General features: G+C 45.0%; 1 protein-coding gene across 1 annotated transcript; it reads right to left on the bottom strand.

The window, feature by feature from the left end:
* Window positions 1–114,298: 114,298 nt before the first annotated feature.
* On the bottom strand, window positions 114,299–285,641 carry ZNF148 (zinc finger protein 148). Its single transcript, XM_078682438.1, has 7 exons — window positions 285,420–285,641; window positions 260,497–260,848; window positions 212,706–212,834; window positions 184,657–184,780; window positions 135,920–136,003; window positions 133,602–133,720; window positions 114,299–118,611 (listed from the first exon to the last, which is right to left on the bottom strand). The coding sequence occupies exons 2-7, from the start codon at window positions 260,830–260,832 to the stop codon at window positions 117,022–117,024; spliced, it is 2,382 nt and encodes a 793-aa protein (XP_078538564.1). The 5' UTR covers window positions 260,833–260,848; window positions 285,420–285,641; the 3' UTR covers window positions 114,299–117,021.
* Window positions 285,642–288,358: the final 2,717 nt, after the last annotated feature.

Raw genomic sequence — 288,358 nt, 5'->3', positions numbered from 1 at the left:
GTTTGTGATCCCAAGCTATTGTGTAGAGACGTGCTCAAAACAAACTCAAAACGAACTCAAAACGAACACCATCGTGTTAATAAAGCTTGATACATCCACTCCATGCACATTCAGACGCGGAGGGGTCTAGTCGTACATGCGTGACGTCTTGTGTATCAGTTGTGTGCCCGTGATTTCGTAGGCAGAATGTGAACAAAACTTTGTTCATTTGTAACAATCATATCGAATGTTAATGCTTGCTCACTGAATTCAAATTTACATTTAAAAAGGCGAAAGAGTACCATGTGCCCTTAATAAAACATGCCCCAGCATTTTTGTGAGTGCTTGCAGGCACGGAAAACAGGTGCACATAAACATAGGTGAACTACAAAAGTAACGGCATGGAGAGATTGGCTCACTTAAAGAACTAATGTGATTCACATCATGGTTCCAAGGAAGGGGAAACAATGCTGATAGGATCTGTGAGTAAAGGAAAATGAAGCAAAGAATGGTGAAACAATCCAAAGGTTAAAGGGTACAGGGAAACGGCACCCGAGTCGGATACCACTTACTTCTATACTCAGAGAGTCCCTCCGGAAGCCTATCCGTGCATGCCTTGGCCCGAATGTTATCGTGTGTGGGGAAAGCAAGGAGGAAGTACTCGTTTCTGGTCACGTAAGTCGCGTCTACGCAAAGATAACGCGTGACGCACACTAGCCATAATGCTTCCTTATACTGATAGCCCCCCCTAATAAAATGTAAAATGGCTCGACAAATTTTATAAGTTCCCAATGAGTATAAAATACTAAAACCATTCTTAAGAAAACTAGGGCTGAACAGTCTCAAAAGCTGAAGTAAAAAAGTTCTCCTCACAAAGTGATAAAGGGGACAATTTTTTATTTTTTTAATAGTGGATTGTTTTGAAAAATTATTATCACAAGAAGGGGGACCTGTAACCATCATCCTTGGATAGGAAATGTTATGTTACTGGTGTTTTATAAAGCGCATGACTCACCCGGGGGCATCTCCGCGCTAACTAGACAACTAACTGAAAGCGAAATGTGACTGGGAAATGACCTCAGAATAGGAAAGCTTTCAGATGTTTCCTAAAGGCCAAGTAGGATGGTGACTTACGCAGGGCTTCTGGTAGGGAGTTCCAGTATTTAGGGCCCACATAGGAGAAAGCTTTGCCTCCCAAGCGAGTCCGTTGAATACGTGGAATCGATAGCAAAACCTTACCATTGGATCTAATTACAGCAGGATGTCAACTTGCGAAGTTTATTTTGTAAATACTTAGGGCCTATTCCCCTAGTTGCTTTAAATGCCAAGCAGCCTGTCTTGAAAAAGGACCTCTTTTTCACTGGAAGCCAATGCAATTCCCTAAGTAGGGGAAGGGATGGCGTTCCAGGAGGACGATTTAGAACCATCCGGGCAACTGTATTTTGGATAACCTGGAGCTTTGCTATCAACGTCTCCCCCACTTCCGCCAGCAAAGCATTTCCATAGTCCATCCGGCTGATTACCAGAGCCTGGCCCACCGTTCTACGGTGGTTATGGGGAAGGTATGGGATGATTTTCCGCAACAGACGGAGACTATAGTAGCATGAGCTCATGATGTTTCCGACATTGTGCTTCATAGACAGATTCTGATCTAACTGTATTCCTAGGCTTTTTACAGAGTTAGAGGGGACGGGAGCACTACCCAGCTCGGCTGGCCACCAATCGTCCAACTTCAGATCTTGTCTTTTCCCCAGAAACATCAGCTCTGTCTTTCCTGGGTTTAATTGGAGGCAGGAGTCTGCCATCCAATTAGCAATAGCCAACATTCCCTGCGAGAAACGCTCTTTTTCCTCAACCAGGTTAATCCTAATGGGGAAGATCAGTTGAGTGTCATCTGCATATGAGACAACCTCAAACCCATAGTGCCGTACAATCCTGGCTAATGGGGCCATATAGACATTGAAGAGGGTAGGGCTTAGACATGAGCCCTGTGGGACCCCCCCTCTCCAGCTGAAACTTCTTTGACCTGAAAGGGCCCATCATGACCTGTTGTTTCCTATAGGCCAGAAAATTGACCAACCATTTCAGCGCAAGATCCCTGACCCCACAGTCCTGCAACCTCTCCGCAAGCAATCGATGTGAAACAGTGTTGAATGCTGCGGAGAGGTCCAGAAGAATGAGCATTACCGATCCCCCTCCATCCAGGGTCCCCCTAATGGAGCCAGTGACAGCCAGAATGGCAGTCTCTGTGCTAAAGCCCGGCCGAAAGCCGGACTGCGATATATCCAGACTGCTATTGGTCTCTAGATGGTGGCTCAACTGGGTATTAATGTGAGATTCCAATATCTTCGCTAGCAGAGGGAGTAAGGATATTGGTCTGTAGTTGTTCAGAACCATGGGATCTGCCGAGGGTTTCTTAAGAATGGAACGAACATAGGATTCCTTCCACACCGTAGGGATGTGGCCGTTAGCCATTGAAGAGTTAAAAATCTCCTGAATGGCTGGCGCACAACTCGTTGCGATTAAAGCCATGATGTAGGGCGGGCATATATCCATAGGGGACCCTGATTTGGATAATTGAAGATGACGTATTACGTCCTCCTGTGAGAAGGGGTTAAATTGCTTGAGACAATTCCCTGGTGTCAACGTAGTATCGTCAAATCCATCTAAGTGAGTGTTTTTGTTTTGGAGAAGTTCTCATATATTAGGGAGATCTTATCCTGAAAATAGGAGGCTAGTGCTTCGCAGAGCTCCTGCGTTTCCACCGGTGATTGTTTACAGGCCTGAGGGGAAGCAAAACCTTTAACAATCTCGAACAGTATCTTAGAGGAATTACCTGCCTGTTCTATTTGCAACTGGATGTAACCACATCTAGCAGTTTTGATATTATGGTGGTAGCTTGCTAAGGCCTTTTTATAAATCATTTTATCCCCCTCCTTTTTAGATCGTCTCCATCGTCTCTCCAATGTTTTACACGAGGATTTTTCAACTTTTAAAGCCCCTGAATACCATGGGGCTGAGTCCCGAAGGAAACCAGGTTTCCTATTGTTCTCCGGAAATGCTACTAAAAACTGCACTGTGCCAAGTCTAAACCTAGTTAAGTAAAATCTATGCTGAGTAATAAATGTCAGATAAAATTGATTTGCTGGTTAAAAGAAATCATACATCAGATTAATATACATACAAAGTTGGCGGGGAACGATTCTACAGTGACTTACCAGGTCCTTTCCAAATAACCTGCCTTCATTTCTACTTTAGCAGAGGGCAAGTTCTTCAAAGGCATGTATAACGTAGCAAAACCATGGGATTTTCTTATATTTAGTCATGGCCAGGCAATCCTTTAAAATTTGCCTGGTAAGATGTCAATCATCCGTGACCCAAATTTTTACCCATAAAAGTAGGGTTGCAAGCCCAATGATGCCTTCAAAATGGCTAAGCCTCACTTTGTAATGGCAAATCAAAGTTGAAGGCCCCTGTGGGACCATCAAAAGACTCTTAAGGAAGGTGTTCTCAGTAACTTGGAGCTTAAAACAGCCCCCATAATCCCATACCCTTGCAACATGAGTTGCTAAAGAAATACATTTTGCCTTATAAATTGTTAACATTTCGCAAACTGGTTTCTTCCAAGCTTAGCTGCTTATCGAAAGAGAGCCTGCACCACCCTATTAACTTGCTCCACGTTCAAAGTTAAAAGAGGGTCCCACTTGAGCTGCTTGTTAAAAAGAACTTCCAGGTAGCAGAAATTTGAAACAGTTTCTAAAATATTTCCTTGTAAAAGAAAGGTCTTAGTTTTGGTTCCTTTTGGGCCACACACCAGTATATTAGATTTTTTAAGATTTACTTTCAAGTCCAAGGAAGACATAAATTCTACAAAAGCATAAAGGGCTTTTTGCAAGCTGTTAGCTATTCCTGGCCATTAGGACAGCATCTTCTGCGTAAAGAAGAGTGAACACAGACTGGTTGCCTACCTTAGGGAAATCCAAGTGCTTCTGCAGAAGGAAGGACTCAAGACCATTAATATAGATGAGGAACAGGAAGGTGACTAGGATACAAAACTGATGAGCGACCTCAGTTGAAACTAATGAATCTATGCATTTGTCGGCCCGGCCATTACACACTTTCACCATGGTGTTCTAAAGAAGCTTCCTAAGGAGGTTAACTAGAGCTTCCTCCGCCCCCATATAGTCCATCATCTTCCAAAGTTTATCTCGATTTAAGGTGTCAAAAGCGCTCGACAGGTCCATGAAAGTTAGATGTATTGAGCTCTTCATGGACTTTGTATACTTACTAACTATTGGCGCTTAACTCAGACACTGCTCAACTGTCCTACAACAGCTCAAAAACGATATTGGGCCCTAGATAATATATTCTTTTCAGCTGCCCAAGTTTCCAGTAGGGTTAAACGGATTCTCCCTAGGACCTTGGCCGTGACATCCATCAGGGAGATCGGCATGTAATACAAGTGATCATTTCTATCTCCCTTTTTAAAGATGGGCACTACTGCGGCCTCTTTCCACAAGACAGGAAGTAGACCAAGCACCACTGTAGGAAGTAGACCAAGCACCACAGCCCTGAAGATCTTGGTAAGGATTGGGGCCCATAAAGTAGGGATACTTTTATAAAGATCAAGTCTGACCCCATCTGGCCCTAGCACGTTTCTCCCTATGCCCAATTTTATAGCCAAGTCTACCTCCTTAACTGAGATTGTGGAAGCCAGGATCAGGTTTGTACAGGTCACGCTATCACAATCCCTACCTGCAACTGCCTTAGCCAGGGAATTAAAAATGCCCAAACCATTCGCAGTAGAGTCTGAACTTATCAGGCTACAACTTCAATCACCTCGACCCCGCCTGAAGATGGCAGACAGGGAAAGCAGAACCAACAATAAGAAAGTAAGACCTGAACCAACGATGTCGGAATCTCCAATCAAAGCCAGATCAGACCTAACCAGTACGATGGACATGATTCTAAAATAAATTGCGGAAGTCCATGATTTAGCTAAATCAACGAAAAACAATACTAATACTATGCAATTGGAGCTCACAGCAATCCGGGCGGATATGAGCACCATGAACAAGAGCATCTGCGAGGCGGAACAACGCATAAGTAACGTAGAAGACAGGACCTCCCAATCCTCCAAAATCATAAAGCACCTCCAGAGCGCCACAAATGATCTCAAGAGACAAAATGCTGAATTAGAGGATCGCAATAGAAGAGGAAATGTACGTATTTTTGGTGTTCCGGAGGATTATGAAAAAGATGCGGGATCTTGCGTGGCCTTCCTTGAAGCTTGGATACCGATGATCAGGGGGATCAAATTCCAACACAGCCTGGAACTTGACAGGGCACACAGAATACCAACGTTCAATGTCAATGCCCACGTGAGAAAGGGCCCCGACCCTTGATCTGAAGGCCACTCCGCTATCAACACGCTGAGGCCATCTTGCAATTCGCCAGGAAGAATCATAACGTCACCTGGGAAGGTCAACGCATCATTTTTACTCAGGATTATTCCAAAGAGACTGTCAAGAGGAGTAAAGGATTCCTTCATCTAAGAGATAAACTGAAGACGAAAGACATTCAATTCTCCTTTGCTGGCCCATCGAAGTTTAAGATCATAGAAAATGGCAGATCACATATTTTCTCAAATCCCAAAAATATTGCACGTCATCTAGAAGACTCTCCTCCACAGGGCATGGACTTGGCTAGAGGCTCACCCAACAAACGGAAAACTGATATCCATGAAATGGCTATCCCATGAACTGCCGGATCTTTGTGTTCCTCTGGTAGTTCTGTACTATTGTTCTCTTCTTGTCAAAATGCTTGACTTGTTTTTTCTTAAATAACAGGTAGTTGCCCCACGGTCAAGTTGGATACATGCCGTAATGGGCCCCTACATGGGGCAGATCGTAGAATAATCGGTGCTCTGTAGTTTTAAATAGTTAATATGGGTCAATACGTTCCTATACATTCGTAGTCCGCTTTATGTGGTCATAAAGATTCTTGTGCTTATAAGTTGCTTGTGCTCTATCATAAGTCACCACATGTATGGTGTGATGTTTCCTACTTACGTTTCTCCTGTTGAGACAATGGTCTATTAAGTCTCTCTGTGCTGCCTTTAGATGGTACTGCCGTCGCAGCTCATGTCTTCGAGTTTTCCGGGGAGAAGGGGGTGGGTTGGGAGGGGTGGGTGGGATGGTGGGAACAAGGAAGCGGGGGTAGGAGGGGAGGGGGGAAACTTGGTTTGGGGGTAAATGTAACTTTGGCTGTTTCCTTTTTGTTCTTATCTCATTTTTGGTTCATTGTGGATCAAAGCTCAAAAGTAGTATCACGCATGTCATACCCAACACGCAGACTCAAAACCAGACACCACACGTTTTCCACCTTGAAGAAGGCTCCACATTTAGTTGACCCCATGACATGCTGCAGATACCACTGCTGTGTAATACATTTGGAATCACTGCCTTTCCAGCCGCACTTATCACAATGCTGATACTTGTCTAGTGATCATTATCATCTAGATGGCTCAAACTAAAACCCTGGCAGAAAACCTCAACATCGTTTCGCTAATCGTCAAAGGCCTTAATCACCCAGTAAAATGAAGAAAAGTCTTTGAATACTTAGCAAAGTCCAAGGGTGACGTCATCCTACTTCAGGAGACAAAACTCTCAGAAGAGGATATTGGGTTCATAAAGCATCACTGGATCTCACATACCCTATGCTCCCCGGCCGTCCATAAGAAGAGAGGGGTGACCAGACTAGTTTTAAAAAAATCAAACATTTCCATCACCTCATACACTCAAGACACAGTTGGAAGATTATTAGTTACACACCTAATGAGAGATGAGGAGCCCATTCACGTGGTAAACATATACGGGCCTAACGCTGACGACCCTGTCTTTTGGGAATCTGTCTCAACCTACATTGAGGATATCCCGCATGATGAACTCATGATAGTTCCCGCTCTCATGAGACACTCAAACGTATTTGCTCCAAATTTAACGTAAGAGATTCCTCGCGCCTACAACACCCTGATGGGAGGGATTACACATTTTACTTGGCACCACATAATTCTTACTCTAGAATTGACTACATTCTAACCTCTAGCTCTTTCACACATCTTATAGAAGAAACGGACATAGCACCCAAACTAGTTTCTGACCATTCATGCATCAGCACAAAACTTTTAGGTTCACACTCTTTCCTACCCGCGAAGCGCTGGCGATTTAATGAAGACATACTTTCAGATCCAGAAAACAAACGGCTAATAGAGAACGCTATTCGAGAGTACATTGCACTAAATGATCGCCCAGATACGAAAACCGCTGCCGTAGGGGATGCTCTCAAAGCCATGATCAGGGGCGTAATTATAGGTATTAGAGCACAGACCAACAAAAAATTTAACTCAGAACTGGACGCACTTGAGAAAAGTATCAACGCACTAGAAACTTCCCACTCAGCTAATTTGGACAACAATTCTGCTCTGGACCAACTTATTAAAAATAAATACGAATATAATACAATTGTGAGCAAACGCGCCAGAGTGTGGATAAATAAATTCAAAGCACTCAAATTGTGTGAGGGGAATAGGGCAGGGAAACTACTTGCGTCTTACCTCAAACATAGGCAGAAGCAATTCACTATAGCATCGATTAAAGATCACTTCAATAACACCCATACCAAACAAAATAAAATGTTAGACACTTTCCAGGCCTTCTACGAAGACCTTTACAAAAACAAGATGACATTTGACCAGAAGGCGTTCTCTACTTACCTACACTCACTAAACCTCCCCAGACTTTTAGAGGATGATAGCTCTAAATTAGGGTCCCCATTCACCGACAAAGAACTCACTTCCTCTATTAAATCCCAAAAAAGTAATAAAGCCCCAGGTCCAGATGGCTTTTCGGCCAGTTTTACAAAGCGTTTGATAAATCACTCAGCCCCACCCTACTGAAGTTCTTCAACTTTTTTGACATAGAAGGTTGTGTCTCTAAGTCAATGGGTGAAGCCACTATAATTGTCATTCCGAAAGAAGGTAAAGACCCCCTTTTAACAAAAAACTACCGTCCAATCTCACTCATCAATCTGGATTGCAAGATATATGTGAAAATCTTAGCCAACAGACTAAACACAATACTCCCAAAACTGATTAGCAACTCTCAAGTGGGGTTTCTTAAATACCGCATGTCCAATGATTACACCAGATTACTGTGCCACGACCAGGGGCGGTGGTTGAGATTTGAAAGTGGTAGGGCGCAAAGTGATTTGCATACTGCACCGTTGGGAGCGAGCGCAGCGAGCGAGCCCGAAACCCAAAAGGGGGGTTTGAGGGGATTACCCCCCCCTAGAAATTTTTGAAAAAAAAGAAGAAAAATCGTGCATTTTCAAGCAAATTTGAGAAAGCAGGAAGGTTAATAAAGCAATTGTGAAAGTGCAGTTATTACATTAATAGATGGCATAACATAGGTAGCTGCTTATTCAGTATAACCACAGAGCTTCATACATTCTGTCCTATTATGCTCAGGTGTTGAATTCAGACTATAAGACTTTCATGGAAATCTCAGCTCTAAGAGTAGAAGAAGTTGCACAGCCTAACTCCCATGTAAAAAAATATAGCATCAGTTTGCTTACCTTTATCACTGGTGTTTGCTGGGTGGTAGCCGGGGTGAAAGAGCAGCAAAGGAGGTTGTGGTCCTCTTCTTGTTTGCTGAGAATTGGCCCCAAAATGCGGTAATGTTTCAGGTTGTCAGGTGCTGAAAATGAAAAGATAACAATTTATTTTTGAAACAGTAGGGTAATCAAACAAAGACTGTGGGGAAAAAACATAACGCTCCAATCTTGTCCTTGCAGTTTGCATCCAGCTCTTAGATGACAGTTAATAGCTCGCTGTTGTATGTTAGGATTTTTACTTTGAAACTGCAAGTAACAAAAGGATCTCTCTGACAAAAGCAGTCACTCAATGACCTATTTACATCATTTGCTCCAACCGGGGTTCAATAAATTCTCCCTGAGGATGTTTGGCAGCCAGAAAGCTGTGCTCATTTCATTTTTGAAACTCACTAGATACATAGACTGTCTTTTATGTTTGTAGATAAAGTAGTACAAGACACCAGCACAATGTCATCAGCAAGTGTTTCATTTTAGGGTTAAGGGCTATGCACAGAAGTCTGAGTTATTTCTACAGACTGTAGGGTTCGATCACGTAAATTAAGAAATTATGTGGATATTATTCCAGGTAGACATTTTCAGGGCATACTTTTTAAAAATATTCAAAAAACAGACTAGCGTACAGAACTTTCCTGTTGTGCAAGTCATGTGCAAAATGTTCATAGCTTGATACTGGCTCATGTCCCTTTGATTCTGGTGCTTGGAGTTGTGCATTTTTAAGTAAAGTCAGAATTAACAGGCAGCAGCATTCTAAGTGCTCTGTAATACAAAACCAGGCCCAATGTCCCACATCAGATATGAGACAACTTAGTCTTTGTGCGGGTGGGTAGATGTGTGGATTGTATTCAGCTGCTGACTTTGCTGAGAGAGGGCGTCTGCCAGGGTGAACTGTCGGTTGTCAGTCCCCCATGTTAAGTTGTCAGTGACTTTCACATTTTACAAGAGAAATATATGTACAGCACCACCAAAAGGCACCGTTTGTGTCAATTAAGGTAACTAACTCCATTTCAAAGAAACTGCGCTTAAATTAAGCTCTCATTTGTATTAAACGAGCATCATGTATTTGCTCTTGCAATTGTTGCATATGAGTCATGAGTGTAGCAGGAATGTAGTGTACACAGCGTCTATCCTACAGTCCTAGCGCACAGAGGTTCTGCTCCACATAGCGTCTGCACCAGGACCTTCAGGCGCACACAATCAGTTCCTGTGGTGTTAATGGTGCACATAGTGTCAGCCACCGTGATTTTAGTTTATACAGCGTCAGCCATCAGGGATCTTAGCTTATTCAGTGTCAGCCACCGGAATTTTAGTCCATGGAGTGTCAGCCACCGGAACCTTAGTTCATACAGTGTCTGCCACCAGGGTTTTGGTACACACACTGTCACCCACCAGGACTGAGTGCACAAAGCGTATACCACCAGAGAGGCCCAGTAACAACAACAATGCCCGGCTGTTCGGGGAAAGCCAACCATGTTGGAATGGGTTGCGCAGTCTGAAGCAGGTTGTTGACCCCCAGCTTGCTGGGAAAGGCGCAGCTAGGGGTGCAGGCACGTGCACACTTCACGAGACATCGGTTCTCGCCATTATCTGAGGGGACATTGTGAATATGAAATGGCCGCACTGCATGAAATAGATGTCCAGCAAATTTCCTCTGACCCAGAAGAGCCAGGCGCTTGCATCAGTGGTCAGTCGTCCTGCTCACATTAAATACTCCATGGAAATAGGGAATTGATGGCTTTGACACATTGATTGATGGCTTTGACACATTGATTGATGGCTTTGACACATTCTGTTTGGAAGAAAAGGGGGCATGATGGATTTAAGAACTGCATACCAAGATTTTGGCGAATTCATTTTATGATTTTTCTTTTTAGCTAATTTATATAATGTCAATTACATTGATGATTTTTCAATTGTTATCATTGTTTCCATTCCTGTTATTGCTGTAAAACATTCATAACGATTTTAAGTAATTGTATATATTAAATTCAGTACAATTTAAAATCAATTCAGTAAGATAGCCAAGTGCATTTGCTGTACAAGCCTCATGGTGGGTGAACTCGGATACACTCATAGCATATAGAACTCGAACCCTTGTCACAGCCCTTTGGAATTGTGTCTCTTAAGATAATGAGACATCTAATGAGGGTACAAGCCTCATGCACTGAAAACCCCAAAACCTATTCCACTCTGCAGCGATAAGCGAACATACCAACCCCTTCACACCACAGCTGTGGCTTCCTCTCATAAGTAAATCCCCAAATACAATGTTTGAAACCTAGCAGGTGTCTTGGGCAAAGCAACAAGTGCAGTGTGAAGAACTAAGAACGCAGCACTCTAACGACGTCTGATTCAATAGTCAAAAGTAATGTTGTTATAATTATAATGATATATCCCCTGCCCTGGTTTTCATAGCAAAGACTGAAATTTGTGGGTGTTGTAAAAGCACTCGGGGAAATACAGGACCACTGGGTACGATTTTACTAACACATTCCACCTTCAGCACACAGGAAAGGCAAAAATGCACTAAAACACGGGTTTTCCACCTTTATGAGATGCAAACCTCGTAGAACAAATTTAGGCAGGTATTCCATGTGGCAAAAGTTTTGTTGTTAAATACTGCGTGCGAGTACATGTATCAAACCACTCAGAATAGGAAAACATGCCCAAATGCTGTTTGGCCAGACTAGTTATTTTGTGCAGCCCTCGGTCTTTGTAATTTGCACATAGCTGAACTGGAACAACCAGCTGGAGATTAAGCACAGATTGACCTGCATTTTGTTCTGCAGCTCACTGTGCCTTGGAAACAAGACTCAACTGACGCAATACTGTGTATATATATATATATATATATATATATATATATATATATATATATATATATATATATATATATATATGTGAACATATTTAATGGTTCACTTTACAATTGGGCAGCTACAGTTCACACACAGACTGGCTTAGGATATGCGCAGCGTATAGCACAACAGACAGAATATCTCGACACACTGAATTTGGCTTTACTTGGTATTCATGATGCACCCTTAACCTCTATTAGTGTCCACTCAATAGAGCCATCCTTAGGACAGGGCCTACCAGTCTCAGTCACACGAAGAGACTTCTCTCACCCACAAGGCAGGGACATATTCCTGCAACAAATGAACTACGATCGGCCGTGCCCACAGTGGAAATATTCCACAATCACGCGGTCACATACTGCTTCAACAAGTAAAACTGCAAGGACTGGGGCCTAAACAGCTGCTCCGCCATTACCATAGAAAGGCAGTTGAACCTTAATCTATGGCAGCTGCGACACAAACAAAACCGTCCCCAGTCTACAGCGTTCCGGAATCAGTCTGCCTTTACATGTGACAATTAGTACTCCAAGTGGTAATGAGTCAGAAAAATAAAACCGCGCATAACATGACTGCGAGGCAGAGCTAAATGTTCATATCCTTTCTTTCAGGGGGGAAGATTGGACTTGTGGGCATTTCGTTAGAAACTTAAAACGCGGCTGCATAAAGCTCAAAGAATTCTGTATATTTTCTGAAAAATCGTTTTCAACTTTCTGTGCCCGAGGCGAATTCCACACAAATCCCGCCGTAAGCGCTTGCTCAGTGCTGTAATTTAAAATGCCTACAAAGCACATCGCCGCACACTCCACCAGCCACCCGCACTGTGGCCTGCCTGAGGCCTCATCATCACATCATGTCATCATAGCTACCAGGGTTCTGATTACTTATGTGTGACATTTTCACATTGCAGTGTAATTATGAGTGACATTCAACGACTATGAGTGACACTTTCTCGCAAGCAAAATCAAGCAATGAAGAAGTGCAAAACATATAAATAACAGACATTAAACTCACTTGGGCAACGAAAAACTCAGATCTTAAAACTGCTGTAAAGTGCTAGAAATGGAAGGGCATTAACCTAGTAAAAAGCAGTAGCTCACAGATAATCCTCATAAACTACAATTTTGTGAACGTGTGGTTCATGTTCTTTCTTTCCTTCCTTCTCCCCTTTTCTCCTCTTTCTTGCTTTTTCCCTCCTTCCCATTGTCTCACTTTCCATTTCCCTCTCTAGAACTCTTTTTTTCCTGTTTCCGCACTCAAAAGGTAACAGTGGTAAAACGGGTTAGCCATGTGGCTTTATTTGGGATCAAAGCGTGCATGATGTTACTTCTGCTACCCCCAGGCGTTTGGACTAACACTTTATAAAACTATCTCTGTATGCTATAGCACCAAGAGGCCTTATTAATCCAGAGCCCTGTGCAGGCGTCCCTGGAGGGGGAAAGGGCGCCGTAAACTGCCATCGACCCTGACTGACTTGGCACCCTGTTCGGGACACAAGCTGTCTCCGTGCAGCTATTAATGAATAATTGGTCTAGTTACTGCCAGACAAGGTGATCAGTAAGGTGCAGCTAAACTTGCTACTGTACAAAAAGAAAAACATCTCGGGAGCCTCCAGGCCAAGCCAGCACTTTACTGGGTCCATTCATTAATTGTATTGCCCCTGTTCTGCAGTCTAGGCCACGGTGCCCTGCACCACTTAAAGTAGGTAGGTCAGTTGCCCTCCCAGCCTGCACCCTCCGACCGCTGAGGTGTGAAACCTGCCGCCTGTGATAGCATACGCTGTGGGGGCACTTTGAAAGGTTGTGCAGCATTTTGTTTTATTTGCTATGCTCTACGTTTAAATGCACAATCGACATCACCCGTACCTTGCAAAACATAATTAGAGCGTAATACGCAGGCCTTGCTGGGTCTTGTGCACAGGTCGGTGATTTCGCCGATATTACACCAAAGTGGCGGCTGTTTGGGGGCACTTTGAAAGGTTGTGCAGCATTTTGTTTTATTTGCTATGCTCTACGTTTAAATGCACAATCGACATCACACGTACCTTGCAAAAGTAATACGCTCTAATTATGTTTTGCAAGGTACGGGTGATGTCGATTGTGCATTTAAACGTAGAGCAGAGCAAATAAAACAAAATGCTGCACAACCTTTCAAAGTGCCCCCAAACAGCCGCCACTTTGGTGTAATATCGGCGAAATCACCGACCTGTGCACAAGACCCAGCAAGGCCTGCAGGCAGCCAAAACTAACAAAAGCAGCCATCACTGACCTGCACAGCTACCGGCCCCTCGGAACTCCGGCAATGCCAGCGGGGTAATACCGCGCAATCAGCACAGCGCGACTACCCTTCCTTCAGCCCCCTAAACACAGTCCTGCCCTGCCCCCAAGCGCGACCCGACCGGCTGCACCTACTTTTAGTATTCGTTCCTTCGAAAATTTCAGTCGATGAGTCCATTCGATTGACGATACTTGAACCTCTCTGAGCAGTGTCACAGTGTTGTGACTCAGGCTGTTGTGACTACTCGAGTCGAGTCAACAAGTGAGTCTAGACTCTAAGTGTCGGACGGAAGTGCTGTGTCCTGGTGCTGCCTGGCCTACACGCAGGAGACATGTCAGAGAGGGATCCCCACCCCCTACCCGACTGGAAACTTAGACGGCGCGCACGTCCCCGAATGGCCAATCACTGAATGACTTCACATGCTGAAGTCACAGTGATTGGCCATGATTGATAAAGTGCTGAGCCTTGTCCTTGGCGTGGTGGACCAGCCAATCCTGGCGCTCCATAAGCGCCAGGATTGGCTAGGGGGGCCCGCAGACTCCTCGCCCTGGCACCTTTCAAATGACGGGGCCCGGCTAAAGCTGCACCCCCTGGCCCCTTCGGTCCCTTCAGCCTGTATAATGGGAACAGCTGCACGCTAAAGCGCATGCTCGGGCTAGTCTCAGCCCAGAATTCCTCATGCGCTGTGCTCAGTGGCCGGATCATGCAGACTCTCTGACTGTAGTGTCACTCAAGCTTCAGACCACCAGCCCCACCCCCTGTGCACTCCCTATTCCATCGGGTGTATCCCGCAAGCGGATTGCAGCTGCGCTTTATTTAATTTATCGGTGCTCTCAGTGTGTCACGCAGCGCAGGTGCGTCCACCAGGCTTAGTGGGGCTACGCCCCTACGCCCCAATGGACGCACCGCTGCTGGCCACGACCTGGAGAAAGCTAGAATAACAGCCACCCCCTCGGTTGCCATCACCCTGGACACGGAAAAAGCTTTCAACAGGGTGTCTTGAGCCTTCTTGAAACAATGTATGCTATCCTTCAACCTGGGGAAGACTTATATCGACATGGTAATGGCCCTCTATTCTACTCCGTCCGCCCGTATTGCCATAAACGATACTCTGTCAGACTCATTTTGCTAAGAACAGGGCACCAGACAGGGCTGCCCTCTCTCGCCAGCATTGTTTCTCCTGGCCCTTGAACCCCTCATCACAGATATAAAGCGGAATGTTGATATTAAGGGCGTGGACTTCGGTGACATGCGGGTGAAACTTGCCGCATATGCACATGATTTCTGGTGGTTACAGAACACCCAGATACTTTCATCGAGGCTCTCGTGACCACCATTGAGAGATACTCTACGTACTTCGGTTACAAACTTAACCAGGATAAGTCAGAAGTTAAGCCCCTGAACATATACGACACCAGAGACATGCTGGGTAAGTCTGGCCTTTCACGGCAGACCGGCTTTATTAAGTACCTTGGGATTGAATTTGGCAGCACCCTACTTGAGACACTCCAGCGCAACGAGAACATCTCCCTAGGAAAAATTAAATCACAACTAGATGGTTGGTCTCCTTGCTTCATAACATGGTGGGGGAAGGTCGAGACCATCAAGATGATGATCTCTCCTCTGGTGAACTATCTTATCATGATGCTGCCCCTCACTCTATCTTAGGATTTCCACAACAAATTAGACACCCTACTTACTAAATTTCTCTGGAAGGGGAAAAAAGCAAGGATTAGCATAAAGAAGCTCCGCCTGGATAAGTCTCTAGGAGTGGTCAACTTAGCGGATTTCAAACTGTATCAAACAGCTTTCCTCACCAAACAAGGTTTTTACTGGTTGACACCTCCCGTCGACTACACTCCTGTTTGGCTAGACGTTGAAAAAGCCCTTTTAAGAAACCTCGCTCCAGCGGCCATTTAGACCGCGAGCCTTAACACGGTCACTTGCTCAAAATCCATCTTCCAAAACACAAGTCGCTCTGCTGAAAATTGACAAACTTTTAGACACAAGTATACGGCACTCTAGTTGGAAATCGCTTTGGCATAACCACACCTTACTTTATAAGGGGAATCACTACACAATGACTTATGGATTAAAAAAGGTATTTACTTCCCACACCAATTGTTTAAGGACTCTTATCCTCTCTCCTTCAGGGAAATCCAAACCAGATACAGCCTAGATCCACCTACATTTTATAACTTTTTGAAAATAAAGTCAGCGATTACTAAAGCAAAACTCTCTATAAGCCCTCCCTCCCTCCCGAATTACCTCTCTAAATTAAACAGACTCGGACACCAGGTATCATGGATTTATACGCTATTACGCCCGCAACATTCCAGTTTCAATAAACAGCTCACACAATGCTGGGAATAACACACCTTCTTCCCAATATCAGACGAGGACTGGTCCAAAACCTGGGAGTCAACCATGAGACACAAAATCAGCCCTACAGTCTCTCAGACGAAGTTTTGGCTGCTCCATCGTGCCTTCTGGACTCCAGCGCGTCTTTATGCTCATAACATTAGAGATGACGCAATCTGCTGGAACTGTAAAGACGGTGACGGTGATCTAGAACAACGTCTGCTCCACTGTGTCTGCGTGGTACCCTTTTGGGATAAGGTCTTCGCTTTTCTCTCTAACTTTTTCTCATACTCCCACTCCAGAGAGATATCCACCCTGCTATTCGGCTTCCTCAAAGTCCCTTACTGACAATGATAGGGCCCTACTAGATCTACTCCTCCAGGCTGCGGTAAAAGTGGTCCTCAATAATTGGAAGGACACTCGCAAAGCCTCCTTTACCTGCTGGTTAAATTGGGCCACTAACCTAAGAGGAGCTGACAATATATCACTCCAAAACTCACCGTGGCGCCCTCCTCACAGACGAATATGGGTCACTCTTGACAACTACTTTAGCGCTCACAAGCCACCATGAACCTCCTTCACTACACTTATGATCCCGCTTAACTTGGCTTTACTTGACCCTCCATCACATTCCTCTTGTTATTTTTCTTGCCTTTGACAGCGACTGTTATCACATGTGGACCAAGGCACTGATACTACTTATGCAACATGTATGATCGTTGATATATCTTCTTTTATTTTATTTTATTGATTTTATTGATTGCCTAAGGTCTATTATCGCTCATCCAATTATTATCCTTAAAGTCATTATCCCAAGCTTATATGTCTCAACCATATGTTTTTCTCTTTTCTGTTTTCACTGCCTGTATTACTTTTCATTCTTATTTATTTGGAAACAACCAATAAAAACTTTTGAACACAAAAAAAATGCAATAAAAACATGCCCTCCATGCCGCCCCATCTATCAGACTCACTATCTTGGTATGAGAACCCTCAGTAAATAACTGACGAATGATAACATCCCCAAACTGTTTTGAGTCTTTAACATGCCCAGCGGCCAACTGGTCAGACCAAGCTTCGACCCTAAGTTGTTCCTTTCTTACATGAAGAATAGCTTCATAGTTTTTCCTTGCTAACCTAACTGAGTCCACCTTTCTGGGGACTTCATTAAGCGTGGCTTTAAGATGTTTGTGTGCTTTACTGCAACCACTATTAAACCAGTGGTGGGGCTTACCAGACTGAGCGGGGCGATTCACCATCAGGTCAGATGAAATAACTAGGCACAGCTGCTCAAAGTCGCTTATCAAAGCATCAGTAGAAGACTCATCTAATAGGCAATTATCAATCAAGCTGGCGTTTTCTATTACTCGTTTGGCTTCAAAGGCCACTGAATCAATCTGCTCCCATTTTAGTCGTGGGTCCCTTGCTCACTTTGCCACTGGATTCAAGCTAGCCTGGCTGATGAGGGCTGATTAGCCAGAACCCAGGCTGGACTGTTCCCATGAGGCACAGGGTCAGACTGATTTGCATATGGCCATGTCTGAACTGGGGTGGTGGAGTGAGCTAAAGAATGATGATGGATTAAACCCAGATCAGTTGACTGGGGGTGAGTGTTTGATTTGCTCAAGCGCTCCGTCCATCATCTCCTTTGGTATTGCTTTGTTTGCCCTTAGTTCGCAGGCTATGCCCAGACGTGGACACAAAGTCCTGCGCACTCAAATCTAGTATAACAAACAGTGTAAAAATCTATTTAAATAGATATCTGTCCAACGTCGGTTCTTGAATTTTCATTTATATCTCCTTTTATTCGGTCATCAAATCATTGACAAATTTACAGCCAGCCGACACGTGTTTCGTTGTAGGTCTGTACATACAGAGAAACTACAAACTCTTCAGGGCTGGAAAAATACAAAAAATGGATGACCTGTAGCAGGCCTGCTTAAAAACAATCAAACAATAGATATATACATATGTAGATCTAGTTATGAACTTTCCTATCCAGAAATCACCACATCAAGTGGAACCCTTAAGTAGTAGAAATATCATAGTCCGTAATGTGAATGTCATTTTTTTTATAATCTAACGGACAAAGGATTTATAATACAAATCGTGATAAACAGATGTGAAAAGACACCCGTGCCAACTCTACCCTTTTACATTGTAATGTATCAGGCGCATTAAAAGTTGCAACGTCGTTCACAACGTAAAGTATGTCAAATAACACATCCAAAAAGAGGCGTGACACAAACAAACCGCAAACAAACCCCGGTGTATGTAACCAAAAGTAAACATATTTCATTCTATACAAATACCTCAATAGCTGAATCATTAGTATTTTTTGGGCTACTCACGCAGGAAAGATAGAGAAAAGGGGGAGGAAGAGGAGAAAACACACATAAGGGCAAGGTACTAATACTGCATACTACAACGTATGAGTACCCCTCTATAGGGAGCAAGGAGTCAAATAAAGTAAAGGGGGTTCTTACCCCGCGTCCGGTGATAATTCCAACCCGGCAGGATAACCATGTATTTGGCAGATAACAGTATATGGAACTCTGCAAAGTAATTAATGCCAAGATTCAGAGATAAGGTAATAATGCAGGCGTTGGTCCAAATGGAGCTATTTGTCAGTGAAGTCACAGCACTAATATTATGCCACGAAACAACAAAGTATATAGAGCACTCCAGAAAAATTCTTAGGCTGTTAAAATATCCCACAAAAAGAAACACACTGGGAAATATAAGCCAGTGTTATAAGGTCCCTCCCAACATTGCATGAGTAGATAACAAATATATTCCGTCCTGAAAGGCACACATACTAGTAGGTTACGTAAGTCCTACAGTGTCCACAATTACAAAGACCTTAGACTTCCAATTCCCAAAGATCCTAGAAAAACGATTGTCCCAATTATTATACACATAATGTGGCCTGTATCGCAAAGGGCCCACCTGATCCAAACATCGATAAATCACAAACACGCATACTTAGCAAACAAAGAAACTCTACACCAAAGTGTGCACTCTCTTACCCGATGTTATTTAAAATGTTGCCAGGACGCCAGAAGTCCGTACGTCTATACAATAAATAATGACTGTTTCCAATTCTCGTTGTAAATTACGAGTCCTTCTAACCACATGGGTACCTGTGGTATCATTCAATCTAGATCCAGGGAAACAAGATCTAGTTAGTCCTATCTGTCCAAAGTCTGGTCAAAGCCCAGACTCCATACGTAAAATATAAATTGCATAAAAGTAATAAGCATGTCCACGGAAAGAACGGTGTATACCTGCGGCCGAATCGCCCTCGCATCCCTGGCGTCTGCAACCCCGAAGTGACTCGGGCTCACCTCGGAAGTTAATAGATATCTCCTTCGTCAGTCAAAGCACTAGAACGCCAACCTAATGACGTATTCCACCTACGTGCCTCCCAAAGAACGTTCCGCTTACATAAATTGCGGGCACACATTAAAAAGGACAACCCCATAGTGGGTCTCCTTGTGCGTGCATTTGCAAAGAAACTCATTAAAAAAAACAGTACGGTTGAATATATATGTATAGCTCATGTGTAACGGTTAATCCCCTAAAGTAGTAGGAAGCTCACCTATAATGTGCCCATAGAATATTAGTCCATGTTCATTCTCCAAATTTTTTCGTACGGTTCAAATTTAATAAATTTTGAAGATTTTTTAAAAAAAAAAGAAAAAAATAGTTAAGCTTTCATTTGTGTCACTATGTCAGATAAGCGTAACCAAGATCTCAAGCCCTATTTAAGAATGAGAAGGGAGGTAGACGAACAAAGGGGGAAAAAAAAAGAGGTATGTAGTGTCCATCCATGTTATTACGTCCGGAGGAAGAGGACAGTAAAGAGTGAGGAAACATAGAAAGAAGTGATTGTATTGAAATAGAAATACCCGTATTTTTAATGTATATACATGCCAAAAGGCTTAACAAGATTCATATCATGATGTGATCACGTAAGAGTTTACAACATCTACTCTGAGTGATTACTAAGCATTAGATACCATTCAATGTCTTAAAACAAGGTTCATTATTTATGGTATACAAATATCTGATCATACACGGCCATGAACATGGCTAAAAACAATACGGTGCTTAATAAAGATGTAGGTTACTGTCCTATGGGATGAAGAAGGAGGTGTGGGAGTCAGTGATCACAAGGACCCATTAAAAATGCAATACTCTAAAGTCAGTGGATGTGAAAAACCACGGGTTAGTCACCCAAGAAAAATTGCATCTCAGGGTCACAGTTAAGTCCCCGCCCTACTGTATGAAGCTTCATAATCCAGAACGCTTCTGCGCGTCTAAGGTGCAATTCCCTATTTCCACCTCTGATATCCATGGGAATGTGATCTATTCCAAAGAAAACAAATTCTTTTTCAGGTCCTTGTGCCTGGCATATGCTAGCATGAATTGCTACCGGGTACCTAGCATCCTGTTGCAGCAAGCCTCTAACATGTTCCCCAATTCTGTCCTTCAAATTCCTGATAGTACTTCCTACGTACTGCAGTCCACATTTACATTCAATAATGTAGACCACATATTTAGTTAAGCAATTAATATTCGTCCGAATATCATATGTCTTATTGTCACAGCTCTTGAAACTTTTTGTCTTGTGTTTAGCCCACCGACATACCTCACAAAATCCACATTTTAAAAAAACCATATTCGGAGAACTTAACCAAGAGTTAATAGATATTGTCCTAGGTACCGTAGGGCTGAGTCTATTCCGCAGGGTCCTACCCCTCCTGAATGTAATTTGTGGTTGTCTAGTAATGTGGGTGGTCAAAGTCTTGTCCGCCGTAAGAATCCCCCAATGTCTTTTGAGGCTTCTGCGGAGGACATGGCTTAGTTAATTGAAATCAGTAACAATTCGAATGCCATCTTTTCTCTCAGTGGGAATAGGTTTGTGTTTAAGAGTATCTTCCCTCTTAACTCCCCTGATCCTTTTTTTAGCCTTTTGGAGAATGGTAGGGGAATACCCTCTCTTCTCAAAACCTTGGTTCATATCCTCAATACAACTGTGGAATTCACATTCCTCGCTACAGTTACGCTTGGCTCTAACAAATTCCCCATAGGGTATGGCACTGATCCGTTGTATTGGGTGCGAACTGTCGGCATGTAAGATGGAGTTACATGCAGTATTTTTCCTAAATAGGCGGGTCTTGAGTATGTCATCTTCAGTATATAGTTCTAAATCCAGGAAGGATATCTGTGTACTGCTTGATTCCATAGTGAATTGCATCCCGTATAGGTTAGTATTCATGTACTCAAAACATTCCAGCAATTCTACATGTGTCCCAGCCCAAAGTAAGAGACAATCGTCTATATATCTGCCCCAGTAAATGATCTTGTCAGTCCATTTATTACCTCTATCTCCCCAAATCCAATCCTTCTCCAAGCAACCCATAAAAACGCAAGCAAAGCTGGGTGAAAATGTAGACCCCATTGCCACCCCCCTAGTCTGTTTGTACCAATTCCCCTCAAATAAAAAAAATTGTTGTTAAGAATAATTTGCATCATTCTGATTAGCATTTCGTTATGTAGCCACTCGGTGGCTGGTCGTGTACTTAACATCCATTTTACTGCTTCCAAACCCAATTCTGAGCCAATGTTAGTATATAGAGAGACCACATCAAGTGTGGCCATGAGCATGCCACTCTGCCAGTCTACATCTGTTAGAATACTTAAGATGTGTTTTGAGTCTTGTATATAGCTGGGTAGGTTGCGTACCAAAGGGCCCAAAAAAATGTCCACGTATTCGACAATTTCTCGGTTGGACCCCCGATACCGGAAATAATAGGTCTACCTGGTGGGAAGTCTTGTTGTTTATGTACTTTGGGCAAAGTATATAAATAAGGGAAGGTAGGTCTAAACACTTTTAAATAGGCTAGTTCATCATCATCTAATAAACCCTGGGAGTGCCACTCTACCAAATGTTTATTGATCAATGTTCTCAGTTGACCCGTAGGGTTATAAGTCATCGACTCATAACAGTCCGTGTCCGATAGTTGCGAAAGAATTTCTTTAGTGTAGTCAGTCTTATTCATTATAACCACATTTCCTCCTTTGTCTGCCTCCCTTATTAAAATCGTTTGATCATTACTAAGGTTCTTTAAGGCAAGTCTTTCCCCTTGGGTGAGGTTGTCATTGAAAAAATTTCCCCGGTGTTTATGTGTAGTTTTAAAATCCCATTCCTCAAGGTCCTGTAAGACTCTTTTATAAAAAGTATCCACCAAATTCCCACCCGGGAGAGTGGGCGTCCACTTAGATTTGTTTTTTAAACCTCTAGTGATAGAACAATCCATATCTATGTCAAGTTCTTCCAGAAGTCGAGTCATAGTATGAGGAGATTCCTCTACCTCAGTAATGGACAGTAAAAGTTGAGTAGCTTGTATTTCTTGGATACTAGGTACATCAGACATATTACTCCTGTTTGCAATTGAAACTGGTTTATTCATTTTAGGGTTGCACACAAAAAGCTTTTTTAGCTTCAGTAACCTAACAAACTTATATAGATCAACCTTCATTTTGCACATATCCCCGTCTCTTTAGGGTTGAAGCTCAAACCCTTACCCAATAAGGAACACATATCATCATCAAGTTGTTTAGTGGAAAGATTAATGACCTGCTGTAAGTCCCTGTTGCTAGATACTATTTCCTTATGTTGCCTGACCGTAGTTTCTTCCTGTAATCTTCCTTTTCTCCTTTGTCTACCCCTTTGGCCTCTCCGGGTTTTGGATCTTGTGCTATTCTCCCTCCTTGATTCCTGTTCCCCTTGCGTATGGTTCGGACTTCTAATAAAAAAGCCGACACCGGGGTGGTGTTGCTATTCTCGTTCTCACTGTCGCTCATTTCTGGTATGCTACTTAAGGACGACCCAGATGCTACCGAAATGCTATCGGTTTCTGGTGTAGCACCCGGTTTGGTGTTGCCTTTCACTAATGAATCATATTTGCGGGCATATGTAAAGACTCTCCCGGTTTTGTAGTCTATCTCATCTCGCCTTAGTTGTCTAGACTTCCTCTCCTTAATGTCTTTTTGGTGTCTTGCTAGTATGTCCTTTAAGATCACATAGTTTTTATCTGTGGCATCTTTAAGGTTCATGTCCCTGATTTCATTTTCTAGGGTGTCTATTTCTGCCTGCAATTTACTGACCTTCCTGTCAGAACTTTCAATTAGGATCATCATCAAAGTTTCCGAGTTAATGTTCAGAGATTTTTCCCACTTTACTAGGAGATCTGCATCCAGTTCATCGTAGGTGGGTAATACTTGGGATCCCAAGCCCCTCGGAATTCTTTTTAAACTTAAGTATTGTTTCAAAGTAGCTCCGTCCCACCACCTAGCATTTTCCGTCTTTTTTAGGCGTTCTAGTTTAAGGAATTTTTCCCTTAACCCCATACTACATGTGGGGTTACCACCTGTTGTAGTATTTTTGCCAGTGTTATCAGAAGAAAGGGTTCCAAATAATTCCTCTGCTTCTTTGTCCCTGTCCATAATTATATCCTTCACTACCACTCTGAATAGTGTAAACAAATCTACCACGCTGCAGCAGCCCTTCCTGAGACAGAATAAACACAAAAGAGAAAGGGTATTAAGTATACGGGATCTGTGGGCGCTCAAACAGTATTAACGTATACGTTTCTTTCACAAGGTTAGAATTTCTGGTGCTAGCAGGGAGGGTGGACCCAACAAACCCCTCAATTTAAATGTGCAAAAATACACATCTAGAACATACACACAAAGTCCTGCGCACTCAAATCTAGTATAGCAAACAGTGTAAGAATATATTTAAATAGAAATCTGTCCAACGTCGGTTCTTGAAGTTTCATTTATACCTCCTTTTATTCGGTCATCAAATCATTGACAAATTTACAGCCAGCCTACACGTGTTTCGTTGTAGGTCTGTACATACACAGAAACTACAAACTCTTCAGGGCTGGAAAAATACAAAAAATGGATGACCTGTAGCAGGCCTGCTTAAAACAATCAGGCCTGCTACAGGTCATCCATTTTTTGTATTTTTCCAGCCCTGAAGAGTTTGTAGTTTCTGTGTATGTACAGACCTACAACGAAACACGTGTCGGCTGGCTGTAAATTTGCCAATGATTTGATGACCGAATAAAAGGAGATATAAATGAAACTTCAAGTACCGACGTTGGACAGATTTCTATTTAAATATATTTTTACACTGTTTGCTATACTAGATTTGAGTGCGCAGGACTTTGTGTGTATGTTCTAGATGTGTATTTTTGCACATTTAAATTGAGGGGTTTGGTGGGTCCCCCCTCCCTGCTAGCACCAGAAATTCTGACCTTGTGAAAAAAACGTATACGTTAATACTGTTTGAGCGCCCACAGATCCCGTATACTTAATACCCTTTCTCTTTTGTGTTTATGCCCAGACGTGGGGTGAGTGTTCGATTTGCTCAAGCGCTCCGTCCATCATCCCCTTTGGTATCGCTTTGTTCGCCCTGAGTTGGCAGGGTATGATGTGGGTCCCTTGCTCACTTTGCCACTGGATTCAAGCTAGCCTGGCTGATGACGGCTGATTAGCCAGAAACCAGTCTCAGGATGCTTGTTTCCGGTCCAGGGAAGACATGGCTTGGCAGTTCGGGCTGGACTGTTCCCACGAGGCACAGGGTCAGACTGATTTGCATATGGCCATGTCTGAACTTAGGTGGTGGAGTGAGCTAAAGAATGTTGATGGATTAAACCCAGATCAGTTGACTGGGGGTGAGTGTTTGATTTGCTCAAGTGCTCCGTCCATCATCCCCTTTAGTATCGCTTTGTTCGCCCTAAGTTGGCAGGGTAGGACGTGGGTCCCTTGCTCACTTTGCCACTGGATTTAAGCTAGCCTGGGTGATGACGGCTGATTAGCCAGAAACCAGTCCCAGGATGCTTGTTTCCGGTCCAAGGAAGACATGGCTTGGCAGTTCGGGCTGGACTGTTCCCATGAGGCACAGGGTCAGGCGGATTTGCATATGACCATGTCTGAACTGGGGTGGTGCAGTGAGCTAAAGAATTATGATGGATTAAACCCAGATCATTTGACTGGGGGTGAGTGTTTGATTTGCTCAAGCGCTCCGTCCATCATCCCCTTTGGTATCGCTTTGTTCGCCCTAAGTTGGCAGGGTATGCCCAGACGTGGGTCCCTTGCTCACTTTGCCACTGGATTCAAACTAGCCCGGCTGATGACGGATGATTAGCCAGAAACCGGTCCCAGGATGCTTGTTTTTGGTCCAGGGAAGACATGGCTTGGCAGTTCAGGCTGAACTGTTCCTATGAGGCACAGGGTCAGACTGATTTGCATATGGCCATGTCTGAACTGGGGTGGTGGAGTGAGCTAAAAATTTATGATGGATTAAACCCAGATCAGTTCACTGGGGGTGAGTGTTTAATTTGCTCAAGAGCTCCGTCCATCATCCCCTTTGGTATCTCTTTGTTCGCCCCAAGTTGGCAGGGTATGACGTGGGTCCCTTGCTCACTTTGCCACTGGATTCAAGCTAGCCTGGCTGATGACGGCTGATTAGCCAGAAACCAGTCCCAGGATGCTTGTTTCCGGTCCAGGGAAGACATGGCTTGGCAGTTCAGGCTGGACTGTTCCCATGAGGCACAGGGTCAGACCGATTTGCATATGACCATGTCTGAACTGGGGTGGTGGAGTGAGCTAAAGAATGATGATGGATTAAACCCAGATCAGTTGACTGGGGGTGAGTGTTTGATTTGCTCAAGCGCTCCGTCCATCATCCCCATTGGTATCGCTTTGTTCGCCCTAAGTTGGCAGGGTATGCCCAGACGTGGGTACCTTGCTCACTTTGCCACTGGATTCAAGCTAGCCCGGCTGATGACGGATGATTAGCCAGAAACCGTTCCCAGGACGCTTGCTTTTGGTCCAGGGAAGACATGGCTTGGCAGTTCGGACTTGACTGTTCCCAAGAGGCACAGAGTCAGACTAATTTGCATATGGCCATGTCTGAACTGGGGTGGTGGAGTGAGCTAAAGAATGATGATGGATTAAACCCAGATCAGTTGACTGGGGGTGAGTGTTTGATTTGCTCAAGCGCTCCGTCCATCATCCCCTTTGGTATCGCTTTGTTCGCCCTAAGTTGGCAGGGTATGCCCAGACGTGGGTCCCTTGCTCACTTTGCCACTGGATTCAAGCTAGCCTGGCTGATGACGGCTGATTAGCCAGAAACCGGTCTCAGGATGCTTGTTTCTGGTACAGGGAAGACATGGCTTGGCAGTTCGTGCTGGACTGGTCCCATGAGGCACAGGGTCAGACTGATTTGCATATGGCCATGTCTGAACTGGGGTGGGGGAGTGAGCTAAAGAATGATGAAGGGTTCATGGTGGCTTGTGAGCGCTAAAGTAGTTGTTAAGAGTGACCCATTTTCGTCTGTGAGGAGGGCGCCACGGTGAGTTTTGGAGTGATATATTGTCAGCTCCTCTTAGGTTAGTGACCCAATTTAACCAGCAGGTAAAGGAGGCTTTGAGAGTGTCCTTTCAATTATTGAGGACCACTTTTACCGCAGCCTGGAGGAGTAGATCTAGTAGGGCCCTATCATTGTCAGTAAGGGACCCGGCTTTGAGGAAACCGAATAGCAGGGTGGATATCTCTCTGGAGTGGGAGTATGAGAAAAAGTTAGAGAGAAAAGCGAAGACCTTATCCCAAAAGGATACCACACAAACACAGTGGAGCAGAAGGTGTTCTAGATCACCGTCACCGTCATTACAGTTCCAGCAGATTGCGTCATCTCTAATGTTATGAGCATAAATACGCGCTGGAGTCCAGAAGGCACAATGGAGCAGCCAAAACTTCGTCTGGGAGAGTATAGGGCTGATTTTGTGTCTCATGGTTGACTCTCAGGTTTTGGACCAGTCCTCGTCTGATATTGGGAAGAAGGTGTGTTATTCCCATCATTGTGTGAGCTGTTTATTGAAACTGGAATGTTGCGGGCGTAATAGCTTATAAATCCATGATACCTGGTAGGTGTGGTTATGCCAAAGCGATTTCCAACTAGAGTGCCGTTATCTTGTGTCTAAAAGTTTGTCAATTTTCAGCAGAGCGACTTGTGTTTTGGAAGATGGATTTTGAGCAAGTGACCGTGTTAAGGCTCGCTGTGTAAACAGCTGATGGAGCGAGGTTTCTAAAAAGGCCTTTTTCTATGTCTAGCCAAACAGGAGTGTAGTCGACGGGAGGTGTCAACCAGTAAGAACCTTGTTTGGCGAGGAAAGCTGTTTGATACAGTTTAAAATCCGCTAAGTTGACCCCTCCTAGAGACTTATCCAGGCAGAGCTTCTTTATTCTAATCCTTGCTTTTTTCCCCTTCCAGAGAAATTTAGTAAGTAGGGCGTCTAATTTGTGGTGGAAATCCTAAGATAGAGTGAGGGGCAGCATCGTGATAAGATAGTTCACCAGAGGAGAGATCATCATCTTGATCGTCTCGACCTTCCCCCACCATGTTATGAAGCGAGGAGACCAACCGTCTAGTTGTGATTTAATTTTTCCTAGTGTGATGTTCTCGTTGCGCTGGAGTGTCTCAAGTAGGGTGCTGCCAAATTCAATCCCAAGGTACTTAATAAAGCCGGTCTGCCATGAAAGGCAAGACTTACCCAGCATGTCTCTGCTGTCATTTATGTTCAGGGGCTTAACTTCTGACTTATCCTGGTTCAGTTTGTAACCAGAGTACGTAGAGTATCTCTCAATGGTGGTCATGAGAGCCTCGATGAAAGTATCTGGGTGTTCTGTAACCACCAGGATATCATCTGCATATGCGGCAAGTTTCACCCGCATGTCACCGAAGTCCACACCCATAATATCGTCATTCCGCTTTATATCTGTGATGAGGGGTTCAAGGGCCAGGAAAACCAATGCTTGCGAGAGAGGCAGCCCTGTCTGGTGCCCTGTTCTAAGCAAAATGAGTCTGACAGGGTATCGTTTATGGCAATACGGGCGGACGGAGTAGAATAGAGGGCCATTACCATGTCTATATAAGTCTTCCCCAGGTTCAAAAATAGCATACATTGTTTCAAGAAGGCCCAAGACACCCTGTCGAAAGCTTTTTCCGTGTCCAGGGTGATGGCAACAAAGGGGGTGGTTGTTATTCTAGCTTTCTCCAGGTCGTGGCACAGTAATCTGGTGTTATCATTGGACATGCAGTATTTAAGAAACCCCACTTGAGAGTTGCTAATCAGTTTTGGGAGGATTGTGTCGAGTTTGTTGGCTAAGATTTTCACATATATCTTGCAATCCAGATTGATGAGTGAGATTGGACGGTAGTTTTTTGTTAAAAGGGGGTCTTTACCTTCTTTCGGAATGACAATTATAGTGGCTTCACCCATTGACTTAGAGACACAACCTTCTATGGCAAAAGAGTTGAAGAACTTCCGTAGGGTGGGGCTGAGTGATTTATCAAACGCTTTGCAGAAACTGGCCGAAAAGCCATCTGGACCTGGGGCTTTATTACTTTTTAGTGATTTAATAGAGGAAGAGAATTCTTTGTCGGTGAATGGGGACCCTAATTTAGAGCTATCGTCCCCTGAAAGTCTGGGGAGGTTTAGTGAGTGTAGGTAAGTAGAGCACGCCTCTTGGTCAAATGTCATCTTGTTTTTGTAAATGTCTTCGTAGAAGGCCTGGAAAGTGTCTAAAATTTTATTTTGTTTGGTATGGGTGTTATTGAAGTGATCTTTAATCGATGCTATAGTGAATTGCTTCTGCCTATGTTTGAGGTAAGACGCAAGAAGTTTCCCTGCCCTATTCCCCTCACACAATTTGAGTGCTTTGAATTTATTTATCCACACTCTGGCGCGTTTGCTCACAATTGTATTGTATTCGTGTTTATTATTAATAAGTTGGTCCAGAGCAGAATTGTTGTCCAAATTAGATGAGTGGGAAGTTTCTAGTGCTTTGATACTTTTCTCAAGTGCGTCCAGTTCTGAGTTACATTTTTTGTTGGTCTGTGCTCTAACACCTATAATTACGCCCCTGATCATGGCTTTGAGAGCTTCCCATACGACAGCGGTTTTCATAACTGGGTGATCATTTAGTGCAATGTACTCTCGAATAGCGTTCTCTATTAGCCGTTTGTTTACTGGATCTAAAAGTATGTCTTCATTAAATCGCCAGCGCTTCGCGGATAGGATAGAGTGTGAACCTACAAGTTTTGTGCTGATGCATGAATGGTCAGAAACTAGTTTGTGTGCTATGTCTGTTTCTTCTATAAGATGTGTGAAAGAGCTGAAGATTAGAATGTAGTCAATTCTAGAGTAAGAATTATGCGGTGCCGAGTAAAATGTGTAATCCCTCCCATCAGGGTGTTGTAGGTGCCACGAATCTCTTAGGTTAAATATGGAGCAAATACGTTTGAGTGTCTCCTGAGAGCGGGAACTATCATGAGTTCATCTTGCGGGATATCCTCAATGTAGGTTGAGACAGATTCCCAAAAGTCAGGGTCGTCAGCGTTAGGCCCGTATATGTTTACCACATGAATGGGGTCCTCATCTCTCATTAGGTGTGTAACGAATAATCTTCCAACTGTGTCTTGAGTGTATGAGGTGATGGAAATGTTTGATTTTTTTAAATTAGGGTGGTCATCCCTCTCTTCTTATGGAGGGTCGGGGAGCATAGGGTATGTGAGATCCAGTGATGCTTTATGAACCCAATATCCTCTTCTGAGAGTTTTGTCTCCTGAAGTAGGATGACGTCACCCTTGGACTTTGCTAACTATTCAAAGACTTTTCTTCATTTTACTGGGTGATTAAGGCCTTTGACGATTAACAAAACGATGTTGAGGTTTTCTGCCAGGGTTTTAGTTTGAGCCATCTAGTGGATAATGATCACCAGACAAGTATCGGCATTGTGATAAGTGCGGCTGGAAAGGCAGTGATTTCAAACGTATAACACAGCAGTGGTATCTGCAGCATGGCATGGGGTCAACTAAATGTGGAGCCTTCCTCAAGGTGGAAAACATGTGGTGTCTGGTTTTAAGTCTGCGTGTTGGGTATGGCATGCGTGATACTACTTTTGAGCTTTGATCCGCAATTAACCAAAAATGAGATAAGAACAAAAAGGAAACAGCCAAAGTTACATTTACCCCAAACCAAGTTTCCCCCCTCCCCTCCTACCCCTGCTCCCTTGTTCCCACCATCCCACCCACCCCATCCAACCCCATCCAACCCACCCCCTTCTCCCCGGAAAACTCGAAGACAGGAGCTGCGATTGCAACAGACAATGGTTTCCGGTACGGTAACCAGTAGTAAATTCCTGTCCTGGAATCTTAATGGTATAGGGAGCTAGAAGAAGCAATTAAGGGTGTGCAAATTCTTAAAAAAATATCGAAGCCCATGTATACCTTTTACAAGAAACCCATTTAGAAGCTGAAGTGTGCTGTCAAGTGTTTGCAAAACTTAGCTGGGTACAGGAAGTTCTTTGTTCCAAGCAAAAGGGTTCCACTAGGGGGGTAGCTATAATTGTTCGTGCTAACAAGGGGATCAGGGTCCAGAACTGGGGTACCGATCGGTCTGGCCGATGGCTGGTGGCAGTCCTCTCTATTGGTAGTTCCACCTTTTCGTGTGCTGTCTATTATGGCCCCAATGAGGACAACTCTAGCTTTCTTCGGAAGTTAGAGGAGAGTATGATACAGCACACGGCTCCAGTTATATTAGGGGGCGATTTTAATCTGATATTGGACAGCCAGTTAGATCGTACCTCTAAAGCTAAATATAACCCCCCAAATAAATCCCTTTTAGCATTGAAGAATATTATGAAGGACTTTACCTTACAGGATGCCTGGAGAGTTAAGCACGGTACCCTTAGGGAATATTCTTTTTATAGTAAAAAGTATAGACAATACTCCAGAATAGATCTTTTTCTTTGACTAAGTGCTCTTGCCTGATATTGTTTCAATCTCATATATCCCAGTAGGTCTGTCGGACCATTCTGTGGTTGAGCTAAAAATCAATTTTAAGACTAGCCCTTTAGAGTATAGGTGGACCTTGGACAGAACAATTATTTTAGACGAAGAGATTAAATTCAAAATCAAGGGGAGTTTGTCTGAGTTTTTCCTATTAAATAGTGGTACAGCTTCAGAACAACCAGTTTGGGACACACTTAAGTCTTATTTAAGAGGTATTCTTGGCTCACAGATGGTGTTGAAAAGAAAATTTAGGAAAGAAAGGACATTCATGATCTTGATTTAATAAAAAAAAGGAACAACAACTACAGTTAGCGGTTTTGGAGGATAGAGGAAGGATTCCTGCACTCGAAAAAGAGCTTCTAGAGTTGCAGATAGGCTTCAAAGCACGAGCTGATAAGATAATTAAGGACAAGTGGGAAGTTAGTAAGCTTCGGAATTTTGACTATGGAGAGAAGTGTGGTTCCCTCCTGGCCTGGAAAACTAGGACTGAGAGGAGCAGGAATAATATTAGCTCATTAATTCAGCGAGATTCGGGGCTGCTCCTAACAGAAGATGTTGAGATCAGGAGAGAGGCTAGAGATTTTATGGAGGAATTATATCAAGAAGATAGCAGACATGGAGTGGAAGAGCTGGAGCAGTGGTGGGCTTTGAGGGATCTGCCCCAGTTGAGTGAGTCTGATAAAGCTTCTTTAGTCACTGAGATTACGGAAGGGGAGATACGGGCTCAGCTGAAAAAGATGTCTAGAAACAAGGCCCCCGGTCCGGATGGACTGCCGACGGAGGTGTATAAGGACAATCTGGAGGAAATCCTAGCCCCACTACTGTTACTTTTTAACAAAATCTTTGTGCAGGGAGAGCATACTCCAGCTTCTTGGTCGGAAGCCACCATCACCTTGATAGCAAAGTCGAACAAAGATCCTAAAAAAATTGAGTCGTACAGACCTATTTCCCTTCTTAATTCAGATTTAAAAATGTATTCGGTATATTAATATCTAGACTGGCGAAAGTAATTAAGTCCATAATTCATCCTGACCCGAGGGGGTTTATACCAGGCCGTCAGCTTAACGAATTTACGTTTCAAGTTGTTGGAGCAATAGACGTAGCGATAGAGAGAGGACTGCCACTTGCCATTGTTGCGATTGATGCAGCAAAGGCATTTGACAAGGTTAACTGGCGATTCCTATGGAAAACTATGGCAACATTTGGGTTCCCAGACACATTTATTAAAGGGGTTGAGACACTATATAGGGGTCCCCGGGCCAAAGTATTGGTTAACGGCAGTTTGACTAAGTGGTTGAATATTTCAAGGGGAACGAGGCAGGGTTGTCCTCTGTCTCCCCTCCTCTTTGATATTTATATCGAGCCCTTTGTCTGCTCCTTGAGATCAGATCCAGTAATTACACCGTTTAAAATGGGGGACTTGGTGCTGAAGACAGCATTGTACGCTGACGATCTTCTCCTTTACACACCAATCCTGCTGAGGCCATTCCCAGGCTATTTGAACTGGCTGAAGATTTCGGTATAGTGTCGGGATACAGAATCAATAAAGATAAAACTGATATAATGAGTTGGAACAACCTGGCCCCGATACCAGAAGCTAAACTAAAAATCAGATACCTGGGAATATACCTCACTCATAAATTAGAGGATGGTTCGAAAACTAGTTGGCAAACGGTGGTAAAGGAGGTGAGGAAGCTGTTGACCAGATGGAACACTCTACCCCTTAACATCTATGGTAGAGTGAACCTGGTCAAAATGATAATTCTGCCTAAAATTACTTTCTTTTTCAACTCCATTCGTCTAAATTTTAATAAAAAGGATATTTCTAACCTTCAAGGAAGGATCGGGTCTTTCATTTGGGCCACCAAGTACCCCAGGATTGCATGGAGGGAATTGAGAAGGGGATTGAAACTAGGTGGGCTGGCTCTCCCTGATTTACTTTTTTATTGTTATGCTTTTCAGTTCAAGAATTTCAGACTTTTGGCAAATAAGTTGGACTCTTCATCGCATGGTCGTCTCTTTCAGGCTATGTTATCAGACCTGCCACAAGGCTTAGATTTCTTTATATATAAATTTGGGGACCAGAGGTTTTTTAAAAAGGTCCGTCTGAAGCTTCTACAGGCGGCACTCAATATTTGGCAGTCAATACGTAAAATTCTGGAGATCCCCTATTACCATTCTCAGGCCCCAATATGGGACTCTCCGGGTACCCCTGATTGCCTATTAGATCGGCTGGCTCCTCCATTGAGAGCAGCAGGCTTTACGAAATGGGGGGACCTGTGTAATAACTCGGTACTTTTAGACTGGGAATCCCTATCGAATTTAACAGGGGGCTCCATTACAAGATTTAAATTCTATCAGTTGTCTTCTTGGTGGGGGAGGCAGTATTTGGCAAAAGATGAGGAGACCCAAATTCTGGAATCAATTAGTAGGGGGAGAGGATGGAAGGGGAGATTGCACTTTGGTATAATACACTAGTGGGAGCGAAAGATAATTTGGAAGGTGAAATTACCAAACTATGGGACAATCTCTTAATCCAGAACCCCGAAGAGATGTTGAAGGTTTGGACAGAGTAGGAAGGGTTCATGTGGGCGCACTACGTATTTATTGGTGATTTGTATTGGTTGTATGGTGCTCCGAGGTATCACTCTCCGATGAAAAGTGTACAAAATAACTCTAAAGGTTGCACCCCCATTGATATGGGGTGTGTCCCCCGGGCTCCAATGGGTCCTTCTATTAAAGAAGGTTACTTCAAGGTAATCAATAATATGGACTACAATCTTTTCCTTATTAGAACTTGTAATGTTTATTTCATCTTGTTGTCATCACAAAGATGTCAAATTCATAGTTATTCACTGTGTTTCATGATTAAACGTTTATACATTCCCAATGCATTTCGGCAATAAACATGCCTTCTTCCAGGGGATATTTCTATGACAAAGCAAATGATACAATATTCAATGCATTTCCAAAAAATGTATTCTCATTACAAACATAATTCGAACAAAATCGATAGTGAGGGGTGAAAACAAGCAAATTGTGCTAAAGTAATAGTGATGTAACTAAATCAGTATATAGTAGTACATTCATAATTAGAGAGTTATGAAAACCAGAAAACGTTCCTGCCAACAGTTTTTAAACAGCTATTAGTTAGACTCAGTGAGGGAAAATGCGTGCTCGAATTTACCGCCGCTATAATGGGTGTGTTCTACAAGATATACTTGGTTCCGTAATATACACGAATCTTAGTTAAAAGGATACGTCTAGAAACGTATATTGACTAACTGTGTTGTTAATAAAAGTTAGTCAAGGTAACGAGGCTTGAAAGCACTTGAGTGCGGGCTTACCGTTTGTGCTTCGCGTGTTTGTTCTCATGAAACCGGAAACAGTGTATTGTGCCCCGGATGTTGAAATAACATCCGAGTGAGTTCAGGCATGTTGCTAAGCAACGTCTAAATGTGTGTCAAAAGCATATATAAATGACTGCGGTGATTTACGATATTAAGTCGGCTTGCGAGCTACGAGCAAACAATGTGATAAAGCGTCTGTATTTCAAATAAAGTGCGATATAATGCCGGTTCAAAGTTAAGATTCCCTTTGTGCTTTTCGTGATGTCAATAAAGTTCATTGTCTGAAAAAAACAGGGTATAAAACAGTATGAAAATTTCCGCAGATAACCCAACCTATTGAGCTGTAATAGGTTGGGTTATCTGCGCATCTGAGAATCGTTATGACCACATAAAGCAGACTACGAATGTATATGAACGTATTGACCCATATTAACTATTTAAAACTACAGAGCACCGATTATTCCAACGATCTGCCCCATGTAGGGGCCCATTACGGCATGTAGCCAACTTGACCGTGGGGCAACTCCCTTGTATTTAAGAAAAAACAAGTCAAGCATTTTGACAAGAAGAGAACAATAGTACAGAACTACCAGTGGAACACAAAGATCAGTCAGTTCATGGGATAGCCATGTCATGGATATCAGTTTTCCGTTTGTTGGGTGAGCTGCTAGCCAAGTCCATGCCCTGTGGAGGAGAGTCTTCTAGATGACGTGCAAGATCTTGGGGATTTAAGAAAATATGTGATCTGCCATTTTCTATGATCTTAAACTTCGACGGGCCAGCAAGGAGAATCGAATGTCTTTCGTCTTCAGTTTATCTCTTAGATGAAGGAATCCTTTACTCGTCTTGACAGTCTCTTTGGAATAATCCTGAGTGAAAATGATGCGTTGACCTTCCCAGGTGACGTGATGATTCTTCCTGGCGAATTGCAGGATGGCCTCAGCGTGTTGATAGCGGAGTGGCCTACAGATCAAGGGTCGGGGCCTTTTCTCCCATGGGCATTGACATTGAACGTTGGTATTCTGTGTGCCCTGTCAAGTTCCAGGCCGTGTTGGAATTTGATCCCCGTGATCATCGGTATCCAAGCTTCAAGGAAGGCCACGCAAGATCCCGCATCTTTTTCTGAATCCTCCGGAACACCAAAAATACCTACATTTCCTCTTCTATTGCGATCCTCTAATTCAGCATTTTGTCTCTTGAGATCATTTGTGGCGCTCTGGAGGTGCTTTATGATTTTGGAGGGTTGGGAGGTCCTGTCTTCTACGTAACTTATGCGTTGTTCCGCCTCGCAGATGCTCTTGTTCATGGTGCTCATATCCGCCCGGATTGCTGTGAGCTCTAATTGCATCATATCAGTATTGTTTTTCGTTGATTTAGGTAAATCATGGACTTCCGCAAGTTTTTTTAGAATCATGTCCATCGTACTGGTCAGGTCTGATCTGGCTTTGATTGGAGATTCGACATCGTTGGTTCAGGTCTTACTTTCTTATTGTTGGTTCTGCTTTACCAGTTTGCCATCTTCAGGCGGGGTCGAGGTGATTGAAGGTGTAGCCTGATAAGTTCAGACTCTACTGCGAATGGTTTTGGCATTTTTAATTCCCTGGATAAGGCAGTTGCAGATAGGGATTGTGATAGCGTGACCTCTACAAACCTGATCCTGGCTTCTACAATCTCAGTTAAGGAGGTAGACTTGGCTATCAAATTGGGCATAGGGAGAAAAGTGCTATGGCCAGATGGGGTCAGACTTGATCTTTATAAAAGTATCCCTACTTTATGGGCCCCAATCCTTACCAAGATCTTCAGGGCTGTTGTGCTTGGTCTACTTCCTACTGTGGTGCTTGGTCTACTTCCTGTCTTGTGGAAAGAGGCCGCAGTAGTGCCCATCTTTAAAAAGGGAGATAGAAACGATCACTTGTATTACATGCCGATCTCCCTGATGGATGTCACGGCCAAGGTCCTATAAAGAGTCCGTTTAACCCTACTGGAAACTTGGGCAGCTGAAAAGAATATATTATCTAGGGCCCAATATGGTTTTTGAGCTGTTGTAGCAGTGTCTGAGTTAAGCGCCAATAGTTAGTAAGTATACAAAGTCCATGAAGAGCTTAATACATTTGACTTTCATGGACCTGTTGAGCGCTTTTTACACCGTAAATCGAGATAAACTTTGGAAGATGATGGAATATATGGGGGTGGAGGAAGCTCTAGGTAACCTCCTTAGGACGCTTCTTTAGAACACCATGGTGAAAAAGTGTAATGGCCGGGCCGACAAATGCATAGAATCATTACTTTCAACTGAGGTTGCTCATCAGTTTTGTGTCCTAGTCACCTTCCTGTTCCTCATTTATATTAATGGTCTTGAGTCCTTCCTTCTGCAGAAGCACTTGGATTTCCCTAAGGTAGGGAACAGGTCTGTGTTCACTCTTCTTTACGCAGAAGATGCTGTCCTAATGGCCAGGACAGCTAACAGCTTGCAAAAAGCCCTTTATGCTTTTGTAGAATTTATGTCTTCCTTGGACTTGAAAGTAAATCTTAAAAAATCTAATATACTGGTGTGTGGCCCAAAAGGAACCAAAACTAAGACCTGTCCTTTACAAGGAAATATTTTAGAAACTGCTACCTGGAAGTTCCTTTTAACAAGCAGCTCAAGTGGGACCCTCTTTTAACTTTGAAGGTGGAGAAAGTTAATAGGGTGGTGCAGGCTCTTTTTCGATTAGCAGCTAAGCTTGGAAGAAACCAGTTTGCGAAATGTTAACAATTTATAAGGTAAAATGTATTTCTTTAGCAACTTATGTTGCAAGGGTATGGGATTATGGGGACTGTTTTAAGCTCCAAGTTACTGAGAACACCTTCCTTAAGAGTCTTTTGATGGTCCCACAGGGGCCTTCAACTTCGATTTGCCATTACAAAGTGAGGCTTAGCCATTTTGAAGGCATCATTGGGCTTGCAACCCTACTTTTATGGGTAAAAAGTTGGGTCACGGATGATTGAAAATCCCATAGTTATGCTACGTTATACATGCCTTTGAAGATCTTGCCCTCTGCTAAAGTAGAAATGAAGGCAGGTTATATGGAAAGGACCTGGTAAGTAACTGTACAATCGTTCCCCGCCAACTTTGTATGCATATTAATCCGATGGATGATTTCTTTTAACCAGCAAATCAATTTTATCTGACATTTATTCCAAAAACTCAGCATAGATTTTACTTAACTACGTTTAGACTTGGCACAGTGCAGTTTTTAGTAGCATTTCCTATCCAAGGATGATGATTACAGGTCCCCCTCCTTGTGATAATGATTTTTCAAACAATCCACTATAAAAAAATGTGTCCCCTTTATCACTTTGTGAGGAGAACTTTTTTACTTCAGCCTCGAGACTGTTCAGCCCTAGTTTTCTTAAGAATGGTTTTAGTATTTTATACTCATGGGAACTTATGAAATTTGTCGAGCCATTTTAAATTTTATAAGGGGAGCTATCAGCATAAGGAAGAATTATGGCTAGTGTGCGTCATGCGTTACCTTTGCGTCGACGCGACTCACGTGACCAGAAACGAGTACTTCCTCCTTGCTTTCCCCACACACGATAACATTCGGGCCAAGGCGTGCACGGATAGGCTTCCGAAGGGACTCTCCGAGTATAGAAGTAAGTGGTATCCGACTCGGGTGCCGTTTCCCTGTACCCTTTAACCTTTGGTTTGTTTCACCATTCTTTGCTTCATTTTCCTTTACTCACAGATCCTATCAGCATTGTTTCCCCTCCCTTGGAACCATGATGTGAATCACATTAGTTCTTTAAGTGAGCCAATCTCTCCATGCCGTTACTTTTGTAGTTCACCTATGTTTATGTGAACCTGTTTTCCGTGCCTGCAAGCACTCACAAAAATGCTGGGGCATGTTTTATTAAGGGCACATGGTACTCTTTCGTCTTTTTAAATGTAAATTTGAATTCAGTGAGCAAGCATTAACATTCGATATGATTGTTACAAATGAACAAAGTTTTGTTCACATTCTGCCTACGAAATCACGGGGGCACACTGATGCACAAGACGTCACGCATGTACGACTAGACCCCTCCACGTCTGAATGTGCATGGAGTGGATGTATCAAGCTTTATGAACACGATGGTGTTCGTTTTGAGTTAGTTTTGAGTTTGTTTTGAGCACGTCTGTACACGATAGCTTGGGATCACAAACTGTTTAATTTGGAAGCTGGAAATGAAGTTGACACAGACGCTATTTTGCAAATCCATATACGTGTTCTTATGTTTTTTATTTTCAGGCTCCAATTGGTCTGGAAATTTCCAGAAGACCATACCGGTAGAACCGTGAGTTTTACCACTGTAGGGTTCCACAGGTTAGGGTACGCCTTAGCGTGCGTATACCGCCGTGGAACATCATAAGGTCCTGATGAATGCTTAGCATAATTTGCTCCTATAAGCTGAAACATGTCGACCAAGTACTATTTTATCTAAAAATCGGATCTCTCTAGAGACACTAACCAGCTAGGTTACGTCAGTCACTTTGTTTTTAATAGTTGCCGGTTTACCTGGAATACATTTTTTAATAGGTTAAAATCGGTCACTTTTTAAATTGCACCACCCCAACAAAAACCTGCTCCGCTGCAATTTCAGGCGTCAAAGCACACCAGGGAGGCATTCTGCCTCTCTGGTGGAAACCCAATGATGAAGCATGTCACCAACCAGGTTGGTGAGTGAGGGTTCTTTTAAAAACACTTTTGTGTTTCCCCTGCTTTTTCTTTCCTTTGGAGAATTATTATAGTGTATGCATAGTCCCTCTTTCGTTGTTTTCCTAGTGTGTGTTTTTGCCACAAAGCAATTGTACTGTACTGCATTCTTGCACTTTTTTGGATAATTAACAATGTCTCCTTGTTTAGCTTTTTAAATTGTCGAATGGCTGTCGGAAATGTATTTGTGTTGCTTTTATGATTTACTTTAATCAAATAAAGTTTTATGACTGACTGACTGACAGTGGCATAAAACCCACGTTTCAAAGTGAACCTTTTCTGTGGCTCCCTGTACAATACAAGTTTTATCATCATAAAGACAGTCTCAAAAACACTCTGCAGTTTTATCATTGTCAGGGCTACTGGGTTAACAACGCAAGGTTATTTAAATTATGCAGCAACATTATTTAAATTATGTGGGGGGGATGTAAATTATGAGGCATATATTCTGTGAGTATTTTCACTGAACCTTATTGGTTGATAACATTCAGATCACAGGTTGCACATACTTACCCACTGAATGCTATTACATTACACTTTAGTTAACTAATTCTTCGATACAATTATTCAATTTTAATTAATCTCCAATATTATGGATAGCATTTAAAAAAAAATATTTACTGAATGTAAATGTAACAAACAACAAAGATCTATGCATCCACATCATTATGTGCCTTTCAGTATTTGAGCATGACACTTTCTAAAGTAACATTACCTTAGACAGGGTAGTGGCTCACCAATAGTCAAATCAGGCTGTTCATGACCTATCCCCCTCTCTCTCCTCCCGCATATCCCATCCCCCAGCAGTTTCATACAATGTCCCTCTCACGGGTTCTTACCCATTCTGTGCCTGTGCCTTCAGACTCCGTCAATCTCTCCTAAAATTTCCCCACATTGAAGGAAGTCCCCCCCCCCCCCCCCTTATATTGATCTCGCAATCCCAAAATCAGGGGCCTATGGTGGGTGAGTTAGTAAATACATTTGTAACCAGTCCCAAATGTCCCTCGGTTTAGAGGTGGGAGGAAGAAGTTCGGCATATGTCAAGGATTTTCCTCGCCAAATGATGAGGTTTTGAAACCAGGCTTTGAATTTAGGTGACCCTTCTTTTAGCCAATAAAAGCCCCAGCACAGTGAATTTCCTATGAGCAGCATTAATCTCTTCAGTATACCCCAGTAGGGCCATGATTGTCGAACTCCAAAACCTGTCGCCAGCAGTATCCTTGATAGGATCACATTCCCATGCTCAGTGGAGGATGTCTGTGTTCTCATGACCACACCTGTTGCATTTATCATCATCTCAAATCTGAAATCTGTGCATCTTAGCCAGTTTGATGGATGATTCTAAGGCACACAGGGTACAGCATTGCGTAATCTATTTGGGCCTGCCACAGCTTCTTCTTTAAAGGCAGGAACTTCTTTCTGGCCTCCTGCACCGCCATTGGGAAATCAGGATTGAATGCTATGCCATGCCCCTCGAATTCAAGTTACTTCTTTTCCTTGGACAGTCGGAGGGCCACATCCCAGTCTAGGAAGTTAAGGATCTGAGAGATGATTGGCTGCGGGGGCAGCCTGAGTTGGGGTCCAAAAAGCGATGCACTCTCTCAACCACCAACTGTGTTGAAAAGTCATGAGCTCCAAACAGGGTTTTCAACATTCGTTCGACATAGTCCTCCATCGTTCCTGTGTTAGTGCTCTTCGGCACCCCCATAATGCCCTCATTGTTGCGCCATGAGCGCGCCTCCAAGTCCTCATTCTTGGCGGCGATGACTTTTAAGAGGTGCTCCATTTGCAAAAGTTGTCCCTTCCTGCCATCAGATGTGCCTTCTAGTTCAGAGATTATGGGCTCTGCTTCTTGAATCATGTTTTTCTAATTTTTGGGTGAGGAAGTCGACCCGAGTGCATATCGAGTTCATCTTGGTTTCTATGGACGTGAGGTGCTGTTTCATAGTCCGTAGGAGGAACTTCATATCATGGTCCGTGGGGACCTGGGTAGCAAGGGGTCCCTCCCCAATCGCACTTTCTGTATTTCTGGATTGGGACCTCACCACCCTACAGGTCTCGAAGGACAACCTTGACTGTTTTCCCTCTGTTCTGCCCATATTGGAACCCTACCTATCTGTTGCACTGGCAGTGGGTGTACTTTCGCCGTGTGCAGTAGGAAGCGGTCCCCCTCTGCCTAAAAGGCCAGCAAAGTCATAAGTGTAGCCCCCAAAACAAGCAGGGGCAGGAGCAGGGTAGTCCTCACCTGTCGCCCAAGGGTTCAGTCCCCGGTATAGTTGCAACATGCTCTGCCCCTACAGGGTTACCCCCTCACGCCACCCAGGTTTGCAAGGAGCTGCTTCTGTTTAGTCTGCGTCTCTTTGTGACTCTGGGCCTGTTTTCCTAGTCTCACCAAGTATGATCAGGCTGGGCTTCCCTCATTGCCTCTGAGTAGTAGACAATATTTTTGGCCCCTGCAGGACTGCCTCAATCTGCTCCAAGCCTCTGTACTCGGCTAATGATTTCCTGCCAAATTTTCCATTCTTCCTAGCGGAGGTCTTCATAATTCTGATGAGGTGCTCTGGCATCTCTCTTTCATGCACCCAGTGCTGGTTTGTTGTGCAGAGCGGGAACAGACCCCCGCCCCAGACCCTCTGTCTCCCTGTTGCTGCAGCAGAGGTCATGTATACTCAACGCTCGTGTCTGCTCCCTGCCAGGCTGCCGCTCACCCACTTTGCTGCACTCTCATTGCTCTTCACCTGTGCCAGGTCGCGGCAGCGATCCACAGGCCTGCTCTGTTCAGCCTTCACTGCTGGGTCTCCTCCACTAGAGACAAAATATTTCTTCACTCGGGTCATGGGCCACCTCCTGCCACCTGCTTCATACCAGCCGCTGCTGCCACCCGCAGCAGTTAGTCTGTGAGCTTCTCACCGCATGAGCCCCTTCTCAGTTTCACTCCTTCTCTGCTGGGTGCCCTTCGCTGTTTCCCCTTACGGGCCGGCCCCCGCTCCTCTCACCTCATAGGCCACTATGGTGGTCTGCCGCAGTCTTTTCTGTTGTTCTGCGCCAGGGGGAGCCCCTCCGCCAGGGCTCCATTGAGCCTAGTTAGGCTGTGGCTTCACCACTAAGCCCTCTAACGCCCCCGAAGTACGTGGATAGCATTTTTACATTACTATATACTTAATTATGTGTCTCATATAGTCTACACCTCTAATCCATTGCAGATGCATTTAAATGCAAAATCGTAAACCAAGGGCCTGTGTTCGACCTCATGGTCACTGGTTCAAATCCCTGCGGGTCCACACAGCCTTTCATCCATCTGAGGAAGATAAAAGGAGTATCGTTGGGTAACAAAAAACATCTGTTATTCAGTGCCAAGAGGCCTATGGGTGAACGTGCACTTTACAAATACACGTTATGCTTTGTTTAAGAAGGATTACGATACATAACCTTGACCTGAATAAATATTTATTGATTATGCATTGTCAAACTGTTGGTTTGCTACTTAGAATGGACGAATTCAGTTGTGAAAGAAAGCCAGCGCCCACTACCTGCAACTTGAGAGCTTTGAAGTTTCCAGATCCATATTGACCCTGGGATTATTCTATGGGTGAGGAATCTACATGAATTTAATTGTATGTGACATATTTAATACTTTGAAAGGTATACTGTTTGGTCTGTTGTTGAACATTGAGCAGAGTATACCATAGCCTGTTCTGTTCTCTGGATGATCCAAGCACACAAATCATGGTCCTTCTTCTATTGCACTCAAATGCATGCTGCCCTGTGCCTATTTTTTTTTATTATGGTTTATTCTGTAAAGGTCTAATGGAAAAAAAACACTTTACTGGCAAACATGCTGTCTACAAAAGCCTAATGCAATAAATCTGTACTTCACTGTAATCACTCCTGACAATTTATCTCGTTTGTTAGCAGTAAGTTGTTTATCAAATAGTTGCTAGCCCTGCGGCTTCTGTCAACACAAGCTTGGGACCATAATTTCATAGGAAATTGATTTTTTTGGTTTGCTAATAAGTTTGGCACTTTTTGACAGATCTTCAAGAAACTTTCCTAAACAAAGTCTCCATCACCTCAGCTTTTATCTGGAAAGTGTCGGGGTGATCCATCAAGGGGGAGGGCAGGTATTGGGGCAAAACATGTTTCCCAATACATTTTGTTCCCAGGAATATTTATGACTGCATTTTACACATAATCTTAATCAGAGGATTCTATGTATTCGTACCATGTTTTCCCATAAATTGTCTTTTCTGTTGTGTAGCTTTAAGGGATCCTCTTCAGGATATGAAGTTAGGATATCTTGACAAGCGAAGTCTCTACTGTAAAATTTTACTTGGAGCTATTTTCTATGTTCTGAAATACCCTTCTTGACCAAGGGTGTTTGCTTAGATCACTGTTGTGCAATGAACAATATTGGGACGCGCGCATTGACACACTAATTTGTTGAGGCTCCAGAATAAGCGACGGTGATTTTAATGCACTTTAATCTTTAAAAAAAAAGAAAACTACAGCGACTTTCGCTTGTTAGGCGAGGACCTTGTGGGCACTGTGGGATTTTTAACTATAACTTGCACTTTACCTGATTTCTTTTTAACTCGCTTTTCCTCCCCGGTCCATCGAGACACTGTCGTTTGAGTGGAGGGAGGATACGCCCACTTCCGGCGGGAGGACAGAGTTCGAGCAGCCTGACCCCCCTTAAAACCGTATGTGTTTTAGACCGCGCAGCGGGCGCGCCAGCGGCGAGCCAAAGTCTGCGGCTGTCCGGGGCTAGGGGCCATGCCCCTTGCCTTTATCACTCCATATTCTGCTGGAAAGCTGAAGTCACTCCGAGGCAACCCGGCTTTGGACAAGGCCACGCTGGCTACTCTAGAGCAAGGGCCTTCTCGTCTAAAATACCAGCAGTCAGGGCTTTACTGCATTTCCATTGCCTCATATCGTAGACCCTGCTCCTTCTATTGTACCTCAGGTTATAGACATCACCTCACTTCAAAACAAGCCTAGTAGCCTAAACATATATTACCTGAACATGCGTTCTCTGGTAAATCACCAGCTGGAGATCTTTTCCCTCATTGACATAAACAGACCTGACATTTTGTTCCTATCAGAAACTTGGCTGTCATCTGATTCCACTCCCGATATTTTAGCGGCCATCCCAGAGTCTTACTATATTCTTCAGATGATTCAGAAAAGGGGGTGGTGATGAACAGAGTGCCTGAATTAAGCAGACCACTCTTACCCAGTCCAAAGATCAGGGCTTGATCCATCACCGTTTTTTAGCTCACTGCACCATCCCAGCTCAGAACTTGGCTATATGCAAATTAGTCTGTTCCTGTCCCAGTGCATGATGGGAACAGGGCAAACCAAACTACCAAGCCAATTCTTATACTGGGAAGGAAACAAGCTTCCGGGGACCGGTTTCTGCCATTTCAGGCGTCGTCGGCCCGGCTTGCTTGAATCCTGATGGTGCAATGAGCAAGGGACTCACATCGGAGTATACCCTTCCACGCTTATGGTGGACAAAATGATTCAGAAAAGGGGGTGGTGATGAACAGAGTGCCTGAATTAAGCAGACCACTCTTACCCAGTCCAAAGATCAGGGCTTGATCCATCACCGTTTTTTAGCTCACTGCACCATCCCAGCTCAGAACTTGGCTATATTCAAATTAGTCTGTTCCTGTCCCAGTGCATGATGGGAACAGGGCAAACCAAACTACCAAGCCAATTCTTATACTGGGAAGGAAACAAGCTTCCGGGGACCGGTTTCTGCCATTTCAGGCGTCGTCGGCCCGGCTTGCTTGAATCCCCGGAAGCTTGTTTCCTTCCCAGTATAAGAATTGGCTTGGTAGTTTGGTTTGCCCTGTTCCCATCATGCACTGGGACAGGGACAGACTAATTTGCATATAGCCAGGTTCTGAGCTGGGATGGGGCAGTGAGCTAAATAACGGTGATGGATCAAGCCCTGATCTTTGGACTGGGTAAGAGTGGTCTGCTTAATTCAGACACTCTGTTCATCACCACCCCCTTTTCTGAATCGTTTTTGGCCACTATAGGTGTGGCAGGGTATACTCAGACATGAGTCCCTTGCTCACTGCTCCATCAGGATTCAAGCAAGCCGGGCCGACGAGGCTGAAATGCCAGAAACCGGTCCCCGGTAGCTTGTCTCCTTTCTGGTGAAGAATTGGCTTGGTAGTTTGGTCTGCCCTGTTCCCATGATGCACTGGGCCAGGGACAGACTAATTTGCATATAGCCAGGTTCTGAGCTGGGATGGGGCAGTGAGCTAAATAACGGTGATGGATCAAGCCCTGATCTTTGGACTGGGTAAGAGTGGTCTGCTTAATTCAGACACTCTGTTCATCACCACCCCCTTTTCTGAATCGTTTTTGGCCACTATAGGTGTGGCAGGGTATACTCAGACATGAGTCCCTTGCTCACTGCTCCATCAGGATTCAAGCAAGCCGGGCCGACGAGGCTGAAATGCCAGAAACCGGTCCCCGGTAGCTTGTCTCCTTTCTGGTGAAGAATTGGCTTGGTAGTTTGGTCTGCCCTGTTCCCATGATGCACTGGGCCAGGGACAGACTAATTTGCATATAGCCAGGTTCTGAGCTGGGATGGGGCAGTGAGCTAAATAACGGTGATGGATCAAGCCCTGATCTTTGGACTGGGTAAGAGTGGTCTGCTTAATTCAGACACTCTGTTCATCACCACCCCCTTTTCTGAATCGTTTTTGGCCACTATAGGTGTGGCAGGGTATACTCAGACATGAGTCCCTTGCTCACTGCTCCATCAGGATTCAAGCAAGCCGGGCCGACGAGGCTGAAATGCCAGAAACCGGTCCCCGGTAGCTTGTCTCCTTTCTGGTGAAGAATTGGCTTGGTAGTTTGGTCTGCCCTGTTCCCATGATGCACTGGGCCAGGGACAGACTAATTTGCATATAGCCAGGTTCTGAGCTGGGATGGGGCAGTGAGCTAAATAACGGTGATGGATCAAGCCCTGATCTTTGGACTGGGTAAGAGTGGTCTGCTTAATTCAGACACTCTGTTCATCACCACCCCCTTTTCTGAATCGTTACTATATTCTTCAAACAGACAGAGAAACTGGCAAAATGGGAGGGGGGTGGCGGCAATTATCCATCAGAAGCACCAGTTTTCATCACTGAAAACTTTACAGGTCTCATCAGTTGATCTTCTGACGATTAAACTAGAATCTGCTAAATTCTCCCTAGCATGTGTTATTGTATACCGACCACCTCAACACATGCCCACATTCTCACAGCAATTTAGTGATATGATTGCCCAACTAGTGATTAACCACACTCGGATTCTAATAGTAGGCGATTTTAACTATTGGCCGGGAGACGAAAAAGAAAGCTCAGCTTCCCGCGAACTAACCGATCTCCTGGTCAGCCTAAACTGCACGCAGCATGCACTGGCAGCCACCCACATCAAGGGACACACACTAGATCAAGTGTGGTCACAAAACTTAGACATCACACAATTTTTAATTTCCCCATGCACCTGGTCAGACCATCATCTGATAACTTTTGTGATTTCAAATATTCACGTTGCCACTCAGAGAAGATGGCGGAGAGCCAAGACGTGTCTTGTCTTCGCTCCTCCACCAGCCGACTTTCTGCACCGCCCTATGACCTTCTGATTTTACCAAGAAGGGGTAACCCTGTGTCCCTCAGAACCTGGGTATGTATGGTTAAAGACAAAAATGGTTCTGTCGGGTGAGTAAATTGCTTTTACGTAAAGGCTAGATTAGCTCATAACAAATTATAACAAATAAAAAGAGAAGACCTCTCTGACAACAAATATAATTCAAAATGTTTATATGAAAGAGCAAAGTCACATTAAAACACCGGAATTACTTCATTCCATTTCAATTTCAATTATAGGTGAAAAAAGTGACTGTTGGTGAACAAAGTGAATAGTGCAAAAATCACAGTGACACTTATTTACAAGTATATACAAAATTTACACAAGGAAGAAATGGGCAAGGGGAAAAGGTTTTGGCGGTCAGAGTTCTAAGTTAATACTCCAAGGAGACAGATGGTGACTGTGCCCGTTCCTGGAGGGTTCTTGACCAGTATTGTGCGTCGACGTTTCGATCCTAATGTGCCCCGGTTGGTGGTCACGCGGATCTTTATCAAGACAGGGGGGGTACGGGGGGAGGGGGGAGGTGACTAGGTTGTTTAGATTTCCGGAAACACAGGAGGCGAAAGTCACACACTGTGCATAAGCCAATAGGTCAATCTAACATGGAGGAGCACTATCCAGAAAAGCAGGGTGCCGGTTTGCATTACTCGCGGTCGCTGCGAGTAATGCAAACCGGCACCCTGCTTTTCTGGATAGTGCTCCTCCATGTTAGATTGACCTATTGGCTTATGCACAGTGTGTGACTTTCGCCTCCTGTGTTTCCGGAAATCTAAACAACCTAGTCACCTCCCCCCTCCCCCCGTACCCCCCCTGTCTTGATAAAGATCCGCGTGACCACCAACCGGGGCACATTAGGATCGAAACGTCGACGCACAATACTGGTCAAGAACCCTCCAGGAACGGGCACAGTCACCATCTGTCTCCTTGGAGTATTAACTTAGAACTCTGACCGCCAAAACCTTTTCCCCTTGCCCATTTCTTCCTTGTGTAAATTTTGTATATACTTGTAAATAAGTGTCACTGTGATTTTTGCACTATTCACTTTGTTCACCAACAGTCACTTTTTTCACCTATAATTGAAATTGAAATGGAATGAAGTAATTCCGGTGTTTTAATGTGACTTTGCTCTTTCATATAAACATTTTGAATTATATTTGTTGTCAGAGAGGTCTTCTCTTTTTATTTGTTATAATTTGTTATGAGCTAATCTAGCCTTTACGTAAAAGCAATTTACTCACCCGACAGAACCATTTTTGTCTTTAACTATGACCTTCTGAAGCACGAGGAACCGCTGTTGGGCTTCCTACCGCACCCAGAACTGCCTGAAGACCTACCGGGTGAATCCCGGGTTCCGGCAACGTCTTCTGTAGCTGCCGGGCCTACTCTGGGTCACGGTGGTGACAGAGACGGCGACTGGTGTGCTGAGGGAGCGAGGTTGCGGCCTTGATTCCCGGCTGTTTGAATTCCTTGCCCCGCCTGTGCCACCCGCAGGAGCTGCGATGCCTCTCGCGCTCGGACTGACAAGCCAGTAGGGCGGACCTGGTGAACTCCGAAGACTTCTGCACCTCCCAGGGGAGGCGTGACACCGCTGGTGAGCAGGGAGGTGCCCCAGGAGGGCTTCACGGACCCGACGCAGCCGGACCGCTGCACCGGAGATCGGTCGGTGAGACCCGCGACCTCCTCACATCACGCGGAGCGTCTCCCACATAACCCCCAAGGACCTGGATCTCACCCGGAGCCTCCTGGTCTCTGACCCTCCGGCCCTGCCTGCACCTGAACCCGGGCCCCAGTCGGCCCGCTTGCTGCAGTGGGAGAGGTGGACGACACACGCACTGCGTGCCATCTTGAGGTGCCTTTGCCTCTCTTCCGCCTTTGTCTCTGCACGCTGGACCCCCACCAGGCCACAATACCGCAGACACACTGAAATTCTTGGACAACTACCTGTGCTCCCCAGGGATGTCCCCAGCACCAGCGAGCAACATTCCCCTTGGTCTAAGCCGCAGCACTGAACAGGGCAGGCCGACATACCGGCCCATCTGAACATGAGATTGGACAGACTCGGCCCTACTGTCCCAGTGGCCGTCACTGCTGAAGGTGACGGCCAGTGACCCGGGCATTTTTGGAATCGCTATTCGCTACTCTACGCGAGAACCTCCAAACAGTAAAGAGCGACCTAACCGCAGAGCTTAAGGACGTTCGCAAAGATGTGGATGACATAGGGGAAAGAGTGGTATTGTTGGAAGACAAGACCGACTCCAGAGACACTGAAATGGCAGCACTGCAGCAGGAGGTGCTTCGTATACACGAACAACTAGTGGATGTGCAATCTCAACTGGAGCTCCCGGCGCCATAACATCAGGATTCGTGGGGTCGGCACCAAAGAGGAAGTAACCAGAGTAACTAATGAGCTAGGCTGCTTCATGCATACGGTAGGGAAGGCGGTCACGTGGTCGTATGGACCAATCACATCGCGAAGCCCATATAAGATAAAGAAACAGTTGGCCCGATGTCAGTGATTGAGAGCGGCGTGTATCGGAGGGACGACGGAACGAGCGTTCGCCAAGATTGAGGTAGGATTGAGCATGTAGGGAAATAGTAAAGTAGTGGGACCAGACTGGAAGGATAAGTGGGTGCATTCAGTTTTCCCCATTATCGTCCTCAGGGCAGGCATCTACAACAAGAGCATACAAATTGAAGCCGCGTATCAGGACGCCGAGGCACTGAGCAGCGCTCCAGCACCGTAAACATGTTAAAAGACGAGGCAAGGTAAATACTGTTGGAGTGCACTTCTATGAGCGTAGACCACTCCTATACATTGTATTTATTGAAGAGAGGACACACTTTTAAAATCTTTTGTTCGGTTCTCTCGACAGGGGCCACAGGCCTTAGATCAGTAGCAGGGCACGGTCAATAAGATCTCAAGGAGCCAACCCGATAGGACAGCGGGAGTACCTATACAGGTAAACTAAAAGGGTGACACACAATAAAGAACAAATGAGTTCTTGTTGCATGATTGTATGAAACTAATTTAAGGTTATTCTTCCCTTTAACAGTGGCTTAAATAGACCCAAGGAGGAAACAGAAACAAGTGAATTATCGTAAAATAACGATTTTGTATACAACCCTGAGTCGAATTTTACAAGAAGGTGAGAATAGATTAAGGATTGAGATGGTAATAATACAACAGTAAAAGGTAGAAACAGAGGACCCATGTAAGACTCAGTAGGTTTGGACCACCGCTCCATCAGTTAATTGAGTAGTAAGGAATGTACGAGAGAGTCTGCGCTATTAGGATATAACATAAGAAAAAAAAGGGGGGGAGGGGCCAATGCCAAAAGTAGAATGAATACTGTCATGAATTTAGTCTTAATTGCGATGAGTATAGAGTAGGAATGAACTCAATTTAAAGTATTGTGAATACTCTTGTGAGATTTTAAGTGTATTGTTGATAATGATAAACCCGATCGAATCGCAGTGCACAAAATGCAAATATGGCCTAATTATGAAAATGTTTAGATACAGAATGGGCTGATAAATTGCGAGGCATGTCTCTTTGAATGATATTAAAAAGAGAGAACAATTCTAATGATAAATAATGCAATCACAGGACACTGCATATGTTAAACATGTTCAAATAAAATTTAAGTTGACCGTGATAATTATTGCCTACAGATGAAGGTTTTTATCCTATGTAGGATTAAAGGCACAAATTTATGGAATATAAGAACGGGAGACAATAATATTTTTGGTCTTGACAAAGATGTGTGTATAAGCAAGATACCATCGAAACGCGTCGACGCTGGGGTGAACACAATTCAAAGACTAACCAGACCTAGTTGAATGTTGATGAAATTGAAACATTGACTTGGTGGGTTTTAGGTCTCGTAGAGAGACCTAATGCCGTCCATCCACAAAGCTGACTTTTTACGATCCGGATTTTCAACAGTTCACGTGAAATCACGTGACCACAAGCTCCTCGTGCACGAGCTTGCATTTCCCCACAGGCTTCCCCCTGCCAGCAGCATTTGCCACATCAAAGGCTTCAGCTGCCCCGCCCCCCGCCGTCACTTATTCACGGCCGCAGGCCGTGCCTCGCTTCTACAAACATGGATTTCCTCACCGCGCCTAGCTCTACAAACACGTACGAAATACTCTCGAGCGGCAACTATTATTGTCCTAAGTGAAACCTGCTTTTCTTGATCAGAGTGCATCTGAGCCCTTCCTGTCCCCGCTTCCTTCAGATCTCTGGGTAATGCACCGCTAATGCCGCCCCCTGAGTGACATGGTCAACCCTTGGTAGACGTCCCTAAAACAACACCACCTTCGGGGCGAGTGTGCAGGAACAGGGGCGAGCTTCCGCAGCTGACCCGCCTGGCGTTACAAATGTTGTTTCAGAACTGAAAAGGTGCTCCGCACATTTGTCAGCCGTGCGCTTCTTGACGTAATTGGCATATCCATGAGTTAGCACTCTCAATTTGCAATACAGAGTGTGACGTTTCATTTATCACTGTTTCTTTGCAGCATTAACGCTCCGACTTGGAAACACTTTCGCATGACCAGCGCAGTTCGCGTTTACCGTTTGACATCGTAATGCGAGTGCCTATGCACCCGTTTCTTTTTAGTTTCACGATTATGCATGCCTGAGCCCTATATTACCACGTGGAAGCACTGCGACACGTTTTTACTTTTCCCACATTTTCGGTTGTTAATGATGGCTTAATGGATGGCACTTTTTTTGTTTATTGTGACACTGGGTTTTGGTCACATTATTACATACAAGGCCATGTTGAGTTGACTGATTTGATATGGTTCACTGCCATATTGTAGCACTAGGACTGTTGTTGACCGTTCTTATATTGGCACTTCTACAATTCTGTTTCCTGCACATGGTGCACATATTGGTTGATTCACTTTTCCGCCACTCATTGTCGAGTGTTAATCAGGAGGTCAGCACATCAGGGTTTGGGAGAATATCACCCTCACACCCCCTCACCCTCCCAACCCTCTCACCCTCACACACCATCACACCCTCCCCCTCACCCTCACACCCCCTCACACACCCTCACTCACCCTCACTCACTCATCCTCATCAGCATAGCATAACAAAACATAGCATGGCATAACAAAAAAAGCATAGGATACACAACCTCACAACCCTCTCCCCCTCACCCTCGCTCTAACACACTCACCCTCACTCACCCACCCTCACCCACCCACCCACCCTCACTCACCCTCACTCACCCTCACTCACCCTCACCAGCATAGCATAACAAAACATAGCATAGCATAACAAAACAAAGCATAGGATAGGAAAACATAGCATAGCATAAAAAAACATAGCATAACAAAACATAGCAAAACACAACAAACCATAGCATAACAAAACATAGCATACATAACAAAATACAGCATAGCAAAACATAGCATAGCATAACAAAACACAACATAGCATAGCATAACAAAACACAACACAACACAACATAGCATAACAAAACAAAGCTTAGCATAGCATAACAAAACACAACATAGCATAACAAAACACAACACAACATAGCATAACAAAACAAAGCTTAGCATAGCATAACAAAACAGCATAACAAAACATAGCATAACAAAACATAGCATAACAAAACATAGCATAACAAAACATAGCATAGCATAATAAAACACAACAAAACATAGCAGAGCATAACAAAGCATAGCAGAGCAAAACAGCATAGCATAAAAAACATAGCATAGCAAAACACAACAAAACATAATATTGCATAACAAAACAAAGCATAGCATAGCATAACAAAACATAGCATAGCATAACAAAACATAGCATAACAAAACATAGCATAACATAACAAAACATAGCATAACAAAATACAACAACACATAGCATAACAAAACACAACAAAACAGCATAGCTTAACAAAACACAACAAAACATAGCATGGCTTAACAAAACATATAATAGCATAGCAAAACACAGCATAGCATACCAAACACAGCAAAACATAGCATAGCATAACAAACACAGCAAAACATAGCATAGCAAAACAAAGCATAGCATAATAAAACACAACAAAGCATAGCATAAAAAATAGCATAACAAAGCATAGCAGAGCAAAACATAGCATAGCATAACAAAACATAGCATAGCATAACAAAGCATAGCCTAGCAAAACACAACAACACATAGCATAGCATAACAAAACACAACAAAACATAGCATAACAAAACAAAGCATAGGATAGCAAAACTAAACATAGCATAGCATAACAAAACAAAGCATAGGATAGCAAAACAAAACATAGCATAGTATAACAAAACATAGCATAGCATAACAAAGCATAGCCTAGCAAAACACAACAAAACATAGCATAGCATAACAAAACACAACAAAACATAGCATAGGATAGCAAAACTAAACATAGCATAGCATAACAAAAAAAGCATAGGATAGCAAAACAAAACATAGCATAGCATAACAAAACATAGCATAACATAACAAAACATAGCATAAAAAACATAGCATAACAAAACACAACAAAACAGCATAGCTTAACAAAACAAAACATAGCATGGCTGAACAAAACATAACAAAACATAATAGCATAGCAAAACACAGCATAGCATACCAACACAACAAAACATAGCATAGCATAACACAACAAAGCATAGGATAGGAAAACATAGCATAACAAAACATAGCATAACAAAACATAGCAAAACACAACAAACCATAGCATAACAAAACATAGCATACATAACAAAATATAGCATAGCAAAACATAGCATAGCATAACAAAACACAACCTAGCATAGCATAACAAAACACAACACAACATAGCATAACAAAACAAAGCTTAGCATAGCATAACAAAACACAACATAGCATAACAAAACACAACACAACATAGCATAACAAAACAAAGCTTAGCATAGCATAACAAAACATAGCATAACAAAACATAGCACAACAAAACATAGCATAACAAAACATAGCATAACAAAACATAGCATAGCATAATAAAACACAACAAAACATAGCAGAGCATAACAAAGCATATCAGAGCAAAACAGCATAGCATAAAAAAACATAGCATAGCAAAACACAACAAAACATAAAATAGCATAACAAAACAAAGCATAACAAAACAAAGCATAGCATAACAAAACATAGCATAGCATAACAAAACATAGCATAACAAAACATAGCATAACATAACAAAACATAGCATAACAAAATACAACAACACATAGCATAACAAAACACAACAAAACAGCATAACTTAACAAAACACAACAAAACATAGCATGGCTTAACAAAACATAACAAAACATATAATAGCATAGCAAAACACAGCATAGCATACCAAACACAGCAAAACATAGCATAGCATAACAAACACAGCAAAACATAGCATAGCAAAACAAAGCATAGCATAATAAAACACAACAAAGCATAGCATAAAAAATAGCATAACAAAGCATAGCAGAGCAAAACATAGCATAGCATAACAAAACATAGCATAGCATAACAAAGCATAGCCTAGCAAAACATAGCATAACAAAACATAGCATAGCATAATAAAACACAACAAAACATAGCAGAGCATAACAAAGCATATCAGAGCAAAACAGCATAGCATAAAAAAACATAGCATAGCAAAACACAACAAAACATAAAATAGCATAACAAAACAAAGCATAACAAAACAAAGCATAGCATAGCATAACAAAACATAGCATAGCATAACAAAACATAGCATAACAAAACATAGCATAACATAACAAAACATAGCATAACAAAATACAACAACACATAGCATAACAAAACACAACAAAACAGCATAACTTAACAAAACACAACAAAACATAGCATGGCTTAACAAAACATAACAAAACATATAATAGCATAGCAAAACACAGCATAGCATAACAAACACAGCAAAACATAGCATAGCAAAACAAAGCATAGCATAATAAAACACAACAAAGCATAGCATAAAAAATAGCATAACAAAGCATAGCAGAGCAAAACATAGCATAGCATAACAAAACATAGCATAGCATAACAAAGCATAGCCTAGCAAAACACAACAAAACATAGCATAGCATAACAAAACACAACAAAACATAGCATAACAAAACAAAGCATAGGATAGCAAAACTAAACATAGCATAGCATAACAAAACAAAGCATAGGATAGCAAAACAAAACATAGCATAGCATAACAAAACATAGCATAGCATAACAAAGCATAGCCTAGCAAAACACAACAAAACATAGCATAGCATAACAAAACACAACAAAACATAGCATAACAAAACAAAGCATAGGATAGCAAAACTAAACATAGCATAGCATAACAAAAAAAGCATAGGATAGCAAAACAAAACATAGCATAGCATAACAAAACATAGCATAACATAACAAAACATAGCATAAAAAACATAGCATAACAAAACACAACAAAACAGCATAGCTTAACAAAACAAAATGTAGCATGGCTGAACAAAACATAACAAAACATAATAGCATAGCAAAACACAGCATAGCATACCAACACAACAAAACATAGCATAGCATAGCAAAACAAAGCATAGCATAATAAAACACAACAAAACATAGCATAGCATAACAAAGCAGAGCAAAACATAGCATAGCATAACATAGCATATCATAGCAAAACATAGCATAGCATAGCAAAACATAGCATAACAAAACAGCATAGCATAGCATAACAAAACAAAACATAGGATAGCAAAACAAAACATAGAATAGCATACAGCATCACTCAGTGGCACCACATCACTGAGCTCCACCACAGCATCAATCTGTGCAACCATTCAACAACAACTGGTTCAAATATGTTATCTCAATGTTTCAAGCTTTATTACAAATGTAACAAAAAGATGTTAATATTTGACATATGTTCTTGGATGTTCGTCACAATAAAATACACTGAACATAATCTTCACAAATGTTATTTACAAAAGTTTAAGCTATTGCCATTATAAATTACAATAACTTTTATTTAAGTATTAATAATTAAAAAAAATTAAAAAGCATTGTTATTTGTAATATCAATACATGTAAGTCACGTAAATACAACACATATTGCATTACAAATGCTATAGGTGTCACATTTGCGAGAGTTATAACTATTGGCATTGTAAATGACAAAGCTATTAATTTCGCTATTTTCAAAAACAAAACCTAAATAAAAAATGTGTCATTTACAATACCAATAGCTCTAACTTTCCTAATACGAGACCTATTGCATTGCAAATGCTTGTTTAGAATGTGTATTAGTATTTGACAAGGGGTCATGTCATACTGTAGTTTTGTCTCTTCTTTTTTTGCAGGCCATAATTAGAAATCATTTATGTTAATCATTGTACTTTCTCTTGTGTTATAAGCAGAACAATTGTGGGTAGGAAATGTGTTTTTATTAATTGTGTAATATGAAATGTTTTTAATTGTTTGTATGAATTTTTTTTTAAAAAGAAAGGAAAAATATATTTTTTCAATAAATAAGATAATATCAATACATTGAATGATAGGATTGATTGTGTGCTATTAGTTTGACTATTGTATGCTGATTTGACTTGAGTCAAGGGAACTGTTTTTTAGTATAGGTTTGTACCTCACTTCCCTTGACAATACGAAGGGGTCCCTCTCTCATTTTGTTGAGCACTAATGAGGAAGCCCGGGACATTTTTGCCTACGTGCAAGAAATGTTTAACCACATTCTGGGTAACCCCCTGGACACTCCATTGAAATTAGATCGCGCCCACAGGGTGAGCTGCGGAAGCACCCCCGGCACACATACTGGTTTGTATCCAAGACTTCCATACTAAAAAAGAGATTTTACGTAAAGCCCGCTCCCTACAGCAAATCTCTTTCCACAATCAGACGCCCACCCAATATTAGGACCTTGCAGCCCTCACTCTTCAAAAATGCAGAACCTCCCACCTTATCACGGAGGTCCTTCGCCAACGCAACATCTCCTACTCCTGGGGACATCCGTTCTGCCTGGTGTTTCGACCTGATGGCAAGCTATTCCAACTTCGCTCCTTGTCCGAAGCCAGCAAGCTCCTTGGGATCACTCTCCTGGAGCACACGGACGAGGGGGCCCACTCAGAACAGGGATGCAGCGATGACAGACCTCAGTGGAAACAGCAGAGGCGGCACCGACGCGCCCGCTGACCAGACCCCGCTGTGATCAAGATGGAGCAGCAGGCTGCCCCGGAGGCTCTCCCCAGGGCCCTGGTCAAGGCCTCAACTGACTGACCAATCCTGGTCTCATGGCTATATCCTTTTTCTCGACATGTTGGGGGTGGGGGAGGGAGGTGGAAGAACTGATATTGGCCACGCGACCGCCCGATAGACTTCCTCCCTGTTTATCCCTGACGGACTATGTTTGAACATTGCTTCATTTTTGGTGCCTGTTGCGCCTAGTGGGGTTCTTATCTTTTTGTTTTATTTTTTCCTTGTCCTGTGTCATTTTAGATACTCTACACCCTCTTCCTTCTCCCCTCCCCTCATCAAGAGATTTTCCCTGGCTCGCAATGCACCTGGGCCTTACTGCTATGTATGGCTCATTTTAACTGGCTCGGACTTCTGGCCACGCCAATACTCCTACGAGACGCCCACATTTCCTCCAGACCTGAATGCCACCTTCTTCTAATAAGATCCTTACTCTCAATGTGAAGGGCCTTAATAACCCGATCAAGCAGAAAGCTCTCCTCTCTTATCTTGAAAGTACGGGCGGACATTTGTCTCCTCCAGGAGACACATCTTCTCCCTAAGGATTGTCACAGGCTCCGGTCCCGCTCCTTCCCGAACCAATTTCACTCCTCCGGACCAGCGAAGAAAGCTGGGGTGGCCATATTGGTCTCAAAACATTTCCGAGGGGGGTGGGACAAAAGGGTGCTGAAATACGGGGCAGGCTCTTCATCTACCAATTCACCACAGAGGGACGTACATTTACAGTAGGGTCAATTTACACCCCCAATGACGGCCAGGAACGTTTCCTGAGTGAGGCACTGATAGAAGAGGTGATCTTAACAAGCAGGTTTTATACCGGAGCGCCAAACGAACAATAACACTAAGCGAGACACGCACCTGATCGAAAGGGCCTCCCGCACCCCCAGAGAATACATTCTCCTGACGGTGGACGCAGAGAAGGCCTTTGACCGCGTACACTGGCAATATCTCAAACAAGTACTGATACGCGCTGGCATCTGAGACAAGATGCGGACGCACATCCTGAACGTTTATCGCTTTCCCGTCGCAACGGTCCGAGTGAATGGCCATACCTCTGCATCATTCCCTATCTGTAGAGGCACTAGGCAGGGGTGCTCTCTATCGCCCCTGCTTTTCGCTCTATACATGGCCACGCTCACAAATCCCGCGACCAACTTGGGGCACTTCTTGGAGGAACTGGAGACCTTTGGGAGAGCCTCCGGGTTTAAGATCAAACTAGCAAAATCTCCGGCACTGAACCTGTTGTTGAATCCGAATGTCTCAACAGACTTGCAGACTCGTTTCTCTCTTCACTGTTTGGACAAGGCAGCCCCTACTTAAGCATACAGCTGGCCCCGAATCTACCGGCTATAAGACAGATTACTTACTAGATGAGATTGACAAGCACCTAGACAAGCACATAGACACGTAACTTCCCAGATTCCCCGCATACTTGTTACTGGGTGTCCCGAGCCCGATCACTTACCCTCTGCAATCCAGGAGGGGGAAACAGATAGCCATTGCCCTTGGCACAGCCACCCAGAACATACTCATGCACTTGAAGTCCGCCCGGGTTCCCACACACATGGGGTGATACCAGCGTCTATGGCACGTGCTAGGCATGGAGAAGATCTCTCTTAACCGATGGGCTGCTAAGTAGCGGATAATAAACCACAACATGAACGCAAGGCGCTACTTAAAAAAGTAAACAAGGTACCTGTCAGGACGGGTCGTTCTCATAAAGGAAAAAACAGTATAGATGATTGTGCCACTGGAATCTGGGAGATAGACCAAGAGTGTTCATGTTACCCCATGCTTTAAGGAAGCAAAAATACATGAGTACAATGGGCATGTAAACTAGACTATACAACATGAGACAACGTACCACGGTAGCTGGAAGTGGGTCCTATCCCAAAAATGTAGCAAAATCCTCCGAAGGTAGTACTATCCAGACCTAATAAGTAAACAAAAACGAAATCGCGTTACCCCCTGGGAGGAAAGTAAACACTTCGACAAAGTACTGGTAAACCAGCCTGCTTAGTACAACTACAGCTAAAAATGCTTACCAAGACACTGTGAACCGTTCCTGTCTTAGCTGGAAGCTCGTCCTAGCTTACTGCGAACGCCAGAAAAAGCCGGAAAAAAGTACGCCGAGAAGCGGTCACGTGACTGAAGGAATGAACATAGAAACAGGTTTGCGAGGCAGGATAAGTACAAAGACTACCTGAGAACGAATAACGATGATGTCAATAAAGCATGATGGAGAAAAAAAGATCGTAAATGTCAAAACCTCCATAGATGTAAAAAGTCACGATGTATTACACAACAGCAAAGTGCTGTCGCGACGCTCAAGCAAAATAACGAATAATAAAAATGCCCAATGGTAAAAACTAAAAATAAATATAACGCGTAATCTGATGCATAAAGTGCCCAAGATAGTGGGAACGGATCTTAACTATGGGACTAGATTAGTGTGGAACAGCAAACCAAGGTGTCAATGATAGTGACGTGATCAGTTCTATATGGTGGTGTGAGTGAGGATGTGTTACAATAGAAAGCAACTCAGGTCTAATTTGTCATTTAAGCCATCTGGCATCATCGTTTGCAGTTTACGAGTCCAGAAGACCTCTCTCTGTGAAAGTTTCTTACTGTTGTCAGTGCCTTCTCTGATTGTCACCTTTTCACTTACCGTGGAGCGATCTGACTGATATTATGTCCTTGTTCATGCCAGTGAACTATTAAATTCGAGTTCAGATTTTTATTGCGGATCATACTCTTATGTTCTCCTATGCGAATTAAAATTTTTCTTGCAGTCTTGCCTACATACATGAGGCCACACAGACATTTTATGCAGTAGATAACATTTGTGGTGTTGCAATCAGACGAATGGTTGAGATGGATTTTGACTCCTGTTTTTGGGTGAGTTATACATTTTTGTTGAATGACGTTATTGCAATTGACACAGTTTAAACATTTTTTTCATTCCAGTGTGATTGGATGCTGTTACAAGTTTATTTTTGTATAAAAGTTCCTTGAGGTTTTGGCTCCTAGTATAAGCGAATAGTGGTTGTTGAAAAAACAAAGTCCCAAAGTCTGGTTCTTGAGTTAACAGTTCCCATCTTTTTAAGATGATTTTCTTGATGTTTTACGACTTTGTAGAGAAGTTAGAAACAAATACCGGTCGGTTGGTAGGCTCTTTGGGTTTAATCTGTAGAAGGGTACTCCGTTCTACGTTAGCAATCCTTTCTTCTGCACGTTGTATTATAGAAAACGGATATCCTCGTTGTGTGAATCTGGTTTGGATCCTTGTAAGTTCATTTTGGAATTGTTCATGAGGGACTCTGGGAGGCGCCCTGGGTCCCAGCCTCCACCCACGGCGCCGCCGGGGAGGAAAGCTGTCGGTGCCGGGAAGTAATCTGCTCGGCCTCCGGTAAGACAGCCGTCTGCCCAGAGGACCGAGGGGGACTCGGGGATGAACCGTGAATCCCAGCGACCTCCTGCGACACCACAGGGAAACCCGCGGGGTTTTGCACGAGGCAGGGACGCCATGGGTTGAAGAAGGGAACCCCGTAGAGCCGCACCTCGACAAAACCACCCCCCCAAAACCTGAAGCCGAACTTGTCGGTGCAGGGGTCGAATCCGCTAGCGAGTCCGCGGAAGGCCCCGCACATGGCGAGGGATCCGAAGACGACTCAGGGAGAGGAGGAGGGCCTAAAGAAGCCTGAAGAGCCCTAGCCATGCCTCCATTTGGGCCCTAGTCGCCCCAAAGCCAGGAAACAGTGGATAGGGTGGCGCTCTCTGCAGAACGAGGACAAGGCCTCAGTGACAGACTGTAGGACTTACCGGCGTGCGGGCGACACCCATGAGGCCTCGGTGAAGGATGATGCCGCATCCGGAATCGGCGGCTTCTGGACCCTTCCGAGATAGGGGACGGACGCTGGGACGAGACCGATCTGGGCAAGCGGGCCGAAAGCAATTTCATACGGTGCTCCTGCTGGGACTTCGGCTTGAGATGCTGACAGTCTGTAGAATCATGGAGCTCGCCCAAACACCACATACAAATAGGATGAGGGTCCGTCGCAGACATCTGACGTGTACAAGAAGTACACATCTTGAAACCCGAAGGCATTTGCACACTGTTCTCAACGCAACGGCGTTAAAAGAAGGCCTGAAAACAGGTCAAGGGAACACAATCTGGATCCGCGTTGCACGCGGAAAAGAAGGAAACTGATGTCGGCGCTGGGGTGGGACTTATTTGACCTCACTGACAACACGTACGTGGACAACATCAGAGTGGAGGCACGTGGTGCCGTCCCCCGCGCGGATATGCTGTGGCAAAAAGATTTCCAGATCCAGTCTCACGCATGGGGATAATTCTACATTAGGAATCTGCGACTAGTATTCTCTATCAGATGAACCCTGCACCCAGCCGCCTCATTGAAGCTGGGGGTGCAGTACCTACAGTAAACTAACCCTTGTCCAGTGCTAGTCTAAACCCCTGAATACTGGCAAAGTAAGTTGTGTACTTACTTGCTGATGCATAACACTGTTTTTCCTTCCATAGGATTGCATTGCATTCTATTTATTGCATCCGACTGCCCACCTTTTCAAATACCCAGTATTATTGTTTCTGATTGACAAGCACAACAGTATTTGAGACTATAAAGCATTTCTACTAACTGTTGAAAGTATTGCATAAAAGTCTACTTATCTATAACTGAGTTTAACTTGGTTCCTAGAAATAAAAGTAACTAAAATAATATTTTTCTACAAACATTGACCTGAAGTCACTCATTAACTGTGTGTTCCCGTCTTCCATGAGTACGTATGCCAAATGCATTCACACAACCCTCTGATATGCCTAACTGCTCAGCCCAGCTACCTCCAAATTGAGAGTTAGGTATTATCTACTTTAACCTCGGCCATACCTTTGGGGACTCACTGGACTCTGTGCACACTATACCTCTTTTTGGTGTAGTATATACAGAGACAGCTTCCTACACAAACCACATCAAAAACACTGGCAAATTAGAAATAAAAGAAATACATTATGATAGGTGTGTACACTGGTCCTTCTATATACTGCTCACAAACAGGCACATGTGTTACTATACATTCCAAAGGCAAGTTGCTGCCAAGATGCAAATGGAGCAGGGTGAGATGTTTCTTGTGTGTAAGCAGGAAGGGCAAAATTAGACCACTGGAGGACAAACTTTAGTAAGGACTTCCTCGGAGTGATCTACAGAAATTGTGCAAAAACAAATCATGTTATATGTGCATTAGAACATAACTTTTGTTCAAAAACATCACAAGCATACAAGTGAGAACATTTGTATAACCCACTGCTAATTGACAAAGCAGGTTCATTTGTAATCTTATGGAGGAAAGTGAGTTAATGCAGCCACTGCAGAGATTTGTCCCTACTTTAACAGTTTCAAAGCTGTTTGGTGTACTCAGCCCACCATAGTACTCACGTTCATAAAATATATATTTAGCTGAGCTCTGAGTAACAAGCATTAATAGGATTTTGAGTATGTGTTCTACAGCCGAGTCTTCCAGCAGTAAACAAACCCACCCTTCTGAAAGGCAAAATGCATCACCTAACAAATTCGCACTGGCCCAGCCAGTAAGTCCGGTCTTTTCAAGCTGGTGTGAGTGTTAAAGCAATGTTTTGTTTTAAATATAAGCATGTTCCACAAATAATACACATACCACTGCCTAAAGACGATGGTCATATGCTTGCAATTAAAAGTTAAAATTAACGATTGCATTTCATTTTAATAGAACAGAGCAGACAGGTGTGTGTAGCTAGAAAATAAACAACTATTTTTAGTAGTCATGAAAAATCTAACTCAATACTGAAGTTGGATTTTTGTAAATATAAAAGGAATATGTACTTTTTTTTTAACTTGTTTTTATTAATAACAATATCAAGGGCTTCCGATAAATAAGTGGTACATACATTGCATGATAAGTAAGGCAGTGTACAAGGCAGTGTCAATAGCTTTTGCAAACTTTTTCCCATAACATTGTTCCAAATCCAACGGTAGGAACATGTACTTTTTAAAAGTTACCATTTCCCTGCCTAAAGCCTCTGAAAGCCAATTTGCTTCTCCACTTCTGCCAGCCAGTAATGAGCGTTTAAATAGGTATAGAAACTGTTCCCAAAGGAGAGAACAAAGGCCTGGGTGTGGGTGTCGCTGTTCCCTTAACAAGATGACTGGCGGGGTGGGGTTCGGCTGAGGAGCTGGGTTACCTTAAAAGAGGCCTTCCCTGTTCTGGGCAAATGTAAGATGACACCTGAGCAGGGCACTTCCCTTGTCCACCAGCCATGCAGGCAGGCTCTAAATACAGTCAGCCACTTTTTGACATTACAGTTTCCAATCCTGCTGGACTGCCAAATCTTGCTTGACAAATCTGATGGGGTTATTTATATAACTCTTTAGACACACTTAAGAACACAATACCAAACAACAAACCTCTTCTTTGTTCTACCAGACTTCTGTCTGAGTTTACTGTGGGTACATTGCCCCAGAAACTGGATTTTAGTGTTAGATGTGGGAGGACACGAGAATTAACATAGTACTTTGTCCATACATCCGTAGCCCTCAGAACCCGGTGGCTGAAGGATTCCATCTTTTTGAAAAGCCCAAATGTGGGTCGAGTTTGCTGTAGGAACTTTTACCCCATCGGTTAGGGCATGCCCGTAAGCCATTCATACCCACTAGCTTGTGCAAGGCATAAATGTGGCATCTTCAAGCCCTCACTTCAGAACACTCCTGGACCCGAGGAAGTTGAAACCAGGATAGAATCTGTCTGATGCCTAAGAATATCCTAGAAGATTGGATGTGCTCTCCTTCTGCTGCCCAGGACAAAGATGTGGACTCCAATAGTCAAAAGACCACCTGCTAAAACTTTAGTGGTAATATTTGTTTATTAATCAATAAAAACCAGAAACATTATTAAAACCTTCTATACGTCGGACAAGCGGGAGTCATCTGAATCAAAAGTGTTCACGAGCGCAAGACCTCATGGCACTGGAAATTCCTGTGATTCAGGAATTTCCTTTGCATCAAAACAGCCTCTGGAGCTGGGGGAATGCCTCCCCAGCTCCCGAGGCTGTTCTGATGGGCTCAATTAAATGATGATCAAAGCGCCCGTCGCGCTGACATCATTTCACTGAAACCAAAACGGAAATGAGCCGCTTGGCTCATTTCAGTTTCACTGCGGGGCTATCTCAGCCTCTCATGCATGTAGGCAGATGGGAGAGGTATCATTGGAAAGGAGAGAATCTTCCCTTTTCAATGGTACCCCCCAGTGCGTCATTGCTTGGGGAACGCCGCAGGAGGATGATCCCCTAGCAGGTATCCACCACTAGACACCAAATTCAGCTAAACAAATCACATTTTCTATTTATTTCTGTGTGGGAAATCTGTGGGATCACCGGGCCCAAACAAATGTCCTACCACTCAGCTTTCCTTAGGTCTGCTAATAAAAATTCTACCTCACTTACATGGTTGGGCCACGTGCCTGCTACAGGAAAGGACCAAAAACAAATGATGGAGACATCCAAATTATCAATCACAAAACGACCCGGTTTTGAAAGGGGGTCACCTGCGTTTTTGGTCCTCTGCTCACAACCATCTAGGAAAACCTGCCAAACACAGACATTTCTGAAAACTAGATACCCGGGAGAGTCCAGGGAGGTGTGGCTTACATTGATCCCCAAACATTTTCCTACCCAGAATCCCATGCAAATCTCAAATTTAGCTGAACAAAAATCAAAATGTTCTCACATTTCTGTGTTGTTGGATCACCAGCCTGACACAGGTTTCCTACTACCCAGCATTTCCGCAGGTCCGCTGATAAAATTGGCACCTCACTTGTGTGGGTGGGCCCACAGTAGGAAAGGACCCAAAATGTATTGTGGAGACATCAAAATTATCCATCACAGAACAACCTGGTTTTGCAAGGGGAGAACCTGCCTTTTTGGTCCTGGGTTCAGCGGCCATCTCGGGAAACCTACCACACTCACAACATTTCTGAAAATTAGACACATCAGTGAGTCCAGGGAGGTATGGCTTGCGTGGATCCCACAATGTTTTCGTACCTACATTCCCGCTGCAACCCTCAAATTTAGCTAAACAAAATCACAATTTCCTCACATTTCTGTCTGAAATCACTGTGCCATCACAAATGTCCTACCACTCAGCTTTTCCTTCAGTCTCCCGAGTAAAATTTTACCTCACTTATTTGGGTGGGCCAAGGGCCTGCGACTGGGAGAACCAAAAACATAGGGATTGAAGGGATAGCACAGCGAACTCCAAGTGATATATTTTTTTATATATATTTTTAGGTGATTCTGCATTGGACACCCACAAAAGTGAGGTATTATTTTTATTGGGAGACCAAGTGGCATGGTGGGTGGTAGGGTATTTGTGCCGGCGTGGTGAGCCCACACAGAAATGAAAGGAAAATGTGATTTTTTTTATCAAGATTTGAGGTTTGCAGGGGATTCTGGGTATGAAAACCTTGGGGGATCCACACAAGCCACAATTTCCTGGACTCCCCCAGGTGTCTAGCTTTCAGAAATGTGTGGGTTTGGTTGGTTTCACTAGATGGCCGCCGAGCCCGGGACCAAAAACACAGGTGCCCCCCTTGCAAAACCAGGTAGTTTTGCGATAGATCATTTTGATGTCTCCACAATACGTTTTGGGCCTTTGCCTGTTGAAGGCAGTTGGCCCACCCACATAAGTAAGGCACCATTTTTATTGGGAGACCTTGGGGAACGCTGGGTGGTAGGAAATTTGTGTCAGCCCGGTGATCCCACAACTTTATCACACAGGAATGTGATATAAATTTGATTTTTTTCAGCTAAATTTGAGGTTTGCAAGGGATTCTGGGTAGGGAAACATTAGGGATCCACACAAGTCACATCTCCTTCGACTCCCCCAGGTGTCTAGTTTTAAGAAATGTCTGGAATTGGTAGGTTTCCCTAGATGGCTGCCGAGACCGGGATCAAAAACCCAGGTGACTCACTCGCAAAACAAGGTCTTTTTGTAATCTATAATTTTGAAGTCTCCACATTATATTTGGGCCGTTTCCTGTCACGGGCACTTGGCCTACCCACACAAGTGAGGTACCATTTTTATCAAGAGAGACTTAGGGAAATACTGAGTTGGTGGAAGTTTGTAGCTCACTTTAGATTCCAGAACTTTCTATCACAGAAATGTATGTAAAATGTATTTTGTTTGAGAAAGTTTGAGGTTTGCAAGGGATTCTGGTTTTCAGAACCTGGAGAGAGACCCATCCTGGATTCCCCCGGGGGTCTAGTTTTCAAACATGTACAGGTTTGCTAGGTTTCCCTATGTGCTGCTGGCTGAGCTAGGGCCCAAAATCCACAGCTAGGCACTTTGCTAAGAAAAAGGGTCAGTTTTCAGTGGAAAAATGTGATGTGTCCACGTTGCGTTTTGGGCCATTTCCTTTTGCAGGTACTAGGCCTAGTCACAAAAGTGAGGTGCCATTTTTATCAGGCGACTTGGGGGAATGATGTGTATATGGAAGTTTGTGGCTACAAAAGGTTCCAGAACTTTCCATCACAGAAACGTGAGGAAAATGTGGTTTTATTTGACAAAGTTTGGCATTTGCAAGGGATTCTGGGTAACAGAACCTAGTGAGAGCCACACTAGTCACCCCATCTTGGATTCCCCTGGATGTCTGGTTTTAAAAGATTTATAGGTTTGCTAGGTTCCTTAGGTGCCAACAGAGCTAGGGTCCAAATTCCACAGCTAGTCAAATTGCGAAAAAAGAGTCAAATTTCACTGGAAAAAATATATGTGTCCACATTGTGTTTTGGGCTGTTTTCGTGTCATGGTTACTAGGCCTACCCACACAAGTGAGGTACCGTTTATATCAGGAGACTTGGGGAATTGCTGGGTGGGTGGATGTTTGTGGCTCGCTGCAGATTCCAGAATTTTCCATCACAGAAATGTGGGGAAAATCTGTTTCTTTGGACAAAGTTTGATGTTTGCAAGGGATTCTGTGCAACAGAACCTATCTGGTGAGAGGCACACAAGTCACCCCATCCTGGATTCCCCTGGGTGTTTAGTTTTCAAAACTGTACAGGTTTGCTAGGTTTCCCTTGGTGCTGGCTGAGCTAGGGTCCCAAATCCAAAGCTAGGCTCATTGCAAAAAATGAGTTTTCTATGGAAAATATGATGTGTCCATGTTGTGTTTTGGGCCATTTTCTGTGACATGCACTAGGGCTACCCACAAAAGTGAGTTACCATTTTTATTGGGAGACTTGTGGGAATGCTGGGTGGTTGGAAGTTTGTGGCTCCCCTCAGTTTCCAGAACTTTCCATTACAGAAATATGAGGCAAATGTATTTGTTTTTACAGTGTTTGAGATTTGCAAGGGATTCTGGGTAACAGAACCTGGTGAGAGCAATACAAGTCACCCCATCATGGATTGCCATGGATGTCTAGTTTTAGCAAATGTATAGGTTTGCTAGGTTTCCCAAGGTGCCAGCAGAGCTAGCATCCACAATTCACAGCTAGGCACATTGCGAAAAAAGGGTCACTTTCACTTGAAAAATGTGATGTGCCCACGTTGTGTTTTGGGCTGTTTCCTGTAATGGGTATTAGGCCTACTCACACAAGTGAGGTACCATTTTTATCAGGAAACTTAGGGGAATGTTGAGTGGGTGGAAGCGTGTGGCTCCCTCCTGATTCCAGAACTTTCCATCACAAAAATATGATGAAAATGTCTTTTTTTTTTTTTTACAAATCTTGAGGTTTGCAAGGGAATTTGGGTAGCAGAACCTGTAGAAAGGCATACAATCACCCCATCCTGGATTCCCCTGCTTGTCTAGTTTTAAAAAATGTACAGGTTCGCCTGGTTTCCCAAGATGCCGGCTGAGCTAGGGTCCCAAATCCACAGCTAGGCACATTAAAAAAAAGGGGTCTGTTTTCTGTGGAAAAATGTGATGTGTCCATGTTGCGTTTTGGGCCTAAGTGAGGTACCAGTTTTATTGGGAGGCTTGGGGTAATGCTGGGTGGGTGGAAGTTTGTGGCTCCCCACGGATTCCAGAACTTTCTATGTTTGAGGTTTGCAAGGGATTCTGGGCAACAAAACCTAGAGAGGCACACAAGACACCCCATCCTGGATTCTCCTGGGTATCTAGATTTAAAACATGTACTGGTTTGCCATGTTTCCCTAGGTGCCGGCTGAGCGAAGGTTCAAAATCGACAGCTCAGCACATTGGGAAAAATTGTCAGTTTTCACTGCAAAAAATGTGATGTGTCAAAATTGCGTTTTGGGCCGTTTGCTGTCGCAGGCACTAGGCTTACCCACACAAGTTAGGTACCATTTCTATCAGGAGACTTAGGGGAACACAGAATAGTAGGACAAGTGTTATTGTCAATTGACTTTCTTTGCATTTCTGCCTTCCAAATGCAAGACAATGTGTAAAAAGTAAGAAATTTTGAAAAATGTCCTCTAATTCACATGCTTGTACGGGTACCCACAGTTTCGGAGATGTGCAAATACCCAGTGCTTTTAAACTCTATATTTTGTTCCCATTTCGGAAATGTATAGGATTTTTTGATACCTATTTTTCACTCTTTATATTTTACCAAATGAATTGCTTTATGCCCGGTGCACAATGAAAATTGCTAGATGCAGCTCAATTATTGGCTCTGGGTTCCTTGGTTTCTTGATGAACCTACAAGTCCTATATATCTCCACAACCAGAAGCGTCCAGCAGACGTAATGGTATATTGCTTTAGAAAATTTACCATACTTAGGAGAAGTTACAGGTGAAAACGTAGGCCCAAATGGATGTTTCTTTCAACTCAATTTCAATATGTTTTATTTTCAACTGTTGGTTTCTATCAAAAAAAACTTGAAGAATCTACACAAATGACCCCTTGCTGAATTTATAATTGTGCCTACATTTCAGAAATGTATAATTTTCCAGGATTCATTATTGCTTTCGCACCCATTTCTACCACTAACTGGTAGGAGGTTGAAAGAACAAAAATAGGAAAAATAGGCTATGTCCCAGTAAAATGCCAAAACTGTGTAGAAAAGTTTGGTTTTCTGACAAACCTCTGCCTGTATCTGAAAGCTGGGAAGATGGTGATTTTAGACCCACCAACTTTTTGTTGATACCTTTTGCAGGGAAAAAACAGATTCTTTCTTCTGCAGCACTTATATCCCATTTTTCTGAGAAAATTAAAAAAACTTACATGGGGGGGCGTGGCTAGCAGCCATCTATGGCGGCCGCAGCTTAGGGAGGCTCCAGCGGTAGGGCGGCTTCCCACCTAAATCCGGCACTTTAATCCGTGCATTTACCCACGCTTTCGGGGCGGAAAGGGTCTGGTGACCGTGCAGCGCCCAGCGTGAAAGTTTGAGAGAGTCAGCGGCTCCGCACCCGGCAAAGCTCCGAGGCGCGAGGAGGGGCCTGCAGCCTTCGCAGGGGCAGCGAGGTATCCTGCGGACGGTGGCTGGGCGGAAGTGAGGTGAGGCCGGGAGCTGACGCCGGAAGTGGCGGACCCCCGGCGGACTCGCTGAAGGAGCGAACGATCTCTCCCCCCGGAGTGCCTGTAGACCGGCGGAAGGAGTGGAAGCCTGTGCCGCGATCCCAACGCGGCTCCTGGGACGGGACGGCGGCCGGGAGCGGCGGAGTGGCCTGCACATCGGCGCACCCGGGACTCGATTATCCGACACCCCAGGCGGGTAGGTCCGTCACTGAGTGCAGTGGAAGGGGCCCCGGAGGTGTATGAGGCGGGGACCGGGAGGGGAGCTCTGCAGTGGGCCGCGAGACTCCGCGAGGGCCGCGCTGCCCCCTCCCCCCCCCCGCGTTCTGAAGCCCGTCGGCCACCTTGATCCGACCGTCCCGCTGAGGGCCTCCCCCTGCCAACGGCGAATTCAGCAACGCAGTGCAGCACAGACACAAGGTGAGGGGGGCCAGAATTACAAGCCTTGTTCCACGACTTTCGAATCGCCTGGGGTATCGGCGGACCTTGACAGTGGGGGTCACACAGGCTGGCTACGGCACAAGTGAGAGGCAGTAGCGAGTCCTGAACAGCAGCCGTCGAGTGCGCAGATAACGTCCAGGAGCCACAGGTGCAACTTTTGGCCCGATCGAGTGACGACCCCAGATACTGCCCAATCTACTTGCAGGCTGTCCAAGATGGCGAATAGGGGCCCTAGAAACAACTCCACACAAGCCAAATTAGACAAATTTGCCTACGAAAAGCTCACACCCCCGCAGGAACAGCGCAGGCAGCTCGTGAAAGCGGCGGACGCGGAAGGGTCGAAGAAGGCTACATTAGAGGACGTCCTGACGGCGCTGGCTCAGGTGCAGGCGACGGTGGGGGCGACGGCGACGGAAGTTACCCTTATCTGCGCAGACCTCCAGAAGATTAACGAGAGGGTGAAACAGGTCGAGGTGGTAACCAAGTCTCTGGTCGAGGATGTGTCAGACCTCCAAATTGAAATGGGGAAACTACGGGCGGACAACAAACTACTCAAGGAGAAGCTGGACGACCAGGAAGGACGCTCGCGACGGAACAACGTCCGCATTTTGGGGGTACCGGAATCTGAAACTACGGGAGCCATGGACCTCTATGTGGAAGATATGATCAAGAATGGACTGCAACCGAAAGGCCTGTCACATTTCTTTTCAGTGGAGAGGGCCCACAGGGTGCCGGGGGGAAAGCCGAAAACGGGAGGACCCCCGAGGCCGATCCTGGCGAGACTCTTCAACTTCAGAGACCGGGACGCCATTTTACAGGCGGCAAGGGTGGCGCCGGCCATTCAGATTCAAAACTCGAAGGTGTCCTTCTTCCCGGACTACACAGCGGAGGTGGCCCGAAGGCGGAGGACCTTCCACGAGGTAAAAAAGACGCTACGTGAAAAAGAGCTGCCCTACTCCATGCTATTTCCGGCCAAGCTCCGGGTAGTGCTGATGGAAAGGTCTGGTTTTTTGACTCCCCTGAGGTGGCTAGAGACTGGCTCGAGGGCTGGCATACTGTGGACAGGAATCGGAGGAACCACAGACGCAATACGGATCACCGTGCAGACAGCCGGACGGGGTCACAAACCTCGGGAAGAGGAGGGCCGGGGAGGTCCCCAACTCAGGACCTCGTGGAAGCAGATGGAAATGAACACTTGGAATGAGAAAGTGGTGTACCGCTGTCTCTTCCTTAAGGAACTACTGTTTTGTAGCTGCAATTGGACGCTGGCCTGATTTGCCCCGGGTGTGAGCAGGGATGCCGCCTGCCGAGGGAGACATTCTCCCCCCTACACGCAAGTACTCTGGTTTTGGGAGGGGATAAGCACTCTGCTAAGTTGGGGAGGCGGGCAGTTGGAAGTCCGTTAGGCAGGGGGGCAGGGAGGGGGGGTTGTTTTGAAGTTGATTGGAGCACACATGTATGGTCAAGAACTGAACCTCAACACTCACGTGATGTAATAGATCATTGGTTGAAACGAAGGTGTAAGGGCTGCTATATCGGAATGCAAGCCGAACGTTTTAGAGACTTTGTTGCCATGCATGGCGGTTAACCCTTCAATTGCACTGGGGGACATAGACCCGAATCCCCGGGGACCCCCCCTAAGACTAATGACATGGAATGTACGAGGGCTAGGGGATAAGGTTAAACGGAGATTAGTGTTGACCGCACTGAAAAGACAGAAACCCACTATAGTGATGTTGCAAGAGACACATTTAACGGGTGGGACGACTAAGGCCATGGATAGGAAAGGGTACAAAATGCTAGCACACTCGGAATTCACGTCCGGATCACGGGGAACCGGTATACTAATACAAAAATCCTCACAGTTCATTCCACTACAGACTAAGATTGATGATCAAGGCTGCTTTGCCACAGTGCAGGGGCAATGGGAGGGTAGACTCATTAATCTGGTATCGGTATACATTCCCCCTGCGCTCCACTCGGTGCAGCTCCCGAAATTGGCTGACTTTTTACTGGCCCTTCCTGGGGGAGAGGTGATTCTAGGGGGGGACTTCAACGCCATAGTGGACGCCCAGCTAGACAGATTCCCGGCGGGTGGCCCCGCCAGGGGATCTTCCCACTTCCAGCGCTTCATGTCTGCCATGGGTCTCATAGACATATGGAGACGTTCCCACCCCCAGTCCCAGCAGTTTACCTACCACTCCACAGTGCACGGAAGCCTCTCGAGAATTGACCATTTCCTGGCCCCCGGTAACAGCACACAATGCATAGACACCGTAGACATTCACCCGAGGGGTATCTCTGACCACTCCCCGATCACTCTGACAATATCCACCCATGAGAAGGCACACCGGCGAATGTTCCCTATACACGCTACATACCTAAAAATCCCCAGGGTCCGAAAGGCTCTTAAGACGGTGACAACACAGTATTTCGCTGAGAATGTGGATTCGGTGAGTTCATCTGAAGTCCTGTGGGAGGCCTACAAGGCGGTGCTTAGGGGACAAGCGATAACCTCGATCACGGGTCACAAGAAAGAGAAAGCCTTAGAACTCACCACTTTAGAACTTACTTTACAGGAACTGACGACAGAACACGAACGGCAACCCACGTCAGCTACAGCACACACACTTGCCATCCAACAGCAACTCTACACGGATCATTTGAGAACTCAAGTGAAAGGCCACGTCTCTGACGCACAAAATAGGGTCTATGAGGTAGGGGATAAGGCGGGTAGGATGCTGGCCTGGTTAGACAAGCGGGAGGGTGGCTCCAGGGGCATCCAGCAGGTGAGGGACAGTCAGGGGGTGTCCCACACGAGCCCTGAACTAATAGTCGAAGCGCTGGCGGCCCACTTCGAAGGGGTATACACCCCTGAGCGGATTGTGACAACTGAAATGGCCAGAGAGGCATTGGAACGGATTGAGGTCCGGACACTCTCCGCAGAAGCTACGGCGGATTTGGAGGCTGACATCACGGCAGAGGAGATACAGCTGGCGATTAACGCATTGCACCCGGGCAAGGCACTGGGCCCAAATGGTATACCTATTGAGTGGTATCAGACAAAGCCCGAAATACTGAGCACTCATCTTCTAGCTATGTATGAAGAATGTCTAGAGAAGGGAATGCTCCCGTCAGACCAAAGACTGGCCACTATAGTAGTAATTCCTAAACCGGGGAAACCGCCGGAGGACTGCTCCTCTTACCGTCCCATCTCGCTGCTCAATGCGGAAGTCAAGATCCTCGCCAAACTCTTGGCGACCAGACTTGTACTGCATCTGCCCGATCTTATACACCCAGATCAGTCCGGGTTCATGCCTCACAGGAACACGGCGCTGAATCTGCGCCGACTGCATGGGATACTGGCGCGGGCGGCGGCGATCACGTCGCCGGCGGTTATACTGACCCTTGACGCCAGGATGGCCTTTGACCTGGTGGAGTGGAATTACCTGTTTGGGGTCCTGTCTCGGCTGGGATTCGGCCCCAAGATTATGGCGTGGATGAGGTTATTGTACACTGACCCGGTTGCCCAAGTGGTTGCCAATGGCCATATCTCGCGCACATTTCCACTGGGGAGGGGCACTCGTCAGGGGTGCCCGCTCTCGCCACTGTTGTTCGCAATTTCGTTGGAACCTTTGGCCACCCTGATACGAACCACTCCACTGTTGAAGGGGATTTGTTGGGCGGAGGGCTGGGCGGACCGGCTCTCCCTTTACGCGGATGATATGCTGGTATATCTGACCGATCCGGAACGGGGGGTGCCGGCCCTTCTACAACTCTGTGACAGCCACGGGAGAGTTTCTGGCTATACAATCAACTGGACCAAGTCGGAGATGTATGTCCTACGGGGCCCGACTCCAGTGCTGGAATTAGAATGCCCTCTGAGGATCGCAGGGTCCTCATTCAAATATTTAGGCATCCATGTCACTAGGGATCCAGCGGAGTTTATGGACAAGAATTTGGGGCCCCACATTGAGCGGCTAAAGCAGGATGTTAAATTCTGGGCGGGCTGCCCCTTACATTGCTAGGGAGAGCCGCTCTGTATAAAATGATGTCCTTACCCCGATTTCTGTATGTACTCGAGAATACCCCCTATCCAGTGAACCCTAGATTCTTCCAAAAAGTGGCGGCGCTGGTGTCGAATCTACTGTGGGGCAATCTCCCACCACGTATCGCGCAAGCCAAACTGAACAGAGGATGGTATGACGGAGGAATAGCGCTCCCCAACTTGAAACTGTACTATTGGGCTGCGCAATTAAAGCATATCAACTACTGGATACATACTTCCCAGTCCGAGCCGGTATTTCAAGCAGACAGGGCGCAACTAGGCACGAACAGTCTACTGGCCCCACTATATGATAGTACTAAAGCGCGCAAGCTGGAGGGGCCCACCAGACTAACTGTGGCACTGTGGCATACGGCAACAGCAACGTTGGGCTGGAAGGGGAAAGTAACGAACCTTACGCCACTGTGGGACTCAAAAACCTTTGGCAACATGCGAAGCAGCAGAGGCTTCTCTCACTGGGACTTGATAGGAATCTCCACAGTTGGGGATCTTTGGGAGAAGGGTGCAGTAGTACCGTTTGACAGATTGCGAGAGCAATATAACCTGGGAGAGAGGGAACTATACAGATACATTCAGATACGACACGCACTGCTAGCGGTCATTCCCCTTGACAGTACTTTGCCGGAGGCATCCCCACTGGAAGACAGGCTTCTTACGGAATACATGGTTGAGAGGGCAACCTCCCTTACATATCGTAAACTACTCAACAACCTACCGGATCCACTAGTTAGACTGAAGGAGCAATGGGAAAGGGACGCCGGGGAGATGGACGAACATGAGTGGAACGAGGCGATAGCGTCTCCCAAAGAAGTGGGTATCTCGGCAAGGCTGAGACTAGTGCAATTAAAAATCCTGCATAGAGTTTACTATACTAGAACCATGCTCCACCGCATACACAGAACACAACACCCTTTCTGCCTTCGTGGATGCGGGGAAGAGGGCACATTTTTCCACACTATATGGGACTGCCCCCGTATCCAGGAGTTCTGGCGACGGATCATGCGGACGATCTCACAAGCGTTGGAGACTCCGCTGTTGCCCGATCCGAGGCGGTGTCTCCTAAATATCTGGGAGGCGACCGACGTCTCTAGACATAACCGAACATGGGTCACAGTGGGCTTAATAGTGGCCAAACGAGACATAGCACAGAAATGGGGCTCAGCCGATGCACCTGCGGCGACGCAGTGGGGTCTCAACATGGATAGGGTCATGGTGACGGAGCGAGCAGTATACTCCAACAGGGCATGCCCGGGGAAATGGAACAAAATTTGGTCCAAGTGGAACATATACAGAGGGGAGATTTGTGATCCCTTAGCAGAGGAGGAGCAGGACGAGTCTGAAGATGATGAGGATACGGGATAGGGGCCACTTGGAACACACGAGGGAGAGGGTCCACGGAACTTAGAATGCATTGACACACACCGGACTTGTCCTGGGCGTCAGAGTGGTGGCGTCGCCATGGGGAAGATACCTGGGAGGTCCAGCACACACCTGATAATAGGTCTAGGGGATGGGTGGAGGTTCAAGACAGGGAATAAGTACAAGGGGGGATCGTCCCTAAGTGGTCGTGGAACCTCAGTACCACTATTGTACGACTATGATGTGCTTCTTTATGTTTTCTTGTTATGTTCTTGTTTTTGCAAAAAAAGAAAAACCAAAAACCACACTGATTGACTGAATAATGGAATAGCTGTACCTTTCTCTGAGGTGGTGATAATGTACTGTGGGAAAAAAGACAATAAGATTCGCATTGGAGATTACTGCATGCTGACAATGCTACTGTACTGTGCTGGCGGCCAGCCCGGATGGGTTTCTGGCCTATAGATGTGTAACTTAAAAGGTACAATAAAGGTTTTGGGGAAAAAAAAACAAAAAAAAAACTTAGATGTATTTTGGCCAATTTCTCGGTCTCGTCCAGGGGAATTCACAGCCCTGGGTACCTTTCGAATCCTCAAGATGTTGGAAGAAAAAGGACGCACATTTGGCACGGATACCTTATGTGGACAAAAAGTTCCAGAGGCCTAAGCGCAAACTACTTCAAATAGTAAAAAAAAGGCTTAGCACAGGGGGGAAAAGGCCTAGCAGCGTTGACGTCACAAATAGATGATTAAGATTAGAAGGAGAACACCTAGTCATATAGGATCAATGTGCACAAGTGTAACTTAGCTGGTACACTGATAATACCAGTGCGTGCAAAATTGCTCAAAAAGTGCAACAGTACAGCTCTTCTCTCTTGTTTAATCAGTAGTCAATATGAAAAACTAATAAGACCTGGTTCTACCTGGCATCCCATAATGCCAGGCAGAATCAGGCTAGTACCCATGGTGTGTGCAGCACTATGTGTAAAGTGAGGGCAGATATCCAACCTGATGGATAGGGATTGGACAAGCACAGGTTTCCCAAAGCAGCCCACCATGATGTGTTTGAGTTTCAAGGAATCTTGGCTAGGCCTTTCTTAACCATCCACCTTGACCCCACCAAGGTCTGAGGGTTAACTTGGAAAAGGGATTTTAAAATGACCAGGAATTGTAACAATCTATTATTAAGCAGTGTGTTCCTTGGATCTAAGGGGCTCAATTAATGCTGATTTACAAGACCTGATACCCAATGCTTTAATCAATTTTTCAACAAGATTCTTTGCTGGTGGTCTAGGGCAGGGTAAATGCAGGTGAGATGCTGCAGGGTTTCCACTGCCTGATGACATAATCTGCATTTTTAGTCTGCACTGTGGCCTTCTTCCCTCCACCTCGGCAATAGGTCTTGAGTTGGAATGTCACCAAGACTCAGTGCCAATAATTTCTGGTTGATCTTCAGGGATACGTAGCTTCCAAGAAGTGGAGCTTTTTTGGGATATCACAGGATATCACCACCACCTAACCATGTGACTGCTTAGCCACTTTATCGTACAACTAATTTTGCAGGTTAATGGATTGGTTTACCACTCTTCTGAAAATTTGGCCAGATGTACTTAAGGGACAGCTTGTGCAATTCAAGCTTTTCAATGCTTTTTTCAAGGTACTTTTTATATTCACCATTCCCCCTTTGAAGATTGATTTCAGACCAGGCTAGTTTAGCTAATGAGCCCTTGGCGGCTGACCGAAGTTTGTGGCAGCATTTAACAAATTCTGCAGACCTAGCAAGGGACTGCTTTATCAGTGAAAGCTCCAGCCTAACTTGGACGGGTGATGCAGATCCCGGTAGCCGGAAGATTTGTTTATATGATCTTATCACGATGTTGCCCAGAAGGTTGGCCTCTGCACTCATAATTATTTTCTCTCCATATGAGAGTGTACGTATTAATTTAGTCTTTATTACTGCGGTCAAAGGCTAAAGATTGTGCCCCTAAATGGCACAGTTGAGGACTTGTGTTTTTTTTTTAATCGCCTCCCTTTGTGTTGCCAACGTAGCCCTTGAGTCTATCTTGACACTGAGATAAACTGACATAGGGACACAACAAGCTACAAGACCCCTTTCCTGCAACTGCCCAGCTGACCTGTGGCAACTGGACCTGGAGTAGACTGAGCTTTCTGGCTTTCACTGAATGACTGACATGCTTCAGAAGTGTATTACTGTGGTGGATTCAGACTTAAAAGACTACAGTCAGAAGGTAAAACTTTAACCAGGACGAACCCGGTTGGTGTAGTCACCCACACACTATCGCGGTCTGCATCAAATTGAACCTAGGCAACAGTCTGCCACAATTTACTAACATTCATTATGTTTTTTTATTGTACGGTTAATTAAACTCTTTATAGTGTATAAAAAAAGAAGGAAGAATTTACAGTAAATAATCTAAATAAAAAACAGATACACTGAAATCCACCGTTTGTAAGTATCTTGATCCCTACATGCAATAGGCCTCTCTTTTGGATGGCACTGCGGCCATAATGGCGGATTTACAGGCGGGCTTTAAATCAATCAATGTACATCTTGACGCATTAACAGCTCGATTGGAGGGAATGCATGGCCGTATTGAGCAACATGAGACCTGCATTGGTGCCGCCAAGCAGTGTCTGATCTGGAAGACGCCCACCTTGCTACTACTAAGAGACTTGAAAGGGCTGAACAACTCCTCAAGGTGGTTGCTGCCAAGGCAGTAGATTTGGAGGCACTGTCACTCCGGAGTAACATCTGTATTGCAGTAGTGGCGGAAACCACCAGCACAATCCCCATGAGTACCTAATTGGCAGAGAGGCATTTTCATCGACATTTGCGGTGGAACAAGCCCACAGGTCGTTAGCCCCGAGAGCGGCACCTGGAATGTCTCTCCGATTGATAACTGCCAAGCTTCTCAGCTACCGTAACCGGGACACAACTCTTAGACTTGCAGGCAAAAGGGGAACTGTCCAACTCCAGGGCATGACTCTTGCATTCTTTCCAGACTTTACCCCTCTAGTGCAGGAGGCCCGTTGTAAATTCATGCATGTTAAACGCACACTACAGAAAGCAAACGTCCATAATGCTATGCTATACCCAGTGCAGCTTCGCATTCAGATAAATGGCAAATCCAATGTCTTTCATTCACCTGCTGAGGCCACCAATTTTTGGAAGCAACATGGAGTCGGAACTGAATCCCCTACTGGTGGAGGAGTGGCAACCTCCTCTTGCTTAGTCTAAGCAGACCTGTGAAGATTTCTTGGTGAATTATCCCCTTTAGCCAAACCGGCTGTATGTCGCCTCTTCTATTAAATTTCTCCAGGCTGGCCACATGCTCTCTAAATGCCTTACGCCGGAACTTTAGCAACATACTCCTAGTTTTGCGATTCAACTGGTTGTACATGATTTTGTTAAGACAATGGACTTATTGACCGTTTCAATTGAGTGTTACCTGCCCCCAAAATGTTCTCCTACTGTTTGAACCAGCAGTTTGTTGTTTGGGTAAAGAAGGGACTCACCGGAGTACTGGTTGTTTGCTGCCCGCTGTGCGTGTGGGTTTATGGGTTCTTTTCTGTTTTGTATTTTGATGTTATCCATACAGGGCATTGATTATGCTGCCAGCTAGGCATATGTATTTTCTACACCACCCTGCCTGTCCACACATTTATCTGTTGTTTAGATGACACGCCAGTTGAGGGGTACCAGGCCGGTGTGCCCTCTGTCCACCCTGCTGTTCATTATTGCCATGGACCCCCTTGTGCAACATCTCCAGGAGCTCATCTACAGCACGGACTAAGGCTTCACCGCAGACCTCTAATGGCTTTGTTATAAGCAGATAAAGTGATGTTGTTCGTTGGGGAACCCGACTCCAATCTCTCTCCTTTCTTTTGGGGTGTTCTCTGGACTCGGCATAAACTGGACTAAATTGGAAATATTTCCATTGTAAGATGCCATTGTCCCCTTCACTTTAGACTTCCCTCTGCTTTGGTGTGTGGACTCCTCCAGCATCTAAGCGTTTTGTTTCACCGGAGCGCTGTGGAGGTTATTCCGCTTAATTACGGACCCGTAATTGATAAACTGTCATCACAAATTGATCATTGGATTAATCTCCCTCTGTCGATCGCTGGCAGAATGCTATCATCAAAATGGTTTGTTATATACATTTCTCAATTTTCCCATTGCTCTCACAGCTAAATTCTTTGACACATTTCGCAGTATGCTCATTAGACTAGTTTGGGCCGGTGGGCAGCCACAGATTAACTGGCAAACATTGACTATGCCATACAAACGCTGGGGCTTTGGTGTCCCGGACTTTCATTTGTACTATTTAGTTGCACAGACACATTTTGTGTACTATTGGTACCATCCCAGTGCTCGGCTGCAATAGTTGAAGCAGGAATGGTCGCAGGCCCGCCCATGCTCGCTCTCCGCTATTATACCTCGCAGCCGGCCTAGTACGCCGTCAGAAATACAAACACTTCAAACGACATACTGGGACTGGGGTAACCTACAATGATATCTGAACTTTGACCTGCTCTACTTTCTGCACATACTGCTTCCAGATAATCCTTGCCTGCCTCTGACCACAGAAACACTAACCAAGTAAACCCTAGCCCTGTGTGGACTACACACCCTGGGTGACCTCTTTAATGACACACAGTTGCACTCTGTAGCAGCCTTAACAGAAGGACAGGCTGTGTCTTATATGGACAGGTTATTTCTACACACACTACGCAATTCCAGACATGCCACACTCCCATCCTCTCCAGAGGAGCTGGCTGATTTCCCCCTCACTCACATTAGTTATCACGGCACTGTAGGTACCTCTGTTTCCCTCCCCTATTATTTTGTTGATCTTTATTATTTGCTAAAAAAACCTCAATAAATAAATAATGTTTTTTTAAAGAGTTCTTGTATAAGGCTGATATATTAGCCAAATGTGCCCAGAACAGTTGGGTCAGTCGTAGCCGTTGTTCTATTGACACTTTGTTTTTGGCTTGTTTTAATCTCTTTTTTTGATCTTTTCCAAAGTGCCCTTGTTGGTTGGTTAACTGTATGATCTGCGTTGGGGTTGCTGTCGCTTGAGGGATAAATTCGCAGGATTTGCTGATATGGAGTGAGAAAACTGCAAACTGGTGTTAGCTGACGTTTGGAACGCAAGTTTCCAATCTAAGATCATTGAGGTTAAAAACTCCAGTAAGGTGCATAGTTTTTTGACTATTAGATGGCAAGCACAAGCTGTTTTATGTTTATCAACTGGACTTTGCTCCCTTTGCCTCAAGGTGTAAATGTTGGCCTACATCTTGGCAACCAATGTCACTTAAGCTTGAATTAAATCCTAAAATATGTTTTCCTAGACTACTTTCTGGCTTCAGCTGGTATCCTTGGGGAGGCTGAGATAACTAAGCTGCCGCAAAACTTTTCAGCTCACAACCCACTTTTGCTGGAAATAGCGCGTCAGGGTTTGGAAAGGGAACCCCGCTCCTGGTCTTTCGATAGGAAATTGTTAGTAGATGAGGATTTTATAAGATATATTAAAAATTGATCTAAAGAACTTTTTGAAATTAATCGATATAGCTCCTCCCATATGATTGTGTGGGATACATATAAAGGGTGTTTGAAAGGGGAAATAAGCTATGAAGGCAAGCAGCGAAAGCTACGGAGGCATCAGATTACTTCCCTGATGACCCGGCTGGCGCAGCTAAAGACAGAACACACCAATTTGCTACGTCAGGGGGTACCAGACAGATTATCTCCGGTTAAGAACCAGATAATCATTGTTAAAACAGAGCTAAATAGTTTTATTAAGACTCAAGTTGCTCAGGCGTATCAAATACATCGCAGAGAGCTATATGAATATGGGGAAACAACGGGTAGACTCTTGGCCCTTAGGATTAGACAAAAGGTTTCTCGCAATAAAATAGTGGAAATTAAAAACTCAGAGGAGATTGGAAACTACTTCTGTCAAGATTATGGGGGTTTTTGAACAGTTTTATAATGGGTTGTACCAATTGGATCCCAGTGATATTCAACCAGTTACTGTAGGGGAGTATCCAAAGCTTAGCAGACTAGATCCTGTCATATGCTCGGAGCTGGAAGAAGAGTTTACGTTGGAAGAAGCTGTGTCGGCTTTAAACTCCCTTTCCTCTGGGAAAGCAGCAGGCCCAGATAACATTTGAGTGGAGATATACAAAGTACTCCAAGCCGATTTGGCTGTACTACTCCATGATCTTTTTTTAGGTGTCCAATATCGAGGAATCCCTCCCAAATCTTGTTAGGAAACAGACATAATAATATTTCATAAGAAGGGAAAACCATCAACACTGCCTGGCTCATATCTCCCCATTTCATTGATAAATTCGGATGCGAAGGTGTACTCAAAAATGTTTGTGACTCAGCTTTTAAGGGTCATAGCCAGATTGGCACTGCCATGGCAACATGGCTTTGTACCTGGCAGGAGACCCATGGACCATATACGACGGGTAATTGCTCTGTTGGATATAGCCGGGCTAGGGGAATGGACTGGCTGTGATCCTCTTGGACGCCGAGAAGGTTTTTGATAGTGTCATGGCAGTATTTGTGGAGAGAGGGTTTGGCCCTAAAACGATTACAGCTATTCAGGCGATGTACCATAAACCATATGCCAGGTTACAGGTGATGGGGAATACATCAGACCCGATAGTGGTGGCAAGGGGTACTAGGCAGGGACGCCCGTGCTCCCAAATTGTCTTTGCCATATATCTAGAGCCGGTGATTAACCAGATAATTCAGAACTCTGCGATTGAACCCTTCAAAACAAATGGCTATGAGACAAAGGTACTCGCCTATGCGACAATATCGATTTGGTTACATTGAATCCAGCAACGGCAATATTAGAAATTGAGAGTATGGCGGAGAAATATGGGAGCAGGTCAGGTTACTGTCTGAACAAGGGAAAGACGCAGATAATCTGTACAAGACAGTGCAATCTACAAGATCAGCGACAGACGGAATCAGCAACATATTTGGGGGTAAGGATAGGACCTGATTTATAATACTGTGGGCAAACAATCTTGATCCAGTGTTGGAGGAGGTTACATACGAGCTCCGACGGCTTGATAAGCTGCACCTGACGATAGTGGGTAGAGTAAATGTTTTAAAAATGAAGATCTTTCCCAGAATATTATACCTATTCCGCTCTATCCCCTTAGAACTGTCTGGTAATACATTCCAGAAAATGAACTCTATCTTTTCAAATTTTATTTGGAACTATCAAAAAACAAGACGCACTTTGAGAACACTAACCCTTCCAATGGAAGAGTGGTGGTTGGGCAGCTCCAAACTTACTTTTTTATTATTGGACAGCTTTTCTGCAACAAATGGGCACCCTGCTGGGAGCAGATAGCTTTGCGCGGGAGGATTGATTACCATCAATATATCATCTAGCTATTAGAGAGGGAGCAATAGGACTTTTTCTTAGACAGGTGGAGCCCAACTATTATAACAAGGTCCGCTTCAAGTGCTTGAAAGCAGCCAGAATGGTATGGATAAAAGTAAGTAAGATTATTAAAATCATCAATTGCAATAGATATACCGCTTTATGGGGATGCTCGCTTTTTCCAGCTGAGCTATCGGATGGGATGTCTAGAGAAGTGTGCACAGGCAGGTATCCATCGGGTCGCGGGCTTACTTAGTGATAAATTAGAAATACTATCCTTTCCGGAATAAGTTCTGAAATTTGGGATGAACAGCAGATCATATTTTAAATGTATTCAAATAAGGGGGTGTTTAAAAAATTCAGCTGTTAGATTTGATAACCTTCAAGCAATACCCCTAATGGAAAATTTATACCGGGGGGGATGGACGGATCGGGGACTTTTATAATTTACTGATGGAATCAATGCCCGAAGGTTCATGTAAAACTGAGACAAGGTGGGAGTCAAAAATAGGGGATGATGATCTCGATTTGGATAGGTCATTAGAATTGGGGAAGAATATATTTTTGGTGGCAAACCTCAAAGCGCAGCACTATAAAACCCTGTAGAACTTATATTATACTCCAGCAAAACTTTTCGGTTGGGGGAACGAGAGACAGTTCAATGCTCTAGATGTCAGCATAACCCTGCTGATACTGTACATATGTTTTACGCATGTAAGTCCTTGACTCCACTAAACAAGCATTGGCATAGCCAATAGGTCTCGCCTTTGGGAGCTTACAAGTGTTTAGCTATGCAAAAGTTGATGTTGTTGCACCAAGGATATTGTGCTGGATAACCAAACACATAAGGTCCCAAAGGCGAGACCTATTGGCTATGCCAATGCTTGTTCACACTAGCAGACAGCGCTTCTGGGGGCTGATCCCATCGCTTGTTGTTTCCCAGCCAGCTTTGAATCCGATTCCTCAGGGATGCCCGGCCTGCCGCCTGTACCTGGCGGTTTATATCCATGTTTCTTGAAGCCTTTGACTCTACAATCTGAACCACCTTGTGCCCTAACAGGTTTCTTCGAGTTGCCAGCTTTATGGTAATATTGCAGTTCTTGAATGCGCCGGGAGCCCTCGCCTTAATATAAGGCCACACCTGAGTCAAGTCATAGGGTTAAACGATTAACCGATTTCCTTTATGGGCTGCAAAAACTGACGATGCATTTTTGTACGAGCAGTTCGGCTAGCTGCACACGTTATGTTAGGCGTGTACTTATTAAACCAAAACAATATTGGTTCTGCATGAGCTAAACTTTGCAGCACAAATTTAGTTGACTACTCTTGTGCAGCCCGTGTGCACTGTAAAGCAATGCTAAAAAGTGAAACTGTCAGACCGGCCTGGGGTTCAACCCGGCTGACAACTATCTTGCAAGGTGGAATGAAATATTTGACGGTGCAGGTACACTGAGAGCCGGAAACAAGGTTTGTAGAGATCCAAACCCGGAAGCTTTACGACACTTTGTGTGAAAAATCAAACCTTGCACACCCTACTCGACACCCATAGGGTTCCAGTGGTGAAAACTCCATACAGTAGTCGTGCTCGTCTTACCCCTGCAATCTGTGTGCTCAACTTAATTAACTTCATCACCTCTTGGGTGTTTGTGTGACCAGCTGCAAAGGCTGCACTTACCACTGTCATGGCGAACATTTCCGAGGCTGATGCGGGGACCAGTGGATGCGACTTCTAGAAACTGTCCTAACGCTAGCATCAAAATGTTTATTTAAAACAAACACTGGCAAAGCCAGCAGGTCAAGCTTTAATATTTGAGCACCTTTCAACACAGGCATTCACAATAGTGCTTACACGCATTGCATGTACAAATGCTACGTTATTAAAGCCTGCCCCATTGACTTTTCCAGTGCTAAAAAACAAGTGCGCGGCAGCAGGGGGAGGGCGCAGCAAGGTGCGATGATTGCGACCATATGGCGCCGCGCGTTCCCGCAAGGGAATTGCCAGACCTATACGCGTTGCCATTGCAAGCAATGCAGCGCATGCACGTTTTTGCCCCCAAAGCTGTGCCGATGGCTAAAGCCTCTCTCCTATGCAGCGCATGCGCCCTGCGTAGGCGAGATCTAAAAAGGGTATAGAGAAATTATGGCAAGAATCAATTAACTGTGCGATTGCTATTAACTCGCTGCTGATGCTATTTTGATATGATAGCAGAATTGGGTTAGCATCAGCTCATCGGGACTTTGTGTTCGTTACAATAGCGGTAGCAAGATTATTAATAGCCACAGCATGAAAGGATTCAGAACCCCCTGTATATACTGCCTGGTTACATCGCTTATTGAGTAAACATGTTCTGGAAATGGCTCTCTATAAGAACAAGGGCCACCGACCTAGAGTGAAAGGGGATAAGATCTGGGCACCCATGACAAACTGGCTTAAAAGAAGCCACGGGGAGCCGGCAAGTAGGACAGGAATCGGATAATCTGTGCTTGTATCCGTAAAAAAAAAAGGAAAAATAACTTAATTTGATGTTTTTCTTCTCTGTCATTCAGGAACTTAAAGAGTATACTGTAATATAATGTTTGAACTCAGATGTGTAAATGCCTTTTCTTTGTGCTTTATGATGTACCTGACGGCATAATAATCCACATAAACCACAAAAAAGATTTTAAAAAAAGCTTGTATTAAATCCTAATTCTAATTCATCTGACTGTCAAGTCAGGGAGTTTTTTGTCGCAACCAGGAACGCGTTAATTGGGGATAATAAATTGCTCTGCTCAACATGAGTTTGGAAAGTAGACGGGACTATCATATTGTAGTTACTGGGACTCCTTGTGAAGCCGTAACCCTGCGAGGATGTTGGTTGAGTATTCTGCTGCAGAATGTCTTCGTAATTTATTTCACAATCATGTTCCTCGCTGTAATATGCAGCACTATGTGAAGTTTTACTGGCATCCAATGTACCCCACTGTCCCGCGCAATCCCTGCTGACTCTAGGTTTCCCACTCTAAGGCCCAGAGAGAGAGCGCCACACGCTTGCACTCCAGGGTTGTGCCCCTGTACAATGGTAGTTTGTGTCTTCAAGACAGCAAGGATTTAATGGTGCAGAGAGTGAGAATTGGGAGAGTGGGAACTGTTGATGCCAGACATGCTGGGGGCGCTCACCCTTTTGTTGCTGACCCCCTATCTTAGTTGTAACCTCATAAATTCACTGGTATCATGCTGTCAGAGGAGATCTCAATGATTGAGTTGTCCACACCCAACTGGGTTTTGTTTAGAGAGTGATGTTAAGGACAATTTTGTTCCGGCATGTTTGAAATAACTGCAAAGCACTCTGGGTCTTGGGGTTGGGCTAAATCTGAGATGAGGCAGTTAATTCTTTAAAAAGTCTTCTATTGAAATGTTGTTGACGATTACTGCCTTCACACTTGTTTGGCATTGCTAGGTTTATCATTGTGCTCAGTTGCAGCCATCAACATTGAGCTATCCATGGCTTTGCAGGTTGCGACAACGATTTGCCTATGAAACTTACTCGCAGTTTGAACATGTTGTAGTCTTGGTGGTTCAGTCTAGTGTTTTCTCATGATTGTCTTAGCGGCTCTGACTGGCCGCATGTTAACTCGGGGCCATCTCCTTTTGGCCACTGTGCTAATTCGCCATTGGGAAAATAACTTCCACCCAGATGAGAATGGGTTTATTTGCTTGCTTGGACGTTTGGTTGGCCTTTGTGTCAGTCAGCTTCCTGCAAAGGGCTGTGGTGCTGCCGAAGACATCTGTAAGCGACTGTAAATGTATGTAGAGACTTTCTAAGGTGCTTGCGTTGCCTTTTAATGTTGTCATCCTTTTTGTGTTGTTAACTTTTTGCCTTTTTAAAATGTATTTATTTAGTTTTTTGATTTTCACCAGGTGCAAGTACATAAGGGGTAACAGTGCCCCCCAACATAGTAATTTGTGGTGAGTTTGCCAGTGGCGTAGCAAGATCAGTTGGTACCCAGAGCGGAAAATTTCTGGTCACCCTGTATTTAACAAAATGGCAAAAAAGTGTGTTTAAAACACATAGTTTTGCCATTTTTTCTCCCCCTTCAGTGATGACACCCAGGGCAGCCTGTAACCACCTTCCTCCGCAACTGGAGTTTGCACATTGTCCAGATTCTCATCACATGCAGTACAATATGTAGCGTACCTATCTATCCGGAAGCACATAAAGCATTAATAAGTGACCATCTCGTCTTCCAGTGCCCCCTTCCGCCTATGGTACCATGTTTGATCATTCAATGCCAAACACACCTCAATCAGCTATAGCCCAGCACAGCTGTTCATGCAAATTTCAATGACTCATCTAAACTGGTCATTAAGTTACCTACCACCTGCCCAACTCAAACACAGCTAACACTGCCAGAAAGGGAAATGCAAGGAAGGGGTGACAGATTACCAAAGTCTGTCTATATCTGACCTAACTTTTATTTATTATTTTTTTTAATGTTTTTATTAGGTTTACACCCAAAAGAAAATATACAGCAAGCAGTGCCTCATATATGTGGTAGCAAAAAATTCAGCCCCAGTCAAGAGGCTGTTGTTCTTGTGCTCACCAAGCCACCCCAGTTTAGACCAACCATATGCAAATCAGTCTCGACCCTGCTTCTCAAGGTAATGGTCCAGCCCGAACTGCCAAGCCAGGTCCTGCCTGGACCAGAAAGAAGCATCCTTGGGCCGGATTCGGGGTACCCCCCCCCCCCCTCATCAGCCTGGCTAGCTTTACTCCAGTGGCACAATGAGCCCGGGACTCACGTCTGGGCATACCTGGTGCACTTAGGACAAGCAAATAAGACACACAAATGATGGACGGAAAGAGGAACAAATCAAGCATTCAGCCCCAGGCAAGAGATCTGTGTTAAATCCATCATTCTTTTGCGCACCATGCCACCCCAGTTGAGACCCAGCCATATTCAAATCAGTCTCAACCCTGCTTCTCATGGGAACAGTCAAGTCCAAACTGCCAAGCCAGGTCCTTCCTGGACCAGAAACAATCATCCTAGGACTGGTTTCTGGGTATCACCCGTCATCAGCCAGGCTAGTGTTGAAATGTAAATGTTATGCATTCGTTTTGCTTGCATATTGCTCTATGTGAAGTTAGCATTCGCTGCACCATTTCAAGTTGAGCTGCCATTTTGAGCCATGATGGAAATTAACGTCTGTCTCACTTGTATGTCTGCCTCAGCAAAAAGCAGCTGCTATATTATTTTTTTCTCCTTGTATTTCTCCAAGGTTGGGCTTTGCTGCGCTAATGAATAGATTGTTTTTGTCATCACAGACCTTTCTCACTAGATAGGCATGTTCCCACCCTTAGAGCAGCCGGTGCAGGCAGAGTAACCTTGACGCTGAGATTGCATGTACCCGTACCCAGGATTGTAACTCATCCTTCTGTATCCCCTTTGTTCACCAGCTACCAACTGGGAATTTCCAGTCTGGGCGTGTCTTTAGTGGTTCTGAAGATGTACATTATGTGTTACCAGGTTGGCAGAAGTCAGTCCCTCTGCAGCATTCTAAGCACGGTAGTCAGACCGGACTACACTCGAGTGTACCATTAATAAATATCTTTGGTTTGTATTCTCTGTCTGACCGACTCTTCATTTATATGGAAGGCTGAGAGGTGGTCGTGAGTGACCCGGGTGACCCTAAATGGGCCACTTCATTCATTTGGCGCCTGAACAGGAACTCCATCGAGTGACCCATCCTTGCCCGCAGACGGTTGAGGAGGTCGGGCCACGTTGGGTCGGACGGGTGGACCGGGGATCCCTGCACGAGAAAGTCTAGAATTCACAGCTGCCCAGTCTGTCTGACCGGGCTGTGCCTCACCCAGCGATCATCCTGACTGGGGTCCTGAATGGCAAAACCCTTGGCTCTGACTGTTTGGTCCAAAGGGTCAGCAGTGGAGAATACATTTGTTTAATTTGTGTGTACCAGGTGAGTTTGCTTTGGTTCTTTGTGGATATTGCGCCATTTTGATTTGTATTTGACACGGTCCGAGGAACGTCTTTGGACAAGCGCTTGAAATAGTTTGAGTTCTTTATGAACATGGTACCATTTTTGATTTGCATTTGATGAGATTTGAGAATGGACATTGGTAAGGATATTTGCAAATATCTGCTAGACATAAATGGTGAAATCGCTTTCTTTTTAAAAATGCTGTGTCTTAGTAAAGTGTTTTGTTTGAGCTGTCGTTCTGATGATGCTCGATTGGAAGAAACTCAGCCAGCGCCTCCAGAAGGCACTTCAAATTTCGATATGTACGTAAAATGTGGACTTGGCCCTATTATGTTTATTACGTTATGGCACAAATATACGAGGGACGATGCTGAGTTACAGTGGCCGCTGATGGGCACTTTTGATGAACAGAAAATGTATTTTCCACAGGAGAAATTGTTTGTGAAAAGGAGTAAGCAGTCGATGTTTGATTCCCTAAGAACATGGCGAAAAGAGGCTAAACAGAGACAAATGAAAGCAGAGAAAGAGGCCCAGAAGAGGAGAATGCAGAGATTGACTCGGAAAGCTGTAGTGGAGGATAGAGAGAAAATAGAAAAAGGATTAGTGTGTGCTGATAGGAGATTTCGATTACAATGTGAAAAGTCGTATGTTGCTTGAGAAGAACATTATACATTTGTGGAGGAATTGTTAGATACTAGACTTCTACCTCCATATGCCCGCAGAAAATATACTCTGCCATGCCACAGCCTCAGTCATTCGCTTCTTCTGTCTCTGCTGCTTCTGTTTCTTCTGCTATTGATCCAGCTGTTTCGGCCACAGCGCCTCCTACCCTTTCTTTGACTTTGCCTTCTGCGGCTACAATGACTGCCAGTCTCCCTACTACACCTATTGTTTTAGCATCTCTCTCACCAGCCCTCACACCTGCATCGCAGCCGGCAGCAACGTTAGCGCCTGTCACTTCTGTTGCTACTCCCACTCTGTTCTTGCATCCTCCAACATTGAGTAGTGGAACGCCTGTACGTGGACTAGGGGATGGAGACTGGGCGGCAGCCAGGGAGCGACTGGGGCTGACATTGATACAATCGGATGTGGGAGATGAAGAGAAAAGGGTAGTAGCCAATTAGGCCGCTCAGTGGTCTCGTAACCCCATTTACAGTGTGGAAGATGTGTGGAGTGTGATGAAAGATTATGAGCCATTTGTGCAGCAGAGTGCCCTTAAGCACAAGTCAGCTACTTTGATTGGACTGTGGGAACAGTGTTTCAATGATGTAGCACCCCAGATTATTTATGATATTAGGGATCATGTGTATGCTGCGGATATGGCACCTGGTGCGGTTTTTAATAATGTCGCAACGCTGGTCGCCTATCAACATAGGCTGCTTGAGAAGAGCCCGAAGACAGTATCCCAGTTTCCAATCAGGGAAGTCCATCCTATATACCACCCTGAAATACCAGAGCTATTGGATCAGCATAATGTTGTTACTAGACCACAGTTAGAGGCCCAGTTCCAAGAACAGTGGGTTTACACTCCATGGAAAAGTAGTGAAGTTTTATCCCTTAAGACTCAGTTGCCTGATCCTAGGAAAAACCCGACATCATATTATAAAGAATTGACTGAGACTGCATCCTCAACGTTTATGATGCTTGTCGGTATTAAGATGTTCTTTGGCTTGCTGGTTCAGGATGATATTTGGAGACATGTGCACACGCAAGATCATGTTGCAGAATTGGGGGCTACCTGGGATCAAATAAAGGCATGGGATCAGGAGAGGAACCCTGTTGAGAATCCTAGAGCAGAGATACTTGCCTTGCCAGGCTGTATTATAACTTATATACATTCTCTCATCCAGCCCAGAAAGGTAGATTGGGACAAGCTCTCAGCCTGTCATCAGAAGAAAGACGAGAGTGTGTCAGATTTTTTCACTCGGTTTGAAGGTGTATTTCTGGACTACAGTGGGCAGGATTTGTCTGTTGATGGAGGTGTCTGATTGTTCGTTAATAGGTTTATGTTGAATTTACTTCCAGAGATCACGACTTGGTTGTAGGCTTTTGAAAGTACTTGGTTCACTTCTACCCCCTCTGTTATTTTGAACATGGCGCAGTGTTATGTGCATAGGGAAAATGAGGACAAGGAGAAGATGTAGAAAAAGCATAAAAACTTGAAGACAAAGGTGTTGTCCGGTGTTGTGGCAGAAAGTCGCGGCCCCTAGAGCACGAGGTTCTCGGAGCTAGTGGACAGGACAGAGCTCAGCATGGCGCAGCCTCACAGGATCGTCCAGATAGTAAAAACTACGATGACAATAGGGGGAGGACAGTATTACCATGATGACTATGACATGGATGAGGTGACAGTGATGTCTTACAGCTAGGACAGCCAGGGACAGGGTGAGGGACCAGTTCAGATACCTGTAGATCAGTTAGGTCCTTATGTTACTGCAGATTTGCATGGCTCAGCTAAGGAATTTTTGGTGGATACAGGTGCAATGAATAGCTCTATTTCTCGATCATTGGTCCCCGGAACAGCTCTGTCTGGCCATAATAATGTTTCGGTAGGCTATTCTGGTGTACCAGTTGTGAGCCCCATTTCCAAACCTTTTACATTGACTATAGGTCCTTTTACTGTGGATTCACCATTTCTGTTGACATTTAATGGAGGAGAAAATTTGATGGGTTTAGGTTTATTAAAGAAGTTGCAAGCTACAATTTATTGTTCCCCGGAAGGTGTTTACATGACAATGGGCCCTAAGCAGTGTCTGTACAAAGATGGGCCCCTCCCTGTTGAATTTAAAGACGTGCCGCCCACGTTGGGGTGACACAGATGTAGGACTATTGCAGATACCCCCAGTTTCAATAAAAAATTAAAGACAATGCCATTTTGCCTCGTATTCCTCAGTACAAGATACCGCAAGCAGGTGAGCGAGCCTTGTTTCAAATTATACAGGACTTGATTAAGTCCGGGGTTGTCAAGGAGATGACTGTGAATGTGAGTAATAGCCCTATTCTTCCCATTCTTAAGAGGGCACCTTCAGGCTCCGCTGATGATCATCTAGAGGTCTATCGTTTTGTGATTGACTTGCGCAAAATTAATAAAATAGTAGTTTCTCAGTTCCCATGGTCCCAGACATTACTGTCCTTCTGACAATGATTCCTTCTACTGCCAAATTCTTCTGTCATTGATGTAAAAAATGCATTCTTTAGTATTCCGATCGATCCAGATAGCAGGTACTTGTTCGGTTTTACACTAGCTGCAGAAGCTTTGGATTCTGTCGAGATCCTCGGGCTATACTGAGAGCCCTAGTATATATAGTCGAGCTTTAAAAGCCCAATTGGACTCCCTTGCGTTTCCCTCAGGTTATGTATTGCTCCTATATGTAGATGACCTTCTCATCGCTTCTGACACTGAAAAGGGTTGCAAAGACAGTACGGTTAAATTGTTGTTGCATTTGGCACACCACGGACATAAAGTGTCCCTTTCCAAATTTCAATATTGTCGACAGGCGGTCACCTACTGTCAGAGGAGAGTAGGAGATTGACTCCTGAGCGCATCAGTACCATTGTTAAAATGCCTATCCCTTAAACTCAGAGGGATTTATTTATAGGTTTGATATAGTGCCTGAATCACTCCCGAAGGGATATCTTTGCGCTTCGAACAGTGCTGCAAGAAGGCTGTCTTGAGAAGCTTTTTAAATTGGAGATAGTTAGAACATTATCTTAGATGGATTGGGAGCTCGTTCCAATAAAGGGGAGCGAGATAGAAAAAGCACGCTTTTATTGGTATTACTTCCTATTGGCGCCAATGGATCCCTAACTACATGTTACTAACAAAATCCCAGCTTGCACTAACCACTAAAAATGTGCATGAACCCTCGCCTTGGACGTCTGAATGTCAGCAGTCTTTTGATCAATTAAAAGTTGCGCTTTGCTCTGCGCTTGTGCTTGGTACTCCTGACTATGCAAAGCCGTTTGTGCTGTACATACACGAGACGGCTGGCTGTGCGTGTTCTGTCTTAACACAGGCCTATGGAGGTAAGCAACAGCTGTGTACTTAGAGCGGTAGTGGCCATCTCCATAAGGCAATCGTCTGGGCTCGTACTTGATACTGACCTCACAGTCATGGTACCCGTGCTGTGGATACCCTTTTGAATAAGGCCAAGACGCAGCACCTCACCAGTGCATGTCTGACCGGTTATGAGCTAACTCTCTTCGCACCACATGTCACGATCAAAAGATGTGCCACTCTGAACACAGCCATGTTACTACCCCTCCCTTCTGAGAGTGAGGAAATTGACATACATGATTGTATCTTCCGGACGGAGGAAGAGACAAAGACGGGCAGACCTGACTGATGTTCCCTTATCTGACCCTCAAGGGGAACTATATGTCGATGACTCTTGTTTTAATTTACCAGATGGCACTATAACAGCTGCATACGCAATCACAAAACTGTACACAGTAGTTGAGATGTCACGAGTTCCCTATCAGTCGGTCCAAGCTGCAGAGCTTGTTGCCCTTAATGGACCCTGTGAGTTGAGTGAGGGACAGGCTGCCAATATCTATACTGACAGTCAGTATGCATTCAGAGTCACCCATAATTTTGGACGGCTCTGGGCAGAGAGGGGGTTTCTCACTTCCCATGGGATGAAGATCCAGCATGGGCCCCTTATACATAGGCTCTTGTCAGCTTTGACACTCCCCAAGAAATTAACAGTAGTAAAGTGCAGCGCCCACAAGAAAATTACTGAAGATGTGGGTAAGGGGAATGCTTTTGCAGATCAGACAGCTAAGGAGACAGCCCGAATGAAGGTGAAAAGGATGTTTGTAGAAGGTCCCGCTAGGTGGGTGCCCGCGGTCACCATGTTTGAGGATACGCTGGAGAATGTCAAGGAGATACAGAGTGAGGCAACAATTAAGTAATTAGCAATATGGCAGGAAAGCACAGCACGTTTGGATGAGTGGGGTGTTGGACTGATAAGTCAGGGAAACAGAGATGGATGCTACCCTATGCATATGTTCTTCCCATAGTCACCATTGCACACGGGCCAGCTCATATCGGTGCTAAAGCCTTTGTAAGTTTTTAGTCACTGCATGGCAAAATTATAATATCCCGAAGATTGCTGCTCATTTGGTCAAATATTGTATGGTATGTATGTTGCACAATCCTGGAAAAAGCACCCCTAAGCCACCAGGTAATTTTGCACCTTACACTTTCCCTTTTGAGATCCTTTGGATAGATTTTATAGAGATGGATCGAGTCAACAATTATTTAAAGTATGTGCTAGTGGTGGTTTGTGCATTCAATAAACGGGTTGAGGCCTATCACACGAAAGAAAATACAGCAAGAGCGACTGAAAAAGTACTCCTGGAGGAGATATTTTCTCGCTTTAGCTTGCTCCGTTTGATAATGAAGTGATAATGGAAGTCACTTTAATGCAAAAGTAATTAAATTAGTTTGTGAGGGACTACACATCAGACGGAAGTTTCATGCTGCAAACCACCCGTCCAGTTCGCTGGTTTGGTTGAGAAGTGCAAGGATTCAGGAGACCACAGGGTTGCAGTTGCCAATGCTTTACCGTTAGCCTTTTTGTCCACAAGAACTACAGCGCATTCTAGAACAGGACGGTCACCGTACGAGGTCGTGTTTGGGCGCCCGGCAAATGTCTGTGGTGTCCAGTGTCCTCATAGATTCTCAAAAATTTAATATCCTCTGTTAGTGGACTATCCGTATGAGTTAACTAAAAGTCTGCGTTCTATTCAACAACAGATACAAGACTCTCTTCCCCCAGTACCCGAGGGGCCAGGAGATGATATTCGGCCTGGTGATTTTATACTAATCCGGAATTTCCAGAGAAAGAACAACTTGGAGCCGAGGTGGAAGGGGTCAGTCTAGGTCCTCCTTGCCAACCAAACTGCAGTGAAGGTCACCAGCCCAAAGAACTGGATTCACAGTCAACACTGCCGCAGAGTGCCTCTACCCTTGCCCTATGATCAGTGGGTCAAGGAGGGAATAGGGGACTCGGAGTGGGAGCAAGTCTAACGATTTGTCCCTTTTTCAGATGCCAATCTCACGTGGACCCAAACAGAGGCCGAGAACAATGAGGTACTTAATGCAGCAGTGCCCCCGGAGATTAAGGCAATTCAAGAGCCCCTTTCCATTGGCCCCTCTGTGTCTGAGCCCCTTTTTACTGACCCTTCTGTGCTTGGAGTAGCCAGGTACAATTTGCACCAACGGAGGAACAGTCAGATTAGCAGGGATAGACAGCGCAAGTCAGGCTGTAGAACCAACAGTAGTTTAGGGAGAGGCAAGATTGGTGCATTGTAGGCAGGATAGATCGAACGTGCTCCCTTGGAGGGGGTACATTATGCTATGCGAGGTGGAATTTCTTCAAGAGCTAGGATCGAACAGCTCCACTGCCAGTGCTCAAGAGCGCCAACGTTGATGAACAATAGAAGTTAACCAGTGAGGCTCTGACTGACACTGGGAACTCTTGTCTTTGGCATCAGTTTTCTTGCATTCCTTTTTCCCTGGTTTCACAATGTATCCGTGTGGGCAGCCCATTTCTGAAGAGGAACAGCCGTTTGCATCTCCCCGCCCGAGCGGAGTTGGTCCACAAAAAGTTAAATAGTTTTTGCATCCATAATTGCAATTGCATTGACATTTGTATTAGGGATATCTTGGTTCTTGGAGGAAAAGTATCCTGTACGTTCTTTGATTGGGACAACACCTGTTCCCCCGGAACAGGTTTGTTACTTTGGCTTCTCGTAAAGGAGAACACCGAAAGACTGACACTGATGTACGAGTTACTTTCCTTCGGTAACGATGTATCTGGTAGAGACGATTCTAGCAGCAGATTCCTTAACGTAGAATTATCCCCAAGCATAAGACTGGATACGGAAAACTTTTCTGCCACAGCATCCCTGCGCGGTGGGGGGACGGCACCACGTGACTCCGCCCTAACATCGTCCGGGTTCGTGACATCAGTGAGGATACATAAGTCCCAACCCGGCGCGCCTAAGTCAGTTTTCTTCAGAGAACTTTTCCATGCCACAACGTGGAGCCATCACAGATGAAACTGTGAGAATACTGGAACAGTGTGCAAAAACCCATCTATACAGAAGGGAAAGAAATAAAAGGTGAGTAACAGCACCATCCAAAATAGTACCAGGCACTAAGGCACCAAGTCATGGAATGAAAGAATAGAGCGCAGCTACTGCAAGCAAGCCTGCAATCAACATAACAGCCTTCCTGGAGGCAGAAAGCATGTGAAGAAGGGCACAGCAGACAAAGAAGTCTGCGACCACCGTCCGGAGCCAAGAAGGGGCCCAAGGCCAGAATGGAAAAGCAATGACAAGTCATCCCCCAACAACACCAGCAGGGGGGGATCCCCTAAAATAACCAAGGGTCGACACCCAGCCAGGGCATCTCAACCCCAAGGACTGTAAGAATCAGAAGTGCAAGCAACACAAGAAAGCAGGGCACAAACAAACTCTACATTGGAGACTCGTACATCTGATAGAGACTACTAGCCGCAGATTCCTTAACGTAGAATAGATACCCTAGCCATACCCAAATGGGAGGAGGGTCTGCGAGAAGACTTCTCCAGCTCAGACAAGCACAAGACCCCCGGCAGGGGACCAGTCACGTGGACGGGGAAAAATAGCCTTGTCCACCGCAACAGGGGATGAGTCACAGGCCCTAAGCTGAAGAGAACCTCAGCATCGTGGAGGAACACCTGCTCCACAGGGGATATATTAGAACGACAAAAAAGGGCAACCCAGCGGAACCAATCCACGAAGCAGTGTGATCAGCTAGAAGAGAAGAAACAAGTAGGACGGACCAGGCCGACAACACAGGAAACGCAGGCAAAGGGCAAAACACCGCCATGCCCCAGTAAGGGCAAAAGACCACACCATCTTAATATAGCCACACTGGGAAGGGCGGAGTCCCGCAAGAAGACACTGAATGGCGGAGTCTGCAAGAGTATTAAACAGCAGGACCCCGTCAAAAGGGAGGTCGACCAGACGCTCTCTAATATTTTCAGGACAAACAGCATCGCGTAGCCAAGCATGGCGACGGAGAGCCACAGAAGTGGCCATAGCAAGGCCGATAGCATCGGCAACATCCAAAGCCGCACAAAGAATAAACGCGGCCAACTCTCTACCATCCAACACATGGCGCCGCAGATCAGCACGGGTACCCTCATGAGAAAGAAGGGACTCCACAGAATCCCACAGGCTAGAAGTAGCCCCGGTCAGCACACACAAAGTGTTAAGCGCCCTCAAGGCAGCACTGGAAGAAGCGAAGACATTACGTCCCCATGAATCTAACCACCGGGCCTCCCTAGATGGAGGGAACAACACCACAGGCACACACGGAAAGGTATTTCGCAGTAGTGCGCCTTGAGCGGAAGGGTCGAAATAAAGACAGACCGGGTCGTGCGGAGCAGGACGATGGCGGTGTAGTAGTGCCTGAGGCACCGGATCGCCCGTGGCAGGGCGCCCCCAAGCTCCCATAAGAGAATTATGGAGTGACGCTTCAAAAGGAAGGAAAAACTCCATCCACCAGAGCCCTGGTGGAGAATCTCCAAGAGGTTGTCTGTATGAAATGGAGTGACAGGTTCCCCCATCCTCAGAATACCAGCAGCCGTGGAAATAGCCAGAACAAAGGCAACACTGGCCTCAGTAGGGCGCCACGGAGGTGAAAGCAATTCCTCCGTGGGTGACTGTTGCAGACTGAGCCGCCCATCCCCAAGTCCAGGGGGAAGCGGCCAGTCCCGGCATAGGGGAGGATCCACAGAGGAATGAGGGACCTGAGGGGCCTCAGGGGAAGGTGGAGAGGCAGGTGGAGAAGCCAGTCGCGAGCCACGGAAAGAAGGGTTCGAGGATTTTGGCCGTGAGGACGGCGAAGAGCGTTCCCTGGAAGATGCCGCTGAAAAGGCAACTACACGGCGCCCTGTCTCCGGGGAGGAACACACCAACAGATGACGGACCTCAGGAGACGAAGGGACCTCAGGAGACGAATCCAGAACCTGGCGCGGCTCCGTGGAGTCCGCTATCGGCGCTTGATCAGTGTCGACAGGCGCTGGAATGGGCCTCCGTGGTGCCGGGCCGACTCCAGCGACCACGTGCTCACAAGGAGAATGGGGCCAAGCCGATGCCGGACCGGCGAAGGCGCAGAGTCGAAAAGGCGCCGGCTCAGCATCAGATGGGGCAGCCGCCCACGCCGAGGACCAAGAGGGACTAGGGAAGGCGCCCCAGGCCCCGGCCTCCACCCGCGACTCCACCGGAGACGGGGAGGAAGGCTCCAGGCGCCGGCTCGACCTCTGGTGAGGCAGCCTGCTCAGAGGACCGAGGGGGTCTCGGGGGCAAGCCCGGAGTCCCGGCGATCACCTGCGATGCCACAGGGAGCCCCGTAGGGATTTGCGGCGAGGCATGGGCGCCAGGCGCCGAAGAGCGGAGCCCCGAAGGACCACACCCCGATGCCATGAAAGTCCCCGCGCGAAGAAAGGGATCCGCGGACGTCTCAGGAGGTGGAGGAAGGGCCAAAGAAGCCTGCAGAGCCGCAGCGTAGGCTGTCATTTGGACCCTAGTCGCCTCTGCGCCGTGAAACGGCAGGTAGGGAGGCAACAGGCAGGGGTACACGTGCCAGGGGGAGACGACGCCTGCCACAGTGGGACAGGGCCTCGAAGACAAATTGAAGGACCTACCAGCCGGTGAGCCACGCCCAAGGGGCCGCGGCGAAAGACTATGTCGCAGACAAAACGGCGACTCCTTGCCTCCGAGGTAGGGGACGGACGCTGTGATGACACCGACCTTCATCCCACGCGCCCGCCGTGATTTAGGTTTAAGGTGCTGGCAGGATTCGCAACTCTCCGAGTCGTGGTTCTCACCCAGGCACCACATGCAAATCGAGTGAGGGTCCGTCGCTGGCATGGGACGTGCACAAGAGGTACACGTCTTGAAGCCCGAAAACGTTCAGACACTGTTCCACTGAACGCCAAGCATGAAAAGGGATCGAAGGTCTGAAAACAGGCCAGGACACAATCCGGATCTGCGATACACGCGGAAAAGAGAAAAAAGTGACGTAGGCGCGCCGGGGTGGGACTTAGGTATCCTCGCTGACGTCACGAACGCGGACGACGTCAGGGCGGAGTCATGTGGAGCTGTCCCCCCGGCGCGCAGGGATGCTGCGGCAGAAAAGTTTTCCGGATCAAGTCTCACGCCTGGGGATAATTCTACGTTAAGGAATCTGCGGTTAGTAGTTTCTATCAGACAATGTTTTTATACAAATGTTGCACCGAGCTCATGATGTGTCTAACACAACAAAATGATGGGTCTGTGGCCTGCTCTCCTCAGTTACTCACAAAAGCGATAATTTGTTGTCCATGCCTTTGTCGTGCCTGGGAACTTGTGAGAGATGGTTTGAACTGTTTGTCATGGTGCACTACCATTTTCACCAATCCACTCAGGTTATGACATCTGATGATTCTCGCCCTGTGGTTGATTATATACATTTTCATCATGTGTTTAGTCCTATAGGCAAGGAAGGTCAAAATATCTCTGGTACTTTGTCCCCAGACTCCTGTATGAGCAAATATTATAATGTGAAGAATAATCCAGGTCATCAAATGGAAATGGCCGTTTTTGAGAAGTTTAATACCTCTGAGTATTTCTAATCATTTCACGACGTAATGTCACTAATGACAAACCAATACAGCTATCCGTGGTCAGCTTTACAGCTGCTATTTGTCTCCAAGGGAAGGGGGGGGCAGAGGTAGGGGAAAGCAGATGCAATTTCACTTACCCACTCAGTACGATCAATAGTCTCCCGCTGATCTTACCCCCAAAACGTCTATTTTGTCTGTAGATCCCAGGCATATGTCTGGCACCCTAGGGGAAGATTTGGCAGATGTACCCTCTCTTTTCTTCTTCCCCCGGTGTATGTTGCCCCGCCCGGTTACCATAAAGATCACAAATTGCAGCATCGGAGTGTACACCTGTCCCGAGTTAGAAGGGTTATTAACACTGAAGATATAGATCAGACAGATACCACTTTGCAACAGTTTGAGGATGCCATGAAGGGAATAGTACCTTTTTGGGGCCCCATGTCTAACAGCCTTAACATTGGCTGGTTGACAAGGGTTGTTGAAGGAGTTATTAACACAACAGCTGGTACACTAACAAATATCACTCCTGAGCTCCAGGCCACGAGGCTAGTTACCTTACAAAACCGGATGGTGTTCGACGTAACCTTGCTGATCGAGGTGAGGCAGTAGCTGCTGCGTTTACATTCCATACCACGTCCCCAATGTATATGCCGCTATACAGAAGTTGCATAGGCTTTCATCTGACATACACCAAGAAAATGGTACTTGGACCCTATCTGGGTGGTTTTGGGATCTGTTTACATCCTGGGGTTGGAAGATCCTTGCTTTCCTAGCTGTATCCGCTACAGTTTTCCTCGCATGTTGCCTCTGTATACAATGTCTTTCGGCCTGCTTATTGTGTCACACTCCTCACCCAAAAGCAGAGGACGTCCATCCATACTACTAATGCTGTGATTATGACTCAGAAGGAAATAGATAGCTTTATGCAGTTAGACGAGGGTATATTTGAGGACTCCTCTTCGCTTGATGCAGAATACATGGATTGCTCTGAATTCTGAAGACTATTTGTTGTATACATGCTATGCTACACTCCCTAATTTCTCAACTTTAAATAGTTAGCTTCTGCTTGAATATTGCTCTATGTAAAGTCAGCATTTGCAACACCATTTTAAGTTGAGCTGCCATTTTGAGCCATGATTGAAACTAACTTCTGCCTCACTTGTAAGTCTGCCTCAGCAAAAAGCAGCTGCTATATGATTTATTTCTCCTTGTATTTCTCCAAGGTTGAGCTTTGCTGTGCTAATGAATAGATTGTTTTTGTAATCACATATCTTTCTCACTAGATAGGCCTGCTCCCACCCTTAGAGCAGCGGGCGCAGAGTAACATTGATGCTGAGATAGCATGTACCCAGTCCTACGGATTGCAACTCATCCTTCTGTATCTCCTTTGTTCACCAGCTACCAACTGGAAATTTCCAGTCTGGGTGTGTCCTTAGTGGTTCTGAAGATGTACATTATGTGTTACCAGGTTGGCAGAAGTCAGTCCCTCTGCCTCAATCTAAGGAGGCTGGTCAGACCGGACTCTACTCGAGTGTACCATTAATAAAAATCTTTGGTTTGTATACTCAACTGTCTGACCGACTCTTCATTTGTATGGAAGGCTGAGAGGTGGTCGCGAGTGACCAAGGTGACCCTAAACGGGCCACTTCCTTCACTAGCTTAAATCCAGTTGTGGGACATGTGATCTCCATGCTACTGGAGTCAAGCTAGCTTGGCTAATGAGGGGTGATACGCCGGAACCGATCCCATGATGCTTGTTTCTGGTCCAGAAAGGACCTGGCCTGGCATTTCGGGCTGGACTGTTCCCACGGGGAGCAGGGTGAAAACTGATTTGCATATGGCTGGGTTTACACTTGAATGGCTTGGGGAGCAAAAAAAACTATGGATTTAGGCCCAGATTTCTGTACTGAGGTGAATGTTTGACATTGTTCAGCATTCTGTCGCAATTGTTCTTTTTGCATTTGTCACCCAGAGTGGGACGGGTATTACCAGATGTGGGTCTCGTTCTCTCCATGCCACTGAAGTCAAGCTAGCCTGGCTGATGAGGGTTAATATCCGCTTCAAGTATAGCGATTGGTCGGTAGGACTACAGGTTGGTGGGGTTCCTATAAGGTTTGACAATGGAGACCAAGAGGGATTCACGGAGAGACTGAGGTAGTTCTCCAGTTTTCAGAGAGTCATTGAGCGCCACTGCAAGGTGAGGTGCCAGATTGTTGGAAAAGGTTCTATAGTGTTTTACTGGCAGCCCGTCAAGACATCCGATTTTATTTCTAGCAAGGTCTGGGAGAACCTGTTTGACATCAGCAGTTGAGATCATGGCATCCAAGGAATCTCTGGAAGCGTCAGGAATTCGGGGCAGATAGAAATGTTTCTACCACGTCTGCAGACGTGGGGGGGGGGGGCGAGCCTTGTATACAGTTGAGTAGAACCTGAAAAATGCCTGGAGGATGTGGCTTGGTGGATAGAGGATAGCGCCTGAGTGGGAGGTAATTTCTAAAATAGGATTTGTGCAGGAGTCCTGATGGATCAGCTAAGCGAGGAGGCGGCATGATTTGTCACTTTCTCTAAGCTGCAAAGTTGAAGCGTTGCAGCGCTCCAGGATGGCAGCGTGTTTTGTCTTCGCCTTTAAGAGAGGGGACCCCTTGCGATGTTGTGGTCTCCAGCTGCCTCCAGTCGTGGCAGGAGCAGCACCATCTCTGTAATTTCTCTTTCTAGCATCCTACATAACCCTACGATCTTCTGCAGGCAAGCCACCCTCATGGTCACCTTAAAGGAACCCAATTCAATTGACCTGGTGGATGCTCTGTTGTGGCTTTCAGCAAAATATTGCTGAATGTGGGATTTCTGTACTTATAATTGAAAGACTAATTAGAACAAGTAAAAGATTATACGTTTTTCTCTTACTTGGTTATTTTATCTATCCTGCTTGAGCCTCTATCATGTTGTTGGTTCATATTTGAGCAGTCTAGGCTTTAGAGAGTTACGCAGGCTCTCCCCCTTTTTTCGTTAGCAGTTTGAGGAGTCACTAGCGGTGGGGTTTGGGAACCCTGTTGAGAATAGGACAAGCCAGACTACTCACTGGGGTGAAGGTATGCGGACCCCTCTCTTCATCTGAGACCCCAGAGATGCCACCGCCCGGAGGGTCTAACAGCGATCCTCTATAATGTGTTCCAGGGGGAAAGTCCCTCAACCCGATCGGTTCTGCCGCTTCACCTGCAGCAGCGGGAGGGTAGGTTGGGGGGGGCAGGGAGGAGTTCTGCGTCCCCTGTAGAGGATGTAAGTTGGTGCTTGTCTGTTTAGTCCCAGGCATCCTTCGGGTTGGTGAAGAGGGATTCACCATCTGAATGATTTTTAGACGGGCAGGAAATAACAAGGAATATTGGACACCCAGCTGTCTGAGCTGTTGTTTGACCTCCAGAAAGGAGAATCACAGTCATTGCACTGCTTGGATGTAATCCAGGTATAACTTGATGGACTTACCCTCAAGCTTTAAGGGCCCAGAAACTCTGGCAGTCATCAAGATGGCATCGCGATCCTTGAAATAAATAAGTTTAGCCAACACCGGGCATGTGAGTGTTCCCGGGGGAGGACGACGCACCGGCACCCGGTGGGCTGGTGCTGGAACAAGTGACCTGAACCACGTTTCCAGATATGTCAGTGGATCTCGACACTGAACCCCTTTAGCAAACTCAGGATGCATATGTTACTCCTACATGAGCATCCCGAAGCGTCCTCCGCCCTTCCTTTGAGTAGGCGCACTAGGTCTTGAAGATCCTCAATCACACGTTGGTTATCTGACCTAACTTTAAACTGACAAACTAAAACCAATGGCATAACGTGGCAGATCAAAATCTATTTTGGCTATACATTATATTTTTATGAGAAACTATAAGGCTGGCAAATGCCTGAAGATGTCTCTAAGGGACACCTAAGGGAAAAAAACAAGCCTTGGCAAACCAAACTGGTCTGCCCTTGGCAAGCTTGTAAGATGGTTAATTTTTTTACTGCAAAAAAAACCCACAAAAAGAAGAAAAAAAACATATGGCAACCTAGAAGTGCATAGGTTTGTATTATAAATGTAAACTTTAAAAAACATTCATTGATGTGGACATTTTTACTACAAACACCTTTCAGTTGAGCCATGCATTTTGTTATTATCTGTGAAGGAGATTAGTAAAAATCACCCGCAAAGCCATACTCAAATGGCAGGCAACTAGAATATTACCTAAACATTTTTATAACAAACAGAAAGTAAATCACAATATAACTGGGCACCCAAAGGGCAGACATAATAAGTTATCATTTTATGTAATATATCAAAAAGAAAAAAAAGAAAGAAAAAGCACACTTTAGACCAGGTTCATCACTGGAAAAAGGAACTACTTTTAGGTAGGAGTGAACAATAAGCACAGGCTTTCTGCCCCCACTCAAAGTGAAGGAAGCTAATAGGTCAAATGGGCTGATCCACTGCCCCTTGCTTTATATTATGGTCAGTGGAAGCAGATGTGAATGATAAGTTAACAGGCCAATGGGTGAAGCCTACTGACAAAAATACCCCCAGTCTATGTGTAACAGGGAAGCGGTTTCAAATGTCAGATCTAAAATGTTTAGCCAAGGGAGGGATTAAGCTGGAGAACCATTAGCTCTCAGCAGTTAAGGACCTCATTATTTTCTAACATAAGTGCAATCGGGAAGCTGTAATGGGTGCGATTCACTATATCTTACTCCTAGGAAGTGGAATATAAAAGTGACTGCCATACATTTCAAAGTAGAACATTTACTGCAAGGGAATACAGAAAAGAATGCAGATTTGCAACCAACAGTCTCAACCCTTTCCATTAGAAAATCAACACATTTTTAATTTTACATTTATAACAATATTTTTACTTCACATTCTTTGACACCATTACAGTTGATTTTATTTACACAGCTTTTTAAACCCATGACATGTATATTTCAGACTTAATCCAACACTGCACGGTATGTGTTCACAATGTGTTCACATGCTGTTTTCCAACTGCAAGTTACTTAGTGCGCAGTGAAACTAAAGAGAAGCACACCCACGAAATCCAGTATAAATAGATTAGGTAATTACAACCTTTCTGCAAAGTCTGCATAAAGATTTTAAAGGAAAAATGTTGCTGCTAATGTAAAAAGTCGACATTTAAAAAGATACCAGCGTACTAAAAGATGAATGAACTAGCAAACCACTCAAAAAACACCTCAGATAAATGGCAAGCATTTACACACATTTTACTTATAAAATATAGGTCATGTCCCACACATGTTCAAATTAAGGGGTGATTGTATATTTCCAAATTCTATATTTTCCATTAAAAATGTAGGCTACTCTGTACAATAAAACCTTTTCGGTGTAAGCTTCCATGCTGCTCGTTTCATGAAAATAATCTCATGTCTTACATTGATGAGGTAAAATCGGGCCTTTAAAACCAAATGCATTGGAAAAAACGGAGCACTGAATGAAAAGTTTTAATAGTCACATTGAATCGATATTTAAAGTATTAAAAGTGATGAAAGGACCACTAGTGTGACCCTATGCTTACACCTGGCTTCAGATATATATTTTTACTATTAAACACACAAGACTGCATCTTTTCAGAAATGCACCAAGGCAACTCCATACATACAAGAATACAGTACTTGAAAATCCATGAAATCTACGACCATCCATTATGAGCTGAATCGTGCTGAGTAAATAATATATGATCTACAAATAAATAAAGTTTTAAACAAATGCAACCAATCAATCCCCACTTATTTTCTTAGAGCATCCTATCCATATAGCACAACTAAGAATTATTGCTCACAACTGATACATCATACAGCTTTTAAAATCAAGCAGTACTGTTATCGGAGATATTTACAATTTTCATATAACAAGTTCTGTAAACATTACAGATTTACAGGTGGTACATATTTCTATATCGGTATTCTCTTTAAACAAATGGAATGTACATCGAGACACATAAAAAAGGAAGACTGACATTGAAGTCATTGATTGTCAAAACACTAACTGTACAAAATTAAAGATTACATCTTAGGTACTTTTTTTGATTAAAGTCATTTATTTACAACACATTCTATTCATAGAAAAATATAATGTTTGTATAGGTTTACTTTTATATCCAGTGAATTAGAGGAGGGAAACCAAACATTGTTTGCCTTACAAGTTAGACTTTAATTTTCTTTTCATATACACATATTTTTACACCAAATAATGAAAAAGTATTTCTAAATGTCATGCTTCAAAAATCCAAGCTTAAAGGGTCTTACAAAACGGAGGTCAGTGGTAAAAGTAGTTTTTTTCCTAGTATACTTTACCTAACCAAATTAGGTAAAGTCATAGTTGTTCTTTGAGAACCCATAGTCTAATGGGGAAGTGCCATTTTGAAAAACCTGATTGTAAGATGGGTAGATTCAAAACAAAATCAAAACTAACCTGTGCCCAATATATGCAGCCCTGAAGACTATTGTAATACAATCATCATATTACCCCTACTAATATCAAACTGATTGCTACACCTGTTAATGTGTTTACGCAAGGTTTTCATTATTGCAAAAAAGATCATCTGTCAGTTATACAAATAAGCAATTGGGAAGTCATCTTAGTGTTCGATCATCCCGCAAGCTTTTCAAAATAGTGATGGAATAGTGATTCTATGTTATAAAAACAATAACAAATTAAGTATTCATCACAGCACTTAACCAAAACGTGGACTCCAATTTCCAGTCACAAATTACTGTAAAATGCTTGCAAAACTATGTAGTAGCAGGCAATGATATTCACAGTTGCAGTCAAGCAAAAGGGTTAAAAGCTGAGCATAAGCAGAGGGAGCCCTATTTCAGCTGGGAGTTTAAGTCCTGATTAACCCAAGAAGGGCTGTAAAGACGTAAAAGACAAGCTACAGCAAGATGTATTTCACACCTGCTGTACTCCATAACAGACAGTTGCTGAACCAATTACACATTTTTTAGATTAAAATACAAATATTCTGTTTCCACCTTACATTGCTTTATGTATTCAAGCTAGAATCATGTGTGAGTGAAATATAACCAAAAAGATGCTTATTTATTGGACTGGGAAAAAGATTAGGGGGTTGCAACTAGATTCTACTCTTACATATCATATTACCAGACCTAGCAAGTTAATATGCTCAGAGTGCCACCAGTACTTCACGGAAAACAATGTTTTTTCAGAGAGGTTACTTCAAAAATAAACCGTCGAATACATTTCTAGGTGAGGATATTCACTAATTTGAGAAAACGTCTTATAGACAATCTTTAAGCTCAACTAAAAGCAGAGACAAAATGCCTTTCTTATAATATTTCTTAAAGGATTAAATAGAAAGAGTATTGCTTTTGAAAGGAAACACTTGATACCAATGAATAACATGTCAAATTACTTTAAAGGTGGACAACAAATATACCTAAAAGCTTCAGTCAAGAAAATATACACTATAAAAGAACATCATTCATATATTTAACTTTGAGTGTTTCAAACAATATTACATTTCTGAACTTTATTTTTGTCATCAACTAAGATTCACAGATGGTACACTTCCATAGGAAAAGCTATCTAATAGTCACCCTGTCTTGAATCAACATTCTACTCCAGGGGATGCTTTGATGGGGAATTTTATGGTTGTTTCCTCTTGCACTGCAGAGGTGTGCTTGTTGCAAAGAACTACCAGGCTCGTTCTTCTAACTCTATTTTTGATAAGATTTAATTCACAAATACTATCTAGCTATTTCCAGTGTTTGTAAATTCTTAGCTACAGGTCAGCTATTTGCTTGTGTAATGTGAGGGAAAAACCTTGGGAACATAATTTGCTATTAGTGGCATTAACAAACCCAGGCACAGGGACAAGGTAAATGTGTCCAATTTAGCACAATCTCTTGCACAACTGCATATAGCCTCACACTCCAAATCACTTAATTCCTCTGAACAGCGATGTACACCGTACTATGCTTAGAACAGGTCTCTGACCTTCACCCAATATTGCCCAGAGAAATCATACTAGAACCGCCATCCTTTCAACAACAACACTCCGTAAGGGAGCCCCATGTAAGATTATGTACTTCACGGCCACATCAGGGATATAAAGCACTATCCAAATGTTGCCATGCAATACAATGCATAAATCTTAATAACCTTGGACAATGGATGGTTACAATCCCTCCCACATTTTTAATACAAGCAAAGCAAAGATTGTGTCCTCCGAATGAGTGCTGATATAGAGGCTGCACTCTGCATACCTGCTGTAGCAGAATACGTATGTTATAGTGATGGTATAAAGTTTAATGCACCCCGGATGCCGACTCAAAGCACCAAACTCTACAAGAGGAAAAGACAGACCAGGGAAGAAATGTAGAGGGAGTAGCCTTAAAAAGAACGATCTCCCCCAAAAATCCTTGGATCATTTGACCTGGTTGGTTGGACCGGATACTAAAACAAGTCAAGAAGAAGATTCAGGAAGATTAATAATGTGTTAAATAAAATGCTAAATGGGCAACTGTGAACAACAATAAGATCACATCAGTGGTTATGATCGGAACCACACACAACTCAACAGGCTAACATCAAAAAACGACATGTTACTCATATTTTATCTTTGCATATTTTGCACTTGTGCCATAATTACAGGAGATCAAACATGTTTTTATTTACTGTTTCAGCATCAAATTTGAAATATTGACTACGCATACCAGAATGTTAAAAGCAGGACCAGATACATTAGTCATACATGATATGGGACAACTTGAGAGCAGGGAATTCTTGGGAGGGATTCTTTGGAAACCATGGCAAGCGGATAAGCTATTCTCTGTGAGGGTAATATCAGTTAAGCAGAGCCACTGGTTAAGAAATAATCATGTCCCACTTACGTACAAGCTTTGGTAATGGTCATACAATCACCAGAATTACAAGTCTACCTGAACCTACCAAGGGATAGAAGTGTTCCACGGTACAGGCATCCTACACAGTTAAATCTGGAAGAATGTTGGCTTAGCCATTAACAAGGGACTCCAGTGCATACAAATGAATACCATCCATGGTTAAGTTTAGATCATCAAACCCATAATAGTCATGGGGGAATCTCATGACTATTATGAACAACAGCTTCTGCCTCACAGTATCACCTAACATGAGGCCTTTTAATCCTGTATTTTTTTAAAGCCTCTCATCCAGGTTATAAGAGAAAAGTTTAGTTTGTATTTTATTCCTTTTGCTGGCCTGGACACTAGATCTGCAGGCCTCTGTAATGCTGTCCTCATATGTGACAACCAGGGCATATTTAGGTTATTCACCCCATGGTTCACTTGTTGGGCTTCAGCACAAACCTCAGTTTCAATACCTTTTTCAAGCGTCTGAAAAGAAGTTCATATTTCACCACAGTTTAGCAACTGCAGCTGTGAACTCTTCATTTATATAGTTTCATTATTTGACATGTTACTGTTATTATCTGGGACTGAACAGCAACTTACCGTAGATAAGTGATCCTTATTTGATTGGCTGTACGCTACTGCCCTCTTTTCCCAAAGTGAACATCTTATTTGAAGTTGTAAGCTAGAAAAAATCCTCATCAAGTTTTAGTACATTTATCAGTACGTTCCTGCAATTAGGGGTAACTACTGACACTTTAAAAGTTAATTTGGAGGATGGTTCCTTAATGGTCCAATCCTCTTCTCTTGGTGTTAATGAAGCGAGTTTGGCTTGAAGTGGGAGGAATACACCCTGAACAAATGATAAGTCATAATTCTACTGAGGACTTCTGTTGTTGACCATTGCCCATGTCCCATCTTACATGTATGGGTCAGGATAACATTTACCAGTCTTTCTTAGTGTGTTACAGGAGGTGAAATGAAATAGATTCATAGAGCGCAAACAAATGCCCAAATGCATCAAGGCGCTGATAGCAGTAAGTCCCAAAGAAGGAAAAGATGGAAATATAAATTCCATGATGTCAAGCACCAAAGGATCCATTACAGAATAAAAAGCCTGGTGTTTAAGGCCTTACGGAATGGGGTGTGAGCCTGAAGACTAGAGAACACGGAAGGGAGTTCCATAGCTTGGATGTGGCCACCAAAATGGCTCTGCCTCCCCACCTTGCCTTTCGGTAATTAGGAACAATTAAAAGATTTTGAGTTGAAGATCGAAGTTGTCTGGAGGGAATATACCATTAAATTATGTATAATTCCTCCAGGCCCAATGTTATGCAGTGCCCTGTGAACGATACATCTTTGAAAAAAATTAATTAGTTGACAGGTAGCCAATGGAGCTTCAGAATTCCTGCCGAAACTGATTGAAATTTAGAAACATCAATAATCAAATTTGCCACTGTTGATATCCAGATAGAGGGCATTGCAGTATTCTACAATGAATGAAATCAGTGCCAAGGCCACTTGCTTAAGCGCCAGGAGAGAAACCTAAGGAAACTCTTTCCTAAGAATCCGGACCATCCAAAAACAGGTCGAAATGGTCAGATTGACCTTAAGGTCAAATGATAGGTTTTTGTCAACCAGTACCCCAAGGTTATTTTTTCAGAATCTGTTTGCGTAGAAACAGCAAGTCTTGCAATATACCAACCCTAAGATATTTATATTACTTGACCAAACAAAGATGAAAAAATAGATCAATAACTGGAGATTTGAACATGTAGATCGTACATTGCATGCAGATCTACTCAACTTATGAACCCAAACATCCACATGAGGGGGGAGGATGCCTTCAGTTACCAAACAGCCCAATTTAAGGTGAACGCACAGTTGAGTCTAACTTTACAGGCAGAGAGTCGTGAAATCCACTGAAAAGAAGGGGATTTTTAAACTACGAAATAAAATCTCTGAGGAGTACAAAGTTCACTCCAGGTCCCTCTACTATTTTATCTTATATAAATGCTTGGGGCAGAGTTGTTACAAGATTTTAATATGTTCACTGGCCCAATGTACACAGAGCTTTTGTTAGAGGAAGTACTGTGTCACCTCCGTTAGATGAAATGGTCTTTTAGAGTGAGGATTGCAACCATGTTTTTTTTATTCAACTTTTTTTGTGCTAAAGGAATTGATCTAGCCATTATTTGCATGGATGGGCATAGACTTGCTCATTGTAGTAGAAAAGGTCTAGTCAGTAGCTCACAAATTAAGGTTTTCTATGTCTTAAAATAAAGATTGCTGTAGCTACTTTCAAATTTTGTTTGCCTTTCATCCAGGCCACATATTTGGCAATGCAAGTTGAGTCCTTTGGCAATATTTAAGTTTTTGGAATCAGAGATGCATTGTTTACGGTTTTAATTTCCCCCTGCTGTGAATGAAAGTATGTTTCAAGATAAGATGTCCTATGGTTAAGTCCCTTAATCAAGAGACATTAAGGCTGTAATCTACATAAACTGACAATCATGAGAATTTGCAGAGCCAAGACATTTTCTTTGCACAAACAGGGCTTTCTGACTTAAAGCAATTCAATGAAGGAGGGAAAAGAGTGAGAGGCAGAATACCAGCCATCTCAGGAAAGGCTTATTGAGGATAACTCGGTTCAGAATTACAAATTGGATCACCTGACAAGAGTAATATCCTTACTCATATATTAGCTCGGCAGATCCTACCATTCCCTCTGAAACAACAGGAACAGTTTCCTACTAGTTTGCAGATTAACAATTCTGTAACAGTTTTTCCTCAGGCTTCCTCTACAGATTTTTGATGTTTACTTTTCAGTTTTCAGCGGGGTGTAACGGTAAACATGCAGTAAAAGAGCTCAGGTTCTTATAAACAGTCTATACTTGCAAATTATAGAATTCTTAAACCCTTCCAAGTTTAAAAGCATACATTAAAAACGTATAGAACTGCTCTAAGGGGCTACTGGAGATCAGAGAAAATCTACAAAAGACGTATGAACATAAAGTATTAACATTTAAGCCAAAATGGCAATACATTTCTTTATTTCTATAAAAAATGAGAATGCTGTTTCTGGATGTAAGCCTCAACATAGAAATCCTGCGTGAGCTCCGATGCATACCCCACACGTCCTGCTTTAAATATATTGCTAAAACCTGCCTGTGTTTGCCTAGTAGTAGCTTTGCCCTACAGGGGCATAAATCCTAGAGGAAAGCGAGCATAGCTTGGTAATAACCTGCCCTATTCTCATCCTCCTATTTCATCAGAATGGTGTGCACCAAGAGTGCATCTGCTGGCGGATCACCTGCAAAGGAATTTGCGCAGGGCCCATGGAGATGAGATGAGAGACAGAGATAGAGAGAGGCAGTGACCCTCCCGGGAGGGCCTTGGGTGAGGTGAAAAGTGTGCCCTTGGGAATGAGGAATACTGTAGGCTGGTGCTGCTGCTGGCGCAGGAACACAGAGAGGCATGGGTATGAAGTAAAGTGGAGGCCTGGTGATCTGCAATGGACTCACAGCCTGCCTATGTGAAGTACTGGAATGTCAGTAAATGTGAAAGCGATAAAATCATGTGTGATGCACTACAATTCAATGAATTCAATGAACCAAGATCCAACCTTGATTTGGTCTACGCTGAAGGACCCTGTGTGCACATTAAAGGCAAACAATATGAGACAGGTTGGGGAACCGGACAGGCAGAGGGACCTAGTACTAAACTGTGCAAGTGTGGACAAGAGTGTGTAAAAAGTGTGCTGGTTCTCCCGTTGTGACCAGAGGCACTGCCAACAGACATCTTTACTCACCTCTTGAACTATTGTGAATGAGATGTGATTCTGCAGTAGGCCAAAAGATAGCGGTCAGGCTGTTACCATATTTTACAGTAATGGCACAGAAACAACAATTAATAAAGAGCTCTCAAAGGGACAAAGGTCAATATTACATGTTCCCTCTGGAATGCAAATTAGTTTAGAAGAAAAGACATGTCACCTTTCTACACTAAAGGAAGAATGGACTGGGAGGCTGGTGTTTTGTACGTTAACATAATACCATTAATAGACAACAGATGTGGAATACATGGTACAGTGATATGGTTGGGACGTGGGCAGAATCTGGAAGAGTCATCCATGAGCACTCACTCTGCAACTGTTCACAAGAAAAAAAGGGCAAAGTGAGGGGGTGATGGTGGTGATGATTAACACGCCAACACAATCACTGCAGAAAGTAGTGGATACTGAGAGGATAGAGTTGCATCAGAATATGAAGCGAATGCTGATAAGGAGGCAGATCTAAAATACCACTACAGGTAATGTAAATGATCCCAGACTCAATATAACCTGTCATGTCAAGAAACAAAACTATTGCAAGAACTGAATGGATCAGGGAATATGCATACCAATAATAGGTAAACTATGCAGGGACCACAACACTGAAGTAACTTAGATGGTGTATCCTATACTCAAATGAATAACTTAGCACATTTGAGTTCGACAACATAATTACTCAGATAGAGGGGCGATAGGGAAAAGGACCAGGAGCTCATTGGTCCTGTGGGCTTGTCCCCACACCTTTAGCATGATTGAAAAATTACTCAAAGGCTTAGTTTAACTTTGATGTTGGGGGGACAGGCGCAATGTGCATTGGGGTGGTGTGCATTTTTTAGGACCAGGGTGTGATTATGTGTGGTGGCGAATAAGCAGACTAGTTTCAATTCTTTATTTGAACAAAGAACAAATGTCCTATGATTGACTTTGCAAAGCTCAGACATCCAAATGTTACACAGCCAAATAGTAGTATGTTATCAGTTACTCTGAAATATACATCATCATATGAGACTGCATATTATGAAAGTAGGTCTTGTGAAATATTAGTCTCTGGACAATCATGACAGCCTATTTCCAAGGAAAAATACAAAAACACTGCACTAATGTTTGTCATTTAATTGGGAACTCTTGAGGGGATATATGTGGAGAGTGTCTTGTGGAGAATAGCTTGCTGTTATTCATTGATAGTTAACAAGGAGGAGCCCCTAGGGTTTTTGTTTTATTTCAAAGAGCTGCTAGGCCTGAGGTCTCCATGGGTAAATGGGTCCAATGCTTTGAATGGGTATGAACATGTATAACAAATCTAATTTTCACAGATTCTTACACTGAATAAGATCGATCTTGGAGTCAGTTGAAAGTATGAACAACTTCTGAAGAAAAAAGCGAATGTGCCTCAATTCAAGTATCCTTTTTGAAGGCAGAGGAATAGAGAAGGCAAGAGCAGACTGCAATGTTTATTTGGTATGACTACTATCACAAGACCGAAGTGATTATTGTCAGTATCTATTTTCTTTTAAAAATCAAGGGTCTAGAAGTAAAAACCAGAAATGTTTGTCTCTAACAGTTAGGCTTCACAGCAACTTCCATACAGCCAAAGGTTAATAGCAGATATTATGTCTATACTATATGGAATTATATGAGCCAGGCAAAGGGCTTTGTAAAATTTTGGAATTCCCTCAAAAAATTTCACTTAGAGGCAGCTGTGGACAAATGGAGCAATATATATTACCCTTTTTGAAAAAGAATTTGTCTGCATGCCCCAAGTGAGTATTAAGGCACAAAATGGACATGTTTTCGATGTACACGAGAAGTGCAGCTAAATCCTTTAACCTGTCTTGAAGGTTATCCCAGAACTTCTACAATTACTCAAAAAACTATATACATAATTTTGTTTTACAAAAATACATTTCTCTCTTTAAACAAAGAAATAGTATACATCCATAGTTTTAAATAAGTCCATCAGATTAGTTTGGATATTTTCTTCCTCACTGTTTTTTTTTTCAGGGCACTGGCGAACGCACATCCAAATCTTATTTATTTTTTCTTGCTTACTACAAAACATTAGAAAATAACAAAAACTGTGATTTAAAAACACAATTCATCAGATAAGTCATCTATTTAGACTTTTGCAACGTGTGGTCCAAAAAGTTACCTATTTCTTCAATGCTTATTTCTGTATGACTACCAATAAATACTTTTTGGTTAGGCAGTGACAAGTCACAAAAGACAGTTTACTGGATAATTATAAAACGAACACACAAATGCAGTTTTTGTTCAAATATGCATTAATATATGAATTTAAAAATGTATATAGATCTTAACTTGGATTCATTATATTAAGACCAAAAACAACCACAATAAAAGGACAGATAACATTGGGGCTTTTGATAATGTAACAATTAGTTGTTTATGTTGAAAACTGCAAGCAGTTGCTACATTAAACAGGAATTTCCTCTCAGCAACATAGTTTTTGTTTTGCAAGTCTGACTTTTTACTATTCATCAGTATATTTTCAGGAATCAAGTACTACCCTATTCTGAAGCGCTGTGAAAAAAGACCCATGTGGATAAAAAGGCTTCACTCATTGACAATGAAAGCTCTGTTGCTCAGCTCTCTCGAGCAGCCTAGCAGTGATCCTACTAACCTTAGGAGGGAAGCAACAATTTAGCTACTATTACATTTCATACAAGAGAAACAAGTAGAGATTGACTTTAGCAGTTATAATAATTAATTTGCATTAAAAAAAATAAAGGTAACAAAAGGACACATTAACCTGTAAAACATAGTTTGTAAGGCATTTTCCCCATCTATTTAAAAAGATGCCTCCGCAAACTTTTAAATTATCACCCAGCTAAATGGATTTACACTTCATCTGATTGTTTTTGGAGTGTTTGGGATGACTTGCACACAAACAGCTTAGTAACTATCCAATTTCAAAGTAATCTAAACTTATTAGTGGATTTTTTAAATGAAAGTATTAATCATTATCATCTGAAGAAATGGTGAGATGATTGCCACGATTCAAATGTTGCCTTAGTGCATTTGCCAGTATATATTTGAAAGGCAAAGTAAATATAGCCCAGCATTAACCTGAAACCTTAAAAAGATGTGTTATGCAGCTTACATTTTCAACTGTGCTTTCAATCTTTTTATACTGCAGACTTAAGTCAACAAACTTTCCAGGATTACTATAGGAGCAGTTTCGAGGTCCCATTTTGAGCGATTCAAGACTGCTTTCCATGGGTTTGTTGCATTGAAGTAGTTTTACATCGCACAGATATATGGACTTCGATTATAGCAGAAAAACGCTAACCCTTGCAAAAAACATATTTGATACTTCGTACAATTATTAGGCAAAATGGACATTAATTGGAGAAAGACACACCCAAGCATTGCAATATCAGATGAAAATCATTTAAGACTTCAATTTGTAGAACATGTGCTGCTGTACTTATCAGAGTGGAAACATTCATTTATAATTTAAAATAAAGAAGCAGTAAAATAAACATTTTTCATACTATTTAAAACAGTGGTGTCTGATTTGTCTGGTTCAGGGGAGCCTTTTCTACTTCCACCTTCTAATATGGTGTATAGTAGAGCAGATCCAGCTTAAGCTGAAAAGCCATTCCTGGAAAATAAAGACAGTACTGTTACAGGTCAGCATTTACACTACCTTATTACCAATGTGTTAATCTCAGGGAAGGGTAATCACTACATTCATAAATGGTCAATTAGGAATTTGAATGTTTTGAATAATCACAAACCAAAAGTTCTATTTAAACAACCATGTTGTTTTATGTGCATAAAATAAACTCACAATTCAGCTCACCTGATGATATAACGACATCTATAGAAAATGTCCACCGATACAGAAGTAAGGATAGCAACCATTTAATTCTGTATTAGCTGTTGTATGCATGTATGATACAAACATAACCGACCGTCTTAAAAAAGAAAGCACATTCAATAAAACATTCGAGAGGAGGGGTACCAACTGATTATTAAAGTAACCTTTACCAACATATCTGCAAATAAATCTATATAATAAAATGTGTTTTAAGTGCTGTAATATATAGAAATTGGTGCTTTTGAATACTTCAGAATAGAAGTAAACCTGCTGAAAGTAATGCTTTCTGTTACAAATTACCATTGGCAATAAATCTTTTTAAATCAGTCTATATAAGGGAACACTATTTTTTTAAAACTTTGTATTAAAGAGGCAAAGGCTCAGAATAAATACAAAGGACACAGACATTTATTTCTTTTAGAAAGAGTGAATAAATAGTATTTGTATCAAATACATAAATATTTTATAGCCAAACGTAGCTTATTCTGTCCAATATTTAACCACCTTTGCTGAAATACGGGGACAAAACTGCCATTCTTTAAAAGACTGGCAAATTCGACACAATTACCTATTTCCCAAGGAGATATACCTTTGCCATTAGAACACACAATTATTCTGCAAAGTTATTATACACGTTTTATGTATTATTACATTTGCATGTTCTTGGTCTTTGCCAAAAGGATAATACATTGTCCACTAAGTGCCTGATAAAATAATATACAGAGCAATGATTATCAACTTCAAAACAAGATCTCAGAATTTTCCTACTATCTTTTTAGCTTACTTTTGCAAGGACATGATGCGCTTAAAACTGTACAACACTCCACTCTATACATAAGAACGTCTCTTGAGATCCTTATGCTTTAAAGTGCCATATAATATACACAAGTGGGTTAGCCAAATGTCTGGCTTGTTGTTGCGTCAGGGGAAGAAGTAATTTGACCTCTATTCTCATTTACATTCATTAAGGGGAAATCTGGGAAGTCAGCACTTGTCCCCGGTCCTCGCAGATTTATCTGTCCATTTGCAGTACTAAAGTGGGAAGATAGTCCAGCTCTAGCTCCATACTGAGGTCGGAAGGGCTGATCAAAAGTGCTTATCTGAAACGTTTGGTGTACAGGTTGTGTCTCAGCTTTCTTTTGATTAGTCACCTGATCCAAAAAGTCCTGTGCTGCTGAGGAAGAGGAATGACTTCCTTCATCACCTGAAAAAGAAAAAGAGTGCTGGGAATCACTAACTAGGAGTCCAAAATGTGACTTATCTGTATTTGTTCTCAAGGGAGAATTCATTCCTGAACGGAAGCTACTGAGAGCAATTGTTGAGTAGACCTGTTTGTCCAAAGGAGGAAAGGATGATTGGGTTGTGAGAGCCTGGTTATCTGTCACAAAATTAAGGCTTGAATTGTAAGCATCATTTTGACTAGTTCTGTCCAACGCTTGCTGCAGAAACTTAGAATATTCTTGGAACAAATTGGCTTTATCTGATGTCGAAGCCTGGGAACTTGTTCCAATGTTGTCATTCTGGGGAACCTCAGTGACCTCTGCAGAACTGATAGATATGCTGGAAGTTACTTCAGTATCTGCCACACTAAAAGACATTTCATGTTGTCCATTGGCTTTGTGCGAGTAGTGGTCTAATATAGTCTGCAATACCTCATCTGGAATGACATTTTTATCATGATTATTCTTAATATCCACATTCAGACCCGGTGATTCTAATATGGATCCACTGCCTTCATCAATAACACTAGCCACAGCTGCCTGTGTTGCAGAAGGTTGAGATGCAAGATTACCAACACTTAAAGCATATTCACGATTACCAGACGATTGCAAATATCGTTTTTTCTTCAAGAACTGCATGGCATCATCATAATTAGTGCTGCTGTGTACAGGCTTACTGGGGCCATCTTGTAAGCTGTCAACTTGGTCAAGATCCGCATTACCTTCTGGGTCCATCAAATGTTGTTTATCCACAAGTTCATAGGCATATTTTGCAACTTTACTTTCTTCAAAGACAGATAATGGTGATAAAGTCTGGTTTTGCTCTTGTGGTTGTTTTAGACTTCGTTTACTGTTGACTTTTTTGAGTACCAACTTAGGCGGATGTATCTCACCTGAAACTGCCTGATGCAAATGAATACCGCTGACAGATGTATGTGGCATTTCAACAGCATATTCGGCAACCATGTACTCATCTTTCACTTTAGCATTAGCAGGGAACAGAGACAAAAAGTCATTCTTAGCTTTTTGGTCAGGTTTCTCTAAAGAACTCTCTTTTTCTACAAGCCCCATGGATTTAGCCTTCTCTGGAGTCTTTTGTTTTTTCTTCTTTAACAAAGGGCTCTCTTTTGAGGTAAAAGTAAAGCCAGGGTCTTCCTCGGATGCCACAAGACCAATTTTTGTAGCACATCTGCTGGGCTTCTTATCCCGGTTTTCATGGCACATACGTTTATGCTTCAATACACGGTCAGTCCGAGAGAAAAACTGTAGTTTTGTACAGAAAACAAAACGTTATTGCAGTGAAAATGTATATCTCACAATGTTACAGTGCATTAATATTTAAATACTACAGTTTGTTAAACTATCATAAACTAGAGTCACCTAGGTTCACTTTTGTCAACATTGTCCCTATTTGTAATATTATAAGTAGAAGATATAGTGTGTGTAGTTTGTGGTGTGTGTGTTTACCTTTGGAATGTATGTCCATAGTGTGTGTATGCTTACCTTCGGAATGTATGTCTATAGCTCTTAATGTTCCTCTTCAGATTAAACAAAAATAAAATGCTGACACCTAGCACTGGGTATGCTTTCTTTTTTTCACATTTGTTTTGCTCGCTTGCTCTCTGTGCCTCTTCTTTTGTATTAATTAGTGGTTTGCAGACTTGGTTTGCAGACTTGGGAGTATAGGAAAAGCAGTAGAGTGAAATGTTGAATAATAACGAGCAGACACAGAAAGAGAACCACACTTTCAACTTATAAGAATTTATGCTCCGATTCCTTCAAAATGATAGCAATTGTGCCCATTAATTTAAGTGACTTTCGGTACTAATAAAAAGAGGTTTCAAAGCTCTGTGCAACAAAATGTATGTCAAAGTCAAAACACTGGTGGTCATAATGTGGAACTGGTTAAATGTCCATGATATGAAGCTGCAAGAAGTTCTGACCAATGAAAAACCAATAAAAACATGTGGAAAAAAAAGGACCACTACCTAAATATCAACATTCCCTTTGTTGTGGTCAGTGACTGGCCAGAATGCCTACAAGCATGGTAAGTTGGTGATCTGTGGACAAATCTATTACAACAATAAGAAAACAAGCTACTTATCTGTAGCAATAGCTTTGCAGCTTGAAACAATTCTAGAATCATATGCTATGCTGTAATTGTGTGGTTTAAATGGGCTGGACTGTTCCCATGTGGAGCAGGGTCTAGACTGATTTGCATATGGCTGGATCTAAACAGAAATGGTATGGCATGCAAAAAAACTATGGATTTAAAACAGATCTGTGACTGGGGGGTGAATGTCTGATTGGTTCAGCATTCCGTCCATCATCTGTTCTTTTTGCATTTGTCGCCCTAAGTGGGAAAGGTATGCCTAGATGTGGGTTCTGTGCTCGCTACGCCACCAGATTCAAGCTAGCTTGGCGACTGTCGTGGAATCCCAAAACTGGCCCCAGGATTCTTGTTTCTGGCCTAGGGAGGACCGGGCTTGGTTGTTTGGGCTGGACTGTCCCCATGTGGAGCAGGGTCAAGATTGATTTGATTATGGCTGGGTCTAAACTGGAATGGAGTGGCTTGCAAAAAAACTACGGATTTAATCCTGATCTGTGACTGGGGATGAATGTTTGATTGGTTCAGCATTCCATCCATCACCTGTTCTTTTTGCATTTACATTTTGGACATTGACCAGCCATGATGAGCCTGACCTTGAACCCACTACATCACTGTGAATGACTTCCATCTCAAGATTCTATTCCCCCTCGATGAGGGAGCATGGTACATTAAGTATATTTAATACACAACTATTTACGTCATAATTTGTTTATTTACACTATTCCTCTTCCCAGTGAGTCATGTGCATCTAGAATAGTCTCAGGTTACAAAATTACTGTTACAGCTAAATAACTTTTTCTTTTGCCAAGTAAATCTTTTCTAAATCTATGTTTGTGCATCAATTTTTAGCAATAGCTGAAGACCGTGTATCTACAAATTAATGTTTGATAAATGTGTACATTATTCAATTAAGAAAAAGTTACCAACCAAAGACAAAGAAGCTCCCTTTTTTCTCAGAGGATTGTGCTCTCAACATTGCCTGCAATGTATTTCATTCTGGAGACTAATACAAAAGAACAGTTTGCACTATACATTCTGCAATACGTCCTTGTAATACATTATTGCTCCTCTGAGATTTAGCTGATAAATTGCTCCGATGCACATGTATGGCTATGAAAAAAAAAAACAGGAGTTGGATAGTTCCATATTTGTAAACCTGGGGTGTGTATGCATAACCATATTGGGATGATGGACATTATCAGGTAGATTCATGAAAGAAAAATCGGCTCGCAAAGGGACAGATTCTCAGAATCTGGCCCTTTGCGAGCGCAATTTTTGCATTTGGGATTCATCATCCCAAATGCAAAAATCGCTATTAGCGAAATTGCATATTTGCGAGGAATTGCATTTAAGGAATCTCTATTTGAGATTCCTTAAATGCAATTCATTAACCAATTTTAAATTGCGAATTCGCAATATTTGGCCGCTATTTACCATGAAGTCTGACTTCGTGGCAAATAGCGAAAAAATGGAAAAAAGCACTTTAGTGCATTTTTCTCAGTTGCATGTTACACACACACATGTCCTTTGGACATGTGTGTGCGCAACACCTATGTAAATTTGCATTTCAGGGGTGCGACAGGGTGTCCTTTGGACACCTGCACCCTTGAAATCGCATCCTTATTTGCGATTAGCAAATTGCTAATCGCAAATAAGGAAGATGTAGGAATCGCAATATTTTTTGCAATTCCTACATGAATCCCGTTTTGCAAGTCCTTAATAGCGATTCCTTATGAATCGCTATTACAGACTCGCAAAACGGGACTTTGATGAATCTACCCGATGGTGTTTAGCAGTAAAGTGGCTATATAACTATAGCTCAGTGTAATGATTGGCAATGGAGACATTTTAAAGTAACTGTGAACCCTAGATGGTATAGTGTTTGTACTACTCTGTTCCTACTGTTCTGGCATGTTGAAACAAATTCCGCTCTACTAGCCAAGCATCCAGTTATGGATACACATCTATGGCCTCTTGTCTTAGATGTACTGCTACCAGAGATACACACTATGTAAATATTTTTGCTGCTGACCTTACCCTAAATATGATGATGTATCCCTGGTTTATTATTCGCATGACCCACTGACTTGAGGTGATTTGAATCCACTGTTGTGGGAGACCACTCCCAGGGAGGTGTAGTCAGGGTGGTGAAAACTATTTCACTTTGTAGAGGAGACCAGCCCTCTCCTCTTAGGCTTTGGTGCCGTCCCTTGCCTCTTTCTGGGAAAGACTTCTTGTGTAGGTGTGGCTACTGTTGCCATGAAAGGCTTATTGGTGGCCATAGTGTTGTTGCTGCATACATCGTTTCTGGGTAAGCTGCTGCATCCCATGTATAATAGTGTAGTGATGCTTCCCCGCAGAAAGAGCACCCCGTATGCATATCACCCATTGTCTTGAATGGTTGATTAACTAGGGCACCCGAAAGGTGCTCCACATTTAATTGAATATTACTCATATGTTCCTGGACCATGTATTTTAGGTGAGTCATGTTTTCTCATTACTACGCCAGTCCTCATCTGATGATTAATCATAATGACTATATTCAAACAAGATTTTAAACAAGCAGTAGAGATTGTTTTAACTTCCAGTACAATAGAATGTTATGCATTTGCTCTTAATGTTTTGTTTATCAGTCCTGTCCTCGCTGGTAGTAGGTGACAATGGGGGTTGAAGGGGAGCTTCCAAAAAATTCCAAATCTCACCTCCTATTTTTATACATGATCATAATGTGGATACTTAAAGCACACGTTACTACTTGTGTAACAATATATATGTAAGAGACATTAGTTAGTGATAGGTTCCTTACCTTAGAATATCCCCAAGCGTCAGACTGGATCTGGAAATTATTTCGTCAGCAGTACCCCTGCGCATTGGTAGGTGGCGTTGTGCGGCTCCGAGATGACGTCACGGAGACTACTTAGGCGCCACCCATGCGCGCTGACGTCAGTTCTGTACACGACTTTCCGCGCCAGGAACGCAGAGCCATGCAAGAAACTGACCACTTGTGCCATGAAACTGGGGCCCTGAAAGGGATGACCTTAACCCTAGAACAGGGAGGATGGGTGGGGCGGTAAGGAATCTATCCCTAACTAATGTCTCTTACAGATATATCATTACACAAGTAGTAACTTGTGCATCTGAAAGAGACACGTTAGTGATAGATTCCTTACCTTAGAATAGATACCCCAGCAATACCAACCCCGGAGGTGGGTCTGCGAACAAGATTACACCAGAAAGTCACAGAGAACAGAACGGCCAAAGAAGCAGTCTCTCCGGACTTGACTGTCAAGGCAGTAATGCTTGGTAAACGTGCATGCAGCCCCATTGGAGGCTCCTTCTTAGCCAATGAGTAACATGCTTTAATGCACAGAACAACCCACCGAGAGATGGTCCGCTTGTGCACGGCCCGACCTTTGTTGGCGCCCAGGTAGCTAACAAAGAGTTGGTCACCCACCCGGAACTGTTGTGTGTGCTTCAGATAGAATGAGTGCGCACGTGTGGGGTCCAGACAGTGGAGCCTCTCTTCCTCTTTTGAAGGATGCGGAGGCGGAAAGAAGGTGGGCAAAGTGATGGTCTGCCGGATGCGGAAGGGCGTGAAAACCTTGGCAAGAAAGAAGGAAGGGTCCTTAAAACTACCTTGTCCAGATGAACAGAAAGGAAAGGAGGTTTGGAAGAAAGAGCCCGAAGCTCACTCATTCTCCTGGCAGGGGTGATAGCTACCAGGAAAGCCATCTTGAGAGTGAGAAGACACAAGGGACAGTTATGAAGGAGCTCGAAGGGGGCACATATCAGATATGTCAAGACAAGATTTAAGTCCCATTGAGGCATTATGAACGGCACCGGAGGAAATGTGTGTGTAATGCCTTAAGGAACCGGTTAACAACCGGGGACTTAAAAAGAGAAGGCTGATCTGGTAGCCATAAAAAGGCGGAGATGGCCGAAAGATAACCTTTAATAGTGCCCAGAGCAGAGCCCTGCTGGCCCAAGGCAAGAAGGAACAGAAGGACCTCAGAAAGAGGGGCAGAAAGGGGATCCACAGCCTTCGCTGTGCACCATGCCACAAATTATCCACCTGCAGGCGTATACCGTCTTAGTGAAGGGACGCCTGGCTGCCAGACTGACAGCACAGACTTCAGGAGTCAGATCGAAAGCGGTCAACTGTTGCCGCTCAATCTCCACGCATTGAGGTGGAAGCTGAACAGGTTCAGGTGGAGGACCGTCCCCAGCTGCTGCGACAGAAGATCCTCCCGAAGAGGCAGTCGCATCGGGGGATCGATCGCCACGCTGAGTAGCTCGGGATACCAGTATCGTCGAGCCCAATCCGGAGAAACAAGGATGACTTGGGCCCGGTTGAGCCGAATCTCGCCTAGCGAGTGCCACCTTGGAAATTCCAACTCGCAGAACTGATGACATTGCACGTTCTCATCAGTGGCGAATAGATCTAACGAAGGCCCTGCCCACTGCTGAAAGAGACCTAGCGCCACGTCCGAGTTCAGACGTCATTCGTGATCCATCAAGCACCTGCAGCTGAGTTCATCCGCCAGGTGTTGAACCACCAAGGTAATGCCCTGATGTCCCAGCCATGTCCAGAGGCGCAGAGCCTCCTGACATAGGGTCCACGACCCCACCCGCCCTGTTTGTTGCAATACCAGATGGCGGGGATGTTGTTTGTGAACACCCGCACTACACGTCCCGGGACAGGGGGAAAGAATGCTGTCAGTGTCAGGCGGATCGCCCGAAGCTCCAAGATGTTGATATGGAGCCGGAACTCCAGTGTAGACCAGAGGCCTCTGATCTCCACCTCTCCCAAGTTGCCGCCCCATCCCAGGAGGGACACATCCGACACCACAGTGTGCTCCGGTTGGGGAAGGGAGAGGGATCTGGCGCTGACCTAACAGTGGTCAGTGAACCACCACTGCAAGTCTTGTGCAGTGCCCTCCGAGATGTGGATGTATTTGGACAAGTGTGCCCGACGTTGCGCCCACTGGAACTTCAAGTCCCACTGCAGAGCCCGCATATGCCATCTGGCATGATCGATCAGCTGGATGCAGGAGGCCATGAGGCCCAGCAGCCTCCGTGTCTTCCTGACCGAAACCCAGGACAAGGGCTGAAAAATCTGAATCATAGCCTGAATGTTCCGGACTCGCTGTTCTGGAGGGAAACCCGAAATTGTGCCGTGACCAGAACCACTCTGACGAAGAGGAGCTTCTGAGAGGAAATCAGATGTGACTTCAGCACACTGATGGAGAACCCCAGCAAATGCAGGAGATCTGCCATAGTCTGGAGGTGGAAGACGACTGCCTGGGGCAAGCCCCACTTCAAAAACCAGTCATCGAGATAGGGGAAAACTGAAACCCCCTATCTGCGCAGACGAGCTGCAACCACAGCCATCACCTTAGCGAGCACCCGAGGGGCGCTGGTAAGGCCCAAAGGGGCGCCCGGTGAACTGAAAGTGCTCGTGGTCAACAGTGAACCGCAGGTAATGCCGGTGGGCCGGCAGGACGTGAAAATAGGCGTCCTGCAAGTGTACCGCTACCATCCAGTGTTGCGGGTCCAGGAAACAATTGACGTTCCGAAGGTATATAACACTCTTGATGGCCCCCTAGGCCAAGGGCGACGCAACTTCCTGTTTGCAAGGCGTCAAGTGATTCCCCCGACCTGTGGCGGTACTGACGTGGCATAGCAGGAGGAGTAGTGTTGAAGGGGAGGAGTAGCCCCTTCGGACTGTTTGCAGAACCCACCTGTCCAACGTGATGGCGCACCAGTAGGGGAGGTGCCGCCCACTGGCGTGTGGAGGGCCTGATACTGTGGACTGAAACAGCAGACTAGGAAGGCCTTGAGGCAGCGGTGGTATGGGTGGCGGTGGACTGATCTACCCGCTAGCCCTGGGACACACCCACTATCATACAAATTGCTCTGCTTATGGAGGATGCGGGGTCAAGACCACAATGGATGGTGAATCCCGCCGCAACTTTGCTCTCGGCAAGTGCACCTTCCAATCCTCCGCTAGACACTGTGGCAGCACTGCGCCACCGTGTCCCCCACAGAGTTGGATTAGAGGGCCAAAAGGCCCTTGGAGAAGCAGAGCCCAGGACCACTAAACACCGTGGCGGAAGGTGCTGTGCGATGAAACTGGGGTTGTCTCGTATGCACATATCACAGAGTGAACACACCACCACCGTAGCTACAGAGGAAGGGGACAGTGTATCAGGGCGTGGAGATAAGCCCAGCGTGCTGGGATCTCTATGTGGTCAATCTAGTTTAGACCATCCTCACAGCGAGCAGGTCCTCAGATCCCGCCTAGCAGCCTCCTCCAGGGAGGAACAGGAATTGGAGGCAGGACAAGGCAGGCTCTATATTATCCGGCTCTGGAGGAACAGACGCATCGACATCGCTGATGACGGATCCGAAGGTGGCGCTGAAGCCGGTGCTGATGCCGTGCCGAGCCCAACGGCAGTGCCGCGGCCGGAGCCAAGGGCTGCGCCGAGGCCGGGGCCCGCCCAGAGGCCGGTGCCAATGGCCGCGCCGAGGCCGGAGCCAACGGCCGCGCCGAGGCCGGAGCCAACGGCCGCGCCGAGGCCGGAGCCAACGGCACCGCCGAGGCCGGAGCCAACGGCACCGCCGAGGCCAGGGCCAACGGCAGCGCAAAGGCTGGAGCCAACGGCAGCGCCGAGGCCGGAGCCAACGGACGCGCCGAGGCCGGAGCCAACGGAAGCGTCGAGGCCGGAGCCAACGGAAGCGTCGAGGCCGGAGCCAACGGAAACACCGAGGCCGGAGCCAACGGAAGCGCCGAGGCCGGAGCCAACGGAAGCACCGAGGCCGGAGCCAACGTGGCCGGAGCCAACAAGGCCACAGGGTATCTTGCCGGCATAACCGGGGCCAAGGGAGGCGTCACGGGGGCAGAACCACCCAAGGGGTCCGCGGGGCCCAAAGGCGCTCCGGAGGGACCCGATGAGACAAACAAACGGTCCATGGCCGATAGAAGTACCTGTACTTCTTCCAGAGGCACGTACGGTCCCCAAAAACGCAGGTAGATGCAGGCCACAACGGAGGCCTCAAAGGAGCCGTGGGGAGAGACCACTGCCCCTGAGCTCCCACTTGTGCTGTTGCCTCACGGAGACCTGCTCGATTACTTCAGGGCGGGACAGGTGAACAGCTGGACTGAGGTGGCTGAACGCTCTTATACCACTGCCAGAACGTATGGAGCAGACTACGCTGCTGCCTGGCCAATTCCTCAGCTGCGAGGCACTCATGCCAGCATTCTGAGACTTCGAGTAAAGAATGGAACCTAGATACCACACAAATCCTGAACAAATCTGTGACTGCCATCTGCTTCTTGCATTTGTGGCACAGCTTAAAGCCAGTACTTTTGGGGGGTTAAGGAGGAAACATTTCTCTGAGACACTTACATATTTAATTTTTGGACATTTGGGGGTCAGTAAAAACCAAATAAGTATGGAGAAGAGTTCCCATCAGAGCCCAAAGGCATGGAAATAAAAGAACTAATATCAGCATGGAGGCACAGCACCTATAAGCGTCTCTGTGCTGTCACATTAAGAGGCGGGGTGAGGCTGCAGCAGACTCTGATAGCGCCAGCTACTTGCATGTGGTAGCAATCGCTTAAAAATCCAGTCTAGTGCCTGGGGATAGTCAAAAGGTAAGAAATCTGCTGTAAGAAGTATCAATTAAAATATTTCTTACGACAACACCTGAAAAGTGAGGTGTCAACTTCATACCAGAGTCAATCATGGCCATCAAGTCTACAACCATAAGCATGATAGATAATCTAAAAGCCTGCTTATCTGAGCTGACAATGGACTGAGAGAAAGTTCTCACCAACAAGAACTAGGAGCAGGAATAAGAAAATAAATATTAAAGCTGAAAGTGAATACACATGACAAGAGCAAGAGCCTAAAGACAGCAGAAGGCCAAATTCAAATTCGCTCAAGAATAGGAACAGCTAATTACCATGTCGATGGCACACCTGGAAACCAAGTAATAGAACTGTGAGAGAAATCTAAGGACCCAGAAAACGGAGCAGAGAGACCATTTCTGCATAAGAAATCTTAAAGACACAAATGTAGAAGCCATCCATATTGGCTTAAAACTCTTCAGCTGTATTTTTAAGGCTGGCTGGAACAACAGATCAGGAGTGAAAAAAAACAATGAGTTACTAGCGAAATGCCCAAATAAATCACAGCCGGCATGATAGGTTGGTGAAAATTGCTAGCTTTTGGCTGATTAAACAGAGGATTATGAAACAAAAAAGAGGTAATGGAAATCATCAGGTTTTGTGACAGTCAAGGAGCTCTCTAACAACAGCTCTCACCTGTCATCTGCCAGTCTTCAGAGAATTTTGTCTGGTGGTGCAACAACTCAATAAAGACTTATCAGATACCACTGGCTATGTCCAAGTGGACTGCAATTCAAATGGAAACACAGGGACCGAATTGTGAACCTACCTAAAGATGGAAAGCAAATATTTAACTCTGAGGAAGAGGACATTCTAAAGGAATCAGCACAGCAAGTGACAATCCATTTTTGAGAAGGGCACTGAACCCCTCCCCCCACCCCAAAAACATTTCCCAAGGAAGAGGACAGCAGGTAAAAAAAAGATGAACTGAAGGCTCATCAACGAAGTATGCTAAAGAAGATTACGAGTAGAAAAACATGGAAAGGGGTTAGCGGGTGGAGGGGTGAGCGGTGAAGAATGGCAAACCAATTTAGGGACGGGGTTTTCCACAGGCAGCACAGGGCTCCTCCAATGTCTCCTAATAGTTATCTCAAAAGGAATAAGAAAAGAAAGGTGGGCATAGGCTTCCACTATGAGATGCGGCAGGATTGATCACGCTAATAACAGACATAACTATTTTTCCACATCTATGTTAAGTGGAGGGGGGGGGGGCGCGATTGGCCCAAGTAATGTTATTTAATATGGACGTAAAGTTGTAGAGGAGGGGGTGACTCTTTGTATCCATGCTCAGGAGTTATAAAACGCATGCATAAGTACTACTGTGAGTTAGGTTAGTCATTCTCAAAGTGAAGGACCTGAATATCCTTGAACAAAAGCCATAAAATACAGTCATATTTCCTAAAGTTACAAACAACACGTTTCCAGGTGGAAACCCAGCTCTTGATGAAAGACCAGTTCAGAATAAAAAACTCAAAGCTTCTCCAACAAGTTTTGCAGAATCTAAGACTGCAGTGGTCTTCAACCTTTTTAATGCTTTGCTCCCCCTTGTGTAAAAAAATAAACAAAAATCATTGGGCCCTCCAGAATGAGAATGACAATTTCACAATTATACTATAAAATTGGCAGCTTAAATCCTATTTGGCAATTCAAACACGTTTGATCAATATATTCCAATTAATATTGCGACCTATCACACAGGCAGAACTCTTGGTTATGCAGCAACTCCTGTTTAACTGTCCGGATTGGAAGAAGAGCTAGAGTAAGTAAATGAATATTTATGTCGGCAAGAGACTTTGTGAAGTGTACCAGGCACCACACATGTGGATGTTAACTAATGGACATCTAAGGAATTTGTAAAGAGATGGCTTGTGGTGATTCAAACACTATCAGGAAAGATCTGCCTTGGTCATCAAAGAACTGATGCCCCCACAAACTTATACACAGGTATTCCGACAAAAAGCTGGATCTAGTGTCTCAGCACACCAATGCATCTACTCCAGGAATCCATGCTTGAACTTATTGTCAATTGTTCAAATGCCAGCAGGCCCACTCATGCTTTCGTGCGTCAGAGGTCAATAAAAGATGTAGCCTTGAGTTGGTTAACAATACATATCCGTTATACTACATCATATTGCCCGAGGCGCTCATTGGGAGCCTTAAAAATATATGTTAGGTGTGGGACCAGGTGGCAATTAAGAGGGGTTCTCATTACTTAACTGGCTCCTAACATGTCCATTCACTACAATATAAATTTTAAACATGTGATGGCAGAGACGGGTTTTGAAATGGGGACTGCAGGCTTCTCACACACATGTTTGTAAAAGGGCACATCAAGTCATTTGATGTCTGTACAACAGATTTCACTGCAACAGAGACTGAAAGACCACATTGCCTGCAGATACAACACAGTGTCCGCCAACCCACAAAGTAACAGACATAAAACTGCTTACGACATACAAGAAATTAGTCAAGGGGTTTGAATGGTTCACGGCATGTTTCACTTCTATTATGTCTAGCTGAGGGAAAAAGGGTATATAATGGATGTACAAAGAAAATGGTCCAACTTACACAACAGAAAAAAACAGAGGGGGAATTCAACAGACATCCCAAAACATATAGGAACATAACACAGAGTCAACATATGTGTTGATAGTATAGGATTCCCTAGTGTCTTTGTCAAAAGTCTCTAATTGTCACTGAAGCTTGCTGGAGATACAATAAGGGTTTGGGGATGCTACTGCACATGTGCGATTGTGCGAAGGTGAAACAACTTTGGAAGAACATTCTTGGTAATGTAAAAAAGGTAGTGGGTTTTTCCACAGCACACAATATGGGAGACGTATTATTAGGACTAAAGATACAAGATCTGAAGTCCTGAGTAAAGAGACCACACAATACCACATCTACCGAAGACAGCAAGAGTGCTTAGAGCTTTACAATGGAATAATGGGGATAATTCAATGGATTCATAAACTGTAGTACATATAAGGGATCATCTTAAAAAAAATGCAACCTGTTGAATCTGTTAGGCCTAGAAGATTTGAGATACTACCCCCATAGCAATTTAAGACAAGCAATGGCATAGCCAATAGGTCTCGCCTTTGGGACCTTATAAGTTTTAGCCATGCAACAGTTGATGTTATTGCACCAAGGATATTGTGCGCATAACTAAATACTTAAGAGGTCCCAAAAGCGAGACCTATTTGCTATGCCAATGCTTTAAAAAGTTGAAGAAATGTGACTATTACAAATCGACTTGATGTAAGCCATTATAATATACCTGTAATATTTATTTGAAAAAGAAAGCAAATTAAATTGACTACATGAGTTTTGTAATTAGATGAAATGACAGATTTGTCTTTGAAGGTCCATCGCGACATGTTACTCGTGATCAGACTTACTGAGGTCGCTCTCTATCTTTTGTCCTTTGACCTCCATAACAGGTCTACTGTGGTGTCCTGTGGGAGTTCACTGTCACATTAATGGGGTCTAACTTGTGGTAAACCCAAGTGGAAAGTAGCAGTTGAAGTTCGTTGGAACAAGCGCGTTGTAATAGTTGTATCCCGGTCTCGCATTTGCGAGAGTTTAAGCTCTTGGCATTGTAAATGACAATGGCTTCTATTTAGGTTTTAAAAACCAAACATAAAATAAAGGCATTGTTACATACAATGCCAATAGCTCAAACTTGCGTAAATGTGAGATCAAATGCATTGCAAATGCTTGTTGTGATGATTGTGCTTTATCTTTATTTTTGCCACCTATATTCCTGAATGTTTTGTATTGTAGTCTCGATTTTCAGCATAATTTTACAAATTACGGTGAAACTGTAAAAATTCGATTTTGTGCAATTTGGAGATCTAGGGTTTTCTGCTGGTCCAGGCACGATAATTCCCTTTCCCGTCAATGGAGAGCAATGGAAGGGCAAAATGAAACGACACGCTGGAGCACATCTTTCTGTTTCACTTAGCGGGCTCCAACTTGTCATTTGCACCATGTAATCTTTGACGGCTATAACAGGATTAAAGCGTAAAAAAAGAAACAAACTGTTTTTTTTAAAAAACGAATCTGGACAGAAGAGCAACTTTACTTCAACATATTTTTAATAGTTATTGTTTACTGGGGTAAATAAAATGTTACCACTGACGTGTGTTAAAAAAAACTATTAAAGGAACTCTTAAAAAGGCAGAGGGCTTACATATTCTAGAAACAGGTTCTTGTTAGGAAGAACCGGAATGTAAAGCCACGGAAGGGGAAGGGGAGGCTGTAAAGTATCAGGCTGCTCTGACTAGAGTAGACAGATGAATAAAGCCTAACAGGTGCAGCGGTTTTAAAAACAATGACACGGCAACGTCGAATAGGTAATGACTGCGAGGGGCCTGCAAAGGTTTGCTTATTCACTGATTTATTTAAGGTGACCTTAAATAAGTAATTTGTGATTTTGCTACAAGCCAGGCATACATCCTTCTTTGCCTGCAAACAGATCATAACATAACGACTCCCATAAAACGCTGACTTCTGGCAGCCTCCATGACCATGGCACAAGCGCGGAGAGATCACAAGTGCTATGTATGCCCTCGCTGGTCAGTAAATCTTTGTGATAGAAGGGAAGGGAGATTAAGGGAGGGGAGGGGCATGGTAGAGGGAGGATAGGGGAGGGTTTGTATGCGAGGTAAAAAAAGGCACACGGAAAGACGACAGATACAAAATTTTAGTTCATATTTATTGCTGATTAATTTTAATCGCAATATACATGAGTTCATGGTAAAACAGATTACAAAAAATAAAAAACGATAGTTCAGAGTGATTTAAAGTACTTATAACCTCATATCACTCAGAGCAAAAACAAAGGGATTTAAACTATGACTAAACCGGTCAGGAAACAAATCAATTAGCCCTAAATCAATCAGCCTATTTCCAATTACCATAGACAGAAAACGGAGTGAAAACAGGCATCAGGTGAGCCGAAGGGAGTTTGGTGCAGGGCAGAGACGGGTGAAATTATCAAGACTGAGCATGGTGCTGCTGTTATAAGCATGCCTCGGGCCAGCTATGCTGCAGTACCTGCCGTCCGGTGGCTTTTAGGCTCCATCTTAAGTCGCAGAGTTCCCTGTGTAGCTGCTCCCTCTGCTCGGCGCCATCTGGTAGCGGAACAAGCGCAGGATGAAGGCACAGACAAAAGTGGGGCAGAGTCAATGGGCCAGCGTGTATCAAAAAAAATACTGCACTGCTGAAGCAGCAAAAGAACAGGGAGTTGTTTATACGCTCACAGCTTTAAAGTTAAAAAAGAAATGTAAGAAGGCACAGGCAAAAGTGGGCGGAGTCTATGGGTGAGCGTGTGTCATGCTCAACTTTAAAGTTAAGAAGAAACAAGACGGAAATGTATGTTTAAGTACGAAACAATTGTTTAATTATCAGACTAGGCTAGGATCAATGTCCAATTTAAAATAAGCCTTGTTGAGTCTGCCATGAAGCTGAAAAGGAGGGAGGGGAGAAGGGAGGGGGTAGTGAGAGCAGACAGCAAGGCGGTGGAGGAGCATGATTCACGCGCTGGAAGGCTTAATGAGCCATGACAGAAAGGCAGATGGGGGCAGCGCATGTGCGTGCAATTGCAAGCTTGAGGCCAGCAAAAGCGTGTGGTAGCATTTAGAAAACCCACTTACTAAATGTCTCACAGAGCAGCGCATGCGCTGGCTTAGTCGAGATCTAAACAAGGGGGAGCAGGAAATCGAAATAAAATGAAAGTCCAAAAGGGGATCACAGCTAGACCCCTTCACGAAACTCAGCATTCGATGCTATGAGTGTGTGTACTGGGAAGGCAGGGAGGGGGGCCTGGAGTTGTGGTTCTCCTTTTTGTTAATGGTTATTTAAGTTAGACCATACCAATACTCATGTACCTACTGGGTGACAGGACTTCCGCACCAAGAAAGCATGGAGTGCAAAAAGTGTGGATTAATGTTGTTAATGTATTCAGCTAATTAAAGTTTAAAAAATACATCTTATAAAAAAGGTGTTCCTGGATATCACACACAGGCAAAAATATTCGGAATTTCGAATGGCCCTCGAGACCTGGTTGTTTGAATAAGCCTCTGGGACCTGCAAGCGCCTGAATACCCCATCGAGTGATTACCAGTGGTTTATAAATCCTGATTGATTCTGGATTTATGAATATCAATGAAGATACCATGACAGAGAAAATCAGGGTACTTCCTGTATTACAAGAGTGCTGGGACCCATTGCACAACTTGACATCTCACTTAAAAAAAAAAATCTGAAGCTGAACAATGTTAAATGAATATAACTGTAAAAATTACATGCATAAAGAAATAAGCTTCACATAAAAACTTAACACCCTGTCTATTCCAGACAACCCATGATCAAGCACACTTAGACTATTCTATCGGTATAACCAAATCACAGTCTTTGCTCTTGTCCCAGCATCTGTGCAATTACCTGCAAACAGTATTCACACTGATAAGGCTTTTCTCCACTATGTGTTCTCTTGTGTCTTTCCATATGGTACTTCTGTATGAACCGCATACCACACTCATCACAGCGAAATGGCTTTTCACCTGAATGTAAAGGCAGAAAGACATTAGACAACTGTACGATTAAACAAAGTTGGATGCTTTCAAGAAGTCAGAAAATGTGATTCTAGGTGTACATAAGATGTTCTGTACAGTGTGCACGTGCAAATGCAGAATTAAAGCGACAGCTTAACATAACATCCCTTTTATATAACAGGCAGCAGCTGAAGTATAAGACTTTATTTGTCTCACAAAATTCTTTAACTTTCCATTCCCTCAAACAAACCTAGCTCAGCCCACTCTCATTCATTAGCTGATTAATAAGCTACTGAAAACGAATGGGGGCAACATTTCAAAGACATTGGGATGCTTTAAAGAGCAACAAATGGCAAAGACCAATTTAATAGAAACTGAATCAACTTTCTTTCAGTAATAAATAACACTTGAATTAAAAAATGTCTATGATACTTTCAACTGCCGCTTTAATACTATTGTTAGTTTTCTCGATCTTGGTATTCATAGAAACGATCTATGTGGAGAGGTGAGAGTATTGCTGTTAGTCACTTGCCGTACTGCAACAGTGATAAAAGAAATCTTTGACAGTGAATTCTGTGGTATTTGTCCCAAAAAACTGCTAACTCACCAGTAACATTCACAGCCTGGTTATATACACAAGAAATAAGTTTGCCTTCTACTTCAATGCGATTTCAGATTTATGCAGCGGATATACGAAATCCACTGATTTTAAGCAGAAGAGGCAGAAAATTTGGCATCTAATACAAGAATAGTATTTGTACATGCCTATGAATGATACTAAGTATATAATGCACCAAAATGACAAAAATCCAAAGTGCATCGTAGTAGATTAGAAATGAAAACGTCAACCCACAAATGACCAAGTGGATGGAATGCTGCACAGTATGTTGATGTGATCTCCATATTGTTGATGGGTTGACTCTAACCGTCTCCCCAAAAGCTCAAATGTTAAACATTTAGTGTACTAGAGCTGCTAACTGAACTGGAATACTGGGGGGCTGCTTCCCCTTATTCAGTCTCACGATGTACACACAGACTTGAAGGGTGAAAACTTTCCATCACTGAATTATCTTTTCTTTAATGAAGACTTCACATGTTTAGTTCACCTGCACCCATTTCTCCAAAAAGACTGTATTCTAGTATCAAGTGTTAACTTCGAATTCCGTTGTTCACATCAAATCTTTTCAAGAAGTAAAAGAAAAAAAATGAACAAGATTCTCTTAAAGTCCTACAAACAAAATCTACCGGACTAATCTCAAATTCTTTTATTGTAAGTTGAAACACTTTATGGTAAACGCCTAAATAGAATAAAGTCCTTCAAGTGCTCATTGATTTAGTCAGAGGTACCAGGTATGTACCTCCAAAGCCTGCTACAGCCACATCCTCCTTTCTGCCATCCCTCCCTATACCGGTTGACATTTGTCCAAATGGAGAAAGATGCTAAGTAATTTCAAAGGCAGATAGGGCCAAGCAAGCAAGTGTGTGTGTGTGTGAGGGGGTGGAGGTCATGGAGTAGGAATAAATGAAGAGGAGAGTTTGGGGCAGAAAGAGGAAGAAAAAAACACTCTTCAGCTTGTGACACTAACTGGACCTACCTTCGTGTGACCTGAACCCTGAGAGGATACAGAAAGAGATGATGACCAGCAATATGTAGAAGGGAGGTAGGGACACATAAAAGCCATGTCCAATGCACACTTTAAAAAGTACCACTTCCTGGGACCTCAGATCCTACACAGCCTCCCTGGAACATCTTGATACATTATGGGAAGTGAAATAAACCTTTGAATACTAATTTTCACAGAGCATGGATACATGCCAGTAGCCAGGGCAACAACAAAACACCAGTTTAACCTAAAACAAAGGTGCCAGTAGGCTCATGGGCAAACATATGTTCCAGGGTTATCCAAGGTTTCTCCCCCCTCCTTCGAACCGAAAGCAAAATTCATAAGGTTCACTCAGACAATACCATATTTACCATACAAGTGGAATACTCTCACTCGTTCTGCTTCTTAATAGCTAGAAGAGAAAAAATGAGGCCGACCTAACTGAATAGGATTCTAAGCTTCTTGCACCACCCACTAGCATCATCAAAAACTGGAGGCAATAAAGGATTTAGCTTCACACACTTAAAAACAACTTCTAACGCATAGGAAGCACACTCAAAGCATATCAGTAAACCAATGAAGATAATTAAGGTACTGTACTCACCAGTATGAATTTTCTCATGTCTTTGTAGCAGGTACTTCTGTATGAAACGCATTTCGCATTGACAGCACTGAAAGGGTTTTTCACCTTGAACAATATAATTCCACATCCATAAGTTAATAACTAAACAAATGTGAAGGACTCAACTTCTACACCCCATCCCCTCTTTGTTACATTAGGCAGTGATAGCTTATCATATTACTCAGTGATTGCATAAAACGTTAATATTAATGATTTTATTTTTCACTGTTAGCAACATGGATCCCAATAGTAAAATACCAATATCCCATGCAGATACAGTGGCAATAGTAGCAAACGCTCTGCCACAAAACACTGTGCTGGCAGTTACTTCCGCTAGACAAAATGGCTTAAAATTACAATGATTTCAAAAGGTAAGAAAGCATAACAGAACACATAATAGTAGAGAGACTGACATGTTATATTCCCCCAAACAAAGATCCTTTCCAAGGGATGTATGACGTTACAACGCAACTTTTACAACGCACTACCATTACAACGAAATTTTTACAACGCAAAATCTATTACAACGCATACATTTACAACGCAAGTTTTTACAACGCATATATATACCTTTACAACGCATACCATTACAACGTAAGTATTGGTAAGTATATAATAATTTTTTTATGTAAATTAATTAAAATTAATATAATATAATTTAATTTCATTAAATTAATTTAATTTAAATTTAATTTTACTTTATTTTTACACTGTACCCCTGTACCCCAAAAACCCCAAACTGACCCTGAACCCTAAAAAAAACCCTTTACCCAAAAACTAAAAACTGACCCTGAACCCAAAAAATGCCCCTTTACCCAAAAACCCAAAACTGACCCTGAACCCTAAAAATACCCCTTTACCCAAAAACTAAAAACTGACCCTTAACCCTAAAAATACCCCTTTACCCAAAAACTAAAAACTGACCCTGAACCCTAAAAATACCCCTTTACCCAAAAACCCAAAACTGACCCTGAACCCTAAAAATACCCCTTTACCCAAAAACCCAAAACTGACCCTGAACCCTAAAAATACCCCTTTACCCAAAAACCCAAAACTATAACATTTTAAATATAATTATATGCTTACCAATACTTACGTTGTAATGGTATGCGTTGTAAAGGTATCTGCGTTGTAAAAACATACGTTGTAAATGTATGCGTTGTAATAGTTTTTGCGTTGTAAAAGTTTCGTTGTAATGGTAGTGCGTTGTAAAAGTTGCGTTGTAAACGTTGTTTCCCTTTCCAAGATGTGGGTATTCATTTTATTAATATAAGCAACTTAATTAACACATTTAAAGCTGTTAGTCAAAAAACATACCTATTAAATAAATTTCTTTGCGGTTTGTGTACCAACATCACATACGTATCCCCTTTATGCATTTCGATGTACAAATTTGTGTTGTATTTAAAAAACAACATGTACCCGAATTTAAAAGTAAGAAAAATTTATAATTTAAATCACGGTTCCTTAAAAAGTCAAACGTTTCATTTGTGAAATAAAAATAACCGCCCCTTACCAACTTTCTGATGTCGGTAGATTTGGGAATTTTTGATAAAATGAAGTGATCCTTGCCACCAAATTGGTAGATCAGTCTAAACACATCACACAGGCTCTAGTTCTTTCCTTGATGTTTCTTACAGCCGATCACTTTCTACTATCATTCATCTACTTCCTGGTTTTCTTTTGACAGAATTGTGATTTTCAGCTTGCATTCTTCTTTGATTGTACTATGGTGGCCTGTCCTTTATGTAACAAGAATTCTTAAAACAAATGTCCTTTTATGTATTATTTACACTTGACAGTACCATGCCACAATTAGGCAAAAGAAGTGTGTCACTTACTTTCTCTGTCAAGGACAGGGAAATTGTCGGCAAACACATGTAATATGCAAAGCACAGAACTGTAACGTATAGAGAAACGACGGAGCACTACACAGTGTCATAGCGCCATTATCCCTACATATTATTCCCAGTCATTACCTGTGAGATGATCTCACTTCTGACAAGAGAAAGAACGGGAAGAAAGCTAAGTAAACATCCTTGTCCTCCATGTAGGTTTATACCCACCATGGGCACTGCCTGTTTTTTGCCTCATCTCTCATACCTAACAGAAGGATAAGAGATATGAAATTCAGGCCGTGCTTGAGCCCCTGACGTTGCGATTCAGATGCCGTGGTCCTGGTTTACTGTGCCGGGCACAGTACTTGTATGATGCCAGGGGTCTAGCATTACTGTGAAGGTCGAGGGAGGACGGTGCCAATGTTTCAAGCATTAAACAGCCTGTTTTTGGAACTCAGACTGACTACTACGGTGTCGACATCGCAACAGGTAAAACATGTTTGCTGGATTTCAGGTAGGTTAAGTGGACATCCTAACAATGTTCAAAGCTTTCCGCTTGATTTGTAGGCGGTTAAAATCGTCATGCGTAGAGTTAAAGGAGACCACCAAAAAAGGTGAGTTTTGGTGGTCCAACACTGTTTTCATCTGCATTGGGGTCTTCTGTACGAATGTGTGTAGTTGATTTCTGGTGCTCACTCAGTCAAATCCCTTTTCAGGGAGCCACAGGGCAAGCAAAACCTACTGAGCCCAACCGTGGTAGTTAAGGTCTTTTACTCCTGACGGGGCCAGACTTACTATGGGTCCTGAGCAAGTGGGCCAAGTACTCATTCAACACTTGACTCATAGTGGTAATGCGGATAAGCAGTTCACGCCTTCTTGGCGGAGGAGGTAGACACAGAGGGGTGTACACAGGCTCACACTTCAAAAGAAAGTCAATAGCAGAAATAAATCAGTGTCCAGTCAAGTACACTTTTATGAAAAAAAATAATATTTATTTACAACCCTAAAGTGGAATACGGCACACAAACAGTTTCCAGAGGTCAGGGCTCTAGAGTTTTATAGGCAGTCCCCCGAGTCCCACTTTCATCTCACTAGTGGTAGTGGTTATTTCCCATTCACTACAGGCGACATTGAGATTAGGCCTCACTAGCAGTCCGCGTCTCAGAGCCTCTCTCAGACTCTGATAGAATAGTCAAAACTGTTTCTGTGCAGAGCGCTATCTGGCAGTCAAGGTCCCTAATGGACTTCTGGCCCTTCACTCTGTCTTAAGTGCACCAGCAGGGATTGTTTGACCGGAGGCTCCGAAAGCGCTCTCTCTCGTGGGAGTGGTGGTAGCAGCAGCTGCCTCTGGTGACTTTCACACATGCAGCTCTGCAGGGGCCGCGGATGGGTGTCCTTGGTACTCTTCGGATAAGACCGTAAGTTTCCTTTGGTCTTCCCCCAAAGATGGGTGAATGGGGGGACATTGGGGTCTTCTGGCTCGGATCCTCAGTGGGGCTCTGTCCACACGGGTCAACATGGCAGACAGTCTTTGCAACAAGGGTATCAATCAGGCTACGATCCTTGTCTTGTTCTAGTGACACCCTCAACCTGCGTCTCAATCGTGCAACGGACAGATTGCCTCATCGGCAGGTTCCTCTTCACACACCCCCCTGCCTTGCGTCATATGGGGTCATCAGCTTGCACACAGGTGACAGCCTGATTAGCATGGCAAACTTTGCAAAGGCACTCTCCGGCATATAGGGTCACGGACTTAAATCTGCACACAGGCAATGACCCCATTGGTGCAGCAGCAGTCTTTTCACACCTTGCTAAAGGGATCCACTCGCCAGGATCCCCCACTGGACTGAACTCCCTCCGGCAAGTTCCTCTTCCTCACAGGTAACACTGGTCTTGGCAAGCAGGCAGGTACTGGTGCACCAGGGGCTGGTAGTCTTGGATGTCCCTAGGTGAAGTCCCCTTCCCCAGCTAGGAGACTTGAAGGCCTTAGCCTCCAGACCTGGCCACAGGCAAAAGTCTTGCAAAGCTTCTTCACGAACAGCCAGTTTGGCTGCTTGACAATTTTGGGAGTCTCGAGCTCCCCTTCATATAGTTCATTTCCAGACACAAAATGTGATTTAGTGTCTTTGAAGTTTATGTTGGGGGGGTCTGCTTCCTTGTTAAGTGCCCTCTGCGTTGCCCAGCTCTTCCTCCAGATAGCTGTCTGTCACAGCAGGAGCGACTTCAAATGTGATAGTCCCACAACACAGGCCATGGGAGTGTCAGCCACATAATATGTGCATCAAAATGTTACTCCAGGGCCTTGGCCCTGCTCTTTACGATTCCCTCATCAGCCCATCTCAATCCTGAAATGTGTCCAGGCCCTCTTCCAGTGACATCTCTGGGAATCAAAGAGCACCCTTTAAAGTGGCTGGCTCTCCTTCCTCTAGTTTGTGTCCCACTCAGCTCACATGAATGCAGCAATCCACAAATCTTTCTGGGGTGATGCCTCCACCTCCTCATGCTTCTCCTGTTAGCCTTGGTTCTCCCAAAATAAAACCCAGAATCTTCCATGTATTGTATAATTCAGAGGCACACAAACACCCAGCACATGCATACAACACACACACACACTACACAGCACTGTTTTCTAACTTGACGGAGGCCAAGGGTGAGTTAAGCATATAGCAGCAGAACTTTACAAGAGTGAGCATGTAGGCCTCACTCCAGTGACACAGGTACAAAGGGCCTGGTTCACCTCTACTGATCACTACACATTATGCTGCCACCGCTGCGCTCAGGCTGCTTAACGTCTGGCAAAGGCAGTAGCCTTTCACCACTAAGAGTGTAGTGCTTTGGGCACCCGTCACAGTCCAATAAGATAGATATCCGTGAGACAGGCCGATGTCATGGCACACACATTAGGTTTTGCCCATGACAAAAAAAATCAGCACCAAGGATTCCAGGCATTTTTGCAGCTTGGTCACTCATGGCAGGGGTACACTTAAGTCACCATGCAAGAGACTTCTCAGTCCTAACACACCATAATTATTATTTAAACTGAGCTGTGTTTGTATCGGCTGTTACTTTGTTGCTGATACATACGCACTGGACTACCTTGTGAGACTGTTAGGCTATCATTACGGAAAAATACTTTAAAAGAGGCATCTGGTTCTTGTTCTCGCCCTAAAATGTTCTGTAAAGGGAAAGAGGATACTTTTGAGAAGAGGATAAGAAAATAACTTTTGCATACCATGGCAAATTTCCATGTTCCTTCAAAACCTCAAAATCAACAGGATTCTTCCTCTTCTGATTGCAACACCGAAGAAGAAGCAGAAAAACCTGTAATATAGCAACAGGGGATATATGCGCATAAAGAGGTTCTGCCGGAGATTCTTGATATAATAGGGAATAACCTGAAGGTTCCCAGAAGAGGACGTGCTTTCTATGTCTTCAGACACAGTCTTGCCACAATTCCTAATGACCCCTTTCCCTGGGCTTCCCGTTCATCAACATATGGTCGGGTAGAGAGAATGGAAGGATCCAGACTCAAATCCCTGTACCTAGATTCATGTCTAATATAAGCATGCTGGAAGACATGGAGAAGAAGATTATTGCAACAGTCATGGTGGATTCAATGGTGACTAGCTTGGTGCAGCACACTATCTATTGCTGAAGAAAGTATCCTCAAAGATCAGATCAAAAGGAAGATTGACACAGCCTTAAAAGGTGTTATGCTTTTCGTCCAACAATTGCTTCTAAATTTCATTAAGAAATGTAGTTACCAACCTTTTTTCCTAAAGTTAGGTCCAAGGAGGAAGAACTTTGGCATCTCCTGGATGTCAAACGTGCAGTTTTGGTATATATAGACAACACTAAAGATTTTATAAAAATGAATCTCGTTTGTAACTTTTGGTGCTAATGGTTAGGGTCACAAGCCATCTAACATATCTATTAGCAGATGGTTTTTCAGACATTACTTTTGTGGCCTAATCTTTGGGTAAATTAGCTTCTCCTTAAGGTGTTAAAAGAAGATCCACTAGTGGAGTTTCTGCTTTCTAGGTGGAAACTCAGGGAGTTGCTTTGAGTGAAATGTGCCAAGCAGCAACATGGGCTTCGAGTTAGCCTTCTGTTAAACATTACAGAATTGAAGGTGTGGGTTTTGTAGAAAGTTAATTTTGATACAAAATGTTGGCTGAGATGAAGAACTGAATTTACAATAAGGATGTTTGGTTTTGTTTGGCAGTAAACAAGAGTAATCTTAATTTTCTTTTTCCAGAAAGCCAGTTGGAGGCTTACGTATACCTCGCAGGAAATGACTGGGACAAGGATGTAGGAATAAAGCTCCGGTTACTTACCAGTAATCTTTTTTTCTTGTTGATAATCAAGTTTATTGAGCTTAGAACAAACCACAAATATATATTGGCAGCAAAATCAAGCATAATATCTGAATAGTGGACATCTGTATGGGAGACAACAGACGTGAGAATCAGTCTTTAGGGTAAAATCATATATGAGGTTATCACGAGTCATAAAAGAAAAATCACACCCACCCCTCAGGACAACAGGTTGAACCATTTACCCCATATCTTTGAGAAGAGTTCAGGACAGACCGGGATTCAAACAGGGGCTCCTCTTGAGTTCTGCACCAGTCCACCCCAGTCTCCACCTCCGCATAGTTGGGGGTTTGGCCTGGGACCATAGTGCCGCTATATCTCGCTTCGCCACCGCCACTGCTGTCCCAAGGAAGCGCTAGTTGGCCCGAGAGCTGCCCAGGCCATCAAATACGCCTAGAATCAGAAGCAATGGGTCATGGGGAACCGTCCACCCAGGGTCTGTGTGAGTTCTAGTTCCACATCTGTCCAGAATGGTGCAAGGACGGGGCATTGCCAGATCATATGATAAAAATCCGCTGGGGCGTGGTTGCAGAGCGTGCAGGTCGGGGAGGGCTGCAGGCGGGCCTGTATAGGCGTGCAGAAGTGAGGTATGCCACGTGTAGGTAATAGAGTTGGACTAGATGCAATTTGGATGAGGTCGTCAGGGTCTTAGGGGCCATGAGAGCATCCCTCCAATCTGCATCCTCCAGGGGGCCCAACCAACCTTCCCAGTGAGCCCGCAGCGAATCTAGGGTTGCAGGGCCATTGTTCACGAGGGAGCGATAAATCAGAGACACCCCCCTCCACCCAGGTTCCCCATCATCACTTGGGCCTCGAGGGGACTAAACTCAGGGAGGGAGGTGGGAGACGGAATGTGCACCCTGAGGGCATGCCGAAGTTGTAGATATTTGTCAATTGGGAGGAGTGGAGGGAATAGCACTGCTGCAGGTCTGCAAATGTTCTGACATGGTCCCCCACCCAAACGTCCCCAAGAAGCGAGATCCCAATGTGGTCCCATCGACGGACGTCCCGGAGAGATGAGGCCTCTCGCAGCCAAGTGCCACACCACAGGGGCTTCTGCCTGGTAAGTTTCCGATCCCATCTTGTGTGGGGAAGAGCAGTGCGCTAAGCCAAGCAGACCGACCTAGTGATTGGGAGGGGGGGGGGGGGCAAGGGGAGTGGTGGGGGGGTCCTGGGGTATGGGAGCTCCATGCAAGAGGACCTGAAGCTGAGGGAAGTCCATAGTTCGGAGTTCTACCTGATACGCCGGGTCGGACCAGCCGCCTGCAAACCAGTCATGGACCACAATGAGTCTCGTGGCTGGATAGTACAGGTGGAGCTTAGTCACACCCGTGCCCCTGTCATATGAAGGTATGCGGCAGTGTGCAAGGGACACTAGCGTTTTCCCGCCCCACCCCATAAAAAGCGGGTGAGGATACCATCAAATTCACGAAACCAGCTCCCTGGGAGGTGAAAGGAAATATTTTGCAGAAATTATAAGAATAGGGGTGAACCATCATTTTAAAAAGGGCACTTCTGCCAAGGGGGTTAAAAGGAAGGGATTGCCATCTCCTAAGGTCCGCCTTGGCCTTGGTGACCAGGAGAGTAATATTCAGGGCCTATTCTAGTTCTGGAATCAGGGCAACCCAAACCCCCAGATACTTGATAGACAGCCTCCGCAGGGGTATGGTGGTTTTCCAATCGAAGCAGGCACAAGACGGGTGGAGGGGAACCAGAGTGGACTTCGCCGGGTTGAGCCGAAGGCCCGAGACCCGTTCAAAGGCGGAGAGGACGTCCAAGCATCATGGGCCAGAGTTCTTGGGGTCCGCCAGGAAGAGGAGAACGTCGTCGGCGCAAAGGGCGACTTTATCGACCTGGAAGGGATCCCATGCCCAACCTCGGATGCAAGGATCTTGACGTATAAGAGAGGCCCGGGGCTCCATCGCTAGCGCAAATAAAAGCAGTGAGGGCGGGCAGCCTTGGCGAGTGCCTCTGTGAATTGGGAATGCCTCCGACAGTCCACCATTGACTAAGACCCTCACTTTGGGGCAGGAATATAGAACAAGGATGAGGCGCCGAAACGGAAGGCCAAACCCTATCACCTCTAGCACGTCCTCCAGATAGCTCCAGTCCACCGTATCAAAGGCTTTTTCAAAGTCAATGAAAAACAGGGCCAAATACGGAGTGAGACAGTGGGCGTATGCAGTGCCGTGTACCCCGATCAGGCATAAAATCACATTGGTTTGGAAGAACCAAATCATGCAAGAGGGGGCGGAGACGTCGGGCCAAGACAGTGGCGAAGATTTTCACCTCGGTGTTAATAAGGGAAATAGGGCGATAGTCCGCACAGGCAAGAGAGGGTGGCTGTGTCTTTGGGAGGACCACAATAGTGGCCACGTCTGTCTCCGGGGGAAAGGACTCAGAGTCCACCAAATGATGAAACAATTCCACCAAGTGTGGGACCAGCAAGTCGCGGTAGGTCGCACAATATTCTTTAGGATTGCCATCCGGTCCCGGTGTCTTGCCGGAATTCAAGTGAGAAATGGCCTCATGAATTTCCTCCGGAGTGAGGGGGAGATCCAGAGTCTCCGAGACCTCTTGGGGAAGACGGGGCAGTTGGGTTCCTGTCTCCGACAACAATGAAGCTAGGGATGCTTCAGGAGGTTGGCCCGCATAAAGATCAGCATAGTAATCCGCAAAGGCTTGGGCGATAGCCCGAGAGGTGAGGTGGTGGGTGCCGGCCCCATCTCGGGGATGATGGGAGCGGCTTTGGGGTAGGAGACTAGGTTATGAAGTAATTTGCCATTTTTATCACCCCAGCCATAGATGCGCACCACCGAGGAGTGCCACAGGATTCTAGCGGAGTCCAGGGAGATCTGGCAAATCTCCTCACGGAGCAGTGCGAGCTGTCGGGCGAAATCAGCACCGTCAGTAGACACCTGGGCTGACTCCAATCGAGCAGCGCCGGCCTCCAGCTGTACAAGGCGGATGTCCTGAGCCGCGCGCTTTGCGTGTACTAAGACTCTAGACACTCCCCCTATGGTGGACTTGCCGGCCTCCCACAATGTACCCGGCGAGAGGATCGACCCTGAATTGAACACGAAATACTGCTTCAGTTCCCGCCCGAGAGATTCAACGAATTCCGCATCTTGCAAAAACCAAGCGTTCATTTGCCAAGTCGTGCGAACGCAATCAGGAGAATTCCAGAGATGGAGGGAGACAGGGGAATGGTCTGAGATACCTCTGGGCAGAATAGTTGCCCCGGACACCAACTGACAATCGGGGGCTGGCACTAGGAGCAGGTCAATACGGGAGTGAGTGCGATAGGCCGCCGAAGTGTGAGTGTACTGCTCCGGGACGTGGATTCCACACCCTCCAAGCGTCGCAGAGACCCAGGGCGGAGGACCAATCAGAAAGGCGCTTAGCAGAGGCATGTTGGGACGTAGAGGGCGCACCTGTTGCGTCGTGAGGGGGATGCATGACAGTGTTAAAGTGCCTCCGATGACATTCTGGCCCTGAGGAAAGGTGGAGGTTATGAGCATGAGTTGCTGAAGGGCAGAGGGCATTGTGGCAGGGGGGAATATAGATATACAAGAGGTTGAGAGGATACCCCTCGATCTTGCCGGTCATGGCCAAATAGTGGTGTAGTGCCCGGATAATTTGTTCTATTTGGACTGGTGGTGACTATGATCCACTGCCATCTCAGTATACTGCTATGAATCCTTTATTTCAGCCTTATTTGTGCCTATTTGTAGGGTTTACCTATTGGCTTTGACATGATTTTGTGCCTTCTTTATCCTTTTTCGGGCCTAGAGGCCTAAACTAGAGAGCAGCCATCTTGTCTTCTTGCCTCAGTTGTCCGAGGCGCTTGTAGGTTATAGGTAATGTTTAGAGTTTAGCCTGTTATGTGCTAGTGAGGAGACGGTGAAGAATGGTTCTTATCGAAGGAATGTGTTTGTCTCTCGGGCCCTAGACGCAATACGCAGCTGGCCACTGTGGGTGCGCGGGGAGCCTGGGGACTGGCACCGGAATTCGGTGGGAGTCAGCCTGCTACTGGAAATTTCCATGAGGAGGGAGCGTTCTATATTATTGAAGAGCAAGAGAGCAGAGCAGTCAGAGAAAGTTGGTCAGTTGAAGAGGCCAGAAAGAAGTCAGCTGCAGCCCGAGTCAGAAGTCTTGACTTGTGATGCAGAAAGTTGGAGGTTGAAGACAGAGAAGGAGAGTGATGAAGAATCCTGTAATGATATCGTACAGGGTTGGTGTAGCTGAGGACCAGAGAAGGATTCAAGTATCTTAGAGCAGTGGAGCAGAGAAGTAAGACAGTTGGTGGAGTTACATCTGGAGTTGGTTTTTTGAGCAGTTGGAGTGCAGTTGGAGCCAGTGGAGTACAGAGGCCATGAGTAACATCAGAAGTTAGCATGGTGGTGTGGTGATGACAGAGAGTTCTGATTCGACCAAAGAGGAACAGAGAGTCGGACGCCTTCTTAATAGGGTGAGGTGTTCTAAGAATACTTTCATTATAACTTCATGTCTAACCATCCTTACTTTTCAGCTCTTATATGAATGCATGTGTTGGTAATTGCTATTCTAGTGATAAAGATTCCTTCTTGTCATTCTATCATTGTGTAATAAAGAGACCCCAGGGTGCATTAGTTCCATGTGTATGTTGTTTCTAACATATTCTTTTCCCCGGTTTGTTAATAAAGAGGTGTTGAATGGATACATTTGGATGTTGTTTCTGTGATAGGGTTAACCTTTCTTTCTAGCCAGGTGGGAAGACAACTGATGACAGGGGAGAGTGTTGATCATATTGGGGAATAGCTTCGAGGTGTGTGCAGGCATCATTTCTGTGTGGTGTGATTGGATTTCCACTCCAGTGTACAATATAGGAAAACATATGAAGCTGCTGAGAGAGCAGGTATAGCCCAGACCAGATTGCCGTAAGGCTATAAAGTGAGATATATGTATAGTCTAGGCAAGATCGCCGTAAAACTATAAAGTGAAGCTGCTGAGAGAGCAGGTATAGCCCAGACCAGATTGTCGTAAGGCTATAAAGTGAGATATATGTATAGTCTAGGCAAGATTGCCGTAAGACTATAAAGTGAAGCTGCTGAGAGAGCAGGTATAGCCCAGACCAGATTGTCGTAAGGGTATAAAGTGAGATATATGTATAGTCTAGGCAAGATCGCCGTAAGACTATAAAGTGAAGCTGCTGAGAGAGCAGGTTTAGCCCAGACCAGATTGTCGTAAGGCTATAAAGTGAGATATATATATAGTCCAGGCAATATCGCCGTAAGACTATAAAGTGAAGCTGCTGAGAGAGCAGGTAAAGCCCAGACCAGATTGTCGTAAGGCTATAAAGTGAGATATATGTATAGTCCAGGCAAGATCGACGTAAGACTATAAAGTGAAGCTGCTGAGAGAGCAGGTATAGCCCAGACCAGATTGTCGTAAGGCTATAAAGTGAGATATATGTATAGTCCACGGAAGATCGGCGTAAGACTATAAAGTGAAGCTTCTGAGAGAGCAGGCATAGTCCAGACAAGATCGTCGTAAGGCTATGAAAGTGGGCCGTCGGGAGACGTTAAAGAGACAGTCGTACGACTATAAACATGATCTATCATAGGATATGGTGTGGAAATCCCTAGATATTAGTAGTCTCTTTGACTATCTAACCTTGTGAATAGTCATCACCCCATTCTCAGGTAGGTATTCTGGGTGGTGTGTTCTATAGGGCCTGAGAAGGGTGTGGTTACGTCATGACTGGATATGCTATGGATGGTGAGCTATAGAATTGGCCTGAGACGGTCATTACAAGTGGCCTTGTGTGTCAGCCTCAGCCTGTATCAAAGTGAAGGGGAGACCCCTACAGAGCAGTATGGCCAGCCCCCGAGATCCCCGCGTGAAACCAGAGTGCCAAACCCCGTCAAACCCATAACGGGCAAAGAAAGTGCACTGAGTTCCTAAAAGGTGAGTTTCCTGTATAAAGAGGATGTCTGGTGCATGACGTTGAGCACTGCAGAGAAATGCGGTTCGTTTTATGCAGTCTAGCAGGTCATTGACGTTCTACGACACAATATGGAGGGGTCTATTTAAGGTGGACATCATCAGGGTGGGTATTGTGCGTGGGGGACAGTGCGGAAAGACCTGGATTCCAGAGGAGGTAACATCTCCTAGCCGGGGCACTGGGGTGAGGTTTGTGTGCCCTGAGAAGTCTCATGCCTTCTACGGTGACGCGAGTACATTGACGGCTGCCAAGTAAAACCAAGAACGGCGGCCGGTAGGTGGCCAAAAACAAACAATCAGGAGACAACGGTCTGCCCATCCTCCCTCGCCCCCAACACCCCCCACCCTACACTTCTGAACTTGAAGCATTTATCACATTGAAAAGTAAAACAACAAAACAGTAACACAAATGAATCTGAGTGCTAAGCTAAAACCGTTAGCGGGACATGAGCATGGCAGAGATGGACCCCTCCATGTAGACAGATCAGATAATCGTTAGCAGCTATAGAAACAAATAAGACCAAAAAGAACTTGGAGGACTAAAAATAAGTCTGGGTGCTCAGGTAATACAGGTAGTAGAGCTTGGTGCGGCAGTGATGGGCCCCTCCGTGTGTACGGATGTGGAGAAGGGCACCGCTGCATGAGCAGCCGAGAGAGCAGTGTGTGGATGTCATGCCGTTGGGCCCCTTAGTTCAGATCCCCCCGTCCTCGCCGGTTCCTCGAAGTGCGGGCTCTTTGACAAGTCAGAGTCAGATATGGCCCTGAACAGTGCCCTGGAGGGGTCCGGGATGCGGCTCAGATCAATCAGGGAGCCAGTTGAGTTGGGAGTTGCAGATCTCCTTGGTGATGCGTGAGGAAGGGACAGTTGAGGCACAACACCCGGTGAACGGGAGGCATCTCAGCTACGGTCACCCTTCTTGCAGGACCTAGTATGGCGCCTCTGGGGCTTGGGTAGGGTTGGGGGAGGCTGCACAGGCTCGCTTCGGGCAGGGAAGGAGACCAATCGGGTCTGGAGAGGGTGCTTCTCCGTAAGCCAGGTGCAAGCCGCTTGGGGGTTATCAAAGGAGATCACCTTGTTCTGAAAGATAACTCGAAGCCGGGCTGGGAAGAGGAGGCCATAGCGAAGACCGAGGTTATGGAGCTTCTGCTTGACCTAGTCGTAAGTTCAACATTGGGCTTGCACCTCCCTGGTGTAGTCTGGGAAGATCATAATCTTGTTGTTTTGGAAAGTCAGGGGACCCTGCGTTAGTGCCGCCCCAAGGATGGCATCCCTGTCCCGAAAATTGAGGATCCTCACGATAATGGGCCCGGCAGGAGCTCCTGGTGGAGGTCGGGGAGCCAGGGAGCGGTGGGCACGCTCAATGGCAAACCAGGGGGAGAGGGATTCTTTGGCTATCTAGGAGCACACCAAAGTCTCTACGAACGTGTCTGCGTGGTCCTGCTCCGCCCCTTCGGGAAATCCTATGAGGCGCAGGTTTTTCCTCCTTGACCTGTTTTCGGCATCTTAGGCCAGACAGTGGAGTTCCGAGGTCTGAGTCTGGAGACAGGCCATTTGAGTCTTGAGTTGGCCTATATCATCCTCAGCCGTGGAGGTACGCGATTCAGCTTCCGAAATCCAGGCCGTGGTGTTACGCAGGTCCTGCCGATAAGGGCCATGTCTAACCTCACCTCGCCAATCTTATTTTCCACCGAGGCCTGCGATGCACCAATTGCTTGGAGGATAGCGGATAGGTCGGGTGCCGCTCGCCAGGCAGTTTCCAGTAACGGGTCTTCTGTGTGTGCTGCTTTCATCTGCTGGGGGCTAATCTATCCTGCTGGGGGATACTCATACCGGAGTCAGCGCCTGCAGTTCTGTGAGGACTCCACGGACCAGGAGCCTCTGAGACCGGCACACCTGCAGCCTGCTTACGGTCCCGCCCACACCACCTACCACCTACCTAGCGCCTCGCGGCCCCCGCTGCGCGGGAGCTGCTCGCCAGGCAGTTTCCAGTAACGGGTCTTCTGTGCGTGCTGCTTTCATCTGCTGGGGGCTAATCTATCCTGCTGGGGGATACTCATACCGGAGTCAATCCCCTGCAGTTCCGTGAGGACTCCACGGACCAGGAGCCTCTAAGACCGGCACACCTGCAGTCTGTTTACGGTCCCGCCCATATTGGTTAATTACCTAGTCATTGATCCCGCTACGCGGGACGCAGGTGGGCGCCGGGCGAAGCCCGGGCCAAGGGCGTGCCCGTCCTTGCCCGGAAGAGGCTGGGCTGGGCCACCCCCCCCTACTGCCTACATTCGGAACATTGGACCCGTCTATCCTCGACGTGGCTAAGGTACTTTAATATGTTCTGTAGGCTATAATTGGCCTCAGGCTGCTTTTCTTTTTTTGGTGGGGGGGGGGGAGAGGAATTTAGCCTACTGACTTTGCTCGATCTAGAACACTTCATTATTTGATAAGGTGTGGGAGCTTGCTTTGGACCTACATCTATTCTTATTAAGTAGCTAATATGGGCAAAAGGAAAATTGTGGACCTTGTAGGCGGGTTACCTGGTGCAAATGGGGGGGCAGCCAAAAGGAAAAAGGCAAAGAAGGCATCTAATAATCCTTGCATTTCTTTGTCACTTGAAAGAATTGAGACTCTAGTACCTGATTGTGAGGATATTTTGTCTCTGGACCCCACCCAGCCCTCCGCGCCCACAAGTAAAACTATTCTATGTAGCCCACAACATACAAGTCCTAGTCGAGCTGTAACTGTACCCTCGATGTTTCGAAAATCATCAGCTAAACAAAACGAAGCCGGGAGTGAGCACACAATGACTTCTAATCATGTACCCTTGGAGCCCATAGTAATTTCCTGCACTAATCGCTTTTCGGTTTTAGCCGAAACTGTAGATACACTCAAAGAAGCAGGGAAGGAAGTAGCTTATGGAAACTCTATAACCGAAAGGGCATTGGGGGGAGATTCGGATAAAGGAAGTCTATATGATGTTGTTCAATCAATCGCTTCTCTTAGAGCAGAATTAGGTGAACTAAAGTTGATAATGCATGAACTTCTGGGTGCTGTAAATAAATATTCTATTGGTTCCTTAGCTAGGGGCATTGAGCTCAAAGATCATAGAGAGGCGGGGAGGGACAAAAATAAGCTGATTCCTAATGGAAACAATGCCAAAACCCCTAGTGTAAGGAATACACATACGCTAGAGACCACACTAGAAGACATCAGATTAGACAAGTGGATTGTAATATAAATAAACCACCATAACAGTCCTCTGTTGAGAATGTTTCCTGCCCCCCTAAAGTTAGTCTTGCGCTCAATCCAGTATACATCAGGCCTGGCCACAATCAACCATTTCAATCGTCGCACAAACCAGGTATCGGACCAAAGACTATCAAAGCTAGAGTCTACATGGTTAACGTCCCCAAAACATGTTCCCGAGAAGATGAGGGCTCCTTGCTCAATAAGGCAACACATTGGATTCGCCACAAACGGGGGTGTCGGTCTCTTATAAGGCAGGACATAATTGGGGCACGTAGAAATAGCTCTAGGGATAATCCTACAGATATTATTGAGTTAACTCTCACTAACCATGTCCTCGCTGAGGGCCTTTTAGCACTGGACTTTAGAACCTTTCCCCCAGGCCAATCTGCCATACAATTTAGACGGTTTGTCAGCTTGGAATCTACGAAGCATTGTAGTCCCGTCCCTGTTCTAGCTACAGTGGGTCAGTCTGTACTTGATGTTAATGACTGACTATCTGGTAACATTGATTTTGTTGATGGTAGCCTCAGTATAGCCCCCACTGCCTATACAATATCTCCTATCGTGGCTGCCCAACAAAAAGAGGATCTTATGTTCTTTACCTCCACCGCCATGAGCGATTTTGTTTCAGATGGTGCCTTGTTCTCTTATATTTCGGCCCCTAGAAGTTGTGTGAATACCCAAAGGACAATATCCACGAATATTAAAATCTCCTGGAATACAGCCGGTCTTCAAAGTAAACTATCATTGCCAGACTGGAACAGCTTAATAGATGGGTAGGATCTATGTATCTTCCAGGAGACATGGAGCCTAGTGCCATTGCATAAACATGGTTATTCATGTTTTTTTATACCTGCAATTACGCATTGGCGTGGTCGTCCGTCAGGTGGGCTTATGGTCTGGATGAACATTGCTCTTAATTGTAGGGTCACTCACCATATTTGTTCTATCCCTGACCTAATGAGACTAACCCTGAGGGGGCTTACGGGAGGTATTACCATCGAACTGTTTAATGTTTATGTTAGAGGCACGAGGGGAGGAGCTAAGTCACCAATTATCTCTATGTTATCTAATGAACTCCTCCTATGTCCAACCAGTGTCCATGTCATGGTCGCCGGTGACCTTAATTGCACCTTCGAACCTTTGGCATCTGATGATTTCATTGGGACGGAGGAGGAAGATGCGAGATGGGGTATACCCCCTCTAACACTTCAGTCAAGAGATGGACACCAGTGGCTATCCAACTTAACGCCCTAGTATTAGAATTTGGACTAAGGGCCCTTAATGGGCGAACCACCTCAGATGTCTTAGGAGCTAATACATTTAATAGGGTTTCGAGCCCCTCTAGAATTGATTACATATTGGTTGATATGAGAATTTGGAGCCGGATGGTTGATATGACTATTATTCCGTCAATTGATAGTGACCATAATCCACTTTCTTTGATAATGATGGATGTCTGGTCTAGTGAGACACCCCGCTCTAATAGTGCCCACTTGATGTTAAATAAAGAAGTTATACCATCTAACTGTAATCGGTTTCTCAAATGGCCAAAAGTCGCTATCAATGAGCGGAAAATGTTAGCCCTTGGTGAAATTTTGAGTGTCGATATCCCTAAATTGACTGACGCATGCACAGAAAGGGAAGGGGTTCAAACTGTTGGGGATGTTTATACTAATACCATTGATAAGTTAACCTCCCTTTTCACGGAACCATCTGCATTTAATAAAAAATGTAAGACTCGTAAGTCACTACAAACATGGTATAATAGGGACTGTAGATTAAAGAAGTCCTCTTTGGTCTCCGCAATTAAGAACCGCAACATTTGGGAGGTCCAACGGCTCAGAAAGGATTACAGAAGAACCTTGGTTGATGCTAAGAGGGTGTGGGAGGAATCTCATTGGTTAGAATTGAAGGCGGCTAGCCTGTCCAAAACTGGCGAATTGTTCTGGAGTCTGGTCAGGAGATCTAACGGCAATGACCCAGAACAGACTCCGAACCATATAACCAGTCAGGAATGGTTTGAACACTTCAGAACATTGTATGAAGGAGGTAGTAACCCAGGGCACCAAGAGTCCTCCTGTTGTCAACTGTCTCTGTCTTCCCCTGAGTCGTTTCATCAAATAGTTGTCAGTGAGGTCGAGAGCCATAGATAAGATCACCCCGGCAAAGGCCCCGGGCCAGGACGGCATTCCTGGTGATCTATATCGTGCCCACCCAAGGGATTGGGCCTTATACTTTGCCCTCTTGATCAATGCCCTCTTGGCTGGGGCATCTGTCCCCGCCTCCTGGAAGGGGGCTGAGGTAATCCCCATCTTCAAGAAGGGCTCTAGGGGAGACCCAGCTAACTACCGCCCGATTAGTCTTATAGATGTCGGTCAGAAGGTGGTTGGCCGGGTCCTCCTGGAGAGGATCCTCTCCTGGGTTGGAGAGAATAATATCTTGTCGGACTATCAGGCAGGGTTCAGGGCATGTACAAGTACGATTGATCAGGCCTTTAGGCTGGCCCTCCTACACTGGAAGGTGGTGACCATTGGCAAAGGCAGTCTTTATCTCGCTTTTATCGACCTAAAGACTGCCTTTGACCTGGTCCCACGAGACCGCCTCTGGTTGGTCCTACATGAGATGGGGATACCCTCGCCGATACTGAACGTTTTGGTGCGTATGCATAAGGGCAACTATGCCCGAATCAGGTGGGGTACACAGGATCTAAAAACCGAGAAAATTCCAATTGAAAGAGGGGTCCGTCAGGGCTGTGTTATGGCCCCAACCCTCTTTTCTCTTTTTGTGAATGGGGTTATCTCTTATTTACTAGAAATAAATGCAGATGCCCCAGTCTTGGCGGGTGCTAATGTGCCTGCTTTACTCTTTGCGGATGACACCTTATTAATCTCTAAAACTCCCGCAGGCTTGCAGAAACTGTTAAATAGGTTTAATTCGTTTTGTAATTTGAGGGGCCTGTTAATAAATACAACTAAGACCAAACTTCTCTTTTTCAACCCTAGTAGGCAGTCAAAGTCAACCCTTACATTAGATGGGGTGCCTTTAGAGTGCGTTAAAACATTCTATTACTTGGGCATCAGAATCTCAGATAAATTGTCCTGGAAACCCCACATTGATAAAATGACCTTGAACCACAAGAGGGTAGTGGAAGCCATAGGTAGAGAGCATCGCTCCTCAAGTTCCAGGCCAATTGCCCCTGCGCTTGTGATCTATGCTGCTAAGGCTGTAGGCTCAGCACTATATGGTGCTGAGCTCGGGGCTTTGAGAAAGCTGACGAAATGGTTAAGGCAGAAAACAAATTCTTTAGAGAGCTGGTCTCTGTGCCTCAAGGAACTCCAACCAAGCCATTGCTGAGTGATTTGGGACGTCGGTCTTTGAAAGATCTTGCTATTTTACGTCCGCTCCTTTATTGGGCCCACTTGCGGCGTACACCTGAGTTATCCAAATACGCCGACGGCCTAAGAGAAGTAATGCTCCTCGAGGGATCCCAAAAAATTGGTTGGCTCTCGAACATAAAAAAACTCCTTATAGAACTGGGTTATAGAGAAGCGTTGGACTCTGAGATCATACTGAGCAAAGTGGATATCAAGAGTGCCTACTGGGCTTGGGTTGCCAGTCAGGAGTCTAGAAACCACAGGTTAGGTAGGCTCACAGATGATTTTCATCTTCACAAACAGGTCCCAAGCCTAGAACCCTACCTGGACTTTATTAAGAAACCTAAAGACAGGGCTCTTTATATTCAGTTCAGGTTAGGCACATTACCTGTCCGAGAATTTACCAGCCGGTGGAAACCTCCGTACCAGACCCAATCATCCTGTCCCCACTGTGATGAAGTAGTGGAAAGTGTCCCGCACTTTATGTTCGCCTGTACTGCTTATGTTAAACCGAGGAAAAAATGATTGACTTCGGTTTGCTGCCAATTAGGAACCAGAAACCATTCTGAGGCCCTGAGAATATTACGAACAAATACTAATACTACTCTGGTCTGTGGGGTGGCCAAATTCCTCAGGTGGTCATGGGTGATCCGCTCGAAAAAGTTATGTATGGGATAAAGTTTTCTCCCAAATTGGGTTTTAACGCTGTATCAAAGCTGTGATTATTTAATTCAATCTTAACTACTATGTATTGTACATCTTTACCTTCAATGGTTGATGGTAACTGATTTTATAACTATGTACTCTCCTTTTTTTAAATGAATTGTTATTTACTGATTGTATAAGAGGGGAATACGTTTTATTCTGTTGTATTTTAAATTTGTTCTTAATTCTTTTAAAAAACAATATGGAAAATGCTTTTTATGATATTTCTATATCGAAATAAAGGTTTGATGATAAATTCGGATAGGTTACCCCCAATGGGGGCAGGAGAATGGGGGGCCCCCCTCCGGGATCCCGGTCGGTCGAGGTATATTGGTCCATTTTTGTTTGGGTTTGAGAGGCAGAGGTCTGCAGGGTGAGGCTTCTGCCCATCGCCACCGAGGGTGTGGTCCAGTCGCCGCGCGGGCAGGGGAGGTGACCAGTAAAATCAGAGAGGAGGGGGGGGCCGACCCCCAGCCCCTCGATGCTCGGCCCAGGCGTCTAGGCCAGCCCCCTGAGATCTTTGTTACTTCCGGGGCGAACCAGCATACATCCAAGACCCCTTCCCTCTGTCCCGGTCAATGAAGGGTAGCGCCGCCACACAGACCCAGGAGGAGCGTCAATAAGCCGTTAACGAGGGGGGGCCCTGGGAGGCAAACCGTCAATCCGCACCACTGTGGGAGAGAGGCAGTCTAATGCAGGTGTCCGGCTCCAGTCGATGGTGGGGCCGGTGATGAACAAGAGACCCTGGGGTGCAGACAGGTCCAGGCGAACAAGCAGAAGCAGAGGGAGCCAGCAGCGCACCCCCACCGCCCGACAACGACGGCAGAAGACGATCCCGCAGCAGTTAGGTATCCTCATCCAGGGAAGGGGGCCATGGGGAGGAGAGGAGGGGTCCGGCCCCACGGGATACGCAACCTAGGGGGGACGATTCCAGGCAAGGATGGTCGAGTGTCTCTCCCCCCACACCCGGGCCAGCACTCCCCTGAGGGCATCTTCAGATATTATGCAGGACCGATGTCCCCTACGCCGCTACCAGACATTGGTAGCCGTGGCCAGCAAGTCCCAAGCGGACGCCCATGGGGGGGCCTCTCAGGCAGAGACCCTCTAGCAATCGCAGTGAGGCACAGAGGTGCCAAGTAAAGCAGTGAGGGGGGCCGCAGCAGTTTCATCGCCCCCCCCCCCCACACCACCCCGCAGCCCTCCAGCCGTCCACCGGCTCACACCCCACTCACTGGAGGCCCGCCAGTGGAGAGCAGACAGGGATTCACTTCCTCCCCGAGGATCGGCATCCCCGAGGGCCGAGACAAGGCCGCAGCACCGCCGCAGTTCAGGGCGGGCAGGAAGGTTCAGGCCTGGCCACCACAGGAGGCTGTGCAGCAATAGGCGATGACAGGGGGCCTTCAGGGACGCGGCGCCTCAGGTGGTTCATGGCGGCCCAGAGTAGAGGGTGCAGGAGCGCAATCCTCAGCAGGCCCGGTCGAACCCCCAGCTCTATCGCACAGAGGGTGCGGAAAAAAGGCCAGGGCCGCAAGGGGAAAGAAAGCCCAGGCTTGTCTCACCGCTGCCCAACAACGGCAGCCGATCCAGACGGGTCAGGTCAGGCAGGAGAGGTCAGGTCAGGCTGAAGCAGGTGGATGCACAGCGGTGATAGAGGACCCTCAGGGGTGCGGAGCCCTCAATGGTCCTCGTCGGGCCCAAGCAGGCCGGAGCACAGTCTTCAACCCCAACTTCTATCGCTCACAAGGGTGGAGTAGGCCGGGACCGTAGGGTGAGGAAGTAGGCCCCGGTCCGCCAAGCCACGCCACGCCACCACCCGACAACAGCAGCCGAGTCTGGCGGCACCCCCGGCCACCGCAGATGCACCACCAGGGATGATCGGGCCCACCTCAGAGGACAGCAGGCAGAAGTAGGCAGCTGGGTGGAAACTCCTGCGCGGCCAGGCCACGCTCGCTCCCAGTCCTCCGCAGCTCCTCCCCAAATGGAAGGCGGGCCTCACATCGCGTCCCCGGGTGCCACCCCTCTCTCGCCTCGTGTGGGCCCGAGGCGCGGCCAAGCCCTGGGCAGCACAGAGAGCAGGTGGGCACAGCCGCCACCCCGGAGCGGCAAGGGGGGGGCCAGGGGAAGGATCGTCAGGGCCCAGGTCGCTCGGCTCAGAGTTGGGCTGTCGAAGAGGCTGCTATTCTGCAGATCACGGCCTCAGAGAGAAGGGGGCAAAAACAAGGCGGCAGGAGCTCCAATCCACCCGGGAATGGGACTGGAGCACATCTAGAGGGACAGGGGACCCCAGCAGACGGCTGGAAAGGTCCGATGGTAGCTACTAACGGGCAGATGCAAGGCGGATGACGGAGAGGGTGCGGAGCACTCCTAGATTACGACCGCCATCTTGACGCCTCAGGCCACGCCCCTACCAGTAATCTTTATTATCCTTAATCTGTTGAGTCCTCATCGGTCATTATCATTAATTACTGTACCGTAAGCTCTACAGCCACAGAATGGCAGGCATAACATGGTTCCAGTGACATAGTGTGCATGGGACTCACATCTGGGCATACCAGTACCCATTATGGTGATACACTGAAGTATACAAAAAGTGATGGATGGGATACTTGAATTAATCTCAGCCACGGGTAAATTATTCAGGGCCACATCCCAGTCCATCGTTATTTTGCACACCATGCCACCTTAGTTCGCACATGGCCATATTCAAATCAGTCTTAACCCCGCATCAATCTAATATTTTGGTGGTCTGACCCTAAGACAGAGCGAGTAGGTCAGCCTTACTTAAATGAAACACCTTTATATTTTTACTTTACATAAATAAATTTAAAAATCACTGTCCGCCGCTTGTACTGACAACGGACAGTAAGGGGAGCTACGCCGCCTGGATACTGCTAGACGGTAGCGAGCGTTATCTACAGCTTATATATCGAATTGCTGTTAAAATGTTTTTCAAATAGCCTGGAGTCATTTGTCCAATGTTAGTTATCTGGAATTATTAAATACATTACAATTCTGCTGGTCTAGGAAATATAGTACTTGACCAAACATAAGGGTCAACCATTAACCTTTTATTCATCGTCCTGAAGATGGTCCAACGGACTTTTAAGCCATAGAGACCGAAACATGGACCAGTTCATCTATTTCCACAATTATTTGGTCTTCTTGGAATTGTTTTCTGTTACTTCAGATTCGTTTTCCATTATAAAAACTCTGGAATAGATGTTTACATACTGGACCCTGAGGTCACAGACTCTGTACAATATTGATTTACCTCGGTCTTTTTATGCGGTTACACTTTTTTGTACCCTGTCCATTTATTTGTATTAAATATTTTTGATCTGTTGAAATACACACACCCGTGTTTAAATTATTTTCTGGATGGTTCATCAAAATATAAATAATTTAATTTTGATTGTTCACTAGTCAGTCACCATTGTTGGGCTTGACAATAGATCTATTCGTGCAATTGGTGTTCATTTATTTCTTTAAAAGTAAATCCCTTGCTGGCTCCTTTACTTATTATTAGCTCTATTTTACAGCATTATCAATCGCAATACTGGGGGATATATTCTGAGATTTAGACTACCACAATCGATTTGAGGTGGGACATTTGTAGAACTAGAGTAGCATAAGCCAAACTATGTGTGCCCACGAATGAGGGTGGGTTAAAAGTTCCTGGCTTTGAGTTATACTATCTAGCAGCCCAAATACAGTGGGTGACAAGGTGGCCAGATGAGTAAAAGAATACTACCACAAGGTGAACTACTGAAATCCTCGCATTAATATAACTACAAGATATATTGCTTAAAGAAGGAAGAGGGGAAACACCAATATCGGTATGGGTTAGATATTGCTTGGCACAAAGTTGGCAAAGGACACACACAGGTACCATATTTATTTATTTAAAATGTTTTCTATAGCACGAACATGACCACCAAGGGTATCAGAATGCTTTACCGTTTATACATCAAGAAGGATACAAGAGGTAAAAACAGAAAAAACAAACGAAAAACAAAGTTAACAGTCTTGTAGAGCTGGGCACCCTGGGGAGCCTTGGAAGCTAGGAATCGAAGGCAGAAGTTTCTTCATCCGTATCGTTGGCTTCCTTGAAAAGGATTTGGAGGGATACAGACTATGTATCGAACAAGGCCGTAGGGGTGTCACGGCACAGAACAGTATAACATTTGTAAACAGAAGAAACGGAGGTCACAAATGACAACAGATCAACCAGACAGAGTTCACAAGACTCAAACCAGCTAGAGTGTCCTCTAGCTCCTTAGAAGCTCCCTTTCTATGGCAAAAATGTCTTCATCAGTAACAATTTAACTTCATTTTTGAAAAGGAAAGTGGAGGGTTTCAACCTGACTTCAGGGAGGAAGGAGTTCCATATCCTTGGGGCGATACCCGAGAAGGCTCGATTGTAAAAAATGTTTAATTTAATTTTTGTGGTATGGGCAGTAAAGCGCTGGCACTTCTAGAGGCTCTCAATCCACAAGGGAGCTCCAGTGTTTGAGTGGGGTACATTGGGGTGTTGAAATGAATGGCTTTATGTGCCATAAATGCAATTTTTAGTTGTATCCTAGCTTCATATGGGAGCCAGTTCAGGGATATCAGATCTGGCAAGATATGATTGCATCTATTAGCGCCTGTTAAGAGCATTGCAGAAGAGTTGAGGGTAACCCTGAGAGGAACTGTCTTCGATCTTGGAAGGCCTCAAAGGGTTGCGCTATCATAAATCCAGCTTCGAGATGTTATGTTAAGATTGTTTATAAAGCGCAAAGCTGCCCCAGCAACGGGGCGTCCCGGCGCTGAGCAACAATAACACAAATACTGCAAGAAAATCCCAGCACAGTTAAAAGAGACAAGGGGCAGGAACGTCAGAAAAACACAGAAAAGGAAAGCTTACTGTGAGAACAGATGGGTTTTTATCGCTTTCCGGAACATCAAATAATTATCCATGCTCCGGATATGAAAAGGAAGGTCATTCCAGAGCTTGGAAGCCAGTACACGAAAGGAGCGACCACAAGCACGGGTCCTCTGCACACGTGGTATTGAAACCAAGTTTTTACCAGCAGAGCGCAGATATCGCTGAGGAATATAGAACGAAAACAGGCCCAACACTATGCCAGAGGAGGGAGATTTCCAGATCTTAAATGTGAAACAAAGAGATTTAAACTCTACCCTTCTCTCCACTGGTAGCCAATGTAGCCGCTGAATAGTACTAGAGGCGGAGCAACGACTGGGCATGGCAAGAAGCGTTCTTATGGCGACATGCTGGACCCTCTGAAGTCTTGAAATCTCGGTCTTATTGACCCCAAGGTAAAGCACATTGGCATAATCCAATCTGGAAAGGACAGATGCTTGCACAATGGTCTGCCGAATGGAGGGATAAAAAAAAAACCAGCATGGGTCTAAGGCAACGTAAAATGCCAAGACAGGTCGTCGCCACCCTCTTAGTTTCGGTTTGAAAACCCAATGCTGAGTCAACCCAAACACCCAGGTTTTTCACCACCTTTTTTGGAATAGGAGGGGGTCCCAAAGAGGAGGGCCACCAGTGCCCGCTCCATAGCTAAGGTTTGCACCGCAACCTTTAAGTCATGTGAAGGCATATGCCCCTTAACTTCTGTTAATCGGCCAGCAGACCCTACAGTATGTGTGAGTCTGGAGAGGAGTGTTATCATGGATGGGTAAAGGGACAGAAATGATTGAGGACCTATATAAGTATAAAAATGGTATGAATAGGAGAGCACACTTTTACACATGAAGGTCAAAAGAAAAAGTAGAAAACCTGTATATGACAAACCAAAAATGTCTACAGTTAATGGTAATGAAACAGAGTGAGGCCTATCTACCCCTAAACACTACAATCCGGCATTAATATACACTACAACTCTACAGATGAGGCATGTACAACCGGTCAATGGGAAAAATATTGACGGATGACCCCCTGCAGCAAGCCTACTATGATGTAAAAAAGAGAAATGAATACAACCTTAAGATAATTACTTTACATACCACTCTCCAGAGATCCAGAATGTATAGAAGATGTGGAATATTGAACATTTCAAATGCTGACTTATCACCCACTCAACATTATTTGTATACCCAAAAATGAATAGGTATCAGATGTACGGTCCACTTTGATATCCTAACACAACATACTAAAATATATTTAAATAAAAACCACCTACAGCCAGGGATTCTATTTCCCACAAGGTGTGTGAATACATAGCCAAAAGGCAGTTGGAATTTGTTGATCTAATGGAAAACTGCCACAAGCAAAACCTTTCTTCCCATGGCATCCAGCCACCACAATTCCCTGCTGGGGCTCATGGTTGGGACAGTATTATCCTTTGGCTGCACAACGAATGCCTAAGACTTGCATGCTCTCAAAAGAGAGTTTCTTTGAGAGGAAAGCATGCTCTAAATAAATACATTTTCTGGACACTGTCCATACAACCGCTACGATGGAAGGTTTCTCCAAAGCTCCTTCAGTGTGCATAATAAAGCATCATTAAACTGTAAAGTACCTACAGATGTTTTGCTTAGCTGAGAGGACCTCTGTAAAGAAATTGGACTGAGGCTTCTCAGTATGAAGAGGGATTATCAACGTCTCAGCAGCTATGTTCACGATTGAGATATTGGACTTATCAGCAGACAATGGTTGCAAAAATAAAGGACATTTTTAGGCAAAGTGTGTAACCGCTTCTCTTCTGAAGGTCAATTAGAATGAAAGAGATTGTGTTAAGCAGAGGCAGGGGGTTAACAACATTGATATCATCAACCAAATATGTGGAGCCCATCAAAGGAGTCTACTTTAGCCATTTTTACAAATTGACACATCTTAGTCTCGTATAATTATTAATACACAAGGAGATGACGGATGGAGCGCTGAAACTTTTCAGACAACTCACCCCCAGTCACAGATCTGGTTTGAATCCATCATCATTCTTTAGCTCACTGCACCACCCCAGTTCAGACCCAGCCATATGCAAATCAACCATGACCATGTTCCTCATGGGAACAGTCCAGCCCGAACTGCCAAACCAAGTCTTCCATGGACTGGAAACAAGCATCCAAGCCAGGTCTTCCCTGGATCGGTAACAATCCTCCTGGGACCGGTTTAGGGGAAACACCGCTCATTGTCCAGGCTAGCTTGAATCCAGTGGCAATGTGAGCAAAGGGCCCACATCTGGGCATACCCTGCCAACTTAGGGCAAACAAAGCAAACACAAGGAGATGATGAACGGAGCGCTGAAACTTTTCAGACACTAACCCCCAGTCACAGATCTGGGTTGAATCCATCATCGTTCTTTAGCTCACTTCGCCACCCCAGTTCAGACCCCAGCCTTTCGTAAATCAGTATTGACCCTGTTCCTCATGGCAATAGTCCAGCCCGAACTGCCAAACTAGGTCTTCCCTGGACTGCAAACAAGCATCCTGGGACCAGTTTCCGGGTAACACCTTTTATCAACCAGGCTAGCTTGAATCCAATTGCAAAGTTAGCAACCTTCTCCTTGTGTTTGCTTTGTTCGCCCCAAGTTGACAGGGTATGGCGAGAAGTGCACATTTAGGTTTTCATAAGTTTTCTTCTGATGGATACATATTTCTGCAGATTCCCCACATTATGAATTAGAGCCAAAGCAATATCTTTCTTGGTGGAGGGATTCTCCAGTGTTGATTAATGAAAGTAATGTAACAGAGCCCTGTCAAAATACCCATCACTTTGTGCTTGGACTGTGATGCAAAATCGCTTGGCAAAAGTATGCAGGGATGACCATATGACCCTCTGGCAGATGCCAGCCACTTGAAAGCCTCTGGAGATAGCCATGGAAGCTGCAATGGCCATAGTGGATTGGGCATGAATTCCCTTGGGAGGATCTTTTTCGCTAACGCATTAATGAGCTTAATAGAAAGGATGACCCAAACATGAAATGGTGTTTGGCCACCACCTTGCTCTTTTCAGCATCGGGAAGCCAGAAAAATCTGATCATCCACTCCGTCCTGTAGAGTGTGATCAATGTAATAGAACACAATGTTTGGGTCTAATCAATTCACCTGCTCCTCCCCTTTGGTGGGCCGATGAGGGAAGAATGTTGGAATGGTCACGGACTAGGTCATTCAAAAGGACATACCACCATGGTGGAGGAAGAACGGGCAAATCATATGAGCAGAAACCTTTGAAAGGTGAATGATCTGACGAGGCCTGGATTTCTACAACCCTACAGGCTAAAGTTATTGCCACTAAAAGTACAGTTTTCAGAGTAAGAAGTCAAACAAGAAACTGCATTGGCTTGAATAGGAATGCCATGAGGAAAGTAAACACAAGATTCAAATTGCATCAAGGAACAATGAATAGAGTGGGAGGAAGCAAGTTAAGTAATCTCTTTAGAAAAAGTGCCACTACTGGTAATCTAAACAAGGTCCGTTGATCAGGGAGGCACATAAAGGTGGACAGTGCAACCAAGCAGCCCTTAACTGTAGATACTGCCAGATTCTACTGGGTAACAGAGTGAATAACAGGGCATCAGAAAGACAGGATTGAAAAGAATCCAGGCGTTCTGCAACTTCAGCAAGAAGGAAAAAGGACACTAGCTGGCACATCTCAATTGCCACACTTGTAGCTGCAATATTTAGTAATTGGGTTTGCGGACCTGTCCAACCTGTGTGGAAAGGAAGAGGAGGACAAATAAGGACTGCAAACGAAATAGCAAACCAGACTGACTTTGTCTAATCAGGGGTAATCAGGATCAGCTAGGTTTCATTCTTTCGCAATTTCCGCAGGACATTTGACAGAATTGTGATCGGTGGAAACATGTACAGACAACCCAGAGACCAGCTGAACCTGAAGGCATCCTCCCGAAAGTCATTCAGCAAGAAGTGTGTGATACGAAACAGAGAACAAATCCTGTTCAGGGACTTGGTTGAGAGATTCAGCTATAGACACCTCAATCTGGAGATCATCAGATTGGGATTTACTTCCCACTAGTCGTCTTCCAGCGAAAGATGAATGAAACTACTGAGCGCATCTGCTCTCACACTGAGGGCACCAGTCAGGTGCGCTGCTACTGCGAAAATTCCCAGTCAATGCACCCAGTGCCACAGACGACTCTTCTTTCAACACAGGGTCAATGACTAAAGGCTGTGCTGTCTGTTGATATAATGGACAGTGGTAATTTTGTCTGGCAGAATGTGAATGGTGCTCCTTGGGATGCAAGTGAGAAATACCTTAATGTCAAGATAGATCAAATGCAGCCCCTGCACACTGAAGTACAGACACTGCTCTGATGCAGACTAAAGGTCTTGCACCGTCATGTCTTCCCGAGGGGTACATCAATCGAGGAGGTGTCCTTGACCACCATAGCCTATGCCTGCACAGTATTCTTTGGATGCCCCTTCAGAAGGTAGAAGGGTTCCATCCACCAGCACTGATCTGGACAAACAGACATGAAGATCTGCAAAAAATCCAAAAGACACCCCTGATGATGGAGTCACTGTTTTCTCAGTCACTAATGAAAAGGCACACATCCACTATGTGGCACCAACAACATGCACAAACTCATGAGACCAAGAAAAGTAACACATGCAGATACGGGATACTTGCGAGTCAGAAACATCAGAATGATCTCATGAATATTTGCAATCCTCTGAGGAAGAAAATACTTGATGCGGTTTGTGTCAGCACCAATCCTATGAAGGAGTTAGGAGTGAGGGGGCCTGTGGGTACCGATAGAAAAGCCCAAGACCAGCTAGCCATTCAAGCATGGGAATAAATGGAAGTTTGACTGCGGCAGAGAAGCAGCCACAACTTCCAGCACTTTACAAAGATGAACACTGCAGCCATCCATCCAGCATGACTCTAAACAGATAGTACTGGGACCCTACAATGAATCTCAGTGAAAGCTTGAGGACAGGGAGGACTGAGAGATTAAAGTAGCTGTCCCGGGATGTCAATCAATTACTCACATTAGGGTCCTGCAGAACTTGGCTCAGAGATCATGTCCTGCTGAATAGCAAGTTCAAGACGCAAAGGTACATGAAGAACCTTAGACCCATCCGTCCTTCATGGGAACCAGGAACTAAAATTAGTAAAATCTGGTGCCCTTTTCTTCCCATTTGTTCAGTAAAACAATGTTATCTGCCTCTAAAGTTGAGATGGGCTTGAACGCACATCCTGGTGTAGGGAGGACTTTCCCAAGGGGAGGTAAAAAAAGGGTAGGCCAAAGCCTTTGAGGTTTAGCAGAATGGCCCAACAATCTGTCACAATTATCTCTCAACTGGTGGAAAAGTAGAACACCTTTGGATACACTGGAGTACAGTAGATACACTGTAGAGAGAATGATTGTGTAAGGGGGAGTCAGAGAGGTTCTGAGGCAGTGGAACTAGGAGATGATTGCATGGACTAGATCTACTACAGAAGCAGATATTTGCGTCCCTGCCTGGAAAGGATCAGTACATCTGTTTGGGTACTTGGATTTGCTGCAAAGATTGGCACTGCCACAAGGGTTGTGCCCTAGAGCTGCCTTGAAAATGTTGGTGAAATTACCTCGTTGAGGAGAGCAAGCTGTGCAAACGAGCCATAGCCTAGCTCTTTTCTGAAGCATGCCAGGAAGGAGTTGGCTTTCTTTTCAAACAGCCCACCATAGAAGGGCACATCCATAACGGTTGCCTAGATATCACCAGGCAACTATGAAGTCAGTAAATGTAATGCAAGTGGAGGAGCAGTGCAGCAGCTGTGTCCTTCAACCAAGCAACTACCGTCAGAATCAAAGTTCCACTTTAGGAACTGGGTGTGGACGCCCAAAGAGTTGTTGATCGGAAAGGATTATGTTACTTACTCTGTAGGGATCTGTTCTAGTCATATAGCGCTGTAAATTCACATGTTTTGCATACTCCTACTATCTAGTGTTGGGTCCGTTGTTTTTCCTCTCAGAAGTCTTTTGAGTTACAAGGTAGAGTGTTGGGGATAATGGGCATGGCCATTGACTCCATTGTTTTCATAGCCGGTGGGTGAGAATGGAGTGTAATGCCAGTGTAAGTACAGAGATGTCCATGTGTATGAAAAAAGTAAAGGCGCTGCAACGGCCACAGGTGTCCAGAAAGGAGGGCGGGTGCATACGAATCTACAACACTCCGTACCTGGAACAGATGCTTAGAGGGTAAGTAACATAATACGTTCAAGGCATGTATGGCTGTAGATACACATGCTTTGCATAGACTTGTATAGCAGTGCCCTCCAAAGCAGTGTTTGAAAGCGTGTACATAGCACTGCCTGACCTACATTAGTTTGTTGGCGTGCTAGACATCCATACGATAAGGTTAAGTGAAAGTGTGTGGTGCAGACCAAGTAGATGCTATGCATATGTTAGCTAGTGGGATTTTGTCCAGGAAAGCCATAGAAGCCCATATTTTACGTGTAGTGTGTGCTTTAGGGGGTGTAGGTAAAGTCCTTTAGGCTTTAAGATAACATGTCTGAATCCATTTAACTATCCACCTGGCAATGCCTATTTTGGATATGGACTTTCCATTATGAGGGGGTGAACAAAGAGCTGTTTAGTTCTGAGAAAGTCTTTAGCTCTTTCTATGTAGTACACAGGAGCTCTCTTAACATCTAAACTTAGGAGAGCCCTCTTCGCAACTGAGTCTGGTTGAGGACAAACACAGGTTACTCAATTGATTAAGGTGGAAATGAGAGACCACCTTTGGAAGGAATTTAGGGAGCTACCCTATCTCTGCGGAGCTGGAAGAAAAGCTCTTCTAAGGTTAGTGCCTGGAGCTCACTAACGCATCTGTGTGAAGTAATGGTAATTAAAAAAGCTATCTTACAAGATAAAGATTGAAGGAAGCAGTTACCTGTGGTTCAAATGGTGGACCCATAAGTCTTGTGAGAACAATATTAAGATTCCAGGTAGGTGCATGAGGAACCCGGGGTGCAGTCACTCTTTTAAGACCTTCCATAAAAGCTTTGATGACTGGTACTTTAAATAAAGACCGGTGTTGTCTATTTTGTAAATAGGCAGTCACTGTAGCCAGATGTGCACGTATTGATGTGATTGCAAGGCCAGGAAGCTGTACATGCAACAAGTAATCAATGTTTTGTATTGTAGCGTTAAATGGATTGATACTTTTATTAGAAGAGTATCAGACAAATCTTTTCCATTTAGCTGAATAACATGCTCCATTAGTATGTCTGCGAGTTTCTTTGAGAATGGTCATACATTCAGAGGGCAGATTGAGGTAACCGAATTCTATGACCTCATGAGCCAAATTGCTAGGTTGAGCTCCTTGGGATTTGGATGCCTGATTTCTCAATGGTCCTGAGTGAGAAGGTCTTGATTCAGGGGAAACTTCTCATAGGGAACTACTGATAGTTCTAGTAGCGTTGCAAAACCAGGGCTGCCGGACCAATGAGGAAGCCACTAGTATGAGTGTGAGAGAAGTTTGAAGACCCTGGTGTATGGTGTATGAGAGACCCTAGAATCTGATATTGTGTAGGTGAACCCCCCCAGCCAATCAGTGGTGCGTCCATTGTCAGGATGAATTTCGGAACAGTGTTGAGGAAAGGCTGCCCTTTTAACAGGTAGTTTGTGTTCCACCACTGCAGAAAGCGATGAGTGAAGCTGTCTATCAACACTCGATCCTCTAACTGACCATGTGACTGAGACCACCGTTGTGCTAGACACTCCTGATGCGGCTGCACGTGTTGCAGTGTATGTGGCACTATGGTGATGCATGAGGCCATCATACCCAGTAGGCGCATGACAGTTCTGACTGGCAACTGTCGATTGGTTTGGAAGCGTGGTATTAGCTTTTGGAAATTTTGCATTGGGATAGGCTAATCCCACCTGTGTGTTTTGGATAGTCCCCAGATATGGTTGAATCTGTAGAAGTTGAAAATGAGCTTTTTGGACATTGATGGTGAAGTCTATTTGATGGAGCGGATCTATAGTATTTTGAGTTACTGTTGTTGGCAGAGGAAGAGTCCTGACTTTGATAAGCCAGTCGTTGAGATACGGAAAGAGATGTATGTTTTGTCTGTATAAATGTGCTGCTACCACTGCTAGGCATTTGGTTAATACTCGAGGTGCAGTGGTCACCCCAAATGGGTGGACTTTTAATTGGTAACGTTTGCCTGCTATCACATATCTGAGGCATGTGTGATGTGCTGGATGCATGGGAATGTGGAAGTAGGCATTCTTTAAGTCTAGGGCTGACAGAAAGTAGCCTTGCTGGAGAAGTTGGATCACGCCTTGGAGAGTGCCCATATGGAAATGCTCTGACAGGATGTAATGATTTAAGGGCCGTAGATCTAGGATTGGCCGTAAAGATCCGTCCTTTTTGGGGATAAGGAAGTACAGGGATTATACTCCTGACCCTGGATGTTGTAGAGAGATGGGTTATTTAGCTCCTTTGTGCAAGAGAGCTTTAACTTCCCGTTTGAGTAGTATTTGGTGCTTCAGCAAGAGCCTGGGTGTGCTAGGTGGAATGTTTGGAAGTATGGTAATGAGCTCCAGACAGTAACCATATTGGATAAGGTCCAACATCCACTATTGATTGCCATGTGGGCAGAAAATCTTGTAATTGTCTCTAGACCGGTAGTTATGTTTGGGGGAGGGGGGGGAAGGAGAACAAATTAATTTTTTGGTTTTGGGTGCGACACCACATAGGGACACACCTTTTCCTCTACCTTTGGCATTGTTGCCCCCATAGAAGCTTCTATTGTGACCTCGGGGAGTGGAGTAGTGACCTTGGCCACATTGGTATGAGGTAGAGGCATCTGAGGAGGGTCGAAAGTAGCCATGAGGACTAGGTGTTTGAAGTGCACCCATAGACATGGCAGTCTCAGTATCCTTGATCATTCTTTCTAGACCCAGGTCAACCTGGGGACTGAAAAGATGTTCTTTGTTGAAAGGTACATTTAGTAGACTTTGTTGTACTTCCCTCTTATAGCCGGATATGCGGAGTCAGGCATGGCGCTGCAGCAAGATACTGGCACTAATCCCTTTTACCGCGGTTTCTGCTGAATCTAAGGCAAAGTGCATAGTTGTGTTGAGGGATGAGCTTTCCTTTAGATACAAGCTCCTGTCCCCTTTTCTTGTGCTCCTCTGAAAGATATTGGAGGAGTTCTCCATTTCATCACAGTGAGCACGGTCATACCTTGCAAGCAAGCCCATCAAATTGGCAATACGCAAATGGTTGGCAGATTAAGTTGTGACCTTTTTACCTGAGGCGTCAATGAGTTTACTTTCCTTGTCAGGAGGTGGTGTATCATTGGCAGCTTGGGAATTAGCTTGCCTACGAGCATTGGTAACAACAAGACAGTCACGATTAATCCGTCCCCTGATGTAAATCAGGTCGGAATGGGAGAGGCATTATATATATTGTTTTTATAAAAATTGTATTTGTTATTGTTTTTTCAAGAGTAAGGTAGAAAGCGAGGAAGAGCAAGAAAAGAAGAGAAGAAAAGAGGAAGAAAGGAACAGGCGACAATCCGCCACATATCCCCACACAGGGGGCGCTGAAAAATTTGCCGTAAATCCCCAAGTCATATATGGTACCTTTTTGCGGGTCGGCGCCCATGGCAATGTTCGTGTTCGGCAATCAGCACCGATAGTGAGGGTGCGGCAAGTCCGTAGCTAATGGCCAAAGGATTACAAGAGAAGGCGCCCCCAACGAGGAGCTCCTTTATACAGGAATGCCACACAGGTCACTTCCACAGGCAAAGCATGTCGCAACGAAGAATAAACTACAACCCCCCCCCCCCCTCCAACACCCCTCAAGTCCCCCAGCCCCCCACCCTTCCCCCGGTGGTGGTGACCAACATCCACGCAGCACAACGTCACTCACGTGGACGACTAGATTTGAAAGAGGTGTAATGCACGTAGTGCCGAGGGGCAGACCGCAGAAGGCAGACCTCGGGATAAGAATCTAACCAAGGGACCCGGCAGACCTCGGGATAAGAATCTAACCAAGGGACCCCAGGTAAACATGAAGTTTTTTAAATTCCCCAAAAATATATCGGACATTCTCTCCATACTCAGCAGCCGCCACAGTCGCGCGTGCCATAGCGAGATGGCCGGCGCAGATGGGTTCTTCCAGGCGGCCGCTAATGTCAGCTTGGCCGCTCCTAAACACAACCATACCATGCGCTTATCAGCTCTAGTCTGATGTTCCAACAAAGGGTCCCTAAGTCCCAGTAGTACATAATCCATTGAATTCGGAACTGGATAACCCAGCACATCTTTAATATGGGACAGGATCTCGGACCAAAAGGGTCTGATGGTGGGGCAATCCCACCAAATGTGGCGGAAATCCCCCAACATACCGCAGCCCCGCCAACACCTATCTGAGGTGGTCGGAAAAATCCGATGTAACTTAGAGGGGTATAGATACCAGTCATACAGAAGTTTTAAGTGAGCCTCCCTAAGATCTGTGGAATGGTTATGTGCCGCTACATCCCGCCAAAGGCTCCTCCACTCGCTGTCAGAAATGTCACGGCATTATATTTTTTAATAACCCTGGGTGTGATGATTCTGGTTCTATCAGGGTCTTTATATGTTATCTGCATGCTGCAACCTACCCTTTAGCATAGGGTGTTATTGAGTGGCCCTATGTGTGGCAGAGAGAATTTCAAAAACCAAGTCCTCTTCCAGAGGTTCCTTGTGTAGCTCAACCTCATGAAAAGTAGCTGCTCTACCAATGAGCTCCTGGTATGACGTGGAATCATCAGGAGGAGATAGACGAGTTGAGGGTCTATATAATATGCTTTCCAGTTGTAGATTTGGGGGGTTGGTGAATCAGACGTACTATGTCCACCTGTGTAAGAGTGTGGCGTCCCTTGAATGTTATACCTAAGGGATCTCAATCAGGAGTTTGTTGGAGATAGCAAATATGGTGGGGGGTGGAGGGGGGAGGTGGAGATGGTGGTGGAAGTGGCAAATGACTGGTAGCTTTGTACGCTGCCTTCTTCTGTTTGGCCAGGAAGGTGTATCAAAAGCCTCTTCTAAAGTGAGTTGTCTCTTCGACAGGGGCAGAGTTGGAACAAAAAGGTTGGCCAGAGCACACCCTGTATGAGACTGGATGTGTATTTACTTTTGACGAGCATCCAATTTTTCTTGCAACTTGTGGAGAATCGGTTCCACAGGCTTGCCAGGATCAGATTTTGGGGCCAGTTTCGGAGCAGAGGTGTGTTTCGGTTTCAGCACTGAAGGTCCGGTTGGAGCTGAAGATGGGGCTGGTCAGCCCGGTACCAAAGGTCGACTCGGCACCGAGGTGGACAATGTCCATGGCTTCAGCTGGTGTTTAGGTGCCAGGTCCAGGGGCAGGCATCCGAATCAGTCTTTCGTTACCAACCATGGCCCAAAGGCAGAGGTGGTCCGAGGGCCTTTTGTACGATAGGGACTGAATGTCTCAAAGGTTGCTCAAGATGGGGCTGAGGAACAGGAGCTATAGTACTCATAGATTGCTGCACGGGCAAAATGTCCTGCATCTTTATTTCGAGCTGGAGGAAGGAGCTGGAACTGCCCTCAACGGAGTACGCCTCTTCCTCTGCCACAGATAGTCCAGGGAGTTCTTCGACATCTTGATGTCCGAAGATATCGGAAGTGTCTTTGATACTGCTCCACTGCACCTTGCGTCGACGTGCCCAAAGGTCTCTAAGAGTCTTTTTGGAGTGGAAAGATTGCCAGGCCTCGCAACCCTCCTCCCTGTGTTACGGTGATAAACGCAGGGTACAGACCTCATGGAGGTCGTTTCGGTGGTATTTTGTGCAACAGTTCAGACAGAAACGGAAAGGCATACATTCCATCACTATTTATTTAAACTTATAAGGCGCACGGCTACCCGCAATGGGTTTCCCGGCGCCAAGGGATAGACTAAAGAAGAATGAACTACCAAGCATCTATCAATGAAGCTACTGAAGAAGACTGCACAAATTACTGCTGAAAGAGCCAAGTTTTTAGTCCCCTACGGAAGCGAAGAAGATTTGTCTCCAACTTCAGGGTCACAGGCAGGGCATTCCAAGATTTAGTGCCTAGATGAGAAAAGGAGCGGCCGCCCATCTTCACTAACCTAAATCTAGGGACGATAAAATCTACTTTTCCTGAGGATCTCAGACTGCGACTGGGCTTATAAGCATGAATGAGATTCTGTAGGTACCTCGGGGCAGAGCCCTGTTTAATCTTAAAGATATAACATAAGGCCTTGAATTTAATTCTACTTGTTATTCTCAGCCAATGCAGATCGCGAAGGGCTTGAGAGGCAGATTGCCAGGCCTCGCAACCCTCCTCCCTGGGGGGCATACTCTGGTGAACCTGGAGTGGATCCAAAATAGAGGCCTTTGAGGGCCACAGAGGAAGCGCGTCAATTTGACGAGCGATAACGTTTTCTGTAGTTCAATATGCAAGATGGAATACGCGATCGCGTGATCGAAAACAATACCGATGAAGGTGAGGGTGAGCACGAACCAAACAGAGCACTGTAACAGTCTCGACCCCGGAGTGCAGGCAAATATGTCCCAACCAGACGGCAGAAGGAAAACAATCTTAAAATGGAGTTGATGGCTATACACATTATCACCACCAGGAGCCGTCACTGTCACTCTACCTCGTGACTCGGAAGACTTATTCGTAGAAAAACAGATTGAACACGTCCGGACCCAACACTAGATGCAAAGAATGTGTATGCACAGTCACACATGCCTCAAACATAACTTTCTTCATGTGATCTAGTAGGCTGACGTCTAAGTTTTACTAGTTCCACTTGTATTTTGTAAAACAATATGTAAACCAATATCAGTTTTATAAGGAAAAGGAGGTTATAAGTCTTTAAGCCATCATCTCATCTTCTAGGCATCCATAATCCTTATCAGGCATGGCAAGGGCCTCCGAGGTTGCCCCACTTAGTTCTTCATCCAGACAAATCTTTGGACCCAAGGAAAGTGTTCTGCCAAAGGCATACATGAAGATGTGCCATTTTTCAGCACTCCAATGATTTCAGCCAACTTAGAAATAGTAGTGTTATCTGCTTGGAGGGCAGTGTCTGTGGCAAGGGTGGCCCAAACCAAACTTGGAACACATTTTGGCAGGTTTCAAACTTCTTAGGCACCAGAAGCCATAAAGGCGCCGAGTTAGGAGGAGGTGTTGGGGTGGGAGAAGGAGTCACCAAATCCCAAGTTTATGCCAACTCTTGGGGAGTGGCCTAGAGGATAGAAGAGCTATCTTGACTACCAGCACTGGTAGTTGGAAGGCCTCGACCTGTACTTAATCAGCTGATGAAGCTGTAAATTTCAGCTTCTTCTTTATCAACGTCAGGAGTTTCTCTGGCAAGGACATCTCCAGATTGGGAACCAGCACCAAGACTACACACACACTCCAAAAGGTTCAGGTACGTAAACGTTTCCTCGAGGAAGAAGAGGATTTAAATATATAAGGTGCATTTTGTGTTTTTTTTGTGGAAATATTTTTTGGGAGATCATTCCCTGTCCAAAAAACTACCTGAATGCGAAGGAATATCCTTGCAAAAAACTGGCCAAAACGTTTTTTGACTCCTGCTCTCAGATGACGTTTGGGGTGCGTCGATGAACAGGAGTTTCACGCAGCAGTGGTGTGTCAGAGCTAGGACACCACATGCAGATGTCATGCAGGTTGACAAGGACATTTTCTTGTCCCTTTTGTGACCAGGTTTGAAACATAAAACCTATAAGGGAGACGTTTGACCTAGCTGTTGTCCAAATGCTGAGGAATTATGTAGGTGAGGCAATGAGAGAGGTCTTAAACCGCGTGGCAGAGGTGAAGAAAAATGGAAGTGGACACTAGCACGCCAGCTGGCACCTAGTGGGCAGAGTCAAGGCTGAAGCCATATGGTGCCACTTGGTAGTCCTGGAGAGTTCTTGTTGGGAAAATATTTCCCAAACATTTTGGAGCCTTGAAGAACATTCATAGGGTGAAAAATGTGAAAGAAGATGTATCCATCAGAAGGGGTGAGAAAAAAAAAAAGCAGAGATGTGTCTGTAACCCACAGGTTACAGACACACCTGGAATACAGAGACAGCAGACTCCTCCTTTTATCTTTTCAAGTCGATCAGTCTATGATGTCCCGCTCACCCGTCCGAATTAACTCACGAGGCCCGCATCCAGATCGAGTGCAAGCAGGCCTCATCCGCCATAATGGTCTCTCGTCTTCGCACGCTCCTCAGCAGCTCTCAGCCGGGTCCCCAGTCTCACACGCCTGTACACCACTGGCCATCTTCATCCGGACTACCGTATAGGGCAAGTGCCGCCTCCACCGTTCCAGTCGCGCGGCCTCACCGGGAGTCTCAGTCGTGTCCTGCAGGATGAGGCTCCACGGAGAGCGGGCCATGCCTCCACCTGAGCTCCCGGCTGTGGCCCACTCCGCTCCGCAGTTATGCCTCTCGATGTTTCCCCGTTCCAGGGCAATCGTCGGGGACAATGCAGGTAATTAGGGGCACCAGCGTTACCCGCTCTACTCCTGTACGTGTGTAAGCGCTTTCAGGACCGCGCTTGCAGGGTGATTACCCCCGGGAGGATCCGGAGCTCTATCGGGCTGCGACCTCCATCTTGGCCGCCTAGCCGCGCCCCGCAGTGTCTGTTACTAGATCCCTATATTCTTGCTGCATCAGAGTTAATGTATGTATCCAGACGTCATCTGTCCCAATCTGGAGCTGCACCTCTAGTTCTTGGAACTTTCTCTCTAAATCATCCACTGATTTCTGTTTTTGCCTCTGATCTCCCACTATCGGGGATTTTGCCTGTCCACTGAGTATATGCCTCCCACAGCGTGTCCCTCTCTGATTCTCCAGTTCTTAATATACCAAGGGTTGATCGTCCAGTCTGTTATGTGCCACTGCCCATATTGGCAAATGATTTAACACACCCTTGGCGAGATGTTGTACCTTTCAGTAGTAGTGAACCTCTTTTGATGGGTGAGGAGACAGCATATTCAGAAGAAACCTTTGTGTGCCTCTTAATAGAATGTCTACTATCGTTTTTGTGCGCTATGAGCCCTCCAGAAGTTCCCGCTTGTCAGAAAGTCCTGAAGGGGGCTAAGCCTTTTCCGTATGGCCCTATCAGTCAATCTTTCCCATTCCTCCCTCAACGCCAAGTTGAATTCTATGTCAGGAATGGAGGTGAGGATTATGCCTTCTCGCTTCATTTTATTTTTAACAGCAGCCAATTTAAACAGCAATACTACATTTCCCATGAAACCTCAGGTAAATCTGTAGTCAAACAAAAAAAATGTCCACTCATGAAGAGTCCTGGATCCTCCAATCAAGTCACTCCAGTGTCCACATAGTCTGCCCTCACTGGCCCTTCATCCTCTTTCTTCGCTGCTGCGCAGCCAAGATAAATGATTTTCTTAGGCTCTATTTATTTGCTACTTACTGCGTGCTTTCTGTCATGTTTAAACGTTTTGCTTAGTGTGTTTTCACAAACGCTGTTGGTGTGTGCTAATGTGGATTGTTTTATGTTGTTTATTACGGTTTACAGTATTTGAAATAATTGTGTATGCGCGCTGGGCCGGTGCTAACAAGATTGCTCTTTGATCCTAGGGTTTCGCTGCCGCATCCGCACACATTTTTCTCACGTGTTTTTTCTTTTCAATTCCTGACCAAGTACCACGTTATTTGTCATTGTGAGCTGTGGGAACGTTTCCACTCCTACGTGATGTTTCTGGTGCGCTTGTGGACCTCCCGCCGCCAGGCCGCCAGGCGCGCGCATTCAAACCCTTAGGGTTTGTGCTGCGCGCCGTAGTTGTGCGAGCTCCGGCCTGAGAAAGAAGTCTCACTGAGCATTGAGGTGTACACGCGAACGAGCCTGGTCAGTTTCAGTGGGCCGATCAGCATTTTTTTACGCTCCGTTGTCAGGCACTTGGCAGCTGGGTCAGTATCCTTCTGTTTATGCCCCCTGGGGTCTGGTATTGAGTATTTAACTATTGCTGGGCACGTCCCAGGCCAGAAATATATATTTCTTTCTTTCAGACTTTGTATCCTTTTTCAAGCACCAGATACCTGTGCCCGGGGCTTGGCCCTGAACTATTACTGTGAGGTTCTCGCTCTGGAATTTAGGCTGACACCCGGAGACAAGGTAATTAAAGCGATCAGGTCTGTCCCCCAGAGCTCACAGTTGAACTTAGTAGTAGTATTTTGTTCCCTCATTGTGTCCATAGTAAAAACACGGAAATGGACTATGAAGATGATTCTCGGGCAGGGGAAAACACCCTGGTTGACCTCCCTTGGGATGGTGAGTTCTACGAAGCCGTAGATGCTTCAATCTAAAAAGCGGTAGGTGGAGCTATATCTCCCCTAGAGGAGAGATTGACGGAAAAAATTGATCAAGCTCTAGCTTGTCTAGCTTCCCTTCCCATGGTCCCTGTCCCTCAAATGGGCCCTCCTGTGCTTCCCCGGATGCTAGATCCTGTGTCCCCCCCCGCCAAAAGCGCACGCGATATGGGGGGTAGACCTTAGTGCCTTTGCTAGGCGTAAACAGGCCTTCCTGGCTGCTCAACCAATTTTACCGCTAGCAGGGGGCGGTTTGACTAACCCTCAAGACGACGCAGGGAACCAGGACGCTGAGCCCGGCCCTTCCAGACCTGCTCCCTCCTCCCGCCCTCACGACGCCTCTGACATGTTTGACCCCAACAAAATTATCCACCCTCACTCTTCTGACTGGGCCCCAGCTGATAAAGTTGCTGAGTATGTGGCAATGCGCATCAGGAAACCGTCAGAGAAGGAGGCACGTAACTGCCTCCGGGCAGAATTCCCACGTATTTCCCTTGAAAGCAGTCGGCCTCACCCCGGAAATTAATGCCCGCATGGCGACATTTTTGCAAAAGTTTATGAGAGATCCCAAAAAAGGGATTGATAGATCAAGGCGTGCGAGCCAGTGACAAGTTCCTGGACGTTTTGGGTCCTCTAACGAGGTTCTTAGACATGGATGAAGAGGCCAAAATGTCCCTTTCCGGGTGGGCACAGAGAGCTATAGTTTTTCTGAGCAATGCGAATTGTGCCTTGTCCATGGAGCGTTGTCGCTCTTTGCTCATGAAGGTTGACCTCAAGCTTGGTCGATCTAGCGGATTCAGAGGCTGGAGCTGTGGCGCAGGGAGGTCTCTTTGGATCAAGGAACTGGGTAAAAACTTTAATACCTTTACCCCCCTTTACAAGGCGCCGACCACCATTAAAAAGGCTTTTCCCCGGGTTTTCCAAGGGGCCTGTCGAGGTAAGGGCCGCTCGACCGGCCGCACTTTTAATCAACAGCCGAGAGGGCAAGGCTCAAACAAGGCCAATAGCAGGATCAATCCCGTTTTAGCAATTCCTACCCTACAAGAGGCCGGCACAGCAAGGGCAGAGGTTATCGAGGAACAGTAGCCTCGTCCAACTCCAGTGAGTGTTCTCCCTTCTTCACAGTTAAAAATAGGGGGAGGCTGGGGAATTTTTTCCAGGCATGGACTTCAGTCACAGGGAATCTGTGGATATTGCAAACTATTCGGGGTTTCCACATAAAGAACGTGGGAGAGCCTGTTCAGTTGGTCAGACCCAGTCCTATCCTTTTTTCCCAGCAGGAGGCTTCCTTGGTAAACGCAGAGGTCGAATCCCTCTTGGCCAAAGGGGCGATTGTTCACTCCACCCCAGAGGCTTTATAAGCAACATATTTTTGGTGGACAAAACAGATGGGGGCAAGCGACCCGTTATCAATCTCAGCTGGTTCAACGAGTGGCTGGTCTATCGCCACTTCAAGATGGAAGAAATCCATCTCCTCAGGGATGTTTTGCGACCTTCAGATTGGATGGTGCGGCTGGACCTAAAGGATGCCTATCTTGTGTTTCCGGTTTTGCCTCTCCACCATCGATTCCTCCAGTTTGCCTGGCAAGAGCAGACTTACGAATTTCCATCCCTTCCGTTCGGTCTTTCTTCGCCCCCTGGTGTTTCACCAAGGTCCTCAAACCTGTGGTGGAACGTTTGTGAGCTCAGGATTGTCTACTTGGAAGATTTGCTCCTGATGGACATGTGCCCGCTGCAACTTCTTAAGCATCTTCGGATGGCGGTAGAAATTCTCCAGAGCCTGGGCTTTGTGGTCAACGAAACAAAGTCAGTTCTCACCCCCTCGCAATCTATATTGTTTCTAGGCTTCTAGACAGACTCTACGTCCTCCACGCTCAGCCTTCCGGCCAGAAAGATCTCAAAGAGTCGCCACGTACTGAGGCGGTCACTGGCCAAGAGTCAAGTGTCTCTCAGAGATATCGCTTGAATAGTAGGGCTACTCTCCGCTTCTATCCAGGCCACCTTCCCGGGCCCCTACATTATTATGCCCTGCAACGCCTCAAAGCTGTGCACCTGCGCAGAGGGTGCCCCTACTCCCACAAGCTGACCCTCTCCGGGGAAGCCCGAGAAGAGGTCCAATGGTGGTTACAGCACATGGAGGTCTGGAACGGCTAAGCAATTTTTGGATCCGCTCCAGATTTAGTGCTAGAGTCCGACACCAGCACAGTAGGCTGGGGAGGCCATGTGTGGCGAATTTTCTACAAGAGGGTTGTGGTCACCAGAAGAACGGAGTTTACATTTCAACTGCCTAGAACTCCTGGCAGGCTCCTTCGCTGTTCGCTGCTGGACACGAGAATCCATTCATTCATCGGTTCTTCTGAAAATGGACAACATTTCTGCGATCAGTTATATAAACCATTTAGGGGGCACAAGATCCAAAGCCCTCTCCAACCTGTCCGCCAGTTTTTGGTAGTACTGTCTGGACCATCAGGTGTCTGTCACGTCGGAGTATCTTCACGGACGGGTGAACTTGGTGGCAGATTTTCAGTCCCGTATCTTCAAGGATTCCAGTCTGTGGAAACTGGACCTGAGCATTTTTCGAAGGTTGAACGACCTTTGGGATCCCTTTTCAATAGATCTGTTCGCCTCGAGGCTCGACCATCAACTCACTCGGTTTTGCTGTTGGAAACCGGATCCATTGGCAGCGTTCACGGACGCTTTTCTCCAGGATTGGAGTCAGGAGATGGGGTTCGCTTTCCCCCCCTTCATGAAGATCACATGAGTGACAGCTCAGGTCAGGAGGTAGAAGGCAGAGGTGGTAATACTCACCCCTCTTTGGAGATCTCAAGTCTGGTTTCCAGTACCGCTGGATGATCCAATCCTACTCCCCCTCTTTCCGAATCTTCTGCTGGACCCCGACCGACTTCCTCACCCTCTGGTTCTGGGGAACTCGTTAGGGGCTCATGGCGTGGAGTATTACCAGGGACGATGGGAAGGCCTGGGACATTTGGCAACGGCTGAGGAATTAATGTCTAAGGCATGGGTGGCCAGTACGGTCAAACGTTACAGGTCCGCTTGGGGCAGATGATCCCGTTGATGTCTGTGACAGAGTCTAAATCCCTTGGAGGCGGATGAAGTTTACATCCTGAATTCTTTGGCTCACCTAGCCTCTAGTGGATTAGCCTAAAGGGTTATAAACACTTATCGTTTGCCCAACTCGGCAGGATACCGGTCACTTAATAATGCTGCGATTGGGGAACATCCCCTCGTGTGCAAGCTTCTCCGAGGCATTAGACTTTCTTTACCTCCAGAACCTCGGTATTCCGCCTTATGGGATGTGACTTTTTGTCACGAAAGGAACTGTCGGCTATGCTGGCTACGCTACTCTGCCTAATTTCTTGTAGGCGCGTGTCGGATGTTAGAGCTCTGGATATCACCTCAAGGATGTTTATTCCGTCTGGAGTGACTTTCACTTTGCATAGAAGGACTAAGTGTCACACAAGAGTAATCTCATATCTGGAGTTCCCGGATTCCCCTAAGCTGTTGTTAGTCCGTTGCTTGAAAGCCTATGAGGAGATGACAGACGAGTTGCGACCGCCAGGGAAGCACAAACTTCTTATTGCCCTTCGCAAACCTTTTAGAGCAGTGTATTCCCCCACCATAGCCAGATTGGTTAGGTGGGTTATGCAAGAGGCAGGCATAAGCCTCAAGGACTTCGGAGCTCACTCTGCATGAGAGCTATGGCCTTAAAGGCATTTGGACTGGGTGCCCATTTAGAGGATACCAGCAACGCGGCTGATTGGTCTTCGGACTCTACCTTTAACAGGTTCTACTTCAAGCCAGTGTGGGACATGGCTCACCTCGTGGCGAGCAAGCTTTGAACTAGCATAATCCTAGCCTCCAGCCCGGACATAGAATACAAAATGTCCTAGCTGTCGTAACAGAAAGTTTCAATTCTATTAAGGACTCAGAGACGAGGATTATACCTCCCCTTACACTCTGATGAAGGCAAATACTTAGAAAACTAACCTGGAAGGGATATTATTAGGATTAGAATCTTGAGAGAAACGTATAAGATATACGAGTATACATTCAGTGGCTCTTCAAAAAAGTCTTAGGAAAGTCGGAATCCTTCAGTGTTAGCATGCAGAGGGTGCAGAGTGTAGATGTCAAACACAATAAGTGACTGCCCAGAAGAAACAGTGGCAAAGCTTTGCTATTAATCATTGAACGTGCAACTACTAAAGGTTGGTAGATTAGAACCTCACATACTCTACAGTGGCTGCCAGATGGCGCAGTTGGAGGATCAAGCAGATGCAGCATTTGATAAGAGGTGGCAATATCAGCTGGTGGTAAAGGACCTCAAAGCAAGACAGAAACAATACTGATGGTCTTTCACAGAAGGCCTCAAATTTAGATGACTGGACAAAGTAATAGTAGATTCTGTGGCTGAAGCTATAAAACTACTGACCATTGCAGGTTATTGAGAAAAATATCAAGAGCCAGACTTCAGAAAAGCACCAAAGAGACCAACAACATGTAGCGAAGGGACAATCTGGGTCTCAACGATTCAAAGAAGCTCAGGCAAAGTAGTGTCATCAAGCGAGGGATTTATGCAAAGAGATGTTGCAGATGATCAGATCTTAAAGGTGGATGATGGTCAAAGCCTTTTCCAGAGGGGAGTAAACATTTGGTGTTAGGTAATGATAAGGGGGTCTACCTTTGTCATGTTACAATATTAATAACGGTAATGAGTTTAAGTTGAAAAGGTAGTCTCAGAGTCAGACCCAGACTCTCATCTTGTATCCTTCGTTTTCAGTTTTCTGTAGTGCTCTTTCATACACTTCTCCGCCTAAATGGCATTAGAAGTGCGCCAAGGCAGTTGTGCCTCCAGGGGGAATAAGGGAACCCATTACCAACTGAAAGAGAGAGGGAGGACACAGTCTGAAGGGCAAGGATTTTACTTGCTTTATATACATTGTGTTGCACTGTGTTAGAAATGTACTGGTTCTAGGCTGTATTTTACTGTGTTGGGGGAGAGAGAGGCATAGGCATCTCACACGCTCAGTGGGGCATTTTTAGATTCAGCTTGGCTTCTCTGGGGTCCAAATATCTATTGAGAAACTTGTGAGCTAATCTGCTTGATCATAAAGGACACCACTCGACTAATTAGTGCAAAGACTATGGCACTACTTGAGAGGAAACTTAGACTAGACGTTTGCCAGAAGCCGAGCTTAGGATGGAGGCGAGTTGGTAACACACTAAAGAAGAGATTTTACCCTATCCACATTTTGAACTCACACTCTACTAGTACAAAAGAACAGACCCCTCTACTGAAGCCTATCCTACAAAAAAGGGACATGCAGGCAGGTATATCCTGGATCAAATCAATTACACGAGTATCAAACTTATCTTGCTCAATTTACTTACCCCCATTATAGGGCAATTATCTTTATCGTTGAAACTATAGGATATTTAAGTCACCTACTCAAGGGGAAACCCATTGTAGAAGGCAACTTTAATTTAGTCTGAAACATGGCATGATAGATCTAGCCCCCAGGGCTCTGCTACTAGAGCGGCAAATAAGAAATCAAATCACTAAGTAAGGACCTCTAGCAAACAAATGCCTGGAGACATTTTAATGACTCTGAGAAGAACTATTCTTAGTTCTATTTGGTGCGCAGAACGTATACATGAATCAATCATGTCTTTGTTAGAGAACAGAGGCTAGATGAGGTACAATAGATTGTAGGCATATCTCTGTCAGTCAACATCCACATATTGCTGAACTGGAAGAATCTTAACCTGAAAGGAAGTCATATAAGTGGTTCTTGAAGGAGCACTTAAGAAACCAACACAAAGACAGGAAGTAGCATGCCAAATACAGGGATTTTTAGAGTTGTATAAAAATAGTGACACCTTCCTGGCCAAAAATAGGGAGGGTCTGAAGGTCACCATCAAAGAACATGCACTATTGTAGGGAGGTCTAGGAGTACAGAGTAACAGCTGTATGCCTGACAGTGCACCAGAGTAAATTATTACATTTAAGCAACACTTTCCGTGGTGTCCCCAGTGCATTTCAGACTAGATAACGCCCATTTCTCAAGGGACAAAATGCCAAAATTCACATGTAGGTAACAAGGTCCGAAAGATGGAGCAGGCAGTAGGGCTCCAGGCTGACAGTTCTCAGTATCTGCTCCATCCTTCAGGGCTCGGATCAATGATTATAAATGATATTTTGGAGACATGCTGTTGTTTGGACAAGTATTTTTCAAAATGAAGGGGAACAAAAACAGCTGAAAAATATGGATATACACCATCAAGTGCTTAAAACACAGTACACATGGAGACACACTTCAGGGAATGGAAAGGGCAATGGGCAATTTAAGGGCAATTTAGGATAAGCGGGCTCAGAGATTAGTTACAAGCACTGAAAGTTGCATGTTAAACATTAAAAACAAGGTCAAGAAAAGTTCAATACTACAGAAACACACAGGTTCACATTCAAAAGCTGTTCTTCAACATCCAATAAGCACTAAAAAAACGTAAACTGGATTTACCTTCCCAATGAGCACACCAAAAGCCATACCATTTATCTCAATGCTCACACCAAAAAGACATACTATTTCTCTGTTATTGAAAAATCTGAACAAGAAAGTGGCGGGCTATCAATACTTTGGTTACCTCATTATGCCCACATTTGTCTGGCTAAAACACTTAGTTTGCGCCCAGTTCACAACAAAAGTCACATGGTAAGCTTGATGCCTTTTGAGGCAGAGATCTTATTCTATAAATTGGAGAGATAAGGAGGTTGGTTAAAAAAAAAGAGTAACTTAAGAAATGGGGGTGAAGTAGAGAGGAATATGAAAGGACCAACATATACCACCTTTGATTTTTTGCAAAGCAGTTTTTATTTTTAGTTACTGATAAAAGGTGGTTATATTTCTAAGCTTCGACAAAGAATGTACATTTGTATTTTAAGCTAAAAGCTCAATTGTTAGGTTCTTAGTCCATCACTTTGTAAACACACAAATAAGTGCTTAAATGCATCAGCCAACGTCGGACCATGAATTTCTTCAAACTTTGGAGTAGAGTATTACCTCACCCTTTCCGTAGCCGTTATCAAGTGAAACTAATCTGGAATTTACTTACTTTTTAGATCATGAATAGGACAAATGACATTCACAATCTCATAGAGTAATGTTTAATTTCTACATCTCCACAGGAGTTACTTGGTTAACATTTGACTTACAAAAACCCAGATACTGTCTATTTATAGCCAGCTGGTTTACAGAGATACTTTTTCAAATTAATCCTTAGCTTAAGAGGAATATAACCTAGAAGCATGTGTTCACTCAAACGCCACCCAACCAGGTTTTAAAGTGCTGGACAAGGGGGGCATGGGGTGGGTGGGGGGTGGGTAGGTGGGGGGTCTTGTTTTGATGTTCTTTTGAGTTCTCTCCCCGAAAAGCGGTCAATATGCTTCCAGTGAGGTGGTGGTGATTCCTCAATTGCGCGGGGTTGGCCTCAGGGATGTAGACCCGAACGCTGTATTTAACCATTGTGTGAATCCGCCCTGCCGGCGAGTCGATGTAGGCAGCTGGGCTGTGTTCTACGATGTTCTAACCGCATAATAAAAATGTTTGATTCTAAAGTGCTGGACAATACGTATTGATTTGAACAGAGGACAAGCCTAGCTAATAATTTAAGACTGCTGACATGAAAACATATACATTTGGGTGCTGTAGCTGGCTTTGTTGTTTGTGTTCTTTGACAGTTTGGTGCAAATTTTTATTAAGCTTAGATGCCAAGTTGCCTACCGTCTTAGCAATGTAATACACACACATGTAAACAAGTTATTCAATAAATAACGTGCTTCATAGAGCAATACACAGTTGTACACGTCAGCAGTACCTGTGTGAATGAAGACATGTCTCTGCAAATGGTAGTTGGTTCTAAAGGCAGCGTTGCAGTGCTCACAGATATGACACTTGGGGATTTTCATACCAAGTGACCCATCCTCGTTTATAGTTAAGATCTACCAAAGAGAAACCACAGTTATATTTTCCAGCATTTTAATTTTGCACAACCAGACGAATATGATACTGCACAAATTATACACACCAATTAGAAAGCGAGTGACAGAGAGGAGAAAGTACAGTGTGAGAGTATGTGAAAATGTGGCAAAGTGAAGCCGGAGAGTAACAGTGGGTCTGTTTTCTCAGCTCGTGCCCTGCATTTCATGTTTAGAGATGCGTTTTTATCAGGATTTGTTCTTCAGGTTGGAACACAAAATGTATTAGTACAGCTAGCTCACAACAGAGACTCTTGTAGTCTTAGTCTTACAACCATCATATACCATATGGTTAGGATGGCTACTCGTACCTAAAGAGTAGCTACCCTTATGCACAGGATTAACTTTACCAGAACCAGAAAAGCTGCATGCTTCCCCAGACTTCATTTGTTTTTCTCTGCACCTATGATGAGGTAATAGAAAGGGCAAGAATGTGCGGGTTCCCAGTGACACGAGGAGGGCAGAACTAGTACTAGAGACAGTATGCCCAGTAACTTGCACTTACTCCAAAATCCAGACTCCACTCCTTTCAAAGTGACATTAAGATTTAACCCCTTTAGAGCTTGTAAATAAACCTCCCCAGTGCTGCGCTGTCCATTGGAACTAGTGCTGAATGGACGTCCAACGGTCGTGCGCAGCACTGGGGAGGTAGTGGCCGTGACGACCGTTGGCCGACGGCAGCAATTAAGGGGTTAAACTTGCAGGAGGCAGAAAAGAAGGTGCTATATGGGTCAAGCAGAAAATATTTCTCATCCTTCCTTGACCAAACTAAGGGTCTGATTTGCAGCCAATATCCAGCCCATAAACAGTGCAATTAGTTTCCCCTTTGGGACCTACTGGCTTTGCCGATGATGTTCAATGATATTGTAGAGCATCCTCGATGAGGTGCAGCATGGTTGAATAATCTTTTTTAATTCTTTTTTTTAAAAACCCATGATGCGAATTGGTTTTAAAGTGGGTAGGGGGAAGAAACACAAAGGACATGAGTGGGGGGTGGAGAAAAGCACAGTGGAGCATGGGGAGGAAGCTAACTGGTGACCCAGAGAGAGATTAACATGGACCTGGGTGAAGCACACGGGTAAGAAAGCAATACAGAGGGGAGAAGCACACAAGGGTGCATGCATCATATCATCGAAAGGGATGGGAGAGAAGCACACAGGCGACAGACCGCAATATGGAGTGGGAAGAAGCACGCAAGAGAGACAGCTGGAAAACAAATCCACTCTTGTGGAGTGCTTCGGACACTGAAAGTGAGCTGTCGAAAAAAAAATACAAGTAAATTGGTATGGCTTCACAGGATGGACAGATACATGATGGACAAGACAAGCCATCGAATAAGAAGAAGGCAGATGAGTGACAGTAAAGCCAACCAGCGACAAGCCATGGTGGGCTACAAGCCCCTCTGTATTGCTGGTAATCACACAATATCTCTTTCATAACCAGACCACTGCGTTACCGGTTAGGTTGGGTCAAAATTGCACAAGCATGAATATTTATTTATTTATTTTGGAGCTTATAAAGCGCGCGGCTACCCCCAACAGGAGTGTCCCGGCGCTGCAGACACACGGCAACCGGAGGAAATAAATGATAGCTAGATTATGGAGAAGAACCATGTCTTGAGTTTTCTCCGGAACAGAGACTCTGAGGTGGTAAATCTGAGCTCCGTAGGTAGATGATTCCAGAGTTTAGCCGTGGCCACCGCAAAGGCCCGGCCCCCAGTACGTGCAAGACGGAAGCATGGGGCATGCATCAGGCGAAGATGACTGGATCTGAGATCCTGAACTGATTGCGTAATTTTAAGTCTATGCCTCAAGTATGCAGGGCCTCGCCCATTGAGAGCCCTGAAGGCAAGGACCAGGGCTTTGAACTGTATGCGGTAGCGCACCGGCAGCCAGTGCAGTTTAGCCAAATACGGTGTGATGGAATGGCGATAAGGGATGTTACAAATCAGCCTAGCCGCGGCATTCTGCACTGTCTGTAGTCGATGGATGAGGTACGCCGGGGCTCCCACATACAGACTATTTGCATAGTCCAGGTGAGACGTTATTAGGGCATGAATCACCGTCCTCCTTGAATCAGGTGGAAGAAAGGAGACGATTTTTTTGATCAAGCGGAGTTTTCCAAAGCATAGAGCTGCAACTTTGTTGACTTGGGCTTTACAAGACAAGGTCGTGTCAAATTGGAAACCCAAGTTACGGGCAGACACTACTGGCTTCGGAGGGGGGTTGAGTTCTGACGGCCACCAGATATTGGCTGGAATTGGGGATTTCTGATTAAAGAATAGGACCTCCGTCTTATCTGTATTTAATTTAAGATTGTTGGTGGACATCCAAGAGGCGATGTTCACCAGACAGTGACGGAAATTTGCCATGTCGTTATCAGAGTGATCTTTAAATGAAAACACAAGCTGCCTGTCATCAGCATAAGAGATCACTCTGACCCCCCAGGATTCCACCACTTTAGCAAGTGGGGCAAGATAGATGTTAAAGAATAGCGGGCTTAGTGCCGAACCCTGCGGGACTCCCCATGTCAATGGTTTCTCAGTGGAGAGATACGGCCTGAGGAAAACCTGTTGCGATCTATCCTTCAGGAAGGATTTCACCCAGGCGAGTGGAGTGCCTCCGATACCCACCTCGCGGAGACGGTCCAACAAGATGTCATGTGCGACCGTATCGAACGCTGCGGATAGGTCGAGGAGGACCAACATAGCCTCCTCACCCCTATCCACACACTCGCGAATTGATTCAGATACTTCCAATAGTGCCGATTCAGTGCTAAAGCCAGGCCTAAAGCCTGACTGGGAGTCGTGTAGCAACTGGTTAGATTCTAGGAATTCAGACAGTTGTTCCTGTACCACCTTCTCTAGAACCTTAGCTGGCTTGGGGAGGAGTGAGATGGGCCGATAATTGCTGAGGCAGACAGGGTCGGCATCCGCCTTTTTCAAGATAGGGATCACCATCGCCTGCTTCCACAGGGAGGGAAACAAGCCAGAGCGAAGGGAGTTATTCCAGATTTCCAACAAAAGGGAGATCAACAGCTGGGCCATATCGCTCAGAATCCGGGCCGGGGCCGGATCAAGCGGGGAGCCCGATTTACATTTTAAGAACAGAGACAGAGCATATTCTTCAGTTAGGGTTTTAAAAGAGGTCAGCTCTTCCTCGGGTATCATCCCTTTATCTGCAGCTACAATTACTCGGTTCTGACTGATAGTTGCAGTAATGTTTGCAATTTTCTCGTGAAAAAAGTCTGACAGACCATCACAGAGTGCTTGACTCGGGACGGTGGAGCAGGTCAAGGCGGAGGGGTTAGTGAATTCTTTAATAATTTTAAAGAGAGCCTTAGTAGAGTTTTCTGCCAGTATAGTTTTTTCTGCAAAATGGTCTTTCAAGGTACTGCGCTTAAGTTTATGAAACTTTTTAAGAGCCGATCTATAGAGAGCGTTGGCCCCTGAGTCGTAAGTCCGGCGCCATATGCGCTCCATTTTTTTACATTTGCTTCTTTCCTCCCGTAATTCCGGTGTGAACCATGGTGCAGACGGCTTGGATCTAAGGGAGGCAAGATGCTGCATTGGCGCAATTTGATCAATAACGGCAGCCAGATCATTATTGAATTTAAGTACCTCTGCATTAAGGTCTCCTGACAGTGGACCTGACCTAGTCGCATAAATTTGTTCCACGGCCTTGCATGAGACCTTATGCCATTTTCTACCCTGTTCTCTTATTTTCGATGTAAGATTGGGCGGCTGAGAAAAGGTCAATTCAAATGGAATCAAGAAATGATCAGTCCATGTGAGTGGCAAGGAGGGAAGCACTTTGAGGCCACCACAGTTAGAAAAGACCAGGTCCAACGTGTGGCCTGCTAAGTGTGTGGGGCCCCTAACCCCTTGGGTTAGGTTCAGACCAAGCATGGAGTCTAGGAGATTGTTAGCACGCAGACATGCCTTAGGAAATTTCTGAAAGAGTAACAATTTAGAAAAAAAAGTAAGAAGGAAGAGATGAAAGCTTAGGAGCCATGATTGCCAGGCTAGACCCATCATCTGTAACAAAGATAATACCAGAGAATTAACTTAGAGAGAATATTGCTCCCCATCTTATGTTCAAAATGCACACTGTGAAACATCCGCCAGCAACTACCACTCCAGTCAAATCTATTGTGCAGCTTTTCCCATTTTGTATCAATCACGGCATCTCCAATTGTGCCTGCAAAATGCTATACCCCCACTCCCTGACCACCATATTGAGTTCTCCTCTGCTCAAACCTACCAAAAGCTCTTGTATGTCTTCTGTATTGAGTATGATGTGCATCATAATCTAGTACTCAAGGAAAAAGAAAAAAATTGGGAATCTGGACAGTTGTTCGGAGTTACCTAAAAACCTCCAGCCTTTGCTTCAAATCCCACTGCCTATTCCAAGGACAAGAAGTAGCCATAGCCGCTGACCTAGACTATTTTCAATTTAAGTAACTGTTAGTATCTTCTGTATAACAGAGTAAATAAAGAAGTCAACAACAACCAGATCTTCCTAGGTCTTTGTTGCTGGGGATTGAGTCTGAAAGAATCACTTTCGGAGTGCAATATTGCAACATCAAGAGGAATAAAAGTATATCTTTTAAGTAACATTTCTTTAAGGAGACTAATAAAACACCTCTACATCCTTGTCTACCTCAGACTATTCTTTTATTTTCAGAAACATTAATCCTCCCTGGTATGTTTTCTAAACTTACTAAGCTTCTTTGGCTTTTGAATCTGTAAAATTACCCTAAGGTTACGTTCCAAGTAAACCTGTGCTGCCAGGTGGCTGAATTCCTGTGCTTTTATCCAAACAAAGTTCTTCCATCTTTTTTGGATGATACATCATAGGACTGTTGAATTTTTCTCTACTTCACTTCCTGTAAGTCAAATATTCATCTCTAGCCTGAGGGACATATGGGCACTAAGTAAGGCCCGGTCTACACTTTTATTGAGGTTCTTCTATGGCCAATTAAACTGAGATTTTTTTCTTGTGCCTTTGCTTTCTATCAGGTTCAGATGTGGTTGTGTACTCACTACCCATGGGAGGGTCTCAACCGAACTAAGCTCTCGTTGATGGCATTAGTAGCATCATCTTATTCTTGTTGGTTAATCACTCTAATTCACAGAAATAGTAAGGGTACTGGGAAATATTTACAGTGGTACTGGGATAGATTTCGATTAAGGCAGACGAGGTTAGTCAGAAATTGGAGCTGCAGCGGTGGTAGTGTACAAAGGATAGGAATATGCAGGCTCCCTCACGCTTACTCCTCTCGTAAATAAGCAGAAGCTTTGCCCAAAGAAGTAATCCCCACTTTGCTTTCTTTCAGATCAGCTTCAGTTATGGGCGCAGGTGGTGTTGTTTTACCAAATAAAAAAGAATAATAACGTTTTGAGGAGGGAGATTGTCAGTGGCCCGGCTGAACAGGATTAGCTATCAAGTGCATGGCTTTTTAATTGAAAGATACAATAAATTTACCATCCACAATCCAGCTTACTTTTTTAATACTTGTTGACTTTATGCTTGTATGTTACCATGTATAGTGCTACGCTGCCTTTTGGTTGGGTTTGAGGTGTAGAAAAACCAAATACATACAAACATAAATACATACATAATTTAATTCCTTGGGGACCGTGGCACTGAGTAACAGGTGTTTATTGTTAACCAACTTCGAGACGATGACATGCATAGTGGACCCACCGAGATTTGAACATGTGGCCATGAGATGATTCTGGAGTGAATGTAATAGTCAATTGGGCAACAAGATTCCGGAAGGTTGATGCTTTTCAGAGGCCCTATTTTGGACTTTTTTTCCTTCTTAAACGAGGTTGGGAACACTGCATATTGTTGTATAGTATGATCTCTAGTTAGCACAGACTACCAAGAGCCCGCGGATGACTCTGTACGAAATATCAACTATTCTCTCTTTCTAATGAGTGATTTGTTGTCTTTATAGAATAAAGGGGCTGCTATTTAGTATTACAAATGTATTTGATCTAATGTGCCCCCTCTTACTTTTGAGCATTTACGAAATAAATCCCTTTCTGTACAGATGGACTGTCCTGTGTTTGGTGTGAGATCGCACAAGGGCAGAGTGCTGTAAACCTCACTATCACAAGTAGCATGGGCCAGTGACAAACACTGAGCTAAGTGAACAATGGGTAAACCACACCATGGTACCTAACAGTCTACAACAAAGAAAGGACCACGCCTGTTTGGAATCTTACTTTTTCTCATAGTCCCTTGCTCCTGAAAGTGCAAGAGTGGGAGATTGTGACCAAAGTAATTATTTCGCTGTTTGGTCTAGAGGGGAGAAGGCTCTGTTGCCCTTATTGCGAAGAATGCATTAAAATAGTGCAGATTGAAATATCACCAAGTTTGAAGGGATCTCTGCTACCAAAGTAGCACTGCAGAAGATGGAAGCGAGTCAGGTGGACGTGGATAATGTGGAAACAGCAGCAGGCCACTAACAAAAGGTGTGGATTTCAACAATGAGCTGGAAAACCCAAAGATGACTCACATCAGAATCTGGTTGGCATGTTTTAGAGGAACATGGAGACTTGAAAGATCAATGGGTAGTGTACTGTGCTCCGTGGGGAAGATGCATGCTTAACAGCAGCAAGAAGTCGTTATTATCTGCGTTAACTAGAAAAGTAATTTGTTCAATTGGAGGATCAAACCAATGTTCTGTTCCAGGCAAAACTGCAGGTGACTGCTGGGGAGGAAAATCGCAGTTTACTCAGGAGCAAGGCTGGCAAAACCTTTCCTGATGAATCTTCCAAACAAAAGCTGAAAATAGTGAAAAGCCTGTTGTGTTGATACGCTATCACAGCTTCTTTTTAATAGTATTTATTTATTTATTTATTTGTGCAATTTTTAAAGCGCTGCAATTACCCATGGGTGTCTCGGCGCTGTGAGCTAAGTCTAGTCCCAGTAATTTAAAGATATTGATGCAGTAATTTTATGTTAGCCGTAGCTAATGAGTCACTGAGAAAACAACCATGTCTTTAGTTGTTTTCTGAAGATGATCAGTGTAGGACTGGTTTTTATTTTAAGAGGGAGAGAATTCCATAGCTTTGCAGCTGCAATGATGAAACGTCTGACTCCCCAGTTAACTTTCCTTGTTCTGGGGATTTGAATCAGGTGAGCAGTATTCGAACGTAAAGTTCTGGGGGTTGGAAGAGGCTTGAGGGAGTCACTAAGAAATTTTGGTCCTATGTTATTTACTGCCTTATAAACAATGCATAAGGACTTAAACTTGGTTCGACTCCTAACCGGGAGCCAGTGCAGTTGAGCCAGGTGTTTGGAAACAGAGGTGAATTTTGGAATGCCCAATAGTATTCTTGCCGAGGCGTTCTGAATCATTTGAAGTTTTGAAATAACCTTCTCTTGCGCATTAAGGAGGAGGGCATTACAATAGTCGGTGCGAGAAAACACCAACGTTGAAATTAGGGTTTTGCCTGTAGTGGTGGGAAGATAAGGCAAAAGTTTCTTAATTTTTCGTAAAATGTTAAAAGATGATGAAACTACGGAGTTCACATGGTGATGAAAAAGGAGTTTGTCGTCGAATATTACTCCTAAGTTTTTAACTTTGCTGACCAGTTCAGGTGGAGTGCCCATTTCCTCTGGCCACCATAAGGGAGACCAAATAGGCTGAACCTTACCGAACAACATTACTTCGGTTTTTGAAGAGTTCAGTTTAAGACAATTGGAGGCCATCCAACTGCTGATGGCCCGCATGCCATCCTTGAAGTTTGCCGCTATGGTGGAACCATTTTTATGTATGGATAGTACCAACTGTGTATCGTCAGCATATGTAGTTAAGTTGATGTTGTATGCTTTTATTACCCTCGCCAAGTCCGAAACATAGATATTAAAGAGGGTCGGACTTAGCGAGGAACCCTGTGGGACACCACAGGGGAGGGTAAACGTCGGAGAGGTGAATGAGCCCAACTTAACTGCCTGTTTGCGGTCGGCCAGGAAGGATGCAATGAGGTCCTTGGCCTTGTGTTTGATACCAATGGCCTCGACACGGCCGATCAGAGTAGAGTGATCGACCGTGTCGAAAGCCGCCGATAGGTCCAGCAGAATCAGGACAGCCTGTCCATCATTGTCCATTATTGTTCTTATTTCATCAGCGGCCTTAATCAGTGCAGTTTCGGTCCCATGTCCTTGTCGGAAACCGAACTGTGTATCATCTAATAGGTCGTTGTTTTGAATATAGTCAGACAGTTGTTCGTTCATGACAGATTCAAAGATCTTAGCTGGAAATGGCAATGATGCAATAGGACGGTAGCTGGAGGGCATGGATGGATCAAGCGATGATTTCTTTAGGAGTGGTTTGATTATGATGTTCTTCCAGATATTGGGATAAGTCCCAGTTGAAAACATGATGTTACAGATGTGTGTCAATGGTACAGTAATGGTATCTGGGACGGTGTGTAGTATGGAAGCGTGGCAAGGGTCCAGAGGGGAGCCCGACTTGATTGCTGGGATAAGCTTGTGAATACGTTGAGGATGTACCTTGGTGAATTCCGTAAGTGTTGATGAATTCGGGTTTGATTGCATGTTCGTGGATGAAATGCCATGAAGGTTGGGAGTAAAATCGTTGAATATGGCTGTCACCTTGTCAGAAAAAAACTCAGCTAATGTGTTGCATAGAGTTTGTGATGATTCAATCGGTGGATTTGTGGGTTCTGCAAGGTGGTTGACAACTTCAAACAGTTTTTTCGTGCTGCATTTTGCCTGGTTTATTTGGGTGGTATAGAAGATGTTTTTTCCTATGGCTATTTTCTGCTTATAGTCTAGGAGTGCAGCTTTGTATATTGTTTTATCTGATGGATTGTACTGTTTGCGCCAATGACGTTCTAGATTGCGGCAATGTTGACGCTGTAGCCTGAGTTGTTCAGTAAACCAAGGGGCCGATGGAGTTTTTCTATTACGTTTAGATCTTCTGGGGGGCGCCAGTATTTGAAATGTCCCTTCCAGGATGGAAGTATATGTGGTGGCAGCCGTGTTTGGGTCCATGTCCCTGTCTGTGTCCGTGAAAGCATCAGTGAGAATCTGATCTAGATGAATGTAATCTATATTTCTCCAATCTCTGGTGGTTTGAAAGGGATTTTGTGATGTATCTTTACATGCCCTAGTTTTGATCTTGATGTCAAATAAGATAGCAGAGTGGTCAGACCATGTGAGGGGTAGTGTTTTATTCACGGTAATGTGAGGATTGTTGGTAAAAATACCCTCGAGCGTGTGTCCTGCCTTGTGTGTTGGATCCATTATCAGTTGTCCAAGGTCTACCGCAGATAGATCCGTAGTAAGCTGGATCGTGTCATTATCTGTCAACGATTCTAAGTGAAAGTTAAAATCGCCTAATATGGTAAAATATTTGTGCTCAGCAGCTAGTTCACTCAGTTGATGAAGTTGAGACAAAAATGCCTTGCGAGAGCCTGGGGGTCGGTATACAAGAGTACCCGTGAATGTTTGATTGGTGGTAAGCGTAACAGTAAAGGCAAGAGCCTCACAGCTCGCATGTTTTAGATCGATGGCTTTTACTCGCAAGCTGTTGCGGTATATTATAGCGATGCCACCACCTTTTGTGGTTGCTATGCGGTCCTGCCTGTGTACACAATAGTCTTCTGGCATAGCAGCTTTGAAGTCAGGTCCCGATGCTTCGTCTCCCCAAGTATGATGAGGACAGACCTCATTTGCTTTTCTGGGCTATTAATTCTCATTTTCCTGAAGGAAGGGAGCATTATTTGAGATGTTTCGAATATCAGCATTAAATGTGGTATGATTATGCATTCAGGTTTGTGGGCTAAGGAGTTTCTCCCAGAGGATTCTTTTCATATCCTATTTATAACAGTCCTTGTGGCAATTTGTGGATGTATGTTTTCGAATATTAACAAAAGGTTTAGCTTTTTTTATTACAAAAAACCCACTATTAATACAGGCAACAGGGACAAGCACAAATACAGTATGTCAAGGGTGAAGTAAAAGCAAACCTGTACGTCTTCAGGCAACTCTTCTATCTGTACAGCTCGAGGGGCCCATCAGAATCCTTTCTTAAATACATGGCGCTCTATTGTGAAGACTGTACCTTATTTAATGCTGCCAGCACTCCATACATCATAATCCTTTCAATCAGCCTCCGGGTCCGTGTACTGTGCTTTTACTGGGAAACAATCAGGTCAGGCTGAGCAGCAACATTGTAGCCGCACAGTCTATATGTGGGAGTACGGGGGAAGGGTCTGGTTGAATCCAAAAAGCAGCTCAGGAGAGCTGGAAACCCAGGACTCAGGATGGAAGCTTTCCCACCATAATACGAAGAGAGGGAGTACAAGGAAAAGGAATCAACTATTTGGAGTCCCCATAGGTGGCAAAGCTTCATTCACCTGGTAAGGTAGGCCAACCGAAACACACTGTGCAATTATTACAAATGGGTAATAAACTCAAACATTTCATTGAATCTTTACAGTTTACCTAATTCTTCTTGGCCAAAAAGTGTTCTTATTACAAGAGGAATGTCTAAGCGCCAAGAAGATTGAGAAAGACTGTTAGAAATGGGATTTCTGGCTAGCTGAGACTTGGGCCAAAGCGAGGCAGAAACCACCACTCTAGTCAGGATAAGGGAGTTACATTTCTAAAATAACCTCTGCTCACCCCCTTGGTAGGTTGACACAAGCAGCCAGGCTTATCTTAGAGGAAGTGTGTAAAGCATTTGCACATAACCAACAGTAAAACAGTGTACGCATTACAGAAGGACACCACACGAGTTTATAAAAATATCCAATTTTTATATACTTAAGACAAGACCACATACAATAAAAATCCACAATAATATACTCCAAAATCTTCACTTATCAAAATATGCTTTTAAAAATAGTTCCTTGATGTCGATAGCTAAGTCCGAGGCTATCACGGCGTCGTGAACAACAAATCCAAAAACATTTCTGGCTGAACGCGGGGTCGCAGGCCAACTACGGTGTCGGGAAGACCCGCAAACAGTACCTTTCAGAGATGCAGGGCGATGGGGCCCTTGAAGTCACTCGTGTTGCAGGTCAAGCTTCTTTCTGATGGGATCTGGAGCGCTGGCGCCAACAGGCGTCGCGTGCTGCGGTGTGAAGCGCAGCGGTGCAGCGTGCAGTGCCCCCAGGTCGCGGTGTGAGCAGCAGCTCAGTTGCGTCTTCGGTGAGAACAGGGTTACAGTGCGAGATAGAGGCGGGGCGTGTCACAGTGCTAGCAGGTCACATGCAAGCAGCGGCATTTTCGTTGCTGAAGCGCTGTTGTCGGCTGACGAACTGGAGTCGATGGTGCCGGCGTCGGTAGGCCAAGGCTGCGATGCGGGGTGAGGGCGTGCGTCGTGTAACTTATGAGCGGTGCCCTCGAACCACGGTGCTAGCAGCGGCCTTGATTTCAGTGGGAAGTGGCGGTGTCAGGCCAGCCAAGGCATCCTCGTGAAGCAAGGCGGTGCAGAGTGCGGTGCCCACATATTGCGGTGCAAGCAGGGGCTCGGTGATGGCGTCAACAGGTGGCGTCGGTGAGACCAGGGTTGTGGTGCGGTGGTGCGGCGGTGCCCTCTGCGGTGCCAAAGCTTCGGTGTGAAGCAAGGCGGTGCGGAGTGCGGTGCCCACAGGTCGCGGTGCAAGCAGCGGCTTGGTGGCGGCATCAAAGGGCGTTGTCAGCGAGACCAGGGTTGCGGTGCGGTGCGGCGTTGCAGCTGTGCCCTCTGCGGTGCCTTCAGTACATGGAGTCGGCAGTGGCGTCGTAGACGTCGTTGAGTTGGTATTTCTCGGGTTGCAGCACGAAACACACAGTCCCCAGTGCTGCGGATCGAATAACTTGAAGTCTTTGCTGTTCCCGAGACTTCGTGAATAGGGGGCAAGCCCTTGGAGAGACTCACAAATTAGGTTGCAGAAAGTCCAATCAAGGCCTTTCACTGCCCAAGACAAAAGAAGCCACTGCAGGTCAGCCCAGCAAAGCACCCAGCAAAGAGTTGTTCCTTTTCACAGTTTCTCCGGCTCTCCTTTTTGGCTGTCTTCTTGATCCAGATGAGTTCTAAGATTCAGGGGTCTGGGACCCAGCATTTGTATCTAAAAATCCTTTGATCTTCCAGGCATAGGGTGTCTGTGCCCGGCCAGAACCAGTTCTGCCTTCTCTGGTGAAATTTCCTGGCAGGTGGTGGAGACGGCATTGTCAGAGGCACACCAGGCCCTTTGAGGTGCAAGGAAATCTCTCCCCCTTACCCCCATCGCAGCCCAGGTCTAATCAGCCCTTTCCTGACCTACCTAGGCCATCTGGAGCCCCTCCGGCGCCCCAGCCTTCTGTCATCCAAAATCCAGACAGGCAATCCACATTCCAGCAGAGGCATACGGGATGACTGAGCAAGAAAATACCCACTTTCTAAAAGTGGTATTTTCAAACACAGAATGTAAAAATCACATTCACTAAAAGATGCATCTTTAGATTCTGAGTTCAGGCGTACTAAATTCTATTTTCTTACCGAATTCCCGGGGCCAGTTATGTTTATAAGATGTTATAAACAAACCTCCGTTTTTATCCTATGGGGACCTGGTAGCCTTACAATAGTGAAAACGAAATTGGCTGTAATTCACTATTAGGACATGCCACACACACCAGGGCACGTCCTACCTTTCACATACACTGCACCCTGCCCACAGGGGTACCTAGGGCCTACCTGAGGGGTGTCTAACATGTAAGAACAGGGAAGTTCAGGGACTGGCCAGTGTGTGCACTGGCCAGTTAACTGCGCATAGACTCTGTAATGGCAGGTCTGAGTTACCGTTTTCAGGGCTACTCACGGGGGTGGCACAACCAGTGCTGCAGGCCCCCCGAGTAGCATTCGATTCACCGGCCCTGGCACAGGCAGTGCACTTTAGTAGGGGCTAACAGGTAAATCAAATATCCAATCATGGAAACACCAATCCATAACACAATTTACAAAGAGCATGTGCACTTTAGCACTGATTAGCAGTGGTAAAGTGCCCAGAGTCCCAAAACCAACCCACATTTCCAACAAAGACTTAAATACCCATTAGGTGGTAAAAGGGGCAGTCTTTCATTTTCAGGAGAAAATAATCGTGGCAGTAGCTACTGCTGCCATAGGGAGCACAGGGACAACACTATCAACAGTCTGCTCTAATATCTAGCGAAGACGATTCGCTGCTAGACTGTTAGTGGGGGAGCCAATTTCGATTCTAGAAGTGCATTAAGACCCAATTTCTTAAGACACGAAACCACTAGAAACAATGGAAAGTGCTTTGGTGGACTCTAATCGACCAATCACATTGATGATGGACTTTAATGGAGCATGAAACCCAGACTCAGATAGGTCCTACAAATGGGCATACAATAAGAAACATAACCCTAAATTGGCAAGAAGAGGCCTTTTGTTCAATTTTAAATTAACAGGTATTCAGAGGGGGAAGAATAAGAAAGTCTCCTAGCTTTATTGTGGTAAATATGGCCGGAATTCCCACACAGACTTTAGTGTGGTGGGTTCATTATTAAAGGAGGAAACTGATTGTGCTCACAGATATGGGACTTGAGCTGCTGAAAGGTCAACTCAGTAGTGCCTGGAACTGGTCAATAAATCTGAAAAATAAATTAGAAGAAGCAGTTTTAGAGCTTAAGGCTAAATCAGGTGAATTTTGGGGGGAATTAATTCAGAATCCGCTCCTCCCTCCCAAACTGCCTTGGATATATTTAAGCTCTACACAAAAGAAATGCAGAAAAACTGGAACTAGTCTCCCTCTAAAGAAAAATAATGCACAATTGACTCACAACTGAAAATTAGAACTCTGGATCTTGGAGCCCATATTACTAGCAACTGCCTCATATTCACTCACAAAAAGGTTAGAGTGGAGAAGCAGTTAAAATACTACTAGGAAAATGGAATGCTAAATTAAAAGAGTTGGTCACCAGGAGATGGGAAGCTGCTGCTGTTCTGAAAGAATTTGACAAGGCGAGAAAAAAACAGGAAAATATTGGCATGGAAAATAAGTTAAACTAAGAGTCACATTGAAAAGATAATCTGTCTAGATAGTTGTACCCACCCAAATAATACAACATAGATTAAATAGACTTTCTACCAGTTTGAAGTCTGAGTGAGACATAAGCGTCGATATTACTCATCAGTACATCCAAAGTATCTCTAAAAAGTATTTTTATTTGCACAATTAATTAAAATCGTTGCAATTCATACAAAACACACACAGTTAAAAACACTGTCCATATTATGGTTTTTTTTTTTTTTAAAGGTATTTATGAGACCGAGATGGTTCATAGCTGGTAGGGCAAAGGTTCTTAGTGATCGTCTTCTATTAACAGGAAATTAATCTCAGTCATGAATTTTACAAAGCGGGCGGCCATCTGAGCTGAGTCGCCCCTCATACACTTCTCTAGAGCTTCTTGGCATTTCCAGACGTTTAGGGTCCGCCAAATTGGACGCAACAAAAAAGTTCGTAACGGGAGTAAGGTTCTGCAGATGCACAGGTTGTGGATTAAGTTGTCTTCCCCACTCTTACAGAAACGGCACTGTGTGGACACATCTTCCTTGAATCTCCGGCCATACTTGTACGCCCTCAGCGGGATTAGGCCAAAATGTATTCTCGTTAGATGATGTTTCACTTGTGGTTTCATGGATGACGACAAATAGTGTGGTGGAGTTTTAGGGCCATATAGTTTTGAGGCCCAGATGCCATGGGAGAGATTCTTCACGGTTAGGGCATCATGTTTGTGTGACAAGATCTTTGCTTGTTCGGTCAAGATTTTTGTGATTGGCCCTATGGGCAGCAAACTTGTCCATATGCCTCTAGTGCATCCAGGCAGAATGTTAAAAATTGGTTCCAGGGAGTGCTAGGGTTATTTAACAGAGACCATATGCAGCTCTTTAGTGTAAGATCATGAGCCTTTTTGGTTTTTAAACAATAGGCAATGAATCTTGCTTTCATTACCCAATGTTGGGATGACAAAGAGAACTCCATGCGGATCTGGACATGAGAGGTCGAGCTGGGTAGATGGAACACTCTGCAAAAGCACATTGACTGGGCTGTGTCAAGCCAGGTGAACATTTTGTCTTTAAAGGTTACGGCGCCAAAGGTTATTGTCGGCAAATATCTGGCGCCTATCACCCTAATTAGCGGTGAAAAGTCTGGAGAGTGAAGGGCTTTCTTGGTTCTTACAAAAGCCCCCCTCCAAGCTGCGGGCCACTCCCTGCATTGCAGTGATATGCTGCACTGGTCTCCCTTTGTGATCTATTCAAATTCCCAGATACTTGTATGCGGTAACTATCTCTATTGGCTTCCCTTCAATGTACCAGAGTGCTTTCCGGGTCGTGAGTGCAAAACTATCATTGCCTTAGTTTTGGTGATGTTGATCTCCAAAGCGTTTGTTTTGCAATACTGGGCCAGAGAATCGAAAAGTCTTTGAAGTCCCACCTGGGTTTGATCGAGGATAATCATGTTGTCAGCATATTGCATCAATTGAATTTTAGTAGATTCAATTTGTGGTGGAAATGCTCGGGAGAGGGCCAGACACTCGGGCAGGTCTGCTAAATATAGATTGAAAAGTAAAGGAGCCAATATGCATCCCTGCTTTAAGCCTCTATTAGTCATGATTTTATTGGTGGTTGACCATTTCAATGAAATTCTTATTTTTACCCAGGTGTCGGTATATAGGGCTATGAGAGCTTTCAGAAGGGGCTGCGGGATGCCCCATTTTGTTAACTTTTCCCAAAGGTTGGGGCGAACTCAACTGTCAAAGGCTTTTTGGAAATCAATGAAACCCAGATATAACGATTTTCCTTTCAATCATGTGAACTAGACAGATAAAATTATCTTCGATGTGGAAGCCCTTTTGGAATCCGGTTTGTGTGAAAGGTATTAATTTACGATCTTCCACCCAGGTGGTCAGTTCTTGCAGTAAAGTAAAGTAAAGTCCACATTTGTAAAGCGCACAATCACCCGTAAGGGTCTCTAGGCGCTGGGGGGCCGTCGGGAAGATTAAGCGAGCTATTGCCCAGAGTCACATGGTGCTGGGCTGACCTGCCGCCGGAGCCGGGGATCGAACCGTGGTCCTCAGATTCCAGCGTCAGTCGCCCTGGCCGCGGCGCCACACCACACCTCTGCAGTAGGAACTTGCATATGCCTTCCCTTCCAAGTCAAGAAGGGCTATCATCTGATAATTGTTGGGGTCAGCCCGCAAGCCTTTTTTGTGGATGGGGACGAGAAGCGATCCTCGCCAAGAATCTGGAATGAACCCACCCATTCTGGTTGCCTCAAATAAAGTGGCCAGCAGAGTGGCCCACCTATGTGTGGATACTTTGTATATCTCTGTTGGCATGCCATTTGGGCCTGGTGCTCCTACTGGGCGCATTTTCTTTATTATAAGTGCAACTTGGTTTGAGGTTATCTTAATAGTGGGTTCCACTTCAAGATTAGAGTTAGTGTGATTGAAACTAAGAAGGTGTGGCCGTTTGGGACTTGCTGGTTCTACATAGAGTGCTTCAATGTGGGCCTCCCATTCAGCAGAAGAGATATTAGTCACTGTGGGGGGTTGGGCAGAACTAACACCTTTGTTTACCCAACTCCAGAATCGTCTTTGATCCTTTGATTTTATAATTTCATGGGCAGTTGCCCAGTGATTTTCTTCTATCATTCTCTGAGAAATGAACCTTGCTTTCCTATATTCCTTTCGAGTGATTGATATTTTATCTCGCAAGGATTTGTAATCTGTGTCATTATAGGCTCGCCTGCGCAGCAAGTTGTTTAATTTGCGCTTAATGCTTGATGTAAGTTGCTTATGTTCAGAAAGACAAGATGTGATTGGGGTGTAATTATTTGGTCTTTCGATTATCTTCGTGGATAGGTTTTCTCTGAGGTCCAACACTGCTGTTTCTCACGACAACGCGGTCAGTTGATCACTGTGCTCCTGTTTCAATTTGACCAAAAAGTCATCCACCTTCTCTTCCATTGTTTCCTGGTTATCCACAGTCCACCGTAGCTTTCTTACGATCTCGAGATTAGAGTCTTTCCCGAGCAGATTATGTGTTGGGCGATGACAGTGCCGGGATGAAAATTTGCACGTTAAAACGGCGTGATCACATTCCGGTGAAGGAATGACCTCAAATTCCTGGACAAGATGGAAGTGGGCAACTGAAATCCCACCCCCTTTTGTACTGCATTCTAGCAAAAGACACATTGTATTGTATTGTAATTGCATTTATATAGCGCTTACTACCCCTGACAAGGCGTCGAAGCGCTTTTTCGGCGGGTAACACGCTACTCCGGGACCCATAGAGGATTAGTGTTGAATTAGTATAGTGAAACATGCAAGTACATTTCAAGTGGTGGATAGATTAGTCAGTTATTTGGATATGGAATGATAGCAGAAGGATAGAGGAGGACAAAGGTTTGTATTTATTTATTGCTTGTTGACGCACGCTATTCAGGAAGCCTATAAAGGATTAGTGGTGAATTAATATGGTGAAATATGAGGTAATTTCAGTGGTGGATATTAGTCTGTTATTTGGAGTGAAAAGGATAGCGGAGGGATAAAAAGGGAAGAAAGATTAGCATTCATATAGCACTTGTTACCCCTGATGGGTGTTGAAGCGCTTTTATGGCGAGTAGCACGCCACTACGGAACCCATAAAGGATTAGTGTTGAAAATTAGTATAGTATAAATATGAAGTAATTTGAGTAGTAGATATGTTATTCAGTTATTTGAGCAGTATATTAGTATAGATGAATATGGAATTTGAGAAGTGAACATGTTAGTCTGTTAATTTTGATTGAAAAGGATAGTGGAGGGATAAAAGAGTGAAGGATTTTTTTTTAGGTCTTAGCAGTAGGAAGAGGCTTTTGGATGAGTAAAAAGGAGTATTTGGAGGGGAGGAGTCAGAGGGGAGAGTTTCGAAAGGTTTTTTTAGGGGATCGGTTTAGTAAAAAGGTGTGTCAGATGATGCAAGGAGGGGTAGAGTAGGAGAGAGTCTAGAAAGGGTTATTTTGGCGATCATAGTAGTGGTATGGGGTTTGGGATAAATGAGAGTGGATGTAGAGCATATATTGATAGATGTATAGGATGAGAGATAGGGTAGTGCATTGGAAGGAGTAGTAGAAAGAAGTTTGAGGAGTCAGAAGGTTGGGCTAGAAGATATATTGAGCGAAGTATAGGCTGAGAAATAGGCTAGTGCATTGGAAATGCTAAAGTAGAAGAAACAGAAAAAAGGGCAGCATCTCTGGCCCTAGTCCCCACCAGTCTCAAACAGGCAACTACCCTTGTCCTCTCCGCCCTTAGCCTCAACGCCAGGCTGAGACGCCCTAAGCCTGGTCTTTTTTATAGCCCTAGTAATCAGGTGACCCCTTCAGCCAATGGGAACCCTAGCCCTAACACTATCCAATCACAACACTAGCCCTAAAATCTATAACCAATAGGAGATCAGGACCTTACTGCCAATCTTAGCCCTGGTCCAAGCACACAATCAGTTCAAAAACCCTGATCTCTACGTCCAATAAAGGCCTTAGCCCCCTACCAGTAGTCCCAACCCAAGTCCAAGCAGCCAATGGTACAGGTAGCCCTAGTCCCTACTTCCAATAGAAAGCCTAACCCTACTCTTAGTCCCACAACTAGTCCAACCACCAAGCACACCAGAAGCCCTAAATAGCTACTTCCAACTAAAGGTCTAACACTAGCCCTAGTCCCACCCTACTCCCAACAACCAATAACATAGGAAGCCCTAGTCCCTACTTCCAATAGAAATCCTAACCCTAGCCCTAGTCCCAACCCTACAATGATTGAATCACAGACCCAGAAACCAATCAGAACCCTCAAATACCCAACCAATGAGGACATTAGCCCTAGTCCAATAGAAATACCAGATATAACCACCAATCAGTGTACACATGTGCCAACCACTAGCAGACCATATAAGGTCCCAGCGACCTCAGACAAGGTTTGCTGGCCAGGGAGTTGGAAGCTGCTTCTCCTGTTCAGAATCTTCTAGGAGACAGACAGGCTCAATCCACACTTTGAACTTCTGCAGGTAAAGGCTTCACTAACTCGAAATCTAACAATACTGTTTGAATAAAACTTTACTCCCCCTGCTGGCCAAAAAACGAAGTGCACAGGCCCCAGTAAATACAGTTTAAACAGCTCACAGAAGCACCCTCTGATGTAGAATATCCCTGTTGCAGGGGGGCTGGCCTCACTGGATTTTACGACCAGCTTGTTCTGCATGGCGATCAACACTCCTACCGAGGCATTGCCACCTATTTCAGATGCTTTGTGTGGGATTCAAACACGTGAAGTCCTCCCAGGCAATTTCCTCCAAGGACCATGTTTCTTGCAAGGCAATGACATCTTGATTCTTCATGAAATGAGTGGTTGGGCGTTCTATTTTTTCCGTTGTTAGCCCGCGGATGTTCCAGAAACAGATTCTAATGTGGTGCATGACATCTATGTTGGGCTTCTGTTCGACCGAGATGCTCTGTGTTTTACCCTAAGGCCTGGGATAGCCAAGACCAGTCTTTGGAGTTCTGCTGTTTGAGATCATATTGACGAGGACCTCCCACTCTGGATGACGTTATTTGTAACAGGTTCTCTTTCCAGGGCGCTGTTAAGGTTCCTGCTAGGGAGCCACACAAAAGTGAAATAGGTTGCTGAGTAATTATGTTGTTTTTAGACACATTTTTATTATTATGAGTTGTTTAGAGATGTACTACTATGTCCTTTAAGAAAGCTGGGTACTTGGCTTTGGTGATGAAACTGATCTGGATGCCCCAATCGTTCAACCGATTTTTGTTGTTCATTAGTACAGAAGCCATGTCTATATTTTTTAAGGTCACTACCGTTCGTCTGACCCTGTTCTGGGGTGACAAAAGCCACACTTTCGATATCTGTGGTTTTTATATTTTCTAATCGCAGAAGGTGCTGACCCAGCTTTAGAATATTTCCTCTATTGAGGATGTCCCATTTCCCTTGAGATACGTACTCTGGGTACAGTAATAATTTGGTGCTTTCTTGAGTCAACTTAGTTACTTCTCCAGTGTTGAAGGAGATTTTATTCTGCTATTGGTTAAGATTTACCATTAGGGTTTCGCAGGGCATCTTTTCCTTGGGTGGTTGGTTTAAGCATTCTGATCTATTTTCCTTGGGTGGTTGGTTTAAGCCTTCTGATCTATTTACTTTAGAGATGCGTGGGCGGGAATTAAAAGAGAGGTCTTCCTCTCTTGCACGGTCTTGATCGGGCTGCAGCCTATGTACGGCTATCTCGGGAGCGGTCAAAGCCTTCCAGTTTTGTTTTTTTTCCAACTCGTCCCTCAAGTTAATTTGTGTTGCTCTCTCCTCTGTGTATGTTTCAGGTTTAATACCTTCCGCCTTGGATTCGAGTGCTAGGTCATGGTTACGTATGACTTTGTTCGTAGAACGCCGGCCCATGGGCTTTTCCATGCCTTGTTTGAGCAAGGGGCAACTACTGGGAGGTTTTATTGATTTATCCGGGGATGTTAAAAGATTTTCCACTGCATTTTTTGGTTTCTTTTTCTCCATTCGGTTTCTCAAGGATCTCCTCCTGGTCTTGCACTGTGCATCGGTCGGTGTCAACCTTAATTTGGCCCACGCCTTGTGTTTCAATGGTATTTTCTAGAGAGTAAACGGTTAAAGTTCCTTTTCCATGGGTGTTGTCGCTAGGAACCTCGGTTGAGTTGGCTGTTTCACTGTCTTCTGTTCTAAGCCAACGTAGTAATGCGCTGTCCTTTTTCCTGGCTTTATTTAGTTTCTTTAATTTCTTCTTATTTTTCCTGGACAGGAGTTGTCCTTCTGTGGAAGGTAGGCTGGCCATATTTGTTGACACTGTGGAGTTCAACATGTTGCCTGTCTCTTTTGCGAGGTTAGGTTGGATGGTGTTATCTGGGTGTCTTATTATTTGTGTTTTGTTAAAAGTACATATGTGGTCATGGTTACCAGCGCCTATCGGAATTCTGGCTAGATGCTCTTGTGTGATGGTGGGCTGCTGCTCGTGAGCATCAAAGGGTTCACAATATTGCATCTGGTGGCTAGACCTGTTATCAGTCATGTTATCTCTTATGTGATTTTGAAGTGATGGAAGAGGGATGATTTTCTGTGTCCGTCTTTGTGCCTCGTTCTTCAGGTCTTCAATTAAAGAGGACATTACTTCCGGGAGTGTTTCTAATTTTTTTAATATCGGGTTACAGGTACATCCACTATAGCATTGGTTTTGACTTTGATTTTTGTTTATTTCTACGTTGTTTTGGGCTCTGCTTATCAAGGAGTTTAGTTGGTCAAGTTTTGTGTCAATTCTGGTTATTGAATCCGCTACCAAGTGTAAAATGTTTATCTGAACATCTAATTTATCTGCATGCATGGGAGCAGCACTGGCCATTGAGTTCAAGGCTTGACCGATAGCTAAAAGCAGTACCTCAACCTTGTACGTGGTTGAAGTGTCAAGTGACCCCTATGCCAGAGTTCTATTTTTGAGAGGTTGTTGTCCTGAATTTGAGGATGTAATAGAGGTGATATTACATCTGAATAGTTACTAATTGACAAGGGTCGTTTCTTTTGAAGACTTTTGTTTAGATCTTTTTGTGAGTTAGGGGCTTTATTGACGGCACGGCTGTTGTTGGTGTCCATCAAAGAAGCATTTACTTTTGTCTCAAGCTGGTGTAGGACCCTATGAGCAAGTGTGGCTAGAGTGCATATGAGGGGCGAGAAATGGAGTAGAAGCAAGTGAAGGAAAGTAAAATCTCAGCGTTTGAGTATGAGGCTCCAATGCTCCTTTTGATTGATTTACTTCCGTTTCAATTGACAGCGGGCTTCGTAGGTGCAAAAGTTGCAATGCTGGCCTCGCTGAACTAGCAGACGAGATCCATATTGTTGATTCTGGCAAATTATGGCCTGAGTGCTCGGGTGAAACAGCGTCTTTGCCTTCCTTAAGATCCTTAGCTTCCAACCACTGTGATGACTCTTGGTGGGCCTCGCTGGGTTTCGCGCTACTGAAGTGACTGATTATGGCCTGGTTAGGATTTTTATTCTGTAAAACATCCCGGCTACTGTTTGGTAGTAATTCTTGGGAGGGAAGTAGGGCTAATTGTGGAGAAGGTGGTTCTGAAGTGACCGGATCCCTTCCAAGGCTAATTATCTCAGGGTAAGGAGGTGCCAGTTGGGGTGTGCTTGTTGGATTTTCCTCGGATTGGTTGTAAGAGCTTGAGTTCTCGTAGCTCATGGAGTGGGCTACTTCCTTGAGCTTTTGAGTCGGCCGATTGAGATAATCTCTGATGTCGCGACATTTCCATTTGGCTGACGACAGAGTATAATCTGATTGGGCTTCCTCCTGAACTTCTTGCCTACTTTTGACCGGGAATGTCCGGCAACTACTCTGGCTGTCCAGTTTAATCCCCTTAAGCACATCCAGGGTTCCTTCAGGTCGAGTTCCCTTGATCCGCGTTCCCGGCTGAGGGTACAGCATCTTGGCCTTCTGTCGTTTAGCGGTCTTGTGAGGGCGATGGGAGCTTTGCAGCTGCGTAGAGTTCTATGTTCGCATTTTGCTCTCCTGGTTGTGAATAAGGACGATTTTCTTTCTCTTTCACTGCGAGTGCTTTGTTTATTTATTTACATTTTTTTTCCCTGCTCTACTTTATTCCACCTTGTTCCTCTTTCACCCAAATAGGGTGGTGGCTGAGCTCTGTTTAGGTTCTTTTAGGTAGGCGCACGAGGAGTGTTTTAACTAATTTTCAACAAATATGGCATTCAGCAGGTACACCGGCATGTGGATCGGACATCCTCGGAGCCTCACTGGGAGTAGAGGAAATATGCGAAAATATGATGCAGGCCGACTGGATATACAGGGAACAGTAATTAGATCCTGGCAAGTGCCATGACTCTGTTGGCATAAAAGGCTTGTGGACTTGATTTTTTCCAATTGAGACCCAGCTCCTTGAGGAAGGTTATACAATCTTTTGTAGATCTCAGCACATCCTGTCAGGAATTTGCCTTGATTAGCCAGTAGTCCAAATAAGTAAAGATTTGGTGTTTGTCTTCTTAAGATTACTCTACTGGTGTGAGACACTTTGTGAAAATTTTGGTGGCTGATTTTAGACCAAAGGGTAGGACACGAAATTGGTACTGGCTGCCGGCTACCAAGAACCTGAGGAATTGCCTGCGGGAAGGATGGATTGGGATATGAAAAAACACATCTTGGAGATCGAGGGTTGACATTAAATCTCGGTGTTGAGATGTAGGAAAATATCCTGTGAAGAATGATTGCTTTTTAGATAGATGCTTAGATCTCGGAGGTCGAGGGCAGGTCCCCATTGCTTCCATGTCTTGCGAATTCGGAAGAAGCGGAAATAAAATTCTGTTCCATGTTGCGATAGAGGTACTTTCTTTATTGCCCCTTTTAGCAACATGTTTCTGACTTCTAATTTCAGTTGCTGTAGATGCCTGGGCATGGAGGGTTGAGGAGGAGGAATCTGGACGAATTCTAGGGTGTGGCCGAATTGTACAAGGTCTAGGACCCAGTGATCGGATGTTATGCCCCTTCAACAAAGTAGGAATTTGGATATCTTGCCCCCTAGTCTGAGAGAGGACAGGATCCGGGCAGCCGGAGCCTGGGACCAGTTATTGGTGGCAATTAGCTTCTCTTCCTTGGCCGGCAGCTCTTCTTCTGGGCGGAGGTGCTGTACGCCACTTGAGGGGGGGTTGCCTTTGGGTGAACTGCGGACGATATTTGTGGTAGGCCGAGGAGTAGGAGGGATCCCTTTATTGTTCATTTCCTCCTCTATATGCAGGCATACCCCTCCTCTGTGTCCACTAAAGGAAGTTTTCAAGAATGACTTTTCAGTGTCTGTATAATTTTTTATGGTCTGTAGGGCCTCATCCAAATGTTTGCCAAATGAATCTTGCCCATCATTGGGGAGGTCTAAGATCTTATTTTGTACTTCAGGACGAAAGGAAGCACCCTTAAGTCAGCCTTGTCTTCGGAGTATTGCTGAACCTGCAAGTTGGCGAAATGTAGTGGTGGTAATATCCATGGCGCAATCAATTTCTGCTGACGCCCTTTGTCCCTCCGGAAAACCTTTTTTGCTTCTAGTTTGGCCTCTTCAGGAAGCTGGTCTTTGTATGGTGCGATGTCCGCCCATAACATTCTATCATATCTGCCCAGTACAGCCAGGGAATTAGTCGCTTTCACTGTTAAGCCTGACATGGATGGAAACCTTTTCAAGATGTTGTCTAAACATCTCCCCTCCTTGTCAGGATGAGCAGAAATCAGCTGTGGAGAGGTTTTTGATTGCCTTTGAGCTGCCTGTGTGATCACTGAATCTGGCTTGGGATGTCCAGTTAGACAGGCGGGTGCATCCTCCAGGACCTTGTATTTTTTATCACGATGCAGAAGATCTGCTGTGCCTGTAGCAGGGTTTCTCATCACTTGTAGACCTTCTTCCCAGACGTAGTCCACCATAGGCATAGAGTGTACACTCTTTTGGAAAAGGTTCCTTGAAGTCATATAAAAACATTATTTTTGTTTGGATGGCATGGAAAGCTAAAATCTTTTGGCTGCTCTATCAAGTAAATTGTGAAAGCTTCCGATATCTTCTGGAAGTGACTCTGCCACCAAAAGAGAAGGAGATGATGGGGTTGGGATTATATAGTCATTCCATTATGAATTGGGCTCTTCAAGTTCAGCATACTCTTGTTCTCGTTCATCATAGGAGGTATCTGGGCCATGAGGTAGGGTAGTACCTGTGTACTGGATCCTGGAAGAGGCAAAGATGTAAGTCTTTGTAAAGGCGAAGATTGTTGTGGTTAAGGTGACCTGGTAGGTGCAGATGGATGGATAGCTGTTAATGTAGGAGGCTGAAACCTTTTCTTGCAATCCGATAGCATAGATTGCAAGTTCTAAATCAAAGAACTGGGCATACAAACTAGGTCCTTGTGGGATGGTTGTTCCTGAGTGGCATAATACGGTCAACCATAGTCCAGATCATATTATTCATCTTCCCCCTTCTGACACTTGACATGTACCTGGGAGGGACTGCTTGCCACGCCAAAGGGACCATCATCACCAGAATCCCCTTCCTGTTCCAAAAGTTGAGTAGGTATAAGGAGTGTCACTTCGCTAGGAGAGGTGTGCTGTGGAGTTACCAGTGGTGAATATCTATTTTCCTGTCTTTTTTCCTTAGTTGATGAGGTCTTCAACAAGGCTGTCAACGGCAAAGATTTAGCAGTTGGTGGAGCCGCCTTAGGTGGAGGTGTGGGCAGAGGAGCCATCATAGGCGGAGCCTTTGTCGGTGGAGCCATCGTCAGCCCCGAGATGAGTGTCGACGGAGGAGACCTCGTTGGCGCTGTCAACAAAGTGATGATCAACGATGATGGTCTACTGGCGGAGGTTATTGACGACAATGCCATGGTTGAGATGGAGGATAATGTAGACAGTGTAGAGACCGATTTGTTACCTTGGCCGTCGACAATCTGCCGGAGTGAGAAGTTGAGGGGGGCTTCTTAAACTCACAAGAGACTAGGAGGTGGTGTAGGCAGCTCTGAAGATGCCTTTTTAGAGGGGCTATGAGCTTCTTTTTGTCTTCAGAAAGAGACTTGGATCTCTGAATGATTTGGTGGGTCTGCAGCCTTTATATGTCCCGTGGGTGGGCTTCCTTAGGCTGTTGCAAGAAGGATCGAGAAGATGGAGCTCTTGCTCTTTTGTGGGACCCCCCCATTAGGAGAATAGGGGGTTCTAACTGTCTGAATCTGAGATGAGCTCATTTCTTGTTTTGAGCTTCTGTAGCCATATCAGCAGCCTGCCCTCTCTGTCCTTTAAAGTTTTCGAAGAAAAGGTACAACATACCTTACAGTATTTTGCAGGGTGATCTAGATACAAACAGTAAATACAATCCTGGTGAGGGTCATCAGAATGTAATCTTTACGTGACACAATAATTAAATGATCTGAAGAGACTTTTCTTCTCTTTGTCAGACATGGGGTTTTATCTGAGAAAAATACAGATGAAAAACTTTGCAGTAATCAATAAATAAAGATTGAGGCCTAGTATCTGAAAAGAAAACTGAGCAGATTAGAGAAGACTCCCTAGCATGAAGTGCAGTAGAAAATATGAGGTACTGGAGCTTATCTTAGGAGTGTTCTAAAGGGTGTTGGAGCCTGATTGGCTGGAATAGAAGTTTGAACTCTTTTTAAAGTGATGATAATGGACTAAAAAGTAAAAGGGCTAAAGCCTTATTGCTTTATAGTTATTATTCTACTACTATTATGTGGAATTGGGGACTCCCAGCTCTACTACGGGGAATGATTCAAGCATTAGTATCTATGAAAGTTCAATACTGGACTAACGGAGTTCTCCAAATTTTCTGCAAAACAAGAAGCAGCAGAAGCAAAATACTCTTTTACACAGAGACAGATGTTTTTCACAACAAACAAGCTTTGCATGAATATTCTATAGAAACTTTCCCCTCACGTCTGGTACTCTGAATACTTACTATACCAAAAAAATAGCTTCTACTTTTTACACATTTCTCAAATATATGCAAACCCATACTCAGACACCTTTCAAGTATTTCACATGCCCAGCAAACTAACTGCTGCTGTTTCATGAACAAATTAATTGTTCCCATCTTTTAGCTATGTAAAAACTGAGCTTGTAAAGCTCTCCGATACCCACTTGTGTGCAGTGCACACATAAAAAAAACAATACAAAAATACTTATTGAATTATAATTATGATACAGATCGATCCCATTGAAGTAGTAACTAGATCAGTAAAATATATAATTTTGGAATGTGTGGTATACTGGTAAAGCAAAGATATGCAGTGTGTGAACACTGATTACCATTATAATCAGACAAGGTCAACAGACTGAGAAGAACTGCAGTGCAACTTGCTGAGTTGGTCTCGCCGCCATCAGTTTCAAAACAGCTAAAATCAGGCCCCTGTCCATGAAGAAGTCCAGTTTCTTTTGTCACCCTTTTATCAGGGACATATTCCCAATATGCATACCTTTGGGGTGCTTGGTACAGTACCACGTGTTATACTAAACAATGTGTGTGTGCAACTATTGACTAGTAATCATGCACTAATACACATCTCAAGGAAAACTTCAGTCCTACTAGGGAATCTGAGGCATGACAATTGTTACGAATCTTCTATAACCTTGAAAAGTAAAGTATTTGTAAATGTTTAATTGCACTGGATTCATATAAGCCTCGTGGTATTGGGAGCTTTCTTGGAGTGGACCAGGGGGAATTTGAGAGAAGACATCATAACCTTTTTCAATTGCTGGTCCTTGAATCCATGCATGATGGTTTGGATTCAAGGCATAAACAGTAGCGGGGAAGGAAGAAGACAAAAATTAATGTTCTGCAGTAGGAATATACTACATTCAACTAGCAGTACATAATCCAAGGCCCGTTTTCCAGTGGCTGCTTTCAACAAATATATCTTGCTTTTCCTTCAAACAATCTGTGCAACTGAATTTAGTAGAGAAGCATGTGTGGCCTCCAATCGTTTTTGTGACAAATGGTCTGATGTGAGGACATTGTTTTTACTTGAGCTATTCATAAGTAACACTAACATCTTGTGACTAGGATGTAAGGTCTTAGAAAGAATCATTCATGGTAAACTTCAAATGATTTTCAATAGCATACATAGGCACTTAATAACTACCACATGTGTAACTCTGGAAAACAGAGGAAGAAAACCGATTAAAACTCTATTAAAACATAACTAAATATAGTATAGTCTATCAAAAGACAAGAAAGCACACAGAAGCCAAAGTTTTCTTAAGTAAAGACAAGATTCCATTTAAAAACTATTTTGTGTATGCCTGCCACAATTACCTTAGCAGGTGAACGTTGTTTCCGTTTCTTCTTTTTCTGCAAATCAACTGGTTCAAGCAGCATTTGATTTCTCTCGGCTTCCTGTTGTTCAGCATCATCCGAGAACTTAATCTCTTGTTTAACGCGTATCTAGGACGACAAATGACAATTTAAAACATTTTTAAACCTTTTTATTTATGCAATTTCATAATTACTAAAATACCGTCAGTAAGGTGAAAGATCTAATGTATTACGCCAGTTGCAGCCCTATGATCTGACATGCTAAACCACAATTGATGCAAATGGTAAAGAAATGGTTATTCAGCATTTAGATTTGCCACAAATCACACCAGAATCAAAACAGAACTAGCTAAAAACTGACATGCTTTATATTGATCTTTATGAATACTTTACAACAACCTTGTTGCTCCTGCTTCCTCTGATATTTTTTGTAGTGTTTCACATTTTCACAATCCACCTAATAACACCTAACTTAAATTATTATCACAGACAAAAACCAAAACTGCTACATTTCATTTTGGTAGTTTTCCTATTGAAGCTTTCATCTCATCAAGACGCAGACACTTCAATAGAAAAAACTCTGTGTTGCACAAAAAAGACATTTTCAAATATGCTTTTCCTTCAAATCTTTAATGGAGGTGAAAGAGAAAATCACATATTTTTTCGGTAGCAGCAGCATGCTTTTAAAAAGTAAATTGCACTGGATATTCTGCCATTTTGAAAGTTGGTAGAACATTTCAACTGTCAAGGAGGCAATGCCACAACTGTAGCCGAACTCTAGCATACTTTTTTTTATGGATTCTCCATACCATTCATAGAGGAAGCCTGGTTGCCCAGGTGTGCACACAGAAGGCATGTGAAACGTACCCATTCAAGTGCCAAGCCCTTTTAGCAGTTTTAATTGATTGATTCAGTCATCATGGCTCTACGTCCTCACAAATCTGCAAGAGTTCATGAGGTTTACTTTCCACATTTAATGTACATTTCTGCCCAGATTATTATTCTGTATTTTTTCTGCACCATCAAAGCAGGGATATTTGAACTTACTTCTTATTTTTTATTTTACAAGGTCTTATTGAAAAGATCGCAGTATGGCATTTTCTATCTATATAGAATTAGAAGCATTTATATAGCAAGTGTAGATCTCCTTTTATATTGGCAATCGAATTAACCCATATTCCTTCTTTCACATGCTAGTTACAGTTTTTCTCTAAGAAAACATCTGATAGAATAATCCATATGTTTTTTTCTCTTTCAACAACCAAGTCACAGTTGTAACGTCTTGTGTGTTAAGCATGTGCTTGACAAGTCCTTAGCACAGCTTTTCAGGTGCTAACCATGAGTTTAGCACGTCCTAGCACTCGATCTCAGGGAAAGCACCGGTGATCCACTCTCAGTGCCCCACCCTCTCATGGGGATGACATCAGAAGGGTTTCTGCTGCCACCCCCTCCCTTGGCAAGGTCTTGATGTCAGTGAGAGTACAGAGCACCGACTTCACAAAACTGGTCGGAGAAGAGCTGGAAGCAATTTCGAATCTCCAAGTAGGACTTAAATCTGGTAAAATTCGCTAGGTCGTGAGACCACAAGAGAAGAGACACACTGGGGGAAAAGTAGAAACTTCTCATTCCCCAGTGTCTCTCTTTTGAGCATTCCTGCTATGAGATCATAGGTGGGACCACGATCCCTCAGCAGGAATGTCCCATTGGACCACCACTCTCTTTTTGTTTGTGGGGGGAAGTTGCCTTTTAGTTAAGGTTGCACTCCCCAAGGGGCATACATTTGTTTTGGTATCTCATCTAGAGGCAGATCATTGTTTTTTTAGGCTGATCTACCACCACGTAACCCCACTAGAACAATAGGGACATCCGTGTTTGTGGGGAGAGTGGCCACCTGGCTAACAGTTGCATCCCCCAAGGGAAATATGTTTATTTTGGTTTCTCACCCCCAACTCCCCAGGAACAGACAAGCCATTTCTTTCAGGCAGTTCAGCCCCTTTTGGAGTCAGAGGTAGGAGGGGGCAGAATGCCTACTAGACCATCAGGTCGTTTTTAGTGGAAAGGAGGAGCAGCATGTGTTTCCAACTCATGCGTATAATATCTAGGGGCTTGGCTTTCAGGGCGGAATGCAGCTCTAGGTCCCAAGAGAGGGGTGGATATCATTATTAACTCACTAGGGATTGTGATGTGCAGTGTGTTTCACAGCCTGATTCTTTGTGCTTGATTTGTTTATGATCTACTTGCTTTTCGAATGTAGTAGTTTTGACTGATAATACACAGACACCATTCCCAGATTGTAAATGGAGCAGACACCATTCCCAGATTGTAAATGGAGCAATGTAGAGTAGGTGGATCACCTTTGACCACAGGCAAAGGCTTGAGGCAGTACAAAAGGGGGTGGTGATGGACGGAGCATCTGAAACAATCAAACACTCACACCCAGTCAAAAGATCAGGGTTTAATCCATCACCGTTCTTTAGCCCACTCTGCCACCCCAGTTCAGACATGGCTATATGCAAATCAGTCTGACCCTGTGCCTCATGGGAACAGTCCAGCCCGAACTGCCAGTCTTTAGGCCAGTACGAAGCGTACCCTGCGCACAGCTCTCAATCCTCGAGCCGGGGGATACAGAAGATGATGGTCGTACTAGCTACTTCACTCACTTCGAGTTGACTCAGGTAGTGTGGGTAGCGTCCATGGTCCAGCCGGACCAGAGTACTCCTCGAGCCGCGACGAGGTCAGCAGGGCTCGATCCGGAGGTGTTCTTGAGGAGCCGCGACAGCGTCAGCAGGGCTCTGGAGGTTTCACGAAGATCTTTGTAGTTCAAGCTCGAGCCGCGACGAGGTCAGCAGGGCTCCGATGGTCTAGTTCCGTCTTTCCGAGGACGAGCCGCGACAGCGTCAGCAGGGCTCCGATGTTCCAGTTCCGTGTTACGAGAAGGAGCCGCGACCGCGTCAACAGGGCTCAAAGAGTTCGAAGGTTCAGTTTTCCCCAAGGGTCAGCCGCGATCAGATCAGCAGGGCTTTCTTGTCCAGGATACAACTGCCCGCTAGTTGTTAGGCGGGCCTTGATATAGTCCAGTGGCCCTTTGATGTCCGGACCCTCACAGGCGGAGGTCTCATGCCTTGGGGGCTGGTCGTGGGAGAGGTCTGTCGGTTGGCTCTTTGATCCTCTTGAAGATGCGCCCGGGAATTCCCAGACGCCCAGCAGGGTCTGGAGCCAGCACTCGGGGAGGCCAGAGGTGCGATCGAAACCGGCCCACAGGGGAAGGCCAGAGGTGTGAGAGAAACCAGTCTCTCAGGGGAGGCCGGAGAGGCAATCGAAACTCCCTGTCTTATCTCACTCGGGGAGCCCTTTACCCCCCCAGCCGGGACTGGCGCGCTTTGGAGTCTAAGTTTCGCTGGGGCCGGGGTCATGCTAGGCCCATGGAGTCAGGGACCTCGGGAAGGGAAAATGGCTGCCGGGGGGCCCTGTGGGGTGATGCAGGCTCTGGGCGCTCGGAGCCGGGAAGGAGGCCGGGGGCATGCCGGGCTGGTCGTTGGCTGGCGGGGTCGTGCAGGGAGTTTGGGCGTACAGGGAGCAGGACGACCAGGGGCTTCTGGGTGCAGGCTAGGCTAACAGGGTGCTGAGGAACGGGGGGGGACCACGCCACGAGGCCAGGTCCAACACGTGTCCCCCCCAGCTGAAAGGCGGAGAGAACTACCCATCCCCTTGGGGGTTCTCTTTACTGAGGCGGAAGAATCGGGACAGGCCGTCTGCGTTGGCGTGGGCAACACCAGGCCGGTGCTCCACAGTGAAATCCATGCCCTGGAGGGAGATGGACCATCGCAACAGTTTGGGGTTCTCCCCTCTCATTTGCATTAGCCACCGGAGGGGTCGGTGGTCGGTTTGGACCCGGAAGTGAGTACCGAACAGGTAGGGCCTCAGCTTCTTCAGGGCCCAAACCACCGCGAAGGCCTCCCGCTCGATGGTGCTCCACCTTTGCTCTCAAGGGAGTAACCTCCGGCTAATGAATGCCACTGGCTGGTCTAGGCCGCTCTCGTTCATTTGAGACCGGACTGCTCCGATGCCATGCTCGGACTCGTCTGTTTGGACCACGAACTCTCGGGAGTAGTCAGGGGCTTGTAGTACAGGGGCAGTACACATGGCGTCTTTCAATGCTTCGAACGCCTCTTGGCAGGCGGGGGTCCAGCTAACTTTCTTTGGCTGGTTTTTGGAAGGCAATTCCGTGAGGGGACTACGATGCTGCCGTATCCCTTTATGAATGTTCGGTAGTACCCCGTGAGCCCTAGGAATGCCCGTACTTCTGTCTGGGTTGTGGGGGCCTCCAGTGCCACGATCGCATCAATCTTGGGCTGGAGGGGTGCCACTAGGCCGCTCCCGACCTGGTGCCCCAGGTAGACCACGGACCCTTGTCCGATTTGACATTTGCTGGCTTTGAGGGTGAGACCCGCCCTCTGCAGGGCTCTCAACACCTCCCCGAGGTGTTGGAGGTGCTCAGTCCAGTAGGAGCTGAACACCGCGATATCGTCTAGATACGCGGCGCTGAATTCCTCCAACCCAGCCAGTACCTGGTTAACCAGCCTCTGGAAGGTGGCGGGGGCATTTTTCATCCCGAAGGGCATCACCCGGAAGATGTAGTGACCATCCGGGGTGGAGAAGGCGGATCTCTCTCTGGCCCCCTCGGTGAGTGCGATCTGCCAGTATCCGCTGGTCAAGTCAAACGTGCTGAGATAGCGTGCCACTCCTAGGCGGTCAATGAGCTCGTCTGCTCGGGGAATGGGGTGGGCGTCGGTTCTGGTGACTGCGTTGAGCCCGCGGTAGTCCACGCAGAACCTTAGCTCGGGAACAGCGCCGGGGGCGGCCGCCTTCGGAACCAGGACCACGGTGCTGGCCCATGGGCTGTCAGAGGCCTCGACCACTCCCAGAGCTAGCATCTTGGGAGACTTCGGCCTTGATGCAGGCCCAGACTCGGTCAGGGACGCGGTAGGCTCTGTGCCGTACCGGAGGGCTGTCCCCGGTGTCCACGTCGTGGACGCACCAGCTGGTGACGCCGGGGATGAGGGAGAAAAGGTCAGAGAACTGTCCCAGTAACTGGCGACAGTCCTCGCGCTGCTCGGGGGTGAGGGAGGAGGAGAGACTCACTCACTCTACGGAGCCGTCTTTTTCTTTCGTACACAGGAGATCGGGGAGGGACTCCGTGTCCTCTTCTGCTCCGTCGTCGGTGGCGAGGAGCAAACTCAACTCGGACCGCACAAAGTGGGGTTTGAGGCGGTTCACATGGAGGACCCGCAAGGGGTTCCTGGGGGACTGCACATCTACGAGATAGGTCACTTGGCTCTTACGTTCTACCACCTTGAATGGCCCGGTCCACTTGTCCTGAAGGGCACAAGGTTCCACTGGGGCCATTACCCAGACCTGCTGTCCGGGCTGAAACTCGACCAGAGTAGCATTCTGGTCATACCAGCGTTTCATTTCTTCCTGACTAGCCTCAAGGTTTGCCTCGGCCAGTTCCTGGAACTTTCGAGTCTGATTTCGGAGGGCCAAGATGTATCGAAACACATCGGGCGGGGGCTCTGGGGCCGCCGTTTCCCAACCTTCTTTGACCAGGCTGAGGGGCCCCCGGACGGGGTGCCCATAGAGCAGCTCGAAGGGGCTGAACCCCAAGGATTTCTGGGGGACTTCTCTGTACGCGAACAGGAGACAGGGAAGGAGGACGTCCCACTTGCGCCTCAGGGGCTCTTCGAGACCCATGATCATTCCCTTGAGGGTCCGGTTGAATCACTCAACCAGGCCGTTACCTTGGGGGTGGTATGGGGTGGTGAACTTGTACGTCACTCCACACTGCTGCCAGAGGGACTTCATGTACTTGGAGATTAAGTTCGTCCCTCGATCGCTCACCACTTCTCGCGGGAACCCCACTCGGGAGAAGATCCCCATGAGGGCCCGCCCCACTACGGGTGCCGTCACCGTTCGGAGGGGAATGGCCTCGGGGTATCGGGTGGCATTGTCCACCAGGACGAGGAAAAACCGGTGGCCTAAGGAGGTCCGGTGGTCTAGAGGCCCCACGATATCTATTCTCACCCGTTCAAAGGGGGTACTGACCACGGGGAAGGGTTGGAGGGGAGCCTTGCGTCTCCCTCCGCTCTTTCCACTGGCCTGACACGTGGGGCAGGACTTGCAGTGGGCCTCCACATCGGAGCGCATGCCGGGCCAGTAAAAGTGAGTGACCAGGCGGTGGTAGGTTTTGTCCTGTCCCAGGTGTCCCGCCAGGGGCACATCATGGGCCAGGTTCAGGAGGAAGCCGCGGAAGCGTAGGGGTACCACCAGCACCCGGGCTGACCCTAGCTCGGCGGACTTCTGTTCACTGTACAAGAGGCCGTTTTCCCAATAGACAAGGTGGGAGCCGGACTGGTCACCGGCGGCCTGGGCGGCGGCCTGCTGTCGCGGCCCAACCAGGGAAGGACAGGAGGTCTGCTCCAGGCAGAATTCTTCTCGGGAAGGTCCTCCTTCCTGGCGCCACTGGGCTAACTCGGGAAGGTCGTCCAAGTTCGGGGTCTGTTCGACGACAGGGCCTAGGGGATCTGCGTCGGGGTCAATGCTCTCACTGGTGGGAAGCCCGGGGACTTTGGATTGCTCGCTGCCCTCCGGGTCGTCAGAGACCGGGCGAGGGTTCTCGGGTTCTACCCCCTCGGGGGTGGACAGTCGGACGGTCATGGCTCGGGTGTTCACGCAGGCCCACTCGGGCAGGCCCACCATCTCCAGGTGAGTTCTTCGCTCTACCTGCTTCCACGGGGAGCTCTCCAGGTCGTTACCCAGTAGGCAGTCCACAGGCATGTCGGTGCGGACCGTTACTCGTAACTCCCCGGAGACGCCCTCCCACTCAAACGGGACCTGAGCTATCCGGCAGGTGTGGACGGAATTGTCTGCTGAGATCACCCTGCAGGAGGCGTGGGGTACAATTTGGTCCTCGGTGACTAGGTGACACCTTACTGTAGTAATGCTGGCCCCTGTGTCTCGGAGCGCCCCTATGCGGTGCCCGTTGACGGTCACCTGCTGTCGGTATTTTTCAGTGTTATCTGGCAAGGGGGCTCCGGGGACCATTTCCCTATCACCCAGGGAGACTAAAGTCATGGCTGCTGGTTCCCACCCTTCTGGATCCTCGAACTCTTCCTCTTCTAAGGCTACTGTGGCTAGCTGGCGCGCGGGGGGGACCTGCAGCAGCGAGTTTCTTGAGCATGGGACACAGGGGGTCACTGGCATAATGCCCCGTTTGCTGGCACCTGTAGCAGGCGTTGCTGATTCTGGTTCCTTGTCTAGCTGGGGGGAACCCGGCTCTTGCTGCGGGGGGAGATGTTCTGGACTGGTTTCTGGGGGGGCTTCGTTGGGGCCCTGCCTGGGACCCCCTCTGTCTACCCTGGACTCCCCCTCCCCTCTGGCGGGAAGATCCTTGCTCGTGTCGGCCATAGTCTCCCCCAGGCCCCCGGGGGACTCTGGTGCTCACCCAGCGGTCTGCTTCGACAGCCAGCTTCCGGGGGTCGGCCAACTTGCTGTCCAGAAGGTGCGGTCTCAGTTCCACAAAGCAATTGGATGATAAGTGTTCATAGGCGATGAGATCAATGAGTCCTTCAAAAGTGGTCACCTTGCTGCCCTTGATCCACCCTTCCAAGGCCCAGCTGTACAATTCCACATATTCTACCCATGTGGTGCCGGGGATCTTCTTGCAGTCTCTAAAACGTTGTCGATACATCTCTGGGGTGAGCCCATATCTCGTGAGGAGGGCCTCTTGCATGTGGCTGTAGGAGGTTTGCTTGGAGGACGGTAGATCGAGTAGGGTGTCTCTCCCCTCGCTCAGGAATCGACCCCACAACCCGGCTCCCCAATCCTTCTGAGGAACTCGGTGGGAGGTCATGGCGACTTAGTAGGCCTTGAACCATTGCTGGATATCATCGTTCTTGTAGTACTCTTTTACCACATCTTTGGGGATGTGGACTTTTGGTTCCGCCGGGGGAACGGCTTCTCGGTTCTCCGAGGTTCGGTTGTCTCCACTCCGGGCCTTTAGTTCAATCTCCTTCAGGCCGTGCTCGTGCTCCAGCTGGAGTCTCTTGCCTTCGTGTTCCCTCTGGAGCTTCTTCTCCTCCAGTTCTCCTTGCAGCCGTAACTGCTCGATGGCCAGTTTCTTCTCAGCCAACTTGAGTTCCCCTTCCATTTTAAGGCGTGCCAGTTCTAGCTCGTGGCTTCGATTGCGTTCTCAGTCTGTCATCTCCTCCGGTGACAGACCTCTCTCCGTGCTGGGACTCCGTGTCAGGGAATCGGTTCCCTCACCCTCTTGGTCGCGGGTTTCGGTCTGTGGCCCTCCCTCTCCACCGTCTCCTTCTGGCGGGGGAAGATGGGCTCCGGCCTCTACCCATGCTGTCAAGGCTTTTTGGAAGTCCTCTTTGGCACTTAACCCAGTGGTAGCGATGTGGAAGTCTTTGCAGAATTGCTTCAGTTCTCGGTGGGTGTACTCTTCCAGAAGGTCTTTCTGGAATGTGGTCTTTTCGCTTGTTACAATGAGGCTCATGGTTATTCTTCGTTCAGGTAGTGTGTCAGTCGTTTTACTGTACGATCCCTAGACGTAGGCTCTTATCCCGTGGCTTGCCACCAATGTTAGAAGGGGCGATCTCAGAGGGCCAGGTTATGCTCACCCGACCACCCCGGGAACCACCTCTCCCACAAATAATGCTGAGTCTTAACGTAAGGTCCTCACCGGGGAGGACTTCGAGTCTAGGATAGTACACACTGAGCTCACACCACACTTACGAATGGACACCACACCGTAGGTTTTCAGTAACAAGTTCTTTATGAACAGTAGAAAGGAATCAGCACTCTTATTTACAAGCGATCGAGAGATCGTAAAGTCTCAGGAATTCGGGAAGAGGGAAGCGGGACAGTCTCAGTCTTTAGGCCAGTACGAAGCATACCCTGCGCACAGCTCTCCACCCTCTAGCCGGGGGATACAGAAGATGATGGTCGTACTAGCCTACTTCACTCACTTCAAGTTGACTCAGGTCGTGTGGGTAGCGTCCATGGTCCAGCCGGACCAGAGTACTCCTCGAGCCGCGACGAGGTCAGCAGGGCTCGATCCGGAGGTGTTCTTGAGGAGCCGTGACAGCGTCAGCAGGGCTACGGAGGTTTCACGAAGATCTTTGTAGTTCAAGCTCGAGCCGTGACGAGGTCAGCAGGGCTCCGATGGTCTAGTTCCGTCTTTCCGAGGAAGAGCCGCGACAGCGTCAGCAGGGCTCCGATGTTCCAGTTCCGTGTTACGAGAAGGAGCCGCGACCGCATCAGCAGGGCTCAAAGAGTTCGAAGGTTCCGTTTTCCCCAAGGGTCAGCCGCAATCAGATCAGCAGGGCTTTCTTGTCCAGGATACAACTGCTCGCTAGTTGTTAGGCGGGCCTTGATATAGTCCAGTGGCCCTTTGATGTCCGGACCCTCACAGGAGGAGGTCTCATGCCTTGGGGGCTGGTCGTGGGAGAGGTCTGTCGGTTGGCTCTTTGATCCTCTTGAAGATGCGCCCGGGAATTATCTGACGCCCAGCAGGGTCTGGAGCCAGCACTCGGGGAGGCCAGAGGTGCGATCGAAACCGGCCCACAGGGGAAGGCCAGAGGTGTGAGAGAAACCAGTCTCTCAGGGGAGGCCGGAGGGGCAATCGAAACTCCCTGTCTTATCTCACTCGGGGAGCCCTTTACCCCCCAGCCGGGACTGGCGCGCCTTGGAGTCTAAGTTTCGCTGGGGCCGGGGTCATGCTAGGCACAGGGAGTCAGGGACCTTGGGAAGGGAAAATGGCTGCCTGGGAGTCCTGTGGGGTGATGCAGGCTCTGGGCGCTCGGAGCCGGGAAGGAGGCCGGGGGCATGCGGAGCTGGTCGTTGGCTGGCGGGGTCGTGCAGGGAGTTTGGGCGTACAGGGAGCAGGACGACCAGGGGCTTCTGGGTGCAGGCTAGGCTAACAGGGTGCTGAGGAACGGGGGGAACCACGCCACGAGGCCAGGTCCAACACCTAGAGTCATTTTTAACCTTTTTTTCGTGTACATTCCCTGTGTAAAAAAGCATGTCAAGAGCTCCCTGAGCAAAGGGTGCGCCCATCCGGATGTATTTACATTCTGGACCAGGACTCCATGATGAAGCATGCCACAATGATGATTTGGGTGAGAGTCCTTTTCCAAAAGATGACCCACTCTCTCGTGGGATATGGACACACGAAGTAGCGACAAAATCTAAGAACAGTGATAACCACTGATTGTGACAAAATATCAGATTTTTTTTTTCCCCGCAGTAGGCTTCCGCTCTTATAACACAACATAGGTCTTTAAGGATGCCTAGTGAAACAAATGCAGAGTCAACTTTTAGAACCAGAAATAGGACATTTGTGCTGCATGATAAGGCTTGATTTGTGTAGAAGGCAGCACATCAGCGGAGCAAGATGGCGCCCGAGTGACACGCCCAGTCTCCTGGCACTCCCTTTTCGCCTCTCTAGCCCGTTCTGATGGGAGCTTCGTGAGAGAATGTGCAGTGGAGCCAGCATTGGATGTAGGACGATGACAAAGGAAACGCGTTCAAAGACACAGTAGCCAGAGTGTGCTGAACGATTTTGTGCTTACTGCGGTGATCAAAAGGGGTGCAGAGCTTTGCCTGGCTTGCTAGGCTTTTCTTGCAAACACTGGTGATATGCTTGTCATGTAAGATGCCAGGCCAGGGATTTAAAAGATCTGCGACTGCAAACCTGACTACCGCCCCTACTACGATTTCTACACGTCGCAAACCTGGTAAGGAGCAGAAGGGTGAGGGGAAAAAAAGGAGACAAGACAGTCATTAAGGCTAAAGCTCTGACCCTTGTATTAGTAGTGTGCCGGACGAGGCAGCTGACTTTAACCCAAAGCAGAATGTCAGTAAAAAGAAGAAAAGAAAGAAGAACTCTAGCGAGGGCATGGACGGGAGCAGTGATGGAATCTTCATGGAGAAACTGAGATGGGGTTACTCTGCTACCCAGCAGGTATATACAGAGGAAAAAACTGAAAAGGAGCAAAATGTGGGTGGTAAAGCCTCGGAGTCTGCAACCAGGCAGTCTGGCACAGTAAAGGAGACACTAGCAGTCATTTTTCATCCCATTAAGCAACTGCAGGAAGAATCCTGGAGTGAAAGCCGGCATACTTGTCTGGCTACAAACAAGCATTTGCAATGCAATAGGTCTCGCATTAGGAAAGTTTGAGCTATTGGTCTTGTAAATGACAATTTTTTTATTTATGTGTTTGTTTTGAAAATAGCTAAATTAATAGCTTTGTCATTTACAATGCCAATAGTTATATCTTTCGCAAAAGTGACAGCTATAGCATTTGTAATGCAACATGTTTTGTATTTACATGACTTAGATGTATTGATATTACAAATAACAATGGCTTTTAATTTTTTTTAATAAATAATACTTAAATAAAAGTGATTGTAATTTATAATGGCAATAGCTTAAACATTTGTAAATAACTTTTGTGAAGAATATGTTCAGTGTATTTTATTGTGATGAAAATCCAAGATCAGAAGTGAAATATTAACATCTTTTTGTGACATTTGTAATAAAGCTTAAACATTGAGCGAACATATTTGAACCAGTTGTAGTTGAATGGTTGCACAGATTGATGCTGTGATGGCGTGGAGTGATGCTGTGGCGTTTAGTGATGCTGTGGCGTTCAGTGATGCTGTGGCGTTCAGTGATGCTCTGGTAGCGCATAGTGATGTTGTGGTGCCCCTGAGTGATGCTGTGGAGGCCCTGAGTGATGCTGTGGAGGCCCTGAGTGATGCTGTGGAGGCCCTGAGTGATGCTGTGGAGGCCCTGGGTGATGCTGTGGAGGCCCTGGGTGATGCTGTGGAGGCCCTGGGTGATGCTGTGGAGGCCCTGAGTGATGGAGGGTGGAGTTGGAGTTGGAGGGTGGAGTTGGAGTTGGGGTTGGAGAGTGGGGTTGGAGTTGGAGGGTGGAGTTGGAGGGTGGAGTTAGAGGGTGGAGTTGGAGGGTGGAGTTAGAGGGTGGAGTTAGAGGGTGGAGTTAGAGGGTGGAGTTAGAGGGTGGAGTTAGAGGGTGGAGTTAGAGGGTGGAGTTAGAGGGTGGAGTTAGAGGGTGGAGTTAGAGGGTGGAGTTGGAGGGTGGAGTTGGAGGGTGGAGTTGGAGGGTGGAGTTGGAGGGTGGAGTTGGAGGGTGGAGTTTCCAGACTTAACTGCATTCCTTCCCACTGGCATTGTTTGCCGCGTTTTACAGGCTGTGTAACAACCCATTAATGGAGGAGGGTGTGCGTACTTTGGCCTCAAGCAGCCATTTGTGAATAAGTTAAACACATCGCATGGTCGCAGCCCCGTGTCCTGATCAAGGACTGAGGGGAGGTGAAAACACACATTAGGTTCTACAGTTAGAAGACTTTGCACTCAAGCAAGTTCATTCTGTTGCATAACATTTCCAGCACGCCGTCTGTGAAAAACAAGCAGTCAAGTTCGCCTACCTCAAACTTCACAAATGAGCAGTTAACACAAAAAAGAGACAGGACGCTTTATTACAGTTTTATAAACATCAACTTTATCGACTGTTAACACCTCTCTTGGATCCGAAAAACCCAAACAGGAAATCACGATGATCATCACAAAATATGTAATTGCGCCGACAAAGCTTGAGAATACTTTCATCGTTAATAGCCCATAGCCAACAGCAAGATCTCAAATACTCTGTACCCAACAATACCTAGGGTACACTGCTAGATTGATTTAGTATGGCACTGGAAGGGGAGGTGTGTGTACGAGGCCTATCATACTGTCTTCATAAATGTAAAAAGCCTACCTGTTGTGCTGTTCGGTAACTTTGCCCTAGGGCTCCGAGAATATTTGCTGAAAGAACAAGCGGGAGGCGGCTCGGGCGCAGCACGTCTTCCGGAGACGTGCGCGTTCACAGAGCTGAATCGGCTCGTGCACAGGCCAGTAGCGGCTCGTGCACAGCTCTATCTCCCTTGCCAGTTAACACGGTGACTATAGAACTCGCTGGCGGGAGCGCTTCGCGCTCCAACGCCAGCTCGACCTAAAAAAACTGAAAAAAGAACCACCTTCTACATATCTATTTGCCATGTATTTACGGTCTTTTGTCAGTGCTTTTTTCACGTCTTCTGCCGTCTCGAACTCAACAAAAGCCTCTCCAGTAGGACATCCCTCTTTGGAAATGGTGAAATAAATTCCATTGAGACCACCAGTTATGCTGCATTCTGTTAACATACAAAAATAAATATCTTAAACCCGATTCCAATAAAAGAACGCAGATTCCAATATCCACACATCTAGCAAATGTTTATAGGCCCAACTACAATTGTTTGCCATTAAACTACTCCCACACCACCCCGATATAAACCAGTCATGTGTATGTGATATGCATCGACCTATTCCCCCCCAAATTAAGAACTTGCGCCAAGTAGCTGTTCTAGATCAAATGTCGCATGCAATTCAATACACCCACTTTGAGTGGTTTCAATGGTCGGAATGTGACGCATTAAGCAGTTTCCTATCACATAAACCGACGGATCAATTAAAACCATCTAACACTCAAAATGCTGGCTCCCACCCCAATTTAAGAATTAAAAAGAATTGTTAGCGTTAATAATGTCAATTGTAAAAGCTAATTAAGGCAACTTTGAATGAGCGTGAATTTCTATTAAATTAAATATAATTTATGTCATAATAACCTCGTTTCCATGGGTCTCCTGAAACATACGCACCTGAAAAAAAATCGAGCACTTCCTCCTGCGTGCAGGACCATGGCAATCCTCGAATTTTTACTATATGTTCATCTGCCATCCACAACGATAACGAATTTATAGTGAATATAAAGTAGGTTAATAGTGAAACTTAGCGCTCAACATATCTTAAATTAAGAAGCTAACTAGTTCACGAAATAATTGCTTACCCCAGCAGATAACCCCAAACACATAAGACATGTCGGATACGGACTGCAGCATCTACTAGACAACAATTGAGACTTCCCCATACATAAATCATGTACACGATTTAAACCACATTACCCTAATAAAAAATATCAATTAGAACCACAGAAACTTGGTTATATACCCCCACCCCAAGTATCCATTTATTACAGAGTAAGGAAAAAAAAAACGGGGACAATTTCAACTAATTAAAACTCGTCTGTTTCAATTACAGTCAATACGGCCAATAAATTCCGTATCATATAAACGAGTTTTTGAAAGCCAAATGTGCATGGAAATTAAATCAACTTTCGGCGGTTGAGGGTGGAGGAACCTCCACATTTACACGTCATAAGGGGCGGGCGGCCCTATGTTGAGACCAATCCAGTAATGCGACATGCCACGAGCCACATTTTGTTTCCATATTTATCAAACATAACGAGTAAAAGCTACGCTATGGAACACACACACGCATATTACAGCGCCGTATACAATTGGAACTAATTCGCGCCGATGCCACCCACTTCTTAATTAGGGCTCATCAACCCTCCAAAACGCCATTTAAATAGCACGGTGCATTGAGGGTCAATTGCATCTCATCAGTACGAGTAAGAAAATCATTTAACATTGGATACATTCCGTAATAAGCAGTTGCCGGGCGCTAACATTCCCATTTGCATGAAACACTACGTTGCACCACAGATTAGATTAATACGGTGGAATTAGAGGGCATATATAAATCACGAAAAACAAATTAACAAAATATATAGGAGGAGGCTTCCCAATTGCCTGAAATTCTCCTCCAGACACATGGACAAGGGTACCGATAGGTGCCCTTGCTCTCAAAACAGCTACACATAACTGGATCTCCCCATTCTAGTCAGGACTAGTTTGACAATTTTTTTTTTTAAACGTACACAATAAATTAAATACGCCAAAAACTAGCACGTGTGCGGTTCTTGCGTTTGAAGGACCACGTCAATTACAGCATTTGCACAACGCGAGGGTTGTTCTAGAGACGAAGGACACGCCAACACTACTACTAACACGCGGAGCCCAGCCACTGCATTAGCCCCCAAGACACTTTATTTATTCAATGCATTTTTATAAAGCGCGGACTTTACTCGAAGGTGTCAGAGCGCTTCACAATAGAACCAGTTTCGTTACAAGAGAGAACTGTTACAGGAATAAAACAAACATCAAACATCACCATATACTGACGAAAGAGTTAAAAACCACTGCAGTAAGAAAATAATCTGCGTGAAAGCAGGGTCTGTCTGAAAGGAAGGAGAAAACAAGATCTCTTTACTCGCGCAGACAAAACTTGCCACCACTATACAACAATAGATGTGTTCCATATCTTCAGTAAACACCTCTGGCCACACAGGCTGTAAAACCCTTGTTTTCATTTACATGATTCAAGTTATAGATAGAGGATGACCCCCACCTCACCTCCTCTCCCACAGGAGCACAATTTGCCAGGTCAGCCCCTCAGCCTGGTGCGGTCAAGTGGCAGGCGCACACTTTGCATCATCGTACCTGCTGCACCGGAACTTCTACGCAGACACCTTAGGGGAGTGAAGACACAGAAGCGACCCCCTTACAGGATCACTCAAGATGCAACAAGCAGGAGACATTACTCTGCTAACCCAACACAGCCAGCAGCCTCGAGAGGCGTGTACATGCCACACTCGAATGACGCCACTTTATAAACAGACGCGCGCTGTCACTAGGGCCACGGAGGGTCACTAGGGCAGAGACCCTCTGAATTTCCACACCCGGTTGCAGAGCTGTGCTTCGGCTTTCACGGTATAATATCCCGCGCGAAGGACCCTCGTGGGCCTGACTTCCTAATAAAATGCCCGTGTCTGAAGATATATTGTCAGCGCAGGACAGGCCTCCGAAGGCATTTAATTCAGACTGCATGTGAAAGCATTTGCAGCTCCCATTAGCCCGGAGTCTCCCAGTAATAACCGATAGGCCTCCCGCACTTACGCAGCAGGGGAGCCCCGGCGCGCTCCCAATTAAGGGCCCGTTGCCTGGAAGCCTTGCACCGTAAGCTAATATTTCAGTAATGTGTTTACCACGGAGCAAACCAGACGGCGGGGAGCGGCCGTATCTTAGCAGGGACACGGAGCGGGCGGGCAGGGGTGCGCGCGAGCGAGGAGAAGCGTAGTGCGCGTGACCACAGAGGTGGGGAGCGGACTGCGGGGGGGGGGGCGCGCGAGCGAGGAGGAGCACACAGTGCAGGTGACCACAAAGGTGCATGATGGGTATGGCCTGCCAGCCCAGCCTAATTTGCCCTTTCCCACTGCAACACCTTATGTTCTCGATAGTCTCCAGCGTTGTCTCTGCAATTACACGTCCCTGTGGCTCCTCACAGCCTTAAGTCTCTCAAGCCGAAGCCAAAATAGACAGTTATCTTCAACAAGTTAATAAGTACAGCTAGACCAGGCAAGACATTTTCTGGGCGAGACAAGCCGTGAACAGAGGCTTGCGTCTTGGGCGGATAGAAAGTTGGGGCTCTGCTGTTGAATACAAGACCTGACGTCACTTCCTCGTTTCAGAGAGGCATGGCAGCAAAAGAGACGAGCCGTGAGCGTGCACATCCCGAAACCGGAAGTTCGGGAGCGTCACAGCTGTCGCACTGTGGCTGCAGAAGTCAGGACTGGAGTTGCGACTGAGCTTCAGAAGTCAGGAGTGGTGACTGAGGTCGCCGATACGGTGAGTGGTGAGTGTGAGTGTGAGTGTGAGTGTGAGTGTGAGTGTGAGAGAGAGAGAGAGAGAGAGAGAGAGAGAGAGAGAGAGAGAGAGAGAGAGAGAGAGAGAGAGAGAGAGATAGATTAGTGCCTGCCTGTGTGCGCGTCCACAGAACCGAAACGCCGCGCGTGCCCCGGACTGTCTCCGTTCAGAGGCAACTCCACAGCAATAGGTCTCGAGCGAGACCTAAAAAACTGCAGGGAGCAGTAAGAAAGGTAAACAAAACCTGCTCAGACATCGCAGAAAGGATCACAATGGTGTAGGGACTGACTGAGACCCTGGAGATTAATGCATTAAAAACTCGGAAGTCATCACAAGAAGCAATGATGTTGGATGTGTTATGGAAGATAGAACATCAACTCGGGTACAATTTAAGATTCTTGGGGATTCAGGAAAGTGGATGGGAAGGATACAAGAGCTTTTATGGTGACTCGCTTGAAAAGAGAATTTCCAAAACGGAGTAATTGGAATTGGGAGGTGGAGGTGCAACGTGCTCATCAATTTCCTCTAATGATGCAGAAACACCAGTCTAACGTACAAGGCAGGCCCGTGCTATTCTTGTATATTCTGGGAACTTATTGTTAAGAGAAGTAATCTCTGATTTGGCCTGTTCCAATGCAAAAAGAGAGCATGAGAGGGTCACCTTTTTTGCTAGTCCTCATTTTGCACATTGGTGCTGAAGTATATTTGCAAAGTCCTGCAAGGTTAAAATTGTATTTAATAGGCGTACTCGTAGTTTTACTTCTTGCATACAAGCCCAGGAATATTCAAAAGAGCTTGTGGGAGGGCCCGGCACTACCTCTGGTTAATAGTAATAGGGTACACAAGGTTTTAGTCATACCCTTGTTCTCCTTCTCTCCTTGGGGTTGGCTGAACAACAAGGTTGTTATGAAGGAAGGAGGTGGTGGGGTTTAGATGTCTGTGTATTGGGCAAAAGTTGTATTAATGTTTGCTTTCTCTTGTATAAAGATGTTTGCATTTAGTGATTGGAGGTGGAGGGGAGCCGGAGGCAGGGGTGTCTCTTTGGTGTCATCAGTCAGGCATGGGGCCTGGCTGCTCATTTTTAGGTCTCGGCTAGCCGCGCGAAGCGCGTCTCCGCCGAGCCCCTTTTGTCGGCATGTGTGCTTCCCAGGAGACAGTCCTGGCCGCGCGCATCGCCTTGGAGGCGATTTGAAAGTGACACGCGCACGAGCGCTGCGGCCAGGCGCTGTCTCCTGTGAAGCACACACGCATGCGCATACACACATCAAGTGTGTGCCGTTAGCGCGCGCGGTAATTCTCCCATAAAGCGCCCCGTCACCGCACGCGCGGGGGCAATGCTCCTCAGTCACCTCACGCGCGTGGTCGGTGCTCCCACCTCACCTCGGGTGTCGCAGGCAGGGCCCGGATAACAAAGACCCGCGGTCGGACCGGAGGAAGGCGGGGGCTCGGCTATGACAGACTCCGCTGCTGCGCCTGGACTGGGGAAGGAGGAAGAAGCGGCCCCCGCCCGCCAGGCCGACCCCTTTTATGATAATGAGCCGCCTCTGCCAGTCGCGTAGAAGCTGTGCCTGGACTGGGGAAGGAGGAAGAAGCGGCCCCCGCCCGCCAGGCCCGACCCCTTTTATGATAATGAGCCGCCTCTGCCAGTCGCGTAGAAGTAGTAAACTTGCACCGGCCCCTTTCACGAGCGCTGCTGGCCGTTCAAACGCTGGAGCTAACCGTCGCCGCGCCGATAGCCCAAAATACGCCCCCTCGTCGAGCAGTGCCAGCCCGCAAGTATGTGGGGCTTTCAGCGGGCTGGTGGGGGGCCGCGAGCCGCGGACATGGCTTTAGGTGGAAGTGTGTCCCTGTCCTTCAACAGCGGCTGCCGCCTTCCTCAGAGAGACATGCCGTGTAAAATGTGAGAGCGCATAGGGCCAGTGCTAAGTAAATGTGACTTAGAAAAATGTCCCGTGTATATTTTTTTAAACTTAGCAGTTCTGCTTCTGCCAATAAAAATACAGCAGTACGTTAGATTATTCGAATCGCCCTTAAAGTGATTTTTCCGTTCTGTTTGATTTTTTGGGGGGGCATGTAGTATAAGCGAGCAATAGTGGCTCTCTTTGTTTTTGTGGGTCCTTAACTCAAAAATACCGGCTCTGTCGATAACGTATCTCTGCCCAAAGGTGGTGGCTCTAGACGGCTTGGAAACGGATTCTCGTTATTCATTCAACGCAAGCGCTTCCTGTCTGGAGGATATTTACCCACCGTGAATGAAAACCTCTTTTCTATCAGTGCTATTTTCTACGGTAGTTGCCAAAAATGCGCATAGAGCAACATCAGGAGTCTGCAGGAATTGTTGGAAGATGTGGCGCATCCTGTGGTGAGGGCAGGCAAGATTAGTAGCACTTGAGAATTTATTATTTATGCAATGTATTATGGGTCTAAATTAATAATTGCAGAAAGCATAGTGATTCGTTTATTAGCACTTGATATTATGATTTGCTTACTCTATACCTGCCAATTTACACGTTGATACCACAGTGTGAGGCGGGGTCAGGGCTAAGTGCTGAGAGCTTCTCACCAAGCCCCCCCTCCGCGCCTATCAAACAGTAATAAAGGGTCATTGAGGCTGGTGCCGATGTCCTTTGGTGTTTTCACATCTCCTAATGGATGTCTGCACTTCAAAGCCTCCGAAAATGAGCTGAAACCTCCTGTTTACAGTGGTTTTCAGTTCGTTTTCCATGCCACCGTGTGATTACGTCTCTTCACCGGGTGGAATGAGTGAAGGGGGTGGAAATCGTGGCACCGTGTGAGTTGGCAGGTATGTTAACTGAACTTATCCCATTCAGTATCCTCTAACCTCGGAGCAGTGTATATTTGTGCCATCTGCGTTATAGGTATGTCTTTTTCGCAAATGCATTACCTAATGAGTTGTCTTGCAGCATTGAATATAAATGATCACCCAGTAAGATCTTACTATGATTGAAGCTTCTGACCTGCAGCTTAGACCCGCTGCTCTTCAGCAGACACACGAACCAACTGCTAGTGTATCAACGTTGCAAGGTCAGACTCGCAGGATACATACATGCAGAACACAGTTTAAACTGCTGTGCTGACAAAATGCATTAAACATGCACATTATGGTCATGTTCTTACTGTGGAAATTTGTGGGCAAAATGTAACTGGCCAGGTTTTTATGCTAATAAAGTTAATGACATGAGTCCAGATGAGCTGGATAATAGTAACACCAGTTGTTTACTTTGCCCCCATTCTGCCTCCTAATCCCCTCGTCCATTTCTTAGTAAATGTTGTCTGTCAAGGGTCGTGTATTTGTTAAGAAAACAATTCCATTTAAATGTAACTTGCTTTTGAATAGTGGGTGATTGACGAGTTTAACAGCAGAAATTGGCGAAACTCTGATTTTGGAAAGCCATATTATGAACTCTGAGAAGCTAGTAGGTGCACATAACATCCTAGACGTTTTTTTTTCCAATAGTAATTCTCATTTTCAGGTATTAACCTTTCGAATCAGCCAGTCATTGTAGTCAACAATTACACTGGTAAATGAACATTGCAAAAAAGCAATTGCAATTTAATATGGCCAGTGAGCCACAATACTAATGGAGAGTTACTATCCAGTTCAGAATTGTTAGCACGTATAGTGATTTTAGGAGCAGAGCAAACAGACAGCTGCAGTATGTAAGCAAAATATATGTATATAGAGTAGAGTAGTGAGTGCGCAGAGTAGTGAGTGCGCAGAGTAGTGAGTGCGCAGAGTAGTGAGTGTGCAGAGTAGTGAGTGTGCAGAGTAGTGAGTGTGCAGAGTAGTGAGTGTGCAGAGTAGTGAGTGTGCAGAGTAGTGAGTGTGCAGAGTAGTGAGTGTGCAGAGTAGTGAGTGCAGAGTAGTGAGTGCAGAGTAGTGAGTGCAGAGTGGTGAGTGCAGAGTGGTGAGTGCAGAGTGGTGAGTGGTGAGTAGTGAGTAGAGTAGTGAGTGGTGAGTAGTGAGTGCAGAGTAGTGAGTGGTGAGTAGTGAGTGCAGAGTAGTGAGTGGCTGGCCCTGTTTCTAGCTCAAGCGGCACCGGCACCTGTAGTCTAAAGATAATACCTCTGCCTCAAGTGAAGTACTCTGGTACCCAAGGATGACTAGCCAATAATATTATTCACAACGTTGCTTACTATTCAGCAACATTTGACAGTTTGCAATCAATCTTTATAAAACAATTCAGAGTTTGATAACAAATTAATGCAACACATTGTAATATACAATGGCAATAGCTCAAACTTTAATGCTGCGAGACCTATTGCATTGTAAATGCTTGTTTTGTGGGGGGTGGTGTGGGGAGGGGCGGGAAGAGTTGCTTCACATATAGGTGGACAAAAGCAGATGCGATTTGATCTAAAAGGGGCAAGGTGGTCATTTGTAGGGCCTCCCTGTCATGTGTCTGGGAGATTAATGAAGAAATAGTGTACCCTGTTGGGTTCGTTCAAAGTTGGTTATGGGTAAGCTAAGAATCGCAATGATTAATATTTGTGGTTTTAATGATGGTGGAAAAAGACAGAGTTGCATTGGTGCTTCACATTTTGCATGCTGGTATAACATGCCTTCAAGAGACTCACATTGAAGGGTCACGACGACAGCTGCTTTATTCCCGGAGGTTTAAGGTTATTGAGGGGGGTAATTTTAGCTTGCCACTCATGTAATCAATTTAAACAAGTACAGGTAGACAATCATGGTAGGTAGGTTATTGCGGAATTCTAATCCGCTATGAAAAGGTTTCTTATATGCTCTATTTATGGGCATATTGCAGACAAACCTGGGTTATTCTACTGGCTCTCGAAGTAGATGACACTGTGGCCTTTACTGATTATTCTGTGAGGGGTTCTGAACATTAACCTGCCTGGGAATTGGTCTTGGGAGGGCCATTACGTATATACTGGGAGGAAACCTAAAGTGCTTCAGCCTTTGAGGGGGATTGTCAAAATCACTGCCTCATGGATGTGTGGCAGGCAGGGTGGGCGAAGCTCGCGGAGTTGCACTACGCAGAATTCCGTGGAGTTGCATAAAACTCAGTGGAATTCCATGGAATTCTGCAAACGGGCAGAGTTCCTCAACTCTACGACGCACACTACTAAAAATGCTTGAAATCTTACCCAGCGCATGACTTTCAAGCAGATAACTCAATCTTTAGAGGATGAACACTGTTGATTATTGAAAAGGAATGGAGAATATTACACCATGGTTCCAATTGCCACGTTTTTTTAACTAAAAGGTTGAAAACTTATTCCGCAGACAGCCTGTAAAGCCTCCTTCAGTGTGTTCATGCCTCAGCTCTCGGCCCCATGTTAGCGGAACAGTGCCTGGGGGTGGAGATGGGACGATGTTTCACTAATGAAAGATTTCCTATTGGTGCTTCGTCTTATCTGCTGCTGCTGCGTCAGTCAGCAAGCGTAGCCAGTTGGTGCCACTGGGGTGCTTAACTCTGCCCACTCACATTCGGAGCACTCTAAGAGGAAGTGAACATGCTGTGTGTCAAGCCTCGATCTAGACAAGCATCGCCATGGTGATACTTGTCTAGATCGAGGCTTGACACGCAGCGTTCAATTAGCGTTGCCATCTTCCGCCACAGCTGGAGGCCCTTGCCCTTCACCCATCCAACCTAACCCCTCCTGCATACAGCAGGCCCCATCCATCCTCCCAACGTCGTGACATGACTTTGTTCTGGGAGTATCTGAAGTCTGAACCCGGCCCCAGGGGTGACATCACAGCCCGGTGCATTGGCTCGCAAAATTGTCCTGTGTTCAGGAGACTAGGTCACTTTGTTCAGTTACAAGTTTTTCTATAATCTAAAGGATTGGATTACAACTCTTCTTTTAAGATTCACAGACCTCTACACATGCGCCCATAGCATACAGTGAAACGCTGTATTTCTTGACAGAGGATCGAACCCGGGAAAGACAACAATTAACAAGCTGATTTTGTTTTCCTGTAGATGATCTATTCAGAAGTTCAGCAAAACCCAAGTCAATTTTATGATTTTTTTCTGACTACTCTTTGCAGACAGTAGTGGTGGGTGAAGGTAAACTGTGCTACGCTGCGTAGGCAGAGTTTTTATCAAGCGCCACCCTCAAAGTGGAGTCCAGAGTGACAAAAACTCTGAACTCCGCAAGTGGAGTTTACCGCCCAGATTTAGTGGCAGGTCAGGAGACCCACTGAACACAGGTTTACTTATTATTCAGCTCCTCATAAATATCATGCCTGGTTGGACTTGTTCCTGAGTTTTAATGCACATATGTGATATCGAAAGTTATCCACAGGTTATGTCTGACCCTAACCCTTTAGTGCTGGAGATAAAGAGTGGAGGATTAGACAGAAAAAGAGCCGAGTGGAGATTTGAAAGTGCTTTCTTAGTTAATGAAGAGCATCGTGTGCATATGAATAAGTGGATAACAACCTTGTTTTAAAGAAAATGTAGAGGGCAACCCATTAGGGGCAGTTTGGTACTCACAGAAGGCAGGCATACGTGGGGAGACTGCAATCTATGCTGAATGGAGGGAAGAAAGAGAAGCAAAGATGAGCGATCTGTAGGCAGTTTTAGCTTTGGAAGGAGAGAAATTAGTTATGGCTACGTGGCAGGGAGTTAAGGAAGTACAATTAGGAGTAGCCATTGCAAAAGCTGCAATCGTTGATAGCTGTAAAAAAGTTGGGGATATACTTATTGTTAGGAAGGAAAAAGTATATGAATGCGGCTAACAAGAACAAGAATAAAAACCGTAAAAAGTGAGCTATGGGAGATAATAGAGCCAATGCTAGGGATGGTCGGATCCCGCTAGTATTAGGGCAGCATTTGAAAGATACAATCAAGATCTTTATATGGAAAGTGCCAAGGGAGATGAATCTGATATACTTTGATATTTGAATACAATTCCCCATGACAAATCAGGTGAGGTAGAGCAGGGAACTCTGGAGGGGCCCCGAATGTGGTAGGAAATTTTGTTGACTTTGGCTTGTCTTCCATCAGTGAAAAAGTCTGGTTCAGACAGTATACCCGAGTTTTACAGAGTTTTCTCAGCCTAGCTTAGAGAGTGTTTAACTAACCTGTTTGTACACATTTATAATGGGAGAAGCTCCCTGAAATCATGGTCTATGGCTAAAATAATTGTTTTTCCTAAAAAAGATATGTTGCTTTTAGAACTCCTTATCGACCAAAGATCTACTAACAAATCTTGGATACTTGTCTGTTTCAAGTAATAGTCAAGGTGATTTCAGAAAGACAACACAGGTTTTTTCCCAGGAGGGGGACAACATACCTCACCCGGCGGGTAATAACTCTTTTTGATGCTGCCTATGTTGCAGGGGACCCTACGGCTTTGACTCTGCTAGACGCAGAGAAAGCCTTCAATAAGGTCTCCTGGCAATATTTGTGGGTAGCAATGCAGAGAGTGGGCATCAGACCAGGATATTGTCGGGCCGCTAAGGCGTTGTATAATAATCCAGTGGCAGAGATCTATCAGAGACTTTTGGGATTTAGAGGGGGACAAGGCAAGGTTGGAACGTTAGAAATCAAGAGTCAGCGGCTTAAGAAATTAGAGGATATTATCTCTGGTTTCTTTAGGTCTATGCGAAACTTAGAAGAGCCCTGAAATTTCTTATGTTGCCACGGTAGAGAGGTGGGTGGGCTCCTCCTAATTTTAAACTGTATTATTGGCTACCACTCTGTAACATAGTCGTATTTTGCTACAGGAGATGAGGGTGGGGATGTTGGGGGATCACATTTCCACCTCCTTTTAATTGTTAAATTGGTGCTGAAGCCTAGGGAAACCTGTGGCGGAATTTTGAGTTTAGCTATTTTAAAAGAGTACATTTTAAGACTCAACAATGTTCTTTCAAGGTTGGTCAGCTGCTCGCCAGATGATGGCGATTGGGCGATTTAATTTTTATATGGCCATTTGGAAGAATAGGAATTTGCCAGATTTTTTGGGGATCAATATATCTCTCATTTAAATACAATTGGGCTCAGCAGGTTGGGGCATTTTTCTTTCTGTTGTTGGGATTGTTTCTTTTGAAGAAGTTACAAAGTCGGTTTTAAGGTTTGCCAAAGAGACTTTAACTATCTTCAAGCTCGGGACTTTCTGAGGCAGAAGGGTTGGGTCCAATGGGTTTTACAGAGTGGACTTGTTGGATTTACTTATTTGTAAACAAGATTGTGCAATTGTGGTAATTTTTCGTTTTCCGTTTCCTTTTATGAAAGACGACTTTGATAGACAAGCCAGGAGGTGGCAGGAGAAAATAACAGTACAAGAGAAGCCCTTTTTGAAATCTATCTCACTTGCACAAACTTTTACTGACAGCAAGGCTACAAGTGCAACATTATAATACCCGTTTTAATCTTTACTAAACTCCTAGCAGGATTGCTAAATGAGATGATGATAAAGGGACAAGATGTCCTCAGTGTCAGTTGTTTGGTGCTGATGTAGTACATATGTTTGCCACATGTGATCCCTTGTTGATTGTGAAAGAGGATATATGGAGATTTTTGTTTATTATAATTTGAAGTTAAAGGTCACCCTAACCCAGGCGTGGATTTTAATAGAGGTATAACAAGGGTGTGCTTATCTCCGTATCTGCCTGCTTAGATTCAAATCCACCAGTAATTCATCAATGGTTGGGCTGTTGGCAGTAAACAACTTGGAAAAGGCAGTATATTCAAGGAGAGGTGTTTAGTCCCAGGAAAAAGGGTTGAGAAGTTGGGCCCCTTTGACTAAATGGCTTGAGGCAAGATGAGTGACTGGTTAGCGAGCAGGACTTTGCACATTGTACTTTAGACTAAATGGGTGCACTTTTTTCTTCAATGAAATGTAATGGTTTCAATTTGAATTACCCAGTTTTATTATTGTCCCCTTTGACGATCCGCTTGAGGTAATGTTGACTGCAATCTGATGAAAGTATTTGTGAATGCCACCTTATGTGTAGGGAGGGTGGGAGTTGGTATGGTGGGGCTTGTTGTTTTAATTTTTGTTTTTGAAAATTTTGCAATACAAATAATAAAACAAAAAAAAGAAAGCGAACAGGTGCACTCCTAGTATCTAACCCCAAACAAGTCACGGGTAAAGTATATTCATTGTGAATAGTTGCGAGCGTCAGGACAGCTAGTCTGTATTTATATTTCAAAGCAAGTAGTTCATTGCACTGCTCTGCCCCTATGACATTTCTTACACACATGCTCTTTTGGGTAACATTACGTTTAGAGTAAATTGTGTCACACGCTACAGTGACGACCTTGGACAATTCTTAAAACTACTGTACTCCTGTGCAGAAATCACTAGCGTACAATCGATGATCTTTGTGAAAAAGTGTTCCCGCAGGTTCCCACTACATATTTTCACTGATTCCAAAAGTGCAAGGGCAACCATGGTGGGTCAACCAATAACCTGATAACCACTGGCAGTGATAAAATATCAGCAACTTTTTTGCCCCTCCATTGGCTACCTCCTTCATGATCACTTCTGCACTGTGCTAATAGCTTATCTATTAGCACAGTGCTTAAGTGGATTTAGCTCACAATCTTCGACATCCCTTGCCTGACGCAAAGTAGTTTTCAAAGAGATTTCTCCAGATACCAAGATTACGATTGCACAGTTTCAGCAGTCTGTGATAAACAGTCTTGGTGCTGTGGCGCAAGCTACTGTTCCAGAAATCGGAGTAGATGAGAATGTGGCTAGAAGGAAAGATCGCCACTTTTCCTGAATACATCCTCCCAAACCCCCAAAATGATTTTCCTTGTCGGAGGTGCAGAGTCTGTGTCCAAAGAGAAATGTGAAAAGAATATTGTATGTACTGTCCAGTGTCTCTTATTAATTATGGCCTATATGTGCACACACGTTTTAAACTATACCAAACACAACTGAAATGTTGGGAGCAACCCGGAGAGTAAAAGGCACCTGAAGAATATGGTCTGTATTGCCATATATTTTAAATTTTGACATGTTTTAGTAACAGTTGACGTGCATGCAAACATAGTTGATTATTCTCATCTGCCCAAAGATGGGTTATGAATTGGTAAAAGCCTGAAATTTTAATGTGCAGTCTTTAGTTGAAAGTTAAATATAAAAAATAAAAAACAGCAAGTTTTGTGTGTCTAATGTGTTCATTTTTTAAGTGTTTTAAAAATGAAAGTGGCCTGGATCTTAATGGTGATGTCTGGCTGACGGTGTGATTGTGTGGCAGTTTGCAGACAGTGTGTAAATGGCAGTTTGCTGGCAGTGTGTGTGGCTGTTGGCCAGTAGTATGTGTGTAGTGATTTGCTTGAAGGCATGTTTATATGTCAGTTGGCCGAAGACTGTGTGACTGGTAGTGTGATTGATTTATCCATCTTGTAAGAGTATGAAAATGACGAGCACAGTTTATTGATGCGCTGGGCCTGCAGCTGGCGTTGTGAATTGGCTTTGTGTGCGTGGACAAGGAAAGACGTGTAATCGGACTATAAAGTGGTTAGTGCCTGGATGTGGCTTTACTTCTCATGAGCTGCGAGTCACAGTTTGAGTATTTTAATATTCAAATTATCTTATAAACAGTGATTTCTGCATTTTGATTTATTGGAGATCATTTGTTAATAGCATATGCAATTTCAAAGTTTCACTTGCCCTTGTGCCACATCCAACCAGCATGTGTCTGTTCTTGAGTAATGGATGGGTGTGCAATAGTAGTTTTGTTGTTTTGTGGCCTTCCCTCTCAACGTGAAATGTATCTTTAGCACTGTAAAAACAAGCACTGGCAAACCCAATAGGTCTGGCTTTGGCCGCCAGCCTTTTAGTAATTCCTGTTTTTGTCATGGTTTTTGCAAAACATTATTATTCGGGAAACTGATGGGCCCTCACCAATCTAAACACAACCAATGGCCAAAAGCAAAAAAGTTGTTATGGTCTCAAAAGTGCACAAATTGCCAATGTTCTCTTGAACTTAAGGGTGCTACATACACATAATTCTAGAAAAATCATAAGGTCTTGGCTTATACAGGCTTAAAAAAAGCCAACTGGTCTGGCATTGGCTGACAGTCTATGGTAAAGAAGGTGAGAAAGAATGAATAAAAGAGGAAGATGAGAACAAAAAAGAGGAGGGCAAGACAAAAAGAAAGAAGAAAGCAAAAAGAAAAACTCAAGAAAGAAAGAAGAGAAGAAAGAAGGAAATGAGGGTGGAAAGAAAGACAAATAAAAGAAGGAAAAAAGAAGGAAAGAAAAAAAGAAGGAAAGATAATGGTAAGAACAACTAGCATTGGCATAGCCAATAGGTCTCACCTTTGGGACCTAATTAGTGTTTAGCCAGAGTTATTGATTTTGCCAATGTCTTTAAGCTATGTTGTAAGGCAGTGAGGCTGCTGTACAGCATCTTGAAAATTTATAATAAAAAAGTGTTAAGCATTTTTTGTTATCTTATATATAACCAGGAAGACATTACGTACAACTGAACGACCCTATTAAACAAGCATTGGAAATGGAATAGGTTTCCTATTTGCTTGAGTTGCAGGTGTTGGCATTGCAAATGGCATTGTTTTTTACCGGTGTATTATGGAGTGTATGTATGGGTTGTGTAGTGTTACTATGTGGGTTGTACTAGTTAGTTGTAACATTAAATGGTGTGGAGTGCATTTGTGTAGTGGAAATATGTGGCATGGTGTGCAGTGAAAATATGTGGATAGTAATTATGTGGTATTGAGTGTACTGGATTTAAGTGGAGTGGGATTGTGCGTTATGTAGTGTAATTATATGTAATGGTATTTTGTCTTTTGGAGTGGTATGTAGTTGAGTTTAATTATGTGGTGTGCTGTTGAATTTTGTGGTGTGGATTGAATGTATGTGGAGCGTTGTGCAATTGTGTTGTTGATTTGAATAATGTGGTATGGTGTCGAATCAAATGGTTTGGATTGGAAATGTGTGGAGTTTAATTGTGTTGGGAGGAACCGTGGGGATGATCAACAATAACGTGTGTGTTGTCGATGGTGTTTAATAAAAAGATTTATAAAAAAAAACGATTACTTGTGAAAAGCAGCACACCACAGCAGCATCCAGCTATTCGCAAAGTGCAAGACCTAGTAACAAATCTTACTCACCCTGCTGCCCCAAACTATTATGTAAATTAACAGGAAGGGAATTCCTGAGCCAAACCACTCCACAAGTACTGCACCTAGTGGTTTAACCATTTTACTACAGATTTGAAGGCATGGTACCATAATCGTCAAGTCAATCCACGTCACATACCACATCTTCAATGAGCTAGGGCTCAACCAACCAAAATTTAGCATGTTATGTTTTTTTTACTGTATACATCACTATTAAAAGCAATACAAGTCCCAGAATGCCATCTATTGTTAAAAGGCCAGAGCTGCCTGAGCGTGTTGCATATAGCATGAACTCTTGTCAGTTAAAAATGGATGTCTTTTTTTTTTCACAGGGAGGGTACTCACGGAAGAATCGGAGATAATAGGGGAATTCAAGAATTATTACTCTGGTCTTTACAAGTCTAAATCCTTCAGAGTTGAGGAGGAAATTGACGATTATCTAAGTTACATAAAAATGCCTCTACTGTCCAACTCACAGAGAGAATTCCTTATGATGCCCATTCAGAAGGAGGAGATCGCGGAGGCGCTCGAGGAGATGCGGTCCGGCTGTGCCCCTGGTGCAGACGGGCTAACAGTGGGCTTTTACAAGACATTCAAAGACAAGCTGATACCATTTCTTTCCACCCTCTTTGATGACATATGTGTAGAGGGCAGTATGCCTGACTCCATGAGGGAGGCCCTACTTGTCACACTTCTGAAGCCAGGGAAGCCCCCCAATGAATGCGGCTCCTACAGGCCGCTATCCCTGATAAACATTGACGCCAAATTGTACGCCAAGGTGTTGGCAACACGCCTGGCTTTGCTTGCGCCGGAATTGGTCGCGCCAGAACAGGCTGGATTTGTCCCCAATCGGAACCTCACATACAACATACGCACTGTTCTGGGGACAATGCAACATGTGAGACCTGAGAACAAAGCGCTGGTGGTTTTCCTTGACATGGAGAAAGCCTTCGACTCGGTAGAGTGGCCCTTCATGTCAAGAGTACTCCGAAAGTTCGGGCTGGGCGAACCCTTCCTGCAGATGATAGGTGCCCTGCACTACAAGCCTAAGGCCAGGTTGCGCATCAGTGACCGGGTCACGGACGCCTTTGACATAGGCAGGGGCACTAGACAGGGCTGCCCCCTTTCCCCCTTGCTGTACGCCCTGGTGGCAGAACCACTGGCGTGCGCGCTCCGGGAATATCATCAGAACGAGGGCATTAGTTTCCCCACATATCAGATCTGCATTTCCACATATGCAGACGACACATTGTTGTATATCCGGAACCCAGAGACTAACCTTTCTCCAGTGCTGAGGGAGGTGGTCCGTTTCGGAGCTCTCTCTGGCCTAAAAGTGAATTGGAACAAGTCGGTGGCGTTCCCGTTGACGCCGGTGACGCAGCAATTTGATATGGAGTAACCTCTGCAGTGGTCTACGGAACCGGTCAGATACCTAGGGATCAAACTCCATCCAGATATATTGGTGCGGGAAAATTATGGCGATGCGTACACTAAGCTAGTTGAGAATGTGGATAGGTGGTGCAGGCTTCCACTATCCCTGCTGAGACGTATCGCTCTAATGAAGATGGTAGTGTTGCCCAGATTCTTGTTAATATTTAATAACATCCCAGTGGTCCTGTCTAAAGCCTTCTTTAAAACTTTAACACAGACTCTTATACGACTTGCCTGGGGTGGTAAACAACCTCGAGTTCAATGGAGAGTCCTTATGCTCCCATATGACCTGGGTGGACTGGGTGCACCAGATATGGAGCGATACTACCGTGTTGCACAAGCAGCACATCTTCATACATGGATACACGAGGATCGCAATATTCCACACGTGATCTTGGAACGTTTGTTTGCGGACACGCTCCCCCCTCCAGCCACGGCATTCCAGCCGGTTGATCGCCGTGTGGGTTTACTGGACTCGATGAAGACTACAAATCATGCCTGGCACGCGCTGGTGAAGGAGCAAGATAGTGTACTGCTGTACTCCCCACTTACTCCGATAGAGTGGACTGTGTGGCTGGCCCCGCTGTGCGAAAGGGGGGTTACGCGTGCCCTAAACCAGTTGGGTATCTTAACATTGGGAGACCTGTTCAGGGACGGAGTCGTTAAATCCTGGGACCAGGTCGCACCCACCGGTGTAGCGATCACGCTATTACAGCGCTTCCACTTTCACAGAGTACGGGCTGCGTTCGCTGAACTTTTGGGTCCAGACATGGCCGAGCCCCCAGAAATCCCAGAGCTTACTTATGTGATTAAAACACCCTCGTCGCGCAAATTGATCACATGTTTATTTAAAATAGGGTTCCAACATAGGGAACAGCAACTCTCGAAGGCCAGGCTGGAGTGGCAACGCGATTTGCAGATACAGATTGACAATGTCATGTGGAAATACTGTTGTCTAAACACTAGGAAACTGTCACTCAACGCTAGGCACAGACTAACCGATTTCAAATATCTACAACGTGTATATTACACACCAGAACGTCTACATAGATACGGGCTCCGACCAACTGCCGAGTGCGAGCGTTGTCATGCCCCAGTAGCGGACTTCATGCATATGGCGTGGAGTTGCCCCGGTATTAATACGTTTTGGGAAGACGTCTTCTCGGAATTAAGCCAGATAATTGGCCCTGGAGACTAGGCACTCATTCACTCCATTAGTGTCACCTGGGAAGGGGGGGGGGATCTAACTGCGTTGCACAAGGGACACGTAGGGCGGCCTGAGGGCGGTGAACTTTGCTATATACACTTACACTTGGAGGTATACTGAAGTAGACGGCTACCTGGACGATCCTGTTTTTTGCGGTGGGGTTGGGTGGAGGGGGGACGGGTGTGTGTACTGCTTTATTACAGATTGTTGTGGGACTGAGTAACGGCCTAATTTTCTAAGCGAACGATCCGAGAGCGGGCAGTTTGGGTGGGGTGGGGGGGTTGTTTGGGACGGTTAATGTATTGTTTAGTGGGTAGGATCGATACTTGCATTCATCATGGCATTGCAGTCACAACGATACTCCATACCTGAAGTCTGCCTTCTCTCTGGGGACTCGGGACGGGGTGGGGGGCGTAGACACATCATGGGAACTGGAGTCGAATGTGTGTACTCTACTTCACGCCGCCGGACCCCCGGGTTGTCGGCTTATTGGCTGTGGTTGCTCGACACAGATAGTGTGACCTTACTACTCATGTTTGCTGCCGGCCCTCTGGGTTGTAGGCTGATAGCTGTGTGTGTTTGACGATACCCGAATAAAGGTTTTTGAAAACTTAAAAAAAAAAAAATGGATGTCTTTGGTTAGAGAAGAAGCAATATGTTGGCATGTACATGTAATGTCTTGCCTGCCAGGGACTTATGAGTATGAGAGAAGCAGCTCTGATGCAAGCCATGGCTTGAGCACAGTTCAGAGATGCATGAAAGCTGATGGTTCGGAGGTGAAGGGGACTCATTAAGGAGGTAAGTGAACTCACTCACCAATTGCAGTATACACATGACTGTCTAGGACTCAGAAGCACCAGTTGTCTGCTGGCTTCAGCCTCCGCTTGTGGTACCAGTGAGATACAGAGCACACTTGGAAGCAGCTAAGCAGCCATCCAACTCCCAGGGAATCAATCGCTGCTGTGTATACAAATACATAAATTGCCAGAGCCACATGCTCGCGTTGTTTCAAGGCGGGACATTCATTGGAAGTTAATTGCGAGAGGTTAGGAAACGCAAACAAAAATAAAGTACAATTCAGCACTTTTAGTAGCAGGCCACTAGAGGAGGTGTGACCAGAAGGGGGCTACAATGCTACAATCTGAACAATGGTGTTTATTTTTCACCCAAAATTGTTCCTTTGATTGCGTGCTGATCAACGCTCTGGCTGATGATTATTGCACACCCTATTGGCCTAGAATACAGTTAATAGAGCTAGGGTAGAGGAGGTCGCACATGCCTTCTTTCTGGTCATGTAAAGCATAAATGTCACTTCTACATGGCGTTGCATTTATAAGGTTTTAGTTGATGCCAACTGTTTTCAGTTATTGGGAAACGAACGAAGAGGTATAACAAACCCACATCACTTCCTGAAAATTATACATTGATGTGGATGTGATTGCAATTACATTTATATAGCACTTCGAGGAGTTGTTACCACTAAAGTTGGGAGAGGTCACGAGGCCAAAAGGTGCAATGGAAGATTGTATACACATAGAAATTTACATAGGTCCAGGCAGCCCCCGGAAACTTGTGCTGGGTGTCTGTAAGAGCATTTTCTTGGAAGGTCCCTTTATACAGCAATACAATGGCCACAGTATACAGAAGGTTGCCATGGGAACTTGGGAGGTGCAGTACTCATGTAAGGATGCACTGCCCACGACTCAAGATGGATACTTTGAATTTGCATCTAGCCTGTGTGGAAACACAATAACTCTGCACCGAAACGACATTAACATTAGACCAACTAGATGCTCAAGGAGGGGGTCGCACACCACAGGCTCAAGGGGTGCACCTTTGTAAGGCCGAAGCTGTCAAACCCTCAAAGCACGGGAGCCGACATTGCAGAGGGCGCTGCACATAAAGCTACCCCACTGACACAGGGATACTGCCCCCGTCCAGGTAACTCCCAGTTACCTGACACACAGCGGCTCGGACGTCCCGGTAACTGCTACCTCCAGCACCCTCTCCTCGCTATCGGTCTGTTCGAGGTGGCGATCAAACACGAACAACCGACCGCCTCCAGAACCCCATAGTTCTCCTGCAGCCATGTTTATTAATAGTAGCGCCTGCGACGCAGGTTCGAGAACCGGCGCTACCTCCATACAGACGCATGGTGGTGGGCCAGCACGAGCTGGGTGAGGAGAAGACGGGGCAGTGGGTGTCAGACCCAGGGCTAGCACAAGCCTGCTATGCCACGCCTTCTGCGCCCACTCACCGCAGCCCGTCAAGCGACCCAGCGAAAGCGCACGTGCACGTTACCTAGACTCCCATGACTCACTGCACGCTCCCCTGTGCTGAAGAGACCCGGGAAAGGATTCAAACGTGAAGCTGTTACATCACTGGAACTGTTTACAATGCAAGTCAATGCAGGAATTTAGACAAGTAGCCGTAGGGGACGTGCGCGCTTTCACGGACGCAAACAAATTATGGCAGTGTTCTCAGGGCACAAGTCCTAAAACGAGGCTTCAGTGGGACACAAATTCCACGACTAGGCTGCGAAGCCCAGACTGGGAGGAGGGGCGAGCACTCTGTGCTTCACAAGAAGAAAAACAAGCAAAAGCGAAAGCATGTCGTGATGCGTGTAACCTGACCCGCCAGGAATGCAGCTGCCACCTACACGCCGCTGCTCGCTCCGGAGATCCAAAGGCAATGGGAGTGAACGTTTACAGAAAAGGCGGGACATGCACCAGTCTTTGGCCATATCCGTGCTTTCATTATTGAAAGCCACACACAAAGGCCAATGGAATGCATGGGAGTTGCCAGACCCACACAGAGAAGTCTCGGGGAAGTTTGGAGTGCTCACAAGAAGCCTCCCATAGAGCAGCACATGCGCGATGAGTTAGGCTCGACCTAAAAAAGGACAGAAAAAATAGAGAAAGAAGGAGGGAAATAAGAAAGAAAGATAGAAGAGGGAACGAAATAAAGGACAGAAAGAAGGAATGCCAGACAGACAGAGTTGCAAAGATAGAGAGCCCCTTCATGCGATTGTATTTAGAATTCATGTGAGCTGGTGGTATCGAGTGAAAAAGCAGTAGTCAGATAAACAAAGGCCACATGAAAAGGAATTCACAACTGCATTGGTAGGAGACAGGAACAGATAAAGCTGAAAAGCGCCCTGTGCTCTCATGTGGTAGAAAGTGTCCTGCTATCATATCAGACTCTACAAAGGCTACCCTAAAGCAATAACAAAGTAACAACAAAAACACTGGCACGGAAAGAAACTATCTTGTGAGCGAATATGCTCCTGGTGAAAGGGCTAAATGCAATCACTCAAGGTAAAATTAGTTGGTGGCTGAAGTAAGCTGACACACTGCCTCATGATGTATGCTGTAGAGGGCAGAAACAAAATGAGAATGACACAAGAACAGACAAACGGATGGAAAGGATGAAAGCTGCTTTGTGTAAGAGCATTTTACATAAATTTAGAAAAATCAAAAGGTCTCGCTAACACCAAACCTAATCAACAAAGAGAAATGCATTTAACCGACCATCCTAAAATAGATAGATGGCAGTTCAACTTGCAAACACTGTGCTATAGGTTGTTTCGCAAGTGGGCTGAAAAAAACCCCCACGGTAAAGAAAATTCTGCATTTGCCAGAATACGTGCCAACGCTGCGGCCAGGCTGGTCACCGGAATAAAAAGAAATAACCACATCACCCCGGCCTTGAAGGCTCTGAACTGGCTACCCTACAAGGCAAGAATACAACTAAATTAGCCTGCATGACACATAAAGCCCTACATAGCAACAGCCCCAGCAATTTAGCACAAAAGCTGGAGCGGTCAGGAGGTTGCAGACATTCGCGAAGCTAGAGCTCACTACTACTAAACCTACTACTGAAACCACAATCCTTCGCACCGAAGATTTGGAACACCCTTCCCACAGATGTAAACAGAATCTCCTCCTCTACCGCCTTCAAAAAAGAAGCGGAAATGTTTCTAATGAACAAATGAACATCCTAAAACTTTAGCTCTGATGACTTTTTGCCACCGATTAAATCCAAACACCAATGTCTACCTCTTTTGTATTGTATGTGATTTCCGATTGTATGTATAATTGTGTGATAGCAAGCGCTCTGATACCCAAGTGGGTCATGTTCAGGCTATATAAAACTTTAGTGTGCTGTATAAAATATGAAAAACACGGGAAAGGAAAGACAACTCTATTGGTAAGAGGAACCATTCTATTAGTAAAAAGAACCCTCACTCACCCTAGTGGTGACATGCTTCATCATGGGGTTCCCACGAGGGAGACCGAATGTCCCCCCCCGTGTGCTTCAACGCCTGCAGTTGCAGCGGAGCAGGTTTGTTATGAAACAGTTTGTGCTCTGTGATGTGAGTGCTAATTTAAAAGATCCCAGCAGTACCTAGAAAAAAACTTTATTAATGGGTCAGCTGGTCACATTAAAAACAAGTGGGGACTCTGTAGTGATTTTTTTGGGAATCACTGTGTCCTAAAAAAAGGGTCAGGTCAACATGTTTCTGCTGTTACATGCCATATTCGGCTCAGCTTTCATCAGGACCATGAAGTGACATCCCCCGGGGGTTCATGCTCGCTAAGTCACGTCCACACCGTGAGGATATGTATGTGAAAAAGATTTTAAAGGTTTTTGTTTTCAAAAACTCACGGTTCTGCACCGTATCAGTAAACTCCTAGAAGTCACGCTGCGTGTCATTAACTACACAGCGACTCGCCGCCATCCACCTATCTCCGTGTCCGCTGCTATCTGGAGATCTCCAGATAGCAGCGGACACGGAGATAGGTGGATGGCGGCGAGTCGCTGTGTAGTTAATGACACGCAGCGTGAAAATGATGCCCCGCTGCTAATCTATGTGGCACACTTGATTCTCTGTGTGTTAATGGGCTCCTGGTGACTTCTAGGAGTTCACTGATACGGTGCAGAACCGTGAGTTTTTGAAAACAAAAACCTTTAAAATCTTTTTCACATACATATCCTCACGGTGTGGACGTGCCTTAGCGAGCATGGACCCCTGGGGGATTTCACTTCATGGTCCTGATGAAAGCTGAGCCGAATATGGCATGTAACAGCAGAAACATGTTGACCTGACCCTTTTTTTAGGACACAGTGATTCCCAAAAAAATCACTACAGAGTCCGCACTTGTTTTTAATGTGACCAGCTGGCCCATTAATAAAGTTTTTTTCTAGGTACTGCTGGGATCTTTTAAATTAGCACTCACATCACAGAGCACAAACTGTTTCATAACAAACCTGCTCCGCTGCAACTGCAGGCGTTGAAGCACACGGGGGGGACATTCGGTCTCCCTCGTGGGAACCCCATGATGAAGCATGTCACCACTAGGGTGAGTTAGGCTTCTTTTTACTAATAGAATTGTTCCTCTTACCAATAGAGTTGTCTTTCCTTTCCCGTGTTTTTCATATTTTATACAGCACACTAACTGTTTAGTCACTCTTTAGTTGTAGAATTATATTTGATAGGGGTAGGAGAGTGACCTCTGAATCCCTTATTCTCTTGTTGTTTGAATATATAAAACGTTATAAATAAAATAAATAAACGTCTGCACTAAATTGCTTTCTGTGATAGCTACATTTTTTCATTCATTTCTGCATTCTCCAAACAACACCAAGCCTTTCTGAAAACTAAACAGTCAGTGAAGTACTGGGTGGTGTTACTTGTGTGAATTCTTTTTCTTACACACAGTGCTTGCAAACATCAAACTTTGGCTAAAACCATGCACTTCTCACATTTCTTGGAGAGAAAACTCTGCAAACTGCGGGAATCCACAATATTCCTACCATTTACAGATGGAAGCGGGTTAAAATATACCTTTGCTGTGCATTGTTAACTATTGTAAGGTACAGTTTACACCCTAACTCCTCATTCGATACTCAGTACCGCCCTACTGTGACCTTGGGAAGATCTACTTTTTCCCTCTTCAACTGCAGGCTTCAAGCATATGCTCTAAAAATTTCTTTTTTTAATACCATAAGATGTCCTCTGGATAGGACCACAGATTCCGCTCAGCCTCGTCCAGGCCAAACAGGGCCTTTTAAAGGTATTTTCTGGTATCTGTAGGACACTCTTCCGCCCTATGGCCCAGATATACACTGCGGTTGAAATTGTTTTTGAGTTATAAAAAGGTGAGCATCTGGGCAATAGGTGTTATGCCTAACTTAGAGGCAAACCTCATCAATCCTTCTTTATTCCTGATCATGTTGGAGACACAAATCTCCCTTTGGCGCTGCCAGTCCAGTTTAGAGGAAAACTGGATCCCCAACTAGCTGAAAGTGTTGGTTTTTTTGTAGTTTACTCCCTTTAATAAAAAAAGGTATGTTGTTTCCCTCCTGCACGACCACAACTCATTGTGAATGTTTTGGCAATGTTCATTGTCATACTCCTCTCTCCCATAAACCCTGTAAAAAAATGTTTTTTAAGTTGAAGGCTTTTTGGAGTACATGGTAAAAAAAGTTGTATCGTTGGCATACAGAAGTATTGGCACCTGCCGCTTACCAATTCTAGGGTATCTGCACCCACCGCTTGAAGCGTTTCTTCCACATCATTAATGTATAATGAAAAAAGGAGGGGCCCTATTACACACCCCTATCGAACCACTCTCCTTATACAGAAATCTTCTGTTAGTTCGCCTTGCGTTCCAAATCTAACTTTTGTCTCTAGATGTTTGTACAAGTGGGCTAAGAATGAAATAATGTCCTTGGGGGCATTCTTTTTATCCAAACATTCCCAGAGCTTCCTGTGATCAACTAAATCGAAGGCACAACTAAGATCAATTAAACAAAAACAGGGTGATCCGTCCATGGCTTGGGTATACTTCCGCATTAATATAGTCAAGTTGAGCAACTGCTCAAGAGACCCCAGGCCTTTCCTAAACCCATACTAGGCACTAGAGAGAATCTCTTTCTCTTCAGCCTGTACTTCCAATTTCTCTAGTAAGGCTCTTTCCAACAGTTTGCCGGAAGAGTCCAGCATGGAGATGGGCCAATAACATTTTGGATCGTTTCTGGAACCATTCTTAAAAATTGGCATGATTAGGGAGGTTGGCCAGATAGGAGGTACATACCCGGCTCCTGCTGCATTGAGAATCTTGGTTAGAAAAGGGGCCTGTAAACTGGAATTAGATCTATACACATCCATTGGGACCCCATCTGATCCTACCGGCTACCCAATAAAGGGGTCACCCACATCTGCGCCAGACTTAGAAAATATTGAACCAAAATGCTCTGCCCATTGGGCAGGAATAAACGCAGATTCTAGGTCAGGGTCTGTTCCCTTGGTAAACATGGGGGCATTAAAGGTTCTCCAAAACAGAACCCAGTCTTCAGTTTAGGTAGGTTTTTTCTTCCTGGATTTATAACATTATTATATAATGTATTCAAGGTGCGCAGACTGCCTCGATGTCCCTTGGATATTGGTTTACAATATAGATCATCCTGTTCCTAGCCTTTCTGCAGTCCCCATCAAACCACCTATTCTTTTATTTCCCACAAGATTTAACCGTCATTGTCAGTGATTGGTTAATGAGGTTGGATATTATTATGTGGGCATCCCGCGTCTCCCTGTGGTTATTTTCAGAAGCCAGCCCAATTAGCAATTGGTCCAGGTTGTTTGCCAACTGATTTTTTATAAAATCAGCTGCGTTAACACCTGCCCATTTAATCCTAGCACTGTTCCTACCTACAGGGGCAATGTTAACGATTTTCCCTGAATCCGGTATCTTTGTAAGGTTGGAGGTTGAGATTCAAGTTTAGAATCACTTAGAAGGCAATATTCCCAGAGCAGTTTGGCCCTTGTTTTCTAGTTTGTTACAGATGACACTGTACTCAAAGCAGTATGTCAGTGTATATTCGAAAAGCTCCAATTAGGGTCAAAATTATGAGATTACGAGCCAATGTGAATACTGAATAGATATATCACTATGCATGCAGTAAGTGAATAACTTGTGCTTTGTAATAACGTTTTAAAAAAATATTCTTAAATAACCGAGTAAAGAGAAATATCTAATTAAATGAACTCTGGAAAAACACCTTCAAATCAGTTCAAAGAGTAAAACAACAAGGCTAATGCATCAAGCAGGCAATACGAAGTAAAATTAGTAACATGGACCTGGAGTCCTCCTTAACCGTATGGCTAGTTCCATAATTAAAGAAAACAACCACTGCTAAAGGAATATCAAACTAAAAAACAATCATACATAAAATTGTGCATTGTAATATGGCTCCAATTATTATACATTCTTTAGGGTCGAGCAGCAAATGCATGCGCTAGACGTGCGTCTCGCTAGTTTTCTGATGTGCACAGACCAGACATGTTGAACGTGGGTTAAGGAGGGCTTGACCCATGTCACATTTTAATAATAATGACAATATAAAAGAGCTCCGTTTAAATGCAATTCAATGCATGTATATTTCTTGTAAAATGTATCGGAAAAATCTGGCAAAGACTTAGCCCGTTTGGACCCACATGCTTCAGTATTCAACTAAGTGTCCCAATTCAGTGTGGTTAATCCAACAAACAATGACCTGAAGCAGGGGTGTTTGCTTGCACAGTTATTTTCTCTTTCTATATTTGACCTACCTAGTTTCTACCGTAAAGGGTAAGATTACATTCCCATCCCCAATATCTGGGGTTTCGCAGGTGGCCTGCCTGTTTTATGCAGTTGACATCGTAATCCTTGATCTAACCCCATAAGGCTTAAACAGTCCTCTTGCTAAGTTATAGCAGTACGTGGATCACACTTTTTTAAACTTAATTCTTTTAACTATTCTTGGCACCCTAGAATGAATAAAAATAGAAATAGCTACATTTTATACATTCCTGAAGAAGATTATGTGTAGTACATTAAATGATTCAGAACACATATCTAATAGCATCAGTAAGGCACAATGACAGGTCAAGGGTCTGGGTGCATCTTATTATGTTGTGGGACGAAGGCACTTTCGGCAAAAACAACAGGTGATGGACAGAATGCAGAACATTGTCATACATTCACCCCAGTACAGAGATCTGGGCCTAAATCCATCGTTTGTTGTTTTTTTGCACTCCACACCACCCCAGGTCAGACATGGCCATATGCAAATCAGCCTTGACCCTGTGCCTCATGGGAACATTCCAGCCCGAACTGCCAAGCCAGGTCTTTCCCGGACCGGAATCAAGCATCCAAGGACCGGTTTCTGGCTATCAGCCGTCATCAGCCTGGATAGCTTGACTCCAGTGGTGTGGAGAGCATGGGACTCACGTCTGAGCATACCCATCCCACTCGGGGCGACAAAGGCAAAAACAACAGGTGATGGACAGAATGCAGAACATTGTCATACATTCACCCCAGTACAGAGATCTGGGCCTAAATCCATCGTTTTTTTGCACTTTTGGGCCTAAATCCATCGTTTTTTTTAACTGGGGGTGGCTGAGTGAGCTAAAGAATGGTGATGTATTAAACCCAGATCAGTTGACTGGGGTTGAGTCTTTGATTTGCTCAAACGCTCCGTCCATCATCCCCTTTTGTATCACTTTGTTGGCCCTAAGTGTGGCAGGGAATGCTCAGATGTGAGTCCCTTGCTCACTTGGCCACTGGATTCAAGATAGCCTGGCTGATGAGGATTATGAATCCAAAACCGGTCCCAGGATGCTGGTTTCAGGTCCAGGGAAGACATGGCTTGGCAGTTCGGGCTGGACTGTTCCCATGAGGCACAGGGTCAGACTGATTTGCATATGGCCATGTCTGAACTGGGGTGGCTGAGTGATCTAAAGATGGTGATGGATTAAACCCAGATCAGTTGACTGGGGGTGAGTGTTTGATTTGGTCAAACGCTCTGTCCATCATCCCCTTTTGTATCACAAAGGCACTTTCTTCATCTTCTGTCTGTGTATCAGGCCAAAATCACAACCACTCGATGTGGCAAAATGTTTTGTTTTTTTACGTCAAGACCTTATTTTTAAAAGACGGCATAGAATTGGTGCTCTCGTTCTAGATGAACTTAGATTGTTCAAAACATCTCTAACTTCATAATCAATTTTATTAAATCTAAAGTGCTCTTGCTGCACCCTCTTCCGGTACAGACAAGGATTCTGCAATTTCGTATTCCCATTTCTTGGTGAGAAGATAAAATAAAATATCTAAGAATTTACATATGATGCACCATCACCGAAGTAATAATGCTAAACTCCTCTTTGCTGATGAACTAAATAAAATGAGATTTTCAGAAATAGTACACAGAGCAATTTCTTTTGCTGTTAAGAATTATTATGATGAAACTGAGAACCTTACCTCAGATTTTCTACTTGTTTTAAACTAATCCACTACAAACACCTCCAACCATACTCAAACAATTTCAGACTTTAATAAACGCCTACATTTGTCCAAATAAATCTCTGTATAGAGATAGTCCAAACCTATTTAACCAGTCACTCGAGTATGACTGCCAGTCCCTCATATTATATCATACTTCCAAGAAACAATTGCGATTTCTTGTGGAATGGGAGAAGTAAGAAACGAAAAACAGTGGTGCTTTGTAGGCCACCTAATAGCAGACACCATTATGGCAGGTCCTATTGTGGTTTTAATCGCAAAGAAGTTGGAATATATACTCCCCTTCTGTCGCTAGATTAACATTATCAATATGGGATTCGGTTGTCTGCAGGCCAGGCTTTACCTTATTTGCTTCATCTTCTAAACCCATAATATACAATTGAGACTTTACACCAGGCTCATTCGCAATCCAAAATCTGGCAAGAGCCGAAGTGCATAATGGTAGGCTCTCTTTTTAAAAATCAGCAAATAATACCCGTTAAAGAACTGGAACGACAAATTTATTCCCAGAATCTGGACAATTAGTATATACTGAGCTCATAAATTGGATGTTGCACCCATCAATAAAAGGCGGCTAAAAGATAGCTCACACAATAAGGCTCTGATCTCCATCCTTTAATGATTCCTTATAGATTTCTATCAAGATGATAAATACCAGGCTAGGAACATCAGGTGAAAAGAGATAGGCAATGGGATGATGCAAAAAGAATGGGAGGAAATCTCCGACCTAGCATGCAAGTTCACCTCAGATGTTCGGGAAAGAGAGACACAAAATAAAATTCGGATCTGCTGATATAGAACTCCAAACAGTTGCTGGAGAGGAGGACATGGGTCGATGGCCACCCTGATGCATCTTCTATAGCACTGCCACAAGCTGGGCAGATATTGGGACGAAGTCCTTATAGAGACTGAAGAGGCATTTACAATTAAGATCCAGAGGGACCCCACAATCATATTACTAGGTCACCCATGCTTCCCAAAGATCCCCAAAATCACTTAGAGGACAATAATTAAACATGTTCTTAATCCCGGAGATCCAGCACATGCTCATATTATGGGGGAAGGACAACCGATCTAAGTTCTCTGCTTGGATAACACCTCATATGGGGGACAGTGCCTATGGAAAAGATAGCCTTACCACAACATGACTTAAACTCTTAAGAGGTAAACAAAGATCACTTCATTCAAATTCTGGCACATGACTTTCGGAAGTACACATGAGGTGTCCAAACTCCTTCCCACACAGAGACCTTATGCATTCTTTACACTCTGGCTGCTACTTATACTACTTAACTTAAGACCCAGAAATAGGGGTAAGACAAAGCATCATTGAAATTGATGCCTATGAAAGAATGACAGTTGGAGGGGGATGGTGGGATATTGGAAGCTGGTTGTTTAAAATGTTATTGGTCTAGAGATTGCCAATTCTTTAAGTTGGTCCTCGCCTACTGGATAGTTGTAGGTGACAGTATGTTGGCTCTCTGTTTTAGGTGGACCAAAAGCAGGGCGACGCATTTTCTTAAACAAAGTGAACAGACTTCTTAACTTTATATTTTGTCTTAGCATTTTCAACTTGACCATAACCATTCCAAGACTTGGGCCCTGCATATGCCACTTTCTTTGTCAAGTGAGATATGGTGTGAAGTGGACAGCCCTCCACTAAGAGCCACACGGGCCACTTTCCCCTTTAGGGTGTGTCCTTATCGTGGAGTTTTCTGGCTGTGCTTCTCCTTTGCCAAAAGGGGTCTCCAAATGGACAGCTCAACACCCTAAAGATACCACTCTCCCCACACATGCAGCATAGACAGTATATATTTTAGTTAAATGCAGAGACATAGATATGGGAGGCTTGCACACTATCCTTGAGATAGAGAGGCTAGGTAAAGACCCAAGAGGTACACTGCATTCATCACACCAACACTCTTTCTATCTTTTCCCAGAATTGACCTGGAAAGTGTCAAGATATTTTTCACATAACAAGTAAACAGCTCATCGCCCTCCTGTACACATATGCTTTCTGCTGTTACTGTACATCAAATGTAAAGAGTGTGATGATGTGTACGCATGCATGCATCTTCATAAGTGTGAGTATGCATCATGCACTAGGCACATGCTTGTGGGCATATAGCAGAATGCCACCACCATTTTGTTTACATTTTTTATTTGGCTTTTAATGATGAGGGATTCCAATCGTGGAGCGCTTAAAAAAAGTAAATAAATACATGTGCACGAAAGTGTGCTTTGAAAAGGTGTGACAAATTCTAACTGCCAGCCATTCAAACACGTTCTAAAAAAAATGGAACAGGAGTAGCGGGGGAGCATCAGAGGAGCACGTAGGGGAAAAACTCAACAAAACTGGAGAGAAACAAAGGAGCTTGAGGTGGGGGGATTAAAAGATAATGAAAGCAAACAATAAAAGCAAGGGAGGACTGGAGGGAAGCAATGGAAAAGCTAGGTGGGGTGGGGAGCAACTGACCATTGGGGAGGGTGGGAATTTGAAGGAGGAATAAGCACACAAGGAAGAGAGCAAGAAAACACATGCACTCTCAAGAAATGGAAAAAGAAATAGTTTCCTGAATGTAAACAGTGAAAAGGATGGTAAAAAACCTATGTTCTAGAGGAGGCACAAGAGGAAGGAAACTGATTGACTAAGAAGCAAGCCTGAATAAATGTATATGATATTTCAACAGCATAAACCTAGCCAAAAGGCATTGGAGAGCCTTTTAAAAATGGAATCACATTAAAACTACATGAAAGCGAACCAATGGTAAACAATGTGCTATCCCAAAGTCAACAGTAAGAATTGGTATGGCAGACAACAAAATTACAAGAACATGTAGGCAAGACCTAAAAACGATTCCATGGCTATAAAAATGCACAGGGATATTAAGAATGAAAGGAATCCATATATTCGGTAGGTCCTAGCCCAAATTATATTTACCAAGAATTAACATTTTTACTTGCATGGCAGTGCAGGTCACTATTTAATAAGCATGGTCTTTTATGCTACCCAGTGTACCTCATTTTTTTTAACCCATGGCAGTTATGTTTTACAACTTAGATTAGATTAACATTTCTAAAGCGCATGGTTACCCGAGGGCATCGCAGCGCTGCTAGCGACGAATCACAGACTCCGAGCAGTATTTAGGGGAACAGAAAAGTTTTAATTTGTCTTTGAACGATCAGATGATTCGGCTCAGTACAAATCAGGAGGGGACGGTGATTCCAAAGTTTGGCAACAATATATGAGAAGAGACGCCCTCCACTACGCCATCTTCTGATTTTCGGTACTGCTACCAGGTATTTGTTATCTGACCTCAGGGCCCTATTAGAACGGTAGGGCTGAATGATATAACGAATAATGGGCGATCCCTTGCCTGAAAGTGCTTTATGTGCTTTGCACAATGCCTTAAACTGGATGCTCTCCTGGATAGGAAGCCAATGTAAAGTGGTGAGAGCGCCGAATTGCTCTTGGGGATATTTAGGAGCAGACGTGCTGCACAATTTTGCACACTCTGTAATTTTTTAATAGAGGAACGTGGAGCTCCTAGGTAAAGGGCCTTGGCATAATCGAGCCGAGACAGGATCAAAGCTTGAACCAAGTCTTTTAGCTGGAAAACTTCTCTTCTATTTGGGGTTACCCTGAGTTCGCTTTATTGGGCATTTGGAAGAACATCTTTCCTTTAAGAAACAATGGTTTAAAGAACCATTGCTCTTTGAGTTACAAGCTATTTTTTTTAACAAGTCAGCATGTTATACAGCAGATGATTCATTATCCGGCGAGCTCTCCAAACCCGTATATACACAGAAAACGCTACCAAACGTTACTATTTTTACGGCAAACTTGCCTACACGATAGAGAGGCTGTTTTCTATGTTTTAAGGCAGTGTTGATCGATTTCTTCTCCATTTACCCATTATAAATCCAAAGAACTTGAAGCAGTGAGGAGAAACTCAGCCTTTGATCTCCCTGGGCTTCTTCGCTGTTCAAGAAGAGGAGGCAAATACCTGAAAACTTTAGAACTAAATAGGTATATCAGGAGCGCATTAGTGTAGGTGCCTGGTTTTTAGCATTTCAATGGGCTAATTGGTGGTTTGCATTTTATGTATATGGATAGGCAAGTCATGCAGTCTCAACGGGTGTACAACTGTTGGCCTTTTGTACACTACTCAATAGCCGGTAGCTAGGGTGATAAACCAACAAAAACCTGCAGATCTACATTACAATTATCTGATAAACTGATCTCAAAAACACTGTAAATGATGCTTCAAAAATAAAATGAATCCAAAACGAAAACCTGTAACTTTTATTTCAGTATACAGTATGTCATCACACTGGATTTGCACATATCACATTATTAAACACCTTTCCTTTATAGCAAAACAATCTCAGGAATTACTAGGGGCAAAGCCAAAGGTTGACATCTTTGCCCTAATCAGTGAGGACACTTTTCAGCAAAGAAAATAGAGCAGCTTTGATCTTTTTAAAATTATAATTCCAACTAACTTGATGAAATTGAAGGTGCTGAAAAAATCCTTTGTGCCTTTCGCAGTACCAGCATCCCACATTTATGGTTTTGAAGTAACCTCGTAAGGGTGGAAAGAGCCCATGACAAGACGCACACTAAGATCATCGAGATTTTAAACTATTTCAATATTAGAGAACTATGTTTTACAACAGCGGTTCTTAACCTGTGGTCGGGGACCCCTTGAGGTCCACGATGCTTACTCAAGGGGTACATACCAGCTTAGAAATGTAAATAATATTAACAGATTAATAAAGTGAATGTAAATCTAGAAACAAAATTACAAATTTTAATGCGAAGTAAATATGTAGAAATTAGCAGCTGGGAGCTAAAAATTAAGTTGATGTTCTCAGATTGATTTGTGGGAGCAGTGCAAATGAAGCAAACAGGATGTAGTATGGATGATGGGTGGCCTCAGTTGGATTTAGAAAAGCCTCAACGTTCCCATTAATCTTGAAAATTTCGATTTTTTTTATATTTGTCAATTGAATTAAATATGTTATTTTTTGCATAATTGAGTATTTATTTGATGAATGCTTGTGTATTGTTTTGAGATTCAAATCATCCAAATTGCTACAGCAATGGTTCAATGGGGGCGCCCAGATTCCCATAATGATTCAGTGATCGTTCCCGCATTTCAATAATGATTAAGTTGAAGTCCACAGACGTGAAAAGGTTAAGAACCATTGTCACAGATGAATTCTTTTTTATTGCCACCATCATAAATCCACTGAGGTGCTCATTAGAATGTCGGTCGAAAAGCCTCCGATCGGACTAACTGGCTTCCGATGGGCTCAAGGACAGGCAGTCAGGAGGGCGCACATAATCCCCTAAGGAGGGAGTTTCCCCTGTCAGGATTATGATGCAACCACAAGGAGATGATGGACGGAGTGCTGAAACTTTTCAAACACTCACCCCCGGGATTATGATGTCGGTTTCCAACAGGCTTTTCATGTACGGCTTTCTGACATGAAAAGCCTGCAGGAAAGTGACTTTGGGAGTCCCTAGTAGGGCCCCCATGGCTCTGCAGCCTCTGGTTCGTTGCCACCACAGGTGTGGTAGGCAGCATGAGGTGCCTGCCATGCAGTGCGGGGATTTACAGGAATTTCTCCATGGGAGCTGGTGCTGTGGCCGGTTTCCAACCGCTGCACAAGCTTCCATTGGGAAATGGGAGTTTGCGACCGCGCCATGTGCCGTCGCATTATAATGGGGTTTTCGGGACCTGCGGTCGGTCGGTTCCCACACCGAAACGGTGTCGGGTGGACTCAAGTGTGCCGGTCATCGTAATTTGATATTACTAAAACGAAAATTTGCTCTGCTCTTCAAACGTTTATCGGCATTTGTTACCTATTGATAGCATGCTGACTCTAGATTCCCCATTCAAATGTCCAAATGCCTGTAACTTTTTTTTGTAATAAAACAAAGAGGTTAAATGCAATTGAAAACTATTCACAACTAAACCACTTACAGGAAGATTCAGTGGAAACGGCAAGGATTGAGGGTGCTGCTCTTGTGTTTCAATTTCTTCATCATCGTTTTTTACAGTCTCTTCTTGAACCATGAGTTCATCCTGCGATAGCATATCCTGGGGATGCCGAAGATCAGGGTCATGCAACAGCTGATTTGGAGCAAGGATGTCTTGTTGAGACAGTGGCCTGCTTCCGTGAATACCCTCTTGCCTCTCCTTGGGCACTGACGGATGGTCAGATACTCCTCCCATCACAATCAAAGCCCTCGAGGACTGCATTTCGTCTATGCCACCACATTTAAGAAATATGCTTTGTAGCTTGTCTTCTACGTTCATTCCTTTATGCAATAACCTAAAAAAGAAACAACAGCAACTCCGTTTAGTCAAAATATTTGATTTAATCAGATTTAATTTATTGTTACTTTCAAGCATAAGTAGCTAAAACGTGGTATGTAAATGCAGTTTCCTTACCAATCCAGCTCTGAAATATAACCATTGAGCAGTTCAGGAAAACATCAGTAAGCGTATAAGAAAGTTGCATGCAAAGTGTAATTTCCCTCCTTCAGCAACCATATAGAAATAGGAAATACTAGCTTAACAATAATGTTGAATGCCAGGGAGGCCTGCTGCTAGGAATGGAAAGGTCAATCGCAATGGTGCTTTACTGTAATCTTCACTACTTCCAACTATCAGCCTGACCTAGCCCTAGTCATCTTGCCTATCTCCAGCGACTGCCAATTAGTAAGAGGACAGCTTTATTCAGACTAAACAGGGTGCCCTCACAAGGGCATTTACTAAAGGGGAATTTATAAGTGGAGTCTCATGCTTGGAAATGATATATCATTCTTTGTAATTGCACATGCACTCAACCTCGCATCTACAAGGAGTAACTGGTCAACAACCTTTTTTTTTAACTAGTCTAACCAATTTGCCCAAATTTACTTTAAATCTAATTTTTCACTAGTTTATTTTCCAGGGATGTTATGGCTACATTTGTATTGCTCTCCCTGGAATACTTTAGTCTGTGCAATGCTAAACTTGCCTCGCCTCCACCTCGTCTGCACCTTTTAAATGGAGACAGCCCTGCAGTCTACTGCTCTTTCTGTGCTGCTGTGGGAGTCTTTCCTTTATTTCCACAGTTCATCTTTATCTGTTAACATCTGAATACATTTTGCATTGCACATATCTTTGTCACCCCAGTCATGCCTCTGTCATTGCTACACATTTTTTGTTAGCAAATTTCGTACAACTCATTATTGTAATCGTGCAGGTTTATTCATGTTCATTAGCCTGGTGTTCAAAACTTACAATAAACCAAGAATTGTGTTTGGGTGAAACATAACTAGGGGCACATCTGGGGATATTTTGTCTGCATCCTTGGCACATCTGATGACACTTCCTATTATTTTAACATGGTACTTTGCTGACAAATGCATCTCCAAGACCCCCCATGCTCAATGTTTTTATCACACTGCCTCCACAATGTACAAGAGGTTCAGGATCATGTGCCACTAACCTTATTACGGTTCATCCTTCCTTCTTTTCCCTATACCAAAGTACTGAAGATATCATTAATCCCTTTTGGCTTTCTTTGAAAACATACCCATACGTTGGACATCCATGGGAACAATACCAAGGAAGGTAGTAGCCCTTTCCGTTTTAGGGCATTTTATACTTGGTCACAGGGTACAACATGGGTTAATGGACCAGATCCCTGGATGTTTAGGAAATTACTTTGCTTGGGGAAGGGGCACTGATTTAGGATTTTGTATTGAAAAACAATGTCTTACCCCTTCCACATATTGTTTGTCTGAATTATTAGCAGAACGTTTTTCAAACCACCTTGTACAGCACGTGGTAAAACAAATTATTGTAACAGCGTGTTAGATTATCAAAACAGACTGCAGTAGTGTAGAAACAAATGGTGGGGATACAATATTTGCGCTAATATAATTTCATTCTTTCTGTCATAAATAATCATTTTTCACTATATTTTGTAAAACTATTAACAAATTGAAATTTGTACAAAAAGATATCCATTAAAAACTGTTTCCACATGCGCCACAACAATTCTTTTTGATACATTTTCATTAATTTGTGATTTCAGCAAAGAATCCTTAGGTTAAATTGAGAAAAAAAGTTTGTGTAGAGTTTGCCTTTTCTTTTCAACATGAAAGTGCTAACAATTGATGTCCATATACGTAAATCGCTATACTTTCTCAAATACAGCCTAAGCCAATGCATGTCTTGCGGCAAAGTACTGCTTCGAAACACAAGTAGAAAGGATTCTTGAATGTATTTAACTAAAGTCAGACTATAAAAAATGCTAAATTCAATACAGCACCTAGTTGAGGCCCATCTGTTTACTAGTTACAGTTTCTACATTTGTTTTGCGGTTGTGGGTAGTCTCGTTGGCCTGAGGCAGTTGGGCGTCCAAAGGGTCAGGGGTAGCAGATGCTGCTAGAGTGGGAATCTATCGTTGTTAAGGAAGTGGGAGTTGGGGGGAAACTCAATGTGAGATAATTTAATTGAAATATTTACATTTTCCTATACAGGGAGATTGAGCAAGAGGTCAGTGATCTAACTTTCATTTTGGGCTGGTGAAATCACGAAATCACATAGGCATCATGTACTAACATGAGTGTCAATGGCCTACATGATAAAATCCATTGAGGTGCAGTTTTGTAATGCAGCAACATATACAGAGGACAGCCCCGGATGTGGCACTCTTACAAGAGGCCCATCTATTGGCCTCCAAATCTGGATTCTAAGGCAGGGGGCTTCACAACAGCCTCTTGAAGAGTTTCCATTCATCTTAAAAAAACATTCCTATTTGCAATGAAAACACCCTACGAGAAAGACAAAAAAGGTATATACTGATTTAACCCCTTCCGTGCTCATGACTAGCTGAGCTCGTCATGAGTTGCGCCGCTCGCATGCTCATGACGAGCTCAGTTCGTCATGTAACGCGGCTTTTGAAAAAAAGCCGCACAGCGCGAAAATAGCGGCCGCATGCATGCGGTTAACCCCTTCCACACTCATGACGAGCTGGGCTCGTCATGCAGTAGCCTCCCAGCACGCTCATGACGAGCCCAGCTCGTCATGAATAATGGGTTTTTGCATATTCCAGCACAGGGCTGGAACTCATCGAGCATCGATGTGGTTAAAGGACCATGCATTGAAAACCATGAATGCGGATTAATTTAAAAGTCACCAACATTAATGAAAATGATGCTACAGTCCCAGTCCAAGCTACTGATCAAAACACCAATGGGAGTCACACTGATTAGTAGGGACTTGAAATCCTTTATCATTTATGAAGTAAATTGTTAGACACCATGAGCTCCAGGGAAATGCGGAAGATCACACACAGAAAATGAGCAGATACCTTTACTATTTGCTCTATGCAGAGAGGCTCAGGCAGAACACATCACAATTGCTCACAAAGTAAACAGGACCTCATATGATCAAGATGAATACAACATTTCCTCACAAGCAGACGAAGCCTGCTTACACTAGGTAATCCCCGATGCCCATACCTACATTAATACAACAGCTCCAGAAACTTGAAGCCATCTCCGATTGTAAGATAAATATAGATATCTCTTAAATTCTTTATCTGACATCCCCAGCTTCTGTAACCTAAGCCGCTAAAGGAGAAATACTTCTTCAGCAGGGTGAAAAGTCCGATGAAGTACTTGGGAATCAAATATATATATCTACTATATACATTTAATTTCCCACTCCTTACTGAGGCAATTAAGAAAAGACTTAAAACATGGGCTGGCTTATTCTTCTTTTGGATGGACTGAATAAACATGATTCTTCCTACGGGTTTGGATTTTTTGCAGGCTCTCCCAATCCCACTGAAGAATTTCCAAAACGCATCCATCAGATTCTGCTAAGGTTTATGTGTCATGTAGAAGGGTCTTGGGCGTCCAAGCTCTGGATGTTACAAGTAGAGTACTTTCCCCAAAAAGGGCTTCTTTTACAGTCAGCACACAAACTAAGTTTAACACTAAAATCATCTCGTATCCGGCAATAGTCAATTCCCCCAAACTGTGTGTAGTGCAGTGCTTGAAAGCATACAAGGAGATGACAGAGGAACTCTCTCCGCCAGGCGAGCAACAACTCCAGATTGCCCTGCGGAAGCCATATAAAGCAGTCTTTTCACCCACAAATGCCCAGTGGTTGCATTCTGTCATGCAGGAGACAGGTATATATATGGGAGTGTTCGGGCCCGTTCAGCAAGAGGGGCAATGGCCTCAAACTCTTTAGCTGGATACTTGTTTGGAGGACATCATGAATGCAGCGGACTGGTCCTCGGACTCCACTTTTAAAATGTTCTACTTCAAGCCGGTGGCGGCTGTAGCACACTTATTTTATTTATTTATTTATTTTTATTTGAAAAGTTTTATAGAGCGCAAACAAGACCCAAAAGGGTATCAGAGCACTGCACAAAGTGGCGTAAGTATGAGTACAACAACAAAATGGATCAAAAGAGATAACTTAACAAGCAAAAGGTCAAGGGGGAGGGACATGGTCAAAGGGGGGGCAGGGAGAGTCAGCCAATTCAGTGGGACCTGTAAGGTTTCAGCAGAGAAGAAACGAAACAAAAACACATTAAAAGAGTATCCAGAACAGAGACAGAAGTTGATAGCGATAATATCCGGGTTAATGCTGTTGAAGGTCATTCAGGTACAAAAGGGGGTGGTGATGGACGGAGCATCTGAATCAATCAAACACTCACACCCAGTCAAAAGATCTGGGTTTAATCCATCACCATTCTTTAGCCCACTCTGCCACCCCAGTTCAGACATGGCTATATGCAAATCAGTCTGACCCTGTGCCTCATGGGAACAGTCCAGCCCGAACTGCCAAGCCATGTCTTCCCTGGACCGGAAACAAGCTTCCGAGGACCGGTTTCTGGCATTCCAGCTGTATGAGTACAACAACAAAATGGATCAAAAGAGATAACTTAACAAGCAAAAGGTCAAGGGGGAGGGACATGGTCAAAGGGGGGGCAGGGAGAGTCAGCCAATTCAGTGGGACCTGTAAGGTTTCAGCAGAGAAGAAACGAAACAAAAACACATTAAAAAGAGTATCCAGAACAGAGACAGAAGTTGATAGCGATAATATCCGGGTCAATGCTGTTGAAGGTCATTCAGGAGTAGCCATTTGACATGTTTTTTTTAAAGAGGCATTAGATAGGTTGGTTCAGATCTCAGGGGGAAGAGCGTTCCATATTCTTGGAGCAAGACCAGAGAAAGCACGATTGTAAGTTCTTTTCTTAGTGAATATGGGAGGTTTCAATTAAAGGGTGTTAGAGCTTCTTAAGTGCCCGATAGCCTAAGTTTTTTTAACAGGTAAGCAGGGGTGTTGTGATGAATAGCTTTGTGCATCAGGCAAGCTATCTTGAACCTGAACCTCGCTTCAATGGTCAGCCAGTTTAGTTGAATTAGGTCTGGCGTGATGTGGTCAGGTTTTCTGGAGCCACTTGGTGGTAAGAAAGCTTTGAACTAGCATGATCCATGCCTTTAGTCCTGACACTGAATGCAAAATTTCCTAGCTATCATAACAGAAAGTTTCAATTCTATTAAGGACTCAGAGACGAGGATTACCCCACTTTGTAAGAAGTTCTCCATTTATTCCCTTTCTGTTACCAGTAAATAGCTGGCTATTCTGAAATGTCTCTACTGATTGACTATTGTTGTTTTTGCTCATAATTATAGTGCTTGATATGAGGTTGATTGTTTCTCTTTAGAAAGACAGTTTCAATTAATTTCCTTTTTTCTTTGGCTTCATAGTGAATGATGGTTCTAAATAGGGTTCGTGAGCAACAGATGCTAGAGTGATTCGCACGAAGAAAATAGGCAGCATAGACACTAACAATGGACTATATCTGGACTGCCTTGACCTGATTGGTAGTTAATGTTGAACTATCCCAAGGAATTTTTGCAATGTTCGTTTTCTATAGTGAAGTTGATGTTAAAATGGCTGCTATTCAAATTTATAACTAGTGAAGTAAAGATTAGAAAAGCATAATGTTTGCCTCCGAGTCCTTAATAGAATTGAAAATTTCCGTTACAATAGCTAGGACATTTTTCATTCTTACTTACTCAAATTCAGGAGTTTAACATGCAAAGGAATAGGTCAACAAGAGCTACACCGACCTCACCACATTTGAAACATTCAAACCACTGTACACATCCACCGACACAGGGTTGCACGATGGATTATCTACACATCTTTCACACTTTCTACTTTGTACAACCTCCTGGAGTCCCTATGGCTCTCAATTTCTCTACCAACCAACCCCTCTTTTACAATCTCATAGTTCATTTGCACTCTCCATCCAGCTTGTCAGTTCGATTGACCTGGCCTTCTCACATCCCATCTTCTTCGCTCACAATCCAGTCCCCTTTCCAGAGTTCACTCGTTACACGTAGTTCTTTCGTTGTTTGTTGTCAGCTCATTTTAGCTAGATCGTATATACCAGTATTTTCCCTTGCCTTCATCTTCTGAGTTCTTTCATTGCATGAAGTTACCTTACTTTCATTTACTTAGAACCTGCGTGTTCATGCACTTTTATTGTTCAATGTAGGACAATTTTGTCATTGCTCATGTTATTTTGTAAAGCACCCTTAAACCTCACAGTGCATAAGAATCTTATGCACCTGTAAAAAAAAACAAATGGATTGTGCAGTATGAATAATTTAAGTACAGTGGGAAGCGTTTTCTTACCAGATAAGGTTTCATTATGAATGTTACCTAAACAAATGAATGTCTATGACTGCCAAGTTTGTGACTTTAAATGTGGAAGGACAGAACTCTCCCGTTAAGAAGGTGCTCTAAAAGGCTATGCAGCAAAAGGACCGGTATAATTGTATTGCATTGTAATTGCATTTATATAGCGCTTGCTACTCCCAACAAGGCGTCAAAGCGCTCTTTCTGCGAGTAGCATGCTACTCTGGAACCTATATAGGATTAGTGGTGAATTAGCATAGTGAAATATGAAGTAATTTGAGCAGTGGATATGTTAGGCTGTTATTTGGATTGAGGAGGCTAGTGGAAGGATAGAATAGGGGAAAGGTTTGTATTTATATAGTGCTTGCTACCCCTGATGAGGTATTGAAGCGCTTTTTGGGGAGCAACACGCTACTACAGAACCTAAACAGGATTAGTGGGAATCAGTATAGGGAAATATGCAATTAATTTGAGTGGTGGACATGTTAGTCAGTTATTTGGATTGAAAAGGAATAGTGGAGGAATAAAGATGGACGGGGCTAGAAAATATATATTTTTGTTTGTTTTTTGGAGTTTTTAGCTGAAGGAGTGGGTTTGGGATGTGTAAAGGAAGGGTGGAGGGGAGTTAGTATAGGGAAATATGAAATGAATTTGAGTGGTGGACATGTTAAGAATAGTGGAGGGAAGGGTCTATAATTTTTGTTTTTTGGGAGTTCACAGTAGTAGGAGGGGGGGTTGGGATGCCTAAAGGGGAGGGAGAGCGGGAAAGGTAGCAGGGATGGGTTTAGAAAGGCTTGTTTGGGAGATCTGAATAGTAAAAGAGGTATGAGATGATGCAAGGTGGAGTAGAGGAGGGAAGAGTCTAGAAAGGGTTATTTTGGGAATCAAAGTAGTGGTATGGGTTTGGGATGAAACAGAGGAGGTAGAGGATATACTGACAGAGGTATAGGGTGAGAACTAGGGTAGTGCATTGGATATGCTGAATTAGAGGCAAAATAATAAATATATAGATATACAAGTACATATATGCATAAGCAAGGTAATATATGTAGATTAATGATATATTTAATAAACTCCAGCCATGTTGTACTTTGAATTAATTTATTTTATTTTTTGTAATAGTGAAGCAATTGTAGATCAATACTTATGATTGAATATTTACTTATTTATGCAGTCACATATGCATGTTAAAAACATAGAATAATTTAACTATAAGTAATATATACATTTGTTAAGCAGAAATAATGAATATCTATACTTTTTAAACAATTATTATACATGTTTATATTAAGCAATACACACATGTAGGTACATAATAAATGCTTTTACACAGAGGGATTCCCTATATATTTATGTTTTCGTATGGTGGTTATGTGGGGAAGAGCCAATTCTTGAGTAGTTTTCTGAAGATAAGATGGTTATCTGTGGATCTTATGTTTGGGGGTAGAGAGTGCCATAGTTTGGCTGCTTGAACAGAGAAGGATGTGCCACCCATGGTTTTTTCTTGCACGTTGGGATTTTTGGTGAGATGCCACTCTAGAGCGGAGGTTCCTTTGTTGAATGTATTTGGTGATTTTATTCCTGATGAAGAGCGGTCCTGTTCCATGTATCGCTTTGGCTGTGATACAAAGCAGCTTGAACGTGGATCTTCTGTAAACCGGTAACCAATGCAAGGCTTTCAAGGCAGGGGAGATGTGGGCTTACGGCTTTGTAGGTAAGAGTAATCTGGCAGCGGAGTTCGGAATATGGGGTAGTCTTTTGATAGTTGTTAAAGGTGATCGGTGGTATAGGCTATTGACGTAATCAAGTTTGGACAGAACAAGAGAGATGGTAGCCTGGACCTTGTGTGGAAATCCCAGATGGGAGAAGATTAATCGCAGAGTCTTTAAAGTAACAAAGATCGATCTTGCTAGTTTGTGCACTTAAGCATTCGTTGATAGCTTAGAGTTCCTGTTCATTCCGAGGTTTCTTACTTCCTTCAATACTTTAGGCGGTGTTCCCAGATCATCAGGCCAGGAGTCAAGTGGGTCATGATTTTTCCAACTGCCACACGCGAGTACTTCAGTTTTGGAAGCATTCCATTTGAGATGGTTCCACGTCATCCATTGATCCATGGCTCTGAGGCAACTGAAAACAGGTGAGTTTCCAATGTATTTGGGGCATTCCAGCAGAAGGAGTATTTGTGCGTCATCAACATGGTTATAGCACGTGAGGGGAAATTGATTGATCACTGCTGGTAAGGACTTCACGTTGATGTTGAAAAGCATGGGCTAGATGATACAGCCTTGATGGACCCCTGCTTTTGTGACGTACGGTTTGGATGAGAAAGAAGGGGTATGGATGACATTGTCATGCCTCGGGACTCCCCTACGCTGTCCCTTTAAGACACATGCTATTTAAAGAACCAGGAAACAGGGAACGACGCTTCACGTTCTCGCGTCAAGCTTCCCTAGTTTCCGGTTCCGTCTACTCCTTGTTGCCTGACTCTGCAGTTCCTGTTTCACATCCTTGTTCCGTTGCCAGTTAGCGTATTGCGTCCCCTGCCTTCTCCAAACTCGGGTGACGCCTACGCTGCATTGTTTGGCAGTCTTCAGCTGCCTTCGGCGTACCTTGAGACGCCTATCTCCCTCTTCCCCTTTCCGTGTGCCCCGCCCGGCGGCCGGGCTTAGCTCCGCCATCCGGCCGGGCACAGCATTCACCGGTGATTGAGGAAGAGCCTGTACTCAGCGCCGGAGTATTTCTTCCTGACATTCTATTGATTGTGTTTCCACCCGGCGGCCGGGTCTTGCTCCGCCGCCCGGTGGGATACATTTCAGAGGGTTCTTCTCAACTCGTCCTCAGGCTGCATTCTCCACCCGGCGGCCGGGCTTTGCTCCGCCATCCGGTGGGGATTGTTTTCCCTATTAATTCTCTGCTACTTGTGTACTGCACCCGGCGGCCGGGCTTAGCTCCGCTGTCCGGTGTCAGTAAATTCCCCAATTATTATTTTCTTTTCTTAGATAGTTAGTTAGTTGCTCCCTCATCATTTTACCTATTCCTATCCTATTTCCACGAAGTCCCTATTACCCCCATATTCCAGTTCATTTCAGCCATATTCGCTGAGATACTACTGAATCCCTCCTTACTTGATATTTGGTGGCACTCTTGCGTGGATCAGGGTGGGTGCATATTCCACACTACCAAGAATCGCGGTAAGAGCGCACATGCGCTACCAATCTTTTACTAAGTATTATATCTACATATGTATGACTTATATGTCCTGCTTTGGTTCTTCTAGATGGTGATACACTGTGTAAGATATCTCCAGAAGATTGGGTGAAAGTGTCTTCGTAGACTGGTTCATTATAATTGATGTAAGAGGGGAGTTATATGGGCCGTTATTGTACCTAACACCATCTCACATGCAGGTGCTCAACATTCTATTGTGTCATTCCTGTTATAGCTCCAGACGCTGTGCCTTTGTCTTCACCTTCACATGTTACCTCTGCTACATACTAAGAACCTGGGGTATGTGATATGGTTGTATTTTGTGCATTGGTATATTCTAGTTAATGGATTGGATCTAGAATTGTTGATTTCCTCTTGTTATTACAGCCTACCTGTTTGTTCCGGTTCCTTACGTAGAGACACCATCGTATTCACTACTGGAGTGTACCATCAATCATCATTGTCTTCCCCCATCTTTCCTTGTTTTGTCTCCCTGTTTTCCCCTGGCGTGTCTCTCGTACTCTAGTGCTTGATAGAGTCGGAAGACCGTAGGGGAAGGCTGCGGATTACTCTTCGGATTCCTGACGCTCCTGTGGAACCAGCCTGCAATCCTTACAGACATTAGTTCTGTTGTGAAGGTAGGATGTGATCCAGTCTAAAGCAGTACCCTCTATGCCGGCTTCGTAGAGTCTTTGTATCAGAGTGTCATGGGTCAACAGTGTCGAAGGCTGGTTGGACAAGAAAGAGAGAGTGAATCGTGTGGTCCCCGTGATTGAGCGGCCTTGTGGTGAGTGTGTCACTGACCCAGCGGGGATCGTTCAGTGTTTTGCGGATCACTTCGAGACAGTGTACACCTCCGTTTGTGATAGGGATGAGGAAGACTCCCGATTGCTGTTGCGGGACATTGCTTTGCCTTGCCTCTCTGACTCTGACAGAGTCCTCATGGATGCTCCGCTTTCTGTAGATGAAATTGCGGTGGCTATTCGTTCCCTCCGTTCGGGTAAGGCGATGGGCCCCAATGGCTTGCCCATTGAATTGTACAAGCTGCGACCCGACAAACTGGCGCCTTATTTACGGGACATGTTCCTTGAGGCCCTTGAGTCTGACTCCCTCCCCTTGGACCAACGACTCGCTACTATCGTCGTCATTCCCAAGGAGGGTAAGCCCCGGGATCGTTGTACTTCGTACAGACCCATTTCTTTACTCAATGCCGAACCCAAAATTTTGGCTAAACTATTGGCTAATCGCTTAGTAACTGTGATCGGGGACTTGATCCATCCAGATCAATCCGGTTTTATCCCGCACCGCAACACTGCTTTGAATCTGCGCAGACTCCACGGGGTTCTCGCGAGAGCTGAGACGCTTACTGAACCGGCCATTTTGGCTTCTCTTGACGCTACCATGGCCTTCGACACTATCGAGTGGCCCTACCTTTGGGCAGCCCTCTTGAAATTCGGGTTTGGGCCGGGCTTCATAGCCTGGGTGAAACCTCTTTATGAGAGTCCCCTGGCCCAGGTGGTTGTTAATCGAAGAGTGTCTTGCGTTTTTACGCTTGGACGGGGTACCCGGCAGGGCTGTCCACTGTCCCCTTTGCTTTTTGCTCTCGCTCTCGAACCTTTGGCGGAGTGGCTCCGCTGGGAACCATCTATGTGAGGAATCCGATGGCCTCCTGATTTTGAGGATCGAGTCTCGCTCTACGCGGACGACATCCTCTTATATCTCACTTCCCCTAAAAAGTCACTTAATGTACTTTTCGATGTTCTTACTTCTTTCGGAAAGAACTCCGGTCTTGTTATCAATTGGGCTAAATCCTGCATCTACGTTTTGGCCGGAGACCTCCCTCTACTGCCGCATAGATTTCCGATTCACGTGACGGAGACCGGTTTCAAGTACTTGGGGATTTATGTTTCCTTGGACCCCTCCAGGCGTTATGAGCTTAATTTATTACCCCCACTTCAGCGGCTCACGCTTGATGTGGCTCGCTGGCGTAGGTTGCCGTTGTCGCCCCTCGGTAGAGCGGCGCTTTTCAAAATGATGTCTCTGCCTCGATTTTTGTACGCACTTCAGAATTCCTTTGACCCGATTGCCTCGGGCTATTTTCGTGAAGTGGAGAGCCTACAGAGACAACTGGTCTGGGATGGGCGTGCCCGCATTGCTCTTTCTAAACTCACGCTTCCGTGGTATGACGGCGGTATAGCCCTCCCGGACATCAGACGTTATTACTGGGCCTCCCAGTTAAGTGCGATTAATCATGCGACCTACGCACCGGGCCCTGCCCCGGCGTTCTCCATGGATAGATTCATTTTGCCAGGGGGGACCTTTAGCATAGCGTTGTACTCTGGTGGTCTCCGTGGAACACTGACCGGTTCCACTAAGATTGCAGTGAGAGTGTGGCGTGATGCGAATGCGGCCTTGGGTTGGTGTGGCAGGTTTACTCGGGCCACCCCTTTGTATGATTCGGAATGCTTGGGCCATCTGTGGAAAACAAAAGGCTTTGATAAATGGGATATGATTGGCATCAGCAAAGTGGGCGATCTGTGGTCGAAGGGTACTGTCAAGTCCTTTGATGTGCTGCGAGTGGAGTATGAGCTTGGTGACAATGAATTCTTTAGGTACGCCCAGATCCGTCATGCTCTGTTGTCTGTGTTTGCTGCGGGTGCTGATATTCCTGAGTCTTCCCCTCTGGAGGACCGCATTTTGGATGGTCATGTGCCCGACAGCAAGATCTCATTGATTTATAAGAAACTCATCAATAACAGAGCTGACTTGCTGGTCCGCCTCCGGGCTGCGTGGTGTGCGGACGGACTTGAATTGGACGATGAGGACTGGCAATCTGCTTTGTCCTCGCCTAAGGAAGTCGCCATTCCTGCTCGTTTGAGGTTCGTCCAACTTAAGATACTTCACCGAGTGTATGTGACTGGGCCTTGTCTGGTTCGAATAGGTTTTTCCTTGGATGGATTATGTAAGCGTGGCTGTGGGATGTCTGGTTCTTTTCTCCACATATTGTGGGAATGCCCGGAGATGGTTCGATTCTGGTCCCGAGTACATGATGTCATGGAAGCTGTCACGGGAGTGTCCCTGCTGCCCGAGGCCAGGCGTTGTTTGATGAATGTTTGGGAACCTAATGACTACAGCTCAGCACAGATCATATGGGCGACCCTCGGAAATATGGTCGCGAAGAGGGACATTGCCCAGCTCTGGGGCTCACATAGACCACCTACCTTATCCAAGTGGAAAGACAACATGGACTGGTGCATGTTCCGGGAGAAGACTGTGTACCTTTCCCGGGGACGGCCCAGGAAATGGGGTAGAATATGGTCCCAATGGAACGCTTATCGTGGTAATATATGTACTCCCCCGCAGGATGTAACCATTGATGTGTCTTCGTCCCCCTGATTGCCATTCACTCGTCATCTCTGGTCAATAATTCCGCTTGTTTCCTTGTCCGCCCCTGTCCCCATCCTATCCGATTGCATTGTATTCATCAAGCCTTTGAGCTCTGCCCGCACGAACCCACGACAATGTATTATTATATTTCTGCCTTGTGAGGTTTGGTTTGTTTTTCTGTATGTCTGTTTCTTTTCAATAAAAATTTAATTAAAAAAACAAAACAAGTGCTGAAGGCAGCCAAGAGGTCCAAGAAAAGTAGTGCAGTAACCCCGTTGCGGTCAACTGCGTTCTTCAGATCATCCCAGATGGCAATGACAACAGATTCTGTGCCTCTTCCTGGATGGAATCCCTTTGGAAATCTGAAAGTATGGCACTATCTTCAATGAATTGTGATATCTGGGTGAATGCTGCTCTTTCTATCAATTTGGCCAGGACAGGTCCATTTGTAATCGGTCCGTAGTTGTCGGGGTTCAGTGGGTCCTGGTTTGTTTTCTTCAGTAATGGGCATGTGAATTACTTTTTGAGTTCTTGTGGAAATATTCCAGTAGCTAAGGAATTGTTGATGATTCTTATTCCTGGAGTGGCAGCAAAGGTTGTTAAAAGAATAGTCTTGTAGGTTTGTGGTGGACCGCTTGCTTTGACCAAGTCCATAAATTAATAGTGTGAAACTTGTCGGAAGGAGTGGAGAGGTTGGGTTAGAGTATTCTTGGATTGTTGTTTTGGGAAAGGGTTGATGCTGGTTCTTTGTTTCAAATATCAGCCCAACGTGTCTGCTTTGGCAGTGTAATAATTTGCTATTTTGTCTGTGAAATCTTGAGTAATGGGATGAGCACCTTCTAGGCAATTTGGTTTACGACATTCAGTGAGAATTTGATAGAATTCTTGATTTGCACATTTTACATTTTGAATTCTGTCTGAATAGTACCTTTTCTGAGCTTTTTTGATAGCGGACTTGTATAATCTGTTACGTTTCTGCAGGCGAAGTTTGTCTTGATTGGTGTTTTTTTTAGCCAGGCACGTTGCGGCTTTCTGATTAGTTGTTTTATCTCTTTTAGCTCTGTATTTCTCCAAGATGCCTATTTTATTTTGTTCTGTTGTGTCTTTTTTTGGGTGGTATTAGGATATCAAAAGCTTCCTGTAGCCACTCATCTAGTTTTTAACAGATTTTATCGTGTCTAGATCTGTACTGGATGTTAGTTGTGTTTCAAAGTTTTCCAAAATGAGTTTGTTCACAGTCAATAGGTGGATGCACACAAGGTGGCTTTAGGTGTGTCACTTTGTGTTGTTAAATGTTGGAAAGCAAGCAAGTGGTGGTCTGATCATGTAACTGGAGTCATAGTTTGAAAGATAATTAGTTCTGTATTTGCAAAAATTACATCTAGGATGTGTTCAGTGATGATGTGTGTGGGTTTTGGAACGATCTAAGACAGGTTCAGTGCGTCTAGGCCAGTGATTATTGAATTCAGATGGGACATAATGGGTTTGATGACATAATTGGTGACCGCCCGGACTCGCTCCTGACCGGTTGCTCCTTCCTTGCTCCTCTCCCTGTGCTGCTATCTTGCTGGGGATCGCACTGCTACTTGCACGGTATCGCCTGCATTATTTATTTACCTCAGTGGTATCGCCTGCACTAGAGTAAATAGCGCCGTGTTTAAAATCGGCTCGCCTGCTTTTATCACATTTGCGCAGTGTTTTGTGTAATCTCATTGCTATCAGCGCTTGTGACTATAGCGCCGCCCGCCCTGCACTGCATTTCACCTGGCAGCAACGTGCATTATTAGAGTAATTTTATTCGCTGGCGACCTACTGCCCCTGCCTCGCCTCCCCTCTGACCTCCATCTTGTCTGCTGTTGTTGTTTTCCCTGCCCCTCCTCCCCGCTACCGCCTCCCAGCTGCTGACCCTCCCACCCACGTTCACAGAGCCTACCTCGTCCTCACAGCCCCTGTGACCGCCCGGACTCGCTCCTGACCGGTTGCTCCTTCCTTGCTCCTCTCCCTGTGCTGCTATCTTGCTGGGGATCGCACTGCTACTTGCACGGTATCGCCTGCATTATTTATTTACCTCAGTGGTATCGCCTGCATTAGAGTAAATAGCGCCGTGTTTAAAATCGGCTCGCCTGCTTTTATCACATTTGCGCAGTGTTTTGTGTAATCTCATTGCTATCAGCGCTTGTGACTATAGCGCCGCCCGCCCTGCACTGCATTTCACCTGGCAGCAACGTGCATTATTAGAGTAATTTTATTCGCTGGCGACCTACTGCCCCTGCCTCGCCTCCCCTCTGACCTCCATCTTGTCTGCTGTTGTTGTTTTCCCTGCCCCTCCTCCCCGCTACCGCCTCCCAGCTGCTGACCCTCCCACGCTCCGCCCCCTCCACCCTCCATTTATGGCCAATGCCTCCACGCGCTTCGGACACGCCGAAGGTGCGCCAAAGGTAAGCCCATCTACGCCCGTCCGCGCCTGGACCGCGCCCAGCGCCAGACCCCCTGCCCCTCGCTCTGCCCACCCCCGCATTACCTACGATGCAGCCACCCTCCTAGCCCTTAACCCCGGCCGCGCCCCCAACTGCGTCCAAGCCGCCCCTGGCCACACCCATGGACCTTTCTCTTGCTACTCCTGCAAATTCAGCGGCACCGTCAACATCTCCGCTCCGACCACACCACAGATTCCCGACCCCAACCACCTAGAATGCATCCTTCTCAACACCCGCTCGGTCCACAGGCACGCCATTGACCTTTGGAACCTACTAGACACCATCTCTCCAGACGTCGCCTTCCTAACGGAAACATGGATGAACGCCTCCTCCGCTCCTGACATCGCCATCGCTATCCCTGACGACTATAAGATAACACGCAAAGACCGCACCGACCAAACAGGAGGAGGAATCGCTATCGTCCACAAGAAATCAATCCGCATCTCAACCAGCTCTGACGCCAACCTCGCCAACTCCGAACACCTTCACTTCCAGATCCACATCGACCCCAAGACCACTCTCAGAGGCACCCTCCTCTACAGACCACCAGGACCCCGCGCAAAATTCAGTGAAGACATCACGGACTTCATCACCCCACACGCGCTCCCCTCCAAAGACTACATCCTCCTGGGAGACCTCAACTTCCACCTTGAGAAGATCAACGACCGCAACACCGCCACCCTCTTAGACAACCTCGCCAACCTCGGACTTAAACAACTGGTCACTTCCCCCACCCACATCGCAGGTCACACACTCGACCCCATCTTCACCTCTAGCAACCATGTCTCTTTCAACCACACTACGGAGCTCCTCTGGACTGACCACAGCTGCGTCCACTTCACCTACAACAAGCCAAAACCCATCATCCACCTCCAACCAACTCTACAAAGAAACTGGAACAAAATCACCACGGAACAGATCTCCTCATCGCTCCTTCAAACCTCCCCAGCCCTCTCTTCTGACGCCAACGAAGCCGCCTCCAACCTCACCCTTTGGTTATCCAACACCGCAGACACCTTAGCACCACTGAAAAAACGCCTACACAAAATCAAGAAGGCCTCATGGTTCAACGAGGACCTCAAGAAATCCAAGAAACTATGCCGCTCCCTTGAAAAGGCCTGGAAAAAAGACTCATCCACCAGCAACAAGGACGCCTTCAAAAACGCCATCCGTACTCACCACCAACTGATCCGAAAAGCCAAAAAAACAGCATTCAAGGATCGACTCGACAACAACGCCCACAACAGCAAGGAACTTTTCAACATCGTCAAGGAATTTTCCAACCCCTCGGCCAACTCCAACGACATCACCCCCTCTCAAACTCTCTGCGACTCCCTAGCCTCTTTTTTCCACAACAAGATTGCTGACATCCACAACAGCTTTGACAACCAACCCGGAAGCCAACCCACCCTACCATCAGCTGACTATCTTCCCCCCGTTAACACCCTCAACGCCTGGAACCCAATCACCACTGAGGACACCATCCGCCTGATGAATTCCATCCACTCTGGATCCCCCACAGACCCATGCCCTCACCACATCTTCAACAAAGCAGACTCCGTCATAGCTCCGCACCTCCGAGACGTCATCAACTGCTCCTTCAACTCCGCTACCTTCCCAGAAGACTGGAAACACGCTGAACTCACCGCTCTTCTGAAAAAACCAACAGCAGACCCCACCGAACTCAAAAACTACCGCCCCATCTCACTTCTTCCATTCCCGGCCAAAGTCATCGAGAAAGCTGTCAACAACCAGCTCGCCGCCTTCCTCGAAGCCAACAAATCCCTCGACTCCTCACAATCTGGATTCCGAGCCAAACACAGCACTGAGACCGCCCTCATCGCAGCAACAGACGACATTCGAACTCTACTGGACAATGGAGACACAGTCGCCCTCATCCTCCTCGACCTCTCTGCAGCCTTCGACACAGTCTGCCACAGCACCCTTTTACAGCGCCTCAAAAACATCGGAATCCAAGGAAAGGCACTGGAATGGATCACCTCGTTCCTCTCCGGAAGAACCCAGAGAGTCCGCCTCCCACCATTCAAGTCCGAGGCCTCTGAAATCATCTGCGGCGTACCACAAGGATCCTCACTCAGCCCCACCCTCTTCAACGTATACATGAGCCCCCTCGCGACCATCGCCCGCCAACACAACCTCAACATCATCTCTTACGCGGATGACACTCAACTGATCCTTTCTCTCACCAAGGACCCCAGCACCGCCAAAACTAACCTACACGAAGGAATGAAAGAAGTCGCCGAATGGATGAAACAAAGCCGTCTGAAACTGAACTCAGACAAAACAGAAGTCCTCATCTTAGGTAAATCCCCCTCTGCTTGGGACGACTCCTGGTGGCCGGAAGCCCTCGGAAAAGCACCCATCCCGACAGACCACGCACGGAACCTTGGCGTCATCCTGGACTCTTCACTTTCAATGAACAGACAAGTCAGCGCCGTATCCTCATCCTGCTTCAACATCCTTCGCATGCTCAGAAAAACATTTCGCTGGATCCCCACCGAAACAAGGAAAACAGTCACCCATGCTCTGGTCACGAGCCGACTGGACTACGGAAACACCCTCTACGCAGGTACCACCGCCAAACTACAGAAGAAACTACAACGAATCCAAAACGCCTCAGCCAGGCTCATATTAGACATCCCACGCAACGAACACATCTCTGGTCACCTTAAAGACCTCCACTGGCTACCCGTCAATAAGAGGATCACTTTCCGACTGCTTACCCACGCACACAAATCACTCTACGACATCGGACCAGATTGCCTCAACTCTCGACTGTCCTTCTACACCCCCTCCCGCCAACTTCGATCTTCCAGCCAAGCATTCGCCACTGTCCCTCGCATCAACAAAACCACCATGGGAGGCAGATCCTTCTCATACCTGGCTGCCAAAACATGGAACTCACTCCCCGCTTACCTTCGCCTCACCCAGAATCACCTAGCGTTCAGAAAACAACTTAAAACGTGGATATTTGACAAATAACCCCCCTCCCCTCCCCAAGCGCCTTGAAACCCTCTGGGTATGTAGTGCGCTATATAAATTTTATGACTTATGACGTTTGTCAAAGCAAATGTTGATGTCACCCAGAATGCATAGGTTGGAACGTAGTGCAGGTTTGAAACCGTTTCTAGAAGTGTGTCTGGGAATGTTGCATGGCTAGGTGGAGGTCTGAAAAGGAGCAGGAAGTTACAGGAGGAAGATGGAGTCTGATTTCATCTGGTGAAAAAGGCCTCACAAATTTGTATGGAGATGTCGTCAGCTTTAGTCATATGTAATGTTTGCCTGAACAAGATAGCTATGCCAGCTACTCTTTTGCCTATACAATTTTGGGTGATAGTTGGACTGGAGCCATATCATCTCCCAACCATGACTCAGTTATGAAGAGTATGTCAGGTCTTGTGTCAGTGAGAAGGTCGTAGATGTGATGCTTGTTTTTAGAGAGCGAATGAGCATTTATTAGTAGACAGTTTAGAGAAAGTGCTTTGGTGATAGTGTGCCTTTGTTTTGTAGAAGAGTGAGCAGTATTTTGTGGACTTGTGGCAGGTGTGTCCTTGGCATATTAGCTGTATGAGGGTGGCAATCGTGTAGCTGTTCTGTATCGTGTTACTCACCCAGCAGGCTTAGAAGGCACTTTGATGGGGCTGGGTGTGTAGGTGGTGGCGACGGTGTTTAAGAGTGAGTGGGTGAGCTGTGTTATTTTAGTAGTGTGAGCTTATTGTGCAGTAGACATGGGGAAGTGAAGTTCTGAGGGGTGGCATATTGCTTATTTTGTTTACTTCTGTTTAGGGCGAAAGGTGTATGAGTTAAGGGTGGTGGTGCATCATGTGGTTCAAGCAGTAAGGTTCTAAATTGTCCAATGAATGAGAGGTGGTTAAAAAAGAGTTGCTGTATGTGGTTAGGTGTGGTGGAAGAGAGAACGCTGGAGTTTGTTCATTTGTGTAGTTTGAAAGGTGGGTGTGTTTGTAGTTTGTGATGGAAAGTATTATGAGGTGTTGTGCAGGAGAGATTTTGTTGTGCTGGTGTCTGTGTTATGTTTGGTTTTTGAGAAGTAGTGAAGGAGGTGCTGATGTATTTCTTTCCTGGAGAGTATTTGTTTGTAGAGTATTGCTTGTGGGTGTAAGTTGTAAGATAAAGGGGGTGGTAATGTGTTTGTGAGTAGAGTGTACGTGGTGTGTATGAGGGGATGACCTAGAGTTCAGAGTGTGTCTGATTGGATTGCTGCAAGAGATAATATGTGTGGTGCAGTGAAGTGTAAGTGAAGTTTAAGTGTTGTGCAGAAGTGTTATTGTGGTAGAAAGAAGAGGAGGGTGTTGGTGGCTGAAAAGATGGAAGAATAAGTATAGGTTTTGTGGTGACAGATAGGGGGCTGTTAGGAGTAATTAGAGTAGGGAGTGTGTGTCTGGATGAAATTTAGTTAAGTATGGTGTGGAATTTGGTTGGGTTAGTGATGAGTGGATTGGTTAGCGGTATAGGATAGAGCTGTGTATTGTTTGTAAGTGATGGTGTAAATGTGTGGGAGCTGGGATAGAAGGGTGTACAGATGTGGTTTCTGGGGGTTTTGTGGTGGGTGCTGAGACATTGAACTTCGTCTTGGGTTAGTTTGTAGTAAATGAGTAGATACATGTGCTGTGAGTGTGTTAATATGGTTGTGAATGGGGTAGGGTTGGTACTGGTGTATGTAATATTGGCAGCATTTATGGCCCTAGTACTGACCAGTCTCACACAGGCTAAACAGGCAGCTGCCCTTGTCCTCTCTGCCCTTAGCATTGACGACTAGGCTGAGACGTCCTGAATCCTGGCCTTAAATAGCCCTAGTAATCAGGTGACCCCTTCAGCCAGTGGGAACCCTAGCTCTAACCAATCACAACCCTAGCCCTAAGCCTTAGAACCAATAGGACACCAGCCTCTAATAGTCAATCACAGCCCTAGTAGCCAATCGTCCAATAGAAACCCTAACCCCCAGGAACCAATTAGAAACCCTAAAACATATCCACCAATCAGATCCTTAACCCCAAGCCCTACATCCAATAGAATCACTGACCTAGGAACCAATCAGCACCCTAATATACTTGACCAATGAGAACACTAACCCTAATCCAATAGAAACACCGGATACGGCCACCAATCAGCGCATACATGTAGAATCCAATAGCAGCCTATATAAGGTGCCTGAGACCTCAGGTAATGTTTGCCAGGCAGGGAGCTGAAAGCTGCTCCTCAGCTCAGAATCTCCTAGGAGACAGACAGGCTAAATCCACACTGGGGTGTTCTGCAGGTAAGAGCCTAAAATATTTGCCCACTAACAATACTGCTTTCCCAACACTTACACTCGCTCTCCTAGCCAAAATAACGGATGTTACAATCCCTTTCCAAACACTGCTTAAACAACTAACAGCAGATTAAACAGTCTCAGAGCACCTCTGTTCTGTCTCTGATGTAGAATATCTCGGTTTCTAAGAGGGATAGAAGGTTTAATTTGGTTTCCCCCACTTGCTGAGACATAATGGTGCCCGATGAAAATCATATGTTGACTGGAGATATTTTAAGACCGAGCTCTAGATTTTAATCTTTGCCATTCCACTTTACAACACAGTCAAGAACTAAGGGTGTGACTTAGAACGTAGGACGGGTACTCTCTTTACCCTTAAAATTATCTATAGGCGGTTTTGGGAGCAACACATCGACTTCAGAAAAGACTGGCACACTGGTCTCTCTCCATGAACAACCACAATGAATACAGGGATGTATTCTACTCAACACTTCTCAACACAATAATTGAGTTTCTCAGGGGACGATTACAGTGGAGATTTTAACACAGCGCTAGATTCGACCGAAGACAGGTGCTCATTTCCTAAAAATAAGCCTACAACACCGAACCCTTTGCTGGCCCGTTTGCCATACCTCAACCTTGTAGATACTTTGCACACATTACATCCTGAATAAAGGAACTACCTGTTCTTCTCTAACGTACACAGGTCTCATTCACATATACAGTATTTACTAGTACCCTTGTCACTGATGCAATTGGCCCTATCAATAGAAATCATCATAGAAGTCCTTATAGAAATAACAATAAGTAAGCTTTAACAAAATATCTTGCCGAAAACATGACTATTGGGATACCCTGCGCCATGATATAGGATGCAGCAGAAGTAGTACTAGTGGAGAAACTTGTAACTCACACTGCCACTTATATTAGACTCGCCAAAAATAAACAGGCAGACTTAAAATACAACATATCACATCTGGAGGGACATTAGCTCCATGAGAATGTATTGAGAACCTCCTAAGACCATGTGCAAACTCAAACTACTTGATACCAAACAAAATAACTGGTGTTCATTTTTCCCCAATACATTACTCCCACTAGAGGACCCCAATATTGGAGGATGATTTCATACGATCCATCTCTGAGCTGCTGTGCAGTACAGCACCAGGACCCAATTGCTTCACAACCTTCTATAAAAGCATACTAGACCTTAACCAAGTTTATCTATTATTTGTACGAACCAGGACATTCCTCATAAAACTGTATGGAATCTACTCTTAGACTGCTACTAAAGCCTAAGAAGGATTTCCTGCTATGCAGCTCCTATAGGCGGACTGTCTCATTAAACAGTGATATAAAACTTTTTTGCAAGTTTCTCACAATGAGACTTAAAGACATTTAGCCAAACCCAACTTTCCAATACCAAGCAAGCTGATAAAACACCACCAAACTGGATACAATCCGAGACTTGCTCTTAACGTCTTGGATATGGTTATTTGAGACAAAGTCCAAACAGTCCTTCTCTCGCTTGATGCGTGAAGGCATTTCATAGAGTGAATTGGACCTTTCTTCACAAGAACATAGTGATAACTGGACTAAGCTCACGAATGCTGTCATAAAGTTACATTTATCAAACCGTCCACCAAATTGAAGATCATATCACATTTTTGGAACCCATTTTTTAAAGTCCTGTTTAGGGTACGACGAAGTTCAAAAATAGAGAAGCGGTCATGGAACAAGAACCAAGCAAGAAGATTTTGAGGAATTGATTGATTTTACTGGAAATCAAACAAATGAATATTTAGTAATTGTTCCCTCTCCAAATATCCAACATCTATGGTAGCAACATTCTGCATCTGCTTGACCTCTTTACAAAAAGACTGTATCATAAGAGATATAGGAGATTTATTCGATAGGTAGAACACAATATAAAGAAAGTGTCTACAAAGTTATAATGAGATGGTATCTAATGCCAGTGATGCTGAAGGCCATATTCACTGGGTCAGACGCATGTTCCGTGGGCTGTGGCGAGGGCACTGCAACATGGGTATGTACTATCATATGTGCTGGTCTTGCAATCAGATGAAAATATTCAGCACAGCGGCCCAGTTTCATATTATAGAAATTACAGGCATTGAGCTACCATCAGAGCCACTGGTTATGTTGATGGGGAATGCAGATGAGGGATTACACCACCTGCTCTCATTGGCAAGCTAATTTCTCAGCTACTTCTAGCTGTCAGATTGAGGACTGCTCAGATATAAAAGGCACGCAATCTCCTGAATATAGGACTAAGATGGCTGAAAGTCTAGCATCTGTATGCTATGCAAAGGTTGGCAACGACAGACAGATTACAATGATTCAAAACTTTTTGTCTCCCTCCTACATCAGGCCTTGCGAAATCTACTTGCTATGGCAAGTCAGATTTTATCAGGGCAAACTATTTTTAGTTGTACATAAGATAATGTCACAGTGGAAAACATTCATAGTGCGTAGAAAAACAACATATGGTCTAAATTATAGAGAAAGTATGACAACACCAATTCACTCATTCCACCAATTTAAATTATGCAGTATAATGCGGCTCATTTTATAATAGTATTACTTCATTATTCCATAATTTTTACTTGGTAACACTATCTGGGCAATGGCTGCTCCTCAGTAGTACCAGTTGAACATCCAAATATAGCAATAAGCAAAAGAAAGGTGACCAGTTCAGCTTTGCAAAGGGCCTTCCACTTCGAGGCAACACGTATCACTGCTTTTTCAGTAACTTTCGAATCGCTTGAGCTAGAAACGAGTTCTTATTTTGGGGGTGATAGCAGATGATGGATTATGTAGCAAATCTGTAATTATGCGAAAACGCCGTTGCCGCACAATCGCATGATTCCAGTGGCCCTGGGTACATGCACATTTGACTGAAAGGGAGGGGAGTGTTACATGTGACAATAAGGGGGGGTGTAACTCAGAAATGTATTTCCATATGTTTTATAAATGTTTGATACAAATACCACAGAATGAAGTAGTTGAGCAAGTCTTTCTTTCCCTTGTCCCTCCCGTCATCCTAGAGCCCTCATCTTAAAGCTTTGAGCTCTCCAAGGCTACTAGTCATTGTGAACAGAATCTGGTAAACATGTCCTTGTGGCTGAAATATCTTAAGAACGGGGAGTAAGAAATGTTTTAAAAGTACTGCGGTAGTACCTTAAAAGCGCACAACAAGGGCGATATGATTAAAGGACCTGCAAAACACCAAAGAGAGAATGGAGCTGGGGCCATAGAGTTTACGATATTTTGGATGCGGGGTGAAAATGACAAGACATTTTTACATATTATACTTTGAGAACTCTGAGTGCATCACAGAAAAAACACTGCAGCGTGAACCAGAGGTGCACCTACATTCATAGACAGCTGGGGCTATTGTGTAATTAACAGGGTGACAGAACTGCATTTACATATCTTTCAGAGGGCTGCTACAAATACCAGAAAATTCTTCTGTCGACCTAAAGCCCTCGCCTCGTAGACTTGAGACCTCTTGTCCCTAGCTCCACCCACCTGTCACCTTCTCTTCCTCGTACTGCGCGTTAGCTTTCCTGGCCCAGTCTCCACTAACTCAACCACCCTTGTTTTATCTGTTACCTAGGTACCACCCGTGCCAAACTGGCCTCCTCCTATTTGTTTTTCTACACTTGACTGAAACCCCCATTTACCCACTCAGCTGGTAAGCAGGCCGCGGCCTGCTTGGCCCGATGTCACTCCTACCCTTCTCCTTTGAAACCTTCCTGAAGCCCTGTACAAGGCTGCCGCACAAACCTTACCAGCTCTCCCGGGGGTGTCACAGGCCGCCGCGGCCCCCGGGCATCTCTTCCCCGGGAAGTGCCTCCGTTTCAGCCTCTGCTGGAGAAGTCGGCGAGCCAGCGACATTCCAGCTAGAGCGCCGCCGCGTCGCACGGCATGCCGGGACCGACCAAGAAGCGGCGGAGGACTCAACACTACCTCTTCGATAGGGTAGCGTCTAGTTGACATTAGAGGAATGCCCATTTGTCGTCCCTAGCTACCACGACCGTCACGTGACAGACTGAGATCTTAAACCCCTTGTTGTCAGCATGGACTTCTTCCGGTCCGTGCGGGCCCTCCAGGTGGCCTCTGCGTGGGTCTTCTGATACCAGCGGCGGCGCTGGCGGTGCCAGGCAGAGCGCGCTCGGTCTTGAGGCAGCGAACGACCACAGCAGAGTCTCCGGCCCTCCTGCCCAGGCACACAGCGGGCGCGCACCATTATAGGAACATCTGTTCTACATGACTTTAAGAAGTGCCTTCCCAGTGTGTTCTTGTGGTTTGAGTGTCTGCCATTTATTGCAGTATTATACTTCCACTTGCATTGTGTACTCTTTTGTAACATGCACACGTCACTTTTCCTCTTGTAATGTATCGTTTGCTACCTCTTGTATTTTGTTTGTTTTTGATACGTGCACGATTGCCACCATTGCCTCATGTAACGTAACGTTTGTTCTTGTGTTTTGAGTATCTACCATTTAATGCTGAATATTTATACCTCTACTTGTACTTTGTACGCTTTTGTAAAATACACACGTCCCTTGTTTCCCTCTAGTAACGTATCGTTTGCTTCCTCTTGTATTTTGTTTGCTCGATACTTGCACAATTGTCACTATTGCCTCATGTAACATAACGTCGTTTTTTTGTAACATGCTCACTTGTAATTTTTTTCCCCTCATGTATCACTACTGTTCCTATTGTGAAGCGCTCTGACACCTTCAGGGTAAAGTCAGCGCTATATAAAAACGCATAAAATGAATAAATAAATAAAAGCACGTCCTTGCCCATCGCTGCGCGCTAAGGAGCAAAACGGGATGGTGTGGAGAATGAGACCACAGTCCTGCCGCACAGTGCTGGAGTACCCGTACATGTGGGGGTCAAAGAGTGGCAACAAAAATAAGACGGAGTTAGGATATGCAAAGCAGCATGGGAGTCAACTTAATTTTTATTTTCTTAACCCTGCCAAAAATAAATTGGCAACCAGGAGAAAATTGATAGTAAATCTGTTTTGGTTTAATTGGTTGCAAAGGCGGCATTGTAAAATATCTTATCGGGGTAAGACACCTGCTGAAGAGCGCTTTGTGTTCTACTAAATCCCAGGGAGTAATAATATTTGTAAGATAACTCTGGTGGTTAATGCCCTTTGTGGAAAAGTAAATTTTGCCATGTTCTGTGTCCCTACGCCCCATCCATCATATGTTATGTATGCATGACCAATATGCGTATGTTATTCCCCATTTCTGATTGAAGACGCAATTACAGTTGTGTCCACCTCTAATATGTTAGTTTCCAGTTCTCGTGAATACTACGAATATCAGGCCTATGTAAAGTAATGTTGCCACGTTTCTCAGTGTGCACGTTATTCCATTATAAAATCCCCGTTTCTAGGCCTCAAAAGGGCCCGGACCCTGGATTCAGCTCCTGTCTCCTGAAAGCCTCGCTGAGGAGCGATACAGCCCCCACCTGTATCCTCGACCCTTCACTTACTTCCTGCCTCGCAGTGCCCGGTGCAGCCCGGCTCTGCCTCTAAGTCTGCCAAAAGTATGTTATAGTTCCAGCTATCAGTTCAGTCCTCCTCCTCTGCATTCCTAAGCTACTGAACTACATCAATAGTTTCCGTCATTGTCTAGCCTTCTCGTCTCCATGTTAGAGAAATACTGTATTTAATGGTCATTTAATATTCATCACGCACTACATGTAGAATAATGCATGGTCCAGTCTTAGAATCAAGTTAGCTTTTCCCCTCATGACTTCTAGTTTATATCAACATGTTCCCTAAACATTAGATACCAGATAGGGTTTAGGTACATGTCGCTCCGACCCTCCAGACTTCAGTCTCTGCTCCTAGCACAGAGTTCGTAGCCCCCAGCTTCTCCTAGTAACACGTCATTGCCAGTTTTCGCGCACCATTAGGTTAGAGGTCCCGGCTCCTTAGGTAGCCCCCTCCTATGTGTCCGCCCATTCATGACATATTCTGTTACGTTTCGCATCACATGTCTATGTAAACTCCCAGTTACACCTCTTTTTACTGTTATCTCTCGCGACTGTTACACGTCACGCCTTCTGCTCCACCCACTGTTACGCCTACTGCAATGTAATGCTATGTGTTTGCGCTATGTATATAAATCAATGTTATGTTATTAAATGTTAGCGCGCTCATCCCAGACCAAGCCCCGGCAGCTGCTGGGCCCCAGTTGTCCTGCCAGGCCTTATTGTCCTATTCCTATGCAGGTTGTCCTGATCCTGTCCTTATGCTGTAATAAACCTGCAGAAACTCCTACTACCTCGAATCTTGACTCTTATTTATTGAGCTATCTGTTATGCTATAAGTCTAGTCAAAAATAGGGTATTATTTATTTATTCACCACATAATGGCGCCCGAATAGGGACTTGCCCTTTCCCCACGCGTCGGTGAAGCCACGCCGACCCCCTGACCCTCTGCAGTCGTGACGGAACCATACTGGCCAAGTGCAGATATTTCTGCTTCAAGTATCCCTCAGGCCCACGGAGGAGACGGAGGAGGCGGTCCAGCATCCGAACGAGACGGTGGAGGAACGCGGCGAGTCCCGACCAGAGCCCAAGCCGAGAGTCCAAGGTCCGAGGTATCCGGAGGTCCACCCGTAACTGAAGTCCGAAGTCCGAAGTTCGTCGTCGTAGTCCAGTCCCGTCCGAGGCCTTCCGTTCCGTGCTGCCCGGTGAGTAC

This window comes from Lissotriton helveticus, chromosome 3_1 (assembly GCF_964261635.1).
Source record: "Lissotriton helveticus chromosome 3_1, aLisHel1.1, whole genome shotgun sequence".
Classification (NCBI taxonomy): domain Eukaryota; kingdom Metazoa; phylum Chordata; class Amphibia; order Caudata; family Salamandridae; genus Lissotriton; species Lissotriton helveticus.
This window is presented reverse-complemented; position numbering and strand designations above follow the sequence as displayed.

Bases quoted from the DNA above. Each gene is read 5' to 3' on its own strand.
- ZNF148 (XM_078682438.1), bottom strand. From the start codon at position 260,832: ATGAACGTAGAAGACAAGCTACAAAGCATATTTCTTAAATGTGGTGGC. The intron at 212,835-260,496 runs GTAAGTGGTTTA...TTGTCGTCCTAG, and splicing joins CGTTTCCACTGAATCTTCCT to ATACGCGTTAAACAAGAGAT. The intron at 136,004-184,656 runs GTACTGCTGACG...ATATTGTTCAAG, and splicing joins ACATGTCTTCATTCACACAG to GTGAAAAACCCTTTCAGTGC.